The sequence below is a fragment of the Oryctolagus cuniculus genome, chromosome 7 (genome assembly GCF_051225735.1).
Source record: "Oryctolagus cuniculus isolate XC-2025 breed Fujian yellow rabbit chromosome 7, ASM5122573v1, whole genome shotgun sequence".
Lineage (NCBI taxonomy): Eukaryota > Metazoa > Chordata > Mammalia > Lagomorpha > Leporidae > Oryctolagus > Oryctolagus cuniculus.
In genome coordinates this window covers 141,370,366-141,646,976 of record NC_142873.1, presented here as the reverse complement: position 1 = coordinate 141,646,976, position 276,611 = coordinate 141,370,366, and the positions used below count along the sequence as shown (strand labels likewise).

Sequence of the window (276,611 nt, the reverse complement as noted above, 5' to 3'; positions counted from 1 at the left end):
AATTAACTGTTAATTGTAGTAGATTTGGAGAAGGGCCGGGGAGGAGCATGGATTCCATCAGGGTCACTGTGTTTGTGGTCACACAGGGTGTGACGACTAATACTTCTCCTCCAGGCTGTATGATTTCTTTACCTTGCTTTGTAGAATTGCCCAGGACTTCCTGGCACAGAGTTAAAGAACAGAATCTTTGCCTTAGGGCATCTCCATGAAAATCTAGCCAGTGTTTCTCCATTAATTATGATGTTAGTCATAGATTTTTTAATGCTATTTTTTAAAAGTTAATGTCTATTCCTAGTTTGCTGAGATTTTTTTTGTCATTGTGCATCTGTGTCTATGTGTGTTTGTTGGTCCAGTTTTTTTTTAAGATTTATTTATTTATTTATTTGAAATTCAGAGTTAGAGAGAGAAGGAGAGACTGAGAGAAAGATCTTCCATTCACTGGTTCACTCCCCAGATGACTGCAACAGCTAGCGCTGGGCCAGGCTGAAGCCGAGAGCCAGGAGCTTCTTCTGGGTCTCCCACATGGGTAGCCGTGGCCCAAGCACTTGGACCATCTTCTGCTGCTTTTCCCAGGTCATCAGCAGGAAGCTGGATTGGAAGTAGAGCAGCTGGGGCTTGAACCGGTGCCCAAATGGGATGTTGAAGTCTCAGGCAGTGGCTTAACCCACTGCACCATAATGCCTGCCCCATTTTTGTTTTTTAATAATGAATGGGTGTTAATTTTTGTAAAATGTTTATCTGAATCTTTGTGAGATTATTTTGTGACTTTGATCTTTTTGTGTGCTAATATAATGAATTATAATAATTGATTTTTGAATGTTAAACCATTCATATTTATGGTTTAAACCTCAATTGGTTTATTTATTGTTTTATTCTTTTATTTATCACCAATATGATAATATTTTATTTATTTGAAAAGCAGAATTACAGAGAAACAGAGGCAGAGGCAGAGACAGAAAGATATTCCATCCATTAGTTCACTCTCCAGGTGCCAAAATGGCAAGGGCTGGCCGATCAAAGCCAGGAGCCAGAAGCTCCTTCTGGGTCTCCTTCGAGGGTGCAGGGGCCCAAGTACTTGAGGCATCTTCCACTGCTTTCCCAGGCCGTAGCAGAGAGCTGGATCGGAAGTGGAGCAGCCGGGTCTCGAACTGGCGCCCATATGGGATGCCACCTGCAGGTAGTGACTTTCTATTAGGTTCATGCAAGTCTCATAAAACAAAGTGGAAAGTGATCCTTCTTCCACTGTTCTCTGAAAGAGTCTGTGTATGATTGGTGCTAACTTTTCCTTAAATATTTAAGTTATCACTAAAGCCACTTGAGTCGACCTGGAGACATTTGTTAGTTTGTTTTTTTTTTTTTTTTTCAAATTTGATGTCTTTAATCAATATAGAGCTAGACTGACTCTTTCTGTGTTAGTTTTGCTGAACTATTTATTTCCAGGAATTCGTCCATTTTGCCTAAGCAGTTAAATCTGCTGACATAACGTTGTTCATGGTATTCCATCCTCTGTCGTAGCTGTAGGGTCCGTAGTGATGCTCTCTCTTGCATCCTGAGACTGGGAATTGTATGGGATGCCGGTGTTGCAGGCAGCAGCTTAACTCACTGTGCCACAAGGCTGCTGCCGCCACCAGCCACCACCCCCTGCACTTCCACCCCTGACAAACCCCTGATCTTTTTCCTGTTTCCACAGTTTTGCCTATTTCAGAATGTCATATAGTTGGAGTCATATAGTACATGGCCTTTTTAAATAAAATTTTATTTATTTGGAAGGCAGAGGGAGAGAGATGGAGACAGAGACAGAGAGACAGAGATCTCCCCTCTGCTGGTTCACTCACCAAACTCCCACGACAGCCAGGGCTGGGAACTCCACCCACGTCTGCCACATGGGTAGCAGGGAATCGATTTACTTGAGCCATCACCTGTGGCCTCCAAGGGTGAACATTTGCAGGAAGCCAGATTTGAGAGCAAGGCTGAGACTCGAATCCGGGCACTCCAACATGGAAGGCAGGTGTCCTGAGTGGTGTCTTAACTGCTGTGTCCAGATCCCCCATAGTGTGCAGCCTCTTCTAGGTGTGAATTGTAGAAAGTTACCCTACTTAGTGTAGAGTAATCTTATGAGTCCAAAGTCCACTGAAAATCGACCTCTGTAAAAAAAAATAAGAATGGGAAAGGGAGAGGGAGGAAGAAGAAGGTCGGAATGTGGTGGGAGGGAGGGAGGCAGGGGGAGGAATCACCATGTTCCCAAATGTGTATGTGCTAGATCCATGAGGTTTGTATTCCTTAGATAACATTTTTAAAAATTTAAAAAGTTATCCTGCTTGAGATTTCTTGGACTTCTGGAACCTGAGGGCTAATATTTCCAATCAGTTCTAGTAAATTGCCAGCCATTGACCATTCAGATATCGCTTCTCCCATTCTCCCTCTCCTCTGTCCTTGGGGCTCCAGTTAAACACATCTCGGTGCTTCTCATCCATTCTGTCTTTTTTTTTTAAGGCTTTTTATTTTTATTTTTATTTTATTTTTTTTTTTGACAGGCAGAGTGGACAGTGAGAGAGAGAGACAGAGAGAAAAGTCTTCCTTTGCCGTTGGTTCACCCTCCAATGGCCGCCGCAGCCAGCACGCTGCAGCCGGCACACCACGCTGATCTGATGGCAGGAGCCAGGTACTTCTCCTGGTCTCCCATGGGGTGCAGGGCCCAAGCACTTGGGCCATCCTCCACTGCACTCCCTGGCCACAGCAGAGGGCTGGCCTGGAAGAGAAGCAACCGGGACAGAATCCGGCGCCCTGACCGGGACTAGAACCTGGTGTGCCGGCGTCGCAAGGCGGAGGATTAGCCTAGTGAGCCGCGGTGCCGGCCATCCATTCTGTCTTACACTGCCTTCCGCGTGACTGCTTCATCTTTACGCCTTCAGGCCCTTTCTGGGTTATTCCTCCCGAACCTTCTTCCGGTTCATTCCATCTGCTGGCTCACTACCCAAATGGCTGCAATGGCAGGAGCTGGGCCTATCCGAAGCCAGGAGTCTCCCACGTGGGTGCCCCTGCACTTGGACCATCTTCTACTGCTTTCCCAGGCTATAGCAGAGAGCTGGATTGGAAGTGGAGTGTCTGGGACACGAACCCATGCCCATATGGGATGCCGGCACTGCAGGCAGAAACTTAACCTGGGGCCTCCTTGCCTTCTGTTACAATAACACAAGGGTGTTCTTCATTGTTTTCAACAGCAGAATTCCTCTGAGTAGCTCAGCCTGGCATTCCCATGAAAAGGAAGCCCGCCAGATGCCACACTCTGTTTTATAGAGATGGAAACAGTGGCTCCGAGAGGTGAGGCCACTTACTCAGAGTCTCTCAACCAATAAGAAATAGAGCTAGGGGGCAGGTGCTGTGGCATAACAGGTAAAGGCGCCACTGAAGTGCCAGCATCCCTTAGGGGTGGCGGTTCAAGTCCCAGCTACTCCACTTCTGATCCAGCTCTCTGCTAAAGCCTGGGAAAGCAGCAGAAGATGGCCCAAGACCTTGGGGCCCTGCACCCACATGGGAGACCTGGAGGAAGCTCCTGGCTCCTGGCTTCGGATCAGCACAGCTCCGTTACGGCCATTTGGGGAGTGAACCAGCAGATGGAAGACCTCTCTTTCTCTCTCTCTCTCTCTCTCTTTCTCTCTGATTCTCTCTGTCTGTAGCTCTACCTCTGAAATAAATAAATACAATATTTCAAAAAAAAAAAAAAAGAAGAAGAAGAAGAAGAACTAGAGGCAGACTGCAGCTCACGGGCTGTCAGGCACCAGATCTAGGATCTCTTCTCCACTCCCAGGTGTCGGTTCAGCCTCGAGTTCCCAGATCAGCCACCAGGGGGCAGTGGTGCTCAGCGAGCGGAACAGCCTAGGGCTGCTTCTGGGAGGCCTGGGCTTCTCACTGTCAGAGAAAAGCGAAAATCATTTCGCTTAGGATTCCAAGCCCTGTTTCACTTCTGCTTCGTTTCATTCATCAAACTCTGGCTGATGCCTCCTCTGACACAGAGGAGAGGGCACGGAGATCAGTCACAGCCTGTCCTACCCTTGAGGACCTCCGGTGCAATCAATCTTCTCCAGCCTGGGTTTGTCACCTGCTGGGCTTTGCTCCCTGCACTGAAGCTCCTCCCCTCCCCATCACTGCCTGGACCACTCTCTCAGGCCCAGCTCAGACACCAGCTCCTACAGGCGTCTCTCAACCGCCACCCCCACCCCCAGGATCAGAGTCCTCCCTCCCTCTCCTGCGTCCGCAGCCCTGATTCTGCATCTCCATCTGGCCACCTGCTTGCTTCACCCTGCAGGGCAGGCCCACCCCACCCCACCCCCAACCCTGGAGCCCCGGTGCCAGCCCAGGATACAAGCTGGGACCCAGGGAGATCGGCTGGCTGGGGCTCCTGGTAAGGCTGTGGGAGGGGAGACAGTGGCTCTGCCCCAGTCCTAAACCTTCGGGAGTCCAGCTTCCCGCCCATGGCTGAGAAGCTTCCAGCCGCAGGAACCATTGGATGTGAGAGAGAGAGAGAGAGAGAGAGAGAGAGAGAGAGAGAGAGAGAGAGAGAGAAAGAGAAGAACCATCATAGCCGAAGAAAACGCAGGAGTTTCTGGTTAATTTTGGAGTTAGGAAGACTTTTCCATGCCTCCAAGCTAGAAGCCATAGGGAAAAAAAGTAGCCATAGGTCTCTCTTACGCTTTGGAAGGACTGCTCAGCCTTGCTCCTGAGGAGATAACCACAAATGTAAGATGCATCGAGATGCTGTGTTTCGGCTCTCAGACGGGCAGAGATGCAAAGGTTTTGTAACAGTCCTGGGGCAGCCCCGAGCAGCGGGGCCTGTGCTTGGTTGCTAGGGGCAGGGAGGACAGCGCAAGCCTGGCAGTGTCTCCCGAAAGTAAAATATACCTGGGGCGGGCAGAGCCTGCAGGTGGCCTGCGCTGGCTTTCTCGGCTGCACAGTGCCCTGTGCTTGCCTGCACGTGTGGAACCTGACTCTGATGAGAGTGTGTTCTCGGTGATTCTAAGGGAGGTCCCCAGTCAGGAAGGTGACCCCGAGGGGGCTGCACCTGATCACGTGGATCCTTTTTAAGCAGCAAGTTCATGCTGGCTGGAGACGCCAGAGACTCCAAGCGTGGGAGGAATCCATCGCAAGCCCCATGGCAAGGAGTGTGGGGCCCCGGGGAGCCGGGGGCGGCTCCAGGCTGACAGCGAGCAAGGACACAGGACTCAGATTCTGCAAAGATGAGCTTTGTAGGCAGGTTCTCCTCCAGAGCCTCCACGGTCCGCGCCGTGGTTCTGCCCTGCGCAGAGAGCCAGCGGCACCATGCAGGCTGTGAGCGACCCCGGGGATGGTGGCGCGCTGCCGTGTTGCGGCTCTCTCTTACGTGGCCATAGAAACAGACAGTGACGTCATTCCACTTTGGGGGATTTCGCCTGTGCACGTATGAAGCAGTGACCATTTATCATAGCACATTTGCGACACCAAAAAACAAAGCCAAAGCAAAACTAGAAACAACATCCATCAATAAGAAATTGGTTTAATGAATTATTTCTATCTATATTATAGGATATTGTTCAGCACTATAAAAGAAACTGGAAGATCTTTAATTACTGGTAAAGATCTCTGAGATTTGTGATTGATTAAAAGCTACAACAGGGTGTAGGCAATTGGTTACCTTTTCTGTGGAAATAATCGTTAAATATACAATTGCTCTGGGGGCAGGTGCTTGGGGCAGAGTTATGATGCCATTCGGGACAGCCGCCTCCCATACTCGAGTGCCTGGGTTCAAGTCCCCGCGCTCCTGCTGATCCGGCTTCCTGGGAGGCAGCGGTTGGGCCCCTGCCACTCCTGGGGGCTCTGGGCCCCTGGTTTTGTCCTGGGCCAGCTTCAGCTGTGGCATACATTTGGGGAGTGAGCCAGCCAATGTGTGTGTATGTGTGTGTGTGTGTGTGAGAGAGAGAGAGAGAGGCTGGCACTGTGGCATAGCAGGTAAAGCTGCCGCCTGGAAGAAGCCCCTGGCTCCTGGTTTCAGATTGGCACATCTCCGGCCATTGTGGCCAGCTGGGGGGGTGAACCAGCAGGTGGAAGACCTCTCTCTCTCTTTCTCTCTCTCTCTCTCTGTGTAACTCCGACTTTCAATTAAATAAATAAATCTTTAAAGAGAGAGGGAAACTCTGGCTTTCAAATAAGTAAAAGTTTAAAAATATTTTGAGGACTATAATCACTTTTGTACTTGTGTAAAGGAATCCTGAAAGAATACAGAAGGCCATAGTAAAAAGCTGTGACCTGTAGCGGGGGCAGGGGGGATGAGGGCTCAGGGCATAGCGGATGAAGCACAGAGAGGCCAGAGCGTGGAGGGGGCCAGGAGCCTGCACTGCCTGCTGGCTCGCTCACTCTCTCTCTCTCTCTCTCTCTCTATATATATATATATATAATTCTGAGCCACAAGAACATCAATAATTGAAAATCAAACAAAGGAGATTGTTTTAAGATGAGCTGGTGGAGTTCTGTCCTCCCAACTCCCTCCTGGGCCAGCCTCTGCAGGGGGACGTGAGGGTCAGTGCACGGAACCCTTGCCCTCTGGTGCCCGTCTCCCCCATCCACGCTCTCTCTTCTGAACTAGGGGAGCCAGAGAGAAGAACTCAATTAGCTGCATCTGAGCAAATCTCTCTGGGACTCAGTTTTTCCCATCTGCAAAATGGACATGATAATGCCCGGTTGGGGGTGAGATGAGGTAACCCCCGTCCTTGCTCAGTTCACAGGTGCCCAGCCCGTGTGCTGGCTGGGATGCAGGAAGGGTCATCTCATGCAGAGGGCTTCAGCAAGCACCTCGTAGGTGGGCGATAAACAGTAAGACCCTCGGCTTCCTGCTCCTCGCTCTGTGGCTGCGGCCCCATTCCTCTCCCTGTCTCCGTTCCTTCGGTCACAGAAGAGAAGGCGGGACTGAATGAATGAACTCTCTTTGATTTCTGTGACTTAAAACCCTCGATGACCGTGGAAGACACCTCGGCGGCAGCAGTTTGCTCAAGGTCACGTGGCACATCAGAGGCGGGAGGCCCCCGACTCCCAGCCTGGTCCCGGCCCTGCGTGTCTCTGCCCAGTCCATCTGCAGCCGCAGCCACGTGGTGACCCCTGGTGACTCTCCCGGGAGCTCTCCTAGCACCCCTAGGTTCAGCTCATCACTACAGAAGAGCTGCAGCCACCCCGCCCGGCATCTCCCTCGGCCCCTCCCCGGCTGCACCTGCCCCCACGGGAGTGACACAGGTGCATTGCTGGGGCTCCCTGGAGAGGGCACCCTGGGGCTGGGCGAGGCGGGCTGGGACTTCCAGGCACCCACAAGCTGGGGCTCCCAGCTGCCCCAGGACAGCCTCCAGCTTCCAGCCCCTCCCCTGCAGCTCTGCCCTGCTGCGTCCCAAGCTCCCGGCCTGGAGGGAGTTCTTTTTGCAACCCAGTGCCAGAGAGATGGGCCGCACCAGCCTTGTGGTGCCTCACGGGCTCCTGGGCTTCAGGGCAGCCTTGGGGTCCCCGGGGGGCAGCCCGGCTCCCGGTCCTCCATGTGCCCGCTGACACTGAGCCTTGGTGTGGCCCGCAGTGTTGGAGGCCACACCGCCATTCGTGTGTGTGCTTCTGACAGTGACGCAGGCCTGTCCATGGCAATGGGCACCAGAGGCCTCTGCTCCGAGAGGCGGGGCTGTTCCATGCCGTTCAGGAGGACGCGACAGAGGCCAGAGAGGGCCCCATGCCAGTGCAGGCGGGCGTGCAGAGATTCTAGACTGACTCTTCTCATCCTGTTTGGACTGCCTTTATCTGGTTTTAGCAGGGGTTGACTCAAGAGGTTTGAGCCGGTTCACACCAGTTCTAGCCGGTGTTCAAAGCTGTGGGCTTGAGTCTACGCTCAGCGTTCATCCGTGACTGCTTCGATCTGGGCGCGTTTCAGGACAGCAGGTGCCTTGTGTCCCTGTGTCGTCAGAACAGCGTGACAGACGTGAATCCGTGGAATGTTCACTGCTGTCCTGCGGGTCGGGGCTGTCATTCGTGTCTTCGTGCACACTCGGAGAAACAGGCACGGAGCGTGTAAGAAGCTTGAGAGGTTGCACGGGGGCTGAGCGGTGCAGCCAGGGCCTGGCCCTGCCTCGTGTGGCTTTGAGGCCGAGCTTCTGTCCTCGGGGTCGCACTCTCGCAGTGCAGAGTGCACGCATGTGGAGCGCTTGGAGACCTTGCAATGCATTCTGGGAGGCTTTGTTCTGCTGTGGGTGCCACAGGCTGTTGGGTGCTGGCTTGAACTGCACGTGGCCTTGACACCAGCACACACTCACCTTGACGCATGCACCTCAGGCCCCCTGGGTCCTTGACCTGGAGAACCACGTGTTAATTTTCCAGGGCTGCCCTAGCAAACTGCCACAAACTTGACTGCTGAACGCAGCAGGACTTTGCTGTCTCCCAGGTAACTGGAGGCCAGAAGTGCAGCCTCAAGGTGTGGGCAGGGCTGCTCTGGCTCTCTTGCGAGGCTGGGGTCATCCTTGCCTCCTGCAGCTTCCGGCTGCAACTCAGCTCTGTGCATTCCTGGACTCCAGTCTCTGCCTCTGTGGCCACACCGCCCCCTCCCTGCTCTGTCCTCAGGGAATATCCTCCGAGGTCCCTTGCCAGTGGGTGTCGGAACCACCCACATAATCCAGGATGATCTCCTCTTAATTATATCCACGACTTCTCGTTTTCCAAATAAGGGTGCATTCGCCAGTTCTGGGAATGAGGACTCGGATGAATCCTTTTCAGGGCCTCCCGTCAACCCCACCCCCACCCTGAAGGCCACATCGGGGGCATCTGTGCGCTGACTCAGCTCTAGGATTCTTCCTGTCCCCGCCTGGGGGTGGAAAGGGCCGAGGGTCGGCGTGCCTCCAGCACCTTCTGAGACACCCCTGTTACTTGGCCTGGCTGGAAAGACCAAGGTGTCTGCAGCAGGGGCTCGAGGCCAGCGCAGCTCCTGGAGGCACTAGCTGGCGCCAACACCAAGCTCACCCTCCCCACGGAAAGTGATCTTGAACTGAGGCCCAGAAGATAATTAGGAGCCGAGAGGGAGCCTTAACCCCGAATCCTTCCAGCGCAGGGTTTGCAGAAGGCCAGCGATCCAGATATAGACGGGACGGAGAATGACCTCATTACTCCGCCAACAGACTTCACAAGGAAAAGGCGCTCAGTGGCCTTTTGTCCCCCTCCAGAGAAGAGGGGGGAGCCGTGTCCCTTTTCTGCACTGCCCTCTGCTGTGGTTTGGCACTGGTTGGGGGTCCCCCAAAGATCCACGTGCTAAAGGCTGGGCTCCCAGGGTCTTACCTTAATGGTGCTAAGAGGGTGGACACCAGAGGCAAGGGCTTTGGGACCAGACTACCCTGGGTTAGGTTGTTGGGGCGGAGCCCCCGTGAGCCAATCATGGTGGCTTTGAAAGGAGTGTGCCTTTGCCATAGGAGGCTCTGCACTGCCTTGGGGTGCTGCTAGCAAGAATGCCCCCACCCTACGCCCAACCTCCTGAGCCTGACTGTGACCGTCCAGAGCAGTGAGGCAGAACCAGCCCCCGCCTTCTTCGGGAGCTTGTTTGAGCCGTTTAGTTACGGTGATGAAAAGCTGGCTCCGAATCTCACTTCTGGTCACAGCTGGCGGTGCGAGCTCTGCTGGGCGTGAGAGCAGACTTGCCTCTCGGACAGCAAAGGCCGATGCCCACGCCCAGTAGCTGGGGCCGTCTTGACCCTGCGCAAGCCACAGGGCCTTGCTGAGTCCTGACCCCGCCGTCTGTAAACTGGAGACACCAGTTCCCCAGCACACGTCCCACGTGTGGCGCCCGCAGTGTATGGTCACAGGCTCTCAAGTGGACTGGCAGGCAGGGACATCACAAGTTCATGATCACGACCCAGGAGCTTGCCATGCACTGCCAGATCCCTGCTCTTTCTCAAGTGACCTTGACAGGGATGATCATCTCACTCCCCATCCTCCTGCCTTCATCCCCTCCGTTTTCCCTCTCTTTGCCTGTGACCAGTGTGTACTCCACAGGAAGCCAGAAACCCCGGGGTTGCCAATGTGGTACAGTGAGTTGAGCTACCACCTGCAACATGGACATCCCCATACAAGCCCCAATTGGAGTCCTGGCTGCTCCACTTTTGACCCAGCTCCCTGTTAATCCACCTGGGAAAGCAACAGAAAATGGTCCAAGGCCTTAGACCCCTGCTACCCACGTGGGAGACCCGCATGGAGTCTCTGGCCTGGCTCAGCTCTTTCTCAGTAACTCTGCCTTTCCGGTAAATAAAATGAATCTGAGAAGAAAACAGAAAGCTCAGTGGCCTTAGTAGGAAGCCCCTCGCCTCTGCATGGCTGGTTCTCCAGCCTCATCACCTCCTCCCTCTGCCTCGCAGGTGACCGTCCCTGCCGCCATCAGAAGCCAGTGCCAGCCTCCTGGCTCCGGGTGCCCTCGCCTCCCCCCATCCAGAACTCGGCTCCTTGGCAACCCCTCCTCTCCACGGCATCAACTCCGTCCCGTGTGCCGGTTGCTCGTGTCTGCACAGAGACCGGCCGTGCCTCTCCCTCGCTGGACAGCTCCTTCTTCCCGGGGGGTCCCTCCCAGCCTGTGCTCCGTTGTTCTGCCTCCTTTCCACTAACGCCTCCTAAAATATCGTCTCTGCTTGTCCTTGTCCCCACTTCCAGCCTCACTGTCCCTGCGAGCCTGTCCTCATCCCACTCGCCCCACTTCCCTGTGGCCAAACCCAGGGGACATTTCTTGACCTCATCGTCACTACCTGTCAGCGGCAGCCCACACAAGCCATCTCGCCCCCGCTTGCTGCCGGCTGCTGCTGCTGCTTAAAAATTCATTGGTGAGACAGAGCCACTGGTTTCATTTCCCAAGTGCCTGCAACGGCTGGGACTGGGGTGGACCAGAGCTGGGAGCCAGGAGCCAGGAATTCCATCCAAGTCTCCCATGAGGGTGGCAGGGACCCAATTACTCGAATCCTCGCTGTTGCCTCCCAAGGCCTGCATTCGCAGGAAGCCAGCGTCAGGAGCTGAGGGTGGCTAGGAGCCCAGGCCTTCAGATAGGGGGCGCAGGTGTCCCAACTGGCGGCTTAAGCTCCGGGCCCCATGCCTGTTCCTCCACCGACTTCTCCACACAGTCCCCACCTGCCTCTCCCAGCTCCCAGGCCACACCTGCTGGGTTCAACAACCCCTCCTTTCTGCCAAGTTTTTCACGTGGGAGCCTCCCAAGGCCCCGGCGTCCTTCCTTCTTCCAGGCTGATGGAAATGAACACAGGCCCCATTGTACTCCACTGGTCAGGTCCCACCCAGATCTGAGGGTCAGGGCTAGTCTGCGCCTGTCAGGGGAGCAGGAACAGAGATCTGTAGCCATCTTTAACCACCACCCCTCCCACCACCACCAAAGCGAGACACCAAGAAGCCTGCCGTGATTTTTCCTCCCTTGTGCCCAGCATGTCTGCCCCTTCTTTGCGTCTGTCAGTTCCACCTCCAGAACGCTGTCTCACAGGTGCCTCTCTGCCAGCTGGCACTGCCGCCAGCCTCGCTGGAACCTTGGCGTCTCCAGCCACCTCGTCACTCCTCCCTGAATCCACTCTGTTGGCTACAGGGCTTCTGCACGTGCAACTCAGACTATTTCACACTCACTCAGGTTTCAGTTTCTTCCGTGTCCAGAAGACAATTTAAGGGGCCAGCAGTGTGGCACAGCCGGTTAAGCCTCAGCCTGCAGTGTTGGCATCCCATATGAGCGCTGGCTCAAGTCCTGGCTGCTCCACTTCCGCTCCAGCTCCCTGCTCATACGCCTGGGAAAGCAGCAGAAGACGGCCCAAGTGCTTGGGCCCCTGCCACTCATGTGGGAGACCTGGAGGAGGCTCCTGGCTCCTGGCTTTGGCCTGGCCCAGCCCCAGCTGTTGTGGCCAATAAGGGAGTGAACCAGCAGAAGGAAGCACCTTCTTTCTGTGTATGTGTCTCTCCCTGTCTGTCTCTGTAACTCTCCTCTCAAATAAATAGATCTTTAAAAGGAAAAGAAGAATACGATAATTCAAGCTCCCAAATACAGCCTGAGGGTCCCGTTCCATCTGCCCCAGCCTCCTCCCGGCTCTAACTCTGGCCTGCCTGCCTCCCTCCCAGAAGCTGGGTGCCTCTATTTCTCCAGTAGACCAACTTGGGCCAGGTCTCCGGGCTTCTGCTCCTGGAAACCCTCCCCTGGGCTAGGGCTGGCTGTTGCCTCCTCATCCTTCAGGTTTCAGCTTACACACTATTGCGGGGCTGGCGCTGTGGTGTAGCGGGTAAAGCCACTGCCTGCAGTGCCAGCATCCCATATGGGCACCAGTTCTAGTCCCGGCTGCTCCACTTTCAATCCAGCTCTCTGCTAGGGCCTGGGAAAGCAGTAGAAGATGGCTTAAGTCCTTGGGCCCCTGCACCCACGTGGGAGACCTGGAAGAAGCTCCTGGCTCCTGGCTTTGATTGACCATTGCAGCCAACTGGGGAGTGAACCAGCAGATAAAAGACCTCTTTCTCTCTCTCTCTCTCTGCCTCTTTTTCTCTCTGTGTGTAACTCTGACTTTCAAATAAATAAATCTTTAAAAAACACTATTTTCTTCCTTTTTTTTTTTTTGACAGGCAGAGTGGACAGTGAGAGAGAGAGACAGAGAGAAAGGTCTTCCTTTACCATTGGTTCACTCCCTAATGGCCGCTGCGGCCGGCACGCTGGGGTCAGCGCACTGCACTGATCCGAAGCCAGGAGCCAGGTGCTTCCTCCTGGTCTCCCAAGCGGGTGCAGGGCCCAAGGACTTGGGCCATCTTCTACTGCACTCCCGGGCCACAGCAGAGAGCTGGACTGGAAGAGGGGCAACCGGGACAGAATCCAGTGCCCCGACCGGGACTAGAACCTGGTGTGCTGGCGCCGCAGGCGGAGGATTAGCCTATTGAGCCGCGGCGCTGGCCATATTTTCTTCCTTTTTAAAAAAAAAAAAAAGATTTATTCATTTATTTGAAAGGCAGAGTTACAGAGACAGAAGGAGAGACACAGAGAGATCTTCCATCTGCTGAATCACTCCTCCAATGGCTGCAACAGCCAGGGCTGGGCCAGACAGAAGCAAGGAACCAGGAGCTTCGTCTGGGTCTCCCACACAGGTGGCAGGGACTCAAGGACCTGGGACATCTTCCACTGCTTTCCCAGGCATATTAGCAGGGAGGATGGGAAGTGGAGCAGCCGGGACTCGAACCAGCACTCATACTGGATGGTGGCATCATGGGCGGCAGCCTAACCTGCTGTGTCACATCGCTGGCCCCTCAAACACTATTTCCCTGAGGCCGCCTTGGCCACCACCTGCTGTGCGCGTGTGCACTCGCCATTTGGGGATGATTTCTTGATCCATTTCTTCGTCATTTATCTGTCCATCTCCCACTCAACTGCACAGCTCACCACAACAGGGGCTGTGTCCATGTGGTACCTTGCACAGAGCCTGGCACTCGGGAAACACTCCACAAACACTGGTGGGATGAGCAAGAAAACGGTGGAGCACGCCACCTGGCAAGCCACAGCACGGCCTGTCACTCTTCCACATGGCCCAGAACCTTGTCTGCTACAAGTTCTGGCATGTTCCAGCAGCACTCATTCTGCCTGTCATGCAGCCACTCCCCCCCAACCCCGAGTGGGGGGATGCTCCTCATGACATCATGTGGGGAAGCCCAACACGTCACAACATGGCCCAACACGCGGCAACGTGGACCTGGCCTGGATCGCCCACTTAGGCCCAGGTGTCACTGCTCTGAGCTCTGGCCATGTCCAGAGGTCCCTGGGGCCAGCTGAGCCCCCAGGCCCCAAATAGTGGATCCTGGGCCAGTGATCCAGGATAAAGGTCCATTCTGAGCACCCAGAGCCTTCAGGGGTAGGAGGGGCTCTGGGGCTCCAGCGAGAGGAAGGGAGGCCTGGGCCTCTGCTGTGCTGGGTGTCCTTAGGCTGCCACTGCCTCTTTCTGGCCTTATCTCCCCCATAGAGAGAAGAGATGGCGGGAGGACCTCTAGGAAGCACCTGGGTACAGACGAGAAACTGAGGCTCAGAGCCAGGCGGCACTGCGCAGGCCTCAGCGAGGGAGCACGGAGTCACCACGGTGACCGAGGTCCCCGTCTGGGGAAGGCCGAGGGTTCCAGGCTCGAGCCTGGCTGGTGGCTCCCCACCTGCTGTTCTGCTCCAGGCTATTAGACAGCTCCTGCCCAGGACAAGACAAAGATGGAGGCTGAGTCACCAGGAGGGAGGGGTCATGGAAAAGGAAAGTGGGGTGTCCGGCACCCAGCCCTGCCCTTTTCCTCTCCTCCTTGGCCAAGGAAACCAGTGAGTCACGGGATTCCACCGGGGTGGGCTCAGCGCCCGGCTCTGCGATGACAGGGATGCTCTTGGCTCTGCTCTCGTCCCCTGCTCTGTGTCCCTGCCTCCTACACACTGACAGACAGACAAGGACAGGCAGACAGCCAAAACCTCCATCAGACACAAGCAGGCACCACACAGACACACAGCACCTAGCAGACCCCTGGACACAGGGACAGCCGTGCGGCTCCAACCAACACACAGACAGCCCAAAGCCAACAGAGACAGCACCCAGACAGACACACACACACACACACACACACACAGACAAAAGGACAGACAAGCAGACAGACACACAAGGACACAGAAAGAGGGAGGGGGTCACGGGAAAGAAAAGGGGGGAGAACGGCACCCCCAGCAGACCCAGATGCACAGGCACACCGCAGAGACAGGGCGCAGGCAGGCGGACACAGCCCACCCCCGCAGACACAGCTCCACAGACACACACAGTACAGTCGTAGTCTGCAGGGGGTGGACCACGTCTCCCTGGGCCAGCCCCCACCCCCAGAGCCTTGAAGCTGACAGTGAGCGCCAGGCCTATGGGCATGAGGGCTCTGTCGGCAGCCTCCACTCCTACCCAAGGGATAGCCTTGCCGTGGGCTGAGCGGAGGTTAGACCTGAAAGGGACTTCCCTAGTGGGAGGGGGCTGGGACCCGCAGTGGGTGACTGAGGGGCGTTGGGAGGCAGGGAGTGGGGGCGTGGGGAGGCAAGCAGGCTGCTTCTGCTGTGGGGCCTGGGGCGAGCCTGCTGCTCTGAGGCTCAGTGCCCTGTCGAGAGGGAGCAGACGGGCAGATCCGTGTGTTGGTGCCAATGCAGAGGCCTCAGGGCGTTACTTTTTGGGGACTCACCCCCCGGTTCCCCCTGGCAGTGGGGAGCCCAGGCACAAGTGTCCCGTTGTCCTGGTCGCTCTCTGCTCCTGCAGAGGTTGGCCAGCTGAGGGGAGGGTCAGGGAGCGGGCAAAGGGAATCCCCCACATGCAGGGCAGGCCTGGGGACCCCGGGGGGCCGTCCGGGTGTGTGACTCTCATCCGCCTGGGAGATCCGCTGGCCCCTGGCCCAGCCTGTTGGAAGGCACATTGCGCAATGACGGGAGGTAAAAGGTGACAGCAGGCAGGCCTTGGTGGGACAGAGGCCTCATTGTTGGGGCCCAGGCCAGCCTGGGCAAAGGGAGGGTTTGTGCCCCGGGCAGGAAGGGGGGCTCTGCAGGGGGCACCAGCTGGCAGGGCTCTGGTCTCTGCACCCTCCGAGGGAGACAGGTGCTAAGCAGGATGCCCTTTGCTTCGACATTGGGGGCGGCGCTGGGCGAGGTGCCCGGAGCAGCCCGGGGTCGTGGGGTGCAGAGGCCGCCCCCACACCACGCCCACCTCCGGCCCAAGCTGCCCCGGGGCGCCTGCAGGTTCCCCAGCCATCCTCCTCGGGATTCCAGTCATTCCTAGGAGCTGAGGCAGCCACGCTGGACGCCCGAGGACCGGGGGTGGGGGTGGGGGGGCGCTGTGACCCGGGGCGCGCGCGCGGGTCCCAGCGAGGCTTCGTCCTTGCCCCTTCTCCCATGCACACACACACACCTTCCCTTTATTTCCCAAACCCAGGATCGCGGCTGCTCCGTTTCCCTTCCCCAAAAGCGTCCCTCAGCCCCAAGGAAGTCCTTCTTGGTGTCCGACCACACGCCTTTCTGCTTAAGTGGCAGTTCCGCCGCCTGCGGCTTCCGCCACAGGTCTCCCCTCGCCCCTGCCCCACCCGCGTCCTAGCTGGGTGACTCCAGGTGCGAACGTGCCGGCCCCTCCCTCGCGCGGCGGCTGGGGCGGGCGCGGCGGCCGGGGCGGTACAAAAAGCGGTCCCGCCCCCGCTCCTCACTTGACTTTGTGTCGGGCGGTCGGCGGGCCGGAGGCGGAGGCGCGCGGGTAACCCGGGCCCAGCCCACACCCCTCGCCAGGTAGGGCTGCTCCCCTGCTCGTAGGGCAGAGGGTGGAGGCAGAGAAGGAGCAGACAGGTGGCGGGGCCGGGCCGAGGGACGGAGACAGAGGGGACACAGCAGCAGAAGAGGACAGCAGAGGGGGACCTGGGGGTACAGAGTCAAAGGCAGGGTGGAGGCTGATGGAAGTGTAGGTGCTGGGCAGGGAGCCACAGCCGCCAGCTCCACATCTTTGAATGGCCCCAGGCAGTCAGGGAGGGGCCCTGTGTCTTGGCCCTACAGTTCCTCTGCCCATGTAACGCCTGGGGACTCAGGGGCCAGGGTCTCCAGTCCTGCTGGACACCTTGGACTCACAGTTCAGGAAGCCAGAGGATCAGCACCTAGCCTGGGGTGATGGGGAGCGTGCAACACATGGCCTCTGACCCTTAACCTCTGCCCTCCCTAGGCCCAGGAGGCGCCATGTGGCTGTGTCCACGGGGGCTGCTGCTGTTGCTGCTGCTGGCTGGCCAGGTGGCTCTGGGTGCCCGGCGGGGTCGTTGGCGCAGGGAGCTGGCACCAGGTCTGCACCTGCGGGGCATCCGGGACGCTGGTGGCAGCTACTGCCAGAAGCAGGACCTGTGCTGCCGCGGCCGCGCCGATGACTGCGCCCTGCCCTACCTGGGCGCCACCTGTTACTGCGACCTCTTCTGCAACCGCACCGTCTCCGACTGCTGCCCTGACTTCTGGGACTTCTGCCTCGGCGTGCCGCCTCCTTTCCCTCCCATCCAAGGTGAGCACGGGCATGGCCGGGAGGGCGGGTCGCTTGGTGGACCCTACCCTCAGGGCGGCTCAGGGGCGAGGCCGATGCGGTGACGTTCCCAGGGAAGGCTTTGTTGGCCAATCTGGCAAGTCCTCCGGTGGTCTAACTGGACTCTTCCCAGCAAGGCTGGAAGAGAAACTCCTTAATTGGGATTCTGAGTGGGCCCAGAGACAGGCATCCGCCCTTGCTCCATTCCTGCCGGACATGGAAGGTGCTGCCCCGCCTGCTGACTCAGCCTCGGGCTGATAAAGCACACAGGGGTTGGTCAGGGTCATCGGAGCCATTCTTCAGCCTTGACTTAGGATTCTGTGCCTGTGAGATGGCTGCTCGTACCTGGCAGGTGGGTCCAAGCTACTCCTGCCTTCAGCTCTCCCCACCATCCTTTTCTATGCACCTGCCTGTCCCACAGGAGAATCCTCTGAATTCCTTCTCAGGGTTCCATGGGTCTTGGGGCTAGGAGATAGAGTCCCTTAGTTGTTATCCCAAAGTGCTGAGCTGTCTTAGGGTAGCTGCTTGCCTTCTCTGGCCTTCAGCTTCCCCAGCCCCCTTCGACTCCCCATCTCCCAGCCCCAGTTCATTTCAATGGCAAAGGATCCCAGGAATGTTGTGGCTGGCATCCAAGTGAAGCGAAAGGGATTCAAGTTGGAGTTGGTGAAGAACTTCCCAAGTAGCAGTAGGCATGTGACCCTGCAGCAGATGCTTAAAGTTGCAGGGTGGCTTTGGTTCTAGAGAGGGCTGGTGTGCATGTGTGTGTGTGTGTGTGTGTGTGTGAGAGAGAGAGAGAGAGAGAGAGAGAGAGAGAGCCTGGGGTGACCTTGGGGAGGGCCAGCATCTGACCTCTGAGAACCTGGCCATCTCTGGCCCTGGTTCCATTCCTCACTTCCCCTTCCCTCCCACCAGGATGTATACATGGGGGCCGTGTCTATCCTGTCCTGGGGACGTACTGGGACAACTGTAACCGCTGGTGAGTGTTTGGGGCTGGGGTGGGGGGCTGTCCTTGCGGGCTGGGCGGCCAGCACACTCGGTTCAAATCCTGAACCTGCCAGTCATTTGCTGGGGACAAAGTCCTTCCCTTCTCCGGCCCTGGGGTCCTCATCTGGAATCTCACGGGAGCTTTAACAGCAGCCGTGGCGATGGGCACGGCAGCCCTCTAACCACATTCCCCAGGAGCGGTCAGCTGGGGCTGCCTGGCCCAACAGCCACCCCTGAGCCGGGAGTCCTTCCCCACCCCTCCGGGCTCAGGCTGGGCCACTGCCCCTCCCAGCTGTTCTTGCTGTCACGGGAGCCAGGAAGGAAACCTCTGGCTGCAGCATCTGCGGCCCCAGGCCGGATAGGGTCAGGGACAGCTGGGCTGGTGGCCAAAGGCGCCCGGTACAGGGCCTTCCCTAGAATGCGGCCCCTCCCCACCATTCCCGGCAGGAGGGTGCCCCCCTCTCAATCTGGGATGGGAAGTGGAGCCGGCTGGGGTCGGAAACCTGAGCGCTTTACTGGAAATAACAAGAACTCGGCACCCACCCCACCCCCCAAGCCTCTGCCGGGGACGGCGGGGCCCCAGGGAGAAGGCACAGGGACCTCGTGGTTTCCATTGCCTCACTGGGGTGAGAGGTGCCTGGGTCAGAGCGAGAGCGGCAGGGCGGGTGTGCATGCGTGCAGCTCAGCGGGCGCCTGTGTGTGTGTGTGTGTGTGTGTGCGCGCGTGTGCGCACGCGCGTGCGTGCAGAAAGCGCACAACTGCACGTTCCTTGGGTCCTGACCAGGCACCTCTGGACCTTGAGGGGTTAACACTCCCACTCCAGTGCCTGAGCCCTGGCCTCCCAGGCCCCTCTGGAATGCTGGGACTTGCTGCCACCAGCCGAGTCTAGACCTGCTCGGGCAGCCCCGGGGCCAAGCGGACAGGGGCCAAAAACCTCTGAAGAACCGAGCCCCTTCCTGGGGGACAGGTCCCGCGGCTGTGTTATCTGGGCGTGGGCGTGGGGAGTGTGTGCGGACTGGCTGGGGGGCGCAAGCCCTCCAGGGTGCTTCCCGAGGGTCTGGCGGGTGCCAGCCAGTGAGCCTCCCCCCACCCCCCACCCCCACCACTCCTGGGCCCTCCCAGAAAGTGCGCAAGCAGCTCCAGGGCTGGAGCGCCCAGCCATACTGGGGCTTGGCTCCCCTCGAGACTCCTTAAAAGGCCACACTGGAGGCGGGAGCCCCTGGCCAGGCTGGAAGGAGGCAGCTTAGCGGATTGTAATTGCAGTTAGGAGCTTGTAAAAGTATCACAGGACCCCTTCGGTCACACCTAGCTGTTAAAGATCTATTGGACACCAGTACAGGCACCAAGCTTGGGGGAGGAGGAGGCGCAGGGAGAATTTAACAGACACAGCCCTTGTCCCACTGGGCACAGGACTGGAAGGGGGAAAGCAATGGATTGATCATTACAGGGGTAGGAGGGGAAGGGACCATCATGGGCTGAGGGAGACACATCCCTGAGAGCCAAGGGAGATGAGTAGAACCAAGGCCTGGGTGGGGAGGGGATGGCCAGGAAGGCCCAGCGGGAGGTGGGATCCATCCATTTCAGCAGGAGCTGGGCGAGGGGTGAGAGGTCCTGTGGGGTCAGCCTAGGGTTTTGTATTTTGTTCAGAGTGACCTGGGATGCCACTCAGGGACTTCCACTGTTCAAAGATCTCTCTGGCTTTAGAGGAGGTGGGCCATGGATTGGGTGGTCGGGCACACAGAGGTAGGGGCTTGATTAGGAAGCCATTGTCCTGGGCCAGGTGGGAGGTGAAGAGGGACTGGCACCGGGTGGGCAGTGGAGGGAGGGAGACAGATGGACAGGTGGGCAGTGGAAGGTGGGAGGCAGACGGGCAGGTGGGCAGTGGAGGGTGGGAGGAAGATGGACAGGTGGGCAGTGGAGGGTGGGAGGGAGGTGGACAGGTGGGCAGTGGAGGGTGGGAGGCAGATGGGCAGGTGGGCAGTGGAGGGTGGGAGGCAGATGGACAGGTGGGCAGTGGAGGGAGGGAGGCAGGTGGGCAGTGGAGGGAGGGAAGCAGGTGGATGCACCGTCCCCAGGAGCTGCTGATGCCGGGGAGGGGGAGGAAGCATCACACCACTGTTCTGATTTGATGTGGACTGCTCTTAGGAGGAGCAGCCTGGAGGAAGGCAGCCTGGCACATTTTAAGTTTGAGGCAGCTTTGCACTTCCAGGGTGTCCAAAGATCAACTGGACTTTAGTCCGAAGCTCAAGAGAAGGGGGTGGGCCTGGGGTTCCTGCAAGGAGAGCTCACAGCGGATTCCAGGACTCTGAGCGCCTCCAGTGGCCCAGACTCCTTGCTGCATGGGTCACGTCTTCTCCGCCCTGGAAAGTGGTGCTGTTACTCCCACCCCATTTGACAGACAAGGACACTGGGCAGGAGAAAATTCAAATCCCTTTCCCAAGGTGACTGTGGGCAGGACTGGAACCCAGGATTCGAATTCCAGAACCAATAGTCACCACTTCCTTGCACTGCCTCCGTCAGGGCTTGAAAGTATCAAAGGACACCTGCCCTTGAGGCACTGGAAGTCCTGGAGGGAACACGTCAGACTGGGGGATGACAGCTGGGAAAAAAATACAACGGGGATGCGGGACAGGAAGTATGGAAGACGTTGAATTTTAAGACAGGGCGGCCAGAGGCGGCCTGCCTCGGCAGGTGATGTTTGAAGGACTTGGAAGAAAGGAGAGAGCCGTGAGCATGTGGGAGGAACAGCAGCTCCGAGGCCCTGGGATAGGCGAAAGGAGTGCAAGGCTGGTGGGGTCAGTCCAAAGGACAGTCCAGCTGCAGGAGGGGTCAGCGGGGCGGCAGGAACTGTTGCTGTCACCCTGCGAGGGGAAGCCAGGGGGAACGGTGATATGACTGAGGTGCAGCAGGTGACCCTGCCAGCTGCATTAAAAATATTCTAAGGGGTGGGGAGTGACGCAGGCCAGTCAGGCCAGACGCAGGCAGAACAATAAGGAGGTGGCCTCCGTCATCCGGGGGAAAGGTGAGTGCGCCACAGCGGCTGGCGAATGAGAGGCAGGGAAGTCTTTAAGGCCAGCCGGATCTGCAAAAGAGACAGGGGTGGCCCCGAGCTTTGAGCCTGAGCTCCGGGAAAGGTGAGTTGGCATTTTTTGAGGACCAGGAGTAAGGGACATCAGGCATTCATTCTGTTTTGGGGTGTAAATTTGGCCTGTTGTTGGGCACCCAGAACTGATATTGGGTAGCAGTGAGATCCATGGCAGAGATCAGGATGATGCAGAGCCGAACTTGAGAAGGGTGAACTTGAACTTGACATTTAAAGCCACCGGTCTGGATGAGATCCTTCAGGGATCCTCCCGTGGTCACTGGTAGAGTCCCAGGCTCATGTCGACCTCCGAGGCTCTGTCCCTTCAAAGGGTCCCTGTCCCACCCACCCCACCACTCACCCTTTCCTTCCCTCTTTTTTTTTTTTGCCAGCACCTGCCAGGAGAAGGGGCGGTGGGAGTGTGACCAAGAGCCGTGCCTGGTAGACCCAGACATGATCAATGCCATCAACCAGGGCAACTACGGGTAAGAGGCCCTGGAATCACCCTAGCAAGTGCACACATGTGCATGTACACACATACATGTACACACGTGCACACACGCACGCCCTGCCACTCTGATTCTTGAGCGCACTTAGCCACTGCACAGCTCTCCCCCCGACATGCGCATGCCCCCAGAGCCCCAGCCCAGAAGGAGGTGTAAGTCCTTCCCATGCCCCTCCTTCAGGTGGCAGGCTGGGAACCACAGCGCCTTCTGGGGCATGACCTTGGAGGAGGGCATTCGCTACCGCCTGGGCACCAACCGCCCCCCTTCGTCCGTCATGAACATGAATGAGATTTATGTAAGTCCATCTTTGCCCACAACCCTGCCACATGCCCCCGAGAACACAGGTTCCCAGGGACACTAGCACCCTGCGTCCTGCTCCTCTGAGGGCCTGGACATACCACCTATCAGTAGGCTGTGTGTCCCTGGGAAAGTCACTCCCCTGTTCTGGGCTTTTGCTTCCTGCCTGTAATAGGATGTGCTATGCTGGCAGAACTCAGATTCTGAGTTTTGTGGCTCCAACAGCGGCCCTTTCTGGCCCCTTTAGCCTGGGAAAAATGCTGTTGGTCCCAGTACGGCTGGGTCAGGGCCCAAGGGGCCGAGGGGTCACCTTGGTATTTTGGGAAGGGAGGCACAGACACTCTTCCAGCTCTGGCTGGACAGCAACAATTCAAAGAAGCAAATGCTGGCTCAGGGGGATCCCAAGGGAGGAGGGGGCTTGTCTCTTCCCAGGGATCCTCTGGGGGGAGTGGGGAAGAAACGGGAACCAGACCCAAAGAGAAAGGGTATGGAAGGGGGCTTCACTGAGCAGGCCTAGACTGGGGCGTGCGCCAGGGGACCTGCCTGTCAGCCACAGGCAGGGGGAGCATAGCTGCCAGGAGGGGCCATCCCGCAGAGGGACATCAGCCCAAGGCGAGGGGGACCAGGCCCTGCCCCTGCCCTCGCTATCCCGGGCCTCTGGCTATTTTCTACCTCCTGCTGTTTGCCTTGGCAGCCTGCCCGGTCACGGGACCCTGCCACTCCTTCCCTCCCTGTCCTTTGTGGCCTGAAGGCCATAGCCCTGGTGGGAAGAAGGGTGTGGCAGATCAGAAGGTGCGGAAGAAAGACACAGGGTTGAGAGCCAGGGAAGCTGGTCTGGCTACTTCCTGCTTCCTGGCCTCATGTGCTCCATCCGTACAATGGGACTAGTCACCCACAACCTGATACCTGGGGCGGGCACTAAATGGGGCTTGGCTCTTCCACTCAAGTCCATGTTGGAGGGTGCTAGGGCCCTGATCCAACTGCAGAAGGCTCTGGACTCTGAGTGGCCCTCCAAGGGCAGCAGTCCCTGAGAGGCAGGGGGCACGGAGGGCAATCTTTGTCTTGCAGACGGGGCTGGGCTCTGGCGAGGTGCTGCCCACGGCCTTCGAGGCCTCTGAGAAGTGGCCCAACCTGATCCACGAGCCTCTGGACCAGGGCAACTGTGCGGGCTCCTGGGCCTTCTCCACGGCAGGTAAGGCGAAGGGCAGGAGCTGGCCTGGTGGGAGACGGACACCTGGCCTGAGCCCGCTCACGGCACCTCTGCCTCCTCCCACCAGCCGTGGCGTCTGATCGCGTCTCAATCCATTCGCTGGGACACATGACACCTGTCCTGTCGCCCCAGAACCTGCTGTCCTGTGACACGCACCACCAGCAGGGCTGCCGCGGTGGGCGTCTCGACGGTGCCTGGTGGTTCCTGCGACGCCGAGGGTACGCACTCTGGGGGTGTGGGCAGAGAAGTGGGCAGGGCGCCCTGTGGGCGGGGCCTGGGCCATGCTGCCCCGCATCATGACCCTGTGCCCTCCTGCTGCCTCCCCAGGGTTGTGTCTGACCACTGCTACCCGTTCTCGGGCCACGAGCAGGACGAGGCTGGCCCTGCCCCGCCCTGCATGATGCACAGCCGGGCTATGGGTCGGGGCAAGCGCCAGGCCACTGCCCGCTGCCCCAATAGCCATGTCCACGCCAATGACATCTACCAAGTCACTCCTGCCTACCGCCTCGGCTCCAACGTAAGTGCGCACGCTGGCGAGGGGGCAGAGGCAGAAGAGGGAGTTGGGGGTTAGCCCAAGGCTGGAGCCGCCCCCTGATGGATGCCCTCCTTCCCCAACCCCTGGCTTCCAGGAGAAAGAAATCATGAAAGAGCTTCTGGAGAACGGCCCCGTGCAAGGTAGAGGCCCCTCATCCAGCCCTGGCTCCGGAAGCAGCCAGGTGTCTGTAAAGCACCAAGCCGAGTGTCCACTGGGGCTGGGAGCAGTGAGGCCACCTCCTCTCCCCTTGGCAGCACCTGGAGGGGGCACCTGGCAGGGGCACCTGTGCCTGCACTGGGGGCTGAAGGGGTCCTTCTTTGCCCTCTGCCTACAGCCCTCATGGAGGTGCACGAGGACTTCTTCCTGTACCAGGGTGGCATCTACAGCCACACGCCCGTGAGCCTTGAGAGGCCGGAGCGCTATCGCCGGCATGGGACCCACTCGGTCAAGATCACAGGGTGAGGGGCTCGTGCGCAGAGTGGGGCTGGGGGCTCTGGAGTCTGCTTGAATCCTTTGCAAAGCCAGGATTGCTCCCTACCACCCCCACCCCACCCCACCCCACCCCACCCCTTTTTAAAAAGGAAGAAACTGAGAGGTTTCTTGGAGGTCATCAAAGAATGGTTCCTTCCTGGCACGCTGGGGTGAAATGACCCCAGTGAGACACAGCTCAGCAGTCTAGAATCGCTCAGCCCCCAGCACCAGCCCTGCTGACTCCGAGTGACCACTGGGGCCTGTGATGTTGGAGTCCCTGGTTTCAGCGACATTGGTGAAACGTCCAGCCAAGGACGTGGACTCAGCAGTGGGCATCTGGGACCTCCGCGGTCCCCACACATCCGCTGAGTCCCTCCCTTCCCGTCCCCAGCACCCGCCCCTCCCCGGTCCCCAGGTGAGGGAGCACAGGCAGATGGGTGAGGTCCTACGGACCCTTCCCACGATGGGGGTCCCTGGACGACGCAGGCCCAAGCTCCCTCCTCCCCTCGCTCTCCCTTTGTCCCCTCCGTGCCTTCACCCCACGCCACTCTTGGGGCTGCACTCAGAGCTGTGGAAAGGGAGGGAGGTGCAGACAGATACAGAGACCAAGTCACAGCCAAGCTTGGGGTGCATCCAAGCTTCCAAAGGCAGAAGGGGCCCGAGTTGGGTGGCACCAGGGATGCAGCCCCTGGGAGCAGGTGGATCAGTGCCCGGCCCTGCTCTGCCCACAGGTGGGGCGAGGAGACCCTGCCTGACGGAAGGACCCTCAAGTACTGGGTGAGTCCCTCAGGGCAGTGTGCCCGAGCCCCTGTCTCCCACCCCCGCCCCCCTTTCCCCTCCTCATAGGCTCCTCCTCTTTCCCAGACGGCGGCCAACTCCTGGGGCCCCGCCTGGGGCGAGCGAGGCCACTTCCGCATCCTGCGGGGCACCAACGAGTGTGACATCGAGAGCTTCGTGCTGGGCGTCTGGGGCCGCGTGGGCATGGAGGACATGGGTCATCACTGAGGCTGTGGGCACTAGGCCAGGCCTGGCCCCAGGGTCCCAGGCAAGAGCAGCCAGTGGGGGAGCCCCCCAGGGCAGGGGACAGCCGCTCCCCGCCCCCACCCCGTGCCCGATGGAGCCAGGGGCGCAGGCGGGCGCCAGGGCTTTAATCCCCACGGGTTCCGCTGACGCAGCGCCCAGCCTGGGAGCCGCGGGCAGGCAAGGCTGGCGGAGCCCCCAGACCTCCCAGTGGGGACGGGGCAGGACCTGGCTGGGGAGCAGCTGGGCCTGCAGATCCCAGGGCCCTGGCTTCCTCACCCAAGACCACCCAAGCCAGGACACCCACCCCCAAGTCTTCAGCCCCACTACCCCACTCCACCCTGTATTCTTATTCTTCAAAGATATTTATTTTTCTTTTCACTGTTTTAAAGTAAAACCAAAGTGTTGGGGCTGGCGATGTGGCACAGTGGGTTAACACACTGCCTGCAACTCATATGAGTGCCGGTTCAAGTCCCAGCTGTTCCACTTCCGGTCCCGCTCCTTGCTTATGTGCAGGGACAGCAACAGAGGATAACCCAGGTGCTTGGGCCCCTGCCATCTACGTGGGGGACCCTGATGGAGTTCTAGACTCCTGGCTTCAGTCTGGCCCAGCCCTGGCCATTGCAGCCACTTTGGGGGTCTCTCTCTGTAACTCTGCCTTTCAAATAAATAAATAAATCTTTTTTTAAAAAAACCCAAGTGTTGGTAACTACAGTGCCTTGGAACCTCCGAGAGTGGTAGGCTGGGCCAGCAGCGGGGTGGCACAGGGTTAGACAGCAGAAAGGACTGCCCGAGGCGCTGCTGGCTGGCAGGGTGGGTGGCCGAGAAATCGCAGCCTCCACTGAGCCTGAACTGTCTGCCTGGGGCATTGACCCACTTGGAGGTGGGGCCTGAGTGGCATGGCTTTTGGCCTCTTGAGAATAGGAGCCGTGGGAACCGCCTCTCAGACGCTGAGTCAGCGCTGCCTGGAGGAGCAGCCCAGCCCACCAATCAGCAGAACGGGAGCCAGTGCCCAGCAGGCAAGGGGGCCAGCTCCACAGTCCGGAGCCTCTGTCTCTGCACATCAGCCTCTCCAAGCCACCCAGGCACGGGGCCCCCTGTGCTTCCCCTGCCCTGAATCAACCCTCCGGCTCTCCCCACCCCTCCACGCCCCCAGCTCAGCAAAATAGCATAGACTTCAGCCTGGCCGTGAAGCCATTGCAGCCGGCCCAGCCAGCCTCCTCCCCAGCGTCCTCCCGCAGTGCCCAGGCAACCCCAACATCCTCACTGCGCCTCACCTGTCCAGGACACAGTCAGGCGCAATTTCATGCTGTTCCCCTGCCCCGTGCCCTTCCATGCAATCTCCTCTATTTCAGTGTGTGGCTTAGTACCTGTGGAGGGCAGCGATGCGCCAGGATTCACCCTTCCGTCAGAACCCACGCTCCCCAACACCACCCAAACCCCACCCACCACTTGTCCCAACCCATCTGCCTACTGCCCTTTCACCCAGTGCGTCACCTCCCCCACTGTGCTGGGCAGCGCTGGGTCTGACTCATTCGAGGGTCCTGGGACCCACGCAGGCCGTGGATCGCCTGGGTGGACGCGACCCGTTCCTCCACCTCCACGTCCCTCCAAGCCCCCCGCCGGAACCCTGTCTTCCCGCCTCGGGGCCCCAGAGGGAGGGAGGGGGATGCCCGCCAGCACCGAGGCGGGGCAGCCGGGTCTGCTCCAGGGCTGCGCGGCCCCCGCACGCGCAGAACCTGAAAGGAATGCGGGCGGCGCGATAAGCGGCCGCCATTGTCTGGCTTCCTGTTTGCCAGGACGTCCCGAGCCTGCTCCTCCGGCCGGCCCACCCGTCCCCAAGGAGCCAGGGCCAGCCAGCGGCCTCGGGACGAGCGCAGCCCCGGCCCGGGACGCGCCCCGCTGGAAAAAACCCCGCGCAGGGGCCACGGGGCAGGGCCAGGCTGGAATTTTCTACAAGGACCTTGGGCGGAAGCTGCGGGGGGCGGGGCAGGGAGGGGAGCCGGGGCGCGGCCGGGCTGGGCTTCTGGGCTCCCTACGGGCCCGGGCCGTGTGGGCTCGGTCCAGCCAGTCCTGAGTCTGGTTCTCGGGCCCAGGAGCCGCGCCCTGCAGTGGGAGAGGGTGCGAATGGAGCCCTGGAGGCCCAGCAGGTGCATGGCCTCCTCCCGCAGCCATGCCGTTCTCTGCCGCTCCTAGTGGATGTGTGAGAAAGAACCAGGCGAACCCGGAGCGCCCCCAGCCAGATGACTGCCCTTGGGTGGCCATCAAGAAACGAATATTCGGCCTAGGGGCCAAAATGCCCTCCTCCCATGCGCAACGACCGGGGTTCGAGTCCAACTCCAGATCTGGCTCGGGGTTTCAGCTTCCTGCAGACTCCCACCCTGGGGGGTGGCAGGTGCTAGCCCAAGTACTTGGGTATCTGCCCTCCACGTGGGAGACCTGGAGTGAGTTCCTGGCTTTGCCTTGCCGGGCCCTAGCTGTTGTAGACATTTGGGGGGTGAACCAGAGGATAGGAGATCTCTCTCCCCCACACACAAATAAAAATTAAAAAAAATAAGAACCCCTGCACCCCAACCCCTTGTGGGATGTCCTGGGGCTCATCCATTCCTCTCTCTGGGCCAGGTTTGGGGGCTAAGACAAACCTAGGTTGGAAGCCCTCCTCGGCCGGCCCAACGCTGGCTGTGTGGGAGACGGGGCTGCCTCCCCATCTGTAACAGGGATGATGGCGTGCACCTGCCTCCTGGGGTTGGTGGGAAAATTGGAAGCGACAGGCATGCCATGCATTTAGCTCAGTGTTTGAGATTTGATAAGCGCGCAATGCATGGGAACAGCTGTGATCATTTGAAGGCCTTGGACTTCATCATGGGAAGGCTTTTCAACATGAGCTCAATGTTTACTGAGCGCTTAACCACGGGTTTGTGCTGGCACATTGCTCTGCATGCTTTATGTACATTTATCTTATTTAAGCCTAAATAAAAACCCTGTTTCCCTATTTCGCAGATGAGGGAACGTGCATAGAGAGAATGCGGTGCCTGAAGGTCATATAATTGAGACAGGATTCAAACCCCAGGGCGTCCAAATCCTTACACCCATAAACAGTGCACTTAGAATAGTGGTTAAGACTGGAAGTGGGAGCCAGCGCTGTGGCGTAGTGGGTTCAAGTCCTGGCTGTTCCACTTTTTTTTTTTTTTTAAAGATTTATTTATTTACTTGAAAGTCAGACTTACACAGACAGAGAAGGAGAGATAAGAGAGAGGGGGGGAAGTCTTGCATCCGATGGTTCACTCCCCAATTGGCCACAATGGCTGGAGCTGCACCGGTCTGAAGCCAGGAGCCAGGAGCTTCCTTCGGGTCTCCCCCGCAGGTGCAGGGGTCCAAGGACTTGGGCCATCTTCTACTGCTTTCTCAAGCCATAGCAGAGAGCTGGATCAGAAGTGGAGCAGCCGGGTCTCAAACCGGTGCCCAAATGGCGCTGCAGCACTGCAGGTGGCAGCTTTACCTGCTAAAGCGCTGGCCCCAGGCTGCTCCACTTCCAATCCAGCTCTCTGCTATGGCCTAGGAAAGCAGTGGAAGATGACTCTAGTCCTTGGGCCCTTGCACCCGCGTGGAAGACCCAGAAGCAGCTCCTGGCTCCTGGTTTTGGATCGGCCCAGTTCTGGCCATTGCGGTCATTGGGGGAGAATACCAGTGGATGGAAGACCTCTCTGTAACTCTGCTTTTCAAATAAATCTTAAAAAAAAAAAAAAAAAAAAAAAAAAAAAAAAAACCAGAAGCGATAGCCCAGTGTCCTTCCCCAAGCACTTCCTCTGTCTGGCAAACTTTTATTCATCCTTCAAAACCCAGATCAAATGATCAAATGCCACAAATCTTCTGAAAGCCTTTCTGGCATCCATCTTCTGGATCCCAGGAACCCAGCACCGAGGGAATGCCTGCTGACAACTTCTCCTCCCACAAAGGGGGGTGGGGCAGGAATATTTCTTTCTCAGCTTCATCCTTTCCTAACTACCAAATGTTCTGTTTGGCCGTCCATTCTGGTCTCCCGTGGTGCTCCGTGGGGTCCCAGGGCACCTGACTCTAATCTCCCAGGGGCTGCTAAGTTGCATCACTCCGCGGGTGCTGATGCCTCACATCTTCCTGACGTCTTGCCAAACCTCCGTCCCTGCCTGGTGCCCATTAAGGGAAAGGAATTCATGCCCACTGAGCTTGCAGTAGAACCGGCCTGGGGCCGAGTGCTGTGTCCACTTCAGCTTGTTCGCTGCTATCTGTGGCCCTGGGAGGAAGTGGAGCCCTGCGAAGCCCCTACCAAGCAGGGTGAGGCTCCAGACTGTGAGGAGGCTGGCAGGCCCCGGCACAGCTGGAACCTGGGCCAGACACCGCCAGGATCCAGGAGCCTCACGCACTTGTTCGCTCTCTGCCTTCTTTTCTAGACTCACAATGCCTCAAGGAAGAGCAGGTAGCTGAGTGTCTCAGAGCAAACTGCTTTCTCAGTTCGGCTTCAAAACACGGACACCTCCTGATAAGCCTGTCTGGTCAGCTGTCCACCTGTGAGCATGTCAGCCCTGGCCAAGAGACAGGGTCATGGCGGCTATGGCAGCCCTTGCTGAGCCACTGTTGAAGGAGGAAGGAGAGGCTCGCTGACCCTGGGAAAGGAGGAGCCCTGAACAGGCAACAGTAACGTGTCCACAGCCACCGGGGCAACCGCCGCCTTCCGTTCACAGGTGACGGGAGACCCAGGGAGACCCCCACAGCGGCGTGGTGGCCGAGCCAGACGCAGACCACGCTGCTTTCTCCTGAACTTGAAGATCAAGCCAAGCACAGGGGTGAGGGATTCCTCCCCCTGCCTCTCTCCAATGACTCACTCCTGGGCCCTGAGAAATGCATATTTTAGCTCGAATTCCACTCATTTCACGAGAATCCTGTGGCTCTGACGCGCACACCCGAGGCAGCGTCTTCCCAAAGCCAAGGCCAAGCGGGCCTCTCAGGGGAGCGCCCTGCTTCCTGCTCCGGGGGCTGCAGCGTGGTTCCCCCACGGGCCAGGATGACGTAGGTAGAACAATAAGGCAGCTTCCAGGCCCGGGGGAGAGGGCCCGGGTGAGCCCACTGGAGATCAGGGCCTGTTGTTGAAGGTAGGGAGGACAGTGGGGCTGGGGCTGGGGCTGGGCAGCAACCTTCCCAGGATGCTCTACTGGGAAGTGCTGGGAGCCCAAGCTTTCCCTAAGTCATGTCCAGGTGTCCACACAGCCCCTTGGCACAGACAGCTGGAGTGCAACTCACGGAAGCAGGGGAGCCAGGAGGATGGTGATGGCTGTGCAGCCCTCAGGTGGGCGTGCCCTGGGCCGCCAGCAGGTGTCCGGGTCTGCAGAATGGGAGCTGACTCACTGCTCGTCCTGGGGAGTCAAGGTCAAAAGCCTCATGCTTGGAGTCCCCTGATGGTCACCACCCACGCTGACCCCAGTTCCTCCATCACGGTAAGGCCGGGCATGTCCACACCCTTCCTGACGAAGGCCTCTCCAGAACAGGGCTGCGCCTCGCCCTGCCCTCTCTGCTCTCTCAGTGTTATTCAAAACAGCACTAGGTGTGGAAAAGAGTAGATGGTTGGGAGAGTGAAGGAAACAGCTCAGCATGTGCAGAGGCAGGGTTTAGTGGCTGTGGCAACCTTGGCTGCAGTGCCCCCTGGTGGACGATCCACTCCTTCTCTGCGGCAGAGAGAAGCTCAGGTGCTTAGCTTCTGAGGCCTGAGCCCCTACTGTGCCTATTACATACCTGCCCTGATGGAGTCAGACCTGCTCCAGGAGGCCTGAGTGCAGGGAAAAAGCAGGAAGGGGCAGTGCTCTGCCTTCCAAGGCCACTCATTGTTATTCCACGCCACTCCCGAAAACTCACCTTTCACCCAGCATCCAGCCTGGCCAGGAGAGGGTCCAAGTCTGGCTTCAAGGTTCTGTCACCTCTGACATCATCCTCCATTTGGGGTCCCGGTCTCCCCCCAGCCCACACACATCCGTCAGAAGTCTTCTCACTTGGAGCCAGGCAGACCCAGGTTCAAGTTCAAGTCCACCCTTGCTGGACTCCCTGAAGATCACTTTCCACTCTCAACCTAGGTTTCCCAATCTATAACATTCAAACAAGGATTCTGTTATCTCCACGGGGCAGCAGAGGGAGGAAGTCCCTAAAAGTGAGGAGGTGGGAGCAGAAACCACGCCCACTGAGTCCGACTGAGGTAATCTAGTGAATGAGAGCAGCCATGTGCAAGGTCACCCTGAAGGGCCAGGCTTACGCTGGGCCCTGCAGACACTGGCAGGCACCAGGGTGAAAGTGTGGCCCCATCTACAAGTGGGACAGCATCCATGGACAAAGCTGAGTGTCACCCGGGAAGCAGCAGCCCTGGCTGTCAGACTGTGGCCAGCAGAGCCTTGTGTTGAGATGAACACACGGGGTGACCACTGGACTTTGAGAAGCCCGTTTCCCCATGGCAGGATGGTGCTCTGGAGAGCTGGTGTGGTGGGCTCTTGTGGCCGAGGGCCATGAAGCCAGGGGCTCCGCCTCAAACACCCGTGGGACTGGCCGGGGTCAGAGCGGGCAGCAGCAGGGTCAGCGTCCGGCACATATTGGAGAGCACACGCTTGCCAAAGGGTGTTCAGGATCAGTGACTTTTGAAACCATGATGCCAGCCTGCATCGTTCAGGGTCTCAACAGGAAACAGATGGTGAACTCTAATTAGGAGAACTTGGGCAGAGTTTCTTTGCAAAAGGACTAGTGTCAGGGCAGGGTGCAGCGGGTCACAAGAGCTGGCAGCTGTGGGGCTGGCACTTACCTGGGGAGGGAGAGGCCCCCAGGACCGGGGAGTGAAGTGACTCACACTTGCCCCATCTCCCCCTGGGCTCAGGGTTAGCAAACCCCAGGGCATGCTGGGGGTGGGGGGTGCACACGCCTATGCACTTTCACATGAATGAGAAGTAAACACCGAGCTTTTATAAAGATTTCATTTACTCACGTATGTTTATGTGTGTACCTTAAAGGCAGCAGGACAGAAAAGGGGAGAGATCTTCATTTGCTGGGTCACTCGGGTGCTGAGGGACTGGCCCAGCCCTGGCTGCTGCTGCCTAGTGGGGTGTGAACCAGTGCATGGAAGATCTGTCTGTTGCTGCGCCTTTCAAATAAATAAATAAATCTTTTTAAAAAGCAGGAAAGAAATGCAGACTACTGAATTAGAACCTTCCTTTGAATACAAAGGAGACCTCTGCCAAAAGTTCACGGAAAATGTGCATTAAGGGAAAACCACATATGGATTTCAGAATGTGCTTGTACCAAAATGAACTCATCTTTACATTTTTGAATTTTTGTTTATTTAGTTGAAAGACAGAGCCAGGGCTGAGCCAGGCTGAAGCCAGGAGCTGGGAACTCGGCCCAGGTCTCCCACATGGCGGGCAGGGACGCAGGTACCTGAGCTTCACCTGCTGCCTCCCACGATGCGCATTAGCAGGAAGCTGGATTGGAAGTGGAGGAGCCAGGACTTGACGCAGGTTCTCCGATACGGAATGCGGGAGTCCCCAAGGACATCCTAAATGCTTTGCCAAAGTCCACCCCAAACCCACCTATTAATTGCATTTTCCAAGAACTTTCTGAAGTGCCCCTCATGTACTTCAGTGAAACCTAAAAGGCAAATCTGGCAGAATTGTAAGAGGAAACTCAGGAATCTATACACAAAGTGGAACATTACAGTTAATTCAATGAATGAGGTAGCAAAATACTAGTAAGGATACAGATGTTTAAATAATGTAATTAGGAGGCTTGCTCTACTGCATAAACATAGACTTTATACCCCAATGCCCATTGTATTCAAGCTCACACAGAACATTAAAATATAAAAGGCTGCATGCTTGGCAATCAAAGAAGTCTAAAGTGTTTCAAAGAATCAATACTGGGGCTGGTGTTGTGGCACAGTGGGTCCAGCCACAGCCTACAATGCCTGCTTCCCATACAGGCATTGGTTTCAGTCCAGGCTGTCCCACTTCTGATCCAGCTCCCTCTAGCGTTCCTAGGAAAGCAGCAAGAAGATGGCCCACGTGACTGGGCCCTTGTCACCTACATGGATTGACCAGATGGAATTCCTGGCACCTGGCTTCCACCAGACCTGGCCCTGGCTATTGTGGCCATTTGGGGAGTGAACCAGGGGATGGAAGATATTTCTGTCTCTCCCTCAACCCCCACCCCATGTGTGTGCGTGTGTGTAGGGGTGTGTGTGTGTCTGTCTGTCTGTCTGTCTCCTTCTCTCTCTGTAACTTTGCCTTCCAAACAAAAATAAAGCTTAAAAAAATCAATATTGTTTAGTCACATTCTCTAATCTCAATGTAATAGAATTAGAAATCAACAATAAGAAGCTGACCAAGGAAATCCAATAGATTAGGTAATTTAAAAGCTCATTTCTGAATAAATCATAGGGAAAGGAGAACATTATAAAGGAAATTACAAGATGTTTAAGATTGAGTAATAATAAGTTAAAGTGGAACTTGGAGGAAAAAATTATAGCCTTAAATGCATTTATTAAAAATAGGAACAGGCAACAAATGAATTCAGCATCCAACTGAAGATTCTAGAAACGGACAGTCAGAACGCCCAGAGGGAGCGAAGTGAGGAAACCAGCCATGGAAAGCAGAAAGTAACGACGTCGTGGGAGACAATGAGAAGCTGAGTTGATCTTTTAAAAAAGCCTGAGTAAACAAATCACTAGCACAAAAGACACAATATTGGGAACAAAACAAAGGACATGACTGGAGATGCAATCAAGGTTATAAAAAAAAATCACTAGAAAACACCATGGGGACTTCTGGTTCTGGCAAGATACCAGGCTAAGGGAATTTGAAAAGCCCAGGAAGTAAACTGGGAAGGAAGAATTAGCTTGCAAGGACACGTGGAGGGGCCCGCGCTGTGGTGGAGGGGCCGGCGCTGTTCTGACGTGGAGCGCCTATCTGGATTTCCTGTTTGCACGCACCTCCAAACAGTGAGATTTATATTTTTCATGCTCATCAGTGTTTTAACGTTTATTTCCACCATCTCGCTTCGTGTTTCCCATTTACCATGCAGATTAACAATATGCAGGGTTAAAGCAGGTTAAAGCCCTGTCCTGAAGCTCCAGCATCCTATATGGGCGCCGGGTCTAGTCCCGGCTGCTCCTCTTCTGATCCAGCTCTCTGCTATGGCCTGGGAAAGCAGTAGAAGCTGGCCCAAGTCCTTGGGCCCCTGCACCCACATGGGAGACCTGGAAGAAGCTCCTGGCTTCGGGTCGGCGCAGCTCCAGCCGTTGCGGCCATCTGGGGAGTGAACCAGTGGATGGAAGACCTCTCTCTCTCTCTCTCTGCCTCTCCTCTCTCTGTGTAACTCTGACTTTCAAATAAATAAAATAAATCTTAAAAAAAAAAAAAAAGGGACACTTGGAGAGCAAAGACCTTACTCAACACAGGAAATTCAAGCAGCGCAGACTGTTAGAAGAAAACGCTAGGGTCAGATTTCCAAGGGGAGACACAGAAGCTGTGGCACCACGGTATGGAGGCAGCAGGGAGCTCTGAGTTCCAGAGGACCGAGCAGCACCAGGCGTGGCCACCTGCAGCAGGTGAGCCGGTTAAGGGTGACTCGCCCGGTCGGAAGTTGGAGTCCTCACGAAGTTCAGGCAAAAGGCATCTCACGAAAGAGCTGCGCGTGGATTTCAGTATTTTTTACACCGGCCTAAACTTACCTTTTATTTCTGCTTTTCTGTGACCTTTTTCAAATGTCCTCCTAGAAAGCATCCCACACCTGCCGAGAGGAAGCCAAAGGGAACGAAGGAAATTCTGGCGACTCTGCCGCCAGGCAGGAAATGAGGCAAAGAAGCAAAGGAACACTTGCTGGGTGCCAGCCCCCCAGATGGCTCCAGGGGTCCCTGTGTCCTGGGACCCGCGTCCTCCTGCAGGGACTGTTTATGTTGAGTAGGGTTAGGCAGAGGCAATGGGATGTGCTTCCTGGGCCCCATTGTCAGAAGGGCCCTGTGCCGGGGCCAGCATTGCGGTGCAGTGGGTTAAGCCAGCATCCCACATCGGGCTCCTCGGCTTCTGACCCAGCTCCCTGCTAACGAGCCCGGGAAAGCAGCAGAAGATGGCCCAAGTGCTTGGGATCCTGCCACCCATGTGAGGGACCTGGAGGGAGTTCCAGGCTCCTGGCCTCAGCCTGGCCCAGCCTCAGCAGGGAGTGAACCTGCAGATGGAAGATCACTGTCTCTCCCTCTCTCTGTCACTCTGTCACAGGGCTCTGTGTCACGCTCTGCTCTCATCAACTTGAAATTCTGAATTCCATTTTAATCAGGGAGTTCGCCGCACCAATCATGCAGACAGGGCTGTGCCCAAGATTAAGTTATAAATAGGGTTACCAGGCGAGACACACAAAGCCCAGCCAAATTTGAATTCTAAATGAGCAATGAATCATTTTTTAGTGTGTTTCCTGTGTAAATATTGAAACTTGGTGGGCTGCTGTTGTAGTCTAGTGGGTTAAGCTGCAGCCTACAACTCTGCCATGCCACGTGGGTGCCAGTTTGAGTCCCAGCTGCTCCACCCATGATCAAACTCCCTGCTAATCCACCTAGGAAAGCAGCAGAAGATGGCCCAAGTGTTTGGGCCCTTATCACTCACATGGGAGACTTGGATGAAGTTCCTGGCTTCGGCTTGGCTCAGCCCTAGCCATTGCAGCCATCTGGGGGGTGAATCAATGAAAGATCTCTCTCTTTCTCTCTTTTCCCCACCCCCATAACTCTGACTTTCAAATAAATAAATAAAGCTTTAAAAATTTTTAAAAATAGGGGCTGGCACTGTGATATAGTAGATAAAGCCACCGCCTGCAATGCTGGCATCCTATAAGGGTGCCAGTTCAAGTCCCAGCTGCTCCACTTCCCATCTAGCTCTCTGCTATGACCTGCGAAAGTGGTGGAAGATGGCCCAAGTGCTTGGGCCCCTGCACTTGTGTTGGAGACCTGAAAGAAGCTCCTAGCTCCTGGCTCCTGGCTTCAGATTGGCACAGCTCCAGCCATTGTGGCCATTTGAGGAATGAACGAGTGGATGGAAGACCTCTCTCTCTCTCTCTGTGCCTTTGTATTAACTCCACCTTTCAAATAGATCTTTAAAAAAATTAGAAAATAAAAGCAGATTGCTGTATAAATCAGAATGTCATTTATATCAAAATCTGAAGGCCCTTGGCTTCCATGGTGGTTGCGTGCTCTCCTCTCTCTGTCTTGGATCACTCATTACGGGGACGCCATGTGCTGAGCGGCCCTACAGAGAGGTTCATACGCTGAGGAACTTAATCCTCCTCCTCCCGGCCACGTGAGTGAACTTGATGCAGATCTGAGCGGACCCTCGTGATGGCTGCAGCCCTGGCCAGCAGCTTGGTTGAAACCCTCAAGACCTGCACCAGGACTGTGGAGCCACACGGCTCCTAGATCCTCAACCCGAGGGACTGTGTAAACAGACAAATATTTGCTGTTTTGATCTGTTTTGTGTTAGGGTAATTTGTTACCCAGTAGTAGATAACTGCAAGTTGTAAATCTCACTCTTTGGAGGTGTGTGACAACACGCAATCCAGATAGGTACTCCATATAAGAGACGCATCTAAAACAGAAATACACACACAGTGAACGCGAAGACGTGAAAAAGACACCCCAGATGTGGGGGACCCCATCCGGTGCTTGACCAACCGTGGGCTGTACGCCTCCTGCGCTCTGCTGCAGGGTCCTGGTTTTTGTCAGTTAACAGGCAGAAATGTGTTGGGCCCAAGAAGGTGTCTTTGTTTATATCTCAAAAAATACAAGTACCAGTCCCAAGGAATGAGCATGAGCTGGTTGAAGCCAGTCACGGAATCTCCTGTCTCTTGGTCAGTGATTCGGGAAAAGGTGTGTATGGGGCCCAGTTCTGCACACCGAGATGTAGCAGGGAATCTTCCGGAAAGTGTTGCCTCCTTGTCTCCTTGCTCCACCTTGATCCAGGAACTCAATGCCTGACAGTACAGTGCCCTTTTTACAATCTCCATTTTGCAAGCAAATGCATAAAGGCCCATTAGCTAATGGTTCAGCTGGAGCTGAGACACAGCATGCCTGCTCACCGACGGCAGTGCCAGGCAGTTAAAATAACGGCAGTGGTGCTCACTAGTTAAAATGATCAGTTCAAGTTCATAATTGATCATAAAGATAGGATTAAGTGTCAAAGGGATCACATAAACAAGACCAGTGTCTTCTAATAATAACTGATAGAATTAAAAAGGAGAGAACAACCCAACATGGGAAGCGGGATACACAGCAGACTCACAGAATGACAAATACCCTAAACAGCACTCTGGCCTCAGAATCAGCCCTTAAGACATTCAGATCTGGCTCAAAACCCCATGAGAGTTTCTCAGGCATGGAAAGCCAAGACACTGTGACAAAAAAAAAAAAAAAAAAAAAAAAAACCACCTAAATGAAAGATCTCTGTGAGATCTCAGCGGAAAAAATGGGCCATCAAAGAAGGAGGTACCTGTCTCTGAAGGGAGGAGAGAACTTCCACTTTGATTATGGCCTTGTCTAAATAAGGTCAGAGTTTGTGAACTCAAGAGGCTTCCATAGCCTTGGTAGCTCATGACAAGAGACTTGGGTGATTCCTGACGTCATAACTAAGAGTGTCAATTGTTAAATCAACAACGAGAGTCACTGTACATTTACCCCCTTGTAGAACCTCTGTCCTTAATGTGTTGTACTATGTGAATTAATGGTAAAGCTAGTATTCAAACAGTACTTTATACCTTGTTTGTCTTTGTGGGTGCAAACTGTTGAAATCCTTACTTAGTATATACTAAATTGATCTTCTGTATATAAAGATAATTAAAAACAAATCTTAATGAAGAATGGGATGGGAGAGGGAGTAGGAGATGGGATGGTTTGAGGGTGGGAGGGTGGTTATGGGGGTAAAACCGCTATCATCCAAAAGTTGTACTTTCGAAATTTATATTAAATAAAAGTTTAAAAAAAATAATGGCAGTGGTGGCCAACTCGGGAACTTTTGTGATTGAAAGAAAACGCACGCCAGTGTGTTCCCGTCATGGTAGCTGGCTTCGTTAGCCTACAGCTAAATGCACCCCTGACGGACGCAGCGGGATAAGAAAGCTGGAGCCACCCTACACTCATCGGGCAAAATGAGCTTTAAAGCACGGTGAGTAAGAAGAACACTCCAAGGGAAGTGTAACTTGGAACTTCTTTGCTCGCAGTTATAGGTGCCCCTTGATTTACAGTGGAGTTACGTCCGTCGTTCCACAGTAAGTGGAAAACGCGAGCGGTGCACCTGGCCCCCCAGCACCCAGCTCAGCGCCACGGGCAGTTGTTGCCCACAGAGTGTGAGCTGTGGCTCCCTGCCCAGTCTCGCGACATTCACACTGCATGTAATGAGCCCAGGAAAAGATCAAAATTCAAAACTCAAAGTACGCTTTCCCAGGCATGCGTATCCTTTCACACCATCGGAAAAGAAGGTCATAAACCCGGCCATACACACAGCCTGGGCCTGTGTGCATACTGACCAGAGCCGGCCAGCGTTTCCTGTCAAAGGACACAGAGTAAGTGCCTCAGACTGCGCGGGCGGCACAAGCTGTCTCAGCCCCGCAGCTTTGGCACCGCGGCCGTGGTGCAGAAGCAGCGCCAGATAACCCACAAACAAAAGGATGGCTGTGTTCCAACAAAACTCTGCAAAGATAAGGCCCGGGCCAAATGCAGCCCAGAGACTGTGTTCCGATGACCACTGATATGAAACGAAACTTGAGGCAGTTGCCAAGGCCACGGGCTTGATGTGTCCTCTCTGTGCGGTCACAAGCGGAGCAGGCAGACGATGAGAAACAACACCGTGACTGGACGGCACTGCAGAGACCCTGATCGACTCATCAGAGACCCGACATTCTTTCCATGCCATGGGAACATCCACGAAAACTGGTCACATACTGCCCCATGAAACAAGTCTGCCTGCAGAGTGAAGGGTCCACACTGTAGAAGCCACTTTTCCTGACCATAAAACAAGACAACTGAAACGAAAAGCTAGTCTGATGTTTGAAAGGTAAAATCATCTCTCCAAATACTTACTAGGGCAGGGCCGGTGTTGTGGCAAAGAGGGCTAAGCCGCCTGCAGTGCCAGCACCCCATATGGGAGCGCCAGCGGGAGCCCGGCTTTGCCTGCTATCCAGCTCCCTGCTAGGGTTCCTGGAAGGCAGCGGATGTGGCCCAACTACCTGGGGCACTGCCACCCGCATGGGAGACCCCAAGGAGCTCCAGACTCTGGCTTTGGATTGGCCATTTGTGTTGTGGCCATTTGAGGATGGAAGATGTGTCTTTCATTCTCTGTCACTCTGCCTTTCAAATAAATAAATAAATATCTTTTAAAAAACTTCCTGAAAAAAAAACAAACATTTTATAAGGCAAAGAAAAATAGAAACTGCCAGGAACTGGTAATGAAAGCTGCACAATGTGACACTGAACGCAGCTAACACAGGGATTGGGCGGTGAGCTGTACCCTTTTTTCTGTTTTTTAAAGATTTATTTTGTTTATTTGAAAGACACAGTTACAGACAGAGGTAGAGACAGAGACAAAGAGAGGTCTTCCATCCACTGGTTCATTCTCCAAATGGCCTCAATGGCTGGAGCTGTGCTGATCCAAAGCCAAGAGCTGGGAGTTTCTTCTGGGTCTCCCATGCAGGTGCAGGGGCCCAAGGACTTGGGCCATCTTCTGCTGCTTTCCCAGGCACTTCAGCAGGGAGCTGGATCAGAAGTGGAGCAGGCCGGCGCCGTGGCTCACTAGGCTAATCCTCCACCTTGCGGCACCGGCACACCGGGTTCTAGTCCCGGTCAGGGTGCCGGATTCTGTCCCGGTTGCCCCTCTTCCAGGCCAGCTCTCTGCTATGGCCAGGGAGTGCAGTGGAGGATGGCCCAAGTACTTGGGCCCTGCAGCCCATGGGAGACCAGGATAAGTACCTGGCTCCTGCCATCAGATCAGCGCGGTGCACCGGCAGCGGTGGCCATTGGAGGGTGAACCAATGGCAAAGGAAGACCTTTCTCTCTGTCTCTCTGTCTCACTGTCCACTCTGCCTGTCAAAAAAAAAAAAAAAGAAAGAAAGAAAGAAAGAAAGAAGTGGAGCAGCAGGGACTGGAACCAGAGCCCATATGGGATGCTGGTGCTGCAGGCCAGGGCTCTAACCCACTGCACCACAGCACAGGCCCCAAAGTGTACCCTTAACTGCATGTATTAGAGAAGAATAAACACTGTATAACAGAGTTCAGTACCCAGCTTAGGAAATCCAAAAAAGACAACATAATAACACTCCCTAGTGCAGGAAATAATAGAGGAATAAATCAATAAAACGGAAACCAAAGGAACAATAGAGATGATCAGTAAAGAAATGACTAATAAAATAGATGCATTTCTCTTATTTTTAAAAAGATTTATTTGTCTACTTGAAAGTCAGAGTTACACAGAGAGAGAAGGAGAGGCAGAGAGAGAGAGAGAGGTCTTCCATCCGCTGGTCCACCCCACAGATGGCCAAAACGGCCAGAACTGCGCCGATCCAAAGCCAGGAGCCAGGAGCTTCCTCTGTGTCTCCCACGTGGGTGCAGGGGCCCAAGGACACGGGACATCTTCCACTGCTTTCCCAGGCCATAGCAGAGAGCTGGATTGGAAATGGAGCAGCTGGACTCGAACCGGCGTCCATATGGGATGCCTCACTGCAGGCGGCAGCTTTACCCTCTATGCCACAGAGCCAGCCCCAGATGCATTTCTAACAAGACTGATTAAAAAAAAAAAAAAAAAGGCGGCCCAGATAATATTAGAAATGAAAACAGGATAGATAGATTTTGATTTTTTAGATTTATTTTATTTATTTGAAAGGCTGAGTTACAAAGAGAGGAAAAGACAGAAAGAGAGGGAGAGATCTTCCATCTGCTGTTTCATGTCTCATATAGCTGCAATGACCAGGGCTGGGCCAGGCCAGAGCCAGGAGCCAGGAGCCAGGAGCTTCTTCTGGTTCTCCCAGGTGAGTGCAGATGCCCAAGCACTTGGGCCATCCTCCACTGCCTTCCCCAGACACAGCAGAGAGCTGGACTGGAAGAGGAGCAGCTGGGTCTAGAACCCAGTGCGCATATGGGATGCCGGCGCCACAGGCGGAGGATTAACCAAGTGAGCCACGGCACCGGCCCCTGTTCATTCTTTACATTTATGTATTTGTGCTTTTCATTTTTAACTTTTAAAGGTTTGTATATATATATACATATATATGCACATATATATATATATTTACTTATTTGAGAGACAGTGTGACAGAGAGGGAGGGATAGGGTTATCTTCCGCCTGCTGGTTGACCCCACAAATGGCCAGGGCTGGGCCAGGCCAAAGCCAGGGGCCTGGAACTCCATCCAGGTCTCCCACGTGGGCTGCAGGGGCTCAAGCACTTGGGTCATCTTGCGCTGCCTTCCCAGGAACATTAGCAGGGAGTGGATGGGAAGGGGACTAGATGGGACTTGAACTCACTCATGCTCTGATACAGGAGGCCGGCTGGCAGGTGGCTGCTTAACCCGCTGTGCCACAATGCAGGCCACACTGTACATTCTTAAATCAGCCTCACAGGTTTGGCAGTTTCATTAACTTTTTTCAAATCATCAATTTTTGGCTTCGTTAATCCTCCCAAAGGCATCTTGGTTTTCTACTTTATTAATTTTTGCTCTTCATTTTCCTTTTTCTACTTTCTTTGGGTTTATTCTACTGTTCTTTTTATTTTCTAAGCCTGAGCCAGATAGAGAATATTTTCAGCACCCCAGCCGAGTTTAATCGTTCCCAGTTTCCCAGGGGCAAAGCTGATTTCAGCTTCCATCACCACAGATTTCGTTTCGCTGCTTCTGAATTTCATACCGATGGAATTACAGAGTATTTCTATTTCTGGCTTTTTTCACTCAAAAGTATTTCTTGGAGGCTCTTCTATGTTGTTACTGTCCCCGTAGCTGTGTGGGTGCGTGTGTGTGTGTGTGTGTGTGTGCCTGTGTGTGTGTGCATGTGTGTGTGTGCATGTGCGCGTGTGTGTGTGGGTGCATGTGGGGGGGTGCGTGTGTGTGTGGGTGCATGTGTGGGGGGGGTGCGTGTGTGTGTGGGTGCATGTGTGTGTGTGTGGGTGCATGTGTGTGTGTGCGTGTGTGTGTGTGTGTACCTGTCACCGTGGGACTGCAACTTCCCCTGTTGCTCAGCATTTGCTTCCAGTGCATTTAAGTTTCTACAAACGGGAAGTGCTTGTGTCTTTGTTATCAACTCTAACCTTAATCGACCTGAACCAAGAGGAGGGTGTGTGTGAGCTCTGAAGTTAAGGCTGGGGGCCGGCGCTGTGGCACAGCGGGTTACGCCACGCCACCTATGACACTGGGCATCCCCTATGGGCACTGGTTCGTGTCCCAGCTGCTCCACTTCTGATCCGGCTGCTGGGAAAGCAGCGGAGGATGGCCCAAACATGTGAAAGACCCAGATGGAGGTCCAGATTCCAGGCTCCTGGTTTGTGCCTGGTATAGCCCAGGCCACTGGGTCCCTTTGGAGAGTGAACAAGTGAACGGAAGATCTCTCTTTCTGTCTCTCCCTTTGTCTCTGTCATTCTGCCTTTCAAATAAATAAAATAAACCTTTAAAAAAAAAGGAAGGCTGGCTTTCAGGCTTGATGGGTGGCCAGTGTTTGGCAATGCTCCACGCGCACTTAAGAAGTGCTGTTCACGATGCTAACTGCCACACCTTCACTGACTGTTGTCTGCTGAGTCAGTGGTAAGGAAGACAGGCATTTTGAACGCTCCCACTTGGAACAGTGTATTGTCGATTTATGATCACTGCAGAGGTGTTGGACATGTCCCTAACGTTTTCTGGTCTTCGTTTTCTCCAGCCTTGCCTTTTACAAAGCAGACGGGTTTATCTCTTTCTTTTATTCTTTCTTTCCTTTTCTCTATTTGAGAGGGAGAGAGAGGGAGAGGGGAGAGAGAGAGAAAAGGAGGTCTTCCATCCACCGGTTCACTCCCCAGTTGGCTGCAACGGCTGGAGCTGAGCTGATCCGAAGCCAGAAACCAGGGGCTTCTTCTGGGTCTCCCATGTGGGTGCATGGGCCCAAGGACTTGGGCCATCCTCCACTGCTTTCCCAGGCCATAGCAGAGAGCTGGATAGGAAGTGGAGCAGCCGGGTTTCAAACCGGGGCCCATATAGGATGCCGGCACTTCAGGCCAGAGCGTTAACCTGCTGCGCCACAGCGCTGGCCCCCTGAGTTTTATTTTTATTTTTAATTTCAGTGTATTTTCCTTCCTAGTGTTTTTACACATCTGCATGAACATTTTTGGTGTCTCTAGTTGCTTTTGTAATTTTATATTATACTCATTAAAACATTTAACATACAACTATTTTTTATTCTATACCCAATCATACAAAGATCTGAAGGCACCTGAATTTATTTTTAGTTGTGTCTACCTGGCTATCAGTCCTGGTGACTTGACCCCATAGGAATTTTGTGAGCAACATGATCCAAGCATGGAATTCTCTTTTTCCCACATGGAAAACTGATTTCCCCACTGCCATTTCTTGCAGGAAATTGGTTTAAGTGACACCTTTTTTTTTTAAACTTTTATTTAGTAAATATAATTTTTCCAAAGTACAGATTATGGATTACAATGGCTTTCCCCCCCATAACTTCCCTCCCACCCGCACCCCTCCCATCTCCCGCTCCCTCTCCTAACAAATTCACATCAAGATTCATTTTCAATTATCTTTATATTCAGAAGATCGATTTAGTATATATTAAGTAAAGATTTCATCAGTTTGCACCCACACAGAACATAAAGTGTAAAATACTGTTTGAGTACTAGTTATAGCATTAATTCACATTGGACAACACATTAAGGACAGAGATCCCACATGAGGAGTAAGTACACAATGACTCCTGTTGTTGACTTAACAATTTGACACTCTTGTTTATGGCATCAGAAATCTCCCCAGGCTCTAGTCATGAGTTGCCAAGGCTATGGAAGCCTCTTGAGTTCACTGATTTTGATCTTATTTAGACAAGGTCATAGTCAAAGTGGAAGTTCTCTCCTCCCTTCAGAGAAAGGTACCTCCTTCTTTGATGGCCCGTTCTGCCTACTGGGATCTCACTCGCAGAGATCTTTCATTCAGGTTTTTTTTTTTTTTTAATGTCTTGGCTTTCCATGCCTAAAATACTATCATGGGCTCTTCAACCAGATCCGAATGTCTTAAGAGCTGATTCTGAGGCCAGAGTGCTGTTTAGGACATCTGCCATTCTGAGTCTGCTGTGTATCCCACTCCGCATGTTGGATCGTTCTCTCCCCTTTTTATTCTATCAGTAAGTATTTGCAGACATTAGTCTTGTTTCTGTGATCCCTTTGACTCTCAGACCTATCAGTGTGATCAATTGTGAACTGAAATTGATCACTTGGACTAGTGAGATGGCATTGGTACATGCAATCTTGATGGGATTGTATTGGAATCCCCTCGCACATTTCTAACTCCACCATTTGGGGCAAGTCCTATTGAGCATGTCCCAAATTGTACATCTCCTCCCTCTCTTATTCCCAGTGATACCTTTGACATGTGTCAAACTTCCAGTCTGCATGGCTCTGTTTCTGAACTCTAGATTCTGTTCCCATTATTTATGTGCAGGGGTATTTCAAGAATTTCACTGAACCAGAATTTTTTTTTTTTTTTTTTGCCAGGAAGAGTTAGACAGTGAGAGAGAGAGACAGAGAGAAAGGTCTTCCTTTCGTTGGTCCAAATGGTTGTTATGGCTGGCGCACTGCGCCGATCCGAAGCCAGGAGCCAGGTGCTTCCTCCTGGTCTCCCACATGGGTGCAGGGCCCAAGCACTTGGGCCATCCTCCACTGCACTCCCGGGCCACAGGAGAGAGCAGGACTGGAAGAGGAGCAACAGAGACAGAATCCAGCACCCCTAACCGGGACTAGAACCCCGGGTGCCGGAGCCACAGATGGAGGATTAGCCTAGTGAGCCACGGCGCCGGCCTGAACCAGAATTTTGACATCAAAAAAATTCTGCAGTCCGTGCATAGCTCTTTCACAACACACGTGATCTATGAACTTTTGGAAGACTCTTCATATTAGTCAGCTTCGCATCACCATGACAAAATTCCTGAAGCAACCAACCTAACAAAGAGGAAAGGTTTATTTAGCTCTGGGTATGGGAGGTCCAAGTCCAAGATCAAGTGTCCTTGTTGGCGGCCTCTGCCAGAGGGAGGTGGCTGGCAATGGCTTGGCAAATGCACAGAGTCGCATGGTGAGCCAGGAAGCAGAGGATGCTGGTGGGCCCAACTCAGGCTTTCTGAGTGACCCTCTCTGGGAGACACACCCCAGCGAGCTAAGCACCTCCCACCAGGCCCCTCTTCTAAACACCACCACCACTGCATGAAGTTCCACCCTCTTGGGACCATTGGTTTAGGACATCGGGGCTTAAACGTCGCAGTTTGGGAGGTAAATCAATCGTGACAGAGCACAGCGCTGGTCTGTCCCTCAGCCGACACCCGCCCGTCTCCGACACTTCCGTGGTGTGGGAAGTCATGATAACCCGCGGGTGAGCCTCCTGCCCTTGTCTGTCTGCTTCAAATTGCCTTGACTACTCAGGCTTGGCTGTTCATTCTTTAAAGACAAGCCGTCCTTACGCTTGCTTTAGGATGAGCGTGGCTTGGCTGCCAAAACATGAATTTTTAAAGCCCTTTGTTTTACCCTCTATTGAAATAGAAATCGCTGTCTGGCTTAATTCATGCGGACCTGCCACCCTCACCAGGGAGCCTCGCCTTCTCCTTCTCCATTCAGCCGCGACTCCCAGACAAGAGTCACGATTTTCCCCACAAACATCTCGCGCATCTCGGGTTTGTTCCGAGGGAACTCATGGCTTTTTACGCTTTGATACGCAGCATTTTCAATGTGTTGCTAGTACTCAGAGAGGAGATGGCAGGGCCGTGAAGGGTGGGACACATCTGTGATTGCGCCCTACATCTGTGACTGCACGCTACCCAGACCCGGCCCTGAGCGCCGCAGGGCCACGGCGGGGTAGGGGCGAGCTGGATGGTGTGCATGCAGCGAGTCCGTGTAGTCACCAAGGAACCCCGGGCTTGCAGACCTCCTGTGCCTGCTGTTTGCCACACAGGGGATGCTGTCTTTACTGGACAGTGAGCTTAGCTGCCTTCAACACCAGCTCTATATTCCAGAGGTAGCTGCTACATAGGAGATCTTCAAAAACCTCATGAAAAACTAAGGGGGCAGGCACTGGACCTCACAGTGAAGTCACAGATTGCAACGTGCAAGTCTTCTCTCCAAGTGTCAGGAGCCAATGCCACCTCCAGCGCCCAACTCCGCTTCCTGCTAAGTTGCAGACCCTGGGGGGTAGTGGTGATGGCCCAAGTTCCTGGTTCCTGCCACCCATGGGGGAGACCTGGATTGATTGAGTTCTTGGCTCCTGGCTTTGGTTCCTCAGCCATTTGCAAGCATAGTAGGTGGGAGCCCTCTCTCTCTCTCTCTCTCTCAAATAAGTTAGTAAAAAGTGATTTTAATGCACATTATGAAAAAAAATCATGTACGGATTCCAAAATGTTTAGTCCAAAAACTTATCTTCTTAATTCCGTTTTCCTGTAAACTTTTTGACTTTCCCTCATACGAATCTCCCAAAGGAATTAGCAAAAAGAAAAACAAAACAAAACAAGGCCCAGGGCAAAGAGGCCGTGAGTGCCTCTGTGGCAAGGGCCCCAAGGGACAGCGGAGTTCAGGGCATCGCCTCGCGACAGGAGCCCTCTCGGCTTTAACAGTTTGCCATAGAAGCCCAGATTTCCTGGATAGATGATCACATGATATACAAAAACGTAAGGAACAATTTGTTTCTCCTTTTCCAGTGGTTTGTGTCATTCACTTATTTTCATTTTTTTATTGTACACGCCAAGAAATCCAGTACAGCCTTTGAACAAATAAGGATAGTATAACTTTTCGAGTTTCTGATTTTTTTAAAAGATTTATTTATTTATTTGAAAGTCAGAGTTACGCAGAGAGAAAGACAGGTCTGGGCTGGCGCTGTGGCACAGTGGGTTAAAGCCCTGGCCTGAAGCACCAGCATCCCACATGGGCGCCAGTTCTAGTCCCAACTGCTCCACTTCCAATCCAGCTCTCTGCTATGGCCTGGGAAAGCAGTAGAAGATGGCCCAAGTCCTTGGGCCCCTGCTGCCATGTGGGAGACTGGGAAGAAGCTCCTGGCTCCTGACTTTGTATTGGCTCAGCTCTGGCCGTTGCGTCCATCTGGGGAGTGAACCAGCAGATAGAAGACCTCTCTCTGTGTCTCTACCTCTCCGTGTAACTCTGATTTTCAATAAATAAAATAAATCTTACAAAAAAAGAAAAGAAAGAGAGGTCTTCCATCCGCTGGTTCAGTCCCCAAAAGGCCGCAATGACCGGAGCTGCACCAATCCGAAGCCAGGAGCCTCTTCTGGGTACTCACGCGGGTGCAGGGGTCCAAAGACTTGGGCCATCTTCTACTGCTTTCCCAGGCCATAGCAGAGAGCTGGACTGGAAGAGGAGCAGCTGGGACTTGAACTGGCACCTATATGGGATGCCAGCACTACAGGCGGCAGCTTTACCCGATATGCCACAGCGCCAGCCCCTCGAGTTTCTGATTTTGAAAAGAATGCTTTTAAGCTATTGCTATCAGAGTAGATTTGAGGAAGATATTTTCTAGCAGGTTGAAAAGTTCACTCCGGAGGAGTTGTGGCGCAGCAGGTTAAACTGCCGCTCCAGACACTTGCATTTCATACGGGAGTGCCTGGGATCAAGCCCCACCTCCACTTCCTGCTAAGGTGCCTGGGAGGCAGCAGATGATGCTGTCACTCAAGTGGGAGACCCGGATGGAGTTCCTGTTACAGGCATTTGGAGAATGAACCAGTGGATCTCTCTGTCTCTGTCTCTCTCTATTGTTCTAACTTTCAAGTCAATAAAGAGGAATAATAAAGCATTTTGGGAAATATAAACTGTTCAAACTATTCCTAGTTTGCTAAGAATTTTTATAAATGCTTTAATTTTGTCAAATGCTTTCTCTCTTCTGTTTTTTTTTTTTTTCCTTTTAATCTGTTAGTGTGTGACTTCAAAATGACAATTTTCTAATGTTGAAATATTTCTGCATTCCTGGAAGAAATTAAACATATATGTGTGTATGATTTTTTCTTTTCTTTTTTTTTTTTTTTTTTTTTTTTTTTGAGGGAGAGAGAGAGGGATCTTCCATCTGCTGGTTCACTCCCCAAATGGTTGCAACCACTGGACTCTGCCATCCATCCAGGTCTCCCACATGGATGGCAAGGTACACCTTCTGCTGCCTTCCCAGGCATGTTAGCAGGGAGCTGGATCAGAAGCAGAGCAAACAGGACTCCAGTGCTCCAATATGGGGTTCCAGCACCACAAGCAGGGGTTAACTTGCTGTGCCACAATGCCAGCCCCTCATTCTATCTTTTTAGATGTCTTTTTGTATTTAGTAAAAGGTGAAAGATTCATATGATCTGAAGAGAAACCACAGTATATCTCTTTTTGTATTTAGTTTGATGACAATGCATTTAGGATATGTGCATTTTGTCCATAATTGAAATTGACCTAAAATCTTCCTGTTTCAAAACATCCCTGTCTAGGTTGGATGCCAAGCTAGACTTGCTACATAAATGCAGTGCGTAGTTTTCCCTCTTTTTGTGTTATTTAAGGTGATTTGAATCTGATATGGACTGTCTGTGCCCTGAATCTGTACCGGAGCTTGGGGCACCTGACTTTAATAGTTACATGCAGTTCCCCCAAACCTCCCCCTGTGACAACCACGGCTGGGCCCAAGCTCTCTGCATACAGTTCTTTGGTCTGTGGGAGGGTTCTGTCTCCTAGCAGCCTCCTCTGCTCCTGCACTCAGGCTGATCCCCCAACACAGGAGTGGACTGGACAGGCCTGGCTGTAGCTTCAAGCCCACTCCTTGAGAGACCGGGCCCAGCCATCCACTTCCCCCGGCAGCGGTGGCCACGACTGAGGTTCAGTTAGCACAGTGCTTAGCGCTCGCTCAGCTAAGACCTCTCACTTGGTACCATCAGTTATAAAAGGATATTTGGGGGTAGGCATTTGATCCAGCCATTAAGACACCAGCTGCAACACCCACATCCCACTCTGCAGTACCTGGGTTCAGTCCCCAGCTCTGGCTCCTCACTCCAGCTTCCTGCTGATGCAGATCCTGGGAGACAGTGGCAATGGCTCAAGTAATTGGATTCCTGCCGCTCATGTGGGAGACCTGGATTGAGCTCCCAGCTTCTGGCTTTGCTCCTCTAGCCTACACTGAGTGTTGGATTAATCAGCCTCTGTTGTCTTAGTAATCAGTATTTATTTTAATATAAATTAGGAAAACAGCTATATAATTACAAACTATAAAAGATTTATCTGAAACCTCAAGCTTGCCAAATTACAGATATGGTGTAGGACTAGGAGAGTCAACTTAAAAATGATACATTAAGTGAAAAATAATAAAGATAGGGTAAAAACTGAAATGTGAGGAGCTGGCATTGTGGCATACCCGGTTAGGCCGCTACCTGAGACACCAGCATCCATGTGGGCTCCAGTTTGAGTCCCGGCTGCTCCACTTCCAATCCAGCTCCCTGCCAATGTGCCTGGGAAGGCAGCAGAAGATGGCCCGAGTGCTTGGGCCCCTGCACCCACATGGAAGACCTTGATGAAGCTCCTGGCCCCGACTCCTGGCTGCAACCTGGCCAAGCCATAGCTGGTGCAGCCATCTGGGGAGTGAACCAGCAGGTGGAAGAGCTCTTTCCCTGTGTGTCCCTCCTTCTTTCTCTTTATAAGTAATCTTAAAATAAATAAATAAATAAACAAACAGAAACTGAGATATGACAAGAGAATAGCAAAAGTTTGGAAAACGCCCAAGTAAAGGCCAATTTAATGATTAAACAACCAGTGTCAGCGGCCAACTCCCTCTCCCCGCAAACACACAAGGAAGGAGAGAGATGCAAAAACAGGAGAGAACAATTTTCCCAGGAAGTGGAGTGCTCTTTCCCCTAGGGACCAGAATTCCTCCCGGAAGCGCTGGTGTCTGGAATGGAGCCTTCCATATCTTGGCCCAGGTGGGAGCCTGGGGCATTTGCTTGCCCATCTGCCCCCTTCCCACACACCCGAAACTGAAGCCGCTGAGTCAGCCCAAGGAGAAATTCACGATGTTTTCAGACATGCAAAGCTTCAGCAAGCTGTCCTCCCATGCACCCCTTCCACCAACGTTACTGGAAGATACATTGCAGCACTACAGAGACGTAACCCCAGCAAGAGGGAGACAACAGATCCACGCGGGGGGATTAGCCCAAGAGTTGATGACCAGAAATACCAGTGGCCCATAAAGCTGTCCGTCAAAATTAGAACAGGAAGTCAGCGGGTAGGGAGAAGAGCCTCTCCAAGAGGAGAATGGGCTGCATTCAGCAAATAATGTAATTAAGAAGCTGGAATGTTTTTAACGACCTGATTTAACAGGCATATGTTTCTCCTCTCCAGAAAAGTGATTAGAAATTCCAGGAGAATAAAACGTTGTATAAGAAAGTCATAGGTCAAATATGATGCAAATTAAAATCTAAAACGTCTGAGTATCTGAAGGAGTGTAGGAGAACACACTTGAACTTGAAACCTGGAAGATTTCCCTTCAAGGAGCATTCAAACCATAAGATGACAATTCCTTCTCTGAGGGTCCCAGGAAGCTGCTTGGTTCTGCTGAGAATAATGTTTATGTAATTGAAAACTATTTTAAAAAACATATTATTTATTTTTCAATATTTGAAATTGAGAGATAGACAAAACAGAAAGCTAGAACATTCTAAGTATGAGCCAGAACTAGATTCAAGTATAAAGGTGTAGAGAGAGGAAGGAGGGGAAGAGTGACAAAGGGTGTCTCCCCCTCCACCACGGGAGTCACGAATCTTGCACAAAATCAATGGCACAAAAAGAAGAGCTGGGACAACATTTATCCGACCCAGCTCTGGAGGGAGGCTACTTTTCTAAACTTCTCATCTCTCTCTCTCTCTCTCTTTTTAAAGAGACTTATTCATTCATTCATTTGTTTGAAATGCTGAATTACAGAAAGAGAAGGCAAAGCAGAGAGAGAGAGAGAGAGAGAGAGAGAATCTTCCATCCTCTGGTTCACTCTCCAAATGGCTGCAACTGCCAGGGCTTAGTCAGGCCAAACCCAGGAGCCTGGAACTCCATCCGGGTCTCCCACATGGGTGGCAGGGCCCCAATCACTTAAACCATCTTCTGCATCCCCAAGCACATTAGCAGGGAGCTGGATCAGAAGTGGAGCAGCCAGGACTTGAACTGGCACCCATATGGGATGCTGGCACTGCAGGCGGCAGCTTACCTCACTGCACCACAGCGCCGGCCCCTAACGTCTCACCTTTCATGACAGGAATTGTACCAGACGCTGTCAATTCGTCAATCACCACTGCTTCTGCCTCCTTCAGTCCTAGAACCTTTATATTTGAATTGGGCACCAGCTGAGATGGCTATCCGGGGGAAATTATGTTCCCCACCCTCCCTTTCAGCTACAGGTGCTCAGTTGTCCAAATCCAGGCCAACCGGATGTAGGTGGAACTGTCTGCCTTTCCACTGGTGGGAATATGGAGGTGAGCAACCTTCACTGCCCCAGACCATGAATAATAATAGCTAACATTCATGCATATGCTAACTACATGTGCATATATTAACCTACTTGGCTCACGAGGATGTATATTCCTTTCCTGTTGCTACCATAGTAAATTACTATAAGCTTAGTTGCTTAAAGATAAAGCCCACTCATTTACCCTCTTATAGCTCTGGAGGTGAGATATCGAAAATCAGTGTATCAACCAGGGTTGAATCCTCGTGGAGACGCAGGGGAAGTCAACATCCTCGCCTCTCTCTGGTTTCTGGGGGCCACGTGCATCCCTTGGCTCGTGGTCCCTTCCCCTGTCTCTGCAATCGCACACTTCCACGATCACATCTCAGTTGCTGCTCCCACGTCCTGCCCCCCCCACAAGGACACTTGGGGTTACGCTGGGTGCACCTGGGCAACCCAGGCTCCCAGCCTCATCTCAAGATCCCTGAGTTCACGGCTTCTGCGCAGTTCTTTTGGCCGTATAATGCACATTCGCAGATCCCAGGGGCTAGGACAGAGACGTCTTCGGGGTCACGTTAATCCTGACTCCAGGTTGGTACTTGGTACTATATTATGCCCATTTTAGAGATGAGGAAACCCAGGCACAAAGAAGTTAAGTAGCACGGCCAGGATCACACAGTTGGTAAGCGGAAGATTCATGATTTATGTGTGTTTCAACTTTTTATTATTATTTTCTTGAGACAGAGAAAGAGAGAGAGAGAGAGAGAGAGATCTTCCATCCACTGATTCACTACCCAAATGGCCCCAAATGGCCGCAACAGTTGGAACTGGGCCAGTCCAAGACCAGGAGCCAGGAGCTTCTTCTGGGTCTCCCACATGGGTGCAGGGGGCCAAGCACTTGAGCCATCTTCCACTGCTTTCCCAGGGCATTAGCTGCGAGCTGGACGAGAGTGGAGCAGCCAGGACTCAAACCTGTGCCTAAATGGGATACTGGAATCACAGGCAGTAGCTTAACCTGCTACACTATAGCGTCGGCCCCCAGACTTCAAATTCAGATAGCGTGGTGCTTGCATCCATGTACATGATGGTAGTCTTTTGTCTTGGCAGAATTCTGGATTCCTGATGACTGTGGAGCCGAAGTAGCAGCCCGGGTGGCCTGCAGAGAGAAACTTCCATGATTCTAAACTACTGCCTCGGGCAGGCCGGGGGAGTAGTTTCTTTGTGATAGCAGCTATATTCCACTGCAGAAGTCAATAGCTACTCTACATAATTAAAAAAATTAATTTATTTGAAAGGCAGAGTCACAGCAAGAGAGAAAGAGACAAATCTTCCATCCAATGGTTCACTCCCCAAACGGTTGCAACAGCTGAGGCTGGGCCAGGCTGAAGCCAGGAACCCTGAACTCCATCTGGGTTCCCACACTGGGCGCAGGAGCCTCCACTGCTTCCCCAGACACATCAGCAGGGAGCTGCATAGGAGGCAGAGCAGCCAGGACCTGAATGGGCGCCCGCATGGGATGCCGGCGTCATAGGCAGAGACCCAACCCACTGCACCACAGTGTCGGCCCCTGCACTACGTAACTAAAAAGCAGGGACTTTGTTTTCTTTTCTTCTGCATGGCTTGAATATTTCACAATGAAAATATATTATTTATTCATTTCAAATGTGCACCAATTGTAGGGCAATGTGTGTCAGACCCTTGCTAAAACCCTCTGGGGACTCCGCTGCCTTTGGGGTGACTTGAATCCAAGCCTCCAGCCGACCCTCAAGGCCAGCCCCTCCCCCGGCTTCTGCTTTCCCACTGCTCTTCTTCCTGAACGCACCACAAGCACTTACACCTTTCAGGGGGCCCAACCTGCCCCCTCCGAGGGGAAGACCACCCTCCAGCTCCTGTTCACAGCCCTCTGTGAGCTCCATCCCTCAGAACCAAGCCCGAGTTGCATCTGAAAATGCTTTCTATTTATCCTGGCCTTTCCCTGTCTTGTTCAAGATTTTCCTCAAATGTCTGGTGATTCAGGACATAGCCGGAAACCCCCCAGCTCCCCACCTCTCCTGCCACACACACACACACACACACACACATGCACACACACACATGCACACACGCATACACACACATACATGCACATACACATACATACACACACACACACACTCCTTCCAGAAGATTCCAGAAGGACAGGCTCCTTTCCCCAGTGTACTGCTGTAAGGAAATACCCACACAAGCACACACACCCTCTGTCCATCGCCTATTGCTAGCCTCACACGCATCATAGGAGCTACGCCTCCAGCAGCCCGCAGCCCCAGTGCAGGACCCCAAATGCAAACAATCCCCAGCGTCCAGTGTCTGGTGGTCTGACAAAGTCCCAGCTCTGCCAGGAGGACCGCTTCGATTTTGTAAAACATGAAATTCTTGCTAAGATGTGGTGTGCATGCGCGTGTCTGTCCCGCCTGGCCAGTGCCCCGACACCAGTCTCAGCGAATCCTCACTCAACTCTGCATGGCAAAGGCTCAGGGGAAATGAGGTGCAGAGGGCTCGTATTGGTTTCTTGTCATCTCAAACATAGGGTTTAAAACAACACAGGAGTGTTCTCCTCCGGTGCTGGAGATGGAAGTCCCGAAGAAGCATTATGGGCCACTGCTTGACGCGTCCACAGTCTGTGTCAGAGTCCCGGCTTGAGTCCCAGCCACTCTGCTTCAGTGCAGCTCCTTGCCAATGCACACCCTGGGAAGGCAGCAGATGAGGGCCCCTGACCCCGATGTGGGAGACCCCGACGGAGCTCCAGGCTCCTGGCTTCAGCCTGGCCAGCCCTGGCTGTTGTAGCTATTTGGGAAGTGAAGCAGTAGATGAGAGATCCATTGCTCTCCCCCCATCCCCTGTCCCCTGTACTGACTTTCAAATAAATAACTGTTTTTTTTAAAAAATGGGTAGTTTTTTTAAAGATTTATTTATTTATTTGAAAGTCAGAGTTACACAGAGAGAGAAGGAGCGGCAGAGAGAGAGAGAGGTCTTCCATCCACAGGTTTACTCCCTAGATGGCCACAACAGCTGGAGCTGTGCTGATCTGAAGCCAGGAGCCAAGAGCTTCTGCATCTCCCATGTGAATGCAGGGGCCCAAGGACTTGAACCATCCTCTACTGCTTTCCCAGGCCCTAGCAGAGAGCTGGATCAGAAGTAGAGCAGCCAGGACTTGAACCAGCGCCCATATGAGATGCTGGCACTGCAGGCTGTGGCTTTACCCACTACGTCACAGTGTCAGCCCATTTGGTTTTTTTGTCTAAATGATTCTTACAGGTAACTGGTAAAGCCACTGCCCTTATGAGCACCAGTTTATGTCCCAGCTGCTCCTCTTTTTTTTTTTTTTTTTTTTAATTTGACAGATAGACAGTGAGAGAGAGAGACAGAGAGAAAGGTCTTCCTTCCATTGGTTCACCCCCCAAATGGCCGCTACGGCTGGAACTGCAGTGATCCGAAGCCAGGAGCCAGGTGCTTCCTCCTGGTCTCCCATGCAGGTGCAGGGCCCAAACACTTGGGCCATCCTCCACTGCTTTCCCGGGCCACAGCAGAGAGCTGGACTGGAAGAGGGGCAACCGGGACCAGAACCTGGCACCCATTCGGGATGTTGGCGCCGCAGGCAGAGGATTAACCAAGTGAGCCACGGCGACGGCCCCCAGCTGCTCCTCTTCCAATCCAATTCCCTGCTCATGGCCTAGGAATAGCAGCGGAAGATGGCCCAAGTGTTTGAACCCCTGCATCCATGTGGGAGACCTGGATGAAGCTCCTGGCTCCTGGTTTTTGCCTGATAAGGGCTTTTGTGGTGAAATTTCATCTCCATATGAGGAACCCAGAGACCTGACCCAGCCGTGGTGCTGGAGTCTTTGGGAGGGACCTAGAACCAGGCAAGGTTGTCAGGGTGGGGCTCCTGTAACTGAATTCGGGCAGCTTTATCGGGACACACGTGTGCCATCCCGTCCCTCGACTGGGGCTCTGCCAGTGAGAAGACCGCCACCAGCTACGGGCCCTCGAACCCCCAGAACTGTCAGCCCAACAACCCCCCCTCTTTAGAGAGTTCACCTGGCTCAGTATTTTGTGAGAGTAAAGAAAAATGGGTCGATCCCCGTAACATATTCAGGGTTCCAGGCGTACGCTGTGGACCTCTCTGGGGACCATGTCAGCCTGTGAAAGGGGTGGAGGAAGGGCCCCCGGTCAGAGCACCAGTAGTAAGAGGTAGAGCGGGCAGTCCCACCCAGGGCCCTGGGGCCCCACAGCTTGTGCTCCTGACCTCCACACTGTTGCAGTGTTGCTTCCGTTTCTCTTTAGGTTCAGGGACACTGTCACTGTCAGTCCCAACGCCGTCCCACTGCCTCCCCTGGATGTACGGACTCCTAACAATTTTGAGAGCACCCAGAGGGTCTCCAGCCGCCCAGCGGGGTCTCCTCTCCGCAGCCTGCCGGCCTCCAGTGCTCGCCGAGTGCTGGTGAGGGAACAGCTGGAAGGCTGCAGTCTCCCATCCCTCCCCACCCCCCACAGCTCTGGCCCTGGCCGGAAGGTGTGCTCTAGCCCTCGTTGTCACCACGGACGCCTGACTCTGAGCCTTGGGCCCCTGCTCTCCCAGCGGATGCTGGTCCCTTCAAGAGACCTGCACCTGAATAAGGGGCCACCCCTGAGCAGAAGAAGCACAAAGGCCTGGAGGTGGAGGACCAGGGTTCTGGGGTCCCTCCCTGGGCATGAACCCTTTGCCAGGAGTTCCCAGAGGCCGGTGCTGTAGGGCCCAAGGACCCCAAAACTACAGCCGCCCCAGTGACCTCCCTGGGCTCAGCCCTCAGAGCCCCTTCTCCAGGCCCACGGGTGTCCCTGGGCCGCACCCCTCCCTTCGGTGTCTCTTTCTCATCTCCATTCTCCCCTGCCCTGTCTAGAGTTTTCCAATCTGCAGTCCCAGCCCTGAAGCAGCATTAGCAATAGAAAACCCAATTACCTGTCAATTACTGGATCCAAGCCAGACAGGGGTTACTGTAAGTCACAATGGAATCGGGAGGGGGGGCAGGGAGGTAGCACTGGGGCCAGTGCCCCATGGCCGACACGCGAAGATGGATGTGACAGGGACCTGTGGCTCAGAGGCTTGGGATTAGATCAACATGGCTGGGGCCGGCTGGTTCCAGGAAAAAGGTCGCATGGGCCCCGGCTGACAGACAGCTCAGGCAGAGCCAGGCTTCAGGCAGGCCCTGCCTGGACAGAGAAGGCGCCAGGCTGAGGGCCCAGCCTGGAGGTGGAGGACCTGAGCTCCCTGGGGCTGACCCCTGGGCACAGGCACTTGGCCAGGAGTTCCCAGAGATCAAAACAGCCGCAGCTCCTTGTTGGGCCCCTAGGAAGTCCTCTGAGCACCCAGCCAGGGGTGTCGCTCCAGCCCACCCACGCCCAATACCTGATGAGTTGTTCAGACTCAGGCCCAGAGGGCCTGGGGTCCAGGGGCTTCCCGCCGGCCAGGGCCTGAAGCAGAGGAGCCGCTCAGGACCCATGGTTCTGGGGAGTAGCCCTCTTAGGGATTCTAGGAGCTAAAGGGGAGGGGGTGCAGCTCTGTGAAACGGGATCCGGGGGGATCATCAGCCCGGATTCCCTCCCCACACAGACATGTGTGTAATAATGCCCATCTATAGTGATCTGGGGACACCTGGGGTCCTTTGCTCACTCCACCCCAGGGAGGCCCTGATTTGCAGGGTTTGGAGTTCTGTGCTGCATTCTAAGCCCGGGCTGTGCTGCGCTCAGTGGGCGCCCCCCCCCCACACACTCACTCACACACACACTCACACGTGGATCTGCACCTTCCGCGTCACTGGCTGCACCTTGTTTGCTGCAGCTATCATCTGAGTGTCCCTGCGCGATCTGCTGCCATCCCCCTCGTGCTCAGCCCCTTCCCCAGCCCCTACACAGCAAGCGGTGGCAGTCCTGGTGGGGGCGGTGATGAGGGGGGATAAGATGAGTCATCGCATGGAAGCAGACACACCAGTTCCCGCCTCACACACTCACAGAGCCCTGGACACAAAGGCATGCCACACGCACATGCCACACGCACAGGAAAACGCAGGCCAGCGCTGCGCAAAACCACCGCTGCACACTCAGACCCACGCAGACAGACAGACCAACACAACTCCCACACGCGTTCCTTAAAGACACAAACACCAAACCCAGACAAACACATCCCATCCGGGTGACTCCCAGTCTCCAACCCAGAGCCTGTCTCCTGTCCACGGGCAGAGAGAGAGAGAGAGATGTAAATGCACACACACACACACACACACAGAGTCTCACAACGACACACAACCCTCACTTGGGTACACGCACGCGCGCGCGCACACACACACACACACGCACGAGCCAGCCCTCTTCTCTCAAGTCCCCTCCTCCATCCCCTGCCTCCACCACCACTGAGGGCAGGCAGGACAGAGTTTTGCAGTCACAGGGGTCTGGGACCCATCGCCCACCACGGTCTGAGTCAGGTTTAGCTCCAACCTCCTGCTCTGCAGAAGGGAAGGTCACAGGCCCCGTCCCTGGGCCCCCTGCTCCCCTCCCATGCATTCTGTGCCTCACAGTCATCTCCAGCGCCCCTCAGGGGGCTTCCGCAGGGAGGATGGTGGCCATACCCTGGGGATCGCCTTCCAGGAAGGAAGGGGGAAGGGAGAAGGGGTCCAGCACATTGGCGAGAACCGTCCTGAGGCAGGGATGGCCAGGGTGACTGGTGGATGCCCAGGAGGTCACCCTTTAGCTACCTGTGGTCCTCCGAGGGCCCAGCCTAGACCCCTTTGCACCTGCTGTTTCCTCCACCTTGAACACAGCTCCTGCGATACCTAACTCCTCTTGCCGGACTTCCTTCTTAGGTCTCCCCAGAGGTGCTCAGGTTCCAGGAGCCTGTTCCGGGGCCCTGGCTGGGTTGTTCTGCCCCTCTGGGCCCCGCAGTCCCGGTTCCACTCATACCATAGGCTAACGGCCTGGCTGTGCACCTGCCTCCCCTCACCCCCAGTGACCCTCTGAAGGGCAGGGAGCCTCTGTGTGGCGGGGGTGGGGGGTAGGGGCTGGAGATCTCAGAAGAGCACGGTTTGAGCTCCAGCTCGGCCTCTGCACAGCCAGGGTTCTTGGCTATGAAATGCAGACAATCACAACTGCCTCACCAGGATGGTGTGAAGACTGGGTAAGATCCTTGACACTATCGGAACCTCGCTGCCTGGGACTCGGCTTAGTAAATATTTGCTGAATTAATGAGCCTTTCCGGCCCCCCCTCTTCTGTCCAGCTCCCGTCCCTGTCTCAGGAGAGGAAAAGTAGGGATGCACGAGCAGGATGTGGGGGCAGGTGGAATTAGCGCGCAGGGCTGTGTGGCGTGCGTGGCTGGCCACAGCTACCTGGTCCGGCAGAGGCGGAGCGGGTACCCTCTCACCCTCGTGACCCACCTGTGCCTCCGTCCTCGTCAGCCAGGTGAGGCAGCGGGGAGAGGTGGGGCCGGGATCCACCTCTGCACTGTGCTCTCCGAAGCCGCCCGGGGCGCGCAGGCACCCACTAGGCGCGCCCTGAATGGGGGGCTTAACTGTTGAATGAATGCGGACGGTGTGAATGGAGGTGGGAAGCAAGCGAGCGAGCAGGGGGCGGCGAGGAGGGATGAGCGCGTCCCTCCGCCCTCCGGGTCTCGGGGCCGGGAGACAAGGAGCCGAGGCCGGCTGGGGGCTCCCCTCCCCGCGGCGCTCAGCCCGGCGGAGCCCGCTCCGAGCCACAGCCAGAGCTGGAGCCGAGGCTCACGCCCAGCCCAGAGAGCCGAGGCAGCGCAGCCTTGGGAGGGGGCCCAGGGGCCCAGACTCTTCCGCGGGAAGGCAACATCTCCGGCGCAAGGGCCTGGGACCAGCGGCCGCGAACGCCTGCGTCCCGAAACCAACAGGTGCGGGGCATAAGGGACCACCCGGGCCCGGGATGGGGGGGATCCAAGGGACCCGCGGTGAGGGTTGGGGGAGCCAGGAGTCTCGGCGGGTAACCTGGGTGCTGGAGCCTGAGCCCCTCGCCGGCCCTGCCCACCTCTCGGAGGGCTCCTGCCGAACCCCTCGCTCCCCGCGCCGCAGCCCCCGCAGCCCGCGAGGTGCTGGGAGGTCCCAGGGCAAGAGCAGGTCCCGCGAAGGGAGTGGGTCCGCTGGCACTCGGCGGAGTGGAAAGGCGTCCCTTCCCCCTCCGCCAGGGGTCTCCAGGGAGCGTCATGCCTGCTACCCGCGTCAGGGGTCGTCCGGGCCCAGCTCGAGAGGGAGGGGTCTGCAGGAGGGAGGCGCCGGGAGCGAGGCCGGATTTATGAATGGGAAGTGGCCTGTGCGCCGGATCAGCGACCCCTGGCGGCCGCGGGGGGACAGCGCGGCCGCGGGAACTCAATGGGTGCCAAGCATGGGGCCTGGGCACTCCCCGCACCCCTTCTGGAGTGTGTGTGTGTGTGTGTGTGTGTGTGTAACATCCCCCCATGACCCTTTTCCCAACCAAAAATGAAGGGGTGTGAACTGATCCAAGAACACTCAAAGTCGGGATGGCTTCCCCTCCCAGCCTGGGGTGTTCAGCAGCTTCAGACAGACCTGGCTCAGTAACAGTGACCTTGAGCAGGAGGCGCGACCTCTCTGAGCTTGCATCTCTCCCTGTAAAGCAGGGCTCTTGCCTAACGGTGGCTGCTGGCCGTGAAGCCCGTCTCCCCAAGGCCCGGGGCCGGGGGTGAAGCCCTGGCTTGCCCTGGGGCTCATTACTCCTCACTGCAGCGCCGTGAGGTAGGTACTTCATGGAACAGATAGGGAAACTGAGGCGCAAAGAGGCCAGGTGAGTGACACAGGGCAGCTTGCATGGAGTTGGGCTGCACCCCGGGTCTGTCTTCGTCCACTGATTTCACAGCTGTGAGAATCTAGACAGAGCTTACAGGCAAAGGGCCTGGTGCCTTCCCTAGTGCCCCCACCCTGCCCCCTCCCTTCAGGAGGCTTGGGGCCGGAAGCCTAAAGACTGGGTGCAAACCTCGGGCCCGTGCAGGAAGTGGGCTGAGGACTGGCCTGGGCCCCTCCCTCCACAGAGCCCGGGATGTCTGTCGGTAGCAGCAACCCCTGAGTTCATGGAGCCCTCGGCCACCCCAGGGGCCCAGACGGGGGTCCCTGCTGGCAGCAGGCAGGCGTCCCCCAGGCCTCCAGACTATGAAGACGAGTTTCTCCGCTACCTGTGGCGTGATTATCTGTACCCTAAGCAGTACGAGTGGGTCCTCATCGCAGCCTATGTGGCCGTGTTCCTCGTGGCGCTGGTGGGCAACACACTGGGTAAGTCTAGGCCTCGCCCAGCGGTGCTTCAGGCTTCCCCTGGGGACTCTAGGGGGTCCTGGGCCTCACCTGCCACTCCCTGCCTCCTGCGGGCTGGGGGGACCTCGGGGGAGGGCTCATGGGTGGGGCTCTACCCACTGCCCCTCACCCTAGCCACACCCTGCAGTCTGCCTGGCCGTGTGGCGGAACCACCACATGAGGACGGTCACCAACTACTTCATCGTCAACCTGTCCCTGGCCGATGTGCTGGTGACAGCCATCTGCCTGCCGGCCAGTCTGCTGGTAGACATCACGGAATCCTGGCTCTTTGGCCATGCCCTCTGCAAGGTCATCCCCTATCTACAGGTGAGCTCAACCGGGGCACCCCTCAAGACCCCGTTACGGGGCCAGCGCCGTGGCTCACTTGGTTAATCCCCCGCCTGCAGCACCAACATTCCATATGGGTGCCGGGTTCTAGTCCCGGCTGCTCCTCTTCCAGTCCAGCTCTGCTGTGGCCCGGGAAGGCAGTGGAGGATGGCCCAAGTGCTTGGGCCCCTGCACCCGCATGGGAGACCAGGAGGAAGCACCTGGCTCCTGGCTTCAGATTGGCTGTAGCGGCCATTTGGGGGGTGAACCAACGGAAGGAAGACCTTTCTCTCTGTCTCTCTCCCCCTGTCTAACTCTGCCTGTCAAATAATTCGGCCTTGAGACAGGCCACAGTGGCTCAGGTCCCTGGCAGTGTGGTCCCCTACTGCCAGGGACAGCAGGCCACCAGATGGACTCAGGCCCACACATTCTTGCAGTGATCCCCCCCCGCTCAGTCACACTCACAGGCTCCTACAGTCACCCCCAGGGACCTGGCTCATGGTGGAGGAGAAAGACCGAAACCCCCAGGGACACTGACACGACCCTACACCCTGATCCCAAGGAGGGCAGATGTGGGGAGCCCCCAGGGGAGCGGTCCCCTCCTTCTACCCTGACCAGTCCCTCTCCCTGCAGTGGTGGGGAGCACAGTGTCCGGATGGGGTGAGAGGGCAGAAGGAGGACCTCTCGTGTCCCTTTGGGGGTGCACCTGCCTGCACCCCCAAAGCCAGGGCCCACCCCTGGAGGCAACGCCCACCCCACAGCTGGCCCAGACTCACCTCTGCTTCTCAGCGTGAGGACTCTGCAGTAGTGTATCCCGATGGCCTGGGAGGGATGGCGCCCAGGCAGGCAGAAATGCCTCCTGGATGGTCCCATTGTTTGGAGGTTCTCCACTCAACTGGTTAACTGGTGTCTGAGCATCAAGTCAGACCGGTGAGGGAATTCCGTGCCTCAGTTTTCTTGTCTGTAACATGGGGGCACTAGCTCCACCTTGGGGAGTTGTGAAGACTATGAGAGTAGTACCTGGTACCCAGAAAGTTCTAATTCTGTAGGAGCGGCACCCTGACTGCATGCCGCATCCCACACTCACATTTACCATCCATGATTTCCTTTATCCTCCCAAGAATCCTGCCAGGTGGACGGTATACTCCCATTGTGCAGGTGAGGCTCAGAGAGGGTGAGTGACTTGCCCAAATGCACACAGCCAGTAAGTGATGGAGTCAGAGCTTGCACTGCACCTGGCGGTCTGGCATCACTGGGCTGTGACGCCCCGCCTCGCTCACCCGCCACGTCGCTGGGCAGCCCCCAGGGGCTGACACTGTGTCCCCGCCGGGCAGGCCGTGTCCGTGTCAGTGGTCGTGCTGACTCTCAGCTCCATCGCCCTGGACCGCTGGTACGCCATCTGCCACCCGCTGTTGTTCAAGAGCACTGCCCGGCGCGCCCGCGGCTCCATCCTCGGCATCTGGGCGGTGTCGCTGGCTGTCATGGTGCCTCAGGCTGCTGTCATGGAGTGTAGCAGCGTGCTGCCCGAGCTGGCCAACCGCACCCGCCTCCTGTCTGTCTGTGATGAGCGCTGGGCAGGTAATGGTGGGGGCCCCTGGGCAAGCATCCCGGAAGTGGGCACCTCTGGGGCACAGGTCCCTAGGGTGGGCTCTCAATCTGGGGCATTGCCAGGCTGGGTAAGTCCAAGAGGGTGCCCCTTTTTATATACGTTTGCCAGGAGTCTCTTCAGGATGGGCACTGGCAAGCGGGACAACACCAGGGCCTCTCTGCCCTGGTGGCTGTGCGGGACCCTCTGGGCCTTCCGTGGCCCATGTCAGGACAGGGCGGCGTTGCTGACAGGGCAGGCGGGGACTCCCAGCCTTGGCCTGACCTTGTGTCCCTTGCCCCCTGCAGACGACCTGTACCCCAAGATCTACCACAGCTGCTTCTTCATTGTCACCTACCTGGCCCCACTGGGCCTCATGGCCATGGCCTATTTCCAGATCTTCCGCAAGCTCTGGGGCCGCCAGGTGAGGCCTGCTGGGTCTGGGCTGGGAGGGGGCAGACAGTGCTCTGCCTTCAGCTAGGCAGAGACGAGGCCCAGGGACAGGTCACAGACTCAAGGCCAAAAGCGCCAGCACGCACCATGGCACGGAGCAGTAGCTGACATCCTTCTAGCGGTAGGAGCTGGTGCTGGCTGGGCTGCTCACGCCCAGCCGGTCTTGTGTCCTCTGGACCACGTATCTTACCCTCTACTCAATAGGTGAGCAAACTGAGGCCCAGTATCCCTCACATCCCTCGGCTGCTAAGGAGCCAGCCAGGAACTCGCAGACGCGTGCAGGGCCGGCGCTCAGCTTCGTAGCCCCACGATGGCAGCAGCTCAGCCTTGCTTGCTTCGCCCCCACTTCTTAACAATGAAACAGCACTGCTCTGTCCGCCCGCCGAGGAGGGGCAGCCCCTCACTGAGGCCCCTGAGAGGCAGAGTCCTCTGGTTTCAGGGCCGCCTCCTCTCCCCCATGACGAACCGGCCCGCAGCAGGTGTTGTGGACGGGTTCTGTGGGAAGGAGATGCTCTGAGCCCCATGGTGCTAGTGGGAGCGAGTTCCAAGTGCACGCCTAGGAGGTGAGAGGGTGGCCAGGCCCTTGCAGGAATGCTCGCGCTGCGGGCTGTCACGTGTCACTGCACTGACCTGCACACTCGGGCCACGCAGGGGGCAGGGGCGGAGTGGTCACACCAGCCCCGGCCATGGAGGAACACCCAGCTCAGCAGGGCCCTTCCTGGCTGGCCAGCCTCGCAGTGTGCCAGCACGTGCCACCTGCTTCTCATGCGTCCCCCGTCCAGCAGGGCAGACAGCTGACAGATGGGAAACCAGGGCCATGAGCTCACACAGCTCACGGATGCCTGCACTGGTCCGAACCCAGAGTTCCCTGAGCCCTGTGTGGGGCGATTAGGGCGTCCAGCAGTGGGAGAGGCTTCGGGGGTGTCTGTGGCTATTCCAGGCACAGGCAGCAGGCCACTGACCCAGGCGGGGACCCACGCTCTGAGGCCCAGGCCATTCCACACTGCTCCCCTGCCCACCCCTTGATCAGGCCTCCTCATGGTCAGGGGTTGGCCCAACTCACCACCACCCCCACTCCTTCCCCTGAAGAAGGAGATTTAAGGACAGAGGAGCAGCCGGGAGGATGGTCAGAGCCCAGGTTGTGGCCAGGGCCTGGTCAAGGGTCCCCACCTGAGACTCAGGTGCCGCATCTGTAACTAAGGACCCGCAATCCCCTCCCGGAGGCACGTGGCCAGTGCACTCGCAATGGGCCAAAGGAAAGCGGCCGATGGCCAAGCCCAGATCACGAGTGCTGGACTCCCCACCTTCCCCCTGCCCTGGGGCACAGCCCCTCCCTGAGGAGCTAAGCCCCTGCTGCTGTGTGTGTGTCGGACAGATCCCCGGCACCACCTCGGCCCTGGTGCGCAACTGGAAGCGGCCCTCAGACCAGCTGGACGACCAGGGCCAGGGCCTGAGCTCAGAGCCCCAGCCCCGGGCCCGCGCCTTCCTGGCCGAGGTGAAACAGATGCGAGCCCGGAGGAAGACGGCCAAGATGCTGATGGTGGTGCTGCTGGTCTTCGCCCTCTGCTACCTGCCCATCAGTGTCCTCAACGTCCTCAAGAGGTGAGGCCCGCGGTGGGCGGGCAGGGGCGGGGAACAGAGGAAGGAGCCTGCCTGGGGCACGGCTTCTCTCCAGCGCCACCTAGGGGCGGGCCTCGGTCTCCTGGTGCATAAAACGGGAATAGCGGGGCAGCAGTCCTGCCCTCCCAGGGCCACGGAGAACATTCATGCGGGCGATCGCCCAGTTGTCGCGGCTGGGAACCCAGGGCACAAGAGTGCTCGGGACAACATTCCCGCCTTCCTGGAGGGAAGGGAAACCCACGCCGTGGTCATGTCGGTCAGTGGTGGTTGCCGGGAAGAACAATGAGCTAGGAAGACAGCGTGACAACGCGGTTGGTGGGCTTTTTGGTTTTGTTTGTTTTTAGAAATAATGGCTTTTGTGAATGAATCAAAAGAAAAGGCCTGAGGAAGTGAGCTTGAGCGGAGGCTTGAAGGAAGAGAGGGTGCTGGAGGCAGAGGCACACGGGGACACCCAAGGAGGCCCCCAGGGGCCAGGGCTGCGGCACAGGAGGCCACCTCAACCGCAGCTGGTGCTTGGCCGCTTCCGGCTGCGTGGTCTTGCACCTGTCACTTTGCCTCTCCGAGCCTGTTTCCCTCACTGAAAATCAGGTGATGTCTCTGATCCACGTGATCCCAGCAAAGTGCCACCTGGTGGTCAGAGTGGGCAACAGGAGCTGGCACAAGTCCTGTGAGCGCGCACACACACACACACACACACGCACTCACTCACAGACATACAAACATAAACACACACACACACACATGCGCACGCAGCCACCGAGTTCCTGACCGTCCCCCACCCTGGCCCCTAGGGTCTTCGGGATGTTCCGCCAAGCCAGCGACCGAGAGGCTATCTACGCCTGCTTCACCTTCTCCCACTGGCTGGTGTACGCCAACAGCGCCGCCAACCCCATCATCTACAACTTCCTCAGCGGTGAGTGGGCTGAGGTGGAGCAGCGGAGCCCAGGACCATGGTCTCCCTGTCCCCCAACCCAAGGCCCAACGGATGGCAGAGAAGACAGCTGTTCTGGGAACCCGGGTCTCAGTGACCAGCAGCCGGGGGCAGGCAGGCAGACTGTGGGAGTGGAGGGCAGGAGCTGAGCCCCTGTCTGGGAGGCAGAGCACAGGTGGAACCAACTGTCTCCCCCAGATGGTCCGCCTGCCCACCAGCAAGCAGGGTCAGGGCAGAGAGAGGGTCACGGACAGACGCAGCCCAGGGCCAGAGCAGGGCTTCCCCTGCCCAGCCAGATTCACACTGGCAGAGTGGCCAGAACCCTAGGGACTGTCCCTGGACCCACCAGACACTTACTCCACCTCCCCTCTGGAAGTCCAGGCCTCCATGCCCTTACCCCGACTTCTAGCCTAGGCCCCGCCCCTTCCTCTAGCTCCTGGTCCCAGGTGGCAATGGCCGGGTGCCCCTGGCTCACCTCAGCAGTGTAACTCGCCAGGCCTCTGACCTGGGCCTAGGCTTCTGCAGTCAGTCCACATGACTGTCCCAGCCGAGATGCTGGTCATCTTGGAGAAACAGTTGAAAGGTTAAAGAAGGGATCAGGGGACAATGGTCTAACTCCCAGTGAGATTCCAGTTACGCGACAAAGCCTGGTCAGCTGGCATCCGGCTCAGAGAAGGAAACAGGAGCGCTAGCCCTGTGGGGAGCAAAGGGTGGGCAGACCTCTGATGCACACGCCTTGGGGGGCCCACGTTCACTGAGCACCTGCTGTGTTCTGGGCCCCGGAGAAGCTGGCAGACTGACACACTGAGGTCGGGGCAGTTCAGGTTCCAGCAAGGCCTGTGTCCCTGGCCCACCTGGGCTGAACAAGGTGGTGCGGTGCTCCCGCCTTCCCCTTTAAGAGAAGGGTTTGGAATGAGAACAGGATTCAGCTTCCAGCTGGGTGGCCTTGGGCAAGCTTCTGTACCCCTGTAGCTCATCTGTGAAGTGAAGATAAAGGGCTCCAACCTCTCACGGCACTGGGACGCCCTGGGGGACAGGAGCTGAGCCACCCAGCACAGTGCCTGGCACAGCGTGACTGCCGCGTACGAGGGCAGAGCTGGGAAAAGCCTAGCACATGAGTGAGCTCCGAGCCCTTCCACCTACACATCAGTGAGGCCAGAGGTGACGCGAGGCCCCTGAGCCAGAGCAGTCAAGGAAACAGATGACAACTGTTCTCATGCCGTTGGGAACCTGCTCGGGGCCTCTGGTGCTGCGCTGTGGCAGAGCCAAAGTCGCCCTGGGGCTCCCAAGCCCGCTCGGCCCCCATCCCAGCGCCTCACAGGCAGCATGACTGGAGCTGTGTGGGTGTCCCTGTGCTCGAGGCCTCTTCCAGTGCATTTATCTCCTTATGGCTGTGTCTTTTGTCTCCCAACCAAGGCAAATTCCGGGAGCAGTTTAAAGCCGCCTTCTCCTGCTGCCTGCCCGGCCTGGGTCCTCGCTCCTCTGCCAGCCACAAGTCCTTGTCCCTGCAGAGCCGGTGCTCCGTGTCCAAGGTGTCCGAGCACGTGGTGCTCACCAGCGTCACCACGGTGCTGCCCTGAGCCGGGATCCGCCCTTTCCCCTCATGGACATTGCTGGATGCAGTGAGAGGCCAGGGCTCCAGTCCTGGTTTCCTGCCTGTGTGCCTCTGGGCAAGTCCCTTCCCCTCTCTGAGCCTGTGTCCCCTACACAGGGCTGACTTGAGGATGAAGCAAGCTCAACAAAGTGAAACCCCTCTGTAAACTGTAAAGTGCTGTGGACATTATTGTACTTCTCACGCTTGGCCACACCCCCAGAGTATCACTCACACCCCCCCCCCCATTCTGCCCCACCCCCTAAAAACTCCTAGCCAATTACAGCCTTCCCTGGACTCTGCCCCCTACAGCCCAGGGCTGCACTTGGCCTACTTGGGCTGAACAAGGTGGTGCGCCAGTGGGAATTACCTGTGCCCAGCCCCCTCCCAGAACAGCCCCACCCTCACCAGGTACCCAGCACAGGCACCAGAGTGGGCCTTGTTGGCTTTGTGGCGTGATAGAACTCTCCAAGTGGCCGTTTGGCAGAGGACAGCAGCCCGAAGCAAGTGTAATTAAAAGTCTGGCACTGAATGTTCCCTTTCCTTGTCATTGCACAAGATCTTGTGTGCAGGTTGGGAGTGGAGGAAGGTGGGGAAGCTGGGGGAGGGAAGACACAGCGGTGGCGCTGGAATGCTGTTATCTGCTGACCCTGCCCCAGCCCCCCAGTCCCAGATGAACTCACAGCCAAGTCTCTCATACCCTGGACCTTGAGTCCTGGCACATCTGTCTGCCCAGGGGGCCCGTGGCAAGTCCGGGAGCGGGGGTGGGGGGCTAAGGCAGGCACATGCCAGGTTAATGGACTCATTTACTGTTCTCTTCACTTTCTTGGAAATCTCTGGGCTTCATTTATTTTCTGTGAGCTCAGGATAAAAAGAGAAAGCTACAGACTTGGCCAGACGTGCTCAGTCTGCCACTGAGATGATTACAGGACTGCCAGAGGCCCTGATCCTGCGGCCAAGGCAGCTCGGGAGTGCGGTCTGCAGTGCTGCTCTGCCGGGAGGGGCGGGGACGGCTGGCAGGGCCCAGGCAGCAGAGCGCGCCACCAGCTCTGCCGTACTCCTGGAGCTAGGACGCCTTCTGACTTCACCTGTCAGGAGGCCTCCAGCGTCGCTCCCCCACGTACCTGCTTTACCCACTGCAGGTGAAGATGGGGTCTGTCACTCGCTGTCCACGTGACTCCTGACCCCGCTCTCTGAAGACAGTGAGCTGTTGCCAGGAGGGACAGGCTGTCCATGCTCCTGGTGGCCTCGGGCTCCAAAGCTGTCTGCAACCCTCCCAGGCAGGCCCGGAGGTGTGGTGTGTAGAATGAGGCATGAGGGCTGGCCCCAGGCCCAGCACCAACCGTGCCCTCAGGGGAAAACCAAGGTCCCTGGGATCCTGAGCCCAGCTGAGGAACAAGCAAAGGACAATGGTTGGCCTCCTTCTCAGATGGACACTGGTGCACCCTGGCCCCATGGGAACAGGCGACAACAACTTCCTCTAACGGTTACAGCTCTGCTCCGCTGTAAGCTGAGCGCAGCACCTCCGTGGGCCTCAGGTGTCTGATGAACTGGAGAAAATGCAGGGGAGTGACGCTCAGCGAGGAGCTGCTGTGCCGAAGAGCCCAGGGGCAGACGTGGAGGCCAGCCCCATGCCCGACACATGGATGGCGTGCAGAAACGGTGAGGGGAGTCCCCGCAGCCCGGGAGCGAACCTGAGCCAAAGGCAGTGTTTTCAAGGCGGCAGGATTTACAACTGTCAGGAGATCCCAGTCAGTGAGGGAGGAAATGGGCACCTTGGAAAGGGCCCGAGTGTAGCTTCTTGATAGATATTTCTTATTTTCATGTGAAAGGCAGAGAGACAGAAGATAGGGAACTTCCATCCACTGGTTCACTCCCCAAAGGCCTCCAACAGCTGGGGCTCAGCCAGGCTGATGCCAGGAGCTCAGAACTCAGTCTGGGTTTCCTAGGCGGGTGGCAGGGACCATATACTTGAGCCATCACCTGCTGCCTCCTAGGGTGTGTGTTAGTGGGAAGCTGGAATCAAAGTGGAGCCAGGACTTGAACCCAGGCATTCTGATATGGGACGTGGGCATCCCGCAAGGCATCTTAACCACTGTGCCAAACGCCCACCCCAGCAATGAGTTCTGTCACTGGAGGTTGCCTAACAGAGTGCAGACTCACAAGGGCCCTGCAGGGGCTTCCAGCTCTGGATGGGGATGGCCCTGGGAGCTGCATTCCATCTGACTGGATTCTCGCATGTCAGCAGCCCAGAGCGAAGGGGGCTGCATGGCCAAGCCCGACTTGCTTGCTGGGCCTCACTGACCTGCGGAACAGTCTCAGCCACTTCCCCAGCCACGCACTGCAGGGAGAGCCCTGCTTAGGACGCAGAGCTCTTATCTTCATCTCAAAGAGCCAAGGGATAATCACACCATCACCCGCGATAAGGCCCCCCTGGCAAAGCTTTTGACTGACATTTTATCAGCTCGCCATAGACACTCAGTGGAGACTGGGTATCATGCTGATCTAGGGATCTGACAGGCAGGTACAGATGTCTGTGCTTAATAAAAATGGGGGAAAAGTTATGACTTCATAAGTGGAGTTTGTCTGAAAGATAAAACTAAGGCCGGAGATAAAAAAGCCATGTTGTGCCAAGTTTGGGGTGGCTGTTTCCAGCCCAAAAACTGTAACTTGACAGTCAATTTGAGTTAATCTCCAAGCCATCCTGAGCTGAACCTGGCTGCCCCACAGTGCAGCTTCACGCTGGCCAGTGAGAACAGCCCATGGAGGCCATGCCCGCCCCGCCCCCGCCGCGTTCTGCAAGGCTTGTATCTTACGTACTTAAGTATTCATGGAATGAAAGAACAAATCAGTGAATGAATGGGCAAGTGTAGCTGGGAAGTCATGGCGGACAATGTGGAACTTGAGTTTCATCCTTTTATTGAAGCTTACAGTTTCACTGGACTTTTGGCCCCAAATGAAAAAACTAGAAATTAAAAAAAAGCATTGGCAGTGAGAGGTGACAACTGTCCCCTGGGGACGAAAGCTGAGCAGAGCCTGGCAGGGAATGAGGGGTCCAAGATGCCCAGAGAGCAGACTGCGAGCTCCCTGAGCCTTGACTGCCCCAGGCAGAGAGAGGTAACTCACAAGGACTTGTGGGTATGGGACAAGGCAAGCCACTGGTCCCCTGGGCAAATCTCTCCCGTGCCTGATCAACTCCACTTTGGCCAAACTGGGCTCATCCAATAGGACAGTCTGGGGGAAGGAACACGGGTGCTAATGCTAAGACGGTGAGCCTCAGGGCGTAGATGGGAAAGCCGGAGGCAGAGGCCAGCAGGCCACACGAACTCCACGGTAATGACTGGAGCACCTGCTCCTGGTGCCAGGCTGTGCCACTAACTGCTCAGGGTTGTCAGGACTTCCAACCTCATTCTCTCCTACGTCAGGTCCCCCATCTGTGTGGCCTCAAACTAAGTCCCCACTATTTGGTGGCTGTGACACAAGACTCCTACCCCTCTGAGGGCTGTGTCAAGCAAAGGAGAATCTTTTTCTAGGAGAGGCAGGAAAAGAAGAGAGGCCCACATGCTTCTCCCACTCTAGGGAGCTGGGAGAGGCCCCTGGCGCACTCTACACCACAGGTGGGCTGGGTCATAGCATCCGAGAGGCTGTCATGGTAACGAAGTCCTCAAAGCTGAGCCGAATGTTGCCCTGTACGGCGGTGTCCTTCTCCCGGAAGGCCTCAGTCAGCACCTGCAGCTGAGTGCACACCTGGATGAAGCGGTCAAGTTGCATAGCGGGACTGGCAGAACGCGGGCAGTAGCGGGAGACCAGAAGCTGGGTGAACTGGGGGCTCAGGTTGTAGCCCATCTGGGACAGAGCTGGAGAAGAAGGGCACACAGAACACACAGAAACCTGCTGTGAGCCCCTGCCCAGAGCAGCCGCAGCTCAGAGAACACGGAGGGGACCGACACAGGAGCGTGAAGAGGACAGGAGAGTCCCGAGGGTCTGCACAAGGGGAGCACAACCGGGGCTCTACCTGCAAGGCCCCTCCCCCTTTCTCCAAGTCTCTGTGATCTGGCTCACAAGTCCAGACAAGGTTCTCTCCACTGTCATCTGACTCATCCGCATTACAAAAGGAGGCCTGAGCCCCAAGGACCACCCCAGCTACGGCTGACATCAAGGCGGCTGGCCCAGCCCAGAGGGCCCGAGGAGGGCCAGCTCGGAGTCAGTCCCTGGGCAAGCTGCTTAGCCTCAATATCCTTTCTTATTCTAAAGTGTGGATGACGCTGAGTCTGCAGCTTCTGGTGAGGATTAGAGGAGGCGATCATTAAAACAAGTAGCACAGAGCCTGGCACTCAGTGACTGCTATCCTAATAAAGTCTCCCCATCGGCCCAGAAGAGGCTGCTGGGTGCTCCCCACCCTCCACTGGGGCGCTGCCTTCCCTCCCCTCCACCCAGGTTCAAATCTCAGTTCTCCATTTGCTCTGGGGGCCCTTTGGCGAGGTTCCTACTCTAGGCCTTGGTCTTCCCAGGTGTAGAAAAGAGGTCTAAGGGACCTTCACCACAGGGCATGAACAGTAAGCATCAGCCATAGCTAACACATGGGCATGAATGACACAAACCTGCGCAAAGACCACTACAGTGCTTGTCCGAGACACAGCAAGCATTCCACAGACAGCAGTGGTTGTTAGTTTCACCCTTACCAATATCCTTTACAGCAACTGACAAAATCTCCCCCCTGCCCCCCCGACCAGGCGCAGATGCCGAGCGCTCACCTCCACCCAGAGAGCCCGGACAAGAGACTGGACTCTGGCGGCTCTGCCCCCCTCCCAAGCGGCAAAGCTCCCTGCTGGGTTCTTACAACTCCATTAGCCACCTGTCCTCTCACCCACTGGCCTGAACCCTACCGTCAGACTGGAACCAGATGGGAGCTGTGGCCTCAGGTCATCTTACCCACCTGGTGTCTGGCAGAAGTGACAACAGAACCTGTTTCTGTACAGGGCTCCTTCCATTCTGCAGTCTGTAAGCCACACACCAGAGGGGAAGGAGCCGCCCCAGCCACACACACTGGTCTGGTGCCCCGGCTGTCGAGTTCCCATCCCGAGGCTCCCTGCGGTTGGGGCTCTCACCTCATGCTGCCAGGAGACTTAGTCAGGGAGTCCAGGGCTAACTCTGGACCCAGGCGTTTCCCTGCCCTGGCCTGGGCTCTGTGCCACAGCTGGGTCACAGCAAGGGTGGGAGCAGTGGGCCTGCACTGGTGGGCCTCTGGGAGTGACAGGGACAGCCCTTGTTCTGCCCGCCGTGCCCCGCGTGGTCCTCACCTTGCTGCAGCTCCGTGTAGCTGATGGAGCCCGAGTGGTCCCGGTCATACTGCTGGAAGAGGTTCTTCCACTGCTGGATGAACTTCCACAGGGCTGAGAACCCGTAGACGTCGATGCGGCCTGACTTGGTCTTGTCAAACATGTCTGAAGGAGGGGAAGGCAGGAAGGCTGCAAGACTTGGGGCCAAGGCTTCTCAGGAGCCACGGCCACAGCCCTTGTCCCAGGCTGGTGCGTGAGACTCCACAGAACCACAGGCCAGAGGCCCAGTGCCTGCACCCAAGACATCTGTATCGAGTGTGTTGCATCAGCTTCCTCCCCTGGACGCCCCCAGCCCCACCCCACCCAGAACTGCACTTCCTTCACAGGCTTGGCAGTTGAGTCCATGGTGAACCTTCCCTGCCGTTTCCTACCAGAGGAAGGAGTCCCATTCTACAGAACAGAACAATGAGCCACCTCTAACACAGCAGGGTCAACCTGAGAAAGATCCAAGAGTCTCGATCTAAAGGATCTCATCTTGAACTCAGCTTCCTCCTGGAAATCCTCCTTGACCAAAACGCTGTGTCCTACATGTCTACCTCCCCACCTACTGTCAACCCCCAGGTGGCTCTGGCCCAGTGCACGCCCACAGGGTAGGTCTGGGACTCACTTATCATCATGAGGCATGTCTCATCATTGAACGAAGACCAGTTGGAGTTGACCAGAGCCTGCTTTAGCTCCTTGATGGAAATGTAACCACTGTGATCAGAGTCCACCGACTGGAACCAGGAGTAGGCCTCAGGATCTACACCGGGAGGGGCGCCACCTAGAGGAAGGGACATACAGCAAGGGAATCCCCACGCGAAAGGGCCTCCCTGGCAACAGGTTTTTCTTACCCACAAAGCCTCACAAATCTACCTGTCCCACCTCTCATCAAGTTGACAGCCTCCCACGTAGACTCTCTTGTACCTGCAGCTGATGTCTATACCAGGGCTCCCTCGGACTTCCGTGCGGTCACTTCTCTATGCAAGTTTGTGTTTCTAAGGGACAGGGCCTAGCCCAGCCCCTCCAGCACATCAAGGGTTCTCTGGAGGAGGGCTAAGGGACAGGGGAAGGGTGGTGGGTGACAATAAAGAAGCAGAGAAGTCTATCCGAGGAAAAGGCCCAAGTTACGCAGTAGTGGTAAACCACAGAGCTTACTGGCCACACCGGAAGCTCCTTCACACAAGAAACCATCAGAGATGGCCAGGGACAGCCGAGCAGAGTCGGTCAGCGCCAAAGGTGAGGGAAAAGACTGGCCTGCCTGAGGCCTGGTCTGACCTGCCAGGATGGGAAATCCAGGCAGGGCCCCGCCACCCTCCAGAAACAGCAGTGTGGTGGGGGCGGGGGAACAAGGGCCACAGCCCCAGGCAGGAGACTCTCTGTACCATGGGCGGTCTGTGTGGTGTGTGGAGAAGAGCTCAGGCTTTGGAACTGAAGCAGACCTGGATTCAAATCCTGCCTCTGACCTTTACCAGCTTGTGTGATACTAGGCAAAATGCAGAATTTTCTGGTTCGCAGGGCTTGGAACCGCCCTCAGGGGCTCACCCTGGGTGCTCAGATGCTGTGCCTTCCCAGCACGGCCACCCTCTGGAGGCCCTTCAGGCTCCCCAGGACTTGGGCTCCTAGGAACAATCACCTGAAAAACAGCTGACTGCAATGAGCTGGGGACTGGGGACAGACCCTCACTCTCCCTGACCCGACTCTGTCTGAGATGCCCAGAAATCTCCACTGTGGCAGAAGCTTCCACCTGAGACTCGCCCCTGCCGTCCTGTCCAGGAGCTCACCTGCGACAGCGCTGCCCGTCCTCCCCCGCGTCTCGCCATTGTTCTCTCGCCCACTCGCCTCAGCATGGTGCAGTGGTAGGGCCCCTGGCATGCCCACCACCACATTAAGTGCCAAGTTCTTCTCTGCCGAGAACACCCCACAGCGAGTCCTCTCGTGGAACGGTATTGATTAAGCACTTCCCACAGGCCAGGGCTCTCATTTAATCCTTGTCATCAACCCTGTGAGGTGACGGCACTGCCCCATCACAGGTGTGGACACTGAGGCTTATGGTCTTTTGGTCGGGTCTGTTCTCAAAAGCCGAGATTTCCATGACAACACCATCCTGGCACTCGGGCTCCCCCACCCTGGAGGCGGCCCCCATGCTGGTTACATCACTGGCTCCGACTACCTGCTAGCCTCCCCTTCACCCCAGAGCACTCACGTCCTTCCTGTCACCTGGCAGTTTCAGAGCTCCCCTGACAGCAGCACCCACTCCCATGCTACTGATGTCAGGCTTGACCAGGGGATGAGCTGCGGCCAAAAGCCCATGAGAGAACAAGACACAGGGGCAGAGCAGAACCTTCAGCGGGCTGCATGCGTCGGGCCTTCCCACCAGCTTCCTGCTCTTCTTCTCGGCCCCAAGGACAGCATATGCCAAACAGGGCTGCTCCTTCAGACGTGGAGAACCTCGGCAGCCGACCGCAGCTGCTGACATGTGAGCAGGAGTACATGCTCAAGAGCGAGCAACAGAAGGCACTGCCCCGCAGAGCCAACCCACAGACTCCTCGTTCTGAGAGCAGGCTAAGGTGCCAGCGAGCGGGGTACCTGTACACTCACAGGAAGGACAGAGTGGGCTGTGGACCACTCGACCAGGTCAGAGGCACCCTACTTACCCTGTCCATAAGGCCCGGGCTGCTGGGCACCATAGGCACTTGGAGGTGGTGGTCCATAGGGACTTCCTGGGGCTGCACCACCATACGGCCCTCCTGGAGTTCCAGGGGGGATGCCCCCATAGGGCCCTCCCCCAGCTGGTGGTCCATAAGGTCCTCCAGGGGCAGGACCCCCATAACCACCTCCGGGGGGGAGCCCACTGCCATACTGTCCTCCTGTGGGTCCAGGGTAGTAGCTACCAGGAGGGGCTCCGGGCGCTTGTCCTGCGGCTCCTGGGCAGCCCTGCAGAAAGAACAAGGTATTGGTCAGAATGAGGAGGCCAGACACTAACCACACGACAGAGTTTGACAGCTGTAAGACACTTCCGCTGCCATTCTTTCAAACTGAGCCCACTGCTCGGAGAGGCATCAGCCTTCTAGAGGAGCTACGAGTCACCCAAGGTCACAGCACCAGTGACCTGCAGAGTCAGGACTGGATCCTGCCCTCCCAACCCTCCTTTCCTGCACGTCCAGGGCTTCCTAAGGGCTGGGATGTCTGGTTTACCACTTTATCCCCAGTTCTCAGCACAAGACAGATGCCTGTTGAGTGTTTATTGTATGAAGAACAAATGAATCAAATAGAATTCCAAATGTCCACTCTGTATATCCTCATTTCTGTCTGCAGAATTTACAGCAGTTTCCACAACACACCCCAGGCCCTCATCAGTCACAATGATGTTTCCATGGCATGGATTCATCCCCAGCACATCTTTCTTATCCCACTCTACCTCACAGTGCAAAAACACTTCCTGAGGGGTTGGCACTGTGGTGTAGCGGGTAAAGCCTCTGCCTATGACACCAGCATCCCATATGGGTGCCAGTTTGTGTCCCGCTGCTCCACTTCCAATCCAGCTCCTTGCAAATGGCCTGGGAAAAGCAGAAGATGGCCTAAGTATTTGGGCCTCTGCCACCCAGATGAAGCCCTGGCTTCAGGCTGACCCAGCCCTGGCCCTTGCAGCCATCTGGGCGAGTGAACCTGAAGATGGACAATCTCTCCATTTCTGTAATTCTGACTTTCAAATAAATAAATAAGTATTTTTTAAAAAAGAGGCAGAGAGAAAGACAGATCTTCCATCCTCCGGTTTACTCTCCAACTGGCCACAGTAGCCAGAGCTGCGCCGATTCGAAGCCAGGAGCCAGGAGCTTCCTCCAGGTCTCCCACTTGGGTGCAGGGGCCAAGCACTTGGGCCATCTTCTACTGCTTTCCCAGGTCATAGCAGAGAGCTGGATTGGAAGTGGAGCAATTGGAACTCAAACCCACGCTCTTATGGGATGCCGGCACTGCAGGCAGTGGCTTAAAAATGCCATCTTAAAAACACAAAACAGGAGGCCGACGCCGTGGCTCACTTGGTTAATCCTCCGCCTGCAGCGCCGGCATCCCATATGGGCATTGGGTTCTAGTCCCGGTTGCTCCTCTCCTCTTCCAGTCCAGCTCTCTGCTGTGGCTGGGGAAGGCAGTGGAGGATGGCCCAAGTGCTTGGGCCCTGCACCTGCATGGAGACCAGGAGGAAGCACCTGGCTCCTGGCTTCGGATCAGTGCAGTGCCGGCCGTTGTGGCCATTTGGGGGATGAACCAATGGAAGGAAGACCTTTCTCTCTGTTTCTCTCTCTCACTGTCTATCTCTATCTGTCAAAAAATTACATTAAATTTAAAAAAAGGAAAAAAAAAAAAAAAACACAAAATACTTCCCTAGCTTCACTGACAATGAGGCAGGCAGGGCAACCCAACTCCTAAGGCAGTGGTTAAATGGTACAATGGTTAAAAATATCAGTTCAAGGGGCGGGCACTGTGCCACAGCAGGTTAAGCCACTGCCAACAATGCTGGCATCCCACATGAGATCCCAGTTCAAGTTCTCTAGCTGTCCCACTTTTGATCCAGCTCCTTGTTAATGTGGTTGGGAAAGCAGTGGAAGACGGCCCAGGTACTTGGGCCCCTGCCACCCCTGTAAGGATCCTGGCTTCAGCCTGGCCCAGTCCCTGCTGTTGCAGCCTTTTGGGGAGTAAACTAACAGATGGAAGATCTCCCCCCACCCCTCCTTTCAAATGAATAAATAAATCTTGAAAAAAAAAAAAAAAGGGCCACTTCAAGTCCAGCCTCTGCCAACCCTTTTTGTCAGTATCTTCCGCTGCAAAAGGGGATTAACAGTGCTTGTCTCAGGCTGGTATGTGAACGGAATGGAAGCAGTTGTGGGAAGCACTGTGACACAGGGCCAGGCACAGAGCAAGCACTCAATATTCATCAACTATCAGTAAGAGCCCCTTCCAAGGGGAAGACTCAAGTCCACAAAGGTCACAAACTGCACAGAGGGGCTAGACCCAGCTCCTAGGTCTCGGGGCTCCAAGTTCAGGGTACTTGTGCACTGCAGGATACATGGAGACTTCCCTCCCTTGTCCATATTCCCAGCCACTCACTGAGGATCCCCAAGGCTCAATGTCACTGCTGCCATGTCCCTCAAAAGGCCAGAACCGGGCCAGGCAGGGCACAGCCCAAACCATCTGCAGATCAGCTGAGCTCCAGGCAGCAGGGACAGCTGGTGCAGCCTGAGGTCGATGCCCTCTAGACACATTCATATCACCCTGGAGGCACCCAGTGGCCTAGCACAGCCTGGGCCTTCTCCTTTTAGATACTTTCCAAGACAGTTTGCTTCAGGGCTAAGGCCAAATTCACACTGCATAGAAAGGGGGTGAGGGAGGGCATGGGGGGGTGAGGGAGGGCATGGAGGGCCTCCTGCTCCTGGAAGCCACCATAGCTAGCAGCAAAACCACTCTGCAGACGACCAAGGCACAGGCAGTCTTGAGTCAAAGCTGCTTTCCCCAGCTGAGTTCACAACCGTGGGCCAGTGGCTTAATCTCTCTGAGCCGGCTTCCTCACAAATAAGATATAATAATCCCTTCTTCACTGGACTGTTCCACAGATTACAAGAAATTAACACAGCAAAATTCTGCGCCTTTACATTTTAACTAAGGAATCCCATGATAAAGTAAAATAAATAAGACTAATAGATGAAAGCTGGTCCAGCTGAAGCAAACTGGGGATACCAGGGCCCTGACCAGGGTTCCCCCTTCCCTGCTAGGTTCTGAAGGGGCTCTGAGGAACCCGATAGTGACTCCAAAGACAAAAAACGCCGGCGCCACGGCTCACTGGGCTAATCCTCCGCCTGCAGTGCCGGCACCCTGGGTTCTAGTCCCGGTTGGGGCGCCGGATTCTGTCTCGTTTGCTCCTCTTCCAGTCCAGCTCTCTGCTGTGGCCCGGGAGTGCAGTGGAGGATGGCCCAAGTGCTTGGGCCCTGCAGCCCATGGGAGACCAGGAGGAAGCACCTGGCTCCTGGCTTCGGATCAGTGCAGCGCACCGGCCGTAGCGGCCATTTGGGGGGTGAACCAACGGAAAGAAGACCTTTCTCTCTGTCTCTCTCACTAACTCTGCCTGTCAAAAAAAAAATAAAGAAAAAAAAGGCCACAAGAAACGTGTATCTCACAACAGTGCCTGCATAAAGCAAATGATCCCTAAGTCACAGCCGCCATTGTTAATACCAAGGCCCTGGGCCAGGCAAGCTGGGGCCGCTGAAGGATAGTGAAGTGTCCTGAAGGAGCTCATAGTACACAGCAGGGCCTCGGCCAGCATGGGGAAGAGGCACTTACCATGGAAACCCAGGCCACTTATGGGACCACAGAGGCGAGGGGAGAATCAGGGAGGGCTTCCACAGGAAAGTGGCACTGGAGTAGGGACACTGAAAGAACAAGATTCCCAAAGGGGTTGGAAAGGTGTGACGGGGAGGTACCCAAAGGCCAGCCATCTAACCTAACCCTCTCATTTCACAGGGACCCAGAGCAGGGTAGAGACTTGCCTAAGTCACACTGAGAGCAGAGGCTGGACTGAACTACTCTCTCACACCACACCTGCACCCAGTGGCACCCACGGCCTCCCACTACAGAGCTCTTTCCTTAAGCAACAGGGCTCAGGATTCCAGGATTGAAAGAGCGTGGAGGAATCTGCAGAGACTGGACATACCCAAAGGTCAGGCTGGAACTAAGCTAGGAGGCAGCCACTTCATTATAAGCCCTGGGAGCAGCCATAAACAGTACCAGGCCAGGGGCACCCAAGGCACGGCCCTTCCACAGGGGAAGCACCCCAGGGGCTGCCAGGCAGGCCTCCTGCCCTCCTGATATCACATTCCACGGGCCTGCTGGTTCCGGCACAGTCTGGCATCAACTAAACCCCTTCCTGTCTGCCCTGCACTAAAGCCCTCACACAGGTCAGTGTTGTGACAGTGAGTTAAGCCACTACCCGCAACACCAACATCCCATGTCAGCACCAGTCCAAGTCTCAGCTGCTCCACTTCTGATCCAGATCCCTCTCATACACCTGGGAAAGCAGTGGAAGACAACCCAAATGCTTGGGTCGCTGCACTCACATGGGAGACTTGGATGGAGTTCCAGGTTCCTGGCTTCAGCCTGGCCCAGACTCAACCATTACAGCCACCTGGGGAGTGAACCAGTGGATAAAGATCTCTCCCCGTCTCTGTAACCCTGCCTTTCAAATATATAAATAAGTCATAAAAAAAAAAAAAGCCCTCAGACATAGTTTAAAGCACTTCCACCTACACAGACATTACCGGCACAATTTTGCCTACAATCCCCTTACTGAAAAAGGGAAGATGGGGCTGGCACTGTGGCACAGCAGGTTAACGCCCTGGCCTGAAGCGCCAGCATCCCACATGGGCGCTGGTTTGAGACCCAGCTGCTCCACTTTTGATCCAGCTCTCTGCTATGGCCTGGGGGAGCGGTAGAAGATGGCCCAAGTCCTTGGGCCCCTGCACCCATGTGGGAGACCTGGAAGAAGCTCCTGGCTTTGGATCAGCACAGCTCTGGCCGTTGAGGCCAACTAGGGAGTGAACCATGGATGGAAGACCTCTCTCTCTGTCTCGCCTCTCTGTGTAACTCCGCCTTTCAAATAAATAAATAAATCTTTTTTTTTTTTTTTTTTTTTTTTTTACAGGCAGAGTGGATAGTGAGAGAAACAGACAGAGAGAAAGGTCTTCCTTTTGCCGTTGGGTCACCCTCCAATGGCTGCCACTGCAGGCACACTGCAGCCGGCGCACCACGCTGATCTGAAGGCAGGAGCCAGGTGTTTCTCCTGGTCTCCCTTGCGGGTGCAGGGCCCAAGCACTTGGGCCATCCTCCACTGCACTCCCTGGCCACAGCAGAGAGCTGGCCTGGAAGAGGGGCAACCAGGGAAGAATCCAGCGCCCCAACCGGGACTAGAACCCAGTGTGCCGGCGCCGCTAGGTGGAAGATTAGCCTATTGAGCCGCAGCACCGGCATAAATCTTAAAAAATAAAAGGGAAGATGTTAGTAGGCCTATTTCTCAGATAAAGAAACTGAGGTGCAGGGCTGTTAAAGGTCGTCATTCAGCAAAGATTTACAGAGTAACAACACTGTGCTAGCTCCATGGGCACAAAACTAAGAGGGGCCCTGCTCCAGGAGCTCACAGATAACTACGACACAGACAGTAGCATCAGGAAATCTACTTACACCCTATGAAGGAGGCGGGACAGAGGAATGTGGTTTGTTTGTTGCATGTATAAACGAGCAATCAAATGAATAATGCATGAAGTGAGTCAAGGAACGATTCCTGAAGAGGCAGCAGTGGCACTGGGAGTTGGTCCCTGAAGGGTGCCCGGGCGCTCCCCACAAGGCAGGCAGGGAAGGCCACTCCAGACGGCAGGGAGAAGGAAGACAAAGGCAGATTTATGAGCACGCACAGCGTGTCAGGGAACAAGCTCAAGGGCAGAGGCGAGAACACCGAGTGAACCCACACGGGCAGGGCTTCACACGGCCCTGACCACGCCGTGTCCTGCTGCGTTCCAGTCCCCTGTGAGAACAGCTTCTGCCATGGCTCCCTGCCACCCAACAGTGCCTCCCCAGGGGCAGACAAGACCCCATTCATCACAGCCCCCAGGGCCCAGCACAAGGCCTGGCACCCACAAGCCTCCATAAATATTTGAACAAATGCACACAACTCTGAAGAGTTTGGGCTCCACGCCGGGAAACGGAGCACCACAGAGTTTCAGAGAGGGGAACGTGATCAGGGCCTTGTGGAGAGAATTAGCCAGCAGCAGTGGAGGATGAGCTCGTGGGAGAGGCAGCAGCCCAGGCGCTGGGCAGGCAGGGCACAAACCAGACAGCAGGCTCCGGGCTGGATTCTGAAGCTATTTCAGAGATAGACTAGACATGACTTGGCAACTAATTAGATTAGGAAAGAGACGGAGGGGGCGTGAAGAGAGGTGAGTGTTTAGAATGACTCAGGTTTCCAGCTTGCACAAGTGAAGGAGGGACAGCCACCAACCGAGGCGGAATCTGGGCTGGGGAGGAAGTCGGGGGAAGACAGTGAGAGGATTCCCAGGGTCACTGCACTGTTAGCGAAGGTCTGAACCAGAAATGAAAACCAGGGCCCCTGGCCCGCATCCTCTCACACTACTCCACACTGCCAACCCTCCTGAGAGACTTTCCAAGAGTATTTCATACTGATTAACGCAAGACCGGGAAAGGGAGGAAAAAGACAGGAGGAGTTCAGTAACCATGGTTTCCAAAGCATCACAGAAAAACTATCTCCCGGCCTTTAACCAGTTCCAAATAAGCTGCATCTGGTGTACTGGGGAGGGGGAGCAGCTCACAGCGGCTGAGGCTCTGCCACTGCTCCTAGTTCACTCAGATCTGACCCTGTCCTGTGAGGAAATGCTATGACACCCCTCCTACAGAAGCCAAAACTGAGGTGCAGAGTTTACGAAGGTGCTGAGCCCACAGTCAGAATGGGAGAGCTGGGATTCAAGCCAGGGTCTGCAGGACCCTACTGCACGACCCTCTTGTTTGTTCACTCAGTAAATGAGTGCCCGGCGTGTGCGGGTGCCAGGGACTGTGGTGAACGCTTCCATCCAACACAACGTGTTTCTAGAGCAGTGGCAAGGGGAGGGTGAAAGGCTGCAGTGGGTGACGGTTCCATATCCAGATGTGTCCAGAACCCAGGGAGTCTCATGAGAATCTTTTTCCACCCCAGCACCTAGCGAGTTTGAGACCCCAAAGACCTTTCAGTCCAACCTCCCAGCTGCACTCCTGTAAGTGGTGGGGAGCTCACTGCCTCTCAGTGTGCACTACTTCCTTTCAGCACTGAGGGCTGTCTTCCCCCAAGACCCTGGGGAAGCTCAGAGGTACCTGGCTGGTCCACACTGACTCCTAACGAGGAATGGAGATTACAAAGCAAAGACAAGCCCGTGCCCCCAGAATTATCACGTAAGGGCCTGCTGGAAGAGGCAGGGGTCCAAGCTAAGGGGTTAAACAATCACAAACACCCAAGGAATGGTCTGGGCATGCACCAGCAGAGCCTAAAATATTTAAGACAGAAACACACAACCATCCAGCAAGGAGCCAAGAGTCCAAGACTTCAACCACCACTACTGTGCATGCACTCGCGCGCCGTCTCTTCAGAGCGGCAGCCCTTCCTCCTGGCCCTTTCTCCCAAACCTTTTATCCCTCTCTGCGCCACCTCAGGGAACAGCACTGCCTTCGCCGTTCCCCAAACCCACAGCCTTCACACGCCCCCGGCAGTCCTCCTTCCTCCCCACCATCACTCAGTAGGGCACCGTGACTCCGCCTCCCCCAGAGCATTGCTCTCCTTAGCTTGGATTCCTTTCAGAGTTCTGAACTGCTCTCCTGGCCTCAGTCTGCTGCTCCCATCCATTCTCTCACAAACGGGACAAAGCCTCTCACCGGCTCCCACATTCTCCGCAGGGTGAAGCCACACTCCCCCAAAAAGCATACAAGGTCCTGTGGGAGCTGGCGATGGTTTATCTTTCTGGTCTCATTTCTTATCTCTTTTCTTTCTCACCACAATTAGACTGATCATCTCCCCAAAGTTCCTCCAGAACACTGGGCCCTCCCCTGCTCCCTGGTCTTTGTCCACTAGTTCCTCTACTGGGTTACTATTCCCTTCTTCACCCAGCTGACTCCTACTAGTAATACAGTTTTTGTCTTCACTGCTACCTTTTTCTTTTTTTTTAAGACTTATTTATTTATTTGAGAGGCAGAGCTATAGAGAGAGGGAGAGATAGAGAGTTCTTCCATCCACTGGTTCACTTCTCAAACGGCCACAACAGCTGGGGTTTGGCCAATTCAAAGCCAGGAGCTTCTTCTGGGTCTCCCACATGAGTGCAGGGGCTCAAGCACCAGGGCCATCTTCCACTGCTTTCTCAGGTTACTAGCAGAGAGCTGGATCAGAAGTGGAGCAGCCAGGACTCGAACTGGCATCCACATGGGACGCCAGCACCACAGGCAGAGGCTCATCCTACTACGCCACAGTGCTGGCCCCAACTGCCACCTCTTTTAAGAATTCTCCTTAGGGCCTGCATCGTACAGCAGGTTACACCACCACTTGCAATGCCAGCACCCCATATCGAAGCGCCGGTTCAAGTCCCAGCTGCACTACTTCTGATCCAGCTTTCTGCTAATGCACCTGGGAAAGCAGTGGAAGATGGCCCAAGCACTTGGGCCCCTGCTACCCATGTGGGAGACTCAGATGGAATTCTGAGCTCCTGGCTTCAGTGTGGTCCAGACCTAGCTGTTCCAGCCTTTTGAGGAGTCAATCAGTGAATGGAGGGTATCTCTCTCCATGCCTCCTTCTTAAATAATCTTTTTTTTTTTTAAAGAAGTCTTCCAGAACCCCTAGACTGAGTTAGGTAAGCCTCCCATTCTGTCCTAGAACCTTACACTTCCCATTTACCACTGATCACTCCGATTCTACGTAGGATTTACATGTCTGCATTACTCTCCCACTTGGAGGATTTCTACACATTGTTCTTTGCACACCTATCCAGCAGTTCACTACGGGCAGAGCCCAGGGAGTGTGGCATAACAGCAACTGCGGCACCAAGAGCTACCACTATGCATTGGCATTTGCTGTGTACCAACAACGTGGCAAGCTCCCTTACATAGGTGTCATTACATTTCATCCTCATTTCAGCCCTTTTAACAGGTTTCCAGCTTGCACAAGATGCAGGCGGGACAGCCACCAACTGAGGCGGAATCTGGGCTGTGGGGAAGTCGGGGGAAGACAGTGAGAGGACTCCCAGGGTCACTGCATTGTTAGCGAAGGTCTGATCAGGTATTAGCACAGCTCCTGTTCCTCTTTATAGCTGAAGACACTGCGGCTCAGAGTCTAGCTTGTCTAAGGCACATGGTAATTAAGAGTCCAGCCCGGGAGCCGCCGCCTGCAGAGCTGGCATCCCATGTGGACGCCGGTTCGAGTCCTGGCTGCTCCACTTCCAATCCAGCTCTCTGACCTGGGAAAGCAGTGGAGGATGGCTCAAGTCCTTGGACCCCTGCACCCACCTGGGAGACTTGGAGGAAGCTCCTGGCTCCTGGCTTCAGATCGGCTCAGCTCTGGCTGTTGTAGCCATTTGGGGAGTGAACCAGCGGATGGAAGACACCTCTCCTCTCTCTCTCTCTCTCTGCTTTCTGTAACCTTGCCTTTCAAATAAATAAATCTTTAAAAAAAGAAAAAAAAAAGAGTCTAGCCCAGCTCTGCCTAACCTGTCGTTGCTCCTTAGCTGCATACAAAACCACCCCTAAAGCTTATTAAAATGCAGTTTCCTGGGCCATTTTTGGGCCTAGAACATGTCAGAGATGGGACCCAAAAGTGTATTTTTAACAAGCTCTCTGGTGATTCCGATGCTTAGGACCAGCCACTGAGAAACAACACACTGTGGCCATGATTTCCCAGTCTGTGTTACTCGGGAATCCTAACGTCACCACAAAAATGACCAGTTTTTTTAAAAGGCAGTTAAGCCGCGGCTTGGGACACCTGTGTCCCATGTGGAAGGGCCTAGTTGGATCCTGGCTGCTCTGCTCCCCAGCCAGCTTCCTGCTGAGGTGCACCCTGGGAGGGTGCAGATGATGGCTCAAGTACCTGGGTCCCTGTCACCCACATGGGAGAGACCCAGATCAAATTCTGGGCTCCTGGCTTTGGCCCCACACAGCCTTGGTTGTCATACACATTTGAGGGGTGAGCCAGCAGATGGAAAATGTCTCTCTCTCTGCTTTTGCAATAAAACAACTTTAAAAAATTCTGAAGTTCTCCATGAACAAACTTACTTGACCCTAGGATCCTCCTCTAATGGCAATTATCTACTGGACCCCACAACTCAGCAATGGAACGAGTTTGGGAAACACTATTCCATTCTACTTCCTCCTGCCCCCAGCCCTCACTGGTCCCTCTCCTCCCTACCTGTGCCAATCCAGCAATGAATGGGGTTCTAAGCTCCAGCCCTGGCCTCACTGGCTGGGTGTGACCTCTGTCAAGCCACCTGACTTCTTCCCTCAGCTGGGGGGGGGGGGGAGTAACCCGAGTAACCCCTGCTTGCCTCCGGGGCGTCCACCCCTGGAAAACGGGGCTCCAGACGCTGTGTCAACAGCACAAGGCTGCTCTCCCGGGAAGGACTGGCACCGCATCTTTAGGCACGTGACCAAACTACACTCCGTCTGGTGCTCTGTAATATCCCATCTGGTCACCGTCTGATGTTTCCTGATGTGCAACCGTGGACAATGCAGGGCCCTCTCTGGGTTTCAGCCTCCTCTGTAAAACGAGGGGGCCATTTTGGGGGCCCTCCTAGCACTGAGCTTTTAGGAGTCTGGTGCCCCCCGCTTCACAAGCCTCGCCTGGGTCTAACAGCTCCATGACTCGGCGTCTGAGCCGGCGCTGTTCTAGAGAGGGCACTTCGCTTGGAGAGACAAAACACCTTGCTCAAGGGCTCAAGACTACTGATGGAGCCTGGGGCAGACCCTCCTCTGACTCCAAACTGCACTTAATCACCTCCTATTCTGTCACCCACATAGAGCTCTGGCCACGGCCAGCCCGGCCCGGCGGACCTCAGCTCTGCTACCTAAACCGCCCGCCGCCGTCGGGGCTTCACTCTCCCTGCGGAAAATGGACGTGTTACACAGCAGTCAAACCAGCTCAACCACAGAACCCCGATTAGTCTCCAGCACTGCGTGTGGGCTGGGTCCGGACACCTGCTGCTTCCCCACCCCACGCCCCAGATGATGCCAGAGGAAACAGAGCTCCGCTGAAGAGCCCGCCCGGGTTCCCCGCGAGGGCCTCGGGGCCTGAGGGAGCGCGCAGAGCCCAGGCGGGGTCCAAGGCCTCCAAATTCTCGCAGGCGCGACGTCAGAGGGGGCGCGACAAGACAGCCCACTCGCGCTGTCCCGTATGACGTGAGCCGGGTGCGACCGACCGTGCCTTTCCCCTTCCCTCTCGCGCGAAGCTTCGCTGAAGCGAACTTTCAGCGTGGAAAGCACGCGGTGAAAGCCGGGGGAAGAAGAGCTGAGGAGACCCCCAGTTTGGGCCTGGCACGGCCCCTATCTGCACTCACCAACCCCTCACACACTCACCTGCCCGTACGGATAGCTCGCCATGGCGACTATGACGTCACACGTCAACGAGGGGCGGGGCTTCATGCTCTCAAACCCGCCCTTTGCGTAAACCGGGGGGCGGACCCGCTTTTCAGTGGACGCCCGTGACTGTCAATCCTAAATATGTTGGCCGACGGAAGTGACGCTACAGGGTGGGGGCCTTCTTCCCGCCTGACCAGAGGAGCTTAGCTCTGGGCGGAGGTTTCCGGAAGTTTTGGCAGCTGTCTTGGCATGTGTGTTCCTCTCTTTCCTGACCTGGAGTAGGCTTCAGGGCTGGTGAGGCCCGAGTATTTAGTGAGAAAATCCGGGTTCTGTGTAGCTGCGGTGGCCATATTATAACCTGGAAAAGGGGACGCATGATAGTGGCGTAGTTGCTGTCGTCACGCCAAGTTTCCGCCTAGCTGGGACGACTGTTGCCATGACGACGGGGGACTGCTTGCGGCCTCCTGGAAGGGACAGGCGATGGTGGAATCACTGCTCTAAGGCACCAGGTGACGGTAGCCGTGGAGTGGTGTAAAATCTGAGGTTTTTGGGAGAAGAAAGTGTTTTTTTACCCAGAAACCTTTTGTTTAAGGTATACAAACTTTATGCGTTTCATAAATACGACTTTAGGAACATACTGATTCTTCCCACCTGCACTGCCACCCTTCCTATTCCTCCCACTCCTGTTCCCATTCTTATTTTCCACTAAGATCTATTCTCAGTTTTTTAAAGATTTATTTATTTATTTGAAATTTAGAGCTACCCAGAGAGAGAGGAAGAGGCAGAGAGAGAGAGAGAGGTCTTCCATCCGCTGGTTCACTCCCCAACTGGCCGCAACGGCTGGAGCTGAGCCGATCCAAAGCCAGGAGCCTCCCTCGGGTCTCCCACGCCGGTGCAGGGGCCCAAGAAGTTGGGCCATCTTCCACTGCTTTGCCAGGCCACAGCAGAGAGATTGGAAGTAGAGCAGCTGGGACTCCAACCAGTGCCCACATGGGATGCCGGCATCGCAGGCAGCAGCTTTTTACCAACTACACCACAGCGCCAGCCCCCTCTCAATAAACTTTGTACACACAAGATTAGCTACACTAAGTAAAGAGTTCAACAGATAGTATGAAAAAAAAAAAAAAAAACTCTTCCTCAACAGTCGAGACAAGGGCTGTCCAAAGTCATCGCATCTCAAAGTGCCAATTTCACCTGTATCGACTACCTTTTAGGTACAGAAGAAAATATTAAACCGCAGGGTTGGCAGAAAATAAGATTATCCCATGCCCTTTGTCTTCATAAATGAGGAAACTGCTCCTGAGAGGCAGCGATTTGCCCTCGTTTGCTGTGGGTTCCTGGTACGGAGCCTGGCACTGAGTTTTTAGTAAATAACGAGTAGGTTGGTGTTCTGAATTGTAATCCAGTGCAGCCCATCTATCTAACCGCGTAGCCGGGCACTTCCTAAAACCATGGCACTGACCATGCTCCTTGCCCGCTGGACAGCTTGCAGTGGGTGCTCTTCAGTCACACCCATGGAACATGGGCCCATTCTTCATCCTAGCTCTCCAGGCCTTGCAGAGTCGGGCCCAACATGGCCTTCCAGTCCACGGCTCCAGTCGTCCACACTTGACACCCATGCCCCACGGCATGCGCGGGTCAGCACTCTTGCTTCACAGTGAAGATTTTGGTGTTACCACTTTTTTTAAAAAAAAGATTTTGTTTTATTTTTTTGAAAGGCAGAGTTACAGAGAAATAGAAGGAGAGAGGGAGAGAGAGAGAGATCTTCCATCCACTGGTTCACTTCCCGAAATAGCCGCAATGGCCAGCGCAGGGCCGATCCAAAGCTAGGAGCCAGGAGCCTCTTCCAGGTTTCCCCCGTGGGTGAGAGGGCCCAAGCACTTGGGTCTTCCCCCGCTGCTTTCCTCAGGCACATTAGCAGGAAGCTGATTCAGAAGTGCAGCAGCCAGGACGTGAACTGATGCCCATATGGAATGCTGGCACTGCAAGCGGCAGCTTTACCACTACGCCACAGCGCCGGCCCTGCTGTTCTCACCCAGCTGTGTGACCTGGGGGAGTTACTTAGCCTCTCTGAATCTGAGTTTTCTCAGCTGTCAGAAACAAGTAAACTTGAAAGTGAGCTTCTTGCCCCAGCCATTGGCCAGACTTATGCTCAAGCCACTCCGTTCACCTGGGCCAGCAAAACCCTCCCTTCTCCAGTCCTTCAAGGCTTAGTTCCAACCCCACCCTTCTAACCTCCTGCATTTGCCCCACCCTGCACTTGCCCTTCTCCCTGTGCACTGTCACCATGCCACAACAGGGTCATCTGCACAAGGATTGCTGCAACAGCATCCCCGCTTCCCCCTCCACCCCGCTCCACTCCGCAGGACAGCCAGAGAGACTGTCTTAAAATGATCACGTCATTCATTGGCTTGAACTTCTCCAGGGGCTTCCCATCACAATTTTTTTTTTTTTTTTGACAGGCAGAGTGGACAGTGAGAGAGAGAGACAGAGAGAAAGGTCTTCCATTTGCCGTTGGCTCACCCTCCAATGGCCGCCGCGGCTGGCGCGCTGCGGCCGGCGCACCGCACTGATCCGATGGCAGGAGCCAGGTGCTTCTCCCGGTCTCCCATGGGGTGCAGGGCCCAAGTACTTGGGCCATCCTCCACTGCACTCCCTGGCCATAGCAGAGAGCTGGCCTGGAAGAGGGGCTACCGGGACAGAATCCGGTATGCCCGCGCCGCAAGGCAGAGGATTAGCCCTAGTGAGCTGCGGCACCAGCCCCATCACTCTTGTAATCAAATCCAAACCCATCCTTATGACTCTGATGGCCCTACTTGACCTAGACCCTGCCCGCAACTCCAGCCTCACTTCCTGCCCCTGCTGTCTCCTTTGTTCACGCCAGCCACGCTGGCCCAGTCACCACTCGGCCCGTTGCCCGGGAACATACTGAGCTCATTCCTGCCTCCAGATCTCTGGGTTAGCGCTTGCCTCTGTTTGAGCTACTTTTCCCTGGTGGGCTTCTCTTTGTCATCCAGGTCTTCGTTCAAATATCACCTCCTGTGCTGGCTTCAGCGGCATGCATACTAAAATTGGAACGACACATGGCCCCTGCACAAGAGTGACACCACATTTGTGAAGCATTCCAATTTTTCTAAAAAACAACAACAACACAATCTGATCACAAGAAAGTGATTACTAGAGATTGGGAGGGGTAGAGAGGGATAGAAGACTTTGGATAGCAGGTACCAAGTCAGTTCAGTGGAAGGAATGAGTTTCTGGTGTTACACAGCATGGCTGGGAAATTACAGGTCACAGTAACCCAGCAGATACTGTGTGAACGATCCAAAGAAGCTCTAAGCCTCCAATCATAAAGAAATGTCAGAGAAGGGGAAATGCTGATTGCCTTGATTTGATCAGTACACATTGTACATAGGTGTTAATGTCACATTGTAGCCCATACAATTTTTGTACAATTACGATTAAATTTTTCAAAGATTGGTTTATTTTATTTGAAACATTTATTTTTGAGTTACAGAGAGGGGGGTGGAGACCGAGAGAGAGAGATCTTCCATTTTCCGGTTCACTCCCCAAATGGCTACACAGCAGAAGCTGGGTGGGTCCAAAGCCAGGAGCCAGGAGTTTCTTCTGGGTCTCCACGTGGGTGCAAGGGCACAAGCACTTGGGCCATCTTCCACTGCTTTCCCAGGTGCATTAGCAGGGGGCTGGATTGGAAGTGGAGCAGCCGGGACTCAAACCATTGCCCATATGGGATGCCGGCACCACAGGCAGTGGCTTAACCCTTTAAGCCACAGCTTCAGCCCCACTAAGAATTTTTTCAAAAAAATAAATATCACTCCCTAGGAGCGAGGGAGGGAGGGATATTCCTTAACACCACATTTAAAGCACAGTGCCTCCCTACACACATTCCAGCCAATCATACCACTTTATCTTATGTTTTCATAATGATTTTTAAAAAAGACTTATTTATTTATTTGAAAAGCAGAGTTACAGAGAGGCAGAGAGAGAGAGAGAGAGAGGACTTCCAGCCACTGGTTCACTCCCCAGATGGCCATAATGGCTGGATCTGGACTGATTCAAAGCCAGGAGACAGGAGCTTCTCGCAGGTCTCCCTCATGAATACAGGGACCCAAGCACTTGGGCCATCCTCCACTGCTTTCCCAGGCCATTAGCAGGGAGCTGGATTGGAAGCGGCGCAGTGGGTACTGGAACCAGCACCCATATGGCTTGCCGGCACTGCAGGCCGGGGCTTCACCTGCTACACTACAGCTCTAGGCCCCATAATGTTTTTTACTACTTGAATTATTGTCTTTAAGATGTACATGTATATGACAAGTTTCCATGTGTATTATAGGATTGTCTTTTTTTTATTTACTTCTCTATGCCCAGCCCCTGGAACAGCACCTGGCATGAATCCGACAAGTGTCAGTTGGTAGTGTTATTATGAGACACTGTACTGTTTCATTTTCACCACAGTCTTTGGCGATAGATGCTGGTACCTATTTATAGCGAGGAACTGAAGCCCTGAGAAGTTTAATGAGTTCCTTAATATCCAAAATCATAAATGAAGAAGCCAGGATCCAAACCCAGGTCCGGGGGCTGGTGTTGTGGCACAGTGGGCTAAACTGCTGCCTGTGATGCTGGCACCCCATGTCGGCATGCTGGTTCTGGTCCCAGCTGCTCTGCTGCCCATCCAGCTCCCGCTACTCCACCTGGGAAGGCAGAGGAAGACCGTCCAAGTGCTTGGGCCCCTGCCAGCCATGTGGAAGACCCAGATGGAGGTCCTAGCTCTTGGCTTTACCTTGGCCCAGCCCCAGCTGTTGTGACCATTTGGAGAGTGAACCAGTGGATGGAAGATCTTTTTCTCTCTCTGGGTTTCCCTTTCTGTCACTCTCTCTGCCTTTCAAATAAATAAATATTTTTAAAAATTAAAAAATAAGCCAAAGACCATACTATTTTAACTACTCATTATTTAATAGGAGGTCACAGCTGTGGCACTGTGACATGATAGGTTAAGCCTCCACCTGCAGTGCCAGCATCCCATTTGGGTGCTGGTTTGAGTCCTGGCTGCTCTGCTTCCAATCCAGCTCCCTGCTAATGTGCCTAGGAAAGCAGCCAAAGATGGCCCAAGTTTGGGCCCCTGCACCCATGTAGGAGACCCGGATGAAGCTCCTGGCTCCTGGCTCCAGCCTGGCCCAGCCCTGGCCGTTTTGGCCATTTGGGGAGTGATCCAGTGGATCGAATATCTCTTCCTCTCTTTCTCCTTCTCTATCTGTATTTCTGCCTTTCAAATAAATAAATAAATCTTTTTAAAAAAAATTAGGAGGTCGTGCCTTCTTTACCTTTATAAACTCCTTTCCAGTCCAAAAACTTTTGTTTGAAGATTTATTTATTCATTTGAAAGGCAGAGATACAACACAAGAGCAAGAGTGAGAGAGAGAGAGATCTTCCATCTGCTGGTTCACTCCCCAAATGTCCGCAATGACCGGGGCTGGGCCAGGCCAAAGCCAGAAGCCAGAAGCTTCTTTGGGGTCTCCCACATGGGTGCTTTCCCAAGCACGTTAGCAGGGAGTTGGATCAGAAGCGGAGCAGTCGGGACATGAACCAGTGGCTAGACAGCATGCCGGTGCTGCAGGCTGCTGCTTCACTCACTGCACCACACCACCAGCCCCCCGCAAAAACTCTTGGTGGATTTGAATTATAAAGTCTCAGAAAGAAGCCCTGAAGTCCCGCTGAAGACCCAGTGGCTGTCTTCCTGGAGACAGCACGGTGACACCTGGCCGGCAACCCAGGCTCGTATGCATTCATCCATCCACAGCCGTGTTAGACTTCTGGGTCCCTACCACTTGCCGGGCTCGGTCCTAGGCGATGGGGATTCAACCCCTGTAAGAATTCTTTGTCCTCACCCCTCTCCTCCACCCAGCAAAGGGCTCTTAGGGGACTGTTCCGCAGGAGGTCTGTGCTTTCTGGGGGCATCCAGGTCTACTCCCAGGCAGCCAAAGAGACCAGCCAAACCCAACACCCAGGGCTGCTTCTCTAAGGAACACAGCAGGCCCAGGTGTGTTTGTCTTGGAGGGAGCTGGATGGAGGAGATCAGAGAGTTCCCAAGACTGAAAAACAATCAACTGTTTTTCTAAACCTCAACTACCTGAGGCAGACAGAGGTGGGTGGGGAAATGCCTGGTATTGTTTCTGTTTCAGCCAAAAGGGGAGAACTTGGATCCCAGCCTTTGCAGAGCACAGAGCCCTGTCCTCAGTTCACGGCAGCCCCGTGGTTGACCCGGTGGAGGTGAGGCAGCCTTGGAAATGGAAGGCCCACGGGCTGAAAAGTATTGCCTCCCCCGGAGAGACACTGCCCGCAGCCGCCTGGCTCGGTGCCAGCTCCCGGCTGCCTGGCTGCGAAAGAATACCAGCATCCCCCTAATGACTGTGGAATTGATTCTCTTTGATTCCAACCAGATCTACTTCTGAAATTTAAATTCCAGTTGTGATGTGGTGGGTCAGGACAGGGGGTGGAGGTGATTTGCAACTTTCCGTACAAACCGTGGCAAAACGAGAACAGCAGCTGTGGCGATCTGGCCCCACTCCCCTTCCATGATAGGGCGGCCCACTGATGCATCTTCTCTTCCCGTGAACTATTTAGTAGGACAGCAACAACAGCAACCACAATCTAGTCGTGTAAGGGGTTAAGAGACCACATGTGAAGGCAGACTAATTAGATTCTGTTGAGTTCTGGTGACAGAGGAAAATATTATGACAAAGATTTAAATTCCAGAAGGCATCAAATTTGGGATTTTTCTCTAATAAATATGCAGCAGCCTTTATTTTCCATTTTACAGAGTGGAAGGTTTTGCAAAGGCCAGCCAGCCCATCCTCACATGGCCGCTGGTGAGCGCCCCCTGTAGGCCAACCTGACTCAACGTACCTCGGCGGAAAACCCATCAGTAGCTTCCCACCGTGCCTTCCCTGCTCCTGTTCAGCAATCCAGCCCCGCTGCCCTGTGTCCTGCCACTCAGCCTGCTGTGCTCAATCAACTCTGGACCTTGGCACATGCTGTTTCCTCTGCCTGGATCGATCGCTGTCTAGACACGGCTGGGTCCCCCAGCTGTTCACTCCCCCGGCACCTGTTACTGCCCCTTCCGCCCACTTCACTGGAATTGCTGATTTCTCTCTGCTCCACCTGTAGGTACTGTGGGGCAGGGACCATATCTGCCTGGATCCCCAGAGCCTAGCTTGGCTTCTGGCACAAAGTAGGGAGGGGAAATGACACATCAAGGTAAACTCTGCCCACCTGAATGACCAGTGTGTCACCTTCAAAGCCTGGACTAGAGGAAGGAATGAAGACAGGAGAACTGCGGGGTGGGAAGGTGGCCCGGGCGGGGTGGGCGGCGTGGGCGGCCTGCCCCTCCTTTCCTTCTCCCTGGCTTACCAGCTCCTGAACTGATGAGCTAGAGCCGCGCATTTTTTTGCTGACCATGGAAGAAGAGACTATAAAATTCAGCTTTCCATCTGGTTCTTCATGGTCCAAGAAAACACAGCAATTTCCAACTCCAGGAAGGCACTCAAATCATGAAAGCTTAAACCCAGCCTGTCGTCGAATTCCCCAGGAGTAGCCTGCGTGTGACTCGGGGAGAAAAGTGGAGAAAGCGTCATTTACTCTGCGAGCATGGATTCCCTGGTGACCCTGCAAGGGGCCGCGTGGGATGTTTCCCCACGGCCATTCCTCCTACCCCGGCCTTCAAAGCCAATGCAACAGCTGCTCCTTGCTTCTCGTCCTCTCTGCTGGCGCCAGCGAGCTCCTGATGACGGGGCCGGCCAGCCGGCAGCACTCCGCAGCCTGGACGGGAAGTGGAGGCCGGCCTTCCAATGGGAGTGCTTTAACATCTGTCCTCATCCACTGTCCAAACCCTGGCTGCTACTTCAATGCAAACATGATGCACTCGCTTTTTAATGTTTTCTGTTAAAACCAGACTGAGGGGTGGAAAAAGGATCGACCCCTCCTCTTCCTAAAATCATCACAGGCGACCCTCAGGCACGCCCAAGAGTCTGCCTGGTTCCAGTCCCTGGACACAGGCACACCTCCACTCCCAGCAGGAAAGAAATAGAGCAAAGGTCCTGAAAAGCCGTCAAGAGGCTGGCTCCCTGGGTATTTGGGGCCCAACCAGACAAGGAAATTCTCAACAATGCGCTGGAAATGCCAGCTCTGGAGCCGTCTGACATCAGTTTGAAGGCCTCAGGCAGCTTGGGTGAGCATCTAGACTCTGGGTACGTTTCCCAGCCTGCTGTGTGAGGCCTTTGAAGTTTATCCAGCTCGAATAAACTTTCCAGAATGCTAGGGCCATTCAAAAAGGCTTTCTGTGGAAGTCCCCCGGGTGTGTCCTGTTGCTTTCCCACAGGGCAGCGGGCCCATCAGGGCAGGCGATCTGAGAAGCAGAGAAGGCAGAGCTTGTGGGTGAGAAAGCATGATTCTATGATGTTCCGTTCCCTGGCTGTTTACCCATGGAGAAGGAGATGGCAGATAGAGCATGGGACTCCCGGTGGACTGCAGCTTAGATCGTGTCGTGTCTGGCCCGTGACCGCTTTTGCACGGATACCACCCAGCTGTTCCTGAAGGTCTGGGCTAAGATGTCCAGGAAAAGCACTCCCATGCATTAGAATGACAAAGAACGGCAAAAGTCCGCGCCTGACATGCTCCGTGCAGAGCTGGTGGCCAAGCCATGCTTCACGTACAGGCAGGAGGTTCCGTCTCATTTCCCAGACAAGCGGTCCCTGGCTGCCCAGGCAGGGGCTGGGCCTGCCCGTCCTCCCATTTGCACAGGCTCTCTAATTGCAGGATTACTGGAGCGTCACGAAGAGCCTGTGTTCTTAGAGGGGCTTCCAGGCAGGTGAACACGCCTCAGCGCTGCGGGGAGGGGGTGTTTCACAGGGTGCAACCTGGATTGGCTTAGGGTCACCCAAAGTGAGGAGGGTGGGTGGGGCAGCAAACAGGGAGAGGCCTTCATGAGCTGGAAGCAAGGTCTTCCAACCTGCCTTTTTTTTTTTTTTTTTTTTTAAGATTTATTTGAAAAGCAGAGCAATAGGAAGAGAGGGGGAGAGGAGAGACAGCGAGAATCTTCCATCCATCGATTCATTCCCCAAATAGCTGTAACAGCCAGGTCTGTGCCAGACTAAAGCCAGGAGCCAGGAACTCCATCCTGCTCTCCCACTTGGGTGGTAGTTCCCAAGTACTTGGGCCATCTTCCGCTGCCTTCCTAGGCACATTAGCAGGGAGCCGGATTGGAAGCAGAACAGTCAGGACTGGAACTGGCACTCTGCTATGGGAAGCTGGCTCTGCAGGTCATGGCTTAGCCTGCTGTGTCACCACACCAGCCGCTCAGACCTGCTTCTGGTCCACTCAAGAGGAGAGGTTGAGTGCTGTCCCTTCTCTGACTGGATAAAAGCGTGCCCTGGAGGACAGGACACGAGGTCCCGAGGGCCAAAGAACGCATCAGAAGCCTCTGGAGAGGGGAGCTGAGCCCCATGCAGCAGCAGCCACAACTCCACGGGCTGACCACACACAACGAGGGGCCTGGGATCGGATGAGAAGAGGAGGAGGACAGGGAGACGAGGCTGCAGCACCGGAGGCACCCCACTGGACGTGGGATTGCAGATCCTTTTGTTTCTTTATTGTTTAAAAAAATATTAACAGCAATTAAAAACAACAACAACGAAACATTCACAACCCATCACAGAGTCCTGGAGCTTTGGCCACTTATCCCCAATGGATTCCTTCATCTCCCACCGGGTGGCGGCGACTTCAGCCGAAAGGCCCCTTCATGGTTTTCATGGGTGGGTACTGCTGCTCCATTGGCATGGCTCCAAAGCAGTCCGAGGGGTTGCAGTGACCCGCCTTGCCTGGCTGGCCCATGGGCCCCGGGGGGCCAGGGATGCCAGGGATGCCCTGCTGGCCCATGGGTCCTGTGGCACCCATCTTGCCATACCCCGGAGGCCCTTGGGGACCTAGGGAGGAAAGAGTCACAGAAGGAAAATCAGGAGACCCCGATCCTAAGAAGACAGCATGGCCATGGGAGAAGGAAGCTTACACTTGGTGACTACCTTCCGTGGACACCCGAGCCTCCCATGGAATTAACAACGCTATTAAGAGCTTCCACGTGCCAGGCACAAGGCCGAGTGCTTTCGCTTCCTTATCCATTGCCTCTGCACAATGATTCTCTGAGAGAGGGCTCAGGCTCAGAGAGGGCACACATCTGGCAGGTGGGGAGCTGGGTCTCAGGGCCACGGGGTCAGGCTCCGGCCCTTCCTTTCAGGCTACACGGAGAAGTGTGCATCTGAGAGAGCCACCCTGAGAATAGAAATGACCTCTTCAAGGTCACACAGCCAGCAAGATACGCTGAGTCCGTACGTGCAGCCATCTCCCCTGCGACAGGCTAGCCCCACTTAGCACTTGAGGCCAGAACTGGGTCTTTGGCTCCCGCAGGCCCCACTGTCTTACACACAGTGGCATCACCGTAACGGGGAGTTGATGGGCTGGTAGCTGTTCAAAGCTCTACACAACTACCACATGGGGGGGGGCTCCCTGCTGCTCTCAATTCAATGCTGCTTATTCATACCTGGGGGGCCAGGCAGGCCATTTTCTCCCGCAATGCCAACACCGGTGTCCCCCTTTTCACCTTTGGTGCCAGGTAGTCCTGGGACAAAAGAAAGAAGAGGCGTCTTATCTTTGAGCAGAAGCAGGGCGCAGCCCATCGGGTAGCTCGGGAGATACACGTACACTCGGGCCCATGTTCGCGGCAGCCCTCGTGCGTTTTTGTCACGTTCAGGCCTGCCTCTCGGAGCTGCACCCGCCCCTAGGGAAGTGGCGGGACAAGCTACCTCTCATTCCTGGCAAGCCCTGCCGTCCTTCTCTGCCAATCTGACCGGGGAGCCCCGGTGACCCGGGAGCGCCTGGCCGGCCCGGGGCGCCATCCTTCCCGGGGGGCCCGGGCCGGCCTGGAGCCGCTGCCATCTCCATGGGGAACTGCATCCTGGAGGTGTAGTAGGCCATCCTCTCTGTAAGAGAGGACGAGGACAGGTCACGGGGCGGCCCCACGGTTCAGCTTGCACCAGCAGCCTTTCCTCAGAGGGTGTGGGAGCCGGGAGTGTGGGGGTGGGGCGCGGGTCCCTGCCCTGGCCTCCACTTGGCTTTCCACAGAGTTCTCGCAGGTGCGCAGGCCTGACCGCGGCACCTGCCTTTTGCCACAGCCTCCCCTGGCTCACCGCTGGCTTCAGGATAAGCTCCAGACTCCTGGCTTGACACTCAGGGTCTGCCTCCCAGGCAAGGTGCCCAGCCCCTTTGGGTCGGCATCCATATTGTCCCCAGTCCCTAGCGCCATCAACACTGGAGAACAAATGAGCGGGGTGGGGGGAAGCTCAAACCACCGCAGGCTGCGCACAGCTGCTGCTCGCCCCTCTCTCTGTGGCGCTTGCTCCATGCCGAATCATTTGAGACCAATTTTCTTGTCTGCCTGCTTCGCTCAAGTGGGGGCTGGGGGAGGAGAGGAGGGAGCTGTTTCATCTCTGAATGGCACAGGTGGCAGGGAAGGTGTGATGGATCATTGAACACGCGCCCGTCAACTCCCATGCCTGGGAGTGGGAGGGGATGGAGGTGAGGGACACGGAGCTTGAAGAAAAGGAGGCCAGGGCTGGGTGGGACGAGGCTGGGACGGGCGAGCAGCACCCACAGCCACGCAGCCGGCTGCCAATTACCATCAAGCATTTTGACAATCTCTTGTCTGATGAACCTCTTGATTTCATCGTAATTCACCATGTCTCCCTGAGGGAAAAAAGGAGAACCTGCCTCAAGTATCCTCCCAAGCCTGGCGCCTTCCTCCTGGGGACAGGCTTCATGAACAGAAAGGAGGGAGGAGAAGGCCAAGGCTCCAGGAGCCCCACCACGGCGTATTCGTCCGAAGCCCCAACCTCCCGGAAGTGGTCCCAAACGTTTTGCTCCGAAGTGTGTCTCCCTTTGGGGAGCGCCCCGCAGCCCCCATCTCCACCCCAACCCCCACCCCACCCCCCGCCCCACACAGAACTCTACCCCGTGTCTCGGAGCTGCATTCTTGCCCACAGAATGCCAGCGGCAGCTTCTAAAATGCCCCACGCTTCATGCCACATGCTGCTCTTTGGTAGAGAGCCCGTGGCTGCCAGCCGCACCCCTTACCATGGAGCCAGGCACCCCGGGCAATCCAGGGCTCCCAGCTGGCCCCGGAGACCCAGGGTGGCCTCTCTCCCCCGCAGGACCTGGCGGCCCGACAGGCCCCATGGAGCCGCTCTTGCCAGGCCCCCCAGGCATGCCGGCTCTCCCCTTCTCTCCTGCTTGGCCTTTCTGCCCCGCAGGTCCCGGATCGCCCTACAGGGACAGAAATCACAGTCTAGCATTACCAGGCGCAGTCAAGGCCATGTCAGCGTCTCTCAGCAAGCTGCCTCCTTCTGCCAATGCTCCCTGCAGGCCCCCAGCGTGGCCCTGTGGGCTGCAGCCCCAGCGTCTTCCCCGTCACTCTGCCCCACTACTCCCATAGCGGTCCTCTGTCATTCACAGGGTTACCCCCACTTGGAGATTCTCCCGGCTCCCGTGTGCCCTCTGCCTAAAGGCCTGGTTCCCTGGCCTGTTCAAGACCATTCGAGACATGGCCCTGATCGCGCCTTCCTCAGCCTCGCCTCCCTGCCCTCCACTGTAGCTGCACCTGCCTGCCTGCAAGGCCCTGCCCCTCGCCGCCGCCCAGTGCACTCCTCCTCTGCGAGCGTCCTGATCCCCACGCAGCCCTGAGTGTCCAGGCTCGGTTGCTGCTCCATCGCCCCTACCCCCCAGCGCTGCATGGCCCCTGCGCCCATGAAACTTTGCCATCCTCTAGTGAAAGTGCAGAGAGCGCTTTACCCAAGGCTGGGAGAGAGGGCCTGCAGCGCGAGCAGGAGCAAGCAGATGTTGTAGAATGAGAAAGGCGAGTGAGGGGCGGCCTTGTGGTGCAGAGGGGGAAGCCACTAACAATGCCGGCATCCCATGTGAGCACTAATTTGAGTTTAGACTGCTCTACTTCTGATCCAGCTCCCTGCTATGCACCTGGGAAAGCAGCAGAGGATGGCCCAAGTGCTTGAGCACCTGCCAACCTTGTGGGAGACCCAGATGGAGCTCTGGGCTCCTGGCTTTGGCCTGGACCAACCCCAGCCATTGCAGCCATTTGGGGAGTGAACCAGTGGACAGAAAATATCTCTCTCTCCCTCTCTCCCTCTCTGTGACTCTGCCTTTCACATCAGTAACTAAACCTTTTTTTTTTTAAAGGAATGAATGCATAAATCAAACAATGAATGAGTGAACTGGCGAGGTCCAGGCTCCTACCCCAGCTAAGAACCCCGGGAGGGCCCCCTGTGAGAAGTTCGTCAGCTCTTCTTCTGTCTCTGTGTGTCCTCTCCATGGCTAAAGTCACAACTCGCCACTGGGCTTCACCAACTCATGAGCTTCTCCTCTCAGCCCTGGCCATTGCCTACTCACCTTGGGACCAGGGGGTCCATAGAGTCCCTGCTTTCCAGGAGGTCCCTAGAGAAAAGCAAAGGTCAGAGGTCAAATGCGGAGAGGATCTCCCAGGCTTCTTGGGGAAGTCGGTGCAGTGAATTGGCCAGCACCCTGGGGCCAGGCCCAGTAGGGCTCTGTGTGAGAGTGGCCAGCAGCCTCCTTTGCCCATAGAGGGGCTGACAGCCGGCAGGGGGCGTGCTGTCCCCTGGCCCGGCCTTGTGCAGTCACTTGCGTTGGCTGTGTTCGTCATGGGTTCGGAGGTGACAGCCAATCTAGGGCACTGTGCATGGCCTAGCCAGAGCTGGCTCCAGCGGCTGTTTGTTCGCAGTTCATTGTCACTGCCGGTTCTTGTTGGCCATGTACAGGGTAACGAATGTGACTGACGTGAAACAGGTCTAACTCCTGCCTGCATCCTCTGGTCCCCGCCCCTCTCCCAGAGCAGCAAGAGCTACAGTGTCCTGTGTATTTGCCCAGAGAGTCTGTGCACACGGGGAACGTGTCCTGTGAATACGAGGGGTCCAGGAGTAGCCCCAGGGAAAGGAGAAGTTCAGCACAGTGGTACCTCTTTGCCGGCCGCACCATCCGTCCCGGGCTCACCCTGGGGAGGAGAACGCAATGGAGACATCATGAGCTCCAACCCCACCTGGCATCACTTAGCCCGCTGGACGTACCCAGCCCCAGCTCCACAACGAAGCCACGACCCTCCAGCCCTGGCCCTGTGACGCTGTCACACAGCACCTCTCCCCACCCCACACTCCAGCCTGGCCTGGAGCCCACACTGCCAGCTCCCAGCTGTCCCGGCCCTGCTCCCCTGAGCTCTAGAAGGGAAAAACAGACTGTGCCTGGCTTGCTGATTGCACCTTGCACATCCCCTGGTGCTGGGAATGGGTTAAACGTTTGCTGAATGAACACAGGAACCACAAGCCTCTGCCTGGGGGTGAGGTCCCAGAGAGCAGCTAGGGTGAGCCACAGCCAGCCGCCTCCCCATGCAGGACACAGAGGCTGCCTCCCTCACCGGGCCCCCTTCTGTGGGATGCCGGGGAGGTGAAATCTGTGACTGTGGAGCAAGGGGTAGAGGAGTCCTGGGCCTGCAGGTGGGGAGGGGAGAGAGGCAGGGATGGAGGGGCCTCCCCATGGAATCAGTGGGTGGGGGTGGTGAGACCAGGTCTTCCCAGCAGAGGGACCCACGGGCCCCCAGTGCACCAGCTGGAGTCATCCACCCCATCCCAGGCTGCTAGCCAAGGGCATTGCTACTGCTCCCCAGGAGTCTGCGTTGGTGGAAACCATGCCATTGTGGGTGCCGAGAGACCTGCTCCCTGCCTCAGCTGTCCCCGGAGACTTGTCGTCCCCGAGACTGGCAGGCAGTTCCAGCTGATGGGGTTCCCCTGCCTGGGACTTCTGAAAGAGAGGCTAAGGACCCAAGTTGCGGAATCAGGGCAGCTGTGGATGGAAACACAGCGCTCCCGCCCACAGCCACGTGACTGGGCAGCCTAGTAACCTTGCTGATTCCTCATCTGTAAAACGGGGACAGTCCGAGCTGTTAAACGGGCTTGTGGCACGCATCCGTGCAGGAAGCCCCTCAAGCTCTGAGCTCCCCATCCGCTCAGCACCGGCTCAGTGACAGTCGGCATCGCTGTGAGCCTTAACCCTGAGCCGACAGGCGGCGGGGGCTTCTAGGCTCAGCAACTTACAGGAAGGGCCCAGCGGTTCTGGTTGCTGACATTTACAGAGCTTCCCTGTGGCTGCCCAAAAGCTCCCGTGGGGCAGGGCAAGGGTCTGCAGAGGGTGGACGTCAGTGCGTGGGCAGAGGCAGGACCGTGTGTGCACCTGACTTTCCAAACGTGATGCGACCCTCCCTGGAGACCCCAGGTGGTCGTGCTGGGTTTAACTGGCAAAGCCACCGGAGCCTCTGCCCGAGGCTGCGCCATACACGTGGGGTCTTACCGGGGGCCCAGGGTGTCCGGGTGGGCCAGGCTGGCCCGGGAGGCCCACGAGGCCCCTTTCTCCAGTGGCTCCCCGGTCTCCTTTCAGGCCCTAGAGAATAGGAGGGGGTGGTGAGAGGGAAAGGAAGGTGTAGCGATGACACCCTGTTGTGTGCAAGGGCCCATGACCCCACCCTCCTCCAGGTCCCACACGAGGAGGTGGCAGCGGAGATCCACTGCTGTGCCGCTCTGGCTTGTCACTCACCATGGCTGAGATCCCAGCTGGCCCTGGCTGGCCTGGAGGCCCCGGCGGCCCCTAGAGAGAGAGGACTCAGTGGGATGGAAGCCCCCGGGGAGGCAAGGGCCCAGCAGCAGGATGGGACTCCAAGCTTCCCCCACGCCTCCATTCTACTCCTGAAAGCCTCCCTCCCCTCAGGTACACTTGAGCTGCTGCCAGACCCGGGCACAGAGCTGACGGGGCTGAGATCTGGGCTCGGGGTCCACAGGACCCTCCCACCTTCTGTCTGTGAACAGGGCATCCGGAGCTGTGCTACTACTCTACCCCTCCCCACCCCCACCCTAGTCCAGGTCCTTAGCAAGGCCTCCACCTCCTGACACATCCCAGATCTGTCCCAGCCTCTCCCCTCAACCCAGCAACAGACACCATCCGTGGCTTCCGTGCCCTGTGGGTGCCCTCCCCCGACTCCTGACCACGCAGCTTCCACGGCTGCACCGTGTCCTTCTCTAAGCCCAGCTTCTCCCCACCCCAACCCCTGCCTTCTCAGACTACACCCCAGCCCTTCTGAGCCTCGTGGGCTTCCTCCAACACCCCAAGCTCCCCGCTGCCTTAGGCTCTGTGTGTGTGCTGGCCCCTCTGCCCGGGACTCTCCTCCGCAGCACTGCTCAGTCGCGGGCTCCTTCTTCCATGCCGTCCTCAGCTCCCACGCCACTTCTGCAGTGAGGGTTCCTCTAAAGTCACCCCCAGCCCCTCTCTGCGACGCCTCACCACCGCCTGATGCCTTCACGGGGATGTGTTTGCCCGGCCTGTGCGGGAACCCTTGTATATCTTGCACCCCATGGTTGACCCAATGCTTGGAACAGTGCCTGGCGTGGAGCAGGTGCTCAATGGTTATTTGTTGACTGACTGCATGACCTTCATCTGCTAAGTGAACGTGAAGTGCCCAGGAAGCAGGGACGTGGTGAGAAGTTTGGGGGCTACTGAACCTGAGCTCTTTTCTAGCTCTGGGTGGTTGGGGCAGCTCCTATGAGCCGTTCTTGAAGGCCACCACCACCCTGCCCCAACTGTGACAGCCGCGGAAACCGTTTAACTCACAACATGGCCAGGGGGTCCTGGTCTTCCTTGGGGTCCCATGGCACCAGGCTCACCCTACAGGAGCCAGACAAAAAGAAGAAATGATACAGAAGTGGATCGACTTGCATGCATGTGGCTGCTACATGGAACAGAACAGAGCAGGGCAGGTGAGAACAAACGCCACTGGCCAGAGGAGCCAGGCTGGGCTGGGGGCTGCAGCCCTAGGCTGTCCAGGGCCCACGACAGGCCAGAGCCTGCCAGTTAAGGTGAGTGCCTAGCAGCCTCTAGGGAGGGGAACCAGCTACAACCATTAAGGGCAGGGAGAAGGTTCAAGTTACACAGTGTTGGTGAAAGCTCCCCTGGAAGGCCCAGGAGAGAAGGCAGCTGCTTGGCCAGAAGGAGACTGAGCAGGGCCAGCGCCATCTAAAGCCAGCGTGTGCAGACCCCAGCCCTCACCTCCGCGCCGGGCCGGCCGCTGCTGCCAGGCGGACCTGGATTGCCGCAGTCACCCTAGAAGAGAGAGAGGCAGCTGGGGCTCACTACACGTCCACGTGGCTCTCCCACTGCAAGTCGGCCCCACATCACACAACCCCCCACCACCACCACCCAATCTGCCCTGAGCTGCTGGCCTCAGGAGGCCCAGCCGTGGGGACAGCAGCCCAGCTTAGGGTCAGGTAGTTCCACCCAGACCAGGCTGGGCCAGGTCGCTGTGTGTGCCTGCGCTCAGGTCTTACGCAGAGCAGATAAAAACTGCGTGGTCCAAGTCACCAGGCCTTACCTTGGGTCCTGGGAGGCCGGGATGTCCTGTCTTCCCCTTGAAGCCCTGGAAGGGGAAAGCAGGGAGCTGTCAAAGCCCTCACCTCACCAGACGACACAAAGAAAACCAGCCCGGTCCTAACTAGGCCACACCCTCCACCCCCCAACCCCAGCAGCAGCTGCTCAGCTTGGAGCCTCCCAGATTCCCGTCCTTTCCTCAGCTCAACTTACCGGGGGTCCCATGAGTCCGGGGGGTCCAGCGGGGCCGGGGTCTCCCTGGGGAAAGAGAGCAACAGCACTGAGACAGGGGTTGTGGCCACGGCCCACCCCTTTCTCTAGCTCCTCCCAGCTAGCCCAGGGGGTGGGACCGTTCCCTGACTGCTTCGGGCCCTAAGGACTCTGGCCCATCTCTGGGCCTCCGTTTTCCTCCTCTGGGTGCAGAAGAGAGTGACCTCGGTGTCTGTCCTTGCCACAACCCCACTCTCTTCAGCTTCCCTGGCAAGATGAGACCTGACGAGCCGGGACTGGATTAAAGCCCTGCGTGTCTGCAGCTGGATTCTTTCAGAAACCCAGCCTGGTTTCTTTCACCAGCCGAGGTTCTGGATGGAAACTCACTCCCATCACTGGCTCATCCAGCCCGGTCAAGGTCACTAGGAGAACTGGAGGCCAAGGGCTCCGGAGCCCCTGGAAAGGTGGGGGAGAGACCAAAGGAAGGCAAGGGTGCTCGCTGATGGGGCCAGGGGACACTTCAGCTCCCTTTGTTGGGGTTCCTTTGACACCAGCTCTTGGGAAGAGAAGAAGCAGAGGGGCTGCTGGTCCTCCTGAGCCCACCGTCTCACCCTCAGGCCAGGCTTTCCATCCTTTCCATCCAGACCGTCCAGGCCGGCAGGGCCCTGGGGACAGGAAAGAGGCAATCCCACAAGGCTGGGCGGGGCTGCCCCTGACCCCGCCCCTCACCCAGCTCCCACCCCTACCACACAGACACATGCACGCATGTGCACACACGCATGCACACACACACATACACCCCACATGCCCACTGGGCTGACAGGGCACACACTCACCTGGATCCCGGGAGGTCCTGGTGGCCCAGGGGGACCAGGCATGCCTGATGGGCCTCGCATCCCTTCGCTGCCCTGGAAAACAGCCCACCCCCAAAGTCAGCAGGGCCTGGCCCCCTCCCTGGAGACCAGGCCCTGACCCAGGCATTCTGGTGACCCGTGAAAGCTTGGACAGCTGGCTTCTAACCCCAGTGCTGTCCAGGCCAACCTGGATGTCACCTACAAGGCACCCTCCCCTGCTCCCCACTCTGTGAGAAGGGACAGAGCCCGTCCTGGCCAGCGTCCTCGTCAGAGCGAGCAGGAACTGGCACAGCAGGGCTCAGCAGGCATGTGCTAAACTGGAAACACGTGTCCAGTGCCCTGGGGTCTCCACAGCACGCCACTGGATGTGGTCATTGATCTCCCACGACGAGAAGGGTAGGGCGGCCCCTGTCCTCAGGGGGCTCGTGATCCAGCAAGGGGTCCAGGCTCACCCTGACCCAGGACAACGCCACAGTCCACGCGCTCTTTGTGAACAGGGGGCAGTGGGAGCTCAGCAGAGCGAGCTGTCACTCTGGCTGGGGCCCGGGGAAGCATCATAAAGAGGAGTCACCAGACACTGGACTCTGAGGGACTGGAGCAGGCCCAAGAGAAAGGGCAGCCAGAAGCAACCGACGAGAAAGGCAAAGGTTTGGCCTGGGTGGCCGGGACCATGCGATGGGTGGGGCGGGCCAGGAGGCTGGAGTCACAGCCTGACCTGAAAGGGCCCGGAACACTGTGCTGAACTTGATCCAGCAACCAGCAAGGTGTTCTCCCGACTGCACTTCACAGCACCCTAGGGCTTCCTGGAGCTGGGCACAGGAGGTGCAGACCAGAGGGTGGACTCCAAGGCCTCCTAGCCTGTCTTAACCAAAGCAGCCCCACTTGCATCTGTCTGATAGACTGAGATGTCACATGAACTTTTTCTTGTGATCACAAGGCTCAGGGAGGGGCTGGCGTGGAGTAGAGGATAAAGCCACCCCCGAGATGCCAGCATCCCATATGGGTGCTGGTTTGTGTCCCGGCTGCTCCACTTCTGATCCAGCTCCCTGCTAATGGCCCGAGAAGAGCAGTGGAGGATGACCCAAGTGTTTATAGGCCTCTGACACCCACGTGGGAGTGGCTCCTGACTCCTGACTTTGGCTTGGCCCAGCCCAGCCATTGTGGCCATCTGGGGAGCATAGCAGTAGATGGAAGATCTCTCTCTCTCTCTCTCTCACTCTGAATTTCAAATAAATCTTAAAAAAGAAAAGGCTCAGGGACTACAAAGCAAAGTCCAAAAACCCCTGCTACAGGCACTGGAGAGCCGTGGAAATTTCCAGGCAGGAGAGTGAGGAGAGCAGGTGGGTGACTTGGACTGGGTACTGGGTACTGGATAAGGAGCAGGAAGAGAGGCAGGGTGGGGGGCAGGGTGGGCACCGCACTCCCCCAGTGGGCACAGGGCAGCTGTTCTGGACCAGTGGCTGTGTGGGCGGCAGAGGGGAAGGGATCCACCTCCAGACCCAGCAATAGGGGAAAGCTCTAGGGGCAGTGCAATGCCACCAGGCACCAGGAGGGGTCAGCACAGCCCCAGCCAAGGGCAGCCCCCAGCAGGAGTCCGGAGGAGAACCACACTGGCCAGGCTTCTAGGATCCTCTGCGGTGACCAGCCTGAGGAGCTCAGGGGCAGCCACTTGGGCCCTCCACTGGAAGGGGAGGGAAGGAAGCTGGCAGCCGCCACGGCCACTCGTGGCTGACAGGCACTGGCTCGGGGAGGCGGTGAGGGGCACAGGGCTCTCCCGGAGCTGGCAGTCTTGGCACTACTACTGACCTATTGTTCCACTACACCCCCCTCCCTGGCCTTTCGGGCCCCCTACGGGTGTTCCCTCACCTGAAGTTAATTGAGTGCTTTCAGAAGAAATTCCCGAGAGGCTGCAGGACTCCTGCCCTGCCCCTGGCCCCCAGGACAAGCTCGGAAGTCAGTCCTGGGGCCTCATCCACCACCCACCCGGCACATCTAGGGACCCCAAGCTCAGCTGAGCTACCAGGTGGCATCGCATCTCTGTCTAGCCAAGCTCAATGGCAGCCAGCATGGATGGGTCTCCCCGGACTGCTCTTCCTGCCCGTACTGGTCACTGGGGCACAGGCCCCCAGTTGCCTCTTAAGGGACCTTGGGGACAACCTGAGCATGGCTGCCCTGACCCAGACCCATTCCTGTGCCAGGTTGGTGCCTTCTTTGGGGGGGATTCCCCCCTACCCACCAGGTCCCCACTCCCCACCCCCACCCCCACGCCAAGTTCCATGGGCCCAGCCCGGAGGCTTCTGCTCCCAGCCTTGATGTCACAGAGCCAGTCCTGGACTTCCCCCGAGGCCTGGTGCTGGTGGTGGGCTGGAGTGAGTGTGGGGAATGTGGGGCTGATTCCTGGCTTTGGCCAGCCTGGGGTCCTGCTCACCTTCTCCGCTTGGGGTCCGGGTGGTCCAGGGGCTCCAACTTTGCCAGGGAATCCTGGGGGACCCTGTGTCAACAAAGCAGCCGCTGGGAATCAAAGTAGGGCAGGAGGGGGCCCTTCTTCGCTCCCCCTGTGCGTGTTTCTCTGTTGTTAACGCAATGCGTTTGGACTTCCTAGAACACCACGCAGGGGCATGGTGTCTGCCTGGCCGCTGGGCCCACCCAGGAGGCTTTGCTCTCCAGGTCCTGATTCCTGGACTCCGGCCCGGCCACCCAGGCTGTTCCTCCCCTTCTGGGCCCATCCTCGCCCAGCCTGGCCTGGTCCAGCCTGCCCCTCCCGAGGAGACCACATCAGACGGAGCGGCTCTGGGGCTGTACTCACCGGCGGGCCTGGAAAGCCTGGCTGACCTTGGAATCCCTAGGGGAGAAGCAAGGGACAGTGCTGTGCCGCCCCGCCCTGCCTGGCCACCGGAGAGCGGGTGTGTGTGTGTGTGTGTGTGTGTGTGTGACAGAATGAGGCAGCCCCAAGCTGAGCCGCAGGGCTCGCCCCTCTGCCCACCATGGCTGGCAGGTGAGGCCCGAAGTGCCAAAGAGAGCTGGGGACCACCAGGCAGGGAGACCCCGCCTCTTTGTACCTCCCACATCCAGGTCTCAGCCATTACTCACCGGGTCACCCTTCTCACCAGAGTTCCCTTGGGGTCCTCGCTCTCCTCGGGGCCCCTGTCGCCCACAGAGAAGAACACCGCTGGAACCCAGTCCTCCCACCCTCTGACCCAGGGCAGGTCCACCGGGTCCCACATCCACGTCTCCCACCCCTCCCGCACTCACCGCTGGGCCTGGGGGACCTGGGAGGCCTTCTGATCCTGGTGGGCCCTGGGGACACGAGGGAGCAGTCAGTCACTGACGGGGGCGGGGGGGCACGGCACAGAGCAGAGGCAGGTGCGGCAGGAGCCAACTCCGGCTGGCAGCCCTCCCTCTCTCGCCTGAGCTACCTGACGCCAGCCCCCTAACCGTCCTGCTACCACCGGGCTCACTTCAACCTGGCCCACCGATGGCCACCACCTCCTCTTCCCCCAGCACAGCTCTGAGCATGTCACTCTCTTGCTCCCCTCTGCCCATGGAGAGAGGGGCACACCCTCCACCAATGCCGGTCTTGCAGGTGTCCTATGATCCAGTGCCAACCACCCTTCCCGCCTCCCTTCTCTCCTGCCTTGCTCAGTCAGACCGCTGTTCCCTGTGCTCTCACCACTGGGCCTTTGCACGGCTCTCCCCTTTACCTGGAATCCCCACCTGTCCCCACCTGAGCACATCAGCAGATGGCTGTTCCTGCAGCACCCCCCCCACACACACAGCCACTCCCTCTGGGCTCCCTCCCACCCTGCATCCAGATCTGGGCCCAAACACCTCCTCAGAGAGGCCTTCGGGGACCTCGCTCTGAAAAGCAGCCTGCACCGGCTCCAGCCCCTTAGCCTGCGGTTTCCTGCATAGGTCTCAGCTCTCATCATTCACGGGTCTTTGTTCATTCATCTCAGTGCAGAGTTTGCTTTGTCCCTCAGTGTCCTCAGAAGGGAGCCCGGAGCCCAGCGGGCCCGCCAGAAATGTCTGTCACTGAATATGTGTGACGAGGTCTCTGGAATCCCACTGAGGCCTGGCTGAAGTTTGTGAGCAGGGAGTCGGAGCCTCAGCTGAGGCGTGGGAGGTTTGTCACCAGGAGTCCAGGCCCCAGCACTTCCTCCCTTGGGGGAGTCCCGCCATGGGGCTCTTGGTGTCCTCCTCCTCTAATCACAGCCCCCGCCCGCCCAGAGCTGGGGCTGGGGCTAGAGTTTCAGGCCCACCAGCCTTTGCCTTGGCAGGGGGAGGGGAGGGAGGAGGGAGAGGAAGAGGAGGAGGGGAGGGAGGAGGAAGAGGAAGAGGGAGAGAAAGAGGAGGAAGGGGAAGAAGAAGAAGGGGAAGAGGCGGGGGAGGAGGAAGAGGAGTTCCTCTGCCCCCTTCCCGGGGCAGCCCCCACCGCCAGTCCCCACGAAGCCTGCTGGGATTCAGCTGGACGGGCTCGGGGCAGCAGCAGCAGGGGTCACGGTCTGCTCCTTCACAGGCTGCTAGAACATTCTCTCCAGCCGCCTGAGTGGGTGCAGCAGCGGGGGGTGGGGGGGGAGCAGCTCCCTTTGAAGCCCTTCCTCCCACAGGTCCTGTCCATCCCCGGGCTGTGGGCGACTCACCGACTCCCCCTTCTCTCCCGCGGGCCCGCTGTAACCGCGCTCTCCCTTGATGCCCTGACAAGCGGCAGAGAGAGCGGAATTAGCCCGTGGCCCGCCTGTCGCGGTGCTAATGTGAGGGGTGGATCCTGCAGCTGGCACCCAGACTGGCACTCAGAGGCAGATGGCACTGAGGAGGACGGCTGGGGGAGGTGGGGCCGGGCGGCTGCGGCCCTCAGTGGGAAGCGGGACATGTAGGGGGACGCCTCCCAGCCGTCTGCCCTGCTCTCCCCGCACCCCGGGACAGGTCTGGGACTTGCAGGGTGCTCTGTGAATCTGCCCAGCCAAGGCAGAAATGGGGGGCGGGGAGCCACACCGCCAAACAGCTCCAAGAGGAGGCTGCACAGACGGCAAGCAGAGGCAGGGGCTGAAATGCCGGCAGAGGGGCAACCTGCGGAGGAACACCCAGCCTGGTCCTGCCCCGACCACTGCCCACACCACCAGTACCCCCACATCCAGGTTCCCCTTACTCACAGGCAGTCCCGGGGGGCCCATGGCGCCTGGGTAACCAGGTTGCCCTGGAGGACCCTGCAAATAAAGACAGATGTGATGGGCCAGCCCCTCACCGCTTCTGTTCTCCACTCCTTGGGAGCAGGGGATCCCCCTCCACCATGACAGCTACCACCCTGGACCCACATTGCCCTAAGCCACAGGTCCCCTGGTGGTAACCAAGACCTAGGACCCGGAGGCTGAGCCAGAGGAGAGGGCCAGCAAGGGGGTGATGAGGACCCAGTGGAAGGGAGGGCACACTGAGGGCTGACGCCGTGGGAGGACACAGGCCCCCGGGACTCGGGCAGCAGGTGGCAGGGAACAGGGCCACGAGCTCCCTCAAGGGAGTCAGGGCACATGGAGATCTCTGGTCCTGAGGGGCTGCGAAGACCCCCACACTGAGTGATCTGGGTGGAGGGGCAGAGAGTCTCAGAAAGAGGAGTCCACCTCCCCCTGCCATCAGGCAGCCACCCCCCTCCCAGCCCAGGGCCCCCTCCCCGCCCTGCAGGCCTCTTCTTACCGGTTCCCCCTTGTCTCCCGTCAGGCCCCTGAGGCCTCGCTCTCCTTGAAGGCCCTTGGGGAGAAGAATCATGAGAAACCACCCAGGAGTGCACTTCCCACCTGCCCACGGCCTCTGCTCCCATCCTAAGCAAAGGGAGGCGCTAGTGGCCCGGCCCCCACGTCCCAGACGAGGTGACCCAGGAGCTGCGCTGCAGAGGGCGACTGTAGGAGGAGGAAAGCCCTAGCAAGTGGTGCCTTTTGGGCACATTACCCCCCACCAGACAGCTACAGAGATATGCCCCCAGGGGGGTGACTCTCAGGGGGACCCTCAGGTGACTGTCACCAGTGTGCCCCACACAGCAAATGAGAGCTTCTGGAAGTGACACTCCCCAGCACAGGATGGCACCAGATGCCCAGCACTTACCTGTCCAGCCCTCCCACCCAGCCCCGAATTAGGACCGTGGAGAGAGACACAGGAGGACGCCCTCCAGCGTGGCCCCTGCCACTTTGTAGCATGGAAGTGAAGTTCCTGCCACTCAGCGCTGGAGACCCGCCCATCAGCCCTCACTCCTGACCTGCGCGGGGTCACCACGCCACCACGAGCACACCTTCTCTGCCCCCTTCTCCCTCGGCCCCTCCAGAGACGACACCCAGACCTTTCCACCACACAAGACAGATGGCTAGACGGACAGATGGCCCCTTCACCCAAGCAAGCAGAAACACACGAGGCCCGGCCAGAGAGGAGGACGTGGGACAGATGGGGCTGTGACAAGGAGGGGCCCTGCTCCCTGAGCCTCTGTCGCCAGGCTTAGGAGGAGAGGAGCCAGGCCCCGGGAACACAAAATCTGACAAACAGGAGGTTAGTTTCCGTGACCCAGGAGGGAGCAGCGGTGAGGATGGAGGTGACTTAAACACACCTGTGACAATGACGACGGCAGAGCAATTAACGACACCTGGCAGAGGGAGCGGGCCAAGGCACCGGGGCCCCGCGACACCCAGAAACCCAACCGGCGGGCGCCACGTGCCCAGCCTCGGAGCAGCCTGGGACCGGCGCCAAGAAAGAGGAGAGGCAGGGGAGGAAGCTGAGGGTTTCCTCTAGAACGGTGGGAAAGGTGTAGGCACGGCTGCCTTTAAATCCCTGGGGTGCTTCTGGACAGCCCTGCCAAGCAGCAGGGCAGCCAACCTGTGCCAGCCTGCAATGTGAAGCCTTGGCGTCTCCGCCGGGCTCCGAGCCAGGGCCTGGCAGGGCCCCAAGAACGACTTTCAGCAAATCTTCCGTCCACACGGCAGGTGGTGGGGAGCAGGAGGCAGAAGGGAGAAGAGAGGAAGAAAAGGGGCTCCAGGGGGGCGCCAGCTTAAAGCAAGAAGGTAAGAGAGCTGGGGGGCCAGGGAGGGGGTGGAGGGGCGCGGAGTGATCCGGGATTGTGAGCAGGCGAGGAGAGAGGAAACAAGAGGGGGTGGCAGCGGGAAGATGAGAGGGAGAACTGAAAAGAGGCAGAACCCGGGAGGACGTCCAAGCCGCTGGCCCCTCGGGGAAGCTGTGGGAAGCTGTGTCGTTAGCTACCGTGCCTGAAGGGCGACAACAAACACCAGGACAGGGAGACAAGCACGAGGCACAGAGACCTGGCTGGCAGGTGGGGGTGGGGGTGCAGTGCTAGGTTCTTACGGGCAATCCGGGGGAGCCAACAGCACCAGGAAAACCTGGGGGGCCCTGGTGGGAGAAACAGGCAGGTCACATCTCACAAGCACAGTCACGCTGGGGCGGCCTGAGGCTGGGGGCCAGGGCGGCACTGTCCAGGCCGCTGGAGGAAGAGACTCGTGGGTGCTCTCGGCCCACAGGGGCAGCTGCTCCTGCCCTTGGCTCCTCTGTCCAGGGGCAGAGACGCGAATCCGCCCCCAAGTCAGACAGTGCTTCCCAAGTCTTCCAGAATCCTCCTGGCACCTTTGTAAGAGTGGAAGCTCCTGTCTTTTTGCCTGGCCCATCCTGCCTGCCCCGCAACCTCTAGTAGGTGGCTCCCACCAGCCACGCATTTTCAGTTCTTCCCGTCTTTGCCGGTTGCTTCCAGTTTCCTGCCACATCAACACCGCAGGGAACTCTGGGGTGGCTGCACCTGGCCTGGGCTTTGGAGACTTTGCTCGAGATTTGGCCCCAAGAGCAACGGGCGGCAGCTCCAGCTCAGCCCCCAAACTTCGTGGCACCTGGGGCCACAGGGCTAGCGAAAGGTCTGGCCAGAATGCCACACACACACACCCTCCCCGCCCCCCCGCTGCCCAGGGCTCCTGAGTCCAGTGTCGACTACAGCGGCGGGGGAGAGGAAGCACCCACACGCCCCTGCGGGCCTCCCCGGGGAAGGCAGCTCCAGGGCATTCCGTGGTCTGGTGCTGAGGCGGGAAAGGGGGGGACAGTGGGTGTCGCCTCCCTCTTGCCCTGCCTGGCAGCTGGGGGATAAGACAGCAGAGGATGTGTGAGCCCTATGACCCCTCTGAGAGCGGCTCCAACAGCCCAGGGTACCGCAGACACTTACAATAGGGCCTGGAGGACCCGGGGAGCCTCTCACGCCGGGTGGACCCTGCAAAGGAAACCAAGGGAAATGCATGGAGAGGCCGGGGCCTCCCAACCCCCAACTCAGTCGCTCCAGCCAGAGGCAGCAGGGGTGGCTGTTGCCAAAAGAGGCCGATTTAGTGGATGTTAAAACTGCCCTTCTGTCCACTGGGTCACCCAGTGAACATTTAACCGAATAGCTGTTAGGACACTACAAGTGCTGGTGCAGGTGCCCGGGGCACACTGCCACCCACAAGTCAGGACGTCATCGCCTGCCTCGAGGCACTTGCATTCTGGGACGAGGTGGGTACGGGTACGAAGTGGGTGCCTGTGGGATGCTCCTGAACCAAGCCAACGTGCAGGATGTGGGATGGGGATGAGTACAGTGCAGGGAGGGGCCCTGGGGGGCTCCACTTTTAAGAAGATGGTCCAAGAAAGCCTCCCAGAGAAGGTGGTGTTTAAGCCGTGAGCTGGAGGGCAGGCGTGGGCCTAGAAGAGGGGCCCAGGGAGGAAAAGCCAACTAGTACCAGCATGGGGAGAAACCAGCAACCTCGGGGACAGAAGAGGCCCTGGCTGGCCTCTGAGGCTGATGGGGAACCCCAGCCCCCTTGAGGCCTGGCCCCTGGTCCTACCTCTTCTCCTCTCTGGCCTGGCAGTCCCGGAGGCCCAGGCAGGCCAGGGCTCCCAGCACAACCGGGTTCTCCCTCGCTGTTGTCTCCCTGGAGGGGGGATGGGGTGGTGAGAGTGGGCAGTTAGGGCCTCCCCCAACCCCTTGTGCAGCCCAGACTGGGGCAAGACCAGGTGGGGCCCACTCACCCTGGCCTCCTCAGCTCGGGGCCGCTCCCGCTCCAAGAAGCACTGGGGGTGGGGGACAAGGTGGGGCTCTGTCAGGTGAGGCAAGCAGGGAGCCCTCCCCCACCGGGCCTGCCCCGAGCCCGGCGCCTACCCGGGCGCAGTTGTCCAGTCCTGGCACACCGGGGATGCCCTGGTCTCCCTTCTCTCCTTTCTCCAGCAGGGACACAGAGCGGGCCGTCTGGCCCTGGACGCAGTCCCCACAGATGCTCTGCGGAGGGAAGGGGAGGGCAGTGGGGCCTGGGGTGGGGCGGCAGGGCGGGGAGATGGCCAGGTTGGGCCACACGGGGGCACCCTGACCAGCAGCCGTCCTCAGCCCACACTCTCCTGCCCCAGCCCCACGCCTGCGGCAGCTTTGCTCCGCCCCCAGGGGACCCAATCCCAGCCATCGGCTTTGAGTTTCCTCCAGGAAGGAGCTCTGGCAAAACCAAGCCAGAGCCACTTTCCAGACAGGCGTGTGGGAGGAGGCGGAGGGGCCCGCAGAGGGACCATCTGTCCCGGCTGTCCCCGCAGCCTGTAGCCACTGCCAGGACAAGGCATGCGGGTTGAGGCTGAAAATGCTGGCTCCAAACGCAGCTTCGCGGCCCAAGGGAGCGGAGGAAACAGCTGTGGGGGAAGCCGGCCGTGCCAGACGCCCTCTGGGACCGGGTGGCCCGAGCAGACCCCACTGCTCCGGGCTCCCCAGCAGGCTGGGTCGGGATCAGAAGGGCCTGCTGCTATCCCGGGATTTTCAGCTTCTTCGGGTCACAGATCTCTCTGAAATTTTGATAAAAGCTACAGGTGTCCCCCACGGAAGGATCAGACCCACTAGAAAAAGCCAGTGTCCGATTGCAGGGGCCTGGGGGGCCTGGAGTCTCTCTGTGGCCTGGTGTGGTGGCCATGGCCTCCCAGGCAGCAGCCCTTGCTCTCCCTTTCACTGTTCGCCCAATGAGAGCAATCACCAGTCACCATTTACTCCGTGCCTGGGAGGCCAGGAGTGGCAATGGACCTTCGCACATTTTCACACCTGGTGCTCAGGGCTCAGGGGGTGGGGATCTTATGAGCATTGTGCAGAAGAGCAAGTTGACGCCCACAAGAGGCGGGCGGGACTGCTCTGGGTAGGCAGGAGCCCGGAGCGGCCCTGTCAGTGTGCGGCCAGAGCCAGCGCTCTCCCCCCAGGCCCAGGCCTCCTCTGGGCTGTGGATGCAGCACCCCCTGGGCTGCCACCCAGCCCCTTCTCCAGACCCCACTCGCTCGGTGGGCGCATTAGGGGATGACGGTGGAGCACGTGGTTATGAAATCAACAAACGAATGGTCACGAGAAGAAATGCCAAATTCTGGGTTTGGAGCCACACAGTCACCGCCCAGGGGCAAGACTTGGGGAGACCCAGGCTGACAGAAGCCGCGATGAGGATGCCGGGGTCTTGCTTGTCACAAGCCCGCAGTTATCTCGACTGTCGCTGCACCAGAGGGTCGGCCCCACCTCCTGCTCTAGCTGTGTCTAGCTGTTCATGGGGGGTGGGGCAGGCAGTCTCAAACTCTGCTTGACCGGGTCCCCGGCAGGGCTGAGGGACGTCCTGGCCAGTGGCAGTGCCAGGAGAAGGGGGCATGCTCTGGGGCCAGGGCTGGGAGGGCCCCCTGGGGATGCTAAGTGCAAAGCCCTGAAGGCAGCAGGAGGAATGAGTGCACCCTCATCCCCTGTGGTGACGAAGCCTGACCCGGCCACTGCACGGGGTGGGGTCTTATGGCAGTTTGCAGGTGCACACCAAACCCAGGCCCTGTCTTGCACCACTGGCATGGCTTCTCATTCCCTTGCTGGATTCTTTCTGCACTGACCAGAGAGGGGCTGCAGCCTTTCACCAGCCTTTCTCCTCCTGGCCCTCCACCGCCCGTCTCCGCTCTGCTGCAGGTCACGCCCTGATGTGTCCCTGGAGCTCCAGGGCCTCACTGCCAGCTGCCGTGGGCCCACTCAAGGTTGGGTTCTGCTGACAGCAGCCGCCATATGGGTCCCTTCCCAGGACTCCTTTAAGCAAATGGTGCCTGGGGGTCTGTTATGAACCAGGCAGCAGCTAGGCCCTGCAAGGCAACTGCATGGATCGCATATTCCCTACAAACAGCCAGCCAGTCGCTCAGCGCTCTGCTCCCTCCCACCCTCCTCTGCAAGGTCTGTGCAACTGAGCACTTACAAGGAGAGTCCCCTGAGGACAACCCCGGCACTCCCAGCCCACCTCGTGCCCGCTTACCTTGAGGAGGTGCTGCTCGATGGGGAGCGACCCCTGCAGGAGACAGAGCGTGGGGGACAGCAGGTGAGGGATGGGGAATTGGGGCAGCCTGGGGAAGCATCACCTCGGCTTCTCCCAGCTTTGGAAGGGAGAGGACAGGGACTCTCCCGACCCATGGCAGCCGCAGGAGCCGCCGTGGGCAGTTCAGCCCTGGGCAGGGAGGGGGTGGCCAGTGAGTTCTGGCAGGTACCTACCAGTTCCGCGGTGAGCCCAGGCTGTCCTGGCAGACCGTTGTTCCCAGGCACTCCCTGCAGCCAGGAAGACAAGAATGAGTGGCCCCCTCTCTCCAGCCTGCTGGTCACCCTGCTCCCTTGTCCTGCCCAGCCAAGCCCTGACGGGCACAAGGTTCACATCTCTTCTGAGCTTGGGAGTCTCCAGATCCTTTGCAGGTGCAGCCAAGAAGGCCCAAAGGAGTGACCCCCCAAAACCAGCCCAATAGAGAGTGCTTTCCCTACAGGCCGGGGTGCAACCAAAACCAGGCAGAGGCGCTTCCATGTGGCTAACATTTCTTTCTGGGCTAAGCAGTTTCTGGCATTTTCTCCTATAATCATCGTGGTTACCTGGTGGTGTTATCTCCATGTTAAAAACAGAGCAAAAAACTCAGAGAGAGTATGCAAACTGCCAAAGGCCACCAAAGAAAAAAGTCACAGGGCTGGGACTCAATGGGGACCACCGGCTTCCGACCCCTCTCATAACGACGATTTCAGCCTCGTTCCTCCAAAGACATCCCCAGAACGTTCGTGTGTACAGCAAGGCGTGTGCCTGCGGCTCAGACCCATCTAGCTGCATGACGAGCTATGTTTGGCAGATTACTTGGGGGGGGGGGGGGACTCCATGCCTCAGTTTCCTTATCTGTCAAACAGGGAGAGTTTATGGTGAGGCTTCAAGGAGACAGTGGCTATAGGGAGCTTAGTCCTCCACACCTGGGAGCCTCCCAGGACCCCTGGCCAGCTCACAGTGTGCAACTGGGTATTAAACTCTCCAGGGAAGGTGGGGGGGGGTGTCCCTACTTGAACTCCCAGGAGGGAGTGTACATTAAACACGTGCAGAGTGAAGGCACTGTTGCTTGGCCCGCTCCTCCCTGCACGGGATCTCCTTGGCCTGTGCCGAGACCTGGCCTCCCTTCAAATCCCAGCTCCCAGCACCGGAACACATCGCTGCTGGGAGACTCCTCCAGGCTTGGGTCACACTGGGAGGCAGCCCTCACCCAGCCCCACCGCGTCCCTTCCCACCCAGGCGGCCCCCTCCTCGGCACCAGCAGGGTGGAGGACAGTGCCTGGCACAGGGACAATGCCTGCGTGCTAATTATGATCAGGCCCTCGATCATGACTCAACCCCTGCTCCTCTCTTCAGCGCAGATGTGCGAGTTCAAGCCTGATACTTGGTGATCCCTTCCTGACCCCCCCAGAACTAAGTGGGCGTTCCACCTGCTCTACCATAGAACTAAAGAGTGCAGCCTGAGTTAACACTAGGCTCAACTGCCTACTAGTTATGGGGCCTCGGGCAGATTTCTTATCCTCTGTGCCTCAGTTTCCACATCTGTGAAATGGTTTGGGATGAAACGAGATCACAAGGCACTGGGTGAGCGAGGGCCATGCGTCGCTGAGCCTGCTTCTGCATCCCAAGACAGGAGCGGCTGAGCCCTCCGGCACCTTGTTCGGCACAGGGCAGGGGCCTGCTGGTGGCAGCCTGGGTTTGGGCTCAGGAACTGGCACCAGAAGAGGACTCTGGTGCCCGGGACCAGACTCAGCGGTCACTCTTTTCTGCCTAATGTCAGCATGTCTGGCAGGGTTCACAGCCCATCAGCGCTCCCTGTGAATGGGGCGCTTTGAAAGGACTCTTGGCTTCCCCTAAGCAAACTGGAAGAACCCCCCCCCACACACACACACACACAGAATTGGGATCCTGGTGGAGCTTCCCATCAGCAATGGTGGCTTCCTCGCCGTGGCACGTTCCCAGCCCAGAAAGGGGCGGTGTGCTGGGGTGGGGAGGAGCCACCACGTGACTCTGCTTCTCCAGGTGGGAGTCACTCTGCTTCTCCAGGTGGGAGTCACTCTGCAGGGGCTGAGGGTCACAGGCACGGAAGCTTTCCTGCTGGACCTCCTGGGCCCTCTGGGAAAGGTGGCCTGCTGTGCAAGCCACTGGGGAGCTGTGCTGACTGCCAGCGGAAGGCAGCAGAGAGTGCTCTGCGTGGGGGAGGCACAGTCCAGCGTGGCCAATGATCATGGCTGAGATCCTGCTCTGCCGTGACTAAGGGGGTAGCACCCCCTTCCTTATGTAAGGGAGGAGCATGATGCAAGGCTCAGATGGGTGAGAGAATGGAGGCCACACAGCACTTCCCCCCGTCATCACAGTAACAATGGTCAGTGCCTCCCCAGCATTTAGCACGCGCCAGGCTCGGCTTAGACCCCTTGCACACACTGACTCCTCCCATGCACTGGTTTCTGCCCTATGGTGGGGGCGCTGTGGTTATCCCTACTTAACAGATGAAGGAACTGAGACACAGGGAGGTCAACTAACTTGCCCAGCGTCACACAGACAGCACATGGCAGAGCTGGGATTCAAAATCGGGCTGCCTGAGTCTGGAATGCACGCTCCAGTGACAATGCCGCACCCACCTCAGCTCGAAGTCCCTGCTCTCCTTGCTATTTCCCACCTCCGGGCCTTTGCACCTGCTGCTTTCCCTGACCAGGCTGCTCTCCATCACCAGCTTGCCCCCCATTTCCTTTAAGTTTTGATTAATTCCACCTCCTTTTCAGCACTTTTTGCAAATATCTTTCCTGCCCTCCCTGCACCGTCTATCCCCACCCCGACTCCCACTCCGTCTCTCTCCGCAGCGCGTACGTCTAATACACTACATTCTGTTGATTCATCTTGCTTATTGTCTGTCTCTCCTTCTAGACTGCAAACTCCAGGAGGGCAGGGGTCTTTATTTTTGTCCAATGCTGTGTCCCCAGCACCTAAACCAGTGCTCAGAAATCAGCACGTGTACAAAAACATGTGTTGTGTGAACGAATATCAAATGGCAGAGCTCTGGACCGTGTGAGAGATTTGATCTGACCCAGATCCTGCCTTTCTGACATTTGACCAAAGCCTGAGCTTGGCGTCTACCGGATGCTAACACACAACAGGGCATTCCGCAAAAATAAATAAATAAAGGGCTGGGCTCAGCGGGCCCCCTCCTCACCGCCCTGGAGACAAGAGCATGTGGGAGCACGGCTGGGACCAGTTTGAGGAGCACCTGCTCAGAGCAGACACAGAGCACAGAGCAGACACCGTGACCGCACGACCCTGCCACCCGAACCCTTCCCTCTCTCCTCCCCCCTTACCTGCAGCCCAGGCATTCCAGGGGGCCCTGGCGGTCCAGGAACACCCGGAGGACCCTGAGAGAGAGAGAGAAGAAAGAATCAGGGCCAGAGGAGAGCTGTGCCCCATCGCTGGGGGCAGCAGTGGCAGGGCGGGCAAGCCACAGGGCGCCGGCGAACAAGAGGAGAGGCAGGGAGACAAGCGACACACCTGCGGGCCCGGCTGCCATGAGCTGCCCATCCAAAGTCCCGGAGCACCCTGGGTGGGAGTGGGGGTCGCAAAAGAAGAGGAGAGGTTATAGGCAACGTCCACACCAAGCGCGGGGCTGCGTGGGGAGGCGGCTGGCTGGGGCGCGGAGCCCTGCGAGGCCCTTGCTGGAGAACAGCAGGCTTGGCCGAAGCCAGGCTGCATCCCCTGGCTGGGGCGCAGACTCTAAGCGCCACTCACCGGCATGCCAGAGAAGATGGGGTCGCCTCGGTGGGGGCAGGCACACTCCCCTGGCTCACCCTAAAGAGACAAGAGCCTCTGTGAGGGGTGGGCAGGAGTGGGCTGGGTCAGGGGGAGGCCTCTGGAAACCAATATTGGGAGGCCAAGTGTGCTCTCCAGAGAGGGGGGCCAGGGCTTAGGTGCAGCATCTGCCGCTTCCGATGGTGCCCCGGGCAACCTGTCCAACCTCTCTGACCCTCAGCCTCCTTGTGGGTAACACTGAAATCGTGATTCCAGACTGGATGCCTGCACACGAGGTCCCACCACCCGGTAAGGACTCGGCAGAGCCCGGCTACTTTTGTCACTGGGGCTGCTCAGTTACAGCCTCGTGCAGCGGCACGGGTGTCCTCACCTCACAGCCGCAGCTCCACCCTGCTGCAGGCTTGCACCTCTGGCCCAGCTGGGCTTCCAAGCCCTTCTCTCCCAGACTCTCCTGTCTGTCCTCTCCCTGTCAGTCCTTCCTAACTCACTTCCTGCTTCATCCTCTGACTCCACCCCGCCTGCTTTGAAATTGCAGCTGCCAGTGGGAGCGGGACCTTGTTCTCTGGCCTCCTGCTGTCCTAATTTAGTCTTGGGCCAGCAACTAGGGGAGTAAGGGATTCTGGGGGCTCCTGGAATCAGGGAGCAGGTGGATGGCATGGAGATCAGGATGCGTCTCCGGCCCCCACCCTGCAGCCAGGGCATCTCTGTACACAGGGGTTTTCCTGCGGGCTGCAGGCACTGCTAATGCCCCCTGGGAATGGGTCCCAGGTCCTTGGGTCTGGGTCGTACCTTCTCTCCTCGAGATCCCTTCTCGCCCTGCAGGGAAGAAACATAGGGAGGTGAGTAGAAAGAGGTGCGGAGCAGGGCCAGCCACAACTTCCTGCTGCCCCTTGGCACCAGACTCACCGGCATCCCTCTGACTCCTGGATGGCCCATCTGTCCTTGCTGCCCAGCGTGGCCCTGAAGGAAGAGAGCCCAGAGTCAGTGGGTGATGCTGGCCGGCAGGAGGGGGCAGGACCAGCAGGCGCAGCACCAGGCTCCCCAGTGCCCACATTTTAGAGGAGGCAACGGAGGCACAGCAGGCAATCAGAGAAGAGGAGGAGGAGGAGGAGGAGAACTGGCATTGCCTGAGCACCTGTGGGCCACGTGCCTGACCAGGAACACAGGGTGGAGCCCCCACACCCAGCCCTGCTGGGTGGCATGGTTCCACTTTTCAGGAAGCTCAAGGGGAGATAGCAATAGACCCAACAGCATCACTGCACCCAGGCTGGCCAACCCCAAGTGTCTCTCTTTAGTGTGTGACACACGTTCTCTCCATCACATGCCACATTGAGTGACTGGACTATTTTTTTTTCTGTTATTTTCAATGCCCTTTTTTAAACAAAATAAGATTATTTATTTGAAAGCCAGAATGACAGAGGGAGAGACACAGGGGAAAGAAAGAGAGAGAGAGACACAGAGAGAGAGAGAGAAAGAGAGAGATTATATCCCCTGGTTCACTCTTCAAAAGGCCACAACAGCCAGGGCTGGGCCAGGCAGAAGCCAGGAGACTGGAGCTGCACACAGTCTCCCACACTTGAGCCATCTTCTGCTGCTTTCTCAGGTGCATTAGCTAGGAGCTGAGTTAGAAGTAGAGCAGGCCGGCGCCGCGGCTCAATAGGCTAATCCTCCGCCTTGCAGCACCGGCACACCGGGTTCTAGTCCCGGTCGGGACACCGGATTCTGTCCCGGTTGCCCCTCTTCCAGTCCTGCTCTCTGCTGTGGCCTGGAAGTGCAGTGGAGGATGGCCCAGGTGCTTGGGCCCTGCACCTGCATGGGAGACCAGGAGAAGCACCTGGCTCCCAGCTTCGGATCAGCGTGGTGCGCTGGACGCAGCAGCCATTGGAGGGTGAACCAATGGTAAAAGAAGACCTTTCTCTCTGTCTCTCTCTCCACTCTGCCTGTCAAAAAGAAAAAAAAAAAGAAAGTATGTTATTAAAAAAAAAGAAGAAGAAGAAGAAGAAGAAGAAGAAGAAGAAGAAGTAGAGCAGCCGGGACTCAAACCAGGGCTCGTAGAGGATGCTGGGCCACAGCGCCAGCCCTGGGACTATTTATTTTACAGACAAGGAACTGCAGACTCTGAGGAACTGGCCCTTGCTTGAGGTCACACAGGTAGTGAGTGAGGGGCTAGGAGTGGGAGGTCTCCCGGGTGGGATTCAGCTTAAGGGGCGAGCTGGAGAGCACTCGTAGAAGAACCTGCAGTGTGGCAGAGGGGTGGGGTTGTGCTGGCCGCCTTCCCCTGGGACCCTCCACCTGCCCACAGGGCCTCGGCATCGCTGCCTTTCCCTCCAGGGCCTCCTCGGGACAGGCAGAGGCCTGACTGTCCAGCTCTGCTGCGCCCACGGCAAGTCCCGTGCCCTCTGGGCTTTGGTGTACCCTGGGGAGGAATCCGTCAGCAATTCCCAAACTGGAACCAGAACTTCTCTAGGGACCCACAAAGACAGGAAAGCACACGACACGATTCACTGGGCTATTTTCAACATTACCAAAAGCCCAAGAAAAATTATACCTTTGCCCACGACCCAGCATGGCACAGCCCAGCTGAAAGGTAGCATTTCTTTGATTTAGGCTAAAATTATATCATCTTGCAAAATTCTAGTGGGTTCATGCGGAGCAGAATCTGGCTATTATACAGGTCTTTGATGACTAAAATGAGAAAATGCATTTATTATTACTTAATCTATGCAATTTGTTCAATAGACACATCTTTTAAACCTGACGCATTGTCTCAGGTCTTGCCACCTAGAATGTTCCCAGCCACGAAGAGAGTTCTCGCAGACAGCATGGGTTTGGAGCGTCCCTAAGGGCCCCAGGATCTGAAGTCAGGGGCGGGCTTGGGTCACACAGGCCTGGGTGCAGGTTCGTGGCTCCGCCCCTGTCATTCTCTCTTGAGCCTTCTGTGTCCTTGTCTATGAACCGGGGACAATAATAGCAGTTTCCTTATGAGGAAGAAGTGACAGACTGTGTTTAGGGCTTAGCACAGGGCCTCAGCACAGTCACTGCTCAAAAAATGGTGCCAATTAGGAGCAGGCATTTAGCCCAGAGGTTAAGACACTGGTGTCCCACACCGCAGTGCCTGGGTTCGATTCCTGGCTCCAGCTCCTGACTCCAGCCTCCTGCCAATGTACCTAAGTTTGTCCAGCCCAAAGTCCGTGTTTTCTCCATTCTCTCTTTAGGATGTGATACAGGGTGGGAGGCAGTGGTGATGGCTCGGTAGTTGTGTTCCTGCTGTCCATGTGGGAGACCTGGATTGGGTTTCCAGCTCCCAGCTTTGGCCCTGACTGATGTGGGCATTTGGGGAGTGAACCAGAGGATGGGAGTTCTCTTTTTCTGCGTCTGTGTCTCTGTGGGCCTCTTATAAAAGCAATGGTGCTCGTTATTACCATTCAAGCACTCCCTGTAACAGTGTTCTCTTCCTCCTCAGGAGACGGGCCTGCTGAGCCCGCTCTCCTCTTCCCATCCCCCACGCTGCTGGGAAAGGCTTGGTCAGCCCCTTGCCCCCTTCCCAGCAGCAAGGTCCCTGGTCCCAGCAATGCCCCCAGCACAGCTCACAGAGCGGACTCTTACCGGAGGGCCAGAGACACTGGCACCTGGAGGCCCCGCAGGCCCAGTGGCTCCTTTCATCCCTGGAGCTCCCTGGAGGAGAGAGGGTGACAAGGCTGCAGGGACACAATTCGCAGCTGGCCACAGGCCCCCGGGTGAGCTGAGCTCAGGCCTAGGGCAGGCCTCTGGCCGGCACTTCTCAGCCCCCTGAGACCCTGTACCCACTGCCAGAGCACCTGGAGGCGCTGCAGGCCCAGCGCCCAGGGAGGCAGAGGCTTACCTGGGCACCTGTCTCTCCAGTGGGGCCGGGTGGGCCCCGAGGTCCCGGAAGGCCCTGCAGAAGAAAGCACGGGCAGTTTTCCCTTATCCTAGAGTGGCCCCTCCCCCGTCCATCTCTGCCGGGCCCAAGGCAGACATACCTGAATGCCAGGCAAGCCCTGGGCTCCAGGCTCCCCCTGCAAGTGAGAAAGGGCACACTGGGGCATGGCACCCAGGCCAACCTGCCCCTCTGGACCCAGTGGTCTTACCCCACTGCAGACCTGGTCCAGGGTGGAGTGTCTGCTTGCCCAAACTCAGAGGGAGCACCCCAGGGAGACCCTGCACGTCAGAGAGCTGGAGGTCTAAGCCAAGGCCTTGACAAAAGCAACAGCGGCCAGGGCTGCTGCTGACTCTGCTCCCAGAGCTGCAGCTGTGAGCAACCGAGCCAGCCAGAGCCCTGCAGTCTGGGGCGATGGGAGTGAGCAGCTGTCTAATGGAAGGGTTGGGGGTGGACACGCAAAGGGAAGGCTGGAGACTCACCTGGGGCCCCTGTGCTCCTATTCCTGGAGGCCCTGGCTCACCCTGGAGAGGCAGAGGCACAGTTTCTTGTAAAACACCCCTCGCCCTCACCCGCCTCCCTCCTCTGTACCTGTCTCCATTTCCCCCCATCCCAGACCGGCTGACCCCAGGTATCTCCTTATCCCCACACAGCTGTAGCCCACACATACCTGTGTGCCCTTCAGTCCTGGGGGCCCCGGAACTCCTGGCAGACCAGGCTGACCCTAAAAGGCACAGGGGATCCTTGGAATCCCCATGGGAGGCAGGGGCCGAGGAAAAGGAGGCATAGTCCAGGCAGCCCGCACTCACCGCTTTGCCAGGCCGGCCCACGCCTTCTGGGCCCTGCTCTCCTTTGGGGCCCGGCCTCCCAGGCAGCCCCGCCACGCCGGTCAACGCTCCCTGCAGGCTGGGGCAGGCAGTGCAGCCGTCACCCTGGTCAGAGATGGGCACAGCCCGGGAGCCCATGAGCCCGGCCAGGGACAGGCACCGCAAAGGGGGTCCTTGTTCTGAGCGCTCCGCCCCTCTGCTGCCCACACCTCAGCCTGGCGGGCCGCTGGCCTCCTCTGAGGCTCACAGCCCCACCTCACAAGCTCTGCCCTCCTCCCCACCCCACTGCCCTCATGCTTCTCGCACCACAAACTGCACCCCCAACTGACCTTTTCTCCTTTCGGCCCTGCGGGGCCCCGCACCCCAGGTTCTCCTGACAGTCCCGGCTGCCCCACAGTGCCTGGCATTCCCGGGTCCCCAGGATTCCCGGCATCACCCTGTAAGGAGTGGGGTTCACCAGGGCCAGGGGTCACCCAGCTAGACATGGGCTGCCCCATGGGACCCATAAACACAGTCCCTGCCTGGGGCTGGGGGTTGGGAAGGAGGCGGAGAGGGGTCACAGGCCAGTGAGGGAAAAGCAGTGGGGAGGGCATCGGAGAGGAGGAGCCCCCACCCGCCACGTCCCCCAAGGACCTCTCACCTTCTGCCCCTTCAGTCCACGCTCTCCAGCCTTGCCCTGAGGAGAAAACATTGCCAGTCCCCATTCACTTGTACTGGACACCCAAAGTGCCCAGTGCAGTATTGGGCCTGGGGCCCCACCCTCAACAGCATAGACCAGAGCCCTGCTCACAGGCTCCTGGAGCAATCGGTGGAGGTTAAGAGAGGCGACCTGGACAAGTTACCTCCTCCAGCTTGCGCCTCAGTTTGTTCACCTGTCAAATTGGAATTACGAGAACCACACAAGGTGGGACCCCTGGGGATCTTAGGCGACCGGACAAGCTCATGTGTGTGCAGTGGTGCCTGGCACAGGGTGCCCAGTATGTCCCAGCCCCTGCTCCTTTCAAAGCAGTAACAGTCATCAGGATCATAGTGGTGACCACCATCATTTCTCCAGGGCCCGCTGTGTGTGGCTTTCGCGTCGTACACGTCCTTGCTAAGCCTTACGGTCATGCCACTGGTGGGACGCGGGGGTGTGGAGAATGAAAGCGAGGGGCTCAAGTCAAAGCTGCAGTAAGAGGCAGAGCTGGGATGGGAACCCACCCAGTCCTAAATCAGCGCGCTCTCTGCCCATTCTGCCCACTGCATCCCAGGGTAAAGGACAGGGCGGCTCCTGCTGGGGGCAGAGACACTGACCCCTCCCCCTCCACCCCCAACTCCACCCCCAGGGAGTCCAGAGACCCAGCCCTGTCTGCCTCTGCCTGCAGAGGCCCAGAACTCACCTGCTTTCCCGGCAGGCCGAAGCCTGGAGGCCCGGGATCCCCCTTCTCTCCAGCAGGGCCGGGCAAGGCCACCATGCGGCCAACGCCATCCTGGGGCTCGGACAGGACTGGGCATGGCTCACAAGGCTCCCCCTGTGGAGCAAGGGCATCGGGCTAGGGCTCTCCAGCTCTGGGGCCCAAGGGCCAGGCTTGGGATCTGGGATTCTGACACAGGTGAGGGAGTATCTCAAGAGAGACTGGGGGGAAACAGGCATGAAACAGAGGCAGGGGCTGTCAAAGGGGGTCTTGACTCCAGGGCCCAGGCACTGAGGAGCGGGGAGGCTGGAAGTAAGCAAGGTGTCTGTCTAGGAATTGTCCCCTCTCACCTTTGCCCCTTTGATGCCCGCTGGTCCTGCCGGCCCTGGTGGCCCCTGCATGATAAGAAGCCACATGTGACACCCAGCATCTGCCGGGGACCGGCCCAGGCCAATCGCTCCCACCTGTCCTCCCCCAAGCGGCTGCCGTCCCAGACAACACTTACCGGACTGCCAGCTGGCCCCGCCTCCCCAAAATTACCCTGAGAGCAGAGCAGAGAAGGCATGGTCAGACAAGGGGTGGGGTCTGGGTGCTAGAACATTCCTCAACCCAGAATTACAAGAGGAACCCCCCGGGACGTCTACACGACATCCTATTTCCTGGCTAGGGAAGCTAAGGCCCAGAGAGAGAAGAGCTCTTCCCCCAAGGCCCCTGTGGCCAGCCAGGGGCTCAGATCCATGTTTCTGGCCCACGTCCGCCTTCACAGACTCCCAGCCCCACGCTCACACTGCCCCGGCTCCCAGAGCTCATCTGCGTTCACCCAACAGCTGGGTCCTTCACCTTCCTACACGGAGCGCTGGGCCAGGCAGCAGGTGCACAGCGACAACCAGCGCTGGCTAAAACGCCTCGCGGGGCTTACACACTCAGAACCCTCAAAACACTGACTTCAAACAGCAAGGAAGCAAAGAAACCGAGGGAGGCGACAGAGTGAGTGGGAGGAGGCATTTCAGCCGGGGAGGCCTGGGAAATGTTAGCTGCGATTATCATCAGAAGGATGAGCCTAAGGTCGGCTGAGGAAAGAAGAGGAGGGGGTGGGGGAGAATGTTCTAGACGTTCCTAGTGGGGACCACAGGGACAGAATGAAGAGGTGGCAGCCGTCTTGACATGTTCCAGAACAGAAGGAGAGCCGGTGCCACTAAAGCACGGTGGAGAAGAGGAGAGACGGAGCCAGACGGACCTGGAAAGGCAGAAGCCGGGTCATCAGTAACTACCCGAGGAAAAGTGGACTGTTGAAGGGCCGCAGTGGCCATGCAGGGCGAGAGACGATGGCGGTGGGAGCGGAGAGAGCAGAGGCCCTGGAGGGAGGAGTCGCTGGCCGAAGCGCCAGATCCTAGCTGGTGGGCTGATGGCAGGCGTGGTGTGGGGGAAGGCAGGAATCAAAGGCGACGTGGGGGTTGGGGCTGGGGTCCAGGAAACTGCATAGATGCCAGTCCCTGAAGTGGAGAAGACTGGAAGGAGGGCGGGCAGTGGGGAGAGGGTGCACAAGCCCCATCTGAGTGTGCTTTGCCTCTCAGAGCTGGGCCTGCACACATGTCTACTGTACTGCCCGCACCAGGGCACTGGTTTGCCCACAGGGCCCTCATCCCCATCTAAGGAACACTGCATTGCAAGATCAATGTCCGCTGTCTCCAGTGTAGTCACAAACACAAACGCCGCCACGGGCCCGGAGACGGAGTGACCAGGCCCAGTGATGAAGACACACACTGGAGCCAGACTTCCTGGGCTCGGCTCCCAGCTCCACATCCAAACACTCGTGTGACTTTGAGCAATTCACTTGGCCTGCGTGCGCGGCTCTGCTCTCATCCATAAAATGGGAACAAAGGAAGAGGCACTCCAGAGTGCATGGGGAGGATAAAACAAGTGAACACATGGACAAGACTTGGAACAGGGCCCGGAGCATAATAAGTGATGAAGAAGGATTAAATGTTATTTTACTATAAGGTAGTCTTGAGTAAGCTTAATAGTTTTAGATGATCATTAAATTAAAAGTACAACACTAAGGAATTCTCTCGGAGAGCGTGCGGGCTCTTGGAAATAAATTATTGGACTCCATCTGCAAAACACTGGTGAATTTATTTCACTGTGAATTTACAGTTGGGTGCCTTGTCGACATCGTCTCTATTCCTGCCAGGGCCACCCCACCCTGCCTCCCTGCTAAGAAGCCTGCCGTCCCTGACCTCTGACCCAAGCCTCACCTTCTCTCCTTTCAGCCCTGCAGGCCCCGGAGCACCAGCTTTGCCCTGAGGAAAGAGCCAGGAGTCACAGCCTCTCCCACCCCAGGCCCCGCAAGGCCCCCCCTGGGTCCCAGTGTCCAGCCCGAAGGAGCAGGGCAACATCAGGATTCGGACTCTCACAAGCCCGCGGGTAGCTGGACAGTTCCTTCTGTCTACACCCAGGCACTTGGAGGTCCTAAGAGGAAGTCCCAGCCTGGGACATCCCAGGGACTGGGACTGGGACGGAGAGAGGACTGCGGGTGGGCCAGGGTGCAGGCTTGGGACATCTCCCTCGTGGCCTCTCTCTGGGTCCCTGCCCTTGAAGAATCAGGAAGGCCACCAGTGTGACAAGGACGGGCTGTGCAGGCCTGGGAGGGGAGGAAGCGGTCACTCACCGGAAGGCCAGGCAAGCCGAGGCCCGGGGAGCTCACTTCTCTGAGGTGCTGGGCTTCTACAGGCGAGCCGCAGGACAAGCAGGGCTCCCCCTGCGGGAGGGACAGAGGGATCAGAAAGGTTCCCGGGGAGGCAGAGGAGCAAAGCAGGAACGGGGGCTCCCTCACCTTCTCTCCTTTGATGCCTTGGATGCCAGGGTCTCCCTGCAGGGGAAAAAGGTTTGTGGGCTGAAACTGGGCACATTGGGGCAGCCCAAACTCTCTGGCCATAGATGAGGACAGCCCTGTTCCAACACCCCGGGGTCCCTCCACCCCAGAGGTGGGGCTTACCAGCCCATGTAACAAACGGGGGAAGAGGCCAAGGTGACACTCACATCCCACATCAGAGTGCCTGGGTTTGTGTCCCAACTCCTTTTCTGATTCCATCTTCCTGCTAATGAGCACTCAGGAGGCAATAGCCAAGTACTTAGGCCCCTGACACCCACGGGGGAGACCTGGATGGATTCCCTGACCCCTGGCTTCGGGCTGGCCCAGCCCCAGCAGTTGCAGGCATTTGGGGACATGAACCAGAGGAAAGGTCTGACTATCTCAGTCTCCCCGTCTTTCGTATAAATAACAATCTAAGCTTCCCCAACGGAAAGTTCCTGTTACGTACCCGATCACCTTTCTGTCCGGCAGATCCCAGGCCCTCCTGAAAGAGAAGCCCTGTGAGGGAGTGGGGCAGGGAGCCCAGGCCAGAACCCCAACCCAGCCCTGCCCATACTTCCAGTCATACCCAGGCCCAGGGCACAGCCCCACTCACAACAAGAGCCGGCTCCACCCCAGCGTGCCCAAAAGGCATCCTGGAGGCTCTTGGAGAGCTGTGGGAGGTTGCCATGGAGACCTCGGGCGGCACTCTAGCCTGGCCCTGAGCTCTATGGTCCAGACCCCAGCCTGACCCTCTGTCCACAATCTCTGTGGCCAGGAGAACTCAGCCCCTCTGCCCCATTCCTCTCGATGGTTGTGCCCCCCACCAAGGGTTGTTTGGTTGATTTGTGGGGGTCCCTGGGCACTCACCCTGATCGGAGCTGGATCACCTGGTTCTCCCTTGGGCCCTGGTTTTCCAGGCAGCCCCACAAAGTTCTGGAAATCTTCAGGCAGCGTTGGGCACACCTCACAGGGCTCCCCCTAGCAGAAGGGGGACTGTGAGTGGACAGGTTGGGTGAGACCCTGGGGAGGCGAGGGGCCTCTTGCCTGCAGCCGCCCTGGACCCTGGGTGGGCCAGTGCTTGCCCCCAGCACCAAAGTGGGCAGCAGGACACTGCAGATTCCTCCACTCGCGGGGAATCCTGGCCATCGCACAGCTCCCCTGCCAGAGCAGGCCCTAAGCCACTGTGTTGGGGGACAGACTGGGGTCTTGGGCTGAGAGCTGATGGGGTTGCTGCGTTCATAACCACGTATGTGGTACGGGCAGGATGTGACCCCAGCTAACCTCAAGCCGGGCTCTTTATCCACTGATCACAGACATTGTCCCTGGGGATATGGAAGGAGCGAGGGGCCCTCTGGGAAAGACCCAGCACTCCTCCGTGAGCCCCACAGAGAGGGGCTCCCTTCCCATCCCACTGGAGCCAACCAGGCCTGGGACTCACCTTCTGCCCCTTCATCCCTGGCACCCCTGGCTTCCCCTGTGGGAGAAGAAGCAGAGGGCATTAGTGCCAGGGCAGAGGGGCTGGGGGGCAGAGGGTCTGGGGGGCTGAGAGGGGCCCGAGGCCCGAGGTCACCTCTCTGGAGGCCTCAGGGGAACAGACACAGGTTTGGTGGACAAGATCCCCACCCCTCACCGACCAGATCGAGCTTACTCACGGGTTTCCCGCCAGGGCCTTCCCTTCCTGGCACTCCGGGGCTGCCCTGGGGTCAGAAGGAAGGTGAAGGGGGAGGCCTGGCTGATGTGACCACCACCCTTCTCCACCCATCCTCTTTCTGGTGGGAGGGACAATCACCTCCACCCTTCCGCCCCCATTTGATCCATTTGGTCGGTTAACTTTCCCTTCCTGCTGCCTGTCCTTCTCCATGTCTAACCCGAGCCCCCTGGCTTGCAAAAAGACGGGAGGAAGTGCTGCCTGGGGGTGCCCCATCCCTGGTGCAGCAGGTCAGAGGTTATCAGGGGAACCACAGACAGAGATGGTCACTCCCATGGCTCCCTGCTTATCCAGGGCCCTCCAGGGAAGGCCACGTGGTCTGGACCAGCCTGGGCCTACCCAGCCCCCATCTTTCAAGCACGGGGACAGGGACGGACCCCACCCTGGCCTGGCTGAGCCAACACCGGCCTCTCCGCTGGGCCAGGCTTTGTCTGCTCTTCTCTTCTGCCAAGCAGAGAGCCCCTCTGTGCCCGCCCCGCACCTGTGCTCACCTTGTTCCCCTTAGGGCCTGGTGGGCCACCTGGATCCCCCTGAGGGCAGAAACAGGGTCAGAAAAGGTTGCCCAGGGACCTCTCCCTGTGGCCTGGCAAGCCCGTCTACCCCAACCACCCCCCCCCACCCCCGCCTCCAGCCACAACCCCCAAGACATAGCCTCTTCTGCCCAGCCCCAGCCAAAGACAAGAGGTGAGACAAGGGAGCACTCACCGGGGTCCCCGGCAGTCCTATCCCAGGCGGCCCAGGGAGGCCGGGGGGCCCGGGCTCTCCTGCCAGCCCCTCAGGCCCCACAAAGCCAGGGTCTCCCTGGTACAGACACAAGGGGGTGAGGTGAGAGCTGTGGCTCTGCCCTGCCCCCACGCTGCCCCCCAACAGACCCACTGCTCACCTTCTGCCCTTTGGGCCCAATGACACAGATCTCTCCCGGTCGGCCCTGTGTGGAAGCAGGTAGGGGGTAAGAATGGCCCCAAGGCCTGGCATCTCCCCCCTGGGGACAGGAACTATCCCATGTGCCACTCTCACTGCCCCTCCCCAAGCCAGGCCGCTCCCCATGTCCCAGGACATCAGATAGGCGGGGGCTCTGAGGCTGGGGCTCAGGAGACCTGGGGTCCAGGTCCTGTTCTGCCCCCTCTTGCTGTGCCTCCCAGGGCTCAGCCCCTCCCCTCCCTGGCAAGCGGTGGTAGGGGATGGGTCCCCAGGGTTCAGTCCCAGCACAGAGCAGGGGCCCAGGAACCTACGTCTCGGCCCGGTTTTCCAGGCAGGCCCTTGATGCCTCCGTCCCCCTTCTCTCCTTTCTGACCCTGGGGAGGGAAGAGGCAGAGTGAGTGGGGCAGACAGAAGGGACTGGAGAGCTGTGTCTGGGAGGGAGAGCCACCTCCTAGAACCCTGGTCTCTGAATGGCTTTAGTCACCACAGTGGGACAGACAACAGGAAGAATTTCCCAAGCAGACAAGCCACCCCAGGAGTCGGTGACACTTACAAACCTCTAGATCTGGGGGCATTGGGACAAGGCAGGATGACCAGGGGGGAGAGGTGGGGGCAATGCCACTCTGCCACTGCCACCGCCAGCCTGGAAGACCCGGGACGCTGGCCCTCTGCATGCCCACTGGGCTCACGGACCTCCACCCCTCCAAATCCAGGCCTGTACCTTCTGGCCTGTTGATCCTGGGGGTCCTGAGGGTCCCTGAGAGGAGGAGACATAAAGAAGGGGTGAGGGAGGAAGGCGAGGCTGGGCCAGCACCCTGCAGCCCGCCCTCTGTCTGGTGCACACTCACCACGGCTCCTGCTGCGCCCTTCTCTCCTTTTGGGCCTTCTGCACACTAAACAGGGAGACAGCGCTGAAAGGGGCACAGGGGCACCCCATGGGCTGCAGAGGGGCTGCCCCCTACTGGCCCCAAAGCGCTGTCACCTGTCTTACCTGAAGCGGGGCATCGGGGGAGACTCGAACACAGTCATTGCCCTGGGGGTGGGGGGTGGAGAGCAAGGGTCAGGGGTGGGGCCTTCTGGGGACATCTCCTAGATCTGTTGTCCCATGTGCCCCTGGAAAACAGAGGCTTTGCATAGGAACCCCCAGGAAGACCCCGCCCTCATCCCAGCTCCCAGGGCACAGCTGGGAAGGGGCTGGCAGGAGCGGGGAAGAGCCAGGGCACTTACCCGTGCTCCTTTCTCTCCCTTGGGGCCTGATGGGCCTGGCGGGCCCTGCTCACCTTTCCCTCCCTTGGGGCCGGAGGGCCCAAGAGTGACCTGAGGGGACAGAGGAGAGAGCATCACACCTCAGGCAGGGAGAAGAAACCAGGGCAAGCAGCTCAGCCAGCGCAGCACAGTATGGTGGTAGGACTGCCAACCTGAATCCCAGCCCCTGCTCTGCGTCCCAGGCCATCTTGTCTGCTGACTCTATTCCGAAGGCAGTGAAACTTGCCAAGGTATCCAATCTACTTTCTCTAATCTGCCTGGTTTTAGCTAGCTCCCTCCTCCCCACACCCCCTTCCTGTTGCTAGGATAACATGGCTGCTTGGTTGCCATGGTAACCCCTTACCTCTGGGGACCATCAGATGCCTTACCAGATTTGGGCTGGATCAAAAGCGGGACAGGTAGCAGAGGGGGTACTTCCTGATGTACCCCAAAGTCAAGGGCGAGAGAAGCGCCCAGGTCGTGGGAAAGTAGTGACTCACGCTGCCCACGGAAGAGGTAGTGCCAGCTGGGTGCCAGCTGGGCTCTCACTAGGTCCCTCCCCCATTGTCTTTCTGGACCCTTAGAGGGAGCCTGAGCCTGGTCCAACTGGCGAGGGACAGGTCCTGTGTCCTGTGTCAGGTCCTGTGTCCACTTGGCTGCGGGGGCTGGTGTTGGGCTCTGTGACCCCCGCCCCACCCTCCCTGCTCTCCAGGCCTGCAAGATGACTTGCGAGGCTGTTCCAGCATAGCAGGCTCAGATCGCGTAGGAGTGCAAAGCTGGGCTCAGCAACCGAGGGCCTGACCCCACCAGCTGCCCCTGTGCCCAGCCCACCCTGGGGCCCAGTGCATCGCTGGATCACAGGACTTGGGGAGGTGGGTGTGGGGGCAGGCTTAGCTCTGGGAGATGGGCAGAGAGGGAGTAGAAATGCACAAAGACCCGCTTGTCCTCAACCAGGAAGCTGCCCAGCCAACTCCAGGCAACACCCACTCCCAGCCCTCGCCCACCCCACCCGGCCCATGCTCCGTTCACTCACATTGCTCTCTCCAGTACCCTTGTCACAGGGTGGGCACTGAAAGGCAAGAATAGTCCAGAAGGTCAATTCTGAGCCCCAGGACCCTTCTTCCACCCCCATCCCCACCCAACACACGCACACACAGAGGCACACACGCACCCACAGAGGCACACATGCACACACAGAGGCACACATGCACACACAGAGGCACACATGCACACACACGCACGCCCCAAGCCTAGAGAACATCACACTTCTGGGTGGAACCTGAGAGCGACACGGAGATGGGCATCCCGGAAACCACACCTCGCCCTTCCCTTCCCACCAGCCCCGATCCACAGCCATTTCTTCAGACCAGGAAATGGAAGCCCAGCCAAGACTAGCAGGTAAGACCCAGAATTAGGGGACCTGTGGCCAAGGCCTCCACGATGCCCATGGTCATTTGCTGCCAACTCAGCAATAGTGTCCCCAGGGCTACCTCGTGCACCCCAAGGAGAGGCAGTAGGCAGGCAGGGCCCAGGCATGGGCCCCAGTAAAGGCCAGCAGCTGTGTAGTCATCCAGCAGCCCCATGCCCAGCCTCTGTGCCCGAAGCCTTGTCCAAAGGCCTTTGCCAATCCAAATGCCTGCTCACCTCGTCGGCTGCTGTCTCCCGATGGACCTGGGAAGCAGGGAGGGGCATGGAACTCAGGGACCAAACTCTGCTGCCAACATCCCCTGCCCAAGAACCAGGCGTGGGCATGCTAGAGTGCCTGCCCCATCTGCCCTCCCTCTCAGGGCTGGCACCTACAAGTCCTAAGCTCTGTCCAGGAGCGGGGCCCGGCAGGAGGAGAGTGGGGGTGGAGTGTCTCCTCTGGGGGTTTACAGAGGGCACACAGGGCAGACTGAGGGCACCGCATGCCCCTCCCCCCCGCCTACCACCTCTACCTTTGCTCCCCTGTCTGCCTTCGGGCTGATTCTTCCCGTCAGCTGGGCATCCACCTAGGCAGAGGAAGCAGAGGAAAACTCTTGGGCAGGGAGCAGTTCTGGGGCCCACGCTGGCACCCAGGTGGAGGCAAGGACCCCAGGAATACCCTCAACCTGGAATCTGGCACCTCCTAGGACATCAAGGGCCTGCCCAGACCCCGGAGGCCTCCCTCGCCGGCGCCCCTTCTCTTTCCCTACCCACGTGATGTCGGAGAAAACAAGACCATGAATCAATGGGCTCCTGTGTTCCGGCGGCCAAGGCCAGGCATGATGCCCAGGAGGGCAGGGACACTGCCCAGCCAGGGGGCGGGGCTAAGGGAGGAATTGGGCTTCCCTGCCACCTCCAAAGAACCTAGGAGGGCAGCTGGCCATGGTGCTGGGCAGAGAAACAGCTTGGCATTGACCAGGACTGCATTCTGGAGAAGGAGCCAGCCCTGGGGGAAGCAGTGGGACCTGGCCTCTGACCCCAGGATGTCCCTGTCTCGGAGAACCTGCATTGGGGAGCAAGCCTGGTCCTGTCCTCATCAGAATTTTCTGGGTGGCACTGGTGAGGGTCTGGGCTTAACTCTCAATGCCAGCAGTGGGCGGGCACAGGGTCACTCACTGGGCTGTGTCAGCCTTCCTGAGTCTTTTGGGATGGTATGCAAAGAGGTGGGGCTTCCTGTGCCCTTCCTGCCCTGGGCACATGGCCACCTGACCCTGGTGGCAGACCTCACAGTCAGGTCACGGGGAGGGGCAGTCTCTCCGGTGCCCGCCTGTGTCCACGTCTGCCGGCCCTGCTCACCTACCTTACTGTTCTGAGGTTCCTCAAGGCAGAAGCAGCGTGTGTAGACTTTGCCTTCCGTCTGCGGATTGATCTCGATGAGCTCATTATTCTGGGTGTCCCGACGGGCCTTGGAGGTCTCTGGGGGGCACTGTTTGGTATAGGGGAAGGGCCAGGGTCAGACTTGCCCCAAGACTCCCGGACACTCACTCCCAGACCCCCAAGGCCAGCACAGTGCGCCTGGGCAGTGCCTCGAGCCCCATCAGCTGTGCTAGGGCCAAGCCACTCACCCCTCCAGGGAGGATCTCACAGCAGCCCTCCTCCAGCACGAGCTCCGGGTCACAGTAGATGTGCGCCTGTTGAAGGTCAAACTGCAGGGGACAACACAGGTCACTTTCACGTGCTCCAACAGCTCAGTGCCTGGGCCTCCAGGGAGGCAGAGACGTCCCTGCAGGGTTGGACCTGCGGCGCTTCCAGTCTGCCTGGGAGACTCTCAGGGATAGAGCTGTTGGGGCCAGCGTGTGGAGCAGCAGGTAAAGCCGCCATCCCATGCGGACACCAGTTCAAGTCCTGGCTGCTCTACTTCCTATCCAGCTCCCTGCTGATGTGCCTGGGAAAGCAGCAGCAGATGGCCCAAGTCCTTGAGCCCCTGTACCCATGTGGGGGACGCTGATGAAGCTCCTGGTTCCTGCCTTTGACCTGGCCCAGTCCTGGCTGTTGCGGCTATGTGGGGAGTAAACCAGCAGATGGAAGATCTTTCTCCTCTCTCTCTTCCCCGCTCCCCCTGTAACTCTGCCTTTCAAATAAATAAATATTTTGTTTTCAAAATATAGCTGTCACCAAACACACATGCAGGGAGAGGGAGAGGAGGCCCAGAGGAGCAAGGAGGGAGCAGAGTCCACACAGGCTGGGCCTGGAAGAGACAGTAAATATTCCACAGATGACAACACAAGGAAAGGTGGTTCAGGCGGAGGTAGCAGCGGAGGCAGGGGCGGGGGGGGGGGGGGGGGAGCTTGACCAGGGATGAAAGGAGAGACATAAAGGAAGAGGACACACACAGTTCATGAAGGGCCTTGAATGCCAGCTTAGCACATTTAGGCTGGGTCTGGAGGCCAGTGGGGAGCTAAGGAGGATTCTGAGCAAGGGGAGGGCCTGGTGACATACAGAGGCCAGGGGTGCAAGCAGAGGCCAGGACCCAGCCTCGACTCACCGAGACGGGCTTGCCCTGCTCAGCGTCTAAACCCAGGAACACGTGGCCCAGCGGCCGCACAGGTCGCCAGGGCCCCAGGGGCTGGGAGGAGGCGGAGACGCAGTCCACGTGCACGGAGGCCACGCGTCCAGCCACGCTCAGCATCAGTTTGTGCCAGCGCAGGTCAAAGAGCTGGGGCACTGGGAAAATGCAGGACATGAAGTCGCCATCTTGGCCCTGGGCCCGGAGCTCCAGGCTCCGCTCCTGGCTGTTGACTTCCAGGGAAATCTGCATGGGATTGGGAAAGAGGAAAGAGCGGATTCAGAGCTCCAGGGCTCCAAACTCAAAGGCCTTGGAGCTCAGTGCTCAGGAGGGGACATGCAGACTCAGCGAAGAAAGCTGGCTGGGGTCAGGTGTTGATGGGTTGGGGATGGCGCAGGGAGGCCCCAGAAATCACAGCTGGGAAAGAGGTCGGGCGTGGGGCTCACCTGCGGGTACCCATCTCCATCAGTCACTTGAAACAAGTACCACGTGCTCTGGGGAGTGTGTTTCTTCAGCAGCAGGGTCAGCACCAACGCAAACTCCTCCGGGAAGCCCCGAGGGAACACTCGGCTGGGGATGGAGCAGAGAAGGTGCCATGAGGCTCGGGTGTGAGGGCCCCCACTGCCGCCCACCTGGGCTCTCCATCTAGGGAGCCTGCCCCAGGCACACACAGGTCAGACTTCTAGCCCCACAGGAGGGTGCTGCCAGAAGCTCACGGGACCTGGAGTGCAAAGGTAAGTTGATCTCAGTATCAACATTTTGAAATCCGTGCACCGTTTTTCCACCAGAGGCCAGCCCCGTGAGCTTTCTAAGACCTCTCGGATCCACTCATTCATTCTCTACACGTTCATCAGGTGCCTGGCTGCTGGGGATCACAGTGGGGGAGATGCCTGCCCCCTTGGCGTGTCCAGTCGGATGGGGGTGTGGGTGGACCACACACCAAGAAGGCCCAGAATGACCGCTCTGTGCAACCTGCAAGGAACCAGACTCCCCGGAGGGGCTGACTGGGGGTGGGAGGCGGGATGCTGAAGAAGACCAGAGCAGCAAGCAAGAACTGAAGCCTGAGACACAAGCAGGGGCCGGACCACCCGGGGATGTGTGGGAGTCTGGACTTCACAGGGTGGACACACACACACACACACACCCCTCTTGCCAGGTTCCGCCCCCATCCTGGAGTTCTTGGGGTGCCCTTAGGGTACAGGCCTGTCCCTGCCCCCAGTGTGAGCCGAGCTGGGGGAGATCTGGGAGTGGGGCTGTCATGTGCCCTGTCTCTGAGCAGCCTGAAGGCCCAGGGGTAGGTATGAAATGCCCCGCAGACGGGGCTCCCAGCTGGGGCCCCACATCCAGAGTCGCTGGGGGGGCTGACTGCAGCAGGGATCCTGGCCGTCACCCTGGGGCCTTTACCGTGTGGGCTGGGTCAGCGGGGCCGCCCCCAGCCGCAGGATGAGAGGCCCCTTAGGGTTGCGGATCTTCTTGATGGCGGACGTCTTCAGGAGGCTGAGTCGGCGGATGAGGTTGAAGCCTTTAGGGGAGACAGTGCACAGCTCAGCTGAGCAGGCGAGGAGAGGGTGCAGACGCCCAGAAGAGGGGCCGGCAGGACAGACAGGTACTCACCGGTCACGTTGGCGGACGGATCGCTGCTGTGTTCCAACTTGAGGCCTTCTTGCTGGGAAGGTGGGCACTGCCCCCCTGGAAGGGAATGGGGAGCCAGGCATTAAGCGGCTCTGGCCAAGGGAGTTGCATGGCTGGGCTCTTGGGAACGCTGGGGAGGAGCAAGTGCGTAGCACCTTGTTGTGGACCCATAGCCAGGACCTGCCTCAAGGCTGCCTGCACCACGTGCCTTCTGAATCCCAGCTGCCCCGGGAACCAAGGCGACCCCCACCCTCTGCCCCAGCATATAGTCCGGAAGACTGAGGCCCAGAGGCTGAGACCCCGGGCCAAGAAATGAGTCAACAGCCAAGCAGAATCAGAACTCGAGAAAGTCAAATCTCCCAGTGCTCCAAGGGGCCAGGCCAGCAAAGAATAAAAGATACCCTGGGCAGCCCCGGAGGGCCACGCTGGGGAGCTGCGTGTGTGTGCGCGCGTGTTCTCGCCATCATGCCCACCCAGGGCAGGTGGGGAACCGTCAGGGTCATGCACGCCTTGTGTCAGGCATGTACAATGGCATGCGTGTGCCCACATGTGCATGAGTTGTGGACAGCCATGCCATGAGGGATGTCACATGCAGCTGGTACACATGTCCTCAGCAATGGGTGGGTTCCCACGTCCCACAACCAAAGCAGACAAGCAGGCCAGATAAAAGCTAAGCCAACAGAATGGCTTTTCACCTGGGTCACCGTCTTGTGAGATATGAGATGGAGGGTCTGAGGGGACCCCAAGCTCCAGGGCACCATCAGGAGGAACTTGGGGCTCCAGGCAGGGTACATTAAGGGAATAAGGGCTCCTAAAGAGGATGGTTGAATTCAGGTCTCCAAAGCCCTGAAGGGCCAGGTGGGCAGCCATGGGCCTCCCTCTGCCTGGGACTGGCTGAGCGGAAGTATTGAGGGAGGTGCTGTGGCAGCAGAGACAGAGGGGGGACTTGGAAAGGCCATCCTAGCAACGCAGATGGGGCAGCGGGACGAGACATCGAAGACTGCCCCTAGAACCTGGCGTTCCACTCCCTGGCAAGCCTGGCTGGCAGGAGCCCTGGGTCCCTGAACTCAGCGACCCCACTGCAGCCTCCCTCCCTCTGGTCTGGCCAGAAAGACCATCACTGTCTTCCCCAGCACAGCACGATGGGTGACTCACCCCTTGGCACCGGGCCCAGATTCCTTACAGATGTGGAAATTCTCTGCCCCAGCCCCCTCAGGGGACCTGGAGCGGGAGAGGAGAGCAAGGCTCACGAGCACACACGCAGGGAATGATACGTGCACGCAGGGCAGGCACACACAGCCGCCGGGCAGGCACGCTCACCCCCAGCGCACAATCCCTCTCGCTTCAGCACCCGGCTCCTCCTGCCCCCTCCCCCACTCCCCAGCTGGATCTGGGTTCCAGAAGTTCTGTTTCCACTTGGCTAGGCAGGGTGCTACCCAGCCCAGAGGGCACCCAGTGAGGCTGGGCAAGTTGCCCGATCAACTTCCCCTGGCTTTGAGCCCTAGAAAGCTGCACCCTTAGTCCCAGCCAGCCTTCGGGCCTCGGGCAGGCCTTTGTCAGAGATCCAGATCAGCACAGGAGGAGGACAGGGCTGCAGGACAGCTTCTCCCCCGCGCAAAGGATCCAAGGCCTCGGGCATCTTCAGCAGGAAGAACGCACTGCCGTTCCTGCCCCGCCCCCAGAGGCCTTCCCAGCATGTGAGCACAGGGTGGGTGACGGAGCGGGGAGGAAGCTGTTCTCCCACACACAGGGACACAGGAATACGAACAGAGTAACTCTGAGTGCAAACACAGCCATGCTCAGGGCACAAACACGCACATGCACACACACACTCTCCCGCTCACCTCACACAGGTGCCAGCACCGCAGGCTATCCTGGGCCCAGCCCCTAGACTCTCCCCTAGGGCCCCCATGACTGGCATGCACATGGTCACATATGCATAAGGACTCCGGCATCGCCAGGAGCCAGCTGCAGGCCTGGGGGATCCTGACCCTCCCTATGCCATCTCACCTGTGTTTGCTCCATGGCTGAAGGTGGCCCAGAGGCCGAGCAGCCAGAGGCCAGGAGCCCAAGATACCCACATCTTGGTCCAGAGAGATGAGCCACAGCCACAGCACCTGAAAACCAGAGACCGGGAAGACGGGATCCTGAGTTGACACAGCACGGCTTACACGTGGGCAAGCGGCAGCCAGCGCATGGGGCCCAGGCACTGGGACTGCGGTGGCGGGCGGTCTGGCCGGGCATCAGCCCCTCTCAGGGCCCCAGCCACAGGCTTTGAGCTAGGATCTGCGCGGGGGCGATATTCAAAATATTTAACCACTGGTATGGCACAGACATGGACCAGCAGGGCAGAGTGCTGGCCAGAGCATCCAGACGGGGGCCAGGCAGCACCTGACCGTGCCAGTGGCTGGATGAAGGAGCAGTCGAGAGAGTTCTAGAAGCCCAGAGAAGTCAGGATCATGCTGGGGCTTGAGAATGGGAAGCATTTCAGTATTTTAATAAGTTGCGCTCTGTGCTAGTGTAGACCAGCCTCGTATCTGGCTAGCTGCACTGGGCTCTGCCAAGGCAGCCCTGCAGGCACCCGCGAGGTCAGGGGCCGAGGCTCCTGGCAGGTCTCACAGGTCTGCGTGTGGGCCAGGAAGCTCCCCCCATGGAGGCGGTGGGCGGGAGAGCAGGTCGCCAGGGCTCGCGATCTTGTTGCCAACCTTTCCTACTGATGGATGCTCGTCTTTTAGTTTTATGAAACCCTGATGGATGGGCCCAGATAAATCAATGCAGGCTCTGCATGCGGCCAGCAGCGCTGTATATCATCCGGCCCCCTCCGGACAGGCAGCTCGGGCGCGCACAGAGCCACGTGTGTGCGTGCACAGCACGTGTGGAGGCACAGGCACATGGATAAGCGGACACACACACGGTACTGGTATGCGCACAAAAGCCCACGCACACACAGGCATGCTCGCTGGTCTGCCCAGCCACACCAGCCTGCACACACACACACACACAGCCAGCTAATGACCACCCCTCCAGTAGGCCTTCCTGCTGGGAAGTTCTTACGTGAGTCTGACCTCATTCCTTCCAACTGTAATGGAATCCTATGCCGCACACCCCACTATCATGGATAGTGAGTGAGAACAGAAGGGTCCCCTCACCCCAGTAGATTTGGAGACAGGACTTCAGCCTCCTTCTTCCTGGGACAGAACCGTGCCCTCACCCCATTCACCCTCATCCTAAAGGTGCACACTTCCCATCTCTCAAAACCCATCCTGCTCTGCCCTTGCTGCCAGCCAATGGAAGGCCGGCCACTCCACACATGCGAGGGCCTGCAGAGGCGTGAGCACAAATGTGCTCTTCCCGGCTCCTCCGGATCTCTGGCCTCCACTGCCCAGGCCTCAGCCAGAGGGGAGGGCCACAGGACGCGAGGGAGAGAAGCTGCCAGAGACACGGCCCTAACACAGCAGCGCGGATTCGGGGGCCGGGAGAGGCAGAACCAGGATGGAGTTTAGAGTTCATGCCACTGCAGAGAAGATGACCGAGGCCCAGAGAGGGGACGCCACTTGCCGCAGGTCACACAGCAAGTCGGGAGCAGAAAGGGCCTTTCAGCCCAGAGCCCCAAGGCAGCCCGCTGCACCCCCACTTACCAGTGGTAAGGGATGCCCTCACCTCCCTGAGCAGTCCGGGCAGCCTCAGGCAGGCAGCCAGCCAAGGCAAGCAGGGCCTTGCTTCCTCAGGCCCCCTGGTGGGGTCCTCGATCTCTCCTGGCTGCCGGCCCCGCGGGTCCCCAGCTTCCCGCGCCGGCCCCGGAGCTCCCGGGGCTGAGTGCCGCCGCCGCCGGGGCGCACGCCTGCCTGCCTGCCTGCCTGCCTGGGACTGCGGCCACTCCGGGTGGGGGAAGAGGGGCGGCTCCAGGGGGCTGGGGGCCTGCCAGGGCGTCTAATGGAACACAGCTGGGCCCGCCCGCCAGGCCGGAGGAGGCGGGAGGCCGGGAGGGGCCCCGGCGGCAGCGGGAGAGGCGGCTGGACCGCCGGACCGACGCGCAGTCCCGCTCCTGGCCTGGCCGGGAGCCCAGGCCCGCCCCTGCCGCTTCCCCGCCAGGTGAGCGAGCAGCGCGCTGCGCTAGGCGGGACCTTGCGTGCCCGGAGCTGCCCCGGAAGGGGGTTCCTGCGCGGGGGGCAGGCGGGGGTCTGGCGCTCTGAGAGCTGGGCCTGGAGCTTAAAGAGCCTTCCCGGTACCCAACCCCCCCCCACCCGCCCCTGTTCCCCTGCCTTGGCTGGGCCCCCAGAAGGCTGGGGGAGGCGGGTAGGGACCCTCCTCCCAGAGTCCAAGGAACTGGTGACGTGGCTGCCAGCCGAGGCTCAGCGGTCAGCTTTTTCCAGCTTCTCGGCCTAGCATTCCTGGGCAGCCTGTCCCTCTGTCTGTCTGCACTAGGGCTGGGAGAGAGGGGAGCTAAAGCAAGCCCTGTGCTCTGGCCTCCCTCCCAGAGCAGTGGCGCCGAGCAAGGCCCCTTATTCCCCCTGACTCCACGAGCTTTAGGAGGGCTCACCTCCCGGTGCCTGCCTCCAGCCCAGCTCTGAGTGCAACTCTACTTTCTCATCTGTGGGCTGGGAGCATGCGGGCCTCACACCTCTGCTGTGAGCAGGAAGCAAGTGAGGGTCTGTGGAAACGCTCAGACACTGTCCGGCATGGAAGAGGGCTCAGTAAATTATCATTATTCTGGTGCTCCCAGGTGGGGCGTGGGGAGAGGGCCAGGCTGGGGCAGCCTGGTGATGGGGAGGAGGTTGCCTTATACGAGGTCCAGGCAGGCAAGAGCAGTTGAGGCAGGACAGAAGATCAGGCTTCCAAGGGAGAAGCCACAGGTGGTGTCCAGAGGCAGGGGCTTGGTGACCTCCCCCGGGAGGGGGCTTCCCCCTTGGAGGCACCAAGGCTGAGACACCCCAGCAATGCAGGCTCAGGCAGCTGCTGAGGGGTAGAAATGGGTTTGGGGGTCACCCAGGGAGTAACTGAGTGCCTTGATTGTTGTGGGGGTGGGGGGGGGTGCTTCCTGTCACCCAGCCCTGTGGCTCCATCTAACCCAAATGGGGTCGGGGGGCAGGTCTGGGGTTTCCTCCTCCAGACCCAGAAGCGCTGAGTCAGTGGAAACCCCAACCACGCCACTGCCACGGAGGCGCCCCACTGTGGTCCCCGCGCAGAGCCGGCCCAGATGCTGTGGCGGGGCCTGGGAAACGCTGAGCTCAGCAGGCAGGAAGTGCAGGGGGTGGGGTTCGCCGGTCCGCGGGGCATGGAGGGGGGCACTGGGGACAAATAGGTCAGGCTCTGTCCTAAGAACTCACATGTGTGATCGTCTCTTCCCCACCGCCACCTCCCCCCCACCACCCCGGGAAGCAGCGTTCTCGCCTCATTCCCATCTCAGTGAGGGAAGCCTAGAGCAGATAGGAGGCCACGGCTGCCCAGGGTCGCACACAGCCACCGGCAGAGTGGAGACTCAGCACAGGTCCAGTGGCCTGTTGGGCTATCCTGGCCTCTCCCACCCTTCCCCCACTCGCACGTGGCTGGCAGGGAACCTTGGAAGGAGGAGTCTAAATGCCTTCCCATAGCACCCAAGGGTGCTCACAAGAACAGCCAAGCCTAGGACACATGCTCTACCCAGAGCCACTGTCACGGATGCAGTCTGGAGGTGTGCCTGTGCCCCTTCCGCCCCCGGCCACACCTGGCTGCACCCAGAAGCCCGCAGTCAGGTACGCTCTGTCTGCACTGGGGTGTGCAGACTCCACCTGCACACGTGCACTCATGTTCACACAGACACGCCTGACCCCAGAACCGGGCACACACGCTGCCCCTCCACAGCCACATCTACAAGACCACATACAGGAGCCTAAGCTCATCTAAGCCACAGAAGGAGATCCCAGGGCAAACCCAGCACTGATGGGGGCAGGCTTCTGAGCACTGCCGGTACTTACATGTGCACATGCAGTCACATGCATGTTCACCCAGACATGCACACGTATACATAGAAACAAAGAACACAGGTGTGCACTCACACACAGAGGAGCCTGCAGCCCCGCGGCACATACACGTGCACCCACAGACACAGGTAGCCACACGCGCTCAGAGACGCACACACGGGCACGGGGGCACGTGTCCCTGCACTCGGCGAGGCTGATATATTCACATGCATTCAGCCTCAGGAAGCCTTGCGTGCCAGCAAGCTGGGTATCCCGTGGGGCTGGGCTCAGTGCCCTCACCCCAGATGGCATCGCCACGAGGTAATCAACGCTGCTAATCGCCACCAGCTGCCCCGGAGCCTGCCTGCCGCTGCCGGGTGGGACTACCAAGGCCTCCTGGGCCCGGGAATGTGCCCAGATGTTGGCGGTGCCCAGGGCCTCCCATCACCCTAGCTGCCCACTGGGGAATCCCCATCTGGCAGGAGCAGCCCCTGGGGCTGGGGGAGGGCCCAGAGCAGAGCCAGATGAGCCAGGATAGGCCCCGAGCCCCCACGCAGGCAGGCAAAGGTGGTCTGAATGTCTTCGGCTTGCAGGATGAATGCGGCACCTGCTCACGTGCACACCCAGGCCCTGGGGTACATGCACACAGGTGTGCACACACAGACAGACATCATAGGAGTGATTACTTCCTGCAGATCTGGTAAATGTCACCATAATTCATTCAGGTGCTCAGGCCACGCCCTCGGCTGGGCCCCCTTCCCTGCCCTGCTTTGGGTCGTTCTGTCCCTCCGATCCCCAAACATGACTCACATTCATCCACTTCTCCCTGCTTGCCCAAGCCCCCATCATCTTCCTCCCCTCCGCTGAGGCTGCAGAAAGAACCCGGAACCCCCTCACTGAGCCGCCCGCAGCCTGGGCGTCAACACCCCTGCTCCCCACCCGGCAGCCACTGAAGCATTTTTCAGCCTGAATCAGTTCACTTCCCTCTCCTCCTTCAGTCTTCCAGTTCTCATGACACCCAGAATAAAACACAAAATCCTCCCCTCGGCCTCGCCAAGCCCTGCAGGACCTGGCCCCTGCCTTCCTGCCCGCCCCTCTCTCAGCCCTCAATTCATCACATCGGCCGTCCCTTTCCCATCTGCTCTTCCCTCTGCCTGGAAAGGTTTGCCTCTTTCATGTCCAGGGCTCCCCTGCTGAGTCACCGCCTCCAAGGGCCCTTCCCTGACCACCATCATCCCTCTCATCTCTTTGAGGAGTGCATCTCTGTGTCTCTGGGCTTCCCTCGTTTCTCCAGGCAGCTCCCCACGTCTTCCCTGTCACGTGACCCTGTTTTAAATCTCTGCGCAGCTCTGGTGTTTGCTCATTGTCTTTCTCGCTCACAGACACTGAGCTTCCGCGAGTGAGCCCGTCCACCATGACGGTAGCCCGCAGCTGAGCCTGGCATCCCACAGGCACCCCGCCAGGGACTGAATGCATGAACGTGCACGCAAGCGCCAGCCAGACTCTGAGACGCTGGCCCGCACCTGCAGGAGGCATGACAAAAGCACACACACACCACCGGCCCGCACCTGTAGGAGGCAGGACATAAACACGTACACGTGCACACACACACACACACACACACACATGCACACAGCTCTGGGGCATGGAGGAGAGGTGGTAACCTGAGGCTCCGGGCCTCTCTCTCCTACTCTGGCTTCTCTGGGTGCCTCTGTCCTGTCTCCTGCGATTTCAGGGCACTCTCGCCGTCTCTGGCCCCTTTTCTCTGCGTCGGTTGTAAAATCACTGCCTCTTGAGCGCTCCGAGACACGGTCCCTCTCTGCAGCTCTCTCGCCTTTGTTTCCAGCTCCCCAGTTTGCATCTGTTTGGGGATCAGGGGCTCTCACCCTGCATCTCCATCACCTGGGCCCCTGGAGTCTGGCTTTTTCTTTTGCTCACACTTTCTGCATCTTTATGTCCCTGTCTTCTCTCTCTCTCTCTCTCTCTCACACACACACACACACACACACACACACACACATCCCTGCCATCGTTGTCTTCACCCTGTGTCTCCAGGTATTTCTCTCTACCTGTCTGTGTCTCTGTTTCTGGGTGTCCATCTCTCTGTCTCTCTTTCATTCTCCCTCCCTCTCTCTCCTTGCCCTAAATCAACCTTGCTTCTGTGTGTCCACAGCCTGTGGTGTCCCTGTGGCAGGGACACCCATCTTTCACCTCTGGCTGGCAGCTCTACAGCCCTGGTGGGATCCAGTCTGCCTTACCTGGCTGCTGTATTACAGGACCTGGTCTGAGGATTTTACCCCAGAGGTTCTCAGCTGGGGATAATTTTGCCCCCTCGGCAATGCCTGGGGATATTTTTTAAGATTTATTTACTTGAAAGGCAGAGTGACGGGGTGGGGGAGGTTGAAGAGAGAGAGAGACCTTCCCTTCACTCCCCAAATGCCTGCAACAGTCAGGGTTAGGCCAGGCCAAAGCCAGGAGCCAGGAACTCCATCAGGGTCTCTCACATGGGTGGCAGGGGCCATCCTCCACTGCCTTCCCGGGCCACAGCAAGAGAGCTGGAATGGAAGAGGAGCAACCGGGACTAGAACCTGGGATGCCAGCGCCGCAGGAGGAGGATTAGCCAAGTGAGCCGTGGCGCCGGCCAGGTGCCCAGTTTAAATCCAGGCTCCATGTGCGACCACTGTGTGACCCTGAGCTGACTGCGTGGAGAAGCACCTGGCTCCTGGCTTCGGATTGGCACAACACCGGCTGGAGCGGCCATTGTGGGGTGAACCAATGGAAAAGGAAGACCTTTCTCTCTGTCTCTCTCTCCCTAACTCTGCCTGTCAAAAAAAAAAAATTGAAATAAAATAAAATAAACTGGGCACCTGGAGAGAGTGCTTTCCAGGAAAGAGCCTGCAAGGCAGGTGCCTGGCCAAGCCTGTTCCCCGTCTGAGCCTCCTTTTCCTCCTCTGTCAGGCAGGACCCACTGTCTCATTTAACTCCACAACAGTTCTAAGAGGTGAGGTGGTATCTTCACCTCCACATCATGAGAAGGTGAGGATTCAAGACTGACGTTTCAGAGGCTGGCGTTGTGGTGTAGCAGGTTGGGGTTCCTGGGTTCCTGTGATGCCGGCATCCCACATGGGCACAAATTTGAGTCCCGGCTGCTCCACTTCTGATCCAGCTCCCCATGAACGCAGCTGGGAAAGCAGTGGAAGATGACCCAAGTACTTGGGCCCCTGAACCCACATGGGAGACCCAGAAGATGCTCCTGGCTCCTGGCTTTGGCCTGGCCCAGCCCTGTTGTAGCAGCCACTTGGGGAGTAAACCAGCAGACGGCAGGTTTCTCTCTGTGTGTCTCTTCCCCTCGCTTTCTGTATCTCCACCTTTCAAATAAATAAATCTTAAAAAAAAAAAAAAAGATTGAAGTCTGAGTGCCACAGGGCTGGGAAGTAGTAGAGCAGATTTGAACTCAGCTCTGCCTGACCCCAGGGCCCATGACCTCAAGCAAGTAACCCGCAGCCCCCAGGTGCCATCAAGCTGGACAGCGGGAATTCTGAAACAGGAGGACGTGGTAACCACCAGTGATCAGACCCCAGTCCCGAGTTTCTGCTTCTGCGGTTGGCTTTTCTGACAAGTTCCCAGGTGCTGCTGCTGCTGCCCCAGAGAGCGCACTGGGGAACTCGGGCAGTAGAGACCACACCTGAATCTGGGTTCAAATCCTGACACCTGCTCTTGCCAACCCGGGGTTGTCACGTCACTTGTTGTGAGAGCCACACTCACAGCGGTGAAAGGACTCCAGGAGAAGCTAAGGAGGGAAAGCCCCTCTCTTGATGCTGCCCCCTAGTGAGCACTCAAGTGCTTGCCGGGTTGACCACCCCCAACCCTGGCAATTGCCCAGTCCCTACCCAGAAAGTCTCCTAGAGGGCAGAGGATGAATCTTTCTTCCTCTTCTACCTGCTGGCCACCAGGACTGCAGAGAGAGGGCACAGAGATGGCGCCTCAGGACAAACATGAGAGGGACCGTGTGAGGCAGCTCCCAGCCCTCCGGGTATCACCCGGGGCCTCTGCCCCAAGGCACAGCACCTCCTGGGGCAGGGGTGAGAGTGGTGCACAGGCAGCATCAAGGACCCCCAGGGTGGTCTGACCCCCCTAGTCTTCCTCCAGGCCCTGCCCCATCCCCAATGACCCCAGCCTTTCACAGCAAGAACTAGCCTCCTGAGGCCTGATGGTGTAGTTTGTGGCCCCTTACCCTAGAATCCCTTTGGCTACCAACCAACTCAAGTCAGCCCTGCTGTGCTGTGTTGAGCTTGAGCTAACCTCTGGGCCTCTCTGGGCTTTATTTTCTTCACCTGTAGAAATCAAGTGAGTGCTTCGCCTAGTGACTGGGTATGAGCTCCAGCCCTAGGATAACTGGGTTCAAGCCCTACTTCACCACTTACTAGCTGTGTCAGCAATTTAGCAAATCAACTCTACCTCCTAGAGCCTGTTTGACCTTGAGGGTCAGCTGAGACGGCATCTTCGAAGAAGCGAGCAGTGGCTGGCATCTGGCCTCGCAGTTAAGCTGCTGGTTGGGGTGCCTGGGTATGGACCCAGGTGGATGGGTTGGCGCTCCAGCTCTGCTCCCAAGTCCAGCTTCCCGTCAGTGCACATCATGGGGGGTGGCAGTGATGGCTTAAGACGTTGGGCTCCTGCCACCCCCATGAAAGATCTGGATTGAGTTCAAGTTCCTGGCTTGAGCTTAATTAACCCAACCGCTGCTGTTGTGGGCATTTGGGGAGTGAACCAATGGGCAGGCACTCTCTCTCTGTCTGTCTGCCTCTCAAAGTGCTGAGCTTGGTTCCTGGAACTCACAAAGCAGCAGCGATTCCAGACATGGAGTGAGTGTGTGGCACCCTCTCCACCACAAAACAACCAAGCACTTGGCTGGCTTCCCTGCCACCTCCCAGCCCCCGGCAGTCAACTTTGAGGCCATCTTCCTCTTTCTCCCCAAGTTAGGGGCGAGGAAGGCAGTTGGGAAGGGTCTCTGAGAGGTAGTGGATCTGTGCAGGCAGAGGAAGGGGCCCAGTTGCTTTTTGGCTAATTAAGCCCCTGAGGGAGCTGTTTTATAGCCTTAGATACAGGGCGCTTCGTAAATACTCACTGCGTGAACCAAAGGGGAGCCCCACTCCCCTCCACCAAGAGTGCACCAAGGAGTCTCGGGGTCGGGGGGAGGCACGGTGGGAGGGGAGCGTTCGGGGACTCCCAGACTCTTCCCTGGCATGCAAGAGCCTCAGACAGTTGGACTCATAAATTCTTTGAATCCTGGAATCTGGGTGGAGGGAAGCTTTGGCTGCTCCCCAATGCCGCCGCCTCCCAGCCGTGCCCACGGCTGGGCAGGGGAGGCCTGACACCCTGGTCTGGAAGGGAGGTGGAGGAGTGGGCGATGGAAGCGATGGAAGGGAAGGTGAGGGCGAAAACCCGACTTCTTCCTCTCGGGCAGAAAATAAGATCAAAGATCAGAGAGGGTTTGACACTGGCGCTGCTGCTTCCTGGCCTTGTCTTCTTACACAGTTCCTGCCCCTATCTGAGTCACAGCCTCCAGAGCTGCAGAATGGGGTGAGAATAGTAATACCTAATTGCAGGGAACTGGTGGGAGGCTTAGGTGAGATAATGCAGGAGACTAAGCCAAGCCCCCAGGAATCACCCCAAAATGCTACTCACTATCCCTACCAGGATGTGAGAGGGCCGGCGAAGGAGCAGGGGCAACATGTTCACCCCTAACACTTCCCCTGCCCTACCCCCCATCCCACTCCTTACATAGCTGACTTCACATAGCTTTAAGAGGTCAATGACATTTCTGACAGTATTAGCCCCCACCAAGCGGCCTAAATAACAGTATGTAGTGAAATGTAGCCAATGGGAGAATTTGTCAGCCTTGATCATTCAAAGACGCCTCACACTGGCAAGTGTGTATGAAAGAAAACGGGTGGCCGGGAGGTGTGGGAAAGAACCCAGGACCAGGGACCCGGCTTCAAGGCCAGGGCCTGCCTTGATGCAGTGTTTGGGCTTTGGAGGCTCCTGACTTTTGGAAACAAGGGGAGGCTGAACTTAGGGACTCAAGAGAGCTGTCTCCCCGGGTCTGAGTCAAACATGCCTGCCCGGCTCCGTGGGATGGAGAATGGGGTGAGGCAAACCACATCTGCGTGAGGCTCAGGCTGCCTCGTCCTACACCCAGTACCTCCCTGGCAGTTTCCTCGGCGTTCCACAGCCATCCAAATGCCGAGCCTGTCCCTGGAGGGCACTCACCACACCTTTTCCACTAATCCTGCCCTGTGCAACCCACACCGCAGGCCTAGAGTGCCAGAGGCGGCCACTCGTCCTCTGAGCTGTGTGACTTCATCCCTGCACCAATCACCAGGACAGTCCTACTTAGGTACCGTTACTCCCACTTGACAGGTGAATGAACCATGCACCTGGGTGTCATCCTCAACTTCGGCACTTCGCAGTAGAAAACAGGTCCTGAGAAGTTAGGCAAGTGGCCTGCTGAGATTCGAATCCGCTTTGCTGTGTGATGGACTCCCGTCCTCTCGTTGGGCCTCAGTTTTCTCATCTGTGGAATGGGGGTATTTGCTCCCGCACTTCTAAGATCCACGTCGGGACTTTTTTGCTGCTCTGAGCGAGAACAGCCTGGTGAGACGGTGAGACGGGCGGGCTGGCTAGGGGCAGGTGCAGACGTGACTGTTCCGCCAGGCGGGGGCGCCGCCGCCAGACACAAAAACAACCGAATAAATCAGGCCAAGGAACTCCTAATCCGTCCCGGCTGTGACTGCTACCGCTTGCCCGGCCTGGGAGGGGGCACGGCCGGCCCAGAGCGCGGAGCTGGGCCAGCAGACTCGGAGTGCTGCCTGGCCATCAGGCCCAAGGGGAAGGCTCTTCCGAAGGGGTGACTCAGGCCTCCCTGACCCTCTCCTGGGTGGGCACGTTCCGGCGCCTTGGTCTATTTTTAGACCGGCTCCAGGCCTGAGCGCCGAGCTGCGGGCAGGCCAGCGGGGCTCCGTCCGGGCGCCAGTGCCGGATCAGCTCCCCGTCTCGGAGCTCAAGCCCCAGGCCCTCCAGCTGTGCACCCAGAGAAGGATGCGGGCGCCCGGGGGTGCAGGGGTGCGGCGCAGGCCCCGAGGACGCGTCTCCTCCCCCGCTCCCCGCAAGGCCTGGCAGTTCCAGGGAGCTGGGCGAGGCCTCCCGAAAAACCACCGCTGTTAAGCGCGGCCAAGAGCCGTCCGCAGCTTCGTCTGCCTATTGGCCCAGAGGCCAGGGCGGCCGGCCCGGGCTCCCGCGGCAGGACTGGGTAGGGTGGGAGACCGGAGGGAGCTGCCAGGTTCGTGGGAACCCGCCCCCACCCCGCCCTAGGGCCCTCCTCCAGCCCCACTCTGGCCCCACCTCCTACTGGCCACGCCCCCAGTCCGCCTGGGGCCGCCGCCGTGACAAGGGTGCCCTCCTTGACCCCGCCCCAAGTCCCTCCCCCTAGTTGGCTCCGCCCGTCCTTCTCCAACCTTTGGTCCTGTCCGAGGTCCCTGGATGCGGGGCTGGCACGCAGGTGAGAAGAGCGGCGCCCTCTCCCCCGGCCTGGGGACAAGGAAGAGAGCGTCGTGGGCGGGCGGACGACGATGGCGCCGCTGGCCGGAAGCCGTGCGAGGAGCTGGGCAGTCTTGGAGGCTGGGGCGGCCGAGGCAGCCCCCAGCACTGAAACAACCCTGCGTGTGTGGGCACGGAGAGGCGCACACGGATACCTGGGCAGCGAGTCTAGGCTGGTGCCCCTGCCACTGGGCCTTAGAGGCTGAGGCCACGGCCCTGGGGAGTGGAAAAGCGACTGGTGGCCCAAAGCATAGATGCGGGATTTGGGGAGACCCGAGTCGAGGCCCACGCCTGTAGGGGTGAGGCGGAGCTCGGCCGCCCGGCGCCAGCCCTCCATCTAGTGGGAAGTGTGGGAATGGCGGAACGCAGGGGTGGGGTGAGGGGAGGGGGCCGCGGCCCGCAGATCCGTGGACGTTCCGTGGCGCCTACACAGCACCATCCTGGCCAATCCGCTCCACCTCTGGGATGCGCCCCGATGGGAACCGGAGTCGCTGGACCGTCTGCCCTCCCCGGCTGCCCCGGCTCCAAGTCCTTTCTTCTCATTGATGAGCTCTGGAACCTGGTCCCGGGAGTACCTGCCAACTCCTCCAGTTTTACTCTCTTCTCCGCATCCCTTCTTCCTGGCCAAGTGGTGCTTCTAACACAGAGGTCTGGTTGTGTCACTGATTAAGATGTTTCAGTGGCTTCTCCCGGCCCGGAAAAACTCCAAACGTCGACTTGGTGCTGCCGAGGCTCTGCAGCCACCCAGCTCGCCTCTGTCAGCCCCCGATCCCCTCGCCGGCCTTGGTCCACCCCTGGCAAGGTTCCCTCGGTCCTCTCCCAGGACCTCACTCCCGGCCTCATCCTTGCTGTCTTCAGGGATGGCCGAAACTGCTCTCCTAGGGAGGACTTTGCTGAGCCGCAGGTGTGAGCTGGTGCCCCTCACCTGTGCTCCTCCAGCCCCCGGTGCACACCTGTCCCCCTCAGAGCGCTCACAACGGCTAATTGCCTAATTGCTTGGTCCCCCTAGTGGCAGGACAATGTATTGACATGCTCATTGCTTTGCGCCCCTGTATTTTCCCCTCCCACTTCCAAGCTGGTCGCCAAACACTTTGATTTCCCTAGCCTCAGGGAACTGTGCAGGGCTGCACACAAAAGCTGCTTGAAGTCTGATGGCACATCCCGACTTGTGAAAAAGCTAACCTTCTGGAAGCAACCGTGGGGGGTGCTCCCAAGGGAGAGAGAGCGAGAACGAGGACAGAGAAAGGAGGAGAGACAGCGAATGGCTGCAGGGGGGTGGGGGCCTGTCAGGTGGACCTGCCTGTATAAGTGCCAAGACACCTGGGGAGACAGGAACTCAGGCACTGGGGCACTAACCTCAGGGCCCCTCCTCCACCAAAAAAAAACCTCAAGGGACCATGTGTAGGTGTCTCTATGTGGCCAGTGTGGAGGACAGGAGGCACCTCCTCCGTGCCTAGGAGCGGGTGGGACCAGCAAATCCTTGCACAAGCCTTGAGAGGAGAGGGAACGGCTGAGATCGAAATTTCTGCCAACTTGTAGGAAAGGGCTCGGAGTGAGCCAGATTGGAGATGGTTAAAACAGAATACAGAAACAGGATACTTCTTGTCCCTGTGCCAGGATTCCTACCTGCCACACCTGTCTGTGTGCATCTCCCATACAGAGCTGAGACCACCTCATTCAGAAGTATAAGCTCAGGACCCAGTGTGGTGCCTGGCGCGTGGTTAAGCGTTCAAAACTCACTTGTCATCGGTAGCTACGGGAACCTGTCTACAACCCAAGTCGGTTTCAGCACCACCCCCCAGCCCCAGCTGGCAGAATAAAATCCAAGCCCGCACCTCGGCCCGCCGGGCCCGGTGCGATCTGATCCAGCCTTCCTCCGGCCTCCTCCCTGCAGCCCAGCCCGTCCTCGCTGTCGGAACGCACTACTTGCAATTCCCTGAACCTGCCAGCTTGCTTCACGCCTCGTGCACCCTCGCCCGGCATGGCCTTGCCCCCGTCTCTGCTGCTGAGCCTCCAGTTAGTCCCCAACGCTCAGCGCAGGTGTTCCCCTGAGTCCCCTCTGAGCCCCCTTCCCCAGGCAGGGGCGACGCCCACATTGGTCTCCTCCTCCCAGGGCTGCTTCTCTGGACAGTGGCCTTCTCTAGTGTCTGAGTCCCTGTGCCTGGCCCAGGAACCCAGGACACCAAATGCTCACTGTTCACGCAGCTTCAGCCCTGCTCCTCCAGGGGACTCGCAGGGGGAGCTCAAGCGACTTCTGCCCTCTGGGCCTTGGTTCTCCTGGCAGGTCCGTGAGGGAAGGGTCCCTCTCCCCGCTCCGTGGAGCTTGGAAGTGACAGCAGGTAAAACACCATGCACTTGTTTGCCCTGAAGGGCAGCCGAGCACAGAACAGACTCAGTTGCACAGGCCACACCCATGCATGTCCCCACTGGGAGCAAGCCCCTGCCCAAACAGCTGCTGTGACACCCTCCCCTGAAAGCACAGGGAGCTTTCTGGGCATGGAGGCTCTGTCCTCCCGTCCCCACCCCCACGCAACCACTGGCCTTGACAGTGAAAAATTCAGCAGCAGTCAGGGCTGCCAGTCCGGCATCGCATCGGCATCGAGTTAGTATTCAAGGAATGAGCCGTCTGCAATATGCATGCCCCGAGGCTGCTGTCCTCTGGGGCTCTCCCCTTCCCAGGCCTGCCTGCGTGCCCTCCCCCCACCCTCCAACCCCAGGCAGGCACAGACACAGCCTGCCTGGGGTGGAGGACTGAGGGCCAGACCCTCTCTCAACGTCTCCTCATTCATTCATTCGCTCACTCATTCATTCACCAATGTCCATCAAGTTCTGATCATGTGCCAGGTGACAGCACGTATGTTAGTGAAGTTGGCCCTGCTCTGCCCTCAGGGGGCTACCGTCCAGTGGGAGAGCCGGATTATACACAGGGTGATAGGATTTCCAGTCAGGAGAAACACTACTGGGGAAAGAGCGAGGTGATGTGATAAAAATCAGTAAAATGACCAAGGAGGCAAGGGGCCGTGAAGGAAGGCTTCCCCAGGAAGGTAGCGCTGGAGCGTCGATCAAAGCAGAAGTCAACAAACTCATAACCAGGGAAGAGCCTTTCAAGTGGAGGCCACAGCAAGTGCAGAGACCTGGGGAGAAACCATGGGATGTGTCCAAGCGGCAGACAGGAGGCCGTGTGGCTGCAGCTCAGTCAATGAGGGTGGCAGGAGATGTAGCTGGAGCACTGGAAGGGCCAAGGTCACCCCCGGCCCCTTGGGTCATGGTAGGGAGCTTTAAGTTCATTCCAAGAGCAAATGAAAAGAAAGCCCATGCCTCTTCCCAGCCTGGGAGCGAGACCCAGCACGGGGCCTGGATCGGGCAATGTTTACTAAATGAATGAATGACCGAGTCAGTCAGGTTTTCCTGACTCCGGACTTGACTCCCTGGCTCAGAGTGGCTCAGCTGGACTGCCAAGGACTCCTTGAGCAGCTCAGCTCAGGGCTCAGCCGGGCCAGAATCAGACATTCAGGTGCCCCTCCCCCCGCAAAGTGTCTGGTGTACCCACGCAGAGGTTACAATGGAAATAACCCCGATCCATGTAGCTTCATATTTACATGCACGAGAAGAGAAAATGGCCTCTTTTTTAAGGACATTCATCACAGCAGAATCACCCTCTGCCGCTTCGCTGTGTTATTGCTGCTGCTGCCTTGCTGCCGGCCCAAGCTGGACTCAGTCTGCCCGCTGGCTCACTCAGCGCAGGTCGGCAGGATTTGCCCGACCGGCTTTGGGATAATGAGCAGCCAGGCTGTTGGTGAGCAGTCCCACAGGTGCAAGAGGCCAGTAGCCTGGTGGGCAGCTTGCTGAGGCCACACCAGGTTTGGCAGGTGCTCAGGGTGAGGACTCTGGGGAACTTTCCCTGGGGTCCTCAAGGCTTGTCCCTGCCCATCTCTGACCCTCTAAAGACTGTACCAGGTGACCAAGGTGTGCAAGGCTCAGTTACTTGCCCAAGGTCACTGAGCCAGTTGGGGATACAGCTGCAATTCAAACCCAAGCCTGGCCTCCACAGCAGACCCCATTTCCTCACTGAGGGCAAGTGGGCTGGGGTGGGGAAGAATGCCAGGGGCCACAGCCCATCTGCACCTGCCTGGAGCCACAGAGCTAACAGAACAGTGGAGCTGGGCTGGCATTGCGGCTCACTAGGCTAATCCTCCCCCTGCGGTGCCAGCACCCTGGTTCTAGTCCTGGTCGGGGCGCCGGATTCTGTCCCGGTTGCCCCTCTTCCAGTCCAGCTCTCTGCTGTGGCCCAGGAAGGCAGTGGAGGATGGGCCAAGTGCTTGGGCCCTGCACCCGCATGGGAGACCAGGAGAAGCACTTGGCTCCTGGCTTCGGATCAGCACAGCACGCTGGCCATAGCAGCCATTTGGGGGGTAAACCAACGAAAGGAAGACCTTTCTCTCTCTCTCACTGTCGAAATCTACCTGGCCAAAATAAAAGGCTGCCACTGCAGCTCACTAGGCGGCACTCCCAGTTGCTCCTCTTCCTGTCTAGCTCTCTGCTGTGGCCAGGGAGTGCAGTGGAGGATGGCCCAAGTCCTTGGGTCCTGCACCCACATGGGAGACCAGGAGAAGCTCCTGGCTCCTGGCTTCGGATCAGCGCGGTGCGCTGGCCGCAGCGGCCATTGGGGGGTGAACCAATGGTAAAGGAAGACCTTTCTCTCTGTCTCTCTCTGTCCTGTCAAAACAAACAAACAAACAAAAAAAGGAACAGTGGAGCTGGACCCTACCCCCATCCCCCTCTCTCATGGCCTTGCTGGGCTCTGAGTCGTTAAGCTCACCATTCCCATGACCCACTTTCTGGGGCCTAGAGATGGACCCTCATGTCAGGATCCTCAGGGGTTCTGTAGATCATAGCACACCCAGACCCAGCACCCAGGACTCCAGAGCCTGGGCCCGCTCCGCGCTTGGGCTCTGGGGCTCAGGGCCGGGCTCTCCTGTCCCTCTCACAGGGGCGTTTCACAGGCTCCATTCTTCCCTCCCCTACTCAGCACCAAACCACACTGCTCTGGGACGGACCCCAAAAGGAATCAGACTCAGCCCCTACCCGGGAGAGAAGTTGTCCTCTCCTTTCCACCCGAGGAATGGGGCTCAGGAAACTCAGACAAAGCAAGAGTACGGTTCTCGGGGGCTTGGGAAGCTGCGTGGCTGAGAGCAGCACCCCAACATGCAGCCGATCTTCCTGAGCCACTTCCAGGCCGAGCTCTGCCTCCACTGGGTTCCAGCCGCAAACCCCACCCCCGATGAGTAGGAAGTGACAAATGAGCCCGGGGAAGTAGGGGGGAGGGGGCTGGCGATCGATGGCATTAACATGGTGCCCAAATTAAATATTGACTTTCTTGGTTGACGCTAGGGATCCTGGATTGATGGCTGGGGCCGTGCCACCGCAGGGGATGGGAACAAATAAGCCTGGAGTAGCCCCAGTGGGAAGTGGGGGCCTGCAGGGAGGACTTACCCCTGCTCCTGCCTGCTCAGGTGCAACAGGGTGAGCACTGTGGGGGCCCAGAGTGCTGTGCCTGCGTCTCCATCTTGTGTCCAGGGAGCTTCCCCATGGAAGCCAGAGGTCCCTCTTTCCAGGTCTTAGAATCCAGGTATTATTGAGTGGTCCCTGCCACCGCACCCCCCCACCCCCACCCCCCATCCTACCTTCAGGAACTATAGTTGGCCCAGAGCCCAACCAATGAGCAGAATCCATCTCTGTGATATCCATTCCTGCGGCTCAGGACTGCCTCCCAGGGTGGTAAGGTTGGTCTGCCATCACACGGGATCTTGAGGAGATTCTCTCCACCCCTGGAGACCTTCCATCAACCTCTCCAGCTAATTCACTGTCAGCCCCCTCCTGTAGCTCTGAGCTTGCCCCCCTCCCCCTTCAAAGCACTGCTCCAAGAACTGTCTACACTGCCCGCATTTCCTCACCTCCCACTCACTCTATGGCCCATTCCTGTCTGGCTTCCTGCCACATCCATGACCGTAGCCCAGCCCCTCTCCTGAGCTCCAGCGCTGTGTGTCCAACCACCTACCTCTACAGATCTCTCCCTTTGACCATCCCAAAGTTCACACGTCCAAGGCCAAATTCACAACTGTCTCTCCCAAAGCTGGTCTTCTTCCTGTGTTCTTAAGCCAACCTCTGGTCATCCATCCTTGGCTCCTCTCCCAAACCTGCCCCACCAGGGGCTGACAATGCTACCCACCACATACATGCACATTCTTCCTCCTCCACAGCTCCCCTCCGGTTTCCTTTACATGGGTGGGCTCCTTACTGGTCTCTGCATCCACCCCTGCTCCTCCATGCCCTGCTGTCCATTTCCCATCCACCCAGGGAAGTCCTGTGGATATGGGTGTTGGATCACGTTAGTCCTCTGCTCAATACCCTAGGCTTCCAACTAGTCTAAAGGCCAAAGTCCTCAGTGGAGCCTCCTCTGCCCTGGACAGTGTGATTTGAGGGCCTGGGGGAGGGGATCTTCCCGGAGTGGGTGGCCTTGGAGGGAGGAATATGGGGACAGATTGAAGACCATTTTTATAAAACCTCAACCAAAATCCTATGCACTGCCAAGGTGGGCATGAGGAAGCCTGAAAGGGAATGACTGGAGCTGCAGAAGTCAGCAGCACCCCACCCCCAGGTCCTCCCAAAGGCCACCCAGGCCATCGAATTTCCTTTTAATTGGTGTCTAATGGAAGTAAATTAAACCCAATCGAGTTTTAATGAGTTTGTTCAAATGCCAGCCTCACCTGCTGCGTGTCTCCCAGGGTCAGAGGCTGCAAGTGGGCTGGGAGAAGACAGGCTGTGTGGGTGGGGATAGGGATGGGGGCACACCTTCCCTCCAGCCTGCTGAGGTAGGCCTCGTACCTTCTTCTCCTTCCCCACTCTCCTTTCCTCTATCCCAGGAATGCCTCGATTCTAGGAACAGTGCCATAGACCCTTGCAGGGAGTTTCCTCTACCAACCCCTCCACAGCCCACCCACAGCCCTCAACACCACCTCTCCACAACCCAGGAACTAGGCTCCAGTTGGGCACCTCCTGTGCACAGAGGACACTGCATTAACTTGCCCAAGGTAACTGCTTTTCTCTGCCTAGAGCTGTGCTGTCCAGTATGGGAGGCAGTAGCCACACTGTGGGTACTCAGCACACAGAATGTGGCAAGACTGAACTGAGATGCGTGTGAATATAACACACTCTAGGGGCTGGCTCTCTGGTATAGTGGGCTAAGACTCTGCCTGTGGCACTGGCATCCCATATGGGCACTGGTTTGTGTCCCAGCTGCTCCTCTTCCGATCCAGCTCTCTGCTTATGGCCCAGAAAAGCAGTGGAAGGTGGACCAAGTGCTTGGACCCCTGCAGCCATGTGGGAGATCCGGAAGAAGCTCCTGACTCCTGGCTTTGGATTGGCCCAGCTCCAGCTGTTGCAGTCATTTGGGGAGTGAACCAGCAGATGGAAGATTTCTCTCTGTCCTCTCTCTGTAACTCTACCTCTCAAATAAATAAAAATCTTCACACACACACATACACACACATACTAGATTTCAGACAGTATAAAAAACAAATGTAAACCATTTCAGTAACTTTTTATATTCATTGTCCAAATGCTCATTTCTTTATATATTTTGATTAATTATTAATTTTTTAAAACTTATGACTACTAGAAAATTTTAAATTACATATATAGTTTACACTGTATTTTTATTGGCCAGCCTCTGTTCACACATGAACTGCCCCTCCCTAGCCCCTGGGCCTGGTCTGGAAGGCAGGGAGTGACTGCAGGTCAGTGTCAGTGAGCCTCTGTCTTGTCTCCCACGTCTAGGTCCCTTTCAGCACCCTGGACAGCATCCAGGACTGGTTTCCTGCTTCCAGTCCTAGGCTAGCGTGCGGGCCCAGGAAGGAATGGATGGGACAGGCCTAGATGACCCCTAAAAAGTGCTCCCATGACTCCTCTCATGCTCCAGACACTCCGGGAGGAAGCCAGGGGAGAGATTATCATTGTCAACCCACACTGCCAGTGAAGAGACCACGAGACCAATGTGCAGGCCGTCTTCACTCAGCAAAGATCCATGGAGGCATGCTTTGCATGGGCCTTGGCTGAGCACACAAACCCAAACCAAGGGGAAACAGCTGATAGGGAGTCTGTGTGATCAGTGTGACAGGAAGTGACAGGGTGTGCCAAGGGGTGTGGGTGCCCAGCAACTGCTGACTGCTGGGCCAGGAGGGGACCAGGAAGCATGAAGGAGTTTGCCAGTCTGCCTGCGGAGGAGGGAGTTCCAGGCAGGAGGAATGCATGTGCACAGGCACAGAGGTGAGATGGGCAGGAGACACATCCCCAAGGGCCTTGCCTTCTAGGCAAATTCTAGGATCCATGGACGGTGGCTAAACAGAGCAGAGGCCCTGCCAGATCCACATTTTGGAAAGTTCAGACTTGGGCCAAGTGGTCAAAGAATTGGAGACTGGAAGCAGAGAAAATGAGGAGAGCAATGATGTGAGAAGGACAAGTCCAGGAGAGGAGCGGCAGGTGGTTGGAGATGAGCCCAAATGGAAGCGTATCAGGCCAAGTCCTCTCCCAGATCAGGAAACCCATGTCGCATGGCCACTGCCAGGGGAACAGGGACTGCAGGGCAGTGAGGGACAGCACCCCTCTTAGAACAGCCTGGCCTCTGCCCCCAGAAGCAGAGGGTCTCAAAGCCACAGATGCTGATCAAGCAGAGTCAACCAGGGGCAAGGAGGGAAACGCACTCCAGTGCTCAGCACCAAGGAGCCCCAGAGGTGCCGGCAGGTGGAGCCCAGTGCTGGGAGGGGAGCTCCAGGGGCACAGAGAAAGGCACTAAGGCCTTCATGTGGGGGCAGTGCTGGCTCAGAGAACAGTCTGACCCAGAATGTGAGGTAAGGTCTGTTGGCCAAGGTCAGGGACAGAGGCGTTGCTTGGGCAAACCCTGGTCTAAGAATAGGCCTCCTTCCCTTCCTTGGGGGTTTGCTAGTAGAATCTAAGAAAGTGAGTTCCTTCCCCAAAGAGGGGAAGTCTGCCTAAGAGAATGAGACTCCCCCCCAGAGAGAGAAAGGGAGGGGGAGGGGACAGCGGGCGGCTCTGTGCGCCGGGGTCCCCTCACTCAAGACCGGCCCTTTGCCTCGGCTGCCCTCGCTGCAGCCCACTCGCCTCTGAGTGGGCAGGTTCTCCGGGCCTTGGCTGCTGGTGTCAGATTATGCCACTCCTGGCCACAAGTCCCAGTGTGGTCTCTTAGAAGCTAAGGGAGTTTGGGAAAGTCTCATCCCCTCTTGGGGGTCTCCATTTTCTCATCTGTAAATTGGGAGCTTCCCAACACCCGCCCTGAAGGATGAAATGAGCCGGTGCATGAGCCAGCGCTTGGCACACTCTGGTGCCGGGCTGCCAGAGGGGAGCTGCGGGCGCACAGTCATCACGGGCCTCTGCCCACACAGCCCCCTGCCAGGCTCCAGGAGACCAGACTCGGACAGAACAAGGCCTGCCATCCCCCTCCCCAACCCCTCCATCAGCTGCGATTCCTCCTTCCCAGTGGCCGGTACCCTCTTCCTTTCCTCTCAGGCTCCCACGGCACCTCACCCACCCCTAGCTCTCCAAGGGCCTGGGCCTGGGTCTCTGAGCCCATGGAGGGGTCCCCCCAGAGCTGCCCATGTTGCTAAATGAGCCCATGCAGAAGAGCCATACAAGCCCTGCCAGAGGTTTTCACGTGCTGCCCATGCCCTTCCTCCTGGGTGTCCAAGAGCCAAGCAAGGGCCCACTTACTCAGGCCTGTACAGAAAGCAACACAGCAGGGAGTCTCTGACCACTTCCCCATGCCAGCCTGGCTCCTCTGCCACTCCCACCCTGAGCCCTGGCCTGACTCCACCACAACCCAGCTGCCTGCAGCCACAGAGGTCAAGTCCCAACTCTGCCTCTGACTGTGGCCTTGAGCAAGTCACTTCCCATCTCCAGCCTTGTTTTCCTATGCATAAAATGGGCAACTGAAGACCTCCCAGCAAGGCTGCTGGGAGGGACCAGGGGTCTCGTGAGAGAAGCTCCTAGCAGGAAGACAGCAGGAGACCAGCACCAAGGACAACCATAGTTCTGCAGAGCTTATGCGGGGCCAGGTGCTCGCTGCATGCTTGACACAGATGGGTCTTTTCCGTCCTCGTAAGAACCCTATGAGGCAGGCACTATTCCCAGACCCATTTCACAGGTGGAGAACTGAGGTCTCGAAGCTCTGCCCCGGCTCCTGCCCAGGCAGTCTGGCCTCTGAGGCCCAGTGAACCACAGCCGTGACCATACCAGCCACTGGGCAAGGCCAGGCCACCTCACATTTCCAATCTGCTCTTCCCAGCCCAGGCCGGAGAGCCAGCACTCAAAATGAGGTCTGAGCCCAGGCTGCACCTCTCCATCCAGTCGGGGTCGACCTGACACCCCGTCCCCCTTTTCATCCTCCCTGCTCCCCACAACACACAATGTGATGGGACCAAGGGAGGTGAACCAAGTCAGGAATCCAGGACCGGGCTATCACAGTGGAAGCAAACAGCTCAGCGGACAAGTCCACAGAGTGAAGTTTATTCCCCACAAAGTACCCCTCCCCCCTCCCCAGCCCGGGACAGGGACAGACAGGCCAAGGAGAAGACAGGCTCCAGCGGCAGAGGGGGCTTTGAGAAACAAGGAGGGGTCCTGGCCTCCCTCCCCTCTGCCCGGCCCTGCCACATCTGGCCCCTCCAGCCCAGCTGAGTCCTCTGCACCTCCCTGCCCAGCCCCCGGGAGAGGGGAGGGGGTGCTGGCTCCTGGGCAGTTCCAAAGTGGAGTGTGAAAATAGAGAGATATATATATTTATACGCAGTGGGCAGTCCAGCGCGGCACTCACACCTCTGTCTGGAAGTCGCCGTCTGGTGGTTCTGTGGGCTCCCAGGCTGCCGCCCGGTGCAGGCCCAGCCGCTCTCGGGGCTTGGGGGGCAGTGAGCCCAGTGTCATGGATTTGAAAGTGCTCCAGCTCTGATGTCGCCGCTGTTGGGCCAGGCCGGGGCGCTCCCCGGGGCTGGGTTTCTCCTGTGGAGGGAACGGTGTAGGCCATGGAAATGGGCCAGCTCCCTCTACCCACCGCACAGAAGGGCAAACTGAGCCCGAATGCCCCATGCTACACAGCAGCCGAACACAGAGTTCAAGTGCAGGTCTGCAGGGTTCCATAGCTGGAGCTCTGGGCTCTTGCTCGGTGGCCCCTGGTACCGTGTCCCTGTGCCCATCCTCCCTCCTGGCCCATCCGCCACCTGCAGTACCTTCCCCAGCCCCTGTGTAGCCCACAATGGTTGCACAAGCTGTGAGACAGGCCCGTGGTGAATGTGGCTCAGGGTGGCCGGCGGGCAGGGAGGGACTACGGCCCTCAAAGCCCTTCTCCCCGGCCCTAAGAAACAAAGCCGGCATTCTCTGTGCGGCCTGTCTGTCCTGGGGTCCCCAGGGGCTATGGCAGCAGTTTGGACCCTGGGCTCCAGGATAGAGCAGTCCCGGGAAGAGCCCTCACCTTGGCCGCGGACTGGCTGCGGTAGCGATCAAAAGTGTGGAACTTCTGGTTGAGCTCGTGGTAGAGTTCTGAGTGCCGTTTCCGGGTGTGCATCACCTTCTAGGAGCCACAGGTGTCAGAGGGGCGTGCCCCCGGAGCAGCCATCCGCCGTCCGCCCCCCGACCCGGGCACTCAGCAAAGCTGCCTGCTGCCGGGCCTCCTGGGACTATGGGCTTGGGCAGAGGGAACTGCATGGAAGCCACAGGCTCGGGGGCCTGGGGAGAGGCCCGGCAATGGGGCCTGGGCGCCTTCAGGAGAGGACCCTCCAGGGACGGACCTGGCAAGCACACCCCTCGCCCCCCGCACACTCACCTCAAAGTCCAGGTCTGAATACCGTAGCTTCTTTCGCTGGGAAGGAGCACCGAGCAGGCAGCGAAAGAGAACAAAGCTTCTTAACCAAAGGCAGGGGTCTTCCAGACAGGAAACCATTCCCCAGGGTCCTGCCTGATGCACCATCCCCAAACCCAGGCCCAGGACTTGGGAATCCTTAGTGGGCAGCCCTTGGGGTCGTGAGAACAAGGCTGAGGCCCAAAACGCACACACATAGCGGAACCTGCAGGCAGATGCCCAGGGGAGCACACATGCTGACACACGCATGACACAGCTCACACGCAGGATGGACGTCCAGCACGGCTGGGACAGATTCTTGCACAGGCCACAGAATCACTGTCGGGCCCTGCGCCCCTTCCCCCTGTCCCACCTGGCCCCGTTCCCGGTCTCTAGGACCCTCCCCTTGTCCTGCAAGCTCAGGGACTCACACCTGCCGAACCACAGCCCCGCCTCCCGCCCCTCCACGCCTTCAGGGCCTGAGACCACATGTGAGGCCCCACAGCGAGGCCGTGCCCCGTGCCACTCCTCAGGGTTTTAGAATGTTGGCAGCCGGAGGGAGGACTTGTGAGACCAAGGCCAATTCTCCCAAGTCACAGATGAGCAAACCGAGGCCCAGGAAAAGGGGACCTGCCTCAAGGCCCTCGGGGGAGATTCTAGAACCTGGATCTGCAGCTCCCACGCCCCAGGCCTGATGAGCATGCTCACCACCCTAGACCACACCCCCACTGCCCTGGTTCTCCTCCCACCTCTCCCCTACTCTCCATCTACCGCCCGGCCAGTCAGGATTCTCTCCCTGGAGGCTCCCACTGCCCTTCACCTGCATGCGTCCCCTGCATCCCAGGCACTCTCTCCCCCACTGCTCCTGGAGGCCGCAGGAGGCCTTTCTCTGTGCCTGGCATCCCGCGGCCACCGCCCACGCCACCTGTGCCTAACTGCCGGAAACTGCACTTCCGCACCTCGGCCTCCGCTGCCCCACTGCGGCTGCCCACCCGGTTCTGGACGTCATCTCTGACCCCTCAGGACACCACCACATGTATCACCACCTCCCACACGAGGAGCCCACCATCAGCCCCTGCTCGGCGGCCCAGGCACGGGCAGGTGTCCATAGAACAAAACCTGCCATGCCACTGAGCGCACCCCGCTCTGGCGCTAGTGTCGGATTTTCTGTCTTTGTTACGCCTTCCTGTTCCGCCATCTGCGGCAGGAGCAGGCACCAAATGTTCACGAAACATTTTGGGAGAAAAACCTAAACTTGCAAACCCCCTAGCTGCTAACTTAATTTTCTTCGTGCGGAGGAGGGGCAGCAGGTTTCCGAGGCCGACCGTGAGCTGCCAATCACATCCAAGCAGAGACTCTGGCCCCTTTTTCCTTATGCACAGCGCTGCCAGCCCTCCAACTGGAATTCTAGAACATTCTGGGGTCCTATTGTAGGCCACTACCATTGGCTTATCCCCAGTGATCCTCTACAGGAACAGGCCTGGGGGCAGGGGAGGGGAGCTGGGGCACCCACAAAACCCACAGAGGCTGGGATACGAAAGGAGCTTCGAGCCCAGGAAGGGGTGAGGGCGGAGGGGGCAGCTGATTCCAGGGCTGACAACGGCAGCAACTCCTAATTACCCAGCACTTTCCACCCCTCCCACACAGAAATGAATGCTTTCCGTCACTCGGCTAGTCCTTGAGACAACTCCATGAGGACAGTGACACCTGCTTTCCACAGGAGAAACCGAGGCTGAGAGAGAGGGACTCAGGGCCTCAGTGCCAATCAACAGTCCGGACCAGAGCTCAGACCTGCATGACGTGCAGGCCCAGGCTCGGGCCCCATGCTGACAAGACAGCAGCGGAACACCTGCCCCAGCCCGGGCTCCGTGCTGGCCTCACCCTAACTGTCACACCCTGAAGGAGGTGCCAAAGCCAGCGCAAGGGACTTGACTGGCGACGCACCCACTCTGCGCTCAAAGCCCACTGTCAGGGATTCCATGGAGCTGCCTTGAGTGCCCAAGGAGGGGATGCACAGCGTCTACACCTCCAGGGGCCCGGGACAAGGTCGCTGTCCCCAGTGCAGGCTCACAGCGGGGCCCTCCCCCCTCACCTCCAGGGAGCCCAGCTTCATGGTGGAGCCGGGCACGGTGCGGGGCATGGTCCGGCTGCGCTCCCCTGGCTCGGGCACTTGGCGGGCGCTGGGCGTCGGTGGTGGCTGGAAGCTCATCCCATAGGGGTTCTGGAGAGACCCATAGGCAGGGCCCAGCCCCAGGCCTGAGTGGTCCACAGACAGGAAGCTGGGGTAGCCTTCGGTGTGGGCCATCGCCTTGGCAGCCCGCCGGGGGGTCCCCTCAGGCCGGGCTCTGGGGGCTTCCTCGCCGCCTCCGCCGCCGCCGCCCCCCGGCTGCAGGCTGAGAGTCCGCCGCGGCAGCACCATGTAGTCCCCCTCGGCTCCCGGCTCGGTGGGCCGCAGCCATGTAAGGTCCAGCTGCCGCAGGCCACCCTCCCCGCACATGTACACAGGGTTGGTCTCCTGCGGCGGGGGCGGCTCCCCCAGCCCCGGCGAGGCCGCCATGGGCACCAGGATGTTCCCTGGCAGTGGTGAGAAGCTGAGGCCACCCTCGGGCCCCACGAGGCAGGACTTGGGCTCCTCATCTTCGTCCAGGGACAGGCGGGACAGCGTGCCGGTGATGGTGGACGGGTTGCAAGTGTTGACCTCCTTGAACAGAACTGGGTGGGGGTGGAGGAGTGAGGCTTGTGGAGGAGGAGCCCGGACCAAGCCCAGACCAAGCCCGAGTGGGGTCGGGGGAGGGAACTGAGTGTCGGGGGGCTGGCACTTGCTCACACACCAGAAGCATTAAGATGGTAAGTGGCCCCGAAGCCCTCGCTGCCGTGAGAGGGTTACTGAGGCTCAGAGACGGAAGTGGCATCTCCATGTCACACAGCAGGTGGCACTCAGAGCTTTGCCTCTGCTGACCCCACCATCTGACTCCAAAGCTGGGTGCCAGCAGCCAGACCCCAACAGGGCTTCCCAGGACAGCGCTTCCCTCCCCACCCACTGTCCATCCCTGGGGCCGTTTCTCAGCTCTCTGGCCGGCACACTCACCTGTTTGACAAGCCAGATCCACATCCTTTTCAAAGTCTGACTATAGGCAGAGAGAGAGAAAGGGCAGGTGGGCAGAGGAGGGATCCATGTCGGGAGGAGCAGGGGCCGGGACCCTCCCGCCCAGCACTGCTCACAAGTGGTGCTGCCCACGGCATCTGCCTGTCTGAGCCCAGACAAGTCTACCCCCAGCCCCACCTGGCAGAGAGGGGTATTAAATGGGGGAAGACTTGCCCAGGGCCACCCAGAGGTCAGCGGCTGAGCCTGAATCCAGCTGGGTCTCTGTCCCCTCTCCCCGACATGATGGAGAAGGCGAGTGGCCTAGGGCGGGAACACGGCGGTGCGGGGCCCTGAACCCACACAGGCCCTGCCCACGCCTCCACACTCACCAGGATCTGCAGCTGCCCATTCTTACAGGAGTCAGGGGAATCCTCACTCTCGTCGGCCCGGCACACGCCCATCTGGCACTTCACCACATCCTGGACCTGGGGGCAGAGGTCTCTGTGGGCCTGAAGCTGCCACTCACCCACCCCAGACACCCAGGCAAGTGCGCAAGGAAACACACGCAGCCTCGGGGAAGGTGAAGATACGTGGGTTGGAGTAGAGGGGAGAAGGAGCCCCAGAAACCAAGAGGCCGAGGACCAGGCTGGGCTGCAGCTGCCGCTGCTCCAGGCTCGCAGTGTCCCCACCACGGGCCTCAAGCACCCGGGGCAGGGCCTGGATGTCCCCCAGCCCCCATGGTGCGACAGGCCCAGCCCACCTCCCGGCGCAGGAAGCAGTGCACGGCGGTGATGACGAAGCCCTGCGCGGAGTTGAAGACAGCAAAGAGGGCCTGGAAGAGGACGGAGCGGCGGTCTGTCATGGCCAGGACGGCGGACATCCAGGTGAGCGCCAGCAGGGGCAGCACCACGCAGGAGCTCCAGAGTGAGGCCCTGGGGGGACACAGACAGAAGACTCATCAGGGTGATGCTCCAGGGGACAGAGGGGCCTGAGCCTCAGCCTCCACTCAGCTGGGGGCCCTGGAGCTGCCTGACAACACTGCCCATGTCCCCAGGCAGAGAGGGGCCGAGGAGCCGGAGGCGGAGAAACAACACAGACAGAGCAGAGCACTGCCGGGCCGGAGCCGGGCCCAGGGAGGGGGAGGAAGGACGCAGGGGCTGAGCCAGAGCCGGAGGCAACATCAGGGCCAGAGGAGGTGGCAGAGAAGAGGAGGCAGGCACAGGCAGAGGCTGCAGCTTCAGCCCCAGACTCGCACACATTCACCTTGGGGAGCTCTTAAGAAATGCACAGGTCCGGGCCACATCCCCAGAGTCTGATTGGGTAGGCCAAGGGGAAGAGGAACAAAGAGGCAACAGCCATGGAGAGAAAGAGCCTGAGACAGACAGGACAGGAAGATCACACAGGCAGAGCATGCAGGGATGCCACAGGCCCTGGGGGGACAGGGCCAGGGCCCGCGAAGCAGGCGCTTCCCCAAGTCCCTCAGGGAGGCGCCAAGCTCCCAGTGGCTGCTCAGAGCCCTGAGCAGAAAGACCGCAGCTGGGGCTGGGGTAAAAGCTGAGGCCAGGGGCAAACCTTCACACCCCCGGCCCCCTCGCCATGGGAGGGCAGAGGAAAAAGGCAGACAGGGCCCTGGCTCCCAGGCTGGCCTCACCCTGCCCCACCTGTCATAGTCCGGGTGGGACAAGGCCGTCTTGCCCCTACTGGGCCGGATGCCACACCCAGCCCACTGTGCCTCACAAACGGGCCTGGCGGGAGAGCCAGGCAGGGCTCCACAGCACAGAGTAGCAGCATTCTACAGAGACAACAGGGGGAGCTGAGGCAGGGGGCCAAGACCTGTCCTACAAGGGCGGTTCAGGGCCATTCAGCCTGGCAGGGGCTGAGCACCGTGGTCTGTGCAGCCCCCGGAGGTGGAGCTGAAACCAAGAGAGAGGGTCTAATCACAGTAATAAGAGCTGCCATTGATTAACTACCAATTCTCTGCCAAGCCCTCCACTGAACACTCTACATACATTATTTCAGCTTGTGATCAAAACAACTCCAATACACAGGCACAGGGATTATTATCCCAATTTACAGATGAGCAGACTGGAGTGTGCCCAGCTGGGCAGAGAGTGGAGTTGGGACACAGACCCAGGCTGGCTGACCGCGATGCCCGAGCTGTTAACTGCTGGTTCAATAGACAGGATTGGGACAGCCGCAGCCCAGCCTGGAGGGAGCTCACTGCCACATGCAGCTTCATGGCGATGGTGCCAGCCACCTCCAGAGGCAGTGAGCTCCCCGCTGCTCGATGTGTGCAAGATAAGGCTGGGCCTTCGCTGGCCAGGGCATCTCAGTGGCTTTCTGGGCCTCACTGGGAGGCTGGGCCCGAGGCCCAGTGCTGGGGGGTGTGGGGGGTGTCTTGTTCCACTCTCGCACAGCAAGGATTTTCGGGTGCTCAGCTGCTGGGGGAAGGAGTGCTCAGTGAACTAATTCTCTCTGTGATTCTCAGTCCCCCATTAACTACGAGAGTCAACACCCCGGAAATTCCAAGTCTTCGATTCCACAGCGGATGATAAGGCTATGATTCACTCATTCCAACAGCCCGATTGGCTGGCGCTAAGATCCCATCACTCTCTAAGGTTCCAGCTCAGGAATTCTAGGGGCCTAGGAGTGTCTGAGCCTCGGTGCGTCAGGGCGGCTGCGCCTGGACAACATCAGCAGGCAGTGGGGTCGGGGCAGAGGTGGGCGCAGGAACCCAGCACTTTCAGGAGTCACAGACATTCACCCCCCATCACCCTTCGCCACCTCCTCACCGAGCCCTCGGGACCGTGTGGCAGCTGGTGGGGCCACTGGGCTGCTCTCCCTCCCTCCCCAACCATGGACACTGCCTCCCCCTTTACCCCCAGCACCCACCCCGCCCCCCGGGGGGCACGACTAACATGGCGTTCCTGGCCGAGGCTGAGCTGAGCAGGGGGCTGGGGACCGCTCCGCACGCTGAGCAGGGGAGGAGCAGGCTGGCCCAGGGGCACCGCTCCGACCTCGGGGGCGGCACAGACACGGGAGAAGGGGGAAACACATGGGAAGCCAGGGGACAGGGGCCAAACGAGCCCCAAGTGGGGGGAAGGGGGAGGGCAGGTGAGAGAGAGAGAGCTGGGTTAGGGTGGGCGAGGGGCAGCCGCTGCACACTCGGGTGCCCGCCTTGCTGCAGCCTTGAGGCACCAAGGTCGGGAAGCCCCGGGCGGCCTCGTCGAGCCCTGAGCCTCCGAGTGCCCGAGGCCGCCCCTCCCTGCGCCGTCTCCCCGGAAGGCCGCATCACACAGACCCTCCCCTTACCCGGCCCTCTGCTTCTTGGATTTGTCCGAGATGCCGTCACGCGCCATGAGCTTGTTGAAAACGATGATTCCGATGAGCATGTTCACCTGGGGGCCCAGGGGTGGGGGTGGAAGAGAGGATCACCACGTGCCCTCCCAGCAGTGGACACCCCCTGGAGTGCAGGGAGCAGGTAGGGAACAGGACGGCAAGATGCTGAGTGGACACATACCAGGACAATGACGGCCGCAGGGCCCACAAAGGCATAGAGCAGGCCGCCCTCCAGGGAGAGCCAGCAGCTGGGGCAGGGGAGAAGAGGGGCCATCAGACACCCCGACACACACACCCTTAGACACCATCCCTGCATCCTCCCAGGCTGCCACACCCACATACAGGGTGGGGGTGAGCTGCTGGCCCCGCCCAGCCACAGTGTCCCTCCAGCACAGGTCAAGAACATGAGGAGGAGACAAGGCTGACCTCCCAGCCACATGGGTCTTAGAGATTATCCAATCCCGGCACCTCCGTTCACAGGGACACTGAGCCTCACAGGCGAGGAGAAGATTTGCCCAAAGACCCACAAGTGGCACGGGTCAGGATGTCAGCCCAAGGGGCCTGAGGCCCCGTCGAGAGCTGCTAACGCCACCCCCGCCACAGGAGGCCCACGTACTAGCTGGATGTACCGTATCCTTTGGTGCGGGTAAAGCCGACGGACACAGCCACCACCAGGGCAGGCAGACCTGGGGGAGCCGGGAAGCCAGAGTGAGACGGCTGCTGGGCCTCAGGGCCCCCCAGCCCAGCTGACCCCTAAGCCCAGAGAGCTGGGCCTCTCCTGTTGCCCCTGCCCCCCGCCAGGCCCAGAGCAGAGGCCAGCACTGGCCCTCTCACCCCAGCCCAGGCAGAGGAAGCGCTTGCGAACCAGGCGGGTGCGCATGCGCCCGATGACAGCCAGGTAGGACTGCCAGGCCTCAGTGAGCACCCAGCAAAACGAGGAGAGAAAGAAGAAGTGCAGGAAAGCAGCCGTCATAGTGCAGACGCCCTGCAGGGAAAGGAACAGGAGGGAGTGGCCCTGAGCAGCCGCCAGGGCGGGAGGCGCCAGGCGTCCCACGCACGCTGTCGGGTGCTGCCCCGCCCCCAACAGAGCCCTGCCAGGCACCCCCGCCTTCCTGCACCCACACATAGCACGACACGGGCCTGGTGACACGCACACAGCACTCGGCAAGAGGCCGCCCACACACAGACGAGGCTGCCGGGGAGGGACAGATAGGAGCACCTGCCACGTCACAGCCGGGTAGGCCCCATGCCTGGCACACGTGGTACTGGCACCACAGAGAAGGCCAGGGGGCACAGGGATCAGTCGGCACAGGCCATCCTCAGGCAGGTGGCAAAGGGGACTTCTTGGACACGTGGAGACCCCATGTCACCAGCCCCCAACACACGCCCCTCCGCCCCCTGGTACTCAGCTAAATACACATTCACTGATGTACACAAACACCCCTCGCTGAGTACACACACACAGAGACATCTTTTTCACCACCCTCACACGCGCACACACACACACGTACCCCATCATTGCAGACACCGACCCCTCCCCCGCCGCCAGCACCCCCAGGTGCCTGCACCTGCCTTGCTCAGCACCCTGGACTGGCCCACGAGGATCAGGATGTTGGATGCCAGGATGGACAGACAGAAGTTCAGCAAGATGATGGAGCGTTCAGATTTTATGAACCTGACAAGACAGTGGGTAGGGACACTGGCGGCCTGCCCAACCTGGTATGGCTGCACCCCACCACCCCAGCCTGCCCAGTGTCCGACCTACCTCCAGAAGGCGGCATAGATGGCCAGCAGAGTGAGCAGGGCCATGCAGGACACGGCACAGCCAATCACCAGGGGCACGGAGGGGGAGCCTGCCAGCTCCAGGGTCTGGGGAAGATGGTGGGGTCCTGGGAGAGGGCAGTGGCAGGGTGCCCGTCTCCCTGTGCAGTCTAGACTGGCACACCCACATGCACTCACCATTGTACTCAGGTGTGCACAGAGCAGACCCGGTCACACGCAGGTACCTGCACACTTTCACCCATGCAATCACCCACTGCCACACGTCCCCAGGCGGGCATATCATGGCCATGAGCACTGTCCCAGGGACATGGGCTCGCATGCGTACAGACACACATTCAGAATCTCCCAGGACTACCTGCATTGTCACAAGGGACCCCTGACAGCCCAGGTACCTCTCTCCCACTCACCAGGTCCTTGGGCGGCTGGGCCAGCACAGCAAAGGTGGACAGGTGCTGGCACTGGCAGCGGGTGTGGGCTGCCTGGGTCTCCAGAGTCTGGCAGCTCTCGGTGTCCCAGTCCCCGGAGCTGGCATCTCTTGGGTGGGGAAGAGGCGGAGTGAGCCCTGGGCCCAGCTCCACAGCTGCATCCCCAGTGCTGGTCACTGCCCAGATGGCTGAAACCCAGGGCACGGCTTCATCCACAAGGTGACAGGAGGGAGCCACGGGATGTGTTCTCAACCCCTCAGACCAAGGATGGCACCAAGGGACCCTCTGGGCCTGCCAGGCAGGAGCCCTTTCCGACAGGAGGGCCTGGGGCTGCACCCTTCAACTCACGCTCTGGAGTAGTCCCAGCTGGCGCAGTGAGGATCTGTGGTGCCCTGGGGAGCAGAAGACAGGAGCGCGGTCTGGCGGGAAGTGCGCCACCCCCGTACAGGTCAGAGGCTCGGCCCACCCGATGGGGCACGCGGCCTCCCCACCACACAGGCTCCTGGCTGCCCACGATGAGCTGGCCCCTACTCACGTTGATGATGTAGGAGAGCTCCACTGTGATGAGGGGCTCCGCTGGAGGCTGGGTGGGGGGCCGCACAGTCACTGTCATCACTCGGGACGTGACAGCCAGCGGGGGCCTGGGGGACAGGGCCTGAGGTCAGTTGCAGCCAGCAGGCACCCGGACCCAGTCAAAACCCTCGAAGCCACTTTGGATAGGAAGGCAGCAGCTATCGGGGCAGCCTACAGCTCAGGAGGGCCCAAGACTCCGGGTGGAGTCTAGAACTCTGTCCACCAGCCCCGAGATACCAGCCCGGCCTCTGGGAGCTACACGGATGCCTCTGAGAAGCACCTGTGCCCAGAGCCAGGCGAGGGGTCCTTGACGCACAGGCAGGCGGATCTCTGCACTCAGGCACACTCACCTGGGAGGCGGCAGGATGAGGCCGATGGTGCGGTACAGCACAGCACCGATCACAAAGTAGGAGGACTCATCAGGGTCAGCCGGGAGGAGGCGCTGGTGGGAGTGGCCTGGGCCGGGGGGCACCGTGCCTGGGCCCCTCCCCCTGCCAGGGCTGCCTGCTGCCCCCGAGGTGGCAGGCTTCCCCGGGGAGGAGAGGCTGAGCACCTCCTTGGGCAGGAAGAGGCGGTCCTCGGAGTGCCGCACCCAGTCCTTCATGCCCCGGCGGCCCCGCATGGGAAAGGTGATGTCGCTGGACACGGCAGAGATGGGCTCGCGCTGAATGCTGATGACTGCGGTGGGTGGCAGGAGGGTGAGCAGAGCCGGGAAGACACATACCAGGGGAGGTGGCCGCAGGCCCCAAGGCCGGGGAACACACACACACACACAGCAATGAACACAGGAAGGGATAGGGGAAGAAACAGAGAGAAAACTGGAATTACAGGATTAAATAATAGAGAGGGGCTCCGAAAAAAAAAAATAACAGTGACGAGGAATGGTCCCCTCACAAATCACCCCCTCCCCCGAGGTCTGGGCCCCTCCCTCCCCTGCCGGCCTCCTTGTACCCAGATTGTCTGTGACAATCAGAGAGCTCTGGAAGGCCTTGAGAGCATCGCCCACCAGATGGATGAAGTCTTCCACGACGCGGAGCAGGTGCACAGAGCCAGGGGACACCTGGGGACAGAGAGTGTGTAAGGGTCCCGGGTGAGTCTAGGTCGTGGGAGAAGCCTGGTAGCCAGTGCCTCACCTGCTGGGCATCGTCCCACTTGTCCTTATTCTCTGCATCCACCATGAAGCTCACCACCTGGAAGAAGCGCTGGGAACAGAGCAGTGACTGTCGGGGGGTCCCCGTACAGCCACACTGGCTGCTCCCCAGTGATGGCCAAGGGGGGGCCCAGCCTCCCCTTCAGTTTGCAGCTTCTCCATCCTCAGCCCTCCTTCGCCTGGCAGCGCAGGGCAGTACCTGCACGTCGTCAGCTGAGGGCACATAGGTGGCCCTCTTGAAGGTGTCAGTGACATTCCTCAGGATATCCACAGAGAAGAGCAGGTCCCCGCTGTAGTAGGTGCGCCGGGCCAGCAGCTCCTGCAGACTGCGCACCACCTGCGACATGCCCTCGCCCGCCAGCATGCGCTGCCCCTTGGCCAGGTGCTCCCGGAGCTGCAGGTGACATGGGGGCCAGTGTCACAGGAGTGTCGGGAGCCAGGACCGGACCTTGACCCATCCAGCTCCTGTCTACCCACTGCTGGCAACCAGGGTCAGAGAATGCTGCTCATAGGGGAGACAGAGCCCAGGAAAGAGACTCAGAGAGCGAGAAAATCCCAGAGATGCTTTTTAAAAAAGAGAGAAATAGCAACACCTAGAGAAAGGAGGCACTCAGATGTGCACACAGAAGATGACGAGCACAGTATGGGGACAGGTCCCTTCCTGTCCCAGGGGTCGTGCACATCTGGAGGGGAACGTGCACACTCACTCCCTAACATGAGCTCCAGATGCAAACCCACAACAAACATCCGATTACGCTGAGACAAACAGGTCAGCCATATTCGCTGACATCACTCTTACCCCAGGGCAGGCCCTGGGGACACAAAAATGATTTCATTTGTGTCCCAGCACTCTGAGCACCGGCTGGCCTCCCTGAAGCACAAGCAGTGGCAGGGGCGGGGTGGGGCGGGGCGGGGGGGGTGGTGGTTAAGAGAAGACACTCGAGAGCCAGGCCTTGAGGTCCAGCTAGGAACTTGCCAGACAAGGAGCGGCACAGCCAGGTGGACGTATGCACAGCACACACCAAGGCCAGTGGGAATGAGTGAGACTCAAGGCCCCTCCCCCCGACCCTCACCCTCCCCCACCCCCAGAGTCTGGGAAAGATCCTGCGGGGCCCAGCCCAGCAGGGCACACTCACGGACAGATACAGGTAGCGATACTCGTGGGAGATGCAGCGGGCAAAGCTGGGCAGTCCCCAGTAGGCCACCCCCTGGGCACTGAGCAGACAGCGGCGGCTGGCAGACCCTGCAGGGGGACAGGACACAGGGACGGGCGTGGGGGCTGGGCTCTCCTCGGAGAAGCTGGGGGCCCAGGTGGGGGCACACAGGGGGAGCCACTCTGCCCTTTACCAGAGGCATTGGGCGGGCACTTGTTGTAGATGATCTCGCCAGCGGCTGCCTTCTTCCACGTCATCAGCATCACGTACTCGTCCCTGCACATCTCGTGGAAGGCTGTGGGCGCAGGGCAGGGCTCAGCAGGGCCCACACAGAGCCCCCCGGCCCTGGGGTCCCACGGGCACTACCTGGACACCTCTTCTCACTGCAGGGCTTCACTTCTTCGCCGGTGCCCTCGCAGGGGTAGCCCTGCGCGCCCGTGGCCTGGCACATGCGGAAGCGGCGCTGCCACCCTGTGTCACATGTCTTGGAGCACAGGCTCCACGCGTTCCACGGCCCCCACTTGCCGTCAGCAGCTGCGGGAGAGGGGGGGCATGAGCAGCCCCAGGTGTCCCCAGGGGCAGGGCTGCCACTTGCCACCCTTGCGCTGAGAACTCACCCGGGCACTCAAGGTTGCTGCACTCCCGGGTGTCAGTGAGGGCACCCGTGCAGGTGGCCCAGGCTGGGCCCGCTACGCTGCACTTCCGGCTGCGCTGCTGGGTCCCGTTGGCACAGGACGTGGAACACGGGCCCCAGGGACCCCACTCTAGCCACTGGCCTTCCACTGCATGGGGAGACACAAGCAGGGGTGGCTGTTGAGCAGCGTGTCGTGAGGATTGGTGGGGGCAGAGCACCACTGGGAGGCCACAGGGCCTGCTTGGCACTGGGACCTGAGCCAAGCCAGACCCACTGGAATGGGGGGCGGGAAGGGAGGCTTCAGGGAGCAGGTGCTGCCCAGCCTCGTGCTGTCTGCCCGTCACCAGCACCAGAGCCCAGGACCCCCCGCACTCCGCGCCGAGGCACGAGCTCTCCTCTGGCTATGGACGTGGGCTGCAGGGGCCTCCTGAGCACCGCCTGCACGGAGGCCCAGCTCTGTGTCCTCTCCCAGTCCCACCGGCCATGGGCACCAAAGTGCCATTAACAGCAAAGCCAGACCAGGGCTTGGAAGAATGGGCACTGGCAAGCAGCCCTCTTCTGATTGGGGTCACCACATGCCAACCCCCAGGGAGGGGTGGGGGAAGGGTCACCTCCCACACTGCAGGTTCATCTCTCCAGACTCCCCAGGCTTGGTCCAAGTCCGTGGGTCCCCCAAGTCAGGGCACTGGACCTGACTACCTCCCCTGGGCCGCCCAACCCCCACCCGGCTGGGCAGTGCCCGCCTGGAAGCCCACGGGCACTACTGACCCGGGCAGGCGGCCATACTGCAGAGCTTAGTCTGCAGCTCGGGACCCTCGCAGGCCTTGCCGCCGTGCTGGGGGGGCACGCACGTCCGCATCCGGCTCCGGGACCCCCGCCCGCAGCTGCGGGAGCACAGGCTCCAGGACCCCCACTCCTCCCACACGCCGTGCACTGCAAGGAAGCACGTGGCTGGTGGCTGGGCCGCACCTTGGCCCCGCCCACTGCCAGCACCTGCCCATCCGCCCACCAATCGGGAGCTCCGCAGCTCTGTGGCGGCTCCTTATTGGCTCTGCTCTGGGAGCTGTTGCCTGGGAGGTCTCTCCTGGGGGGGCCCCCAGGCACCGCCCTTTGAGGAGCTGTGGAAGGCACAGGCTTTCAGTCCCAATTCACACAGGGCAGCCCCTGTGCACACCAGGACAGGGAGACCAGGAGCCACCCAAGAGGGGAACCAGAGGTCCTCCCCTCCTGGGGGTGAAGGAAAACCCAAGGAAGGACCCAAGAGCCATCCCAGGCCACCCCTCCCCACACTCCCCCACCCCCAATCCCTGAATCCAACATGGCAGGCCTGGGGCAAGCAGTGCCCCTCCCAGCCCCAAGCGCATGGACACACAAAGAGACACCTCTACGTGGACACTGACACAACCAAGGAGCTCACACCCTGGAGCCCAGCGTAGCCCCCAGCCGCCCCCTGCCAGCTCCTGCCACACCCCCAGGTACCAAGAGCCCTCCCCAGGTAGGCCCTGCTCTAACCCCACAGACAGACGGGAGCTGCCTTGTCCTCAGGGGAGGAGGAACAGCACCCGCTGCAGCTGCCTGCCCCTCCTCCAGTCACCACCTGTCCCATGCAGACACATGCATTCCCTCAGCAACTACAGGCGTAACAGAGAGGCTGGAGGGTCTGGGGGAGGTCCCCAGGGGAGGGAGGGGAGCCCAGGCCAGGGAGGGGATGGTCAGGGAAGATTTCGCTTGAAAAACATAAAGGAATCGGCACTGGTCTTGGATCTCGGAGGGCAGGCTGAATTTTAATAGCCAAGGCGGGGAGGGAGAGAATAAGCAACTGCAGGCAGGTGGAGCAGTGCGAGAGGGCTGGGGCAGCCAGAGCACTGGGCATGTGGACAGCGACGAGGGTAAAAGGCTGATGTGGGCATCAGCGGAGTGAGGTGCCCCGCGGGGCGGGCCCTGCGTCTTGTTCATCTGTGTCCCCTGTACCCTGCGCAGGGCTGGCATGGTGGCAGGGGTGGGGGCAGTCAAGCTTATTGACTGAAAGCACTCTGGGAGCTTCATGTGCCCGAGTCCCAGGCGGGACCTAACCCTGCAGGCAGGCGGGGTGGGGAGGACGGGCGTACCTGGGCAGGTGGCGGAATTGTTGCAGGGCCGGGTCTCCCGCAGGGGCCCGCTGCACAGGGTCCCATAGGGGGAGGACACGCAGGAGCGGGTCCGCACCTGCAGACCCTGCCCACACGTCAGGGAACACACGCTCCACGGGGACCACTCCTCAGCCGCCGGGTCGCCTAGGAGAGAGGGACAGCGTCGGCGGCAGGGGGCACCTCCCAGGCACTCAGTCTCACGGGGGTGGGGTGGCACCAGGGGGCCCCTCCTACCCTGACCCCAGGTGGCAAGGCCTCACGTGACACAGAGACACGGCTGAGCTCCAGGACACAGACAGAGACGGGCACACGCTAAGCACACATGCCAGCAGACACCACACAGTCGGGCCCCGCCACGCAGGAAGGGAGGCGGGCCCGAGTTACCTGTCTGCGCCATGTATAGCCCAGGCTCATCTGCAGACCTTGGCCACTGGGTTTTCACCTTCGGTTCCTCTTCCGGCTCCTCACCTGGAACACGGAGGTGGTGGCAGGGGCTCAGCAGAGGCCAGTTCGGTCCTGCCGCAGTGGTACAGAGTGGGCAGCCTTGCTTGCCCTCAGCTCGAGGGCCTGGAACCGACTGTGGGCGATGCTGAGAGAGCATCACGTCCTGCCCCTGCCCTACCACCCCCATTTCACAGATTAGGAAACTGAGGCTCAGAAGGCCGCACAGCACCCACCCACAGCCTCGCAACCATCTTGTCTGCCTCTTGCCTCAGCTAAAGAGGGGGCAGGTCGAAGGGGCGTGGCTGCTCGCAGAAACGAGCCCTGGGAAGGCCTGCCCATTCCTAAATCCCCTCGCTGAGAGACGGGGGCCGAGAGCAGAAAGGAAGTGGCTTGTCCGTGGGCACATGCCAGTGAGCCTGAAGCCCAGCTTCTTCCTCTCCCAGGACCGTCTCGAGGGGCAGATGAAACAGCCACACGGGGCCGCTGCGACCCCACACCCCATCCCAAGGCTACCCTGGGACTCAACTCCTGCTGGACTTTCTGCTCCCCAAAGCATAGCCCCAAAGGGCCTGGGGCAGGTGCCTACTCCCTGGACAGCAGCAGGGGCCCCAGGGGGCTCTCAGCCGCCCGGATCGCTGTGTCTGGCCTGAGCCTTGGCGAGATCGCCTGTCCCCCTGCAGGCCCCTTCCCGTGGGCACAGACCTCAGTGCAGAGCGGGGCGCCCCAGCCCCCAGACAGGCTGCTGAGCAGCAGACAGGACCAGAACAGCCTCCGGGGGTGGAGCTCAGCCCATGATGTCCCTGGATGAAAAGCTGTTCCTCACCCCAACACTGGCCCTCTCTGAGTGCCAGGTCATCAGGGAACAGGCACCGGGCGTTTGAAAGGACCTCAGAAGGCGGACCCACTCCCCCCATCCCGTACCCGGCCACCCAGTCCAGTCCAGGCTCTGCAGCCGAGGGAGTCCTGGCCAGGCTTGGAGAGTGGCCATCCGGAGCAAACCAGCTCTCTGGAGCTCAGAACTGCCACCCAGTCCAACTCATCAACTGGGGGCCTTCGCCCTCCGCCTCAGCTACCGTACCTAGCCGTGTGAGGCGAGCAGGCAGCGCCCCCTCCTGTCCCGGGCCACCTTTGGCCCCGCGCCTCCTCCTTTGAGCAGCATCTGCAGTCCCCTCCCTCCCAGCTTCACCCTGGACCTGAGGTGACAGTGCCACGCCTGGCAACCCCCTAAACCTCTCATCTGCTCAGTGTCCCTAGCTGGGGGCCTGGGGACAAGCGCCCAGGCTGCTGAAGAACCCACAGCTGGGCCAGCTGGCACCGGGACAGACTCAAGCCCAACCTCGGCTGGGCACGCAGGGCGTGTCCGTGGCCTTCTGGGCTCCGTCCACTCAGAAGCTATGCAGCGGGGGCCCAGTGCTTGCCTCCCTCTGCCACTCGCACCCTCTTCACAGCCCCCAGTTGCCCATGAAGCCAGTCCCTGGCCTGGTCCCGCACCCCTCCTCCACCTTCAGCCCTGATCAGCCCCAGGCCCCCTCCATCCCGGGGGAGTTGCCCCTGGCCCTCTGCTCCCGCCACCTTCCCGGAGCAGCCCACGGCGGGTGCTCTGAGTTCTCACCTGCCACTCACTTCTGGGCTCCCCAGCTCCTCCCCGTTAGGCGCCGCAGTCTGGCTGCTGCCCACATCTCTCTGCTGAAAGTGTTCTTGACAGAGTCATCAGCGCCCTCCTTGGCGCTACCTCCCGCGGCCGCTTGGCAGGTGCATCCCGCCTGACCCCGCGGCTGCATCTGGCCCTGCTGGTGCTTCCTGCCTTGAAATATCCCGGCTGCCCTGCCCCCTCCGGCTCTCTGGCCTCTCTGCCTCGCTTTCCCTAACTGGCAGGTGTTCCTGTGGCTTCCCACAGCAGGCACCCACACCTTGCCCTGTTCTCACTTCACATGTACCCCCCAGGCTTAAGGGACGCCCCGAGTCAGGATGCCCAGCCCCTGCCTCTCCTGTGCTGTAAGCCCATAGACCTTGCTGCCCCCTGAAACCCCTCTCCCAACCCTCAAATTCAATGCCCAATAGGATCATCATCTCCTCCAAACATCTGCCTGCTTCTCTGCTACCTTCTTAGCCTGGAAAACTCCTATTCAACCTTCAAGACCCACCTCGATGACCTCTCATCTGGGAGGCCCCCTGTAGGTCCATGGCACACTCCCCAGGAAGAGCGGGCAGCCCTCTCTTCTGCACATCTTTCATCACAGATGGTCCTGTCTTCTATCTGAAGCCCCCCCTCTCCCCACCCTGAGCCCTCTGCGGGAAGGCTATCCATGCGTCATCTCCCCAGCCCCAGCGAACGCACAGAATCCGGCCCAGACAAACATCAGTAAATGTACTCCCAAGAACACACTGCTCCTGGAATCCCCCAGCATGGCGGGGGCGGGGGTCTCTGGGCAGGGTCGTCAGCTCGGCCTGGCAGCGGCAGCCTCACAGATGTAACGTGGCAGCCCTGGCCCGAAGGCACGGCTAAGGCAGGCGGAGAGGCGGGGTTCCCGGGCGCCCACCTAGGTGGCCTCAAGCCTGACACCCGGTCACTAACAAAGGCTTTGCAGCCTACTGCAACTCCAGTGGCATCTTCTCTTCCCGCGCCTGTGTCCACCGCCGTGTCTGGGGAGCCCTCCACACACAGCCTGGCATCCAGGAGGCCCGCCAGGCAGGGCCGTGCGAGACGCCAGCCCCGCAGGCTTCCTGGGGTCCTGTGTCCTCTCCTAACCACTCACCGACCACTGCCACCGCATAACCAGCCTGTTTGAACAATCAGAACCTGGCCCAGGCCCGGCTTTTGGGTCCACATCCCAGCCTCTGGGGCCAAGCAAGAGAGGTCAAGGGCCAAGCGAGAGAGGTCAAGGCACAAGCCCGAGGCCGCACAGCAGGGCCCTGCGCTGACTGCTCCCCCTGCACCACCCCGACACAGACAGGCCGGCCATTTGTTCCCCCAGGGGGACATGCGTGCAGCACACAGGGGTAGCCCCAGCCAGGCAGGGCCCAGGACGGGTGTGAGCATCGGCCCATCACCGGCCCAGGGCTCGGAGGCTTGGTCCTGTGACTGTCAGCTTCCCCGTCTGGCTGCCCGCTGCACCACAGCTGCCCCGTGCACACGCCCCGCTGCACCAGCTGGTGACCTGAGGAGTGTTCTGGCTTGAACACGCTAACACCTTCACTGTGCACATCATCACCCCCTCAAGGGGACCCGGTGCTTCCCTAATGGAGGCAGGTGCGGCGGGATTCGAACCCAGGCCTGCCTGCCTCCAGAGGCCATGTTCTTTCCACTGAACCTTGGCGGTGCCTTCCCTGACCCCCTCAGGCCCCGAGTCTCTCCCCCACTCCACCAGGGGCCCCCGTCCTCGCCTGTGGGTCCTCAGCACAGCTGTTCCCTGCTCTGCAGCCTCCAAGGCGGTCCTCTGGGACCTCCCGCTGCCTAGCCCTCGGTGGGTCCCCACTGCTGAGCCCCTGCCTGCGTGGCCGGCCCTGCATTCCTCTCCCCGCCAGGCGGCCTGGCACGCTGGGCCAAAAGAAAGGGCCAGGTTCTGGAGCCTGGCTGAGGCGGACCTGGTGCCTGGTTCTGCCTCCATGTTGCTGTGTGCCCCTGAGCGAGTCACCTCACCTCTCTGAGCTCCAGATTCTTCACCTGGAGGCAGCAATGACACTTCCTACCACACAGGCTCTCTGTGAGAATTAAATGAAACAGGAGGCACTGTGGCCCAGCGGGGCGGGCCTCTGCCTGCAGTGCCAACACCTCACACGCACGCTGCTCCACTTCCCATCCAGCTCCCTGCCCGTGCGCCTGGGGAAGCAGAAGGTGGCCCAAGTGCTTGGGTCCCTGCCACCCATGTGGGAGACCCGGATGGAGCTCCTGGCTGCTGGCTTCGGATCAGCCCAGCCCTGGCTGTTGCGGCCATCTGGGGAGTGAGCCAGCAGATGGAAGACCTGTGTGTGTGTGTGTGTGTGTGTGTGTGTGTTTCTCCCTCTTTCTTTATAACTCTGCCATTCAGATAGAATATTTTTTTTCAAATGAAGCAAGAGATGTGGGCAACACAGAGCACAAAAAGCTCTCAGTGAAAAGATGCCGACCCTTCTGGTTTCCCCTGGAATATGCAAATCCTTTCCTCCCTCTGTTCCCTCCCTTTGGAATATCCTTCCCTCCATCTCAATCTGCCAAAATCTTCTCTCTGACAAATGCCACCTCCTCCAGGAAGCCTCCCTAGGCTGACCACCAGGGGTTTGGCTATGCCAGCCCCCTTGTCTGTGACCCAGTCCTCAGGCTGCCATCAGCTGTGAATATCCTAGGCTCATCCCTCCTTGGGGCCCTGAGGAAGGGTCTCATCTCCCACACCCCTCTGGCATACGGGGCCCTGACTGTGGGCATTCAGCAAGCATGGACCAGACATTCCTGGGGGTTCCCTTGCCTCAACTGCACAGGGGCTACTTTGTCTCAGCCCTGGTGCTGGCAGACGGGTGGGCGCAGGTTCTCTGTCTCTTGAGGACTGCAGACACCCCTGTGCTGTGCTCCAGAGCTGCCCCCCAAACTCCTCGTCCTAACTGCAGCAGTCACAGCCAGCAAGGCCAGCGCCCGCACGGGGAGACGGCGCTGCGGCGCCCAGAGCAGTCCTCCTTCCCAGGGCCCTCTGCTCCTGCCCCCAGCCATGGCAGACACCCACTGACCCCCCTCAAAGCACAGCTCGGTCACATCCCCCCACGGCTCCCCACCCCCCGCACCGCTTCCTACACCCCACCATGTACCCCACAGCGGGAGAGGGCCGTGGTTTCTGAAAATCCCAGGCTCTGTCCATCCTGGCAGCCCAGGGCCACTGGGGAGGCCAGCCCCCAGAGGCTGACACACCTGCCCGGCCTCCCTTGAGAGCTAGCTGGGTGGGTGCCTGCCACCTCCCACCATGTGGCCAGATCTGACTCAGCCTGTCCCCTCCACGACACTCAGTTTCTTGCGGTCCTAGAGGCCCGGGCCAGCAGGAGACGGCCCCAGTGGCCTGCAGGCAAGCCCCAGTCCTGCGTCCCTCGGCTGGGGCTACCGGCCGGCTCCTCCCTCTCGGTCCAGCCCCTGCCTGGCAGGTTCCACGCCTCCAATGCCCTTGCACCGCTGCCTCCCTCTAGCTCACGGGCGTCCCCTCAGGGAGGAGTGGCCTCAGGTGGCTCACAGAGGTTCCCTCCCTGGTCTACCCGAAGCACGGTGACCACGTGCCAATTTGCCTGCCCTGGCCCTCCATAATGAACAGCACCTACCTCCTGCCCTTCATAACCTGAGAAGCGTCCCAGATTGGATAAGTTACACGGTCACCTTATTTCCAGCCTTTTTAACCGCGAGAGGGACGAGGTCCCCGCACATGCTAATTCCCCTAACACACACGGAGGCGCTAAGAGCGGCCTGCTGCCCTTAAATAACGCCGTGTTGTTTTCCCTGTGTGTGTTGTTTCTTTACGTATCTTCTACTCCAGATAAGTGATAGCCTTTCTGTCCACGGCACAAAATCTCTTTTCAATATATTCAACATTAGAAGTGATTCAATTTAAAGAGAAATTTCACAGGCCAGTGAATTCCTATTCACTCCTCAAAACCCAACTCAGAATCAGTTCCTGGAGACGGCCTCCCCCAGCCCCCTGCGGGTTTGTGCCCTGCTCTCTTCCTCCTTGCCACGGGGCACATGCGCAGAGGTTCCTGGTGCACGAAACCCCGGTGCCCGGCGACTCTTTCCTACGGACCACCTGTGGGCCGGGTGCTGTGCCGGGTGCCTACCCCCGGCCTTTTGCTTAACCCGCCACTGCTCTGCTCTGCGCATTTTACAGTCGGTGGGGGTGGGGGTGGGGTGAGGCAAGTTGTCGACAGTCACACAGCAGTGGGGTCCGGGTGACTCCAGGCAATGACCTTGACCACTAAGCACTGGTGACCACTCTGTCCCGCCGAGGGGCACCAAAGCATACGCCTCCCACCTCACACACTCAGCACCGACCGGGGGCCCAGTGCAAACTCCACTCCGACCAAGACACGAAGACGTGCGCAACGCGGTGGTTGGAGCTGGGTCCCTGCTGAGACTCTGCAGGAGTCTGCACCCCATGCCCCGGGGCTCCAGCCACACAGACCCAGACTGCGAGGCCCTTCCTGAAAATGGTGGACTAGGCCTTCCTCCACAGGCGGCCTCTCGCTGTGAGCCCCACCTGACAGGCAGGCTACACAAAGGCAAAGGGCCGTGGAGGCGCGGAACAGCCCAGGGACGGTGAGGAGCCGGCCGGGAGCGAAAGCAGAGAACACCCAGCTGCAAGGACCAGGGCGGAGGCGCTTGAACGCCGGGCTGAGGAGTTCGGGCAGCGCTGGGGAGTCGCTGGGGCCTGGGAGTCCCAAGGCCCCAGGCGGGGCAGCACCTTGTCCAAGTCCCGCAGCAGCAGTGGCAGAGAGGGGGAACGACCCGGCTGTCTCCCAGGAACCGACCCCAGGCTCACCTGATGGCTACACCACAAGAACGGAGCCTGGATGACGGGGAAGGTGAGCGGGCAGCATCCGGCCATGTGTGGGACGGTGCACCTGTGGGGAGGTAGGGAGTGCAGCAGGGAACGGGAGCACTGACGAGGGGCCCCTTTCTCCCGAGTGTCTCTCGGCACAGCCACGGCCAGTGCCTCGGCCCTCGGAACTGCAGGGTCACTGAGCGGGACGCCCGGCGGGCTGGCAGGCAGCCTCGGGAGCTGGCATTGCCTCCGCCGGCCTCCGTGCCCGCCCTCCGCCGAGCGCCTTCCTGCCTGCCTCCCCTTCCTTCTTCCTCTGCCCCCACTTAACAGATTGCGGCAGCAAGATGGCACAAATTTATGGCTCAACTCACCAAAAATAACAAGAGATCTATCAAAGGCAGTTTGCGTGAAATTAACAGGCGCCTGTACCCTCTTGTCAAGAGCACTCGGCTCTGAGGCAGGCCCAGGTGCCCCGCTCAGCCACTGCCCACCAGCCCCCGGCCTCTTTGCTCTTCCGGTACCACCCCAAGGCCGCCCTGCTGGGCCTCACTGTTGGTCCTCCTTGGAGGTGCCCTGGAGCGGGTGAAGGCCGCTGCCCTGCCCCGGCGCCTGGCTGAGGGGCCGCACGGGGGTCTCACACTGCCCACTCACCACCACCCTCACGCTCTCACTCGACCTGGAAGTCTGGAGGGCAGCCCACTCCGCTGCAGCCCCATGGGGGAGGAGAAAGGGGAGGCACGGACAGCGTGCCCAGGGTTTGGGGAAGGTGTCAGCGCACAGAGTACTCCAGGCCCCGACAACACCACGGACCCTCAGACCCGCCTGCACGTGGTCGTGCGCATGCCGCCTCTCGCACCAGCAGAGCTGGGCGGGAGGGGGGAGGTGGCAGAGCGGAAGAGCCTCTGCCGCCTGCCAGGGTAGAGGAAGGGGCTGTGCCAGCACAGCTCTGGGCACCAGTGAACACCACGTGAGCCCATGTATGACAGTGGATGCCACATCGCCGCGTGCCAGCCCCCCGGGGGCCCTCCCTGAAGAGCCAGTGCACAGCCACGTGCCAAGGAGCACAGGAGAAGAGCAGAGGTCAGACTGGGGCCAGCTGGGAGCTCCAGCTCAGAGGTGACACCAGGCCTACTGCCCGGGAAAGACCTGGCACCCAATCCCCCACCTCGGGTCCCAGAGGCCCTGCAGAGGTTCTGATGATGGTGCCCTTCCTGTCGCCAGCCCGCTGTGACCCTCAAAGACACCCCAGCGGCTATCAACCAAGTCTTGCTTCCGGCTTCCCCCAAGCCCAGCTGGCCGCTGCTGGCTCCATGCTCCACGTGGCAGCCTGCCCAGATGGTGCCCGCCCGTGAGGGCAGAGCCTTGCTGCGTCCACTGCAGACCACTGGGCCCACAGACCTCAGGGAAAGCCAGACAAAAGAATCTGCCCTCAGCTGAGCAGGATGGGGGAGGCCCCCGCCGAGTGACAGGCAGCGGCGGCCAGGCAGGAAGAACCATAAACCTCCTGATATACGCCCGGCACTCTCCGCCGATGTTCGACAAAGAAGCGAAATTCAATTTCTTCCTGCAGGCACTAAATCCCAGGCCAGCCTCCAGGGCCCGTAACCTGCCCACGGCCTGGCTGTCACTCCGACAGCTTCATCGACCTGGTGGAGGCCAAGCTGGCCTGGGAGAGAGGCCACGGCAAGGCCACTGGGCACTTGCTGTACATGGGCACCATGCCAGGTGTCTCACAGGGGAGGCCAAGGAGGTCCCCCTCCAGAGCCCTGGAAGAGGGACTGTCCATGGCACCTGTCACCTCCAATTAGCTCAGACAGCTCCCCACGTTACCGAGAAACTGACCCTTCCCGATAAATAATAAATAAATAAATAAATAAATAAATAAATAAAAAGATCCACTTGAGTAGCAAAGACAGCGCCAAAGCCCAGGGCTGCGGCCTCCAGAGAAGGGCTGGGGACAGACCACACCCTCTGACACTCCCGGCCACCCTGGTACCTGCCCCTGCCAGCTTGGAACACACTCAGTGAGATCAGCTAGTTCCCGGTGTCCCACAAGGGAAAATGGAGGCCCAGAGAGAGGGGAAGGGCCTCCTCGCTGTCCAGACCCGAGCCGGGCACCGGGCACCGGACCCCAGACCTGCCTCCCTCCCACCACCATGTCTGCGGCCCTGCTGCCTGCCGGTGGCCCAGTGCATTCAGCAGGCACGCGGGACCCAGCCCAGGGCTTGGGGCCTTCAAGCCGCAGGAAGCAGGGTCGGTGGATGGCAGCCGTGGCCGAGGGGGCTGGGGTGGGGGTGGGAGCGGGCAGGACTCGAGGGCTCGTGGAGCTTTTGCCCAGTCAGCAGGAAGCTCCAGCAGCTGGCGGACTCGGCCCCAGAAGACACAGGCCCAGAGCGGGGAGACGGGGGACGCTGGGAGCTGAGCCAGCCCAGGCCTCCGAGGCAGCCTGGGAGCTCAGGCACGCTCTTCCTCGCCTCCCTCTGACCCTGGGGCTGCTGCCAGAATCCCTGACCCATGTGGGCAGGAACACATCCCCGCTCGCTGCCTCCTCCAGCCTCCAGGCAAACTTGTCAGCTCGCAGTGCCAGGCCCTGCCACGGTCACTCCCCGCTTCGGGCCCTCCCCGCCCGCTCCTTTGGCTCTCTCACTTCCGCCTGTCCAACAAACCTCTGCTCCCACAGCTGCCCAGTTAGGGGGTTCCCTCCCTGGGTTTGCACATCATTCTGCATGGCCTCACCTGCGTCCCCCACCCACCCCCAAAGACTGCAAAGCCTCCGAGAGTGAGGTCTCACCCCAGTGCAGCTCAGTGACCCCTACGTCTGGGTAAGGCTGAGCGGAGAGGTGACATCGCCAAAGGACTGCAGGGACGGCCCGGATCTGCCAGGATGGCCGCCAGCAAACACACCTCCCCACTCCCAGCCCCGGGGCCCACCTGAGCCCCTCTCAGACTCACCGTATCTCATCTCGGTGGTGAACAGGTCATTGCTGCTCCCCGAGTGCAAATCGGCTTCAGCAGGCGGGGCTGGGCCCCCGGGCACCAGGGCATTGGACAGGGTGTGGGCAGCAGGAGGACCCGGAGGCGTGGTGGCGGTAGCGGTGGTGGTGGTGGTGGTGGAGCCGGCCCCTGCCTCCCCAGGGCAGCTGCAGCCTGGCTGGGCAAAGCCGCAGGCCCGGCCGGCCGCGCGGCCACACTCCTCGCTCCAGCGGCAGAGCACGCCGCAGGTGAACTGGCTGGAGTTGTTGTTGTTGATGAGCAACACCTCCACGAAGCGGAAGGCCAGGGCGGCGGGTGCCAGCAGGCGCGGGGCCTCGGAGGGCTCGGCCGACAGGCACAGCTGCACGAAGTTCTTGTCGAAGTGCAGGAAGGTAAAGGGGCCCGAGCCGCCGCACAGTTCCAACCCCGCAGCCGCTGCCTCCTCGGCTGCCGCCGCCTCCTCAGCCGCTGCCACTGCCTCCGGCCCCTCCTGGGCCCCCACCTGCTCGGAGCTGGGCCGCAGGCAGGTGAAGTTGACCAGGTAGTGGTCCAGCGGCAGCAGGCGGGGGGCGAAGTGGGTGCACACCTGCTCCTGGCGGTTGAAGCGCAGGTAGAGGGAGTACTTGGTGGGGTCAGGGTTCTCCAGGGTCCAGGAGCAGCCCGAGGCGATGGTGGGAAAGAGGTCCTGCAGCGAGAAGGCCCCGTAGAGCACACCCGAGGCCAGGGCGGAGCAGGCACTGGGGGCAGGGTCGAAGGCGGCGGCCAGGCGCAGGGACAGAATCACAGACAGTAAGAGGGGACAGGCTGGGGTCATCCTATGTCCCTTGCCCTGTGGAGAGAGACAGGGGTCACAGCCAGCCTGGGCAGTGGGAACCTCCTGCTGCCAGCTGCAGGGAGTGGGCCTCAGGGCTAAGAGCACGCTCTTTTCTGTCCACCTGTGAGATCGCAGACAAGGGACTCGACCGCTCCGGGCCTCAGTCTGTTGCTCCATAAAATGGAGCCGCGACAGTACCTCACTGGCAGGTGGCCTGGGAGGGTGGCATGAGCTTAGGCGAGGGAGTGGGCTCAGGAGGGTACCCGGCACCTGCGAGGCCCACAGGAACCTTCAGTGTCACCACAGCCTCACACTCAGATCCAGCCTCATTCGCCACAAGCGCTGCTCCCGCCCCAGGGTGTCGTGATCAGCCGCGGGGCGGGGCACGCGGAATCCACTGGTGACTGTCAAAGCCGTGATGTCCGACGACAGTGATCGGCGTTTTTATACATCAGAGCAATTCAAGGTTATTCCCAGAACAATGTCGTGCTCGCTCACTTCACCGGGTGGGCGAGAAAGGGGTGGAGTCACAGCCTGTGTGCCAGAGACAGAGCACACCCTGAGCCTGCCCACAGCAGAGCACTGCCAGTGTCAATGTCATATTTATCATGGCTGCTCCCAGCTGGAACAAGAGGGAGAGGCGCTGGACTTGAGCCCCAGTGCAACGAGCTGCCAACTTCCCCCCCTGCAAAACGGGCACAATAATTCCCCTCTTCCCCTCCATGGCATTACGCTCGGAGGCCTGGCTCAGGGCCCACCACTCCAGGGAAAGCCACCAGCCTGCTGTGACCTCGACCCTTTCCCCAGGGCTCGCCTCACCAGGGTGTCTTCCGGCTCCTAAGGGTGACTTCTGCCTTCCCTCCAGGTGTGGGAGGGCACCCAGGGGCAAGCGCAGTGGGTGGGGAGGGCACCCAGGGGCAAGTGCAGGGGGCGGGGAGGGCAAAGCTGCAGGTGCTCTCCCACCATCAGGTCAGGGCAGAGCCACTGCCCACAGCACCCCACCTCCACTCCACCCACCCAGAAAACAGAGTCTGGCCCACGGCCCCGCGCTTGAAGGGACCCACACAGCCTCGTTGTCCCCCGGAGGCACAGCTCGCAGCACTCCTAGCTGCTCAAAGACCGGCTCAAGATCACAGGAGAGGGACCCAGCCTGAGTGCCCCCTCGCCCACCAGGTCAGGGCTTCTCTCTCCTCCATCCAGAGCCTCCTGCTCCCTCCCTGTGCTAATCACTCAAGATGCAGGCCAGATGGGCAAGCTACTAGTTCTGGGAGCGGAATCACAAACACAGGAGAATTCACAGGTGTGGCTAGATTCTCCCAAGACACAGCTGCTCCCGGGGGACAGATTTCCCCTTGGCTGTTCAGGAGTCTAAACAGTGAGAGGAGGGAGGAGAGGAATGGGAACCCCAGCATCCCAACTCCTGCGCGGCACCCACAGAGCTCCCCAGCCCCCAAGCCCACATTCCCACACGCTGCACCGGGGAGCCAGGCCCAAGCCCCAGGTGCAGGCGAGTCCCTGGACCTCCCCAGCCACCCATGCGGTGAGCAGATGATGATGAGACAGGTAAAGCTCCAGGCAGGCCCAGTCACCATTCAGTGGCCCCACCCTCCTCCAAAGACTTGCAATTATTCAGCAGGAGCCAGAGCAGGCTGTGTTGTGCATCCCCTGAGCCCCCTCCTCAGAGGTGAAAAAGGGACAGGATCCCTGGCCCTCCTCACCCCATATCATGCCTGGCCCAAACTGTTCAGCCTGCCCAGCCTGCCGCAGCACCAGCGAAGCCAGCGGCTGATGATGACTGACATCCAATCCCCCCGCTGCCCCCAATTATTTTTAAGCAGGCTGCAAAATTCAGGCCATGGCTGCGGCGCTGTGGAGGGGAGGGGGGCTCATTATAACTGGCCTCCCCTCCCCCCTTAGAGCAGGGAACTGTCCCTATACACACACCCCAACCTACATAGGCCTGTGCCCCAAAGACACACACACAAAAGCAGACATGTGCAGAAAGACATTCACACGCGTCCCACATATGCACACAGATGTGCACAAAAATGGGTGCAAACCACTGGCGCATGACCTCACATGCACTCAGGTGTGTGCAGTCACGTGTGCCCAGGTGTAGTCAGACGGCTGCACACACACATTCCTGAGTGTGAACACACAGGTGTGTCGGGCCCTCTGAGGCTCAGCACATGATACTACTACCTGGGTCTCTGCTGCTCCCTCCTCCACACAGCTCCCTCCCCAAGCCACCAATACCCATGGCTCAGAGCCTCAGACCAGCTCCTCCAGAACAGAGCCAAGCCCAGCGTCCTTCCAGGCACCCTGGGGCCTCCCCTGAGGAGGGATGACCCTCACTGTCCTGCCAGAATCCAGGACCTTTTAGGAGACACTTTCACGTCACTTCCCAACCCTCAAGATAAAGACCCACACGGAGTCTGAAAGGGGCCTGGATTCATGCAAGAACCTCCTGGGAGTGTGTGGCCAGGGCCCGTCCTCCTGGGGAAACACCCGGAGCCCCTCGTGGGTAGCGCAAGTGGTTATCAGCCATGACGAGCCTTTCCGAGCCTCAGTCTCCCTCTCTGAGAAATGGGAGACCACGACCCCGCCCTCGGCGCTGCTTTTCACCTCATTCAGCCTGGGCACAAGCTCCCAGCCCAGAGCCTGGCCCAGGGTAAGCTCCAGGGAGTCCCCCCAGCCCTCTCTGCCTCCTCACAAGCCTCCCCTCCGGCCTGCTGGGGTCCTTGGGAAAGTGGCTTTGGGTTGGACCTGGAACAGGGCCTTTGCCACTTCCAGCCAGGTGAAGCCCACAGCCTCCCGGCACACAAAAGCTAGGGAGGCGAGAGCTGGAAGTCAGCTTGGAGGAAGAATCCCGGATCACAGGAGGCTGATGGAGAGGAGCCCCCAGGCCTCCTCCCCAGGGCCTGTCTGTGCTGCTATGGCTGAGGAGCTGGCCCGCTCAGGGCCCCTTTCAACACGTGCCCACGCCTCCCCACCCCGGCAACCCAAGGACCCCACTCGGCTCAAGCAGGCTCAGGACTCCTTTCTCCGACCCCACAGGAATGGTCAGCCTCCCGCTCACCATCTGGGCCAGATAAAGGAACCCAAGGCTTTCCCAGCGAGGATCCAGACAGGATTGGGCAAGAGGCAGGAGGTGGGGAATGTCGCGTGGGGCACCTCAGGGCCACGGCCGGGTCTTCAGAATCCCCGGGATTGGGTCCCGTCGGCCAGGCCAGCGGCGAGCAGGGACGCCGGCGGCGGCGGGGAGCCGGGAGCCCCTGCCGCGGGCGGGGGAGGGGCGGCGGGTGGGGGAGGGGGCGCGGCGACGCGCACATCCGTCGCGTTTATCCACCTGGCAGCTCCAATTCGCCGGCCCGTCACTCACCCTGCGCCTCCCGGGTGCTTGCTGCCGGCCCGAGCTCAGGCCGCCACGCAGACGGGGACCCCCACGTGCGGCCTCCGGATTCCCTGGCCATGCACCGACCGAGGGGCAGGGTCCTCAGGGATCCCTCTTCCCGGAGCCCGGGCACCCAGGAGGGCGCACACCCTCCATCGTGCCTGGGGGGGTGGGGGGGCGGGGGTTGGTGCTAGTGGGCGAGGCCACGGGTAGGGGGCGACCCCCTCCCTGCAGCCAGACGGGGAGCTCTGGGGGCCTCTTGCACGCCACCAGGAGGAGAAGGCGGGCAGAAGCCAGAGGGGACCGAGGGGCGGCCCCCTGCCCCTGGGGGCGGAGCCGAGCGGGCCACAGGGGAGGGGGCGGTGACTCAGCCGCCCTCTGCCCGCCTCCCCGGAACTTTGCAGCAGCTGGAGCCGCCGTTGCTACAGGAACCGAAAGCTTTTGTTCGCCAATGTCAGTGCTGTCCAGGCAGGCGGGTGGCTGGGAGGCTGCCACTCCACGGGGGGACCCAGGTCCGGCCACACTGCCCAGAACTCTTCCAGCTGAGCAGAACGTCGCGGGTTCGAGCCCCCTCCCTCCCCTTCACCAGCGGCTCCCAGATCCAGGCTCCTTGGAACTCCGGTGGCCCTGGGGCACAGCTGCCCCTAACTGCCCTGGGGCAAGAACTGCCCTACGAAAGTCCTGCTGCCGTGGGTCAGTCGGGGGCCCCTCTGTGTCTCAGTGAAGAATTTCCGCCACCCCCAGAATCCCCTAAGGAGCAGCCTACCTTTGAGGGGACCTGTCTTGCGTTTCTTCTCTGGGCTGATCCCACCTCCCCAGCCTCTACACTTGAACCAGGACCTGGGACCTTGGCCCACAGTTCACAGATGAACCACCTGGCCAGAGCTGGTCCCACAGAGGTCCAGTGGGATGCTACAGGACCAGTGGGGTGGTGCAAGTCACTGGCTCCCTGGCCCCATCCTGAGGGGCTGAAGGTATTTTCCTGCCTTTATGATCCTGAGGGCTGGAGTGAACACATCAGAACCCAATTTGCATTTCTACTCTGGGATGAAGAGTGGAGAGGGGCCTGACCTTGGCCTTGAAGAGCAGCAGCCCAACACACATCATGTCTGAACATCGCTAGGTGCTGGACATTCTATACGCATTCTCCCAAGACCTCTGATCCAATCCACGGAGGGTCTGCTGAGGCTCGGAAGGGTTAAGGAGCTTGCCCGGCTGGCACAGCTGTTGGGTCCAGTTCACCTGCCCCAAAGCGGAGTTCCTTCCTACTCACTCCGCTGCACTACCTGGGAGGGTGGCGGGGAGGGAAGGGGACAGAGACCAGCTGGGAGGGTGGCAGGGAGGGGACAGAGACCAGCTGGGATCTCCTTTTGTGATGCCACGAGCAAACACAGCAGACAAGACCCTGCCTTTCTGAGGAGGAATGGGGGAGGAGTGCACCAGGGGAGGGGAACAGGGAAGAGGGGAAGATCTCTTCCAACAGCCTCCGTCCAGGAAAGCCCCTCCCTCACTTCCCAACCACCAGCACCAGCACAGGCCCTGGGCAGGGTCCACGGTGAACCCCTCCCCTGTGGCAGTGCAGGGGTCACTGCCTGGGGCCTGCTCTGTCCCAGAGTCGGGTGGTTTTCCCCACAGCCTCCTCCATGCCCAAGACAGTGCCCACACTTACCCCCACCCCCCTTATGGGAAATGCCATGGAGCAGACAGACAGGGGCTCCCTGGGGACACCTGCCCAAGCCTCAAAGGGCCCAACCGGACGGACCTGGGGTCTGGGCCTGATGGCTCCAAGGAGTCCTGACTTGCTGCTTGGGATAAGCCCCCTTCCCCCCACCCTCGGAGCATATGGCCTGGCCATCAGGAGTGTCTGGGCACCGGTCCTCACCCACCCATCTCCTCTCCCCAGGGACTTCCCAGCGCCAGTCCTGCAGCCACCGCGAACGCTTGGGCTGCGGAAACCGGGGTTGCTGGCGGGAGAAGGGGCGGTGGGTCCGGGACTGCGGGCAGGGGGCGCCAGAGGACGCCCAGGGGCCCGGCCGGCAGCTGGCGAGGCGGGCAGGCGGGTGGCATCTCTCAGCCCGGCGCCCCTCCCCCCCAGCGGGCTACAGACCGGTGGCCCGCTCTGCACTGGCCACGTCTGTGCCCTCTGACCGAGCCGACTGCGGGAGTGGCCGCCAACTTCACAGCCTACAACGCCCCAAAATCATGCTGGCCCCCAAGGCTGCGGGAGGGTGCGTCTGGTGCCTGGCTCTATACGGGGGGGGGGGGGGAGGGATGGGGGATGGACACATAGACTCTGGCCAAAGATGGACCCGGGAGTCAGGGATGTGGGACCAGTCGAGATTCCGGCTAGAGGGGAGGGGGCTTGGAGCAGACGGGGGGGACACGGCCCCAGCTCTATGCTGGGGGAGGGGTCTTGCAGCAGAGATTGGCGAGGGGAAGGCGGCACTCTGGGCAGATATGGGGGGGCACTCGGGACAGAAATAAAGGGGGAGCATGGTCGAGGTACAGGCGCGGGGGTGGACAGGAACTCGGCTGGAGGAGAAAGGGAAAAGGGAGGACTCCGGCAGAGCCCAAGTAGAGGAGCGGGGCAGGGGCCGGCATCCAAACTGGGAGAGGTGGGGGTCCGGAGAGGGGGCACTGGCGAGCTGCAGGTTGGAGAGGCTGTCCTCAAGGTGGGGGGCGCATCACCCGGATCCAGGCCGAGGCACTGGAAGACTTGAGACGACGGGGAGGCACAGCCGGGTTCAGGATTCCGTGGGAGGGAGGCTTTCATAGCAGGGTGATGGGGTCGGTCCAGGCGCGGGGAGGGGATGGGAGAGAATCACCAGAGTCTGAGGTGGCCTCGGCCCCAGGCTTGGGAGTTCCCAAAAGAATGGGGTTGGGTGGGTGAGCGCTACACGGACTCAGTTCGGGCCGGGGAAGAATTCAGCAGAGACCAGCTGGGAGAGCGCCCCGAGTCCCGGCCGGTGCGGAAACTCAGGACCGCGCCAGGAGGACTCGGTGCAGGGCTGGGTCGGGGTCTCGGGCCGAGCACTCACCTGGGCGCCGTCAGCAGCAGGAGCGGGGGCTGGCGCTGGCGGAGGCGGCCACGGGGCGCAAGTTTGCCATCCCTAAGGCGGGGGCCGGGCCGGGCGCAGGGCAGCTCGCTGCAGCCGCGCGGAGGGCCGGGGCTCCCGCTCCGCGGAGCGAAGGGTGCAGAAAAGACGCCGCGGAGCAGCGCGGGGCGGGCGGGCGGGCGCCGGGCCGGGCGCGGGCTCCCGCCGCCGCTGCCGCCGCCGCCGCCGCCGCCGCCTCCTCCTCGCCGCGCCGCCCCCCGCTCCCCCGCCCCGAGCACCGCCCGCGCCGCGCGCCGCCTCCTATTCGCGGGCGGTGGCCGCAGCCCCAGGCTCTGCGAGCCGGTGCCGCATCCTCCTTGGCATCCGAGCGCCGCCGCCGCCGCCGCCGTTGCCGAACCGGGTTCCTCCGGCCGCTCCGGCCGCTCCGGCCACTGCCCGCAGCGCGCGCCGGGCCGAGTGACGGCCGAGGCGGGACGCGGCGCCTGCGCGGGCCGGGCCCGGGAGGGGGCGCGCGCCAGGCCGGGCGCGAGGAGCCGCGGGAGAAGGGGCGGGGGGCGGGGGCGACGCGCGCCGCCTCCTGTTAAAGGGGGAGCAGCGCCAGCAGAGCCGAGCGCGCCCTTCCCCTCCCCGCTCTGGGCCCCAGGCGCCGGCGCGGGAGAAGCCCCGGGTAAGCCCCCGCCCCGCCCGCCGCGGCCTCCTGGGCCGCAGGATGAGGCGATCCGCGACGCCCCTCCAGCCGTACTCCAGGCCCGAGGCATCGCGCGCAGCTAGGGTCTCCCGGGCCCTGGGGACTGAAGCGCTCGCCCCCTCGTGTGCCTTGCATATTGCATGTCGCTGTGGATGCAGGTGCCATTCGTTGCGCTGAACTTTGCATATGCATACAGGTGCCCTACGTGTGCACTGCAATGTTGCCTGGCTCCCGTGCGTGAGAGGGCTACATAGGGTACCAGACTATTAACATGTGCTCTGGCCCTGAACGCATGTTTGCTTGTTCCTGTGCCTAGAGACACTCTGTGTCCAAGCCTACAGGTGCCACACGTGTGCTAAGTGCTGTGGGTAACTTGTACGTAGGAGCCACGTATGTACACTGCAGTGTGGCACGTTTGCTGCATTCTCTGCTGTAAACTCTGCAATGTTGCATGTCCCTAGGCACGGGGATGCTACACGTGTGCCATATATTACATGTTTCCTGAGTCCCTCTCTATTCCCACTAGTGCCTTTCCCTGTGCCAGGGGCGCCCCCGTGTTGCATCTGTTTGTGTAGAAGCAGCCGAGATGTAACAGACCCACCCCTTCCCCATCCTGGCACTGTGCCCAGGAACGGCAGGGTGGAGCCTGAGCCTCCACGGTGCAGGTGGTACCCAGGGAGATGCCCATGGCTCAGGGCCCTGGCCGGGCAGTTTGTGCCTGGGCACATTGCCATCAGCAAGGTGGGCAGGCTGGGGACACACTGTTGCAGCCGAGACAAGTAGGTTAATCCGATGCCTGTGGTCAGAGGAGGAGCCAGCAGGGGGCAGCTTTGCAACGAGGGCGGAATGGTTTTAGGTGCTCCAGCCGAGAGGGGGCCACACCTTCCGGCAAGGAGATCCCCAGGCCACCCAATCCCAGTGAGGCCCCTGGCGTTTTGTGTTGTCCTAGAGGCCGGGGGGCCAGATGGAAAGGAGCCCACCTCTCTCCAGGAGCAGTACCCCCCGTGTGCCCTCCCCCGTCCCTCCCCCTGGCCATCGCGGTGACATTTGTTGTGAGTGATTGTGAGAGATTATCGACTTTAATGGAAGGAGGTAATAAGGGGCAATGAAAGAATCTCACCCGTCGCCTAAAGGGAATTTATGAGGCTGTAGGAGGCAGGGAGGAGGGATGGGCGACACCTTCTCTCTCCCTGCAGGAACCCAAGGAGGCCAGGGCCACCCTCCTCCGTGCGTGCCTTGCATCAGTGGGCGGGGCTCCTGGGCTCCCGCTGAGCACCCTGAAACACACCCTGACATCTCAGGGTCTGAAGGTTCAGCTGCCACTGTGACACTGAGCCAAGCGGTTCCCTGCCATCTGCAAAGTGTGTGATGAACCCCCCAGGGCGGTGGGAGACCCGAGGACTGAGATGAGCGCTGAGGAGTGGGGAAAGTGGCTGGGGCCAGGGTCGCCCGCCAGGATGCAGGGACGGCCCCTTCCAAGCCTCCAGGACGGAGGTCCTCCAGAGCGGCAGCCCCTTCCTCTCCCCCAGGGAGCTTGGCTGCCTCTTTATGAATATTCATGATCATTAGCATCCTAGAGACCCAGAGCCCAGAAAAACCCAGGCAGGTCTCTTGCAGATGTGGTGCAGCTGGATCTCCAAGGCCCGGCTCCTCTTCCTTCCCCTCCCCACTTCAGGATCCAGCTGGGTGAAGGGGTGACAGGAGGGGCTGGCTCCAGAGAGACAGCAGCGTTTTTGTCTCTCTCTGTTCCTCGGTAGGCTCTGAGGTTCATTCAGCCACAAAAATGTATGCCCTAGGGAAGACAGGTGGTCAGACAGCTTGAGAGACTGACAGAGAGGGTACCCGACCCGCGGGGGGCTCCCTGGGGCACAGGGGGATATCAGCAAGGCCGGGGGGGGGGGCGGTGTGAGCTGGGAGGGGGAGCTGGACCTCTCAGAGGCTGTGACGGAGGAGGTGGGGGGGGGGTTCTGAGCTTGGGAAGGCTTTCCCGGAGATTCCTCCCCGCATCAGGGCTCCGCACCGCCTTTCCCAGGAGCCCCTGCCCTTCCGGCCTCACTCCAATGCTAATACCAGCTGCCCCAGGACTTGGAGTAATTACAAATCGTTTCCATATTCAAATCGAGCCGGTTGAAGAGAAATCACTTTGAAAGACCCAGGTGGGGGCGGGAAGAACAAGTCTTAGCCCCAGGAGGGGCTCTAGGGAGCCTGGGACAGAGACCAGGCAGGGGAAAGGCCACCGAGGCCTGAGGGCTTAGGCCAAGTGAAGGGCCACCCGCCCCCATCACTCCCATCACGTAGGACAGAGGACAAGGACCCCAGCCCGTAAGCCCGATCTTGGGCAGCCAGAGGCCAGGCCCTCCATCCTGTTCTCCCATCACCAGGGTGGGTGACCTTGAGAAAGTCCCTTCAGCTTTCTGGGCCTCAATTTCTTCCTCTGTGAAATGGCATTGATTGCTTCAGCCTGGGCCCCAGTAGAACAGAAGACGTGGGTTAGCAAGGGCCTGCCCCCGAAAGGGACCTTTTAAATATGATTTTATCACCAATTAATTAATACTGTTGTTAGCAATAACGACCAGCCACGTCCCGGTCAGGATGCAGCGTGGCCTGGGAAGGCGCAGAGGGGCGGCTCAGGGACCGTGGTGGGCGGTGGAAGAGAGCTCCCCCGGCCTCACCCGGTGGCCACAGCCTTGCCTCCCGCCGGGCCGGCCGCTGCTATGCTTCGTTGCTCTTTAAACAGATGAGAAAATGTTCTTCTTCCCTTCCCAATGATTTATTTGGCCCAGAGCCTAGGCAGCTTTCCTTCCAGCCAGTGGGACCTAGGGGTGCCCCTCACTCAGCCCCTGACCCCCACTGCCACTCAGCCAGCACCCTGATGGCCACCCAAAGCTCAAGGTACCAGAGTTTCTTTGCAGACACCCATCAGGTGCTTGTCACGTGTGCTCAAGGCACCCAAATCCACGTGACAGTCTTCTCACCAGGATCTGCCCAGGACTCACATGACCAACACCTCGCTGCTCTGAGTGCCACGGATCCTGGAGGGCCAACCCAGACAAGGGGGACTGGCCCTCTCTGCCTATGGACAGTCCTGTAGCTCTAGCCTCCATCCCTCCTGCTGCAGATGCCAAAAGGATTAGGAGCCTAGGGCAATCCTGGTGGGGTGTTCTCATTCTCTTGGGGAGAGAAGGACTAGCTGCTTCCAAGCCAGATCTTCCCAGAAAGTCAATGTCAGGTTTGTATGCAGCCCATGTGGGCAGTGCCTGCATTCTCCAGCCCAGATCCAAGGGCACAAGGTGCAGAAGCCCTTCAGGGTCTTGGGTGGTCTTCATTGGCACGTCTCATACTGGAGGGTATGCACAAGTATTTAGAGAGCACAGCACCAGGAGGTTCATTCATTTATTCATTCATTCATTCAAGTAGATGTTGAGCGCTTACTATGCTGTGGGCACTGGGATCCAGCCATGTACAAGTTCATCAGTTGCTGCTACCTCCACAAATATTCAGTCTATCCACTCTTCACATCCCCATGGCCAGACAGGAGGCCAAGCCACCGCCACCCCGTGCCTGGTCTCCTCCTTATCTAATTCTGGGGCTCCCACTCCGACCATCACCACCTCAGTCCACTCTCCTGGGGTGCATGGAGCCATCATTTTCAGAACATTTCTTCTTCCCACTGCGCTCTGCACAGCAGCCTTCCTGCCTACCATGGGCCAGCCCTTAACACCCTCTCCAGCCCTGCCCCCACTCCCCGTCCCCACGCACACCCTCTCCAGCCCTGTCCCCACTCCCCGTCTCCACGCACACCCTCTCCAGCCCCGTCCCCACCACGCCGCATGCTCAGCATTCACTCAGGTCTCCTTGCTGCTCTTGAGAAACTCCAGTCCCTTCCCCCAGCAATTCCCACGCTGACTTCTTATCGGAGAAAGTCTCAGCTTTAACTTCACCTCCTCTAGGAGGTCCCCCCGACTGCACCTTGAAAAATAGCCTTACCCAGCTCCCAGTTACTCCTTCCCACGCCCCCGTTGTATTTCCTTAGTAACACTCGTTACTCTGAAAAGAGGTTGTTTGTTAACACACATCACCTGTTTCTCTCCACCCTGGATCGTGAATTCCGTGAAGGGAGGAATCTTGCGCATACATTGGTAGACACTACCTCCATGGAGGAGGGTTGCTGGGTCCCCTGGCACCTAGTCTCATGCCAGGTACAAGGTAAGTAGGTATTTTTTTTATTTTTTAAAAAGACTTATTTTACTTATTTGAAAGGCAGAGTTAGACAGAGAGAGATTTCCATCCACTAGTTCACAATGGCCAGGGCTGGGCTGGGCCAAAGCAAGGAACCAGGAGCTTCACCCCCGTCTCCTGTGTGGGTGGCCGGGGCCCAAGAACTTGGGTCATGTTCTGCTGCTTTCCCAAGAGGATCAGCAGGGAGCTGGGTTGGAAGTGGAGCATCAGGAACCCCAACCCATGCTCTGATGGGGTGCAGTGCTGTGCCACTGCGCCGGCCCCACAGGTGGGCTCCTGACGGTGTTCATCGGGCGAATGAAGGGTGAGAGGGCAAGCAGTCAGGACTCTTTATAAAGAAAAAAAAAAAAGATTGATTGATTGATTTGAGAGGCAGAATTACAGACAGAGAGAGGGAGTGACAGAGAGAGAGGGCTTCCCTCTGCTGTTTCACTCCCCAAATGGCCACAACGGACAAAGCTGGGCCTATCAGAAGCCAGGAGCTTCTTCTGAGTCTCCCACACTGGGTACAGGGGCCCAAGCACTTGGGCCATCTTCCACTGCTTTCCCAGGACATCAGCAGGGAGCTGGATTGGAAATGGAGCAGCCAGGATTCAAACCGGTGTCCATACAGGATGCTGGCGCTGCAGGAGGAGGTTTAACCTACTACTTCACAACTCTTGCCCCCTCTGGGACTCTTGACAGACGCGGGTTTCGATTTCCCATGTGATGAACCAGAAAGAGCGAAGGCTCTGGGCTCACACGGTCTGGATTCCCGCCTCTTCTCCTTACTGGTGCAACGCAGGGCAGGGCATTTTTGCTCTCCAAGCCTCAGTTTTCCCTTCTGTGAAATGGAGATAATGGTCCCAGCTTAGCAGCACTGACGTCACATGGATCACGTGAGATGACCAAGGGGACGTGGCTCCCCCAGTGCCACGCCCCGAGAAGCAGCACCTGCACGGACCTGAGCTCCTCTCAGGCAGCCTCAAGGCCAGAGGCTGTTCCAGGTTCTGGGGGCGTGCAGGTGCCCTTGCTGCCCTCACGGAGCCCCTACGGAGTGGGGGGAGCTCTTAGCGGCTGCGAGCCCTGCAGGGGAGGCGGCACCGAGCCAAACCTGTGCGCATGTGGGATCCCTGACTCTGGAGCCACTTCCCCTGCTGCACCTCCTCTGCTTATTTGGAAACTCCTCTTCCCTGCTTCCACGTGTGCGTAAACACACGTGCACCCATCCACACGTACAGATAAACCCATCTCCACGCACCGACACCAACTCCGGGCACTTGATTGGGGTTCACAAGCATGTAAGTAACCACATGCAAGACACACACACGTGCATGCATGCACACACACGCACACACGTACACACATGCTCACGCACACACACATGCACACACACACACATTTTTCTGGTCCATCGGGGACCTCTCTGGCTTATTTGCCAGTCCCATCCCCTCCTGCTCTAGGCTGCGGTCAGACACAATCCCTCACCCGAGGCAGCCCAGGCACTGTCCTTGGTAAGTGCTTCCTGAAGTCTAATCCCATCCTTCCCTGCTACAGGCTCTAAGGACAAGGAGCCCTGGCAGGCTGTCCAAAGGGCCTGAGATGACAGCGCCACACCCCGTATCTAAACCTTGCAGATGGTGGACATGCCCGGGGCAGAGGTGCAGACATGAGAGGGGGAAGGGACTCTGGCTTCAAGGAGCGGGCACACGCTCAGCAGGCTTGGGGCACTCTCGCAGTGGGGGCTGCCCCAGGTCCTCTCCCCCGAGCTCTGTGCCACCTGGATCCTGCTGAGCAGGGCGTGTGCCAGGTAGGGCACAGTGAGCGTAGCCGGGGTGGGATGCCCTTGTCCTGAGCCCTTCTGAGGGCCTGACACTGGGCCTGCTGCTCGTCACTTACAAGTTAGCCCACCAGGCAACCCTGGAATTGCTACAGCCGCCCCGCATCACAGAGGAGGAGGCTGGTTTAGAGAGAGGCAGACAGCATGGATGTGGTGGCCTCATTCAGTTTGTTCCAGACCCTGCCTTAGTCTTTGCTTCTTCATCCTCCTCTTCCTCGTCACCCCACAGAGGGCAGCCTGAGCACCCACTGTGCAAAAGAGCTTTCTGGGGTTCGAGTGGGGTTCCAGAGAAGGCCACGGAGGGAGAGATGCGGGGGTCTCCCAGGGTTTTGACCCCTACAAGAAGCTAATGCTGGGCACCCAGATTGGGGGGAAGGAGCTGGAGCAGCCGGGGGGGGGGCTTGAGACCAACAGGGCACAGGACCAGTGACCCCCACACCCCTCCGTGGCAGGCACGGGCACACACGTCCATCCCGCTCACGTGAACACTCATAACCACATGCAGGTGGTAAAGCTATCACAGCTGGATGACGGAAGTGGGCCTGCCCTCTCATCAGTGGACCCCAGCAAAGCTGTGACCTTGGCGGGGGGGTGGGGCAGGGGAGAGGCCTGTGGATGGGTGGGGTGGGGGCAAGGCTCCTGAGAGCTGTGGTTGGGGGAGAGGGGCCCTGGAGCGCTTCGCCGAGTGAGTGTTGCGCGTGTCGGAGTGGGAGTGAGTGGGGCTGAGCCCGGGTACACGCGTGGGCGGTTGCGTGCGTCAGCGTGTCGGGGGAGAGTCTGTGTGTATGGGATGAGCCTGTGTGCAGCTCTGCTGTGTGCCTGCCTGGGCTTGGATGCCGGGAGCCTGGAGCTGGCTCTGGGCTCTCTGCTGAGTGTGTCTTTGTGCGTTTGCCTGCAGGGCGTGGGGCGTCTCCGCACCTTTCTTTTCTGTTCGTGTCTGTGTAGCAGTGCAGAATGAACACACACGTGTCACTTGGGGCTTGTGCACACCCTCAGTGTCGGGGTGAACGTGAGGTGTGTGGACGCGGTAGTGTTTGTGTCATGGAGTTTGTGTGCAGTCAGAATGTGGTATTTCCCTGTGTTTGCTGTAGCTTATGCCTCTGTGCATGTGTGCATGTGTGTGTGTGTGTCTACTAGAGTGAGTCCGAAGGTGTGGCATTTGCAGGCCTGGGGGTGACCGTGTCCTTGTGTCAATGGGCAGTGTGCACCTGTGCCAGGCTGTGGTGTGTGTGTCTGTGGCTGCTGGCAGGACCCATCTTCCAATGGGGTCTTGTGTAACCCTATTTGCAAGCATGAGGCTGGGTGAGGGTGAGGCTTAGCCTGTGGTGTGTGGCTATAAATGCGTATGCGTGGCATTGTCATTCGTCTTTAGGGGCTTTGGGGACTCATCTTTCTCAGAAAGGTCCCTCCAGCTCCCAGGCTGCAGCCTTGGCTGTGACTTCCGTTTCCAACCAGGCTGGCTGGTTCTGTGCCTGGCTTCCCGCTGGTCCCCTTCCTGAGAGAACCCAGACACCACCAGGGCCAGCAAGTCAAGGTGACACAGTACGGCAGGGCGGGGCTCCTTCTGCTGTGGTCCCCAAGGCAAGCGCATCCTACACAGTGACACCCTGCAGGAATCTCCCCTGAGATGAATTTTAATTTCCGTTCGGGGCAGGCAGGTGTCATGAGCCCCCAAGCTTGGCAGCGGCCAGCCGTGCAACCCACAGGGCCACCGAGCCATGGAAGAGAGCTTGGGTTTGCGTTTCAAAGGCAACCGGGGCCCAAGGGCATCTGTGTGTGCTGTGCTTGAGTGCCCGTGAGTGTGTGCCAGTGCACGTGGCGTGTCTGTGAGAATGTGCTTTGTAGCAGTGCCTCTGTGTGCGAGTTCTTACACGGGCTCTGAGTGTGGCAGCGAGCTTGAGGGTTCGTGGGTCCCTGTCACTGTGTGAGTGCCCCGGAGAGCATGTCGTGTGTCTGTGCCTGTACGCGTGGGTGCTTACGGACGAGACTGTGGGCCAGCATTGTGCAGCGGGTTAAGCCCCCACCTGGGACACCAGCTTCCGATATGAATGCTGGCTCAAGACCTGGCTTCTCTACTTCTCACCCAGCTCCCTGCTAATGTGCCTAGGAAAGCAGCCAAAGATGGTCCAAGTGCTTGGGCCCCTGCCACTCATGTGGGAGACTCAGATGGAGCTTCGGGCTCCTGCCTTTGGCCTGGCCCAGTCCCAGCCGCTGTGATCATTTGAGGAGTGAATCAGCGGATGGAAGATAGCTCCTTCTCTCTCTGATTGCCTTTCAGATGCATAACGAATGATTTAAAACAACGAATGAGGCTGTCTGAGTGTGTCTGGGTCTTTGTGTGTTGTGTTCCAGGCCCTGTGTGTGTCTGAGTGTGGGCCAATGCTGTGCATCTGGGTGTGTGTTGCAGAGCCTACTGGGAAGGGGCCCACACCCACTCCAGCTGCTGCGCCTCTCTCTGGGCCCTGGGAGGGGGTTGCATGCACTGCCCTCCCCTCACAGGGACTCCAGGCCTGCAGCCAGCCCGGGACACACCCCGCCCAGGCCCCAGCAGCCCAGCTCACGGACCCGTGCTCACCGACCCACAGGCACCCAATGGGCTCCTGGGAGGCAATGGCCAAGAGAGGATGGGCCATTAGCAGGCGGGGCGGTGTGGGTTTCTCGCTCTCACTTTGCTGAGGGTGTGGGGGCAGCTCATCCATCTTGGGCAATGGGCCTGCTGGGCTGTGAGATCGCCACGGTCTTGTGGCTGAGCTGGAGAATGAAGCCAGAGTGCGGGGGGACCTTAGAGGGCGCCTGCACATAAGCATCCCAGCCCAGACGGCCCTCCTGCTCATGCACACATGACTCTACACACATGACACACACAGGGGTGTGGGCAGGCCCTGCCCCACGCCCGGCACTGCACACACGACAGGCCCAGGGGTGTGAGCGGGCCCTACCACCCACGCCCGGCACTGCACACATGACAGGCACAGGGGTGTGGGTGGGCCCAGCCCCAGGCCCGGAGTGCGCGCACACACACTGCACTCATGCAGACACTCAGGCAGTTTCGTGTGCAGACCTCACACTCACTTCAACCAACCTCCTTGCCTGAAGCTGGCCAAGACTCAGAAGTCCCACAGATTGGGGTGGCCTAAGTCACTTGATGTCCCCTCTCTTCTGTCTGAGCCCACATGGGCCTTGGGGGTGTGAGAGTGGTTCACCCCTCCTCACCCACCTCCCAGGACCTCTCATCAAGGGCTGGGGGAAAAGGGAGGGTCCCAAATCTGATCATTCCGAAAAGGGGCCGACCCACAGCCAGGGGCAGGTGAGTACCAGGGGCTGCCTCTCCCCGCTTCCCGCCCCCACCACCGCTGGGACCTGGCTGGGCCCAGGAGGCGAGAGCAGGATGCCCCCAGGGACAAGGACAACCAAGGAGGACCCAGAGACGGGTCTTGCAGGTGTAAGCAGAGGTGGATCGTATTCCGAAAGCAGAAGAGATGCGTAAAGGGTTTTGGAGAGCAAAGGACCACAGCCAAGTGAGGGTGAGGTGCAAACGCAAATGGACTGGAGGAGTCGAGAGTGGAGGAGAGGAGGGGACCAGCCAGGACTCACTCATCCACTCAACACCTGTGCATGGGTGCTCACCGAACGGTCCGGCACAGAGCGGGTCAGACCCTGCCTCAGACCCCGGAACCCAGAGGACCTGCCCAGGACTACCCCGCTGGCACACAGAGTGCGGGCATCTATGCAGACTGCACAGAGAAAGACAAGAGGGGCCGAGGGGAGACCCCGGGGGCTCTTCTAGGCAAGATGGTCGGGGCAGGTGTCTGAGAAGGTGACCTGGGAGCTGACACCTGCAGGAGGGGAGGGCTGTTGGAGGAAGAGCCGACCAAATAGGGGGAATGGCCAGTGCGAGGGCCCCGGGGGCGGCGTGCCATTTACTCAGAGGGAGCGACTTGGGAAGTCGATGATTTCTATTTTGGATGTGCTGCACTGAGGTGCCTTCAGGACAAGCCAGGGACGGTGACCAAGAAACAGGATTCGGGTACAGATAGGAATTAAAGAAGATGGCATCCCGGGAGCTAACGCAAGGGATGACTGCGGGGGGCAGCCTGTGGGCGGAGAGGCGACGTGGGGGAGCCCGGCTGCCAGGGACGGGGGTCAGGGAGGCGGCAGGGCTGCAAGGGCGCTCCCAGGGTGGGCCGAGTACCAGCGCACTCTGCTGCTCAGATGGGCCAGGCTGCTGACAGGAGCCCGTGAGAGATGGCCTCCTTCGGTCCCCTGGGCCCCCACTGCCCCCGTCCTGGCCCTCAGAGCCAATCTGTCCACCATTAGCGCTTCATTCCTGGAGCTTGGGACTGGCTCCGAAGCCGCTGTCCCTTGAGAGCAGGGAACCTGTGCGAGGCTGGCAGTCTGGGCCACAGGCCTCCCAGGTGGCCTCTGAGCCCTGGTGCTGGGATCCGGGGGGACAAAACCTAGGCAGAAGCTTCCAGCCCTCACAGGGTCAGACTCCTGGGAGCTATTTCTTCACATGTCAGAGGGGTTTTGAGCTGGGGCTGGCAGAGGTATCGCTCTGCTGTGTGGCATTTGCCAATTCCCATGGTATCAGTCCTCCCCTGGGACGCCAAGTCAACTGGACCACACAGTCCCTAAAAGGTCAACGGTTGGGGCCGGCCCTGTGGCACAGTGGGTGAGGCTGCCACCTGCAGTGCGAGCATCCCATATGGGCACTGGTTCGAGTCCCAGCTGCTCCACTTCCTATCCAGCTCTCTGCTATGGCCTGGGAAAGCAATGGAAGATGGCCCAAGTCCTTGGGCCCCTGCACCAATGTGGGAGACTCAGAAGAGGCTCTTGGCTCCTGGCTTTGGATCAGCACAGCTCTGGCCATTGTGGCCAACTGGGAAGTGAACCAACGGATGGATGACCTCTCTCTCTCTCTCTCTCTCTCTCTCTCTCTCTCTCTCTCTCTCTCCCTACCTCTCCTTCTCTGGGTAACTCTGATTTCCAACTAGACAAACCTTTAAAAAAATAAATAAAAATAAAAGTTCACTGGTCAGTTCCCATGAGCTGGTGTGAGGGCCTCCGCACCTGCTCCAGAGCCTCCCCAGGGGGTGGGCAGTGGCAGAGCCCAGGGCCTGAAAGGGGAGCCGCACGTTGGTGGGGGAGGAAGAGGAGCCAGCCTTCCCAGCTTCCCTGCCTTCGCTCTCAGCAGCCAAGGTCACTGCCAGAAACGCTCTGAGCCGCCATCGCTCCTGCAGCTGTACCACCCACATTCTGCCTAGGCCCCCCCTCCTCTGCCTTTCCTAAAACAGTGGACTGATGCCACCCGCCCTCCCGCGCCTTCTTTCTTTAGAAACCGATGCCACCCTGAGCCACAGCCAGACCACAGCTTTGCCTCTGCGGACAGGAGACTTGGACATCTGGCCAGCTCTGCCACCGGCTCCCAGAAGCTTCTTGCCCCTATCTGTCCTCAGTTTCTCCATCTGTGAAATGGGCAGCAATAGCCCATCTCCCAGAGCTCTTTGAACTGCGAGATTCTGTGATTTCTGTCATTCCCTGTCTCAGCCCTGATGCAGCTCCAGGCCTCCTCTCCCAAACACATTTCCCCAGCCTCCTAGACCCCCCCCATCCCTGCTGCAGCAACCCCCCACTGCCTCTGGCTCCCCAGGCTCCCGGATAAGGGGCCCAACTAATTACATTAGGATTTCATGCCAATTAGCAAACAATTACACGGGCAAATTGGTGCCTAATTTGGAGCAATAAGACAGCTCCATTGGCCGAGGAAGGAGGGCTGCTCACCTCCCCTCTGTGTGGCCCTGGCGGGCCCCCTGCAGGACGGAAACTAGCTTCTGCCCCTGCGCTGGGCCCTGGCGGCGGCAGCTCTCCTCTGAGGCTCCTTCAGCAACGTGGTCTGCCTGGGGCCTGCGTGCAAGAAAGGAAGCGATGTCGGAGGCAGGGGCAGAGGGCCTGGCTTGGCGAGGAGAGGGGAGGGCTCACAGCAGCAGGCAGGGACGCGGAGGAACAGCCGCCCCCACAATCAAAGGTTTGGAGGCTGGAATGAGGCACGCGAGGTCAAGGCTAACGGGGAAACCCCCTGGGCCCGAGCATAGGATGGTCGGGGCTGGGGGAGCCGAGGCTGCAGAGGTGGGGCCGGCATGGGCACGTCATTCCTGGGGACTCAGACTTGCTCCTGGGGGCCCTGGGAGCTCCTGGGGGCTCAGGTGGGAGGAGGAGACTGTGTGGAGACTCATCTTGGGCTCCTCCTGTCGGATCACCAGCAACCACCCATCCCACCCACAGCTTGCCGGGGGCCACCACCCCCTGCCCCGCCTCCCCTCTGAGCGCCTCCGGGACTCACAGCCCTTGTTCAGGACCACAGTGGCTGCCAATCCTGCTCCCCTTGTTCCTGGCCCGTATTTTCCCCAAGCACACCCAACCATAGTCCACCTTTGCTTAAACCAGCGATGGCTCTCCAGGGTGCTAAGAATAAAGTTCAAACTTCCAGCCTCACCTTCACCCAGATTTCCTGTGCCCACGGCCCCATCTGCAGACTGCCAGGTGCCGTCACACCTGCCGGCCTCTGCCCACGCGCCCTCCCAGCCGCCTTCCTTGTCACCGAAGGCACCCTCCCAGGCCCTTCGCACTCCCCCGGAGAGCCCCGCCTTGTCTCTCCCTGAGCTCTCCCTGAGCACAGCTCCTCCAGCGACTGGTCACTCTGCAGAGGGCGGCTGTGGCCGGGGCTGCCTGGCCCAGCACAGCTGGAGCGGATTTACTCCACATCCGCTGTATCCAGCGTCAAAAGTGAAGAATCAGACGGTGTCGTGGCTCACTTGGCTAATCCTCCGCCTGTGCACCGGCACCCCGGGTTCTAGTCCTGGTTGGGGCTCCAGATTCTGTCCCGGTTGCTCCTCTTCCAGGCCAGCTCTCTGCTGTGGCCCGGGAGTGCGGTGGAGGATGGCCCAGGTGCTTGGGCCCTGCACCCCATGGGAGACCAGGAGAAGCACCTGGCTCCTGGCTTCAGATCAGTGCGGTGCGCCGGCTGTAGCAGCCATTTTGGGGGGTGAACCAACGGAAGGAAGACCTCTCTCTCTCTCTCTCTCTCTCTCTAACTCTGCCTGTCAAAAAAAAAAAAAAAAAAAGGTTTCTGGGTGGGGGGAGAAGAAGAAGAAAAGAAAGAAAGAAAAAGAAAGTGAAGAAAAAGGCTGGAGCTGGCACTGTGGCAAACCAGGTAAAGCTACCTCCTGCATGGGTTCAAGTCCCGGCCACTCCACTTCTGATCCAGCTCCCTGCTAATGCGCTTGGGAAAGCAGAAGATGGTTTAATGTTTGCACTTCTGCACCCAAGTGGGAGACCCGATGAAGCGCCTGGTTTTGGCCTGGCCCAGCCCTAGCCATTGTGAGCTGGGAAGTGAACCAGCAGATGGAAGATCTCTCTCTCTCTCTCTCTGTAACTCTTTCAAATAAATAAATAATTTTTTTTAAGAGAAGAAGACAAAGGGATGGATTAAGAAGCCATTTTCCACCTGAGGACAGTAGGGAAACTGAGGCAGAGACATCTACATGAATCTCGTGAAAGCTTCTCTTAGAAAGGAGTGTATGGGGCTGGCACTGTGGTGTAGCAGGTAAAGCCACTGCCTGCAGTGCCGGCATCCCATATGGGCCCTGGTTCAAGTCCCAGCTGCTCCACTTCCTATCCAGCTCTCTGCTGTGGCCTGGGAAAGCAGAAAGCAGTAGAAAATGGCCCAAGTCCTTAGGCCCCTGCACCTGCGTGGGGACCTGGAAGAAGCTCCTGGCTCCTGATTTCAGATCAGTGCAGCTCCAGCTGTTGCGGCCATCTGGGGAGTGAACCAGCGGATGGAAGATCTCTCTCTCTCTCTGCCTCTCCTTCTCGCTCTGTGTAACTCTGACTTTCAAATAAAATAAATAAATATATAAAAGAAAGAAAGAAAAGGGAAAGGAAGAAAGGAAGAAAGGAAGGGAGGTAGGGAGGTAGGGAGGGAGGGAGGGAGGGAGGGAGGAAGGAAGGAAGGAAGGAAGGAAGGAAGGAAGGAAGGAAGGAAGGAAGGAAGGAAGGAAGGAAGGAATGCTGGGGGGCTGGCGCTGTGGTGTAGTGGGCTAAGCCTCTGCCTGCATTGCCAGCATCCCATATGGGCGTCAGTTAGAGTCCCCGCTACTCCACTTCTAATCCAGCTCTCTGCTATGGCCTGGGAAAGCAGCAGAAGGTGGCCCAAGTGCTTGGGTGCCTGCACTCACGTGAAAGACCTGGAAAAAGCTCCTGGCTCCTGGCTTCAGATTGACCAAGCTCCAGCCTTTGCAGCCATCTGGGGAGTGAACCAGCAGATGGAAGACCTCTGTCTCTGTCTCTCCCTCTCTCTGTCTGTAATTCTAGAACGGAGCCCCACCCTCACCCAGGCGCTTTCCCCTTGCTTTCCCTAAGTGAAATAAAGTCCCTACAGCCAAAAATTCCCCCAAAGCAAGTGCAGTGCTCACAAGGGCCACAGCAGCATGAACTGCAGCATGAAGGACTGTGGGCAGCTCAAGAAGGAACTTCCCAGGCATCAAGGCTCAGCTCCTGAATCGAACCCTAAAGGAATGACCAATGGGGAAGAGAGGGGCTCAACCTCCCAAGTGACCAAGGATGGAACACAGATCTGTCCAGAGGCAGGGGGATGACTTTCCTGAAATCTTGGTTCTCCCCCGCTGCGGGGGCTGTTCCTCCGACTCAAGGCCCATCACTCATGTTAATTACCGAGAAAACACCGATTTCTCCTCATTTCCAGACTCCAAATGACAGCGTCATTAGGCGGGTAATGTGCGGGGAAATTGTGCGTGTCTGTCTTGGAACACGACCCGAGCCACAGTGGGTGAGGGCATCCCCGGCAGGGGTCTGTCTCCAGGATGCTCCCCGGGGCAGGAGGCCACGCCCCGGAAGACATGCTGTGCCGCAGGCCAGGGGTACTCTCCCTCTCTGTTCAGTGGGCACCAGCGATACCGGTTAGATCAACAGAGCAGGGAACCCACAGCACACAAGCCATGTCAACAGTGTGGCCCTTGGCTCTAACACGGGACATGACCCCTTAGTCTCAGCTCAACTTGAACTCAGGCCTGCCTGCTGCCATGGCGCTTTCGGGTCTCACCCGCACCCTTTGGGCTTCTGCCCACCTCTGACCTCAGCAGCCTCTGCATGCCAACCTGCGGCAGGGAGGAAGCAGCTGGTCACTCCTGGGCCTCCTGCCTCCCCTCCCCCGGGCTGCAAAGGCCACGCCCTGGATTGCTGAACTCCGCCCCCCATAAGAGGGCTTCACTCACCTTGGAACCCGCTTAGCATAGGAGCAGAGGAGGCCTAGCGAGGCCAGGCAGTCTGCCCGTATCCAGCTCTCATAGGGACTTGGCTTGACCCAAGGCTGCACGCCCAAGCTCAGGCTGAAGACGGAGCCCTCAGTTCCATGCAGTGTAGTCCCAGAGGAAAGAGTCCCCAGCCTGGCTCCTGCCCCCAGGAGGGCAGCTAGGCCAGGGAGAGGCAGCCACGAAGCCTAATCGCAGCTCTGAGAGATCCATGCCTGACACAAAAGAGAAGACACAGAAGGTTCAGCTGGACCAGTAATCAAAGAAATGCAAATGAAAGCAACAAGGATACAATACGGTTTTACCCATGGAAATTAATCCAGGGTTTTTGTTTGCTTTTTTTTTTAAAGACAGCACCATGTTGATGAGAACTGAAATCTAGGGCGTTCTCAGAGTCCATTGATGGAAGGTAAACTGGAGGCACTTTGGTGGGCCATTTGGACAGTGGTGTCAAGAGCTTTAAGTGGGCGGTGCCGTGGGTTAAGCTTCGGCCTGCATTGCCTGCCTCCCATATGAGCGCTAGTTCGATTCCCAGCTGCTCCACTTCTGATCCAGCTCTCCGCTATGACCTGGGAAAGCAATGGAAGATGGCCCATGCACCCAACATGGGAGACCCAGAAGAAGCTCCTGGCTCCTGGCTTCGGATCGGCACAGCTCTGGCTGTTGCTGTAACTTGTGGAGTGAACCAGCAGATGGAAGACCTCTCTTTCTCTCTCACTCTCTCTCTCTGTAATTCTGCCTTTCAAATAAACAAATAAATATTTTAAAAGAGAGAGAGAGAGAGAGCTTTAAGCACCGACAAGCCCTTTGTTCCATGAATCTACTTTCAGGAACTCAATCCAAGAAATAGCCCAAGACATAAAAAAAAAAACCCTGAACAAGGATGCTTATTGCTGTTATTTATAACTGTGAAAAATCACAACCAACATAAACGTCTAGCAATGGAGAGCTGGATGAATAAGTTATGATTCACCCATATATAAGAATATTATGCGAACATTAAAAGTCATGTTCTTGAGGAATTTTTAATAACCTGGAAAAATGTTCTCCATATAACGACACGAGAAACAAAGCAGTGCACAGAATGGTACATATAGGATGGACTCAATTTGATTAAAAAAATTGATCAATTAATTTAAACAAAGTCTGGACAGAAATAAACAGAATTCATGGAAAGGATTACATGTGATTTTCTTTTTCACTTCAACATATACTTTAAGGTTTCTTTGAAATGGTCTACAAATTTTCAGGGGAATAAAAAGTCATTAAAAATACATGTAATGTGGGGTTGGCGCTGTAGCGGGTAAAGCCGCTGCCTGCTGTGCTGGCATCCCATATGGGTGCCGGTTCGAGTTCTGGCTGCTCCACTTCCAGTTCAGCTCTCTGCTGTGGCCAAGGAAAGCAGTGGAAGATGGCCCAAGTCCTTAGGCTTCTGTATCCGTGTGGGAGACACGGAAGAAACTCCTGGCTCCTGAACTGGATCAGCGGATCTCCGGCCATTGCGGCCATCTGGGGAGTGAACCAGTGGATGGAAGACCTCTCTCTCTCTCTCTCTCTCTCTCTCCAACTCTGCCTTTCAAATAATTTTTTTTTTTTTTTTAGAAAATACATGTAATTGAGAGAGGGTGGGAGGAGCAGACCCGGAGGTCTTCCAACCCCACCCAGGGGCAGTCAGGGAAGGCTTCCTGGTGGTGCTGATGTAGGTGGAAGCTTCATGGCCTTGGCTGGGAAACAGCTATGTGCCATGACACGGAGGCAAGAGAGAGCCCGACCTCTTGTGGAAACTCTTAGTAGCTTGTGTGGCTGGGTGAAGGGGCCTCAAGTGGATCACAGGCAAGGAACGGAGATGGGACAGCCAGCCAGAAGACCTGGCTAGAGAGCTGGCTCTTCACCCTGAGAACAAAGGCCAGCCTCGAGGGGTCCTCAGCACCCGTGACAGGGTCCAAGCTGTGCAAAGAGACTTTCCTGGCCTTAGAACGAGAGGGCTCAGGGACACGGGAGACAAGGAGAGGCCAGACAGGGACCCAGCACCAGCGGGGAGGCGGGGCTGTGGGGCCCAGGGGAAGAGGAGGGGCGGCTGGAGTGTGAGTAGGAGCAGGATTGCTGGACCGGGCGATGGACTGCAGAGGGGAGGCAGCCTGGGGGAGGGGCGCCAGCCACTCGGAGGGTCGTCCACACTCAGATTTGCATCGCACAGAATGGCTTCCTAAGCGTGGCTTCCTCTCATTTCTCCTCCTTGTGCCGCTTTGGGGCTTATCTGCTGTTGGGCTGCAGCCCCTGGGAGACGTCGCCCTTGGCCAGGGCACTGCACCTGCGCTGACCTCCCGCTCCTCCCCCCCTGCACCCTCTTCGCTTCTGCACTGGTAGCCTGTGGCCCTGGCGGGGTGCAGAGAATGCTCACAGGGAGTGGGGGAGCCCTAGGGCCACGGGAAAGCCACAGTCGGGTCCCCCCTCAGGACGAAGTCACACACACGAACACGGATCCACCGAGACAGCACACAGAGTCACAGGCGATGCCATACACCCAGGGACACAGCCTGCCTGCCTGGCTGCCACACACACAGTCACACGGCCCCGACACACGGAGCCCCAGCCTGGGCCTCACACACACAGGCCATTGTGTTCCGGCCGAGCCCCCCACGTCCTCCCACCTGCGCCACACCAGCCCCACACCTGCGTGCCCCTCCCCTGCAGGACAGGACAGAGGGCTGGCTGGCCGAGGGCCGGCACTGGGGACTGGCACAGGGACCAGCAGCCAGACGGGGCAGCCCAGCCGGGAGGGAGGCCTCTGAGAAGGGGTTGCCAAGGCAACAGGCTCTTGCAGAACCAACCGGAGCCTTCCATCCTCGGCTCTTATTTTTAGAAGTTGGGCCTGGACTGGTTGGGCGGGCCGGGGGCCAGGCTCCCCAGGCTTCCTGGAGGGCACAGACACCAGCCTGAAGCCCCTGAGGGTTCTGGTGGGCACTGCCTGTGCTGAGGCTTCCTCCACCCTCCCAGGATTGTGCTGCTCTTCTCAGGATCGCTGGGAGTTGGAGTTCCTGCTCCCCTATCTCCTCCCAGCAGCGCCCCCCACCCACCAGCCCCCAGGGAGGGGGCCCCAGCCCGCCCGCCCTTCGCCCTGCACACTGTAGCCTGTTGAAGGCTGGGCTCTAATCTATAGCATGTTGGGGGCAAAGACACCTGCCAGAATCGTGTGGTGTTGTGTGTGAGGCTTGTGTGTATCAGGGGTGAGGGAGTGTGTGGGTGTGCACCATAGGGTGGCTCACACCCCAGCTCTGCCTGTGTGTGTGTGTGTGTGTGTGAATGAGAGAGAGACAGACAGACCCTCTTCCACAGTGTAAAACGGGCCTCCATCCCTCTCAGCCCCACTCCTCACTGCCCCGTCCCTACCCCCGCGTCACCCCATCCTGGAGCTCCTCAAAGTGGGGCAAAGGGCAGAGATGTCAAGTTGGCAGGGGAGCAGGTCCTGTTGGCCGCCTGGTGCAGGCCTTTCCCGTGTCTGAGGACACAGCTTGCGAGGTGGGCAGCAGGGGCGGGGGCAGGGGCAGGGCCGGGCAGGGCCGGGCCGGGCAGGGCTGAGCCGGGCAGGGATGAGCGGCAGCGGGAGCCTGGGGAAGCTGGAGCGAGTTGACTCTGCGGTGACTCCTCCAGCTGCTGGGGATTTCTCCGTTAATCTGGGACTGCTCTGTTTGCATCTCATTTGCCTATATTTGCATAACAAGGGCCTGGCTGGCACCAGAGATCGAAATTCCTGGCCTGGGTAATTGTGTGGAAAAGCCTCCGGGGGCTGAGCAGGAATCCTGGGGGCCAGGAAACTGAGACGAGGAGCCACCCCTCCCTCCCTGATCCCTGGCCGAGGAGAGGAGGGGATGGCTGGGGAACAGAGTGGGAATGGTGACAGGTTAAGAGTCAAGTTCTCCCCAGCAGCGTCCGGCTCCCAGCCTGGAGCTGGGCACAGAAGATTCCCACAGAGGGCGCGGTAGCCTGATTTGGGAAAGTCTGAGTCGGGGTGTAGGGAAGGAACATCTGGCCCCTCCCCCACCTTCAGTCCCCACCAGGCTAGTAAGAGCGACTGGCCCCGCGCAGCTGCGGTCATCCCCCCCACCCCGGCCCCTGGCTTTGGCCACACCTGGACCCTCTTCTGCACAGGGCAGAGGGGACTCAAAGGTCCACAGGGTCATGTCCACCTGGTCATGTCCAGCCCCCTCCTAGGCCATGGGCCACACAGGACCCCACACTTCTCTGCCCAAGCAGCCCTAGGCCAGCTCCCAGGGCTGGTGGGGGTCGGCAGGGGGCTCCTTTCCCAAGGGAATCCTTCCCTCCCAAGCCCAGAGGATGGCTACTTGCCAGGAGTGTGGACCCAGTAGGGACTGGGGTGTTGGGGTGTCCACAGGTGTGCAGCCAAGGCCTTTCATGCTCTAGGCTGGAGCCCAGGGTAGGGCAAGAAGGGCGATGGGTGGTGGGCCAGGGGCCTCCTTTTGTATTCTTGCCCCTTTAGTGCTCAGCTGACCTTGAGCCAGCGACCTGACCTCCCCATGTGCCCCAAGCCTGGTTAGTAGTGGTCCCTGTCTCTCAGAGGCGACGTAGAGATGCACCGAGTTAATTCACAGGAAGCACTTAGGACAGCGCCTGGCACAGAGCACGGGCGGGTAAGTGTTGGCTACTATTATCTATTATCCTGGGATTTGGCTTTTTCCTCCCAGTTGCAGAGGAAGCTTCTCTCATTTCAAGAAACTGAGCAAGACCATGGGTGAGACCACCCCTCCACCCCAGCCACCTGCTTCTTCAGGGCCCACACCCCTCTTTCTCCACCCCAGTTCCTGCACCCCAGGCCAGGATACCAGGGGGCAGTGATTTGCTTAATGTCCTTAACGCATTAAGTCCCGAGTTTTCAACGCTGGACTATTTCAATGACATAACACTTACTTCAAAGTTACCGTAAGTAGTATATTGCTCGATTTAAGTCTTTATAGGGGCCTGTATATAGGGTGATGGGATATAATGGACGATTTCTGAATGAAGGGGTGAACAAATGAGTGAATGAAAAAGAGTTGGGGTGAAGAAAAGCCAACAGCAGCTGGCTCAACGCACACAGGGAAGACTGACAGGCGCAGGCTTTGGCTTCGGGACCCCCCAACACCTGCCTTCCTGCCGGGCAGGGTTCTCTGTGGTTTCCTTGCATGGGAAGAGGGAGGCTGAGAGGGGATGGCGGGCCTGCCTGGGCCCCCCTGCAAGGCTGGCCCTGGCTTTGATGAGTGGCTCAGCCCGGGGTCTGTGGCAGTGGAGGGCGAGTACCCACCTGGGAAGGGGGTCTCAGCGGGTCCCGGCTCAGAACTTCCACCCTGCCCCATCCTGGTCAGGGCGGGGTCTGGGGCAGATGTTGGGGAGCTTCCTTACCTCCTGAGTTGCTCGTCCCCGCCCCTGCAGAGCCAGGCCTCAGTGCGCCCGCCTGTCAGCCCGTGGGTTAGCGGTGACCGAGGGCTCCCCTGGGATCTGTCAGCTTCCACAATCTGGCCAGGCCAGGGTTGGGGGAGGAGGGATTGTCACAGGGCGTCCCTCCTCCCTCCAGGGCCTCAGGCCTGGTGCTGAGGCTCATCACCAAGGCAATGGTGGTTGGGCAGCTGGGAGGGCAGGTGGGCAGGTGTGCGTGCTCGGGCGGCTGGCGAGCCTGTGCGTGGTGGCCTGAGTGTGACTGTGAGCAGCATTTTCTGTCTGTATTCATGGCTGTCGGGTTCAGGCGTCTGCAGGGCTGTAGCTGGGGCTCCTGCACTGTGGGGCCCAGGCTGTGGGCTGAGTGTCCAGTGCCAGCCCCGGGGGTTTCCCTGAGAAGCTGCAGGTGCAGGCAGGGGTGGGAGGGGTCTCCCCTGGGGACAAAAGCTGTGGCTTTGAGGGGCATGCTCGGTGAATCCCTGGCCTGGTTTCAGTCAGGACGACTTGACCCGCAGGTCCATTCGCTGGGGAGGACCCGAGGCAGCCAGGAGTGCCCAGCAGCCCCGACTCTCCCCTGGCCCCATCCCAGGCTCCCCAGCGAAGCATCCTGCAGAGACCCCTCCCCCATCCCCACCAACCCAGCACAGAGAGCAGGGATGCCGGCATGGGCACTGACAGTAGCATACGTGAAGCAGACTCCCACAGGTGCCGTCACAGCCCTGCCAGACACAAGCACACGGACATACAGCCCCGCACACAACACGGCAGCCACACAGGTGGGCAGCACATGCCTATTTACATGCGGGTACACGTTCCTACAAGGGCGCACAGGCCGAGAGCCACATGTCTGCAGCCAGGCGTGCACACGGTGTGTGCACAGTCCCGTGCCAGGCATTCCTTCCCACCCTCGCCCTGGTTCTCTGTGCCCACCCCCGGCTGCAGCCCTCACTCTCAACAGCCCACCCCTGGATCGAAGGAGGGCGAATGTCCCTTGCCTACGTGACCCCATGAGCCTACATGTCTACATTGTACACGTGAGTGTCTTGGACCCTGTCTCTGGAAGCCTGCGTGGCTCCAGCTCTGTGTAAAACAGGGAGTATCTCCACGTGACACCGTGGGTGTTCTCCCATGGATGTCTGCTGCATTTCGGGAGGGGTTTTCGGGTGTCTGCGTGCACTCATCTGTTTGAATGTGTGAGTGACAGTGGGGGAGGGGCTGTATCTGCGTGACGGCAGCTTGCGGGCCCTCTCTCTATGTACGTCTGGATGCGGGTGTCTCTGTGTGCATTTGCTTATTTGTGCGTGTCCCATGGACTCCGCAGTCTGGCTGAACTGGTATCCACCACCCGCAGAGGCTGTGGCCGAGGGTGGGGCCGGGTGGCACTGGACTGAATCCCCCAGCCATTGACAGTCGTATTTACAGAGCTCTGAGTAGGACGTAATTGCTTCTATTAATCTTTCTCCGGTTGTTAATTGCTCACTTATCGGGTTGTGTATTATGCCGACTGTTGCTCTTAATTCGCCTCCATAGCTGCAGGTGTTTGCTGCCTTATTAACTGTTAATTGGCGCGGCTAGGGATAGAGACTTAATTGGCCCCCAGAGTGGGACACAGGCGGGCCGGCCGGGCACTGCCACCTTCTCGGCCTGTCCGGGGAACTCTCACCTGTGCAGAACAGGTGGCTGCCGGGGAGGGACTGGCCCACTGCCGCCCACCGGCAGACAGCAGCCCTGCGCTCAGCAGTCAGGGTGACAGCCTCAGAGTAAGGCCCTCCTGCAGTGCAACCTCCTCCAGGAAGCCAACCGGCCACTCAGAACCCAGCTCCTGGACCCTCCGCCAGCACCAGCATCTTCCTCACCCCGACAGCAGCCAGCGTCGTTTAGCCCAGGTACCTGAACCTGAGGACTAAGAGACGGCAGGGAAACTGGTGACGCCCCTGCCACAGCTCCCCAGACCCAGGCAGTCAAGGTGGTTAAGGTTATGGAGACTGGGAGAAAGGAGGGAAGGAAGGAGCTTCCTCCAGGGGAGAGAGAGGCTTCGAGTGGACCCAGGAAGGACGCCCCAGCGATCCAGGAGGCCTCTGCTGCAGCCAAGGTGAGCGCGAGGACTTCCAGCTCACTGCGCCATCCCAGCTCTGCCTCTGCTTGTACAGCCCCCAGAAGAGGGCGTTCCCTCCCCCCACGGCACTGCTACACAGCCACGGTGCTGAGAGGCTTCCCTGTGATGAGCCGACTCTAGCCCTGCTGGTCCACAAAGGGGAAACTGAGGCCTGGAAAGGACAAGGGAGTGGTCCCTGGCGGTAAGAGCCCAGACATGCGGCTCCGAAGCCCAGTGGCTGCCCTGCCCTCCGGGCAGCCCTGCTGCACAGGCCGGCTCAATCCTGGGGTTCTCTCTCAGGCCCCACCTCCTGGCCCCACTCTTCCAGTCTCCTGCCTTCAGCGACCTCAGACTTCTGGGAAATGTAAATGGGGTGGGGTGGGGGTGCACCCTGGGCCCACCCAGCCCCCAGCCTCCAAGAAGGAAAGACAGGCAAACCAGGGGCCATCACCACGTCTGGAAGTCCAGTGTCTTAAGCTGCGAAGGCAGCCGACTTGCTTTGGCTGGATTCTGATAGGTCAGCTGGACTCTCCACAGGGCGGAGCCACCCTTGAGAGCCTACTGTGTGCCAGAGCAGCAATGAGCGTTTCTAAAGCACCGCCTTTAACCCTCCCATGACTTGGTGAGGCACAGAGGAGCATTAACAGAGGAGGAGGCTGGCGGTGGAGAGGGGAACTGACAGCCAGCAGAGGGTGGAGCCGGGGTTCCTTCCCTCAGGGATACCTGGCCAGATTTATGCCAACAGTTCAATAAGGGGACACTGGGACTGGGTACCGGGGTCACCATCAAGGTCACCCACTCACCTTCAGTCTAGACCGTGGATATCCCAAACGCTCACACGTGCGCAGCCCACGTGCCCATCAGATGGGAAACTGTCCAGGGATAGTTGCCCAAACAAGTTCCTGCTCCACCTCTACCCGAATAATATGCAGATATATGTAAATTTGCACAAGCGACCGCCCAAACCTTTGGGAGCAATGGGGTGACAGAGAAGTAGTTGCTATGGCAACCCCAAAGCGACACTCCCCTCCACCCCTCTCACAAGCAGGCACAAAGACACGTGCACAAAGACCCAGGGATCCTCGCTCCCTCGCCCAGAGGATCACTGAGCGGCAGAGGGTGTGACCCGGGAGGGCCCTCAGGGTCAGCTTCCAGCCAGGGAGGCTGAGACCCAAGCAAGTCTCCGGGAAAGCAGCGCGATCCCCGAAACCCACGGTGCTGCTCGGCCTTTCCAGTCCCAACGACTCCTACTCCGGCCTAGCAACGCGAACCCTGCCCAGCGTTGCATAGCAACGTCCCTCGAGCCTAGCAACCACCAGCCACGCCCCCTAGCAACGTCGGGCCTAATCCTCCCTCCTGGGGACCAGGGCCAAAAGGCGGATGTGGGGGTCGCTCCCCAGCCTCAGATTCCAGGCCGGCTGCAGAGTTCTGGGGTTTGCTTCTGCGGGCGGGGAGTGACAGAGACGCACTAGGAGCCTCAAAGGAAGTCGCTGCCCAGAGGCCAGAGCCTGTTCTTCCCTGCGGGCCTCCGCGACTCCCTGGGAGGAAGCCCTGGGCCCCGCCTCGCCAGCCCAGGCAGCGTTGGGAAAGCCACCCAAGTTGCGGGCTCGGCCGGATCTGCAGGCTTGCATAGTAATTTGCGTCATTTGCATACAGCGCGGAGGCTGTGGCGCTCCCTTACCCCTCGGAGTCAGAAAAGTTCCCGAAGGAGCTCCGTCCCCTCCCCGGTTCCCCTGTCCTGTTCCTCCGCGCCACCGGTACCCGTTAGCGGCACCGCACCCCCGCCCTCCCTTGCAGCCCCTTCCTTAAGCTCCTGCACCCCGCCCCGCCCCCCGCTCAGCCTGGCGCCTGCCAGCCCCGACCTCCATCCCAAAGCCGAGGGCCCCCTCTGCTGTCGGCCGCGGGTAGGGCAGCCGCAGAGCTCCTGGGGCAGAGAGGAGGGGCTCCCGCCATCGCCCATCGCCCCACCCTCCGAATTCCGGAAGGATCCAGGGGGTAAGGGTAGAGTCCAGAAGGAACGGGCAGGAGCGGCCATCCCCTCAGGCCCTGCTTGCCCACACTGGGCTGGGTGCTCGGGGGCAGCTGCTTCCCAGGCCGGTTCTCTTGAGGTGCACCCCACACTGAGTAGCTTTATGGCTGCAGTTGCTAGGAGAGCTCACTGCAGGCGCAGGGCAAGCCAGCACCCGCCAAGTGTCACAGCAGCCTGCAACCACCCCGGCTGCCCTCCCCCACACCAAGACCCCCGACTTGCTCCAGTACCGGTTCTGGGCGCTCGCAAAGGTACAGCCAGGAGCCTCTATCCAGATCGCCCAGTTTCAGCAGAGGCCTCCGCAGAGCCCTGCACACAGACACACAGGCACATACACTCACAGGGACACGCACTCACAGGGACACGCACAGACGCACACAGAAACGCAAAAGTACAGGGCAGGGGAGCATTGTGCCCCCACATGCCACCTCAGTCCAGCGGGAAAAGTCTAGGTAAACGAACACCTTAGAAACCACTGTCCCCTGCTGGCCCTCTTCTCCCTAGCAATCCTTAGGTGTCCCTGGCCCTCTGTTCATTCCCCTTACCCCCACCCGAGTCCTGACTTCTCCACCCACCACCTTCTCTTCTTCCTCCTCCTCCTCCTCCTCCACAATACTCACAAAATACTCATAGGGGCCACCGCGGCGACATCTGTGTCCCAGGCTCAGGGCTGGTTCAGGACCTCCAGCCTGCAGCTGGCAGGGCTGCACAGCCCTAGCCCCCAAAACCTGACCAGACGCGGGTCGCTCCTGCCTAGAGCCAGCTAACAGAATGACAACTTTGACAACTTCTTTATTGAACCAAAAATCAACACCAAACAAACTCAGGAACAGGAAACTGAAATAGGGCAGGTGGGGCACGCTGACCCTCCCCTTCCTCCTCCCCCATCTTCCCCTGGAGCAGTTGAGGGTTCAGCACTGGGGAGGGCGTCTCCAACCCGTTCTGGTGGGTAAGGAGGGTCACCCCTCTCCAGGGAGGGGACCCTCACAGCCAGCCCCATCTATAGGGCCCAAAGAGGAGTCAGGGGCTGAGCCAGGGAGTCCTGGAGCTGCCGGGGGCCAGCAGAGGTAGCTGAGCGTCCCGGGGGCTGCAGGGGGCTGACCAGATGCGGCAGAGGAGCTGGGACAGGGCTCCTGGCCTGGGGGCATCAGGGAGGCTTGGAGCTGGTGACTCACCGTCACCAGGGACTGCAGGTGCTGCAGCAGGGCTTGGTGGGGACAGGAAGCCCTGTGGAGGTTCTGAAGATTCGGGAGGCCAAAGCCACGGCCTCCCGGTGCTGCTGACCAGGAGTGCCGGGACTGGCACCAGCCTGGTTCTGGGGGCTGCTGTCCTTGTCCAGGACCCTGCCAGGTTCCAGGCTCTGCCGACAGTCTCCCCCTGCCTCCGGGGACCCTCTGCCAAGCAAAGGCGCCCCTGGGAGCCAGGCTGCCCCTGCCCTGGGCCTGCTGCAGGGCGCCCCCTGGGGCAGGGGAGCCCTTCGGGGCCACCTCTGGCCGCCTGTCCTCTGGCTGGTAGCACCTCGTCTCCACTTTCCTGTTGAAGGAAACCACCTTGCGGAGCTTTCCCCACAAGGGGCTGGCGGCGGCTGTATCTGGAAGCCCCTCCTTGGGGAGCAGCACGGCCAGCAACAGGCTTGAGTGAGTGGCTTCCAGGCCTGGGAACAAAGGAGAGGAAGAGGGATGGGGAGACCCGAGGCCTGGCGGGGAGAGCACGGAGCCCCCAGGGTGCGTTCTGGCTGCAGCAGGTGTGCAGGTCGGATCCTGAGAGCCCAGGGACAGCTGGGGCCCAGGAGGTGACAGGAAAGAGGCTGTGAGCCCCTGGCTGAGGAGGGCATGGATGGTTTGCCCTCAGGACCAGGGGGCTTCAAAGTCTACCTCATTGTTCTAGGAGACCCAGCCCAGAAGGGTCATACCCTGCATGCACGAGCAGGCGCAGGCCCAGTGCCCCCACCCTCACCCCGCAGGTGCCTTCCTGAAGCTGCACTTGGCTGGGGGGGCGGTATCCAGGCACAGAGGCCACGCCTGACCCAGCACAGCGATGGTGAAAACCCCTCCCTCTGTCTTAGATGACATTTCCGTCAACTGTGGGTCCTGCACCAGGGTCAAATGGGGCTATCCCAGGAGCTGCTATTCAGAGATGCCTCCTGGAGAGGCAGGATGGTAAGGTGGTTAGTGCCCAGTTTCTGGAGCCAGGTTGCCTGGGCCTGAAGCCTGGCTCTGCTATGGACGGGCTGTGGGACCCTGGGCAAGTCCTTGCCTTCTCCCTACTTCAGTCTCCTCATCGGTGAAATGGAGACTCTAACAGTACCTCTCTGACAGGGCTGTCTGGAGACCCAAACAGTTCCTGTACTAAAGCTTTTAGAAGAATGGCTGACATCCGGGGATGAGCTCTCCTTGCTGCTCTTACCCCACCACCAGGAGTTCCCTTCTGAGATGTCCCGGCTTCCCCTCTTTGAGACACAGGTGGCCGTGTCAGTCTGGTCACCAAGAGAGGGGAGGCAAAGCCAGCATCGTGGCACAGTGGGTTGAACCACAGCCCGCAACGCCGGCATCTCACATGGGCACCGGTTCGTGTTCCGGCTGCCCCACTTCCGATGGCTAATGGCCTGGGAAAGTAGCAGAAGATGGTCCAACTGCTTGAGCCCCGGCACCCACATGGGAGACTCGGATGAGGCTCCTGGCTCCTGGCTTCAGCCTGGCCCAGCCCTGGCCACTGCAGCCATTTGGGGCGTGCACTAGCGGATGGAAGACCTCTTTCTTTCTCTCCACAGGCCCCCTGCCCCCTGTTCTGTAACGCTTTCAAATAAATAAATATCTCTCTAAAAAAAAAGAGGAGAGTCTGGTATTGGCACCGAGGCACTCACCTGGGCCTCCCAGGGGGCGCAGCCTGGTGGGCAGGGGCTGGAAAGCAGGCAGGGGCAGCAGGACCACGCCCACCTGCTGCACAGCTGCCAGGCCGTGGCGCTGCTTGTTGTTGAGGTAGGAGTAGAGCAGGCGGCAGTTCTGGGTATCCCGAGCCCCGTGTGGGCACAGTCTGATCACGCACGTGTCCTGTGGGGTGCACAGAGCAACTGAGGAGCCACTGCCCTCTGTCCCTGTGCACACCCCCGGTGCCAACCAAGCCTCTGAGAACCCTGTGAGGAAGTGGGTCCCACTTTACAGAGGAGGAAGCTGAGGGACCTGCTCGGGGCCACACAGGCCCAGCTATCTCGAGCCAGGCCTCAGCTGCAGAGCAGAGAGTGAGGGAGAGGGCTAGGGTGCCAGAAGAGGGTGCCCAAGAGGGGGCAGTTACCTTGGCCTTGGCTGGGTCGATGCTGGCCAGAAGGTCCCAGATGGTGTTGGGGGGGATGCAGCCTGCTGAGCGCAGGACCTCGGGCAGAGCCTGGGGGCCGGGCAGGCCAGGCAGTCAGCCCCCAGCTTCCCAGCCGCTTGGCAGATGGTGTTCCGGAACCCTAAGTGCCTGGCGTGGCCAGTCTCTGGCACCTCCCACCCTCGTCCAGCAGGTCAGCTGATGGTTTAGTCGCTAAAACCCCCCTCAGGCCCAGGGAGGCACCAGCCTCCTCTGCGGGGGCGCTTCTCGCATTACTGGGAGCCCTCCACCCTGTGTGTGTCTGCAGGAACAGGGCTGGCATCTCACCTGCACCCACGCCTAGCACAGGGTCAGGCAGGCACAGAAAGGGGCCAGCGCCTTGTTTTAGAATTAGTAACACAACGAACGGACCAGTGAATGGACAGGAGTGACAGTGGATGATGGGGAGCAGCGTGCGGGGGAGTCCCTGGGGAGCAGGGCAGGTGCACCTGGATGAGGTGACAGCTGTGTCCCAAGACCAGCTGGGCCGTGACCCGGAACCGCTTGATGGAGAACATGTCAAGCGCACCCTCCCAGGGCGGCTGGCTAGGCAGGGCCTTTGTGGGTGCAGCGGGCACCTGGGGCCTAGAGGAACAGAGAGACAGGGCTAGGCAGAGAGTCAGGGCTCCCCCAGCACCTCCTTTCTCTTCAGAACAGCTCCTGCATCCCCACGGTGGGGACACTGTTCCACACCTGGTCTTGCACAGGGGGACCAGCAGGACAGGCGATTCGACGCCCCCATTGCATGGACTGGGTGACAGAGGCACACAGACAGAAAAGCCCCTCCCGCATCTGCTGCCCCATCTGGGGGCCGCTCCCGCCAGCCCTGCTGAGTTGCCCAACTCCCGGCTCCCTGTCCCGCACCTGTCCCGGGGCTTCGGGGGAGGTGTCTCCCTGGCTTTGGGCGTCTCTGTGGTGGCCACGGGAGCTGGGCTTGGGGCTCTCTGGAAGACACTGTGCTTGCCGTTGCTGGTGGCTTTGAAGAAGCCTGGCAGCTCACTTGCGGGATCCCAGTCTGCAAAGAGCAGGGGCAGGAACTGAAGCAGGACAGGCAGGAAGAAAAAACGCTGGCGTGTCCTAAAAGCCAGGGTTTGAATCGGGTTCTTTTTAAGGTGCCCTGGGGCACAGACATCCCCACTCTGCCACCGTCTCCCCAGGCCACCCGGCCCTGGCCCCAGCCTGCCCACCGCCCGGGGCTGTGTCCCCCGCACCCATGCAGATGCGGCAGTGGGGGTCCAGGAAGTGGTGCTCGTGCTGCTCCGTGGTGTCCTCGGCCGTGGCAGGCAGGGCTGGAGAGCTGCTGCAGTCCACGGACACCAGGGATCCCTGGAAAGCAGAGGAAAGAGGCTGGGAGTTGGGAGGCCTCCCCAGGGAGGCAGCCTCGGGGACGTGGTTTATTTCATTTCCTCAATAAGATATACAAATATATATATATATAAATTACAAAAATACCATGAGGAATGAGGATTTGGCGCAGGGTTGAAGTCCGCATCCCACACGGGAATGCCTGGGCTCAAGTCCTGGCTCTGCTTCCAATTCCAGCTTCCTGCTAATGCACACCCTGGGAGGCAGCAGGTGACAACTCAAGTACTTAAGTCCCTGTCACCCATGTGGGAGACCTGGGTTGAGTTTCTGGCTTCTGCTTCAGCCTGGCCATTTGGGGAGTGAACCAACCAACTAACTAACTAACTAAACAAACAAATAAATAAAATACTCAGGGGCAGGAGCGGGGGGCTGGTGCCAGGAAGCCTGCTGAGACAGCGCAGGGGCGGTCAGCCCTCTGACTATGGGCCTCAAGGGACCACAGAGGCTGCAGAGGTCTGCAACCAAGAGGACTAGAACGTTCACAGTACACTGTCCAGCAACTCAGTGTACTCACCCCCCCCCCAAGGAAATTAGTTTAAAAATCTGTAAAATACAAGAAATTATTGAGGATGAAAATAACATGAATTACCAAAAAATATCTGTAAATACTGTGAACTTAGAAAATTTTGAAAAGTACTGAGAAATATTTTAAAAAGCACCCCTTGTCCCACCACTCAGAGACAACTGTGGGCAGCCTGGGCTTCCTGTACCCGTTTTCCTGCACACGGGGCCGCCTGGGGGCCTTTCACAGAACTGCTGGGCTGAGCACTCAGCTGTCCAGCCACCTGCAGGTTATCCGCTCCCCGTGGACACTGTACCGAGAGCTGCAGTGTGTGCGCCACCCCCACTGCTCGGCCACTTCCAGGTCACCACCATTGCAAACAGAGCTGTGCAGGAAGCGTTTTCCTAAACTCTCAACTTACTTCCTTAGGACAAGGCCTCAGAAGCAGGTGATGGAATCAGCAAGACTGAACCTTTTAAAGACTCCTGGGGTGGGTGTTTGGCACGGTTAAGACGCCCACATTCCATATTGGAGTACCTGGGCTCGAGTCTCAGTTCCGTTTCAACCCGGCTCCCTGTTAATGCACCTGGGAAAGCACTGGAAGATGGCCCAACTGCTTGGGCCCCTGCCATCCAAGTGGGAGACCCAGATGGAGTTCCAGCCCCTGGCTTCAGCCCACACCAGCCCTTGGTGTTATGAGTGTTTGGCAAGTAAGTCAGCGGATGGAAGGTCTTGCTCTCTGTCTCTCCTCTGTCACCTAGCCTTTCAAATAAGTAAACCTTTTAAAAAAATAAGACTCTCGATGCCCATTGCCAAATCACTTTTTTTGGTAACAGAAGTGGCTTTAAATACAACGCCAGCACTGCTTTAGGAAGACTGAAGACGACTTTGAAACTGCCTCCCGCCTCACAGACACCTGCACAGCAGGGCTGCCGCTCGGGCCCAAGTCACACAGCTGCGCTCAGGTCTCGGCCGGCCACCATCCACTAGGCGACTATGGGGCAAATGCCGCTGGGTCCCTCATCCTGGAAAGGGACGTGGTGACAGCACCCACCCATCGGGCACTGTGAGGGCTGAATGAGGCACTGTTTGTGAAAGAGACACACAGAGGGTGTTCGGCGCTCTCTCCCCCACCCCTGCCCTGCCATCTGCTCTCTCCCCCACACTCCTGTGCTGAGGTCTCCCCAGCTTATTTAGGGAACACGTCAGCCATCCCAGCAAGGGTCCCCTCTGCAGAGGCCATGTCTCTCCTGGTTGCTGGCAGTGGGAGGGGGAGCAGGGGTCTCTGTCATGTTCACCGCCTAGAGCTGCGCCTGCCAACCAGAAAGGGTTTGAGTGAACAAGTGACTCAAGGGCTGGCCCTACACCCTTCTCCTGGGCACACAGCGTGGCAGAGCGGGATGAACACAGGACCCATGCAGGGGCCAACCACAGCCAGAGTGGCCTTCTTCTGAGAGTGACAGGTGGGAGCTGCGGGAGGCTCGGGCACAGGCTAATGGGACCTGAGGCTGCTGAGCCACTGTGCCAGGTGCCCCATGGAGGAGGAGGAGCCTCAGGGGGGGAGGAGCCTCGGGGAAGGAGGAGCCTGGGGGAGGAGGAGCCCTGGGGGAGGAGGAGCCTGGGGGAGGAGGCTGCAGGGTACACAGAGCAGATTCCCAGTGACAAGAGGAGACCCGGACTCCAGTCACTGCCATTGGCTCCAGGACCCAGGGTCAGCTCCTACAGCCCTGGGCACTGGGTTGTCCCTGTTTGGGGCACCTCTGAACCAGTCCGCTGAGGACGGGGAGCCTCTGTTCCTCACTCAGAAAGACCACTGCCTGGACCAGTGTGGCCCCCCCGGTTCCCAGCCAGAGATCTGGCAAACGGCTGTGCTGGAGATGACCGTGTCATAGGACTTAGCACCACTCACGTCACTCACGGCCTTGGGGTGAGGCCAAAACCTAGAGGCCCGCGCCGGCAGCTCTGTCTCGCTGGATGGGCCCTGGGCCCTGGGCCGAGGATCACTGTCCCCGCTCACCATGAGCAAGGCGGACTTCAGAGCAGCCAGAGGACCTGCGCGAGGCTGTGAGGCTGGCAATGGGCGGGGGGGGGGGGACTCTGGGCACGGGTCCTGCCAGCCCGAGCTCAGACTCCCACTTACCACCAGGTCCTCCAGGGCCAGTGTCTGGTCGAGGTCCCGCGGGATCTCGACTTCTCCCTTGTGGGTCAGCTTGGAGGCTGGAAGGCTGCTCAGCTCCTTCTGCTGCTGCTCGATGACCTCCAGGACCTGCAGAGGTGGCGCAGCCAGGCTGGGGTCTGGGATCCCGCAAGCCCAAGGAGGCCCCTCGCCTGCGGCTCCCCTTCCACGCCAGGCCTGTCCACACTTTGCTTCTGCCATTCCTTTTACCCTCAGCCCTGCCTCTCCACATTCCATCCACTCACTCTTCAATTCACTTCTCCTCCAGGGAGCCCTCCTGGACTCGCCTTTCCCCACTAATCAGTTCTGCCTCTGACTGTACCTCAGCTTTTGCCCTGAGGAGTGTACAATGTAGGGGAAATGGTGCAGGCTCAGAAGCCCGGCTGGGTGGCTACCAAAGACTCACAGGTGCATGGCCTTGGACCAGCACCTCGCTGAGCAGAGCCACAGGCGAGCTGTCCTCTGGGGCTAATCAAGGACCTGAGTGACACAATCCCCTGCCTGGTTTGTCTCTACAAAGCCACCTGCTTTGCCTTTCCAAGGAGCCCTGGCGGGTGGGGGGCCAAGCCCTCCTGGCAGGGCCCTGGCAGGTGGGGGGCCAAGCCCTCCTGGCAGGGCCCTGGCTTCCCAGGGCCCCAGGCTTAGTTGAAAGTTCTGCTGTTGTCACCTGGCAATTCTTATTCATTGAACAAAGGGTCCGCAACTTCAGGTTGTGCTGGTCCCAGCCCCGCCCCTACTTATGTAGCCAGTCTTGCTCCTTGGCCGCCCACAGGGCCAGCACAGAGGCTCAGCGCATGGTGGACCGATTCACCCAATGGGCTCCAATCATTCGCTCTAACCAGTCCAGTGGCTTCCAGGGCCTCATGCCCAGCCCCATCCCAGCGGCCCTGTCCCTGCCCCTTCTTCTCTCACCGGCCACCTGGCACCAGGCCAGGATTTCCAGAGCCTGCTCAGTGCTGCACCTGCCTGCCCCAGAGCAGTGCCCAGACAGGGAGAGAGCCATGGACGCAGGGCATGCTGGGGCACAGCTGTGAGGTGCAGGGCCTGTGGAGCACCCCACCTGAGCCTGGGCCACCAGGAAGACCCCATGCAACCATTTCTGGGCCTTCTGAGGATTGGAAGAGAGGGGGCCCTGGGGTGTCCCCCATGGGTGGCCAATGCCCACCCTGGACTCCAGAGGCTGGGCCGTCACCAGGACCCGCCCCACAGGCCCAGCTGCACACGACACCCGGTGTCAGCTCCCTCCAGAGCCCTCCGACCTCAAGCCCTTTCATTTTGGCCTCTTTTCCTCCTACTTTCCTCCTGGGAGGCTCTCTCTGGCCCCCTACACACCCTCCCTGACTTCTCTGCTTCTCATTCCTTTGTTCCTGTCCCTGTCCCTCTCCCCGCCACGTCCTGTGGCCTCTCCTGCCGTGGCTCTCAGCTCACCCTTTTCTCCTCCTGGTCCCGCCAGCGGGACAGCTCTTGGGGGGCCAGCTGGATGGAGCTCATCCGCACCAGGTCATGGGGGGTGACTTCGCCTTGAACCACTTTGAGAAAGAGGTCCTGCAGGGGCGGGGGCCGGAGCTGCACCGCCTGCTCCGACACCCCCACCCCGACATCCGCCCGGGGGCTGGGCCACCTTGGGGAAGGGCCAGCCCCACTCACTGGGTTCCTGGGGTCGCGCAGGTTGAAGAGCAGGCTGCGGTACTTGGTCTTGTAGCGGCAGTTGGTGCCTTGTGTGAGGGCGAACAGGGCGGCCTCGATGCCCATGGCAATGGCCTCCACTGCCTCCTCGCTCAGCACCAGGTCGGGAAGCTCCTGAAGGCTGTGGGCCAAGGGCAGGGCAGTGGGCACTGAGCCCAGGGTGGGGGGGTTGCCAGCATACCTGGGCCCCAGGGATGCAGGGGCACTGGTTTTTCTGCAGGAGCCCGGTAGTTCTCTCTCAGCCTGAGGAGGAGGCATCCACTGTCCACTCTCGAGGGGCAGCGAGGCCAAGACCGGGGCCTGCCCAGCACCACGCCCCAGGGCCAAAGCAAGCCTGGAACCCAGCGCCGCCTCGCTCTTCAGCCCCTGCTCTGGGATGCAGCGGGCTCCGGCTTACCGACTCCTCAGCGCCTCGTGGATGGCACGGACCACGGTGCCTTGGACCGCCAAGTCCAGCGGGAGCCTCTCCTGCTGGAGCCGAAGCTGAACTGTGGGGAGACAGCCACAGACGCCGGGTGGGGAAGGGGGTGCCCAGGCGGTGGGGGCAGGGCAGGATCGAGGCGGAGGATTCAGGGAGGCAAGGAGGGGGCCCCGCCCTCAGAGGCCTGGCCGCCCCCAAGCCCCACCCCGTAAGGCAAGGACTACAGGCTGATGGGGCAGAGCGGGGGCCCAGCAGCCTCGGGCAGCCAGGAGGCGGCTGGCAGGGGTGTCCACCGACCTTCACCCGAGCCCTCTGCTCCCTCGGGTAGGGCGTCCTCTGTTTCAGCCTCTGGTGGGCCGCACTGTGGGGACCGATGAGGAACCTCTGGCCCAGGGGACGCAGCTTTCCCAGTCACCACCCCACCCCCACGCGCTCCAGGGGCCGCCACTCTTATGTCCCCGACACCCAGCCTCAGAGCTGGGCTCCCTGAGGGGCAGAGCTCGGCTTCTTGGGGGATAGGAAAGGTTAGAGAGGCCCCCGGAGTCCCGGAGTTCAGGAGGTGCCTGGAAACCTGGGGGCAGCAGCTCAGGATGGTCAGTCCAGCCCTCTGTCCTCCGGTCCAGCCCTGGAGTCCTGCAGCACAGGCCACAGGGGATCCGGAGCCCAGGTTAGCCCACCAAACAGGAGCTAACCCATGTCTGGCCATTCGGCAGTGTGACCATGAGCAAGCCGCGGCACCTCCCCGAGCCTCAGCGGCCTGTGCGTCATGCGAAGGGGCCTCTCCCTGCAGGACCAGGGACCTCACCTGAGCAGGAAGCCTGCTCTGTACCTGGCAGCCCGCAGGGCCCCGAGCCAGGGACCTTTCCTTCCGTCTGCGCCGTCGGGCAGGTGAGGCCGAGCTGACTTCCATCAGGTCCTCCAGGGCCTCCGGCTTTGGCGGCAGCTGGCCCCCTGCCGGGCGATGGCTGACAGCCCCCAGGAGCTGGAGCACTGCCCCGGGCCCCAGCTGTGGGAGACACGAACCCTTCAGAGCGAGCCCTTCCCCGTCAGCCTCCTCGCCTCGCCTGGAAGCCCTCTTGGGGCTGCAAGCTCCAGCCCAGGGAACAGGGCTGGCTCGGCCCCTCTGTGTCCCCCAGGCCTGGAAAAGGCTCGCCACACAGCAGCACTCAGCAGGCATGTCTGTCCTCCTCCCACCGGCTCACCTTCCTCTGCAAGGCCAGCCACAGTCAGAGGCATCTGGACCCCGGGCCAGGGCCCTTCCTCCGGTCCTGACCGGAGACGCACCTCATCAGGATGGACACACCCTGTTCTGACGCCCCCTCCCCCTGCTCAAAGCTCTGCGTTGTGTTTTTTGGGGGTCACTGGCTGCTCTTGCTCTCTGCCCCTCTCCTGAAGCAGCTCCCCGTTTCCCTCTGAGGCCCTGGAGAGAATCTCTTTGTGACCGATTTCAAGGCAAAGAGCAGCTTTTGGTCTTCTCGTGAGCTACAGAACCTGTCCTGCTCCCCTTTTTACTATGGCTGCCAGGAAGCTCAGGGTTCATGCAGAGCCTTCCAAGACTGACAGAGGGTGAGGAGTTGTTGTAACAAGATCTCCTCTCCCAGGGCCGGCACTGTGACATAGCAGGTAAAGCCACCAAAGCTACCACCTGCAATGCCGCTTCCCATACAGGCGCCAGTTTGAGTCCCAGCTGCTTCACTTCCAATCCAGCTCCCTGCTAATGTGCCTGGGAAAGCAGAAGAGGATGGTCTAAGTGTTTGGGCCCCTGCACCCACATGGGAGACACAGAAGTAGCTCCTGGCTCCTGGCTTCAGACTTGCCAGCTCCAGCCATTGTGGTCATTTAGGGAGTGAACAAGCGGATAGAAGATATCTCTCTCTCTCTCTCTCTCTCAACTCTGCCTTTCAAATAAGTAACAACAAAAAATCTTAAAAAAAAAAAAAAACAGGTCCCCTGTTGCTTTCTGGCTTTCTCCTGACCTTTACCCCACTGTAAGCGTGGATTCTTTTCACGACTGTGAAGCACAGGGAATTGTTTTGAAGACAGCTTCTGGAATGAATCGCCTTGGTCCTAAGGTTTGAGGGAAACTGGAAGTCTGAGAAGCAGCATCACGGTGGGGGAGGAGGGCAGGCTGGGGCACCAGGACAGCTCCCTGCAGGGGACCCCTCCCACCCCACCGCACCCAAGGAGGGGAGGAGAAAAGGTAGTATATAGCGAAAGTGAAACCTACTAGGTAACACACAAGCTTCACACCACTGGGCCTGTCCACCTTGTCCTTGGAGAGAAAGAGGACGCACAGGTTAGAATCTAACGGAGCAGGGACCCCAGGCAGGGAGTCCTCAGGAAGAGGACACTTCCCGAAAGGGACTGCTCAGTGCTCACTGGCATTTAACACCCCGAAGTTGGAGACGAGCCAGTGTCCATCAAAGAGAGATGGTTAAAAGATGGTGACACCTCCTGCAACACCTTCTGTGTGACCGGTACAAAGGGCGGGGGAGTCACGATGAGAATGACCACTCTCCGGGGGCTTCAGCACCTCACACAGGGTCTCCCTAAGGTCTCCCATTTCCAGGTGGGCAGACCAAGGCTCCCGGAGGTTCAACAAGGTCCTACAGCCCGGGAAGTGCAGGCTCAGGATCAGAACCCACCCCCGTCGACAGCAGAACCCCAGCTCCTGACGGCTGGGCGGTGCAGACACAGAGAGGCCCGCGGGCAGACACCATGGCGTGTAGTTGGGAGAAGGAGAGAGAAAAATAGGTTAGGGAGCAGTGTGTGTTGCATAAGCCCATTTATGTAAATACATATTTATAGATGCATAATGGAGGTTCTCTCTGGGGAACGAAATTCCAGGGGAGCCTTCACTTGCTGCCGTACATACGTGGGGAGCTGCTCTTCACAATGAGCATGTATTTCTTTCATAATCAGAAACATGTTTTTTATTAAAATGCAAGTTCAGAACAGTATGTGTACTGTGCTACCATTTGTGTTACCGAGAGAACGAATTTTAAAACTTGTATGTGCTCGAATGCACAAAAAATATCTCTGGAAGTAGCCGTGAGAACCGACTAACCCAGCCCGGGGCCAGGAGGGGACTGGGCGCTGGGGAGGAGACGTTCCCTCGTGTGTGTATTTATGAACCAGGGCAATGGAGTTGCCTTTCTAGAGTACACGAGGGACAGGACCCCGTCACATCCCTGTCAGAGTACCACAGACAGAGTCCTGCTTCCTCCTCGCTTTTTTCTTTTTTAAAAATTTATTTATGTATTTGAAAGAGAGAGAGAGAGAGAGATCTTCCAGCTCTGGTTCACTCTCCAAATGGCTGCAACAGCCAGGGCTGGGCCAGGCCTAAGCCAGAAGCCTGGAACTCCATCTGGGTCTCCCACATGGATGCAGGGGCCCGAGCACTTGGCCATCTTTCCCTTGCTTTCCCAAGCACATTCGCAGGGAGCTGGATCAGAAGTGGAGTGGCCATTCCTCAACCCAGAACTCTGCTATGGGCTGCCAGCATTGCTAAGAGCTGGCCTAACCCACTGCATCACATGTCGGCTCCCTGACTAAGCCTCCTGGGAGGCAGCAGATCAGATGGCCAAAGGGCTGACTCCGTGCCACCCACATGGAGGACATGGAAGGAGTTCCTGGCTCCTGGCTCTGGCCTGGCCCAGCTTTCGCTGTCACCAGTATTTGGGCAGTGAATCAGCAGATGGAAGACATTTCACGCTCTCTCTCACTCTCTCACTCTCTCACTCTTGCTGTCACTCTGTCATACTGCCTTTCAAATACATAAATAAATCTTTTTTTTTTTTTTTTTAAATAGTACACTGAGAATGGAGGAGAAAACCTGAAGGCAGAGGAAATCTTTGGGGGAAAGGCACGGGAAAGCTCTTAAGCCAGCGCTTCGTGTCTGAAAGCCTTTGGGCTGGCCCTGGTCTCTGGCGACCTCCCGCCAGGCAGCCAAGACTCTAGACACCAGACTAGCAGACCAGGAAACGCATCTGTGTAACACACTTAGAGAAATAAACAAAGGAGTCAGACACACGTGAAGGCCAAAGGCTAGACGTAGGTACAGACATAGATCTAGATACAGACATGGGTCTAGAGGCAGACATAGCTATAGGCATAGAGTCATAGATACAGACATAGACATACAGTCATAGATAGATAGATAGATAGATAGACACAGATAAAACAGGCAGATTTGATTGGGAGTCAGACACAACTTCTGGAAGTACAAAATGTAATAATAATTAAAATTAAAAACTCAGTGTGAAGGTTTAATAACATATTGGAGGTTGGACAAACGAGTAAACTGGAAGACAGATTTGAAGAAATGTTGAGACCATTCTCAGCACCAAGACTGTGAAACACAGTCAGAGAGACACAGAGGACAGGGGTGGAAGACTGATTAGTCTGCTGAAGCTCTAGGAGGAGGGTGGGCAGGGGACGGGGCAGAGGCAGTATTTGAAGATTGGTGGTGAGGAATTTTTCAGAATTGATAAAAGCCAGCAATTCACAGATGTAAAAAGCTCGGTGAATTTCAAACAGGATAAACAACAGGAAATCCACGCCTGGACAACCAATGCTAATGCTAAGGAGAAAACACCAGCTGACCCTTGGAGCATCTGCAGCGTTCACTCTCACTTGGTCCCTGGGGGGCGGGCCCTGGTACTGCACTTATACCCATGGTACAGAAGAGGAGACTGAGGCACGGGCGGTCCATTAGCTCACACAGTGCCGCACAGCAAAGAGCGAGGGTCTCAATCCAGGCAGCGCGATTCCAGGGGCTACGCCTGCCACTGCGATGCTCCGTGCCACCCCCTAAAAGACTTTCTGTCTACGGAGGAATGGCAATGAGACTGACAGCTACCTTCTCAATGGCAATCAGGGCAAGTAAAACATACTAGAATAATATTTTCCATGTGATTTAAAAAAGCTGTCAATTACAGGCCCAAAGTATTTTTTCTTTTTTTGAGAATAGAGAAAACAATTTTTTTTGTTTTGGAGAAAACAAAGAGAGTTGTTTTCTTGACAATTTTGTTTTATTCAATAAACAAAAGGCTAAAAGATGAACTTGTGGCGGTAAGAAAGAAAAATTATCTCTGCTAGAAAAACTGAGGTGCCAGGAGGAATTCTGAGCAAAGACAATGAGAAATATGTTGTGAAATCTAAACAAACACCACATGGAACAACAATAACATTGTAATTTGTGGGATTAAAAAAATAGAACCAATTCACTGCCTGCGACAGTACGCAGATCGGGAAGGTGCGTGTTCAGAAACAGAGGGTTCCAGGGTGCTTGTGTCGTTGAAGAAGGAGGAGACCGTAGCTCCCTTTCTATTTGGATGGGCTGGGAATTCATGTTACAATTCCTAAGAGAACCACCAAGAGCTATATAAACATACAGTTTAGTTCTGTTGTTCCCATATAACTATGCATACATGTAGTTTGGACATAGAGAAATTCTAAACTATTAGAGGAATAAAAAGGAGCAAGAAAAAAGGAATCACAAATCAGGCAGTAAAAGGCGGGAAAGTGCAGCATGCAAGAAAACAGACATAGACAAAAACAAATCAGTAGCTGTAACAACCATAAATGAACTGCCAGACACTTACAGACAGAAACTTTAATTATAAGGTATTTATAAGATCCATTTCTAAAATGTAAGATGCAAAAAAGTTAATAAAATGGGATCATTGAAGTTAAGCTTTGAAACCATATTAATGTCGAATCAAACAGAAGCAAAAAATAACTAAAAGCAAAGATCTGACCATGTAAGTTTTATCAGGAAGCTGTAACAAATCTACACTTGTAAGTACCTAATAACATAGCTTCAAAATATATAAAGTGAAGACTGATAGAACTGCAAGGAAAAAGATCCTCCACGCTGCAAGAGAAGTTCAAGCATAGCTCTAGTACCGACAGATCAAACGGCAAAAGAACCAGCAAGATCAGAAAATAATTAAGAACGCAACTCACAAGCCTGACCTCTGTGTCTGTACCAGAACACTGATCCTAGTAACTAGAGAATACATATTCTTTTTACATATAAGATTTTTAAAATTTTATTTGAAAGAGCAACGGAGAGAGAGGGAGAAACAGAGAGGAGAACTTCCATTCGCTGGTTCACTCCCCAAATGGCCACAACGGTCAGGACTGAAGCCAGGAGCCAGGAACTCCACTCAGGTCTCCCATGTGGGCGCAGGGGCCCAAGCACTTGGGTCATTTTCTGCTGCTCTCCCAGGTGCATCAGCAGGGAGCTGGACTGGATGCAGAGCAGTCAAGACTGAAAGCAGTGTGCCGATACGGAAAGCTGGCATTGACAAGCGCAGCTTAACTCGCTGCACCACACCACCACTGCCAGCCAGTCTTTTCTTTCGATGTTTATTTATTTCATTTTATTTGAAAGGCAGCGAGAGAAAGACAGAGCTCTTCCACTGGTTCTCTCCCCAAATGCCGGGAGCCCGGAGCTCGATCTGAGTCTCCCTCAGGGTGCCAGGGGCCCGGTCTCTAGGGCGGCCGCCTGCTACCTCCCGACCTGCACACGAGCGGCGTGCTGGCACTGGAAGCAAGGCCCGGGCAGATTCTCTCCAAGAACGCGCGGAGGAGATAGGAAAACTGAGCACAGCCTGGGCCACGCAGCAAATAACAACAGGTCTCAAAAGAGTCGCACGTTTTAGACCAGCACTGCCCAGCAGAAATAATGCGAACCACAGCACCCTTTTAAACTTGCTAGTAGCCAAATTTCAAGTGCTCAACAGACAGAAAACAGCGAGCGGCTCTCATACCCAATAACTCAGATGAAGGCCACATTCTCAAACCACAGTGTGGTTAAATTACAAAGCAGCAACAGCAGGCGCTGTGCAGTGGCTAAGCTGCCGCTTGGGAAGCCCACGTCCATGTCAGAATTCCTGCGTTTGCCTGATTTAGCTTCCTGCCAAAGCACACCATGGGAGGTAGCAGGTGACGGCCAAGTACTTAGGTTCCTGCCATCCATGTGGGAGGTCCAGGCTGAGTTCCCGATTCCTGGCTTCGGCCTAGCCCACACCCAGCTATTGCAGGCACGTGGGGAGTGAACCAGCAGATGGAAGAGATCTCTGTCTCTCCCTCTCTCTCTGTCGCTATGCCTTTCAAATAAATAAAAACATTTTTTTAAAAAGAAAGCAATAATAACAACACAAGACCCCTCAGGTGCTTGGAGATGAAAAAATACACTCTAAATAACATGCAGGTGAAAGAAAATTATAACAAATTATACAATAACAGGGCAGGCACTGTGGTGCAGTGAGTTAAGTGGCCACTGGGATGCCTACATCCCACTCACAGTGCCTGGGATGGAGTCCCAGCTCTGCTGCTGACCCAGCTGCCCGCTAACGTGCACCCCAGGAGGCAGCAGGCGATGGCTCACCTTCTGAGTACTGGTCACTCACACCAGAGACGCAGGCGGAGTTCCAGTCTCCCGGTTTTACTCCAATCCAGAGTGAACCAAGGTGGAGTGAATCAAGGTGATGGAAGATTCTCTCTCTCTCTCTCTCTCCCTTGTTTTCTCTCTCTCTCTCTCTCTCTCTCTCTCTCAGCCTTTCAAATAAATAGTTTTAAAAAATTATAAAATATTGAGACTAAATGGTAAGAAAGACTGAATATTAGTCTGCAGATGCAGCAAAAATGATGAAGGTTTGCTGACAGCTTTAAATGGCTTTATTAGAGGGGAAAATGTATGAATTAGGCATCATTTTAAGGCATTATAAAATAACAGAATAAACTGAAAGAGATAACATTGAATATACAAATATATAAATGCAGAGAATCACCAAAACCAAGAATCAGTTCTCTGAGAAGACCAAGAAACCGACAACTCTCCGGCCTGGCTGAAGAGCGAAGGTGCAACCAGACGACGTCTGGAGCGAGTGGACAGACATGACAAGGAGAAGAGCCTATCGCTAAATACTTGACACCAACGTGCCAAGAAATTTGACAGCTCAGTGAAATGAACACAGAGCTAGAAAAATATAACTTACCAAAATAGAGTGAAGGAAAAAACCCGAGTAATCATAAGATAAATAGACTCAACAGGGAAGGAAACATCTTCCCTAAAGAAACACCAGTCCAAACTGCATATTACCAGCCTTGGCATCACATTTTGTACCAAAATGTCCCAAAATCAAGTCATTCCAACCTCACTCCAATTATTACAGAGGACAGAAAAAGAAAACACTCCGCCAGCCATTCTTTGCTTTCGATGTTTATTTATTTCATTTTATTTGAAAGGCAGCGAGAGAAAGACAGAGCTCTTCCACTGGTTCTCTCCCCAAATGCCGGGAGCCCGGAGCTCGATCTGAGTCTCCCTCAGGGTGCCAGGGGCCCGGTCTCTAGGGCGGCCGCCTGCTACCTCCCGACCTGCACACGAGCGGCGCGCTGGCACTGGAAGCAAGGCCCGGACTCAGGCCAGACACCAGCACACGTGAAGCAGCGGTTCTGAAGAGCCGTGCCGCATGGCTGCCCCCGCCAGTCGTTCTCTGGGGCTTTAGCAAAACCTGGGTGCTAGAGGGGAGGGCGAGAACAGATCACCTGAGGCCAGATAACTCATCAACGAAATACACCAACTCCAAACAGAATACCGTCAACAGGAATGACAACAACATAAAAAAGAACACTCGCAAGTTGGGTTTGTTCCAAGAAAGCAAACTTGGTTTAACATTGAAACTAAATAACTCATTACATTTGCTACATTAATAAGTTGGAGGGCAACGATTCCCGTGTTATTATCTCAAGAAACTGGAGAACACACGTTTGGCAGATGCACTGCACGGGTGCTGCACTGCTGGGTGAGAGGGCGGCGCTGAGAAACGCCTCGGGAGGCAGTTTCCCTGTGTGCAAATCCCAGCATTTCCATCCTCAGACGAGGCCGGCTACAGCGTCACCCAGGGACACCTCCATCAGACATGCGGTGTGTCACAGACCAGAGCACCCTTACGTGGCACGTGACCGAAACTAGCAAACCAGGGACAGACAGAGCTCCCTAAGCCTAACTTGGCTCACCATGCTCACTTTGGAACGATGACGTCACCACTAGCAACCTCAGGTAGCCCAGGAGGGAAAGGGAGGGGAGATGTAGGAATTCAAGAAAGGAGACAACCGCTTGGACGCATCTTGGGACAGCCACATCCCACAGCAGGGTTCCTGGGTTTGAGTCCCGGCTCTGCTTCCAATCCAGTTTCTGTTCATGCAACCTGGGAGGCAGCAGATGATGGCGCTTGTACTTGGGCCCCTGTCGGCCATGGGGGGGACCTGGATTGAATTTATGGCCACTAGCTTTGGCCTGACCCAGCCCCAGCTGAGGTGGGCAATTGGGGAGTGAACCAACCAATGGATGATCTCTTTCTCTGTCTCTCTCTTTCTCTCTCTTTGCCTTTCAAATAAGTAAAAGAACTTCAAAGTTTTCCAAAAATATTGCAAGAAGAAACAAGACACACGGAGAGAGACCTTCTAGAGACTTAAAAGGCCGATGAACCCGTTGCAGTGTGTGGCCCTTATTTGGATCTTGACTTTCAAGTGACAAACTAGAAAAATAAATTATGAGATTCTTGGCAAAGTGGCTATTGCTCCTTGGTGATTTAAGGACGTACGGCCAACTTTTAGGCAAGACAGCACGTGTGGCTGGGATTGGGTATGCGTGCAAGGGAGTTCATGCAGGGGCCAACAGTGTTTTTCTGTAAAGAGTAAGAGAAAATATTTGGGGCTTGCCAGGAACAAAGATTCTCTCCTTGACCGAACACCATGGCCAGGCTCCTCTGAGCCCGCATCTCAAACAGGCCTCCCCCTCCGTCTGCGAAGACTTGAACAGGGCCCAATGCAGTCTCTACGAACTCGAGGCTGCACCCCTAAGATGGTCCCACCCCTTGTGCAAGCCCCTGTCTGTGCAAAGTCAAGGCTGCCCAGGCTGCTGTCTACTGTTGCCGACACTGGAGGACAGGGCCTCTGTCTCGCAGTCTCTGCGGGAGGACAGAGTCCTCACCTGGAAAACGGCCACTCGCAGACGGCGCGGCCAGGGCGCAGCACACTGGCTGACCCTTCTACTGAGTCTCCTGAGCTCCTCAGCCTCCCTGCACAAGGCCCAGCTGCTTCTGCGCAGATCAAAGTCGTGCTCCGCTCAGGCCCCACTGCTTTCCTACTGCAACAGTTCCTACTGATTAAGATCTGCCCTCACCACTTTATCTGGTGTCTGGCTTCGCTTACTTCTGACATCCGCTATCTGGTCCCTCTCCCAGCTACTCAACACTCTCTTTCTAGCTCCAACTCAGTCCCTGTCCACATGCAAACCAAGAGCCAGTGCTTATTTACGAAACCCACAAGGCAGCCAACCTCTGCCTACAGATCAGTCCACCTTTACACACACTGGAAATGTTCCACAATACTTCCGATAATAAACAAGTTATACACAGACGCAAATATGACATCTAAGAATAAATCTGGGGGCCAGTGTCATGGCAGAGCGGATTAAGCTGCCACCTGAAACACGGGCATCCCTTATGGGCACCAGTTCAAGTCCCTGCTGCTCCAGTTCCCATCCAGCTCCCTGCTAACGCCCCTGGGAAAGCTGTGGAAGAGGGCCCAAGTGCTCAGGCCCCTGCAGCCACAGGGGAGACTCAGATGAAGCTCCTGGCTCCTGGCTCCTGGCTTTACCTGGGCCCTGCCTGGCTGGCCATTGTGGCCATTTAGGGAGTGAACTAGTGGATGGAAAATCTCTCTCTCTCTCTTTCTCTCTCTCTCTGCCTCTCTGTAACTCTGCCTTTCAAATAAATAATCAAATTTTCTGCTTACCGACAGACCCCACAAGGAAAGCAAAATTACAAGTGGCCCTGTGGGATGGATTTGCAAAACAAAACCTGCCAAGCAGCAGTACCCCAAATAAGAACGAGCTCCTAGAAACCCATCAGGAAAAGCCAGACAGCAACAAAACCTTTTTTTTTTTTTTTTTTTTTTGGCAAAAGACTTAACAGGAATGGCCAACACATAAAACTATTCTCTTTATTCATAGGAAAACAAAAATTAAAACAGTATGGAGACACCATAGCATAACTGCACTTTGGCAAAAAGCAGTCTGAAAGATCACGTACCCACTGCTGGAGGGATTATAAACTGTCCCATGTAGCTCAGAACGCCTTTGACACTGCTTTGTTTGTTTGTTTATGATTTATTTATTTATTTGAAAGACAGAGTTACACAGGGAGAGGGTGAGACATAGAGAGAGAAAGGAAGGTCTTCCATTCATTGGTTCACTCTCTAAATGGCCACATGGCTGGGGTTGGGCCAGGAGCTCAGAATTCTATCCAGGTCTCCTAGGCGGGTCCAGGGGCCCAAGCACTTGGGGCATCTTCCTCTGCTTTTCCAAGGTCATTACCAGGGAGCTGGATTGGAAGTACAGCAGCCAGGACTCAGACTGGCACCCACATGGGATGCCGGTGTGGCAAGCAGCAAGCAGCAGCCCCTGTGCTATGCCACACCAGCCCTCTGGCACTATTTTTAAAAAGTAGAAAGTGTATGCCCCTAAACCCAGCAAATCCAGATACTCCCTGGAGATAAATGTCCCCAGAAAACATGCAAAACTGTTCATGGCAGCACCGTACGTAACAGCAAATGAATGAATGAATGAATGAATGGATAAATAAAGCAACAACCCGAACGTCCATATGGAGTCAACAAATAAACAACTGACAGATTCACGGAATGGGACACTTGCTGCCAGCACTCAGGATCTGTGTGGCCTCAGCAAAGTTCCTTAGCCTCTGTGTGCCTCAGTTTTCTCATCAGCAAAATGGGGAGAGTGCCACGTCTGCCTCACAGTGTCGATGCAGGGATCCTCACCATTGCTGGAGGCTCCGAGCAGCGCCCAGAACACAGTGTGCTCTCTGCACGGATGGCGATAGGGTTCCCTGGCTCCTCCCGGAGAGACCCCTCCCAACACCCGGCCACACAGCAGTTTCTCTACTTCCACTCCAGCAAAGATCTCACCTCATGCTTTCCTCCTCAGCCTGCCCCAAGTACGGCTCCACTCCTACAGCCCTCCAGGCTGCCTCCTGCCACAGTGCCTTTGCACGTACACTGCCCTCTGCCCGGTGTGACCTTCCTACTTTCTCTGCTTGCTGAACACCCGCTTCCCTTGCCTGGGCTGAGTGTAGCCGGCACCCTCCCCTGTGCTCTCCTGCCCTCTGGACACCTGCCACCTGCTGGACTTGCTTGTCCTTCTGCCATCTGGTCCCTTATCTCTGCTCCTGGACCATTAGATCCTGGACTCTGCCATCACCCAGGCCTGGATGCAAATCCTGACCCTGCCACTTACTTGCCATGTGACCGCAAGTGTGTTACACGGTTCTCTAATGCTAGAGTTCTTAACCAGTAACACGGGGTCACCCACACTGCCTGGCATGGAAAGCTCCTGGTGTGTGGTCACCCTGTGCTCAGCTGCCCACCTGCCTCAAAGGCCTGCTCCTGCCTCCCATACCTCTTGGTCCCCTGAAGCTGCAGGCAGCCCGCCCTCCCAGCCAGGAGCCCGAGATAGGCCAGCGACATTGTGTGCCATCCCCACCCCGGTCCTGCTGGGCAGACTCAGGGCTGAGCTGCCCTCTCCTATCCCCTGCTCTTTCATCCACAGAGTAGCCCCAGGCCTCCCTGGTCCCTGGGGGTTCAGGACAGACAAGAGAATGGCACCCCAAGCCCCACCCACCCACCTCCAGGCCAGAAGACGAGAGCACACCCGGCCCCTCCCATCAGATTGCTCCCCACTCCATAGAAAGGCGACAGCTCTTATCCAAAGCCACCTGGAGGAAGGCAGGCAGAGCCTGATCTTGACCCCTCCTGGCTGTCCCTGTCACAAACTAGGCCACACCTCAAGGGCCCTACAGGGGCTCCGGACCAGCCGGGCGCTGTGCCCGCTCTTATACCCTACTCAACCCTGCCTTCAGCCGCCCGCCCGTCCCTGTCACAGCCCAGCCTCCATTCTTCTCCTGCAGCTGGCACTGGTTGCCACGGCAACGGGATGTTTGGGAAGCTGCGGGATGATGGGCTGTGCCCGCAGAGTCAAGGCTGGGCCCTGGAGGAGGGAGCAGCTGTGGGCTGCCTCCTGTCAAGTCCGGTGGGGACCCGGCTCCACCATGGGGCTCAAACAACACTGCAGACCCGGGCACCCCAAGGCAGGGCACCCGGTGCCTGGAGAGCACGTGCAGCCGGAGAAGCAGATGCCTAAGGTTGTGCACCGCAGCCTAGCTGACAGCGGGACCCTGTCAATCACAGGCAACCTGCCCTGGTACCCATCACTGCGTTCAATGCCAGACGTGCGTCATGTCCTCTCATCGTCGCCACCCCACCTGGAGCCCGGTACTCCCAGCACCCGCATCTGCAGATAAGGGTATCTGTTTGGGAAAGGTGAAGGCATTCGCCTAGGTCATTCAGATAGCGGCAGAACCAGGTCGCAAGGCCAGGCTGCCAGCCTCCGGACCGTGCTCCTGTCCCGGTGCCGTTGGGAATGAAAAAAGGAAGTCCCAGCCCATCCTCTTATCCTGACAGCGCCTGGGGCTGTGACAAATACAGCCATGGACAGCAATGACGCAGGGTTTAGGAAAAGCACAAACTGGGCAGAACAGTGTGTACCAACCTGGGAAGACCTTCAACTATTAGGAGCTCAAAAACAGAGGGCAGGCCCTGTAATGAGAGGCATTTATGAGCCTCTGCATATGCAAAAGGCTCTGCCTGTAGACGTTCGTGGGCGCACAGAAGCTCAGCAACAGGGCAGCGAAGAGACACACGTGGAGAATGGCGGTTGCCTCTGGGGGAAGGGCAGTGAGGCCAGAAGGCGTGGCGAGGGAACCCCGGGGCAGGCGCTCAAAGCAGGGGCTGAGACGCTGCCTGGAGCAGCCACGTCCCGCAGGGCGCCCCAGCTCCCGCCCCAGTGCCACGCTGCACGGCAGCTTCCTGCTAGTGTGCACTCTGCCACCCGTGTGCGAGACCCAGATGGAGCTCCTGGCTCCCGGCTTCAGCCTGACCCAGCCCCAGATGTTGCGGGCATCTGGAGAGTGAAAGCCAACGGGAAATCTCTCCCCTTCTGACTTCGCTCGTTCAAATCAAATAAATGAATAAAATTTTCATAGGGGACTTCCTTACTCTATTAATAAATTGTGAAATTCTTTTAAGTACTAAAAATGGAAATTATAAGACTTGATACGTGTGATTCTATTTGTAGGTAGATGTGGGTTGCACAAAGACAAACGAAAGCAGGTGTACCACGAAGTCACAAGGTTAGATCTGAACATGGGGAATACGGGGGGCGGGGGGGGGGTTGCTCCTTCTTCATTTTCTACTTATTTTTTTTTAAAAGATTTATTTATTTGAAGGTCAGGGTCACACAAAAAGAGAAGGAGAGGCAGAGAGAGAGAGAGAGAGACAGAGAGAGAGAGAGAGAGACAGAGAGAGAGAGAGAGAGAGACAGGTCTTCCATTTGCTGGCTCACTCCCCAATTGGTCTCACTCCCCAACTGGTTGCAATGGCCAGAGCTGCACCAATCCAAAGCCAGGAGCCAGGAGCGCCATCTGGGTCTCCTACACAGGTGCAGGGGCCCAAAGTCTTGGGCCATCTTCTACTGCTTTCTCAGGCCATAGCAGAGAGCTGGATCGGAAGTGGAACAGCCGGGACGCAAACCTGCACCCATATGGGATGCCGGCCCTGCAGGTGGTGGTTTTACCTGCTCCGTCACTGTACCAGCCCCCTATTTATTATTTTTAAAAGACAAGTGGGGCCAGCGCTGTGGCACAGCAGGTAAAGCCACTGTCTGTAGTGCTGGCATCCCATATGGGCGCCTGTTCAAGTCCCGGCTGCTCCACTTCCAATCCAGCTCCCTGCTATAGCCTGGGAAAGCAGTAGAAGATGGCTCAAGTCCTTGGGCCCCTGCACGCATGTGGGAGACCTGGATGAAGCTCCTGACTTCTGGCTTCGGCCTGGCCCAGTCTTGACCATTGCGGCCATTAGGGGAGTGAACCAGCAGATGGGAGATCTCTTTCTTTCTCTCTCTGGTTTTCAAATAAATAAACAAATAAATAATCTTTTTTTAAAAAAGAGCAGTGTCTGTGAGTGATGCCTGTGAGGACAGGTATAATGAGAACGGTGAAGATATGAGCAGCTTCCTGGCTCCCACCCCCACTCCACGTGGCTCCGTCTAGCCACTGAGGCACATGAAGCCACCAGTACAACAGGGAGATAGAAATAGCATGTCCCTCCCAGGGCTGTCACAAAGATGGACGATGGAGTACTCAGCACAGTACCCAGCATGTGTCAGGCAGGCAGGATACCGCGACTTCTGTGTGGACAGCACGGGAGATGCACAGGTTGGCCCGCAGCTGCCCTCGAGACAGACTTGCCTGGGTTTGTATCCTGGCTGTCACTAACTAAGCAGCCGTGTGAGCTGGGGCTGCGACCTCACCTCTCTGGGATGGAGGTGAAGACTAAGTCAAAGCACCGAGCACATAATATGCAGCCAATAATGTGATAAAAATTCAACCATGCTGGAACTGTATGTCCGAATCAAGCAGTGCCATCCAACCTTCTGCCTTCGGTGTATAAACACATCGGCCACTAACGCAGTTCGTTATTAATCTAAGTAGAAGAACAATGGCAGGAGGGCCGTGCTGCAGGGAACAGGGGCCTGGAGAAGTTTGCTAACCTGAGCCTCAGTCCCCCGCCTGCTACTACGAGTGAACCAGCCTCATATTCTTACAGTGGGGGGAGGGTCTTCAAAACCTTCAAGGAAAATGGAATGAAAAGATAAGCTTATGTTGGTGGAAGAAAAAGTGACATCGTGCGTATGGGCAAGCCCACTAAACATTCACTGAAAATGCACGGCACAGGAAAACTACTGCGCCCAAATAAAGCCCCCTTGTCATCTCACTGTCCACGACCGTTCTGAAGTAACCTCGTGGAGTTTTGTTCACACGAAAGAAAAAGCAAATTCAACATGAATTAAGCAATTTACCCTGTCCCCTTGGCTGGGCGAAGCACATTATGTTACACCACAATTGCACTGAACTCTGAAAACAGTCCCCATTAAGCTGGCATTAGTATCTCCTCTCTACAGATGTAGAAACTTGGAGAAGTTAATAAAACCTGAATCCCAAGGGCATTCAGCAAGGGCAAGATCTGAACCCAGGACTCTTGAACTCCAAAAGATAATGAGGTGGTGCCGGCGCCGTGGCTCACTTGGTTAATCTTCTGCCTGCGGCACCGGCATCCCATATGGGCGCCGGGTTCTAGTCCCAGTTGCTCCTCTTCCAGTCCAGCTCTCTGCTGTGGCCCGGGAGTGCAGTGGAGGATGGCCCAAGTGCTTGGGCCCTGCACCCACATGGGAGACCAAGAGGAAGCACCTGGCTTCGGATCGGCGCAGCGCACCGGCCGTAGCAGCCATTTGTGAAGTGAACTAACAGAAGGAAGGCCTTTCTGTCTTTCTCTCTCTCTCTCTCACTGTCTATAACTCTACCTGTCAAAAAAAAAAAAAAAAAAAAAAAAGATAATGAGGGGTGAGTATTTGGCACAGTAGTTAAGGTGCCACTCGAGACTCCCACACTGCATCAGGCTCCCTGCGTTCGAGCCTTGGCTCTGCTTCCATCCCAGCTCCCTGCTGATGCGCGCGCTGGGTGGCAGCAGGTGATGGCCCACCTACTCCATGTGGGAGTCTGGGCTCCTGGCTTCCGCCCGGCCCAACCCCGGCTGCTGTGGCCATTTGGGAAGTAAGCCAGCAAGTCACAGCTCTGTCTTTGTCTCTGCCTCTCTGCCTTTCAAATTTAAAAGAGTTTTTTTAAAAGAAAAGGGCGATAAGAATCTCTTTTTAAAACAAACAAAAGTAATAACCCCTCACAAGCATTCAGCAAACTCAGTTTCTTTTCTTCTTTCCTAACTTGGGGCCTCAGTTTACCCAGCTGACATAAAATGGGTATGAGAGATCCTGCTCATCCAGAGCCCATCTAGCTTAGCCAGATAAATTCCAAGCAGGGTGTTGGGAAAGGAGCTTGGCCCCCCCAGCCCAGCCCTCTCTCAGACGCCACTCACCAGTGTGGAGCAGCCTCCAGGGCTGGGTTCCCCCGGCTTGTCCTGGCTGGAGTTCTCTGAGCTTCGGTCTGCATCGCAGTCTTGGGCGCAGGGCTCTGGCCCCTTCCTTGGCTTGGATCTCAGCTCCGTGAATGGGTCCGAGCAGGCCGTGCTGGCTTCAGGCTCCGGCGAGCAGCTGCGGCTGCCGGAGGGCTCCGGGGAGCTGGCACAGGGGTCAGGGAGGGCGGCCAGCCCTTGCCCCAGCCCATCCTCGGGCACTGGCTTAGTACTGGCTGCGGACTCGGCACTGGGCGCCAGCCCCTCCTGGCCATGGGAAGCAGCGGGGCCTTCGCCGTCAGCAGCCCACATGCTGTGCTCAGCTACTTCTTGCTGTCCTGACAACCCCAGGCACGCGGCAGGGCTCAGCGGAGGAGATGGGGCGTCTGGCTGCAGGGACTCTCCCCTACCAGGCACTGAGAAGTCCACAGGGCTGGGGGGGCTGCCAGCCCTGACAGTAGGCAAGCACCCCCACACTCCAGGCCCTGGGGAACACCCTGCCCAACTCCTACCTGCACCTCCAGGCCCGGACCCAGCGTCCTTGGGAGAAAGGGGTCTGCAGGGGCCTCCCCGGGACTCCGGGTCAGCACCTTGCAGGGGTTCCCCCCCAGACTGGGGACTGTCCCCACCTGGGCTCAGATCAAGCTGCAAGAGGCTGGCTGTCTGCCCCCTACCTTTCGAATGGGCCCTACCTGTCCTGCTACCCATCCTGCGTCTCTTTCTTGCCCTCTGGGGGGCTGGGCCTGCTGAGGACAGCAGGCCTCTTCCTGGGGGCTCCTCTTTGCTGACTGTGGGGCTTCTTCCATCACACCCTGGAGAGCCCAGCCCTCCGTCTGCAGCGCCTTGGGGCCCAGGGCCGCTCGCCTCCTCCACCTCTGCAGGCCTCCCCCTGCCCAGCACGGCTCTCTGGAGAATGGCAGGTCTGCTACAAAGACTCCCGGGGCAATGCCCAGCTAAGACATCATACAGAGAAACCCGGAGCCTCCTGCAGGCCTGCGCCCGCCCCCTAGCAGGAGCTGCGTGCAGCCGCCCGTGGGGCCTTGGGCCACGCGTGGACGCCCCACTCTGTCCCACCGCTGGGGGCTCCAAGACCCCCAGGCTGGCCCCTGCGGCGCTCCCAACCTTGCAGCCCGCATCTCCCGGGGCCTTCCTCCTCAGGACCCTCTTCCTGGTGCCAGCCCCAGTCCTAGCCCCTGGCAGCCTCCGAGTCAGGGCCAGCCGGGAGCTGGCTCCTCCGGGATCCTCGGAGCTGGAGCTCTCTGCGTCCCCGTCCTGGGACATGTGTGCGCCCACGGAGGCCACGGGCCCTGTGCGGAGACAGATGGGAGACTTCATCACCCAGGGCTCCGGGCCAGGGGGAACCTGGGAGGCAGCGCCCCAGGCCCTGCCCACCGCTGGGGCCTGGCCATGACTCCCCAGGGCCGGGAGCACCCAGCACCACTCAGCACCCCGGGGTGAGGCAGAAGCTGAGCTACAGGGACCTTGAAGGCTGGCCGGTCCCTGAGAACCCACACCTTTGCCTGAAGGAGATTCACCACTTCTGGTGACTGGCGGGTGGGTAGTCTCTCATTCCTGGGCACACAGCAAACTCAAGGACCAGGATTCTCCCCCAGACCCAAAGCCCGAGCCCAACACAGGGGGCTCAAGCCCCGCTCCCCTTTCCCGTCAGCCCCATGCTACCCGACAGGCCACTCAGGAACCCGGGTCGGACGGGACCCCTCCCCCAGCTGCGCTCACCCACGCCCTCGCGACTCCCCGTCCCCAGGGGCCACCTGCGAGGGGCAAGGGGCAGCCAGCACGTGACGCGGCGGGGGCGGCAGGCCACGCTGAGTGTGGGGCGGGGGCGGAGCCCCCGAGGATGCGCAGAGGGCGGCTCCCCGGTGCGCCGGCGCGCCGCCCCCGGCAGAGGGCGCCCTGTCCCTCCCGAGGGCTGCGTGGAGGCGGCGCCGGGCCTTCCGGCGCAGGGGCGCGGGGGCGCGGGATCCGAGACTGTGGAGAGCCTTGAGCGCCTGCTTGCGACGTCCATTCGATGCTACGACGACGAGGCGCTCCCGGAAGTGCCAGGGCGCCTAGGAGAATGTCAAGAATTAGATCTAGATTGGGGGGCGGGGGGCTGAATACTTATTTTAATATGGTTTCAATGCAATTTATGTAGTTGGAAGTGTGCATTCAAGCTCAGTAGAAGAGTTAGAAATACAAAGTCAGAAATTCCCTCACAGCCCCCAGTCACCCCCACTACCGCCCATCGCTTGGTTTTGTTTTGGTGTCTAACTGAACACCATACCTGTATTACTCATTAATATTCGCAGTGATCGTCCCCTTCCTCCTCCCAGCTTTTCCATGTGTGTATTTTTTAGGCTTTCTCGGGGTTACTGTGGTCACTTTGAACCATAGTCCTGAATGCCAGCGTGCCCCTCTCTTCACTCTTCTGGGGGTGGGATGGGCAGTTCCCCCTGGGGACAGCAGTGCAGGACAGCATTCATGTTCGCCCTGGCAGAGGTTAGTCCATGGACATAGTCTGTCTGTGGGCCGAGTCCTAACGTTGGAAGCCAAGCGGTGTTTGTTGCATTGCTGGGACAGCAGAGCCGGCTTTGGGAGGCTTGACCGAGACGAAGGCGGAACCGTCTGGCACCAAATCTGTGCCCCAGGAGGCTGTGAGATGGCTCTGGGTCACCGGAACCCACGCGCTTAGGCTGAGTGAGTTACATCTGTAGGTCAACACGGATGTGTCCCAGTGACGGAAGTGGCAGCCAGTGCTGTGGCTCAGCAGGTTAAACCGCTGCCTGTGGCGCTGGCGCCCATATGGGCCCACCCAGCTCCCTGCTGATGCACCTGGGAAACCAGGGAAAGAAGGGCCAAGTGCTTGGGCCCCAGCACCCACGTGGGAGACCCAGAAGCAGCTCCTGGTGCCTGGCCCCTGGCTCCGGCCTCGCCCAGCCCTGGCTGTTGCAGCCGTCTGGGGTGTGAACCAGCAGCTGGAAGATCTCGATCTCCTCTCTCTCCCTCTCTCTCTCTCTGTAACTCTTGCCTTTCACATTAAATAAATAAATAAATAAATAGCAAGGCAGTGTTACAATAAGGTTACTTGAGTGTGGGCCATATGGGGACTCCTTGTACCAGGTGACAAGACGTGAGATTGGCGGCGATGTCCCCAGTGACTGCAGTGACTGCTGGAGGTGACTTGTCTCCATGTGAGAAGACCCACACGGCACGGCCTGCTCACAATGCCCGAGACTTGGCCAGGAGCAAGCCAGCTCGGTCGTTCTGGCCCATTTGGACAATGGAAGTCTCCCACCACAAGGCAGAGAAAGGGGTCCAGGGTGCTGTGGGCACCACGTAGCATAGAGGGGAGAGCACCGTAGCGCTGCTTCAAGCCGGGGACTGGTCTACATGCTGGACTTGTATTATTCTCCATCCGTCTGTATCGATGCACTTGCCGGATCCTTACAGCAAATCTATGGGATGAGGACCATTACCACCCTTGTTCTAAGACAAGGAAACAGAGAGGTTAAGAAATTTGCCCTCAGGGCCGGGGCTATGGCCCAGCGGGTTAAAGCCCTGGTCTGAAGTGCTGGCATCCCATATGGACACCGGTTCTAGTCCTGGCTGCTCCTCTTCTGATCCAGCTCTCTGCTATGGCCTGGGAAAGCAGTAGAAAATGGCCCAAGTCCTTGGGCTCCTGCATCCATGTGGGGGACCTGGAAGAAGCTCCTGGCTCCTGGCTTCGGATCAGCACAGCTCCGGCCTAGATAGCATTGCAGCCATCTAGGGAGTGAACCAGCAGATGGAAGGTCTCTGTCTCTACCTCTCTCTGTAACTCTGTCTTTCAAATAAATAAAATAAATCTTTAAAAAGAAGAAAAAGAAAGAAAGAAACTTGTCCAAGGTTAGTAAGTGTTGATTTTGGAACTCAGCCAGTCTGCCTCCTCTAAAATGTCTCATTGTCATAAAAAAATAAAACAATCAAAAGGAGGTTTGGACCCAACGCCCTTCCCAGTTGCTCATTGCTCCCCTGACTCGTGACTCTGCTGTATACCTATTCCCAGCGGTGCATGGATTTATTTCTTGTCTCTCTGGTCCACTGAAGAATTTCTCTACTCCCAACTGTTATGGTTTGGGTGTGGTTGATGTTCCCACCAAAGGGTCTTACACTTGGAGGCTTGGCCTCCAGGGTCGCACTCCTGGAAGGTGGTGGAATTCCCAAGGAGTGGGGCTTAGTGGAAGGGCCATAGGTCACTGGGGGCGTGTCCCCAAAGGCAGTTCTCCTGGGAACTCATGGGAGGGCAAGGGAGGGTGCCCTCAGAGGTGGTGCTTGGGGAGGTGGGGGGAAGGGGTGTGTCCTCAGAGGTGGTGTACTTTGATCCCTGTTAAATATGATAGTGGGAATAAGAGAGGGAGGAGATGTACAGCTCGGTACATGCTCACTCTGACTTACCCTAATGGTAGAGCTAGAAACGTGCCAGGGGATTCCAATTCAATCCCATCAAGGTGGCATGTACCAATGCCATCTTACTAGTCAAAGTGATCAGTTTAGGTTCATAATTGATCATAATGATAGGATTAAGTGTCAAAGGAATCACATAAACAAGGCTAGTGTCTGCTAATAATAACTGATAGAATTAAAAAGGAGAGAATGATCCAACATGGGAAGCAGGATACACAGCAGACTCATAGAATGGCAGATGTCCTCAACAGCACTCTGGCCTCAGAATCAGCCCTTAAGGCATTAGGATCTGGCTAAAAAGCCCATGAGAGTTTCTCAGGCATGGAAAGCCAAGACACTGTGGCAAAAAAAAAAAAAAAAAAAAAAAAAAAAAAAAAAAAAAAAACCATAAATGAAAGATCTTTGTGAGTGAGATCCCAATGGAAAGAAGGGACAATCAAAGAAGGAGGTACCTTTCTCTGAAGGAAGGAGAGAACTTCCACTTTGATTATGCCCTTGTCTAAATAAAGTCAGAGTTTGTGAACTCAAGAGGCTTCCATAGCCTTGGCAGCTCATGACAAGAGCCTCAGGTGATTTCTGACGTCATAAATAAGAGTGTCAATTGTTAAATCAACAACGGGAGTCACTGTACACCTACTCCCCATGTAGGAGATCTGTCCTTAATGTGTTGTACTATGTGAATTAACGGTAAAACTACTACTCAAACAGTACTCTATACTTTGTGTGTCTGTGTGGGTGCAGTCTGTTGAAATCCTTACTTAGTATATATACTAACTTGATCTTCTGTATATAAAGATAATTGAAAATGAATCTTAGGGCTGCTGTTGTGGCTCACTTGGTTAATCCTCTGCCCGTGGCGCCAGCATCCCATATGGGCACCAGGTTCTAGTCCCGGTTGCTCCTCTTCCAGTCCAGCTCTCTGCTGTGGCCCCGGAAAGCAGTGGAGGATGGCCCAAGTGCTTGGACCCCTGCACCCACATGGGAGACCAGGAAGAAGCACCTGGCTCCTGGCTTCGGATCGGCGCAGCGCCGGCCGTAGCAGCCATTTGTGAAGTGAACTAACAGAAGGAAGACCTTTCTCTCTGTCTCTCTCTCTCACTGTCGAACTCTTTCTGTCAAATAAATTTAAAAAATACAAGAAAAGAAAATGAATCTTGATGAAGAATGGGATGGGAGAGGGAGTGGGAGATGGGATGGTTGCGGATGGGAGGGAGGTTATGGGGGGAAAAACTGCTATAATCCAAAAGTTGTACTTTGGAAATTTATATTTATTAAATAAAAGTTGAAAAAAAAGAGAGCTGTTACTTTTTTTTATTATTATTTGAAAGAGAGTTACAGAGAGAGGTAGAGACACAGAGAGAGGTCTTCTATCCGCTGGTTCACTCCCCAGATGCTGCAGCAGCTGAGCGGATCCAGAGCCAGGAGCCAGGAGCTTCTTCCAGGTCTCCCATGTGGGCGCAGGGGCCCAAGGACGTGGGCCATCTTTTACTGCTTTCCCAGGCCACAGCAGAGAGCTGGATCGGAAGTGGAGCAGCCAGGACTCGAACTGGCGCCCACATGGGAAGCCGGTACAGCAGGCGGGGACTTTACCCACTACGCCACAGCGTCGGCCCCGGGGGGGGGGGGTGTACAAGCTTGAGCTCGGCCCCTCCCAGCCCCTCTCTGGCCCTGATTGGAGCTGTGATCTCAGCCGGCCCAGCACTGCTGCTGCTGTCACCCGCCACCAGGACTGAGCTGATGCAGGCTCCTTGCCTCTGCACCTCCACAGCTGTGAGCTGAATGAACCTGCCTTAGCTCATGGGCTGCCGTGCCAGGTAGTCGCGGTCCTGACAGAAGGTTGACGAATACCTGATGTCTTAACTCCGTGACCTTGCAATGCATCTTGATCTTGGAGGGGCACGCTCGCCCCTCTCAGACTTGGTTTTCATTTTTCATAATTGCTTTAGGTGTTTGTATAACCTTTATTTTCCATATGAGCTATAGGAACATTTCATCAGGGCCGGTGCTGTGGCATAGCGGGTAAGAACGTTGCCTGCAGTGCTGCCATCCCATGTGGGCGCCGGGTTCTAGTCCTGGCTGCTCCACTTCCGATCCAGCTCTCTGCTGTGGCCTGGGAAGGCAGTAGAAGATGGACCCAGGAACATTTTCTCAGGTTCTCTGAAGAATTCTGTTGGGACTTACTTTATAATTTCATTGAACTTGCAGATTGAACGTGTAATTGAATGTTTATGATACTTATTCTTACTCAGGAATGAGGTATAATTCTACTATTTCAGGTCTTCAATTCATTTTTCTGTTTTTTTTTATTAAAATTTGCACATTTTATTAAATTATTCTGTACTCTGTAATTTTATTGCTTTTTTCCTTATTTAGTTTCTATTTGGTTGTTGCCAGTGTTGCACTTGTATCAAGAAATTTTACTGAGCACTCCTACTAATTCTAGTCATTTTTCTACTAATCCTTTTGTAGATGTCTATGACTATATGATCATATATGGTCTGAAAAATAGCGCTATCCCTGGGGGCTGGCACCGTGGCTCACTTGGTTAATCCTCCACCTGCGGCACCAGCATCCCATATGGACGCTGTCTTCTAATCTTGGCTGCTCCTCTTCCTCCTGCTGTGGCCCAGGAGTGCAGTGGAGGATGGCCCAAGTGCTTGGGCCCCTGCACCCCATGGGAGACCAGGAGGAGGCACATGGCTCCAGGCTTTGGATTGGTGCAGTGCGCCAGCCATGGCGGCCATTTGGGGGGTGAACCAACAGAAGGAAGACCTTTCTCTCTGTCTCTCTCTCTCTCTCTCTCACTGTCTATAACTCTACCTGTAAAAAAAAAAAAAGAAAGAAAGAAAAGAAAAGAAAATAGTGCTATTCCATTGTGTTACGTCAGACTTACATTCTTCTGCACATTTACATCTGTTTGGTAGATTGTACTTTTGACAGATTATATCATTCCTCATGTGTTGTATTTATTTTTCTTGTCTTATCTCATTGTTTAGGACTTCTAGTACAATATTGACTGGATGTAGGACATCCTTATCTCATTCTTGACTTAAATGGAAAATTTCAGATTCATAATTAGATAATATTTTTACTATGTATCTTTCATAAATAATATATATTAGGCTAAGGAAATTTCTTTCTGATGTTAAGTTACAGAATATTTTTTCATTACTGAGTCTTGGACTTTATTGTATGTTTTCCCACATCTTTTGAGAGGTCTGGTTAAATCAGTTAATATGATGAAATACATTGATGAAATGTTCTAATGTTGAATCATCTTTGAGTTATTACAACCCCACTTAAGTATGATGCAGTAGAAATACTGCTATATTTGCTTTGATACACTTCAGTCAGGAGTTTTACATCCATGTTTAACTCAATATTAATATATTATTATGATATTATTTTCTTACTCTGCCTTTTCTAGTTCTTTTTTTTAATTTATTTATTTTACTTGAAAGTCAGAGTTACACAAAAAGAGAAGGAGAGACAGAGAGGGAGGTCTTCCTTCCGCTGGTTCACTCCCCAATTGGCTGCAACGGCTGGAGCTGCACTGATCCAAAGCCAGGAACCAGGAGCTTCCTCCGGGTCTCCCACACGGGTGCAGGGGCACAAGGGCCCAGACCATCCTCCACTGCTTTCCCAGGCCATAGCAGAGAGCTGGATCGGAAGTGGAGCAGCCGAGACTCCACCCGGCGCCCATATGGGATGGCAGCACTGCAGGCGGCAGCTTTACCCGCTGCACCACAGTGCCAGCCCCAGAACTAGAATTTTGTTTTGTGTGTTATCTGGTTTTTGGGTACTTGTGTTTATCATTTCTATTTCATTGTCTCCTCCTGTTCTTACCTTTCTTCTACTTCCTTTGATTTATTCTTGTTCTTTTAATTCCTTCTGGATTTGAACCCTCGGATAACTTTTAAAACCCTTTCTCATTTATAATTAATTCATTCAATGCTACATTTTTTCTTGTTTTAAATTTATTTTATTTATTTGAAAGATAGAGTTACAGGCCAGCGCCAGCACCCCGGGTTCTAGTCCCGGTTGGGGCACCGGATTCTGTCCTGGTTACTGCTCTTCCAGTCCAGCTCTCTGCTGTGGCCCGGGAGTGCAGTGGAGGATGGCCCAAGTGCTTGGGCCCTGCACCTGCATGGGAGACCAGGAGGAAGCACTTGGCTCCTGGCTTTGAATCAGCACAGTGCGCTGGCCGCAGCGGCCATTGTGGGGTGAACCAACGGAAAAGGAAGACCTTTTCCTCTGTCTCTCTCTCTCTCACTCACTGTCCACTCTGCCTGTCAAAAAAAAAAAAAAAAAGAAAAGAAAAGAAAAGAAAAAAAAAGAGTTACACAGAGAGATAGAGACACAGAGAGAGGTCTTCCACCCGATGGTTCACTCCCTAGATGGCTGCAACAGCCAGAGCTGGGCTAATCCTAAGTCAGGAGCCAGGAGCGTCTTCCAGGTCTCCCATGCGGGTGCAGGGGTCCAAGGACTTGGGCCGTCCTCCACGGCTTTCCCAGGCCATGGCAGAGAGCTGGATGGGAAGTGGAGTAGCCGGGTCTCAAGGCGGCGCCCATATGAGATGCCAGCGCTTCAGGCAGGGCGTTAACCTACTGCACCACAGCACAGGCCCTGCTGCATATTTTTCTTTAAGTCCTTCTTTACCTATATGCTATAAGCCCCAAATAGGTGATGGTGATCCTTTTATTGTCATTCAGCTATAAGTATTTTCTAATTTCCCTTATCATTTAATCTCTAATCCCTGGATAATTTAGAAGTTTTTGTGTGTTTAGCTTTTAAATAAATGCAAAATTTTTAAAGTACTGATAGTGTAAAAAATAAATGTATTTTTACTACATGTGATTAGATGAAATGGTCTGTATAATTTTCAAATGTTTATTACTTATGTTCATCTTCTCGAAAGGTACCGTGAGAAAGAGAGAAAGATATCTTCCATCCACTGGTTCACTCCCCAAATACCTGCCAATGCCAGGGCTAAACCGTGCCAAAGTCAGGAGCCTAGAACTCCATCAGCGTCTCCCGCATGCGTAACAGGGGCACAGCGTCTGCTGCCTCCCAGGCACATTAGCAGGCAGCTGGAGCAGAAGCAGAGCAGCGGAGACTCGAACCTACACTCCGACTGTGGTATGCGGGCATCCTAAGCAGCAGCTCCATCTGTTCAGCCGCAACACCCACCCAATCAGGTTGATTTTTTAATTCAAGATTGATTGATTGATTTGAAAGTGAGAGTTACAGAGAGAGAGAGAGGGAGAGACAGAAAGAGAGAGAGGTCTTCCATTTACTGGTTCACTCCCCAGATGGCCACAGTGGCCAGTGCTGGGACAAGCTGAAGCCAGGAGCCAGGAGCTTCATCCAGGTCTCTCACGTGGGTGCAGGGGCCCAAGCACTTGGGGCATCTTCCACTGCTTTGGCAGGTGCATTAGCAGGGAGCTGGATCGGAAGTGGCACAGATGGGACATGGACTGCTGCCCATATAGGACTCCAGTGCCACAGGCTGTGGCCTTCCCTGCTATGCCACAACACTGGCCCCAGTGCTGATCATTTTGATAAGCATTTAAGATTTCCTTTGTGATATGCTCTATGGGGGTACTTCAAAAAGTTCCTGGAAAGGTGGACTTAAAAGATATTTCAATTTTTTGGGAAAACATTTGAAATTCATGCCTAGTTTTTTCACAAAACATATTTTCTATGCCCTTTCTGAATTCCCCTGTAATGTCAGCTATTGTTAATATTCACTGTGAGGTTGTGGGACGGCTTTGGGCAAAGACCCCAGGCAGGGCCTCTGGATGCCTGCACCAGAGTTATGTTCCCAAAGACACAGCCGTGGTGACAACACAGAGACTAGGACACGAGCGCTGCTGGTGCTGCCACTCAGCATCACCGCACCAGGGACCAGACAGCCACGCACGGAGATCCGATGGCTCTGCAATTGTACCCGGGAGCATCATGGCCGAGGAAAAGGCCGGCGGTCCCTGCCTCTCATCTGCCTTTCAGCTCCTGCCACCAGCCCTGAAGGCGGAAACAAATTCACATCTGGAACAGCAGCTGGAAAGGGACCCCGGGAGAAGCTCCCTGCCTTCTGTCCGCAGCAGTGCGGGAAGGCACAGCAGGACACCGGAGCCGATGCCGAGTGAGTCGGGCCTTGTTACGTTCTACAGTATCTGAGGTTACTCTCCGCGACTCAGTCTATCCGTGTCTAACATCTCACTGTGCTACCGTGGGCTTGTCTGTCTTTTCTTTTCTGTCTTCAAAGCGCTTCCTCGAAGCATGCAAACCCTTAAATGTCTACATCCTTTGGATAGATTGTAACTTTCATCAGTGCCAGTGTCCTTTCTTCCTGTTCATGTTCTTTCGATTGAGTGCACTTTTTCTGATGTCAGCATTGGTGCACTGCGTGCTTTGATTCAGTGTTTACCCAGTATAATCTTTCTATCCTATTTTCAGTCTTCATGTGTGGTTTTGCTTTTCATTGTATCTCCTGTAAATGGCATATTGTTAGAACTGAGAGATCCAATCACTATATTTCTTCTTCTTTTTTTTTTAATATTTATTTATTTATTTATTTGAAAGTCAGAGTTAACAGAGCGAGAGAGAAACAGAAAGAGACCTTCCATCTGCTGGGTTACTCTCTGAAAGGCTTCAATGGCCGAGGCTGGGCCAGAACGAAGCCAGGAGCCAGGAGCTTCATCCAGGTCTCCCACATGGGTGGCAGGGGCCCAGGCACTTGGGCCATCTTCTGCTGCTTCTCCAGACACATTTGCAGGGCGATGGATTGGAAGTGGAGCAGCCAGGACTCCAACTGGCACCCATCAAAGGATGCTGGTGTTGCAAGGTCCGGCTTTGCCCACTGCAGCAGCGCCAGCCCCCCACAATATCTTTCTCTTCAGTGTGCATAACCTATTTGTATTGTGTCGTTAGTTTTACTCCTTCTTACAAATTCATCCTTTGTATCCCTTTTTGCTTTCTTTAGGGTGTATCTAACTATGCTTATTTCCTTTATTTTCTTCTTTTAAAATTATGTTTATTTGTTTACTTGAAAGGCAAAGTGACATCCCGCATCAGAACACCTGACTTCCCAACCTGCTTCACACTAATGCCCCCCCCCGCCCCCTGCAGCAGGAGTGATGGCGCAGTCAGTCAGTTCAGGGCCAGCTGGGTGGGGCAGCAGGTTGAGCCTCCGCTAGCGCTGCCAGCGTCGCATGTGTGAGTGCTGGTTTGAATCCCTGCTGCTTCACTTCTGATCCAGTTCCCTGTGCTGGGTCCATGCCCACCATATGGGAGACCTGGATGGAGTTCTTGGCTTCAGCCTTGCCCAGCCCCAGCTATTAGGGCCATTGGGGAGTGAACCAGCAAATGGAAGATTGTGTGTGTGCGTGTGTGTGTCTAAACAGAGCAACAGAGAGAGGGGTAAACACAGAGCGATCCTCTGTCCACTGGTTCACTCCCCAAATGGCTGCAACAGCTAGGACTGGGCCAGGCTAGAATTAGGAGCCAAGGGCTTCCCCTGGGTCTCATACATGATTAGCAGGGGCCCAAGGTCTTGGGCCATCTTCTACTGCTTTCCCAGGCACATTAGCAAGGAGCTGGATCAGAAGTAGAGCACTCGGGGCTCCACCCAGCAATCATATGGGATGCTGGTGTTGGCAGGTGGCAGCTCAACCTGCTGTGTCCCAGTGCTGGCCCCTAGAATTAAGCTAATCTCAACCTTTGAGTATATAGTACACAATCACATCACTGCTTCACTCAAAGTCCTCCTTGTATTATTTAAGAACTTGTGTATTTATTTATTTATAAAGATTTATTTATTTATTTGAAAGTCAGAGTTACACACAGAGAAAAAGAGATGCAGAGAGAGAGAGACGTCTTCCTTCCACTGGTTCACTCCCCAGCTGGCCGCAACGGCCGGAGCTGTGCTGACCCTAAGCCAGGAGCCAGGAGCTTCTTCAGGATCTTCCCATGTGGGTACAGGGGCCCGAGGACCCAGGCCATCTTCTACTGCTTTCCCAGGCCATAGCAGAGAGCTGGTTCGGAATTGGAGCAACTGGGACCCGAACTGGTGCCCACATGGGATGCCAGCACTGCAGGCAGCGGCCCCACCCACTATGCCACAGCGCTGGTCCCAGTGTGTATTTATTTTAATAATGTAAAATACATTATAAAATAATATAATAATAATGTAAAATATTATATATTTCTATTATAAAATATCTGTAGAACTACTGCCCAGAGTGACAAATAAAACAAATTAGAACTTAAATCTGCTAATGTAGTATCCATGTTATTAAAAAATTGAATAATAAGAACCAATTTTTCTTTTTTTAAGAAAAGATTTATTTATTTGGAAGGCAGAGTGACAGAGAGAGAGAAACAAAGAGAAAGAGATCTTCTAGTCAATGGTTCACTCCCCAAATGGCCACAATGGCCCAGGCTGGGCCAGGCCTAGAGCTCCATCCTGGTCTCCTACATGGGCAGGCACTCAAGTACTTGAGCCATCATCTACTGCCTGCCCAGGCGCTTTAGCAGCGAGCTGGATGGGAAATTGAGGAACCAGGGCTTGAACTAGCATTCCAGGATGGGAGACAGATTCCCCTGATTTTTCTCGTTTTAAAATTTCATTTCATTCCTTCAGATGAAATGAAAGAGAGCTCCCATCTGCTGGTTCACTCCTTAAGGGCCTACAGTGCTGGGCTGGCTGGAAGCCTGGAGCCAGGAATTCAACCCAGAGCTGTCACAGAAGTGGCAGGGACCCGACCACCTGCATCATCAAGGCTGCCTCCCAGGGCCGGCGCTGTGGCGTAGCGGGCGGGGCCACTGCCTGCAGTGCCAGGGAGTTGGCATCAGGAGCCAGGGTTGGTCCCAACTTTTATCCTTCCAAAGCAACCCATGCGTGAATCCTGTGTTCAGTATTTCGTTTGCCTTCCTTCCGATCACATCTGTAACTGTTTCCCAAAAGTATATGTGTTGTTCCTAGGGTTCAATTTTTATCAGAAGGATATTAATGTGATTGGAATGTGTATGTGGTGATTGATCACTCAAAATCACGCTGCTAAATCCCGCTCCCAAGGCTGCATTTGGCTGTGTTGCACTTATTCTGGCTGCTGTCTAACACTCCACTGGGCGTTTTTCTAGAACCTGTGTGGGTCCTCCTGTCTGAGGTCACCTGGATTCTCTCCAGGTTTTGTGCGATAGGAACATTCTCGTATGCGCGCTCTAGTTGAGAGTTTCACTTGCATACAGAGCTAAGGAGTGAGATTACTGGGTCACGGTTGGACTTTGGGCCCCTACAGCAGCCCCGGACAGAGACTAAGCTGCAGATAGCTGATCTGGGGAGAAACCCTAGAAGCAGGGGTGGGGCAACAGAGAGGGAGGCAGGGAAGAGGCCCAGGCCACTGCTGGGGGACTTGCTTCCCAGAATTGTGGGCCTGAAGAACAGGCAACCACAGCCTTTATCTGCAGCCTCCTGAGCGCCATTGGCCAAGGGCTGTCCTCGGCGTGAACTTCCCCTCACGTCCAGGCATTGCCTGGGCCTGGGATGGGTTCCCCCCACCCCGCTGCACCCACAAAGGAGAAGACCCTGGACAGTCAGGGGTGCGTCCCGTGCTGGGGTGCCTGTCGGTGCAGGGCACTCCAGAGGTCGGGAACGCAGCCGAGGGGAGGTCCCCGGGGAGCTGGACAAGGCGACTCTGGCTCTGGAGGCCACTGGCCAATGGGACTAGTGAATGTTTGACTTTATAGATGAATACCAGGCCGTGTTTCCAGGCGGCTGTGCCAGCTGACACTCCCCTTGGCAGGCAACAGGAAACCCAGTGAATCTGATGACTTGGTCTCCGATGGCTTCCCAGGGATGAAGGTCCTACTCCTGGCAGCTCCTTCCCTCCTTCGTTCCCTCCTTCCTTCCTCTTCCTCTTGCTCTCTCCTGCTTCCCTGCTCGCTCGCCTGCTCCCTCCCTACCTGCAATACACATGCATTTTTTGTGCTTATATTTCTTTCAAATTAGGAAGTTGAAATCCTTTTTTTTTTTTTTTTTTTTTGTGCAGTAGTTTATCTGCAGAGCGCCCATTGCTACAGAAGAGCTGGAAATACAGAGGCTAAGCAGGGGCCCGTGGGAGAGCCCTGGGTTCCAGACCACCAAAAGGCAGGGCAGGGCGGGGGGGGGGGGGCGGGGAGGGTGATGAAATCCCAGCGGGATCAGGAGTGGGGCAACAGGGCTGCAGCCGAGGGGACTGCCCTGCCCTGCCCCGAGGGGCCAGGTCTGCTGCAGCCTCCAGGCCTGCTGACCATGCGGCCTCCACCCGCTCCTCCCCTGGGTGCCTGTCCCAGTGTCCTGGTCCATGCTCTGAGGCCCCCAGCCCCGCCTGAGCCGGTCAGCAGCAGTCGCGTCCGCCAGCTCCGCGTCCCACTGCTTCCCCGGAGGCCTCCTGCGTCTCCACGCAGTGCTCCCTGACCCAGGGGCTGGCGCCTCTGTTGGGTCTCTCCGGCCGCCGTTCTCAGAGGTCTTGCCTCCGGGAGATGGGCTGATTCTTGTAAATTGGCTTCTCAAGCTGCTGGGGAAGACGACATGTCATTTTCCACGGCTGCCTTTGCACACAGTCTCCAGTCCAGCTGCGGGCACAAGGGAGAGAGGGGCCTGTCTGGACCACAGCGAGCAGCCAGTCCGGAACGAGAGGCTCTGGGAGCCACGCCTCCTCAGAGGCGCCCCCTGTGCTGGCCTCCGCCCGCCGGCAGGGGGCCCTGTGCTGGGCACTGTGCGCCTAGGTCTTGATCAGAAAGCAGTGGAGCCCCCCAGCCCTAGTCACCGCGACCGCGCAGGGCTCCACAGACTCTGCCTGGACACACAGCTGCCCACGGTCACGCTGCCTCCTGGGTGCCCTGGTTGGCTGAAGGACCTGGTCATGAACGGGTTGACCAGAGACAAGCCCTTGGGGCCCCAGACACGAGGCTCCAGAACACAGGGCTTGCAGCTCCTTCTCCCAAGGCTGGGCCCCTGTCTGAAGATGGACACTGCCTTAGCTCTGGGGCTATCAGCTACCACTGTTGCTCTGACTCCTTGGGGCCTCCTGTGAATACTCAAGGCACCCCATGGCCCTGCACCTGCCGGCCCCGTGCTGTGGAGCCCTGCTGAGTTTGCTGGGCCTGGTTTGTGCCTCCAACAGCAGAGCCTCCTATTCCACTCCACGTCGCCGCTCTTCTAAGTCCTCAGCCATGGCCAGGGCGGCTGGGTTCCCTGAGCCTTGGAGGAGATGGCCAGCTGCTCCCAGGCAGCTCTTCCTCACCCCGCAGGCACGTGGCCAAGCGCAGCCAGCAGGACCCTGGCGCTGTAGCTACGGTGGCGGAAATGCTTGTGCTTGAGAAAGGTGGCCCCTTTTTCTAAATTTTAATTTTTAAGAAGCGAGAGAGAGAGAGAGAGAGATCTTCCATCCGTTGGTTCACTTCCCAAATGCCTGCAACAGCCCAGACTGGGCCAGGCTGGAGCCAGGAGTCAGATACTCCAGCCAGGTCTCCCTCATGGGTGGCAGAGACCCACGTACTCCAGCCGTTGCCTGCTACCACCTAGTGTGTGTATTAGCAGGAAGCTGGAATCTGAAGCCGAGCAGGAAATCCTACATGGGATGCGGGCGTCCCTAGGAGCATCTTCGCTGCATCAAATGCTGGCCATGGTGCTCCTTTTCTCAGGCTCCCAGGCCGAGGTTGCTGACGGATGCCCGTGACACCAACGTGACTGCTCACTCTGTTCTTGGCCTGGATCCCCTGGCGAGTGCAGGGTTTCTCAGCCTTGCCCACCACAAGGGGCAGTCTTCTCGCACTCCCAGCCCCGTTGCTCTGCTAGGAAGGAGGTCACTGTGCACAGCCCGCACACCAGCAGTGGGACTTCTGCGCCACCGCCTTGGAGCATCTATCCACATCATTTGGAATTCTGCCTGGGAGATTTGTCCCTTCGCCATCATTTATTTATGTCATTTATTCAATCATTTCTTTATATCAGTGCAGACTCATGCATATTTATTTTATATTTGGGTCGTAATCCAATGCTACTTCATTTATTTGGTTGTTCAAACTGTTCCAGTTTTGGCCACCGGGAGCTCTTTTAGTTGGCTCCTATCTCTGACATTTTTTAAAATGTTATTTATTTATTTATTTATTTAAGAAGCAGGAAGACAGAAAGAGCCAGCTCCCATCCCAGATGGCTCAGAGCCAAAGCCAGGAACCAGGAACTCAGTCGAAGTCTCCCACGTGAGTGGCAGGGACACAATCTCTTGAGGCCTCACCACTGCTGCCCAGGATCTGCATTGGCAGGAGGCTGGGGTAGAGAGCCAGAGCTGGGCGTCTGGTGTGGGCCACAGGCGCCTTAACCACCAGCTAAATGCATGTTGCTCTTGGACACTTTGATGTACTCCCATGAGTGGATGTGCACGTGTGTGCACCGTGTGTGCGTGTGCAGTGTGTTTCTAACCTGCCCGGAGCCTTTGGATGCCAGGATGTTAATACTGGATGAGACTCGGACTGACACCCTCCTCCTCTCACCCCGGCCACTTGCCCCTGGCCCCGGAACTGGAGCTGCGGCTGCACCTCTGATGGATCCTGAGGACCCCGGGCTGCTGGACACACTGAGCTTTGGGCTCTCTTTCCCCTCGCGGCAGCCACTGCTCTGCAGGAGAATGCCCTTTCCCCGGGTTGAGTCTGTCCTCCAGCTCCAGCCCTGGGGACGTAGCTGCCGCCCTCCGTGTGTGAATTTAAATTGGAAAATTTTTATTTATTTTTCTCTATTGGAGAGAGAGACACCAAGACAGAGACCTTCCTTGGCCATAATAGCCAGGTCTGGGCCAGGCTGAAGCCAGCAGCCAGGAGCCCCATCCTGGTCTCCCACATTGTTGGTAGGGCCAGAGCTCTCGGGCCATCTTACACCGCCTTCCCAGGTACATTAACAGGAAGCTGGATCAGAAGCGGAGCAGCCAGGATTTGAACTGGCACTCTAACATGGGATGCTGGCATTGCAAGCCGCAGCTTAACACAGCGCACCACAGCGCTGGCCCCAGGACCAGTGTCCGTTCATCCAACACACCCTCCCATCTGGCCACAGGAGCATCATGGTCTCCGGAATCAACCAGACTTGAATTCCAATTCTGATGAGCCAGGGCGGTCAATTGATCTCTCAAACACGAGTTTCTCATCTTTAAAAGAAGAGATGATAACAGCTTCCAAATAGCTACCAGCAACTGAGCACCTGCTATGAGTGTTAGGTGACAACTGACACTTAGTAGGTGCTGAACACCTGGCAGCTGTTATCACTAGGAGGCCAGTCCTTCGTCCCTGCTTCCCAGTCTTTTCCTCAACTCCATGCTCTGCGCGTGTTCTAAAGACACAACAATGTCACCCTTCCAGATTCCAGGATTCAGAATGTCCCTTGGATCTTTCACAATCTTGCTCTGTGCTGTTCCCTTGGCCTCATCCTCCTTCTCTCCCAATCCTGCCCAACAGGCCTGGCCATTGCACCTCCGAGCCCTGGCCTGTGCTGGGCCCCCTGTCCCTGGTGATCCTTTAGCCCCCCTCCACCTGGGCTGGAGGTCCAGGTTCTGCCTCAGTGACACCTTTCCCGCACAACCAGCCGGAGCTGGGGCTTCCTTCCCGGCCCTGCTCTAAGCACCTCCCCAGTGTCGTGAGTCTTGGCTGCCTGTCTGCCCCCTTCTCCCTCCACCACCAGCTAGGCTGCCCAAGGGTCAAAGTCATGACTTCTTAGAGCCAGGTGCTTAGGAAGAAAGGACGTGATCTTGGTGGCCCACAGACCGGCGTGGGCACCGCAGCCTAACAGCTGTGTGGCCTCCAGCAGGCCTCCCAACCTCTTTGAGCTTCGTCCTCCTTGTTTATGCCACGATGCTAATAACAGTGGTTATTTTATAGGAATGTTGTGAAGACTGAAGCAGATAATCCATGTGCAGCACTTTGCGTCATACCCAGCACACAGAACGTGCGTAATAAATGGTCCCTTGCTCTCTCCTTAATGTCAGGCAGCCAGGAGTTGCCTTCATTACCAGACTCCCCGTTTATTGATGGATTCTAGGCTAAAAATAGAACACTCCAGCCCTGGGGAGCAGGGCCTTCCGGAGCCGGGAACTGCCGCCTTTGGTCCTGTGCACAGGGACGGCTTCGGCCTCCAGGGACCTCTCAGACACACACGGATCAGGCGCCTCCGGCCTTTCTCCCATTGATCCTGGACCCTGCAATTCAACACCTCCAACCCGGTCTGTCAGCCCCCCCCTGTGTGACCTTGGAGGATCCTTATTCCCCCTTAGCCTGAGATGTTGACAATTTGTTGTGATAACAAACAGCTGACGCTTGGAGCAACCCAGAGGCCAAGCACCAGCTTGGGGACCCTGGGTTACGGTGTCCCCCGGCCCCAACCCAGCCTCAGTTTCTGCACCTCTGAAATAGGCATCAAAGCCCCGACTCCCGGAGCTGCGGCTGAGGCGCCAGCAAGGTCATGGCCAGGGCTGCTGAGAACCTGAGTTACCCCGCAGCCCATCTCCCTGTCTGAGGCCGTGCGGAGCAGAGGCAGAAATTTATTTTAGCTGTTTGTAGCTATTGATCCACCAGCCTTGGAAAATGCAAAGAATTGCATCCAACAGAAAAGCCTCTTGCATCTCGAGCTGCTAACAGGCCGGTCCTGGCGGTGGAGAGACCACGACTTCGGTGCGATCGACTTCCCCGCCTTCAGCTCAGTGCTCTTGGCAAGTTGTTTTGTCTCCCAGGACAAGATGCTGATTTAATTAAAGCAGATTCTGAATTGTGCGTAGGAGTCTTCATTTCCCTGCTGCAACTCGTCTTTTTTTTTTTTCTTTTTTTAATTTGAAAGGCAGAATGACAGAAAAAGAAAGGGGAGAGAGGGAGGGTGGGGTGGGGAAAGAGAGAGAGAGATCGATCTTCTGTTTACTAGTTCACTCCCCAAATGCTCACAACAGCCAGGTCTGGGCCAGGCCAAAGCCAGGAGCCAGGAACTCCATCCAGGTCTCCCACATGGGTGGCAGGAACCCAAGCACTTGGGCCATCACTTATTGCCCCCAGGCATTAGCAGGGAGCTGGATCAGAAGTAGCGGAGGGGCCGGCGCCATGGCTCAATAGGCTAATCCTCCGCCTTGCAGTGCCAGCACTCCGGGTTCTAGTCCCGGTCGGGGCGCCGGATTCTGTCCCGGTTGCCCCTCTTCCAGGCCAGCTCTCTGCTGTGGCCCGGGAGTGCAGTGGAAGATGGCCCAAGTGCTTGGGCCCTGCACCCCATGGGAGACCAGGAAAAGCACCTGGCTCCTGGCTTTCGGATCAGCGTGGTGCGCCGGCCGCAGTGCGCAGGCCGCGGGGGCCATTGGAGGGTGAACCAACGGCAAAGGAAGACCTTTCTCTCTGTCTCTCTCTCTCACTGTCCACTCTGCCTGTCAAAAAAAAAAAAAAAAAAAAAAAAAAAGAAGCAGAGGAGGAGGTGGGACTCAGCCCCGGCACTCTGATGAGGGCTGCAGGAGGTTTAACCGTCTCTGCCACAACACCCTCCTAGGAGGAAAGAATTTTTCCGCCATTGAGCAGCAGGGAAAGACCAGCTTTTGGTCATCTTCTGTCTCGCCTCCCCCCTCAGCTTCCCTGTCAACGCCGGGCAGGCAGTGGCCTGAACACCCTGGTCACTGCATCTCACACCTGACACGGAGCCTGTGAAGAGGAACCAGCTGAACACAACGTGGGCTGGAACGGAACCAGCCGCACGCTGAGGCCAGGGCCACCCAGGCAGCCATCTCTGCTTTCACCGCACCTCCTGATAAAGTGGTCCTTCGGTTCTTTGACTCGCTTCCTCCTGGAGGCCCACCTTGATGTACAACTCCATCCCCACCACCACCACCATTGTCACCATGGAGACAGGACAGGCTGGCCCTGGGGAGCTGGTTCAGTGTGGCCGTTAGGGGCTGGAGATAAAAACACGAGGTAAGTTGCAGGGTTGTTTAAATGAGATAAGGTCCCAGAAGGGTGCCTGGCACAGCAAGGCATTCAGTGAGCTGCTGCTGCTGGCTCTTAGGATTCTTTCTGCCTTAGCATCGTCAGAGCAACAGGGTGCTCGCTTCACATCCGCATCCCCAGCTTAACGGAGGCCTTCGGGAAGTCAGGGGCTAAGCTGTCATTTCCCCGGGACCTCTCCTGCACCTGCTACAGAGACCAGACGTTCACACAACGTTCGTGGGATCCAATCAATCGGAGACATCACAACTGCAAAGACAGGAAGATAAAACCCTGGCCGGCGCCGCGGCTCACTAGGCTAATCCTCCACCTAGCGGTGCTGGCATACCGGGTTCTAGTCCCGGTCGGGGCGCCGGATTCTGTCCCGGTTGCCCCTCTTCCAGGCCAGCTCTCTGCTGTGGCCCGGGAGTGCAGTGGAGGATGGCCCAAGTGCTTGGGCCCTGCATCCCATGGGAGACCAGGAGAAGCACCTGGCTCCTGCCTTCGGATCAGTGTAGTGCGCTGGAGGGTGAACCAATGGCAAAAGGAAGACCTTTCTCTGTCTCTCTCTCTCTCACTGTCCACTCTGCCTGTAAAAAAAAAAAAAAAAAAAAAAGAAAAGAAAAAAGAAAATAAGATGAAACCCTGCAAGTTTGTGTAACAACAACAACAACAATGCCTGAAATCACAGCGTCAGCTGGGGGTGTGGGAAGCAGAAACCCTCTAGGGTCTCCATTAGGTAAAGATTTCACACACACGCCAACGAAAAATATCTGAGCTCTACAAAGGTCACGGGCACACGATGCCAGGGAGGAAGCGGAAGCAGCAGGTAAACACGGAAGAAAGTGAGCCTTCGACAGGAGCAATGCAGACGAGCTACAGACGAAAGCACCAGCAGCCCAAGATCCAGAACTCAGTACAGAGTTATTGTCAACGGCAAAAAAATGGCCAGAAGCAGAAGGATGGCGACATCAATGATGGTAGACTGGCTCCATGGCACGGCGTCCACCCTCAAATAAGCAGGAAAACGCTGCAGCAAGTCCTTGTGGTCAGGTGGTCCACGAGCCGACTGCGACACTAAATTTCAAGCATGATCACAGTGTGCAAAACGTTCATCTGGCCTTGATGAAAGCTTGGCGGAAAAACGCAAGAAAATGAAAACAGTTGCTTGGAAAAAAAAGAGAAACCAGCGAGAGCCCACCCTGTGCCAGACACCACGCCAAGAGCCCGCATACTTGGCATCTCACTTAATTCGCCAATTCTCCCCAAGTCCCCGTGAAGGTAGGAGGTGTTCCTCTTTCCAGGTGAGGCACCGCCGCCATACAGGAGGCCGTCAAACCTGCCCGAGGGGGCGTGGCGGGAATTGGCAGGCAGGATGGCCGCCCTGCTGTGTGGGACTCCAAGTCCAGCGCTCTTTCCAACGCGTCAGATGTGTCGGATGGACGGGGGCCAGTGGCTTTTCTTTCTTTTTAAACATTGCCTTTAGTGCTTTTTAAATGTCATCTGCGCAATTAAAACACAATTAAAGACAAATCAAAGCTGTCCCCAGAAGGCCGTTTCGTTAGTCCCTGTTCCTCCAGAGAGCGCCACAGGCCACAGCCCCACCCTGCCATTGGCTGACATCCACGGTTTTGCCCGAACAATACCAGGAAGCAGCCCTGCTGAATCTTCTGTCCCTCGTCAGCAGGTCTGAAGCCCGTGGCGAGGTACCTGGCATTTCCTGCACGCTCCTCACCAGGCCTCTTCCCTGCTCCCTGGGCATACTGGGCACCCTGGGTCCCTCTGCAGTGGGGTCTCAGTTCTGTGGTCAGGATTGCAAAAAGCCATGTGGCAACTGTACTTGCACCCTAGACAGGCGGCGTGGCCGGGCCGGCTCCCTGGATGGAGTCAGAGCATCCCATGGGGAAAGACCGCATCGCCTGACCATGCACCAGAAAGGAACAGGTCCTGGGAGCCCCTGCAGGGTTGCTGGGGGAGGGGGGAGGCTGGGCGGGCTCCTCAGGGAGGGACGTTCGCAGCTGAGCTGTGGGTGGTGGGTGGAGTCAGCCAGGCCAGGAGCAAGAAGTAGAAGCCCTGAGGCAGGAAAGATCGGGGGCTTGCCAGCAAATGAGAAACAGGTCACCGAGGTCAGCAGAGGCCGATCCCGTCCCGCCACAGCACACATGGTGACACGGGGGGAAGCCACCGTGCAGGAGGAAGTGGAGGGGCACGGGAAACTTCCTGTCGGAACTTCCTGTTTGAAAACAGTCAAGCTGGCACTTTCCCACTCCTCTTCTCCGAAAGCAACAAGAGAAGGAAAAAGACGCAAACTCCATTTTTGAGGAAACCAGGCATCACAACGAGGTGACAAGGCAGGGAGCCCCTGACAGGAGCGCGGGGAGAGGCAGAGGATTCACGCCTCAGAGGCTGTGTGGGTGCAGGCCAGCAGCAGGGGCCGCCCTGGACCTGTCTGAGTTTCGTGGAACAGAGGGGTTGAGGCTGAATTCAGAATCACACAGGGGTGGGTGTTTGACCAAGGGGTTAAGCTGCTGCCCAGGTCAGAGTGCTGGTTCGAATCCCAGCTCCTCCACTTCTGACTCAGCTTCCTGCTCATGCACCCTGGCAGGCAGCAGGTGACTCAAGTACTTGGGCCCACGCCACCCACGTGGGGGATCCAACAGAGTTCCTGCCTCCTGGCTCGAGTGTGGCTCAGCGCCAGCTGATGCAGGCGTTTGGGGAGTGAACCAGCTGATGGAAGATCTCTTCCATATCTGTCTCTCTGCCTTTCAAATAACATGAAAATAAATAAGTAACTTTTTATTGTTTAAGATTTATTTATTTATTTGTAAGATAAAGTTACAGAGAGAAAAGGAGAAATGGAGAGAAAGAAATTTTCCATCTGCTCATTCACTCACTCCCTAGTGGCCATAATGGATGGGGCTGGGACAGACCAAAGCCAGGAACCTGGAACTCCATCCACATGGGTGGCAGGGATTGAAGCACTTGGCCATCCTCCCCTGCCTTCCCAGGCACATAAACAGGAAGTGAAGCAGCCAGGACTCAAACCGGTACTCAAATGAGAGGCTGGCATGGCAGCTGGCAGCTTACCCCACTATGCCGTAATGCCAACCTCCAATAAGTACTTTTTTATATAAGATTTATTTATTTTATTTGAAAGTCAGAGTTAAACAGGAGAGGAGAGGCAGAGAGAAAGAGAGAGGTCTTCCATCTGCTGGTTCACTACCCAAGTGGCCGCAATAGCTGGAGCTGAGCCGATCTGAAGCCAGGAGCCAGGATATTTCTCCGAGTCTCCCATGTAGGTACAGGGGCCCAAGGACTTGGGCCATCTTCTACTGCTTTCCCAGGCCATAGCAGAGAGCTGGATCAGAAGTGGAGCAGCCAGGACTCGAATCGGCGCCCATATGGGATGTCGGCACCGCAGGTGGCAACTTCACCCACTACGCCAGAGCGCCAGCCCAGTAAATACTTTTTAAAAAAGAAAAATTAGTGCAGCCCAGGAAAATTGATGCAGCGTGATCAATACCAAAATATAGTGCAATGCAAAGGTATTGGATTTTAAGATGAAGAAAGAATCCTTTGTACACTAGACAAGAAGAACCAGGCTGGCCTCTGACTTCCTTCTGGAAGCTCCCAGAACAAGAGCACAGGAGAGCAACACCTACAAAGGCACCCGGGGAAGAAAGCGTGACTCAAGCCTTTTATTTTCAGCCAAACCGCTCCTGGAGCACAAAGACAAAGGCGACGCATTTGAGCCTGTGCGAGAAGCTGGGAGGCTGAGGCAACAGTGCAGTCCGGATTTGTTGGAGAAACAGAATTTTCTCCTTATCGCGACCTAGAGTTTAGTTGGGGCTTCATTTACATTCCTATTCAACGAAGGCTGAAAGACTGGGCTTGTGTTGAATCTTGCAGCAAATGCTGTGGGTGGCAAGAGGGGAGCGGCCTGGAGGAGGTGAGCCGGCCTTGGAGGCTGCCCGCGGGGGCCGCCCTGGTGATGCAGCGGGTTAAGTGGCTGCCCGCAGCACCAGCATCCCATAGCATAGCGCCAGTTCGAGACCCAGTTGCCTCATTTCCCATCCAGCTGCCTACTAGTGTGCCTGGGAAGACAGCTAATGATGGCCCAAGTGCTTCTAAGACAGGAGTCAAGATGTCACTTTGAGGCTGGCGCTGTGACGTAGCAGGCTAAGCCTCTGCCTGCGGCGTCAGCATCCCATATGGGCTCTGGTTCAAGTCTCAGCTACTTGTCTTCCAATCCAGCTCTCTCTTTATGGCACAGTGGAGGATGGCCCAAGGGAGGCCTAGAAGAAGCTCCTGGTTTCAGATTGGCCCAGCTCTGGCAGTTGCAGCCATTTAGGGAGTGAAACAGTGGATTGAAGACCTTTCTCTATGTCTCTTCCCCTCTGTGTCTGTAACTCTGCATTTCAAATGAAAAATAAATCTTAGGGCGTGATCTGTGATGTCCAGATGTTTGCAGGCTGAGCAGGTGACCGAGGATTGGAAATGGACAGGAGACCTTGATCACGAAGTTTTCACAAGGCCCAAACGTTATCCCATGGGCAAAGTGAGGTCATGGAATGATTGAAGCACAGTGATTACCATTCCATTGCAAGAAGAGAAGGCTCAGAGGTGCTGGAGGGCTGGGATCCCACCATTCCCAAAGTTGCTTCAGCTCGGGGTGTGTTTGATGGCACTCATCAGAACCACTCACTGTAAAGTCACAAACAGGCAAGGCTGTCCATCTTGGCAGCTGTGTCCAAGAGAAAGAAATGGAGACCTTAGGGATTGCTGTAGGGGTAGACATTGGGCAGTGGTCCAGCGGCCACCTGGTTGCCCTCATGCCAGTTCAAAGTGCCTAGATTCTAGTCCCAGCTCCACTTCCAGTCCAGCTTCTTGCTAATGCACACCCTGGGAGGCAGTAGGTGATGACTCAAGTGCTTGGGTCCTTGTCACTCACATGGGAGACCCATAATGAGTCCCTGGCTCCTGCCTTCATCCTAGCCCAGCCCTGGCTATTGTGAAGATTTAGGGAGTTAACCAGCAGATGAGATATCGATCTATCTCTCTTCAAATAATAAATAAAATTTTTTTCTTTTTCTTTTTAAAAAAGATTTTATTTATTTGGCAAGTAGAGGTACAGAGAGAAAGGTTTTTCATATGCTGGTTTACTCTCCAAATGTCCGCAATCTGAAATGAGCCGATCAGAAGCCAGGAGCTTCTTCTGGGTCTCCCACATGGGTGCAGGGGCCCAAGCACTTGGGCCAGCTTTTACTGCTTTCCCAGGCCACAGCAGAGAGCTGGATCAGAAGTGGAGCAGCCGTGACTCAAATGGGGGCCCATATGAGATGCTGGCACCACAGGTTGGAGGCTTAACCTACCATGCCACAGAGCAAGCCCCAACATCTACGGTTTTTCATTGCTGAGTCAAGAACTGTGCTTGTAAATTTCCTTCCTTCTGCATCCTTATATTTTTCCTGGAGTTGTCCATTGTCTTTCCTCTGTTCCTACACTATTTGCTGTTATTATCAAGGGTAGACTCTTCCCCAAAACTCAGCAAGGTTGCTATTCTTATTCTCATTTTACAGGTGGAGAAGGAGGCTGTGAAAGGCTGATAAAATCCACAGGCAATGTTCAGTGGTGCTGAGATTCTTAAAGAAAAAAAAAAAATTGAAAAGCAGCAGAGAGAGTGAGAGGCAGAGAGCTTCTACCCACTGGTTCATTCCCCAAATGGCCACAAGAGCCAGGGCTGGACCAGGTGAAAGCCAGGAGCCAAGAACTCCATCCTGTCTCCCATGTGGGTGCAGGGGCCCAAGGATTTGGACCATCTTCTGCTGCTTTCCCAGGCACATTAGTAGGGAGCTGGCTCAGAAGCAGAGCAGCCAGGACTTCAACCTGCGTTCCACTATGAAGTCCCAGCATTGCAAGAGGCAGCTTAACCCACCGCACCACAGTACTGGCCCCGAGATCCTTATCTGCATCACGGGATGGCTATCAGCCGCTGGGCTGGCTGCACCCAAAGTCTCCTGTACAGAGGGGTAGAGCTGCAGCTGGACTGTCTCAGTTATTTGAACTTGAAGTTCATGAAGTGCAGGCCAGCGGGCGAAAGCACACCTAACTAGTGAAGCTCTCTGAAGTGGCGTGTGGAGGGCGGCCACGCTGTCCATGTGTGGCTCTGCAAAGGCCCTGCCCCTCCAGCGCGCCCCAGGACTTTCGCACATTTGTCCCCTGGCCTCAAATGCACTTCTCCCCAGCTTCTCCTCACCCTTCAGGTCCCTCGCTGGCTCCCCCTCCTGGGAGAGCCTCCCCAGGGACTCTTCATCACCACTGCCCCGGGGTTGTCTGTCCAGGCTGTAGGAAGTCAGCTCCCACCTCCCCAGGAAGGCTGCTTCCCGGAGGCGCCCAGTGCTCACGCAAATCGCGGGGCATCCTACCCAGTCATCACTCAGCCTCTTCCTGTGGGCTCTCAGCCTGAGTGCTGGGGACACACTCCCGGGCCCCAGAGAAACACCTAAACTCAAGAGACTGGAAAATCCTGTGCGACTCCGCACCTGGAAGCAGAGGCTTCTTTCTGAGCACAAGAGAAACCCCTCAGGGGCTCCCAGAAATTTCTCCCAGAACTACCTCGCTCGTCTCTAAACCTTGCATCCAAGCAGCTCTTCATTCAGTGCACTTCTTCCTTCCCTCCTTTCCTTTCTAGTTGTTTCTTGAGAAGCAGAGAGAGAGAGAGAGAGAGAGAGAGAGAGAAGCTCTCCCATCCAGTAGTTCACACCCAATGTACACTAGGACCAGGACTAGGCCAGGGCCAGAGCCAAGAGTCATGAACTAAATCCAGATCTCTCAATGGGTGGCAGGGATCCGATTACTGGAAGAACCTCTGCTGCCTCCCAGGGACTGCATGAGCAGGAAACTGGAGTGAGGACCTGGAGCCGGGACTCAAACCCAGGTGCTCCGACACGGGATGCAGGCATTTCAACAGCATCCTACCCGCCAGGCCAAACTCCTGCCCTCACTGTGCCCCTTGAGCAACTCTCGGGTGCCAGCCTACGCGAAGCCCTGGGTGTAGACACCAGGGCAGGCTGCCCGTGTGTGAAGACGCTGGCCCACCCCGGGCCCCAGATCCAGCCCAGGAACCTTGCGGAAGAGTTGGCCTCTCAGAGCTGTGCCTGCCCAAGAGGATGCCCTCTTCAGTTTCTCTCCAAAGCAGTGCCTGGGCTGGCAGCAGCCCTGCACGCATGGAGGAAGGGAGCCCACGCGGTCCTTGCCCACGGGATTCGTGTCTCCAGTGGAGGACAGACAAGTCCTATCATGTCCTGCACCTATCACGAGACGTCAGCCCTCCTCTTAGTGAGGTCACTGAGTCCCCCGAAGTGAAGTACACGGTGAGCGACGGGTCAGGGTTCACACTCGGCTCTCCCGGCTCCCCCGCCAGCGTGTGCCCTGCAGCGTGGAAAGGACATTTGTGCTGCATCTGCACTGGCCCTGAGCACCAGCCCCCCTCTCCAGCGTCGGCCTCCTCCCGACTCCTTTTGTGACAATCTCAGGGTTGTCTGGCCCAGCAGTCCCCTCCTGTTGGCCCCCTGGCTCCCTCAGCCCTGCTCTGCCTCTCTCCAACACTCACACTCAGAGCCCCCCACCTGTCGCCGAGGCCCTGGTCGCGTGACTCCTGCAGTCTGCACTTCCTGCCCTCTGTGTCCTGGAGTCAGTCCTGCGTCCCCAGGGGACCGAGCTGGGGACAGACCAGAGGGACAACCTCTGAGCTAGCTCAGCATTC

At 57.8% G+C, this 276,611-nt stretch overlaps 6 protein-coding genes, 3 long non-coding RNA genes and 1 pseudogene across 33 annotated transcripts; 5 read left to right on the top strand and 5 right to left on the bottom strand.

Annotated features, from left to right (window-relative positions):
• The first annotated feature begins 16,167 nt into the window (after positions 1-16,167).
• On the top strand, positions 16,168-25,865 carry TINAGL1 (tubulointerstitial nephritis antigen like 1). 2 transcript variants are annotated; one of them, XM_002720641.6, is made up of 12 exons: positions 16,168-16,300; positions 16,725-17,048; positions 17,979-18,042; positions 21,525-21,617; positions 21,819-21,933; positions 23,004-23,127; positions 23,213-23,363; positions 23,473-23,662; positions 23,775-23,820; positions 24,015-24,138; positions 24,883-24,928; positions 25,016-25,865. In XM_002720641.6, exons 2-12 carry the CDS (start codon positions 16,739-16,741, stop codon positions 25,154-25,156), a joined length of 1,404 nt encoding a protein of 467 aa, XP_002720687.4. In that variant the 5' UTR covers positions 16,168-16,300; positions 16,725-16,738; the 3' UTR covers positions 25,157-25,865. The 2 variants fall into 2 exon arrangements, with proteins under 2 accessions (XP_002720687.4, XP_051688003.3); XM_051832043.3 differs by lacking the exon at positions 16,168-16,300 and adding an exon at positions 16,305-16,432.
• A 26,705-nt stretch (positions 25,866-52,570) lies between these two features.
• On the bottom strand, positions 52,571-59,429 carry LOC149125765 (uncharacterized). Its single transcript, XR_016211166.1, has 2 exons — positions 59,310-59,429; positions 52,571-53,025 (listed from the first exon to the last, which is right to left on the bottom strand). It is a non-coding gene; the product is annotated as an uncharacterized LOC149125765 (long non-coding RNA).
• HCRTR1 (hypocretin receptor 1) lies at positions 59,213-67,822 on the top strand. Of its 2 annotated transcripts, none has more exons than XM_089301116.1 (8): positions 59,213-59,334; positions 60,938-61,175; positions 61,342-61,520; positions 62,855-63,098; positions 63,414-63,529; positions 64,934-65,160; positions 65,970-66,091; positions 67,526-67,822. In XM_089301116.1, exons 2-8 carry the CDS (start codon positions 60,977-60,979, stop codon positions 67,687-67,689), a joined length of 1,251 nt encoding a protein of 416 aa, XP_089157242.1. In that variant the 5' UTR covers positions 59,213-59,334; positions 60,938-60,976; the 3' UTR covers positions 67,690-67,822. The 2 variants fall into 2 exon arrangements, with proteins under 2 accessions (XP_089157242.1, XP_017205757.1); XM_017350268.4 differs by lacking the exon at positions 59,213-59,334 and adding an exon at positions 59,546-59,788.
• A 2,780-nt stretch (positions 67,823-70,602) lies between these two features.
• PEF1 (penta-EF-hand domain containing 1) lies at positions 70,603-87,197 on the bottom strand. Of its 4 annotated transcripts, none has more exons than XM_089301115.1 (6): positions 87,152-87,197; positions 75,676-75,955; positions 75,363-75,490; positions 73,647-73,802; positions 73,001-73,144; positions 70,603-71,557 (listed from the first exon to the last, which is right to left on the bottom strand). In XM_089301115.1, exons 3-6 carry the CDS (start codon positions 75,376-75,378, stop codon positions 71,328-71,330), a joined length of 546 nt encoding a protein of 181 aa, XP_089157241.1. In that variant the 5' UTR covers positions 75,379-75,490; positions 75,676-75,955; positions 87,152-87,197; the 3' UTR covers positions 70,603-71,327. The 4 variants fall into 4 exon arrangements, with proteins under 4 accessions (XP_089157241.1, XP_069934965.1, XP_008272008.3 ...); XM_070078864.2 differs by lacking the exons at positions 75,363-75,490; positions 87,152-87,197 and adding exons at positions 79,352-79,440; positions 80,125-80,190; XM_008273786.5 differs by lacking the exon at positions 75,363-75,490.
• A 2,998-nt stretch (positions 87,198-90,195) lies between these two features.
• On the top strand, positions 90,196-90,288 carry LOC149125764 (U6 spliceosomal RNA; annotated as a pseudogene).
• Positions 90,289-96,763: 6,475 nt separating this feature from the next.
• Positions 96,764-151,968, bottom strand: COL16A1 (collagen type XVI alpha 1 chain). Of its 6 annotated transcripts, none has more exons than XM_089299138.1 (71): positions 151,692-151,968; positions 141,326-141,432; positions 139,298-139,372; positions 139,088-139,205; positions 138,130-138,253; positions 137,663-137,929; positions 136,743-136,823; positions 136,478-136,603; positions 135,651-135,704; positions 135,358-135,384; positions 134,747-134,782; positions 133,696-133,785; positions 133,460-133,501; positions 133,317-133,361; positions 133,190-133,225; positions 132,780-132,842; positions 132,431-132,475; positions 132,253-132,348; positions 132,039-132,077; positions 131,492-131,536; positions 131,278-131,313; positions 130,707-130,817; positions 130,306-130,341; positions 129,819-129,854; positions 129,654-129,743; positions 129,241-129,285; positions 127,491-127,526; positions 127,336-127,380; positions 126,971-127,102; positions 126,232-126,267; positions 125,921-126,028; positions 125,574-125,696; positions 125,435-125,488; positions 125,247-125,288; positions 124,868-124,903; positions 124,729-124,782; positions 124,473-124,541; positions 121,773-121,826; positions 121,656-121,682; positions 120,846-120,905; positions 120,609-120,656; positions 120,422-120,475; positions 117,287-117,340; positions 117,054-117,086; positions 114,926-115,042; positions 114,796-114,837; positions 114,612-114,698; positions 113,963-114,007; positions 113,104-113,148; positions 111,457-111,510; positions 110,922-110,975; positions 110,412-110,465; positions 109,024-109,068; positions 108,862-108,915; positions 108,578-108,613; positions 108,200-108,262; positions 105,754-105,825; positions 105,529-105,582; positions 104,921-104,965; positions 104,712-104,756; positions 104,390-104,443; positions 103,955-104,008; positions 102,887-102,937; positions 102,644-102,733; positions 101,262-101,297; positions 100,679-100,723; positions 99,353-99,541; positions 98,899-98,965; positions 98,026-98,202; positions 97,764-97,841; positions 96,764-97,152 (listed from the first exon to the last, which is right to left on the bottom strand). In XM_089299138.1, exons 1-71 carry the CDS (start codon positions 151,826-151,828, stop codon positions 96,950-96,952), a joined length of 5,028 nt encoding a protein of 1,675 aa, XP_089155264.1. In that variant the 5' UTR covers positions 151,829-151,968; the 3' UTR covers positions 96,764-96,949. The 6 variants fall into 6 exon arrangements, with proteins under 6 accessions (XP_089155264.1, XP_051688093.3, XP_017205727.3 ...); XM_051832133.3 differs by lacking the exon at positions 151,692-151,968 and adding an exon at positions 142,954-143,183; XM_017350238.4 differs by lacking the exon at positions 151,692-151,968 and adding an exon at positions 142,976-143,166.
• LOC138850692 (uncharacterized) lies at positions 134,981-137,280 on the top strand. The gene is made up of 2 exons (XR_011390808.2): positions 134,981-135,111; positions 137,047-137,280. It is a non-coding gene; the product is annotated as an uncharacterized LOC138850692 (long non-coding RNA).
• Positions 151,969-160,435: 8,467 nt separating the features above from the next.
• ADGRB2 (adhesion G protein-coupled receptor B2) lies at positions 160,436-196,616 on the bottom strand. 14 transcript variants are annotated; one of them, XM_070078852.2, is made up of 30 exons: positions 196,169-196,616; positions 188,902-189,751; positions 179,402-179,485; positions 178,997-179,161; positions 177,657-177,821; positions 176,872-177,036; positions 176,621-176,788; positions 176,448-176,549; positions 176,237-176,343; positions 175,300-175,494; positions 175,084-175,152; positions 174,902-175,010; positions 174,301-174,628; positions 173,913-174,018; positions 173,726-173,769; positions 173,360-173,486; positions 172,936-173,039; positions 172,743-172,845; positions 172,005-172,155; positions 171,787-171,856; positions 171,352-171,418; positions 171,144-171,229; positions 170,750-170,848; positions 168,592-168,763; positions 168,221-168,316; positions 167,835-167,874; positions 166,839-167,458; positions 164,732-164,767; positions 164,381-164,476; positions 160,436-163,911 (listed from the first exon to the last, which is right to left on the bottom strand). In XM_070078852.2, exons 2-30 carry the CDS (start codon positions 189,734-189,736, stop codon positions 163,726-163,728), a joined length of 4,695 nt encoding a protein of 1,564 aa, XP_069934953.1. In that variant the 5' UTR covers positions 189,737-189,751; positions 196,169-196,616; the 3' UTR covers positions 160,436-163,725. The 14 variants fall into 14 exon arrangements, with proteins under 14 accessions (XP_069934953.1, XP_069934951.1, XP_069934952.1 ...); XM_070078850.2 differs by having other exon boundaries at positions 164,381-164,479; positions 196,169-196,613; XM_070078851.2 differs by lacking the exon at positions 196,169-196,616 and adding an exon at positions 193,119-193,262 and having other exon boundaries at positions 164,381-164,479.
• Positions 196,617-196,719: 103 nt separating this feature from the next.
• Positions 196,720-213,437, top strand: LOC149125763 (uncharacterized). 2 transcript variants are annotated; one of them, XR_016210207.1, is made up of 3 exons: positions 196,720-196,853; positions 200,991-201,080; positions 211,130-213,437. It is a non-coding gene; the product is annotated as an uncharacterized LOC149125763 (long non-coding RNA). The 2 variants fall into 2 exon arrangements; XR_016210206.1 differs by having other exon boundaries at positions 211,053-213,437.
• A 9,156-nt stretch (positions 213,438-222,593) lies between these two features.
• SPOCD1 (SPOC domain containing 1) lies at positions 222,594-249,682 on the bottom strand. The gene is made up of 13 exons (XM_089336762.1): positions 248,390-249,682; positions 232,140-232,316; positions 231,608-231,671; positions 231,287-231,377; positions 230,851-231,010; positions 230,632-230,748; positions 229,168-229,293; positions 226,372-226,486; positions 226,025-226,175; positions 225,610-225,745; positions 225,104-225,193; positions 224,676-224,862; positions 222,594-223,466 (listed from the first exon to the last, which is right to left on the bottom strand). The coding sequence occupies exons 1-13, from the start codon at positions 249,131-249,133 to the stop codon at positions 222,772-222,774; spliced, it is 2,853 nt and encodes a 950-aa protein (XP_089192888.1). The 5' UTR covers positions 249,134-249,682; the 3' UTR covers positions 222,594-222,771.
• Between the last annotated feature and the right edge of the window lie 26,929 nt (positions 249,683-276,611).

Coding starts and splice junctions, on each gene's coding strand:
- TINAGL1 (XM_002720641.6), top strand. CDS start 16,739: ATGTGGCTGTGTCCACGGGGGCTGCTGCTGTTGCTGCTGCTGGCTGGC. Junction 18,043..21,524: donor TGGGACAACTGTAACCGCTG/GTGAGTGTTTGG, acceptor TTTTTTTGCCAG/CACCTGCCAGGAGAAGGGGC. Junction 24,139..24,882: donor CACTCGGTCAAGATCACAGG/GTGAGGGGCTCG, acceptor CTCTGCCCACAG/GTGGGGCGAGGAGACCCTGC.
- HCRTR1 (XM_089301116.1), top strand. CDS start 60,977: ATGGAGCCCTCGGCCACCCCAGGGGCCCAGACGGGGGTCCCTGCTGGC. Junction 61,176..61,341: donor GCTGGTGGGCAACACACTGG/GTAAGTCTAGGC, acceptor CACACCCTGCAG/TCTGCCTGGCCGTGTGGCGG. Junction 61,521..62,854: donor AGGTCATCCCCTATCTACAG/GTGAGCTCAACC, acceptor CCCGCCGGGCAG/GCCGTGTCCGTGTCAGTGGT.
- PEF1 (XM_008273786.5), bottom strand. CDS start 87,175: ATGGCGAGCTATCCGTACGGGCAG. Junction 75,956..87,151: donor CGAGCTATCCGTACGGGCAG/GTGAGTGTGTGA, acceptor TTCTTTCTGCAG/GGCTGCCCAGGAGCCGCAGG. Junction 71,558..73,000: donor CTACACGGAGCTGCAGCAAG/GTGAGGACCACG, acceptor CTTCTTCTCCAG/CTCTGTCCCAGATGGGCTAC.
- COL16A1 (XM_089299138.1), bottom strand. CDS start 151,828: ATGAGAAAACTGAGGCCCAACGAGAGGACGGGAGTCCATCACACAGCA. Junction 136,604..136,742: donor GTGAGATCCTCCCTGGAGGG/GTGAGTGGCTTG, acceptor TATACCAAACAG/TGCCCCCCAGAGACCTCCAA. Junction 117,341..120,421: donor CTGGAATGCCTGGGCTGCAG/GTAAGGGGGGAG, acceptor TCCTGGCTGCAG/GGAGTGCCTGGGAACAACGG.
- ADGRB2 (XM_070078850.2), bottom strand. CDS start 189,736: ATGACCCCAGCCTGTCCCCTCTTACTGTCTGTGATTCTGTCCCTGCGC. Junction 176,789..176,871: donor CAGCAACCTTGAGTGCCCGG/GTGAGTTCTCAG, acceptor CCTCTCCCGCAG/CTGCTGACGGCAAGTGGGGG. Junction 163,912..164,380: donor GCAGCCAGTCCGCGGCCAAG/GTGAGGGCTCTT, acceptor TTCCCTCCACAG/GAGAAACCCAGCCCCGGGGA.
- SPOCD1 (XM_089336762.1), bottom strand. CDS start 249,133: ATGGGTAGCAGGACAGGTAGGGCCCATTCGAAAGGTAGGGGGCAGACA. Junction 230,749..230,850: donor TGCGCGACCCCAGGAACCCA/GTGAGTGGGGCT, acceptor CCGCCCCTGCAG/GACCTCTTTCTCAAAGTGGT. Junction 226,487..229,167: donor TGGCCCTGGAGGACCTGGTG/GTAAGTGGGAGT, acceptor TCTGCTTTCCAG/GGATCCCTGGTGTCCGTGGA.